Genomic DNA, 266,582 nt, shown 5'->3' on the forward strand with positions numbered 1-266,582 from the left:
AATAGGCAATGAACACCCCCATTACTGATATAAAATACCCGTCTCTTAATTGATAACCCCCTTCAAGTCTACCTTGACTTATAGCGTCCCAATGAATGAGAGACCCCCAACTCACCTTGTGCTCAGGTTTAGGAGACACAGAGCACTGATTTCCTTCCTTGAGCCTATCCATCTGGAGTGTGGTTAGCCTTCCACTCTACCAATCATTATCTTTTCTAGTTAATTATGTCTTCTTATGAGGTATCCAAAGTGTGATAATCTCATCTTACGACCTCGTCACAGACAGCTAAAATTGGTGGCAAACACTGATCTAGCCTTGGCTACCCATGGAGCCAGATGGCTCCCATCAAATGACATTATGCAAGCTCCATGGGTGATGGAGGGCAGAATCAGCGTGCCATCATGGTAATACGGGAGGCTTTCCATGTTACCATAGACTTTTATGGGAGGAAGTCGTATGCTCCATGCATGCACCACACATCCCCCCATGGGATCAGCTGCTGGAGGAGCCTGGCAATGCAAAGCATGAGGCGGCAGCTTCCCCATGCCCCGTGGTGAAGTGGAGCAATGTGAGGCACTTTTGGTGGCCGTGTGATGAGGTTGATAGACATCTTAGCTTCTTGGGAGGGTTCAGGCTTGGTTTGATCCATGACCTATCCACTTCTCTCTAGTGATGCCAAAAACAACTAGCCTTATTTTGCTGATAAACACAGCTTCCTGGGGTTTTTTTGGGTTTGTTTTTTTTTTTAACTTACCTGCCGGAAGTAGTTATTCCCAATGTCAGGATGATGAATAAGATCAGTGAGGCCCAAATGCCTCATACTTGGTACTAATCAGGTCTCCAATGGGATGGCATTCTGCAATGGGGTGTCACACAGTAATATATGAGTGACCTTTTAAATGTGTGTGTGTGTATTTAATGGGATAGGGAATGCTTTCAGCGTTACATCTTTGAAGTGCACCAGAATGTCTGTTCATGTACTTCTATCCATGGGAATTACACTGAAGTAGGGAATGGGGAACTGTGGCCAGGGGCTGTACCAGGAGGAGGAGGTGGCACAAAGTGGTGGCTCATGTGTGAGACTAGATGTCCTAATTGACGATCATCCCAGCAGACTCCAAAATGTGCTGAATCTGGAATCAAAGGGTGAAGAGGTATTTGGGTCACTCTGTCATCGTAAGCCTATTAATGGATTATTATTTTTAAAGAAATAAGCATTTTTATGCATGTGTTGTGGCGAGTGAGGGGACAGGAACAAATGAATTGCTCAGTGTGCATTTTTACAAGGAATTTTTCAAAAGCTTACATTTGTGCTGAGTAGGGGGGTCAGTTTTCCCATTTTATCATTGGCTTTTTAAAGTGTTGTTATTGATGAGGTTCTGTTTGTGTGAGAGAAAAACAGATTCAGAGCTGTGCTTTTGCAGAACCATATTGGAAAAGGAGGCAAACAGGGAAGAGGGTGATTTTTACTCTTGTCTTTGTATGTCCTGTTCCCTGGATTTGTTTTAATTAATTGTAGCTGTAGTTTGAGGGGGAAAGTGGGTTATGTGTGCAAAGGGATGAGGAAAAAGATGAAAGCAGCAGAAACAACAAACAACAGGAGTTAGGGGACAAGAGACTGTGATCCACATATAACGCACAGGACTTCTCTTGAAAGCTTTTTTGGCAATGAAGAATACAGGAAGGATAACCAGCATTCATCTACTTCATGTTAACTCTCATCATGTCATCCTTTTTCAATTACTTGAAACCAGAAAAAATGAGTTCCTAGTACTTGTATCCAACACATATTTGAGGAAGATTTATTCATGGTTTCTTATTCATCTATGTGGTAGAACCCAGTTGTATTGTTGACCCTTGTCCCAATTGAAATATGCATATCTTCCTAGTACTACCCTAATTTTTGTGGATATATGTTGAGTATCCCTTATCTGGAATTCTCCAAAATCCAAAATTGTCCATATTAATGGCTAAGGTAGTGACAGCATTGTTTTCTGATGATTCACTGTACACAATCTTTGTTTCATACACAGCATTATTAAAATGTTGTGTATAAAATTACCAGAATTATTTTGAATTTCAGATTTTTTCTGACTTTGGAATACCTGTATTTGCATATATGTAAATAATGAAACAGCCAACAGGGAGCTCTGACATGGACTGGTCCATAAGGTCATGAAGAGTCGGACATGACTGAATGAATAAGCAACAACAAACAACATATAATGAGATATACATATATGCAAATAGTCTAAGTGTATAAGGTGTATATGAAACATAAATGAATATTGTGTTTAGATATTAGATATCCCCTCCAAGATATTTCATTATATACATATATGCAAATACGGGTATTCCAAAGTCTGAAAAAATTCTGAAATTCAAAATAATTCTGGTCCCAAGCAATTCAGATAAGGGATATTCAATCTTTACCGGGGCTTTTGAATAATTTAGGGCCAAACATCAACAAAAGTAAGATCTCTCTGTGTGTTTTTAAAGGAACATAAGTATGTGCATGCACACTGCTACCTAGTATATTGACTATTGGTGTGTTCCTATGTGTGGATTTTTTGAAGTAAATGTTCTTAATATCACTGCAACTTGCTTCCCAGAAAATTGGCATAACATTGCAATGTTTTAATAGAAGACGATAAATATACCACATGCTGAAACAATGCTGGAATTAGAATTACAAGGACATTCTTCTTCAAATGTGTTGTTGAGCCATGAACCCCACCCCCCACCCCCATAGATACATAGTTTGCCAAGGACTTCACCACCATGAATATATGTTTTATTATTATTTTACAAGATTTTTTCAAACTTTCGCTATTTTGAAGCATTGGTGGTTGGGAGCAGACCAACAGCAGCTTCTTCCCCACAAAGACTATTGTTTCAAACCTTTAATAAAACATAACTACTTTTTCTGAAGTTCTGCTTCACTAGTGTCTTTATATATTTTGTATCCATTTCTTTTATACAGAATGTATGTTGTTGTTGTTCATTCGTTCAGTCGTCTCCGACTCTTCGTGACCTCATGGACCAGTCCACGCCAGAGCTCCCTGTCGGCCGTCACCACCCCCAGCTCCTTCAAGGTCAGTCCAGTCACTTCAAGGATGCCATCCATCCATCTTGCCCTTGGTCGGCCCCTCTTCCTTTTGCCTTCCACTTTCCCCAGCATAATTGTCTTCTCTAGGCTTTGCTGTCTCCTCATGATGTGACAGAATGTATAAGTTTCCTTATAAAATGTAGCAAGGCATAGCCTAGCGACAATCGCCTTTTTGTAACCCCACTGCTGAGGCATTTCCTGAGAAGGAAAGGTTGGGCAAATCCTTCTGGCTGTTCCCAGCCAGAGCAATCATCATCATCCATTGTGTACGTACGTATGTATGTATGTATGTATGTATGTATGTATGCAGAGATAGGCAGCCTCCTATGTCAGACCACATAAGTCAGCAATTATTTGTTTAGTTAAATAGTCCACTTGGGCTGAGAGATTGCGGACCGTGGAAACAGAGGCTCAGAGTATGTACATTTGTTAAACCTTTTTACTGAAAACCCAATTTTTGATAGATGAAATCACCACCTTTTGTCTATGGAGCCTCACACCTTTGTTACATTCAGAACTCGACAGTTGAGCTAATTGAAAGCTCATTGTCATTTCTTTTACCTGATCTTCTCAAAGGATGTCCCCTCTCAATTGATGTCCCGACAGCTGATTGGTTCCCTAGCTGGCAAATCCCTGACTGACATTTCCCCACGAAAGGGAATCGAATCCCCGCACCTCAGTCAATCAGGGCATGGATCCAGACTGGCCCCTCTATCAGTCTATCAGGGAGAAAAGCAGGGATTTTGAATAGCTGTCAAATTGTATAAGAAGCCTTGCTTTTCTCTGTATGTTTATGTTTGTACATTTGAAGCATCCACTCATACTTGCTTCCCTCTTGGCTGAATTGAATATATTGTCTTCAACCTGGTGAGTGTTTCTCTGTCCTGGCCCAATTCATTATAGCCTGCATTTGCTAGGCATGGATCCTTTTATCCCTGGTCCTAGTTATCCACGATAAGGGAAATCTGTCCTTTCTGCCCATGTTGGTACAATATGGTTATGTCAAATTTCACAATCCCCAATAGAAAAGGAAGAGGGCCTGTCTGAAGCAAAGTGACATGATCATCCAGTGTGGAACAAAATCAGTCAGTCACTAGCAATCTGTGTGATCAGCTCATACATATCCTTTTGAGATTGCTGTTTGGACTAGAAGTGTGTGTGTGTGTGTGTATGTGTGTGTGTGTTTGGCTATATTCCTTTACTTTGTTCTTTATATACTGGATGCTTTCAAGCAATGCCATCCTTTCATCGCATTACAAACAAATAGACTTAAGTTAGAAATGAGCCAGTAGAAGAATAACACTAGTCTTTAGTAGGAGGCATAGCAATCTCACCAGTTTCTGTCTCCAGCTACATTCATGGTGTTGGATCAAAGCAGATGTAGATGCTCTGTTCACTTATTAAGGCAATGGACAAAGTCTCTCTGTAATGCTCAAAGAGACAAATCATTGTACCTAAGGCTGTCAATTGGTTGTTGTTGTTGCTGCTACTGTTGCTGATTAACTGGTTAATTGAATACTCAATTAAAAGCTCAATACTACATAATCTCAGCACACCCCCTGGGCATTGGTCCAAAGGGAAATTGCTTTTCCCAGTCTTGGAGGAATTCCACTTGCTCTTAGGGGAGCAGACAGCCACCCAACATAAGCCGCCCCCATGTGCTCAGGAGTGTTCCTCCAGCAGACTTTATGCCTCAGTCCAGCTTATAGAAATCCCAGATGGGAATGAAGGGACTCCTTTCTCTTTCCTGATTTTATTTCACAGACACCTGAAAAGTATGACATGGTGGCAATTAGAATAGATAAAGTAGGGTCTGGAAAAGTTACTTTTTTGGAACACAACTGCTATAATCCTCAAGCCAGCATGTTGTCAGCTGCCCTGAGTCCCCACGGGGGGGGGGGGGGGGGGGGGGGGGCAATATACAAATAACGTTTTGATTAATTTTTGATTGAACATAGGAAAGTCTACAGATGTCAATTCTGTTCAAACTCTTTTTCATGTTCACAGTTTAGATGTTCCAGATTGTCCCTAAGCTTTGCCTTCTTTCTTTCTCTGTGCCCTTCTAAACCTCTCTGTTTGGTCCCTTGGCCTCACATAAGAATTACAGTAGGTCCTCCATTTCTGCTGGACTTAGAGGAACAGAATCCCCACAAAAGTGGGGAAACTATTTAAAAAAAAAAAACAGGCAGTGATTTTTACTTGTAAGAACATCCCTCCAGGAATCTCTAGGTCTCACATCACTACTCTATTGACAACGTCCAATGGAGATTGAGCATAGAGTTACCCTGGAAGATCTAGAGCAGTGGTTCTCAACCTGTGGGTCCCCAGATGTTTTGGCCTTCAACTCCCAGAAATCCTAACAGCTGGTAAACTGGCTGGTATTTCTGGGAATTGGAGGCCAAAACACCTGGGAACCCACAGGTTGAGAATCCCTGATATAGAGATTCCTAGAGTGCATATTAATCAAAATTGTGAGTAATCAAATCCACAAAAATCAAACCCAAAGATGTGAAGGACCAACTGTATTCTTATCATGTAGGGTCCTGGCTGATCTGATGTCCCAGAAGACATTTTTGCGCAATCCCTTCAAAAGGAGACATGAACCTGATCTTAAGAAGGCAAGTGCTCTTGAGCTGCTGCTGGTACACTGTGTTTTCTAAGGGCAACCAAGTCACTGACTTCAGGCTGGCCATGGCAGAACAAAGGCATGTCAAGGGGAGATTCAAAAGTAGACTGTTGAAGGGAGATAAATTCACAAATACTAACTAATTAGCAGAGGGTGGAACAGGAGTAAGGCATCTTAGCACAATACACATATTGCATGCTGGCTTTCATTCCATTCGTGTGTGTAGCTTCTTCAAGGTAAGGCAAGATCTTCAGCAGAACCAACTTTCCCAAGATCACTTTCCAGTATAAGGACAACTAACACCCTAACACTTAGCAATCCTGTGTATTAACTAACAGATAACCAGAACGTTTCTGTTAAACTCTTTAAAGATTTATGCTTGATGTGACAATTGTCCTTTTCTGACTTCCATTTCACCATTATCCTACCTTCAAAAATATATAACATATAAAAATATGTTTTATAATGTTGAGTAGAATGTTTTAAACTGTGTTTTTATGAATATATGGTAGCAAATTTTCTAATTCTGTGAGCTGCCTTGAGTCGCTGTAAGGCTGAGAAAGGTGGGCTACAAATGCCATAAATAAATAAGTAAGTACATAAAACTTGAATATTGCACTCCAACTCAAGGAATAATAGATTGCAATCCATTAAAGCTTATGTTACAATAAACAAGCTATGCTTTAAAGCATCACATAACTCCTTATTTATGTTTTCCTTCCTTATTTTGAATTATGTATCTCAGGGACCAGGAAAGTCCATCCCATGGGCTGCAAGAAGCCTCAATATTGTTGCCCCAAAAGCCTCCCTGGAGCCATAATTGCCTTCCTGTTTCTCTGGAGCATTTTGGGGACAAAGAATATCAATTAGGGGTGTATGACAGGGGATTGCAACCCCCTCAAGATCTCCAGGTGTGGAATGGGGACAATGCAGCATCCTAAATTTCAGCACTCGCCCGCCCTTGTCCAGCTTTCAGTCCTCTCACAATACTTCTCCCAGCTCAAATTGCCTTTCTCAAATATTTTTTACCAGCATCTGAAAATGACTTTATTTCTTTTATAAGTGTAAGATAAATTAGAAAACCAGGCCTGGTGAATCAAGGACCCAACTTTATTTAGGGAGAGGAATGCATTTGTCTCTCACCAGGGCCGTAGCCAGGATTTCGTTTCGGGGGGGGGGGGGGGGTAAAGAAATTTCAGGGGGGGTTTTGGGGGGGGCTGAGTTTCGGGGGGGGGGCTGAGTCTGAGTGAAAGAGGATCTAGCCTAGCAAACCTTTTGTATCATTACCCCAATACCCCCATACATATGGGATATATTGAGAATGGTGATCAAATCATGATATTAATATACATAACAGTTTAAATAATGCACCAGTAAGGCCTTTTCGCGAACCACCATGAGAATTTCGGGGGGGGGGCTGAAGCCCCCCGAGCCCCCCCCCCCCCCCCCCCCCCGGCTACATGCCTGTCTCTCACCTTGACAGACCAGAATTTGGAGGGAATGGTAGCCCTGAGCCACAAGCTCTTATGGTCACTATTGCAAGACATGTGTGGTGGGGAAGTTCCACAAAGCTAACAAACTCAACCGAAGTCAAAAGGTCTAGGCACCAATGGATCATGTACAGCCTCCTGTAAAATAAACAATTCATTCCCCAGTCCTTGCTACATAACTCATTCCCCAGTCTCTTGGTATCACAGGGAGCAAAATATGTGATCTAGCCTTCACAGTGTCAGTTTGTTCTTTTGGAAGAATTTCTCCAGCACCGGGAAACACAAATAGAAGAGAGCAGCATATGCAAAGCCATTTTAGGTTCCTCTTCAATCCCTTCCCTGTGTTCCTCCTTCTATGGGAGACTACTGTGCCCCCATCAATAATTTCCTGTTTTAGACTTTTAATATGACTGCCACCAATTAAAGGATGTTTCTTTCTTATTTGAAACGTGCTGGTCAGTTCTTTCATTGATTAAATTGAAATAACTGTATATTGCTAAAACCTCAAAGTGATTTTTTGGGGGCGGGGGAAGATGAAAGAGTACAAAAGAACTAACAATGTCATAAATCAGTACAATGGAACCTCAATATCTAAAGATTCCCCAGATTAAAAAAAAACCTGTTGCTCTTAAAATCTCAATGGATTTTGGGCCCTTCCACATTGCCCCTATATCCCAGGATCTGATCCCAGATTATCTGTTTATCCTAACTTATCTGGCAGCGGGGACTCATTTATTCCAGTTTAAAGTAGATAATCTGGGATCAGATCCTGGGACAGGCCTGTAGCCAGGATTTTGATTCGGGGGGGGGGGGAGGGGGGCTGAGTTTGATTCGGGATGGGGGCTGAGTCTGAGTGAAAGAGGGTCTACCCTAGCAAACCTTTTGTATCATTACCCCAATACCCCCATGCATATGAGATATATTGAGCATGGTGATCAGATCATGATATGAATAAACGTAACAGTTTAAATTTATTTATTTATTTACTTACTTTGCTTATATACCGCTGTTCTCAGCCCGGGGGCGACTCACAGAGGTATACAACATAGAAAGAACAAGGTTCTAAATCTAAAATATCAATCTAGCAATAACCAAAAACATCATCATCAAAAACATCAACAATATCAATAATACAAAAAGCCATTCACGTCGTCTCATTGTTTAAACCACAATCCAGTATCATTTTCCGTTGTTCCATTCCTGTCGTCATTACCAATTATTGCACTTCTTGTTCGAACGCCTTCTTGAATAGCCAGGTCTTTAATTTCCTGCGGAATATCATCAGGGAAGGAGCTAGTCTGATGTCCACGGGAAGGGTGTTCCACAGCCGAGGAGCCACCACCGAGAAGGCCCTGTCTTTCGTCCCCACCAGGCGGGATCGAGAGCAGGGTCTCCCCAGATGATCTCAAAGTTCTTGTGGGCTCGTAGGCCGAGATGCGGTCAGATAGGTATCTTGGGCCGGAACTGGTAAATAATGTACCACTAAGGCCTTTTCGTAGACCACCATGAGAATTTCGGGGGGGGGGCTGAAGCCCCCAAAGCGCCCCCCCCCCCGGCTACATGCCTGTCCTGGGATAAAGGGCAGTGTGAAAGGGCCCTTTGAAAACTGGAGGACTTCCACATTTGTAGGTGCACTTTTTGAAGATTAGACTAATACATTCTCTAGGAATTTCTAGGACTTCCAGTGTGACTCAATGGTCAGCACCAGTGAAAATTCCTAGAGGGAACACCTATCTGACCATTTCTAGGTCCTCCAGAGTTATTTTGCTCAACCTGTGGTGAAAGTTGACCATAGCAATGTGCTGGAAGACCTAGTAATGACTAGTGAGGAATTCTCTCAGATAACGAAGACAGTTTTAATTTTTTTTCCCACTTTTGCAGGGGTCTTGAGCCTTTATTCCCAGCAAATGTATGTGTTGGGGAGATGGGACACAGAGTGCTTTTGAGAAAAGAGATTGGCCTGGTTTCTTATGATTATTGATGGATGAATCAAAGGTTCTGTTCTGACTGGACCCACGTAGCCAGTAAGTGCTGCCAAAAAGTTCCTCCCTTCAGAGGTCGGGGCATATTTACTCATATTGACCTTAATCATCAATGCACTTTGCCTGCTGATCAGGCTAAACTGTCAATACTGCTTGTTTTTCCCCTTCAAATAGCAGCAGGGTTCCTTCAGCAAAGATCTTACTAGGCTCCAGAAACAACATATGAATTTCCTTCCCTACTACTCATGGTTGGCTAGGTCTTAGGAGAAAGCGTGTTCCTCGCAGTGGCCCTTTCATGATCCAAAGTATTGATGGTGTTGGTATAGCTTCTATAGACAGGTAACCCCAGATGCAGTTGTTGTGCAATTTGCCTCTTTCTCCTGACATCCTTCTCCACATTACAGTATTGTATAGGTGTGTGGCAAACCTGATATTTATTCTGGGAAATACTCGCATGGAGAAATTGATCCGCCAAAACTACATAACCACGACTTAGCCTAGATCCTTGGAGGACAAAGTGTATTATATGAGCATTTCAGATTCATTTTTTTAAACAAAATGAATTTCTAACCCTTGTGACAGCAGGGGGAAAAAGCTTGAAAAGGTGAATCCAAATGACACAAAAAAGGGATTGGTTTTGGGGCAAAACTGGGGTGGAATCCTATGCGTGGAATGGGATGGAAAGCCTTGGCCTCCAGAAAGTGGAAAATAAAAACTGGACTGGTCTTTCTCTAGTTGGGAACGAACCAACAAGGCTAACAATGGATTCATTAAAAGGAATTGCATTTCTATTTTGAGTGTGCTTACTCAGAAGTAAATCACACTGAATTCAATTACATTTACTCCCAAGTAATGGTGCATGGGATTGCAACCATCCAGAGGATGTGTTCTAACATTTCAGTTTTGAAAAGCCTTTGGAGGGATGAGCTGTCTGATCTATTATTGCTTTTATTTTTTTGAAAAAACCCTTTATCTCCTGATAAGAGCACGTGGGTTGATTAAATGCGTTTTATTAGCACAAAGCACAGGCTAAAAAACAGATTCTGCAACCATATGTCACTTCTTTGCAGATTTCTAAAGCACAAAAGCACTGATTAGAAACATAAAATGCCCCAAACAAAGGACATGGATATTGGGGATAACATTTCCTTATCAGAACCAGCATGGTGTGATAGTTTCAGCAGTAGATTTTGATGCTGGAAATCAAGGTTCAGATCTCCACTTGGTAATGGAAACTCACTGGTGAATGAGAGCAACTCACGCTCTCTCAGCCTCAAAAGAAGGGAAAGTAAAACCCTTCCGAAGGAAAATCCTTTGATACAATCACCTTAGTCATTCAGAAGTGATGTGAAGGTAAACAACAACAGCCCCATAAGGATAATTCTCCTTTGCACCATCCTCCAGTTACAGAGCATCTTATTACTTACAACTTACCTATATGTGTCTTCTTCTACCTCACCCCCACAAAGAAAATAAAAAATAAATCCTGACCTATCCAGTCCTACTGATGGTGGAGAACCAGGGATACTCCAAGATATAATAAATTCCAGTTCCCAACAGCCTCAGCCATCATGTTAAAGCCACTTGGGATGACAGGATTTAAAATCAGCCTTGGCAGGCAATGTGCTCCATACCTGATACCAGTTGACCCCATTTTAGTCTTTCTTCCAAATAGATGTGCCTGTGGTTGTACTACCTCAAAGTGCTTCCTAGGGCCAGTCTAAGGCATTTTGCTGCCCAAGTTGAAGGCTAAGATATACCCACCCAGAAGCCGATTAGCACTTCCTTCAAAGCTGGCAATGGATTGGCATCTTTCACCACATCTGAGGCCAGCGGTTGATAAGCAGACCATATGAAAGGCAGAGCCCTCTCCTCTGATGCAGGTCAAGGGCCGTGCAACTGCTGTCTTTCCCTTCCACTCCACCCAGAATCCTCTGCTCCAGATGTATTCCTGGATGACTGGAGTCTTGATTGGAGGGCCATTGCAGTTCCTTCCAACTCTGACTAACTCTGGCTAATAAGGGAGAGGGGTTGCCCTGAGATCACCTGCCAATTCACCAGCATTTTGCATACATTCTCCTGTCATGCAATCACTTGGATTCAGTAATGTGTGAGACAGCAGCCCAGCAACAACAAAAAGTTCAACAGATTATTTCAGAGAAAGATTGGGCTAAGGGAGCTGTGCACTCAGAATGAGGCAATCTGTCTGAGTGGGGAGTGTAGCTTATGGGGATTTATTTACTTTTTATTTACATATTTGTACCCTGCCCTTCTCAACCCTAAAGGGGAGTAACAATTTGATGCTTTATCAAACAAACAATAATAAAATCAACATATACATTAAAATAATAATCAAGGCCATTCCAGTAATGACTGCACACATTCCATCTTCTCTTGTTGCACTTCGCAATAAGAATTGAGGTCTATTGCAATGTTTATTTTTGAAATGCTGCACCTTTTGCTGATAGGATGGCACAACATGATTTGAATACTATAAAGTAGTGCTGGCAACTGTTGTGGGTTGAGAACCCCTAGTGCCCTCCCCCCCCAAAAAAACTTGGAAGGGCAACACACACCATTGATTAAAAAAAACAAAAACGAAATGCCACTGAAAATCTCCTAAAGGGAGTGGGGACAATTTTGACATGCTTTTAGCCTAGGAGAGGTTTCAAGAGAAATCTTTTTTCTTCTTCAACAGGAAATGATCCACAAAAGCTGCAAAACCAGTCCTGGAGGGGCAGACACAGCTCAATACATTTTGAGTTGAGAGTTACAAACAACTGTTCCCCCATGAATCCAATGAATCCTCCTGGTCTTGTTTATTTCTTGTGATACACAATGATCTAGATGATTTCAAAGTATTTTGTAGCATGTGCGTTCAGTATAGCATGTGGTCACTATAGTATGGCTGGAGGCTTGTGGTCCTTCAACCATTCTTGGACTGGATCCCACTTCAGCCCTAGCCAGCAGTGAGGAGTTGAGCCCCAATTTGGGAGAAAAGACAGGATATAAGAATAACAATAGCTAGTGCTGGTGGATGCTGGGGCTTGTGTCACAGTATCCAGGGAGCAGGATACTCCATCACAAAGGGGCATATGATTACGCCACTCCTCGTATGTACTTCCGCATCTAGGAGCATTGGTTGTGTCCTTCCAGAAGCACCTTCACATCATGCCTGACTCTTGGTGCCTCCAATCTAGCCTTTTTTTCTGGCAGAGGCCTTTCTCATTCCTGCTTACCAGCTCCTTCCTAGTAAAACAATACCAAGGGCTGTGCTCTGAGGCCTTCTGCATGCAAGCCATGGGCTGCTCTACCACTCAGGGCTGCAGCCTCTTCATATCTTGGCCTGGAGGGAGTCTCTGGTTTGCTGACACAATATGCAAAAGGCCAATCCAAGAGCACGTTGACTTGCCTTCCGACTGCCCTTGTGTGCAACCATGAAGGCTGGGCTTGGTGGAGACTCTTCGCTCTCAGGATGCATCTACTACACCTGTGTTTCTCAACTTGGGGGTCGGGACCCCTGGGGCGTTGCGAGGGGGTATCGGAGGGGTTGCCAAAGACCAACAGAAAACACGGTGCTGTTGTAGGTTTTTTCGGGCTATATGACCATGTTCGAGAGGCATTCTCTCCTGACGTTACGCCTGCATCTATGGCAAGCACCCTCAGAGGTAGTGAGGTAGTCCTGAACCTGGAATGAGCCTTCTCTGTAGCCTGCCTGCCTGCCTGCCACCCGCTCCCGTGACTCCGCCTCCTCGGAGTGTACGGCCGATTCCAGGCCAGGTTTCCTTGCCAGCCAAGAGCATCCCTCCAAGTCCAGCCGAGACGCTCCCCGTTCCTTGGGGGAGCCCCTGCCCCTGCTCTCCTCAAAACCCGGACGGAGGCCTAGCTTCGCGGGCCAAGTCCCGTCCCACTCCCCCTACATCTCGGGTTCAGTTTGCGCCTTCGCCTGGAGCGGAGTTCCTCCCTCGAGCCCCTTCCTGCTCCCACCCACCCTCCCACCCCCTGGTTTGCGCGCGCCTTTGCCCACTTGGCCCCTTCCCTCCTCGATGCCTCCTTCGCAGCCCACTATTCTGTGCCGAGCAGTCGTCTTCGGCCCCTTCCCGTCCGGCCACTCCGCCCCGGCTTTTCCTCCTCGTAGGAGGCCAGCCTCCCAGGTGTGCCCGTCCCGCCCGGAATCCGCCCCGGGTTTTCCCTCCCGCCGCCGCCGCCTCCTCTCGCCCTGAATGGCAGCGCTGCCTCCCGTCCCCCGGCGGGCAAAACAAGCAGCAGCCTCCGCCGCTGGAAGCCTCGCTGCTCCGAGTCTCCGGGTCCAGCCGAGGGCACCCGGGGGCCCCCTCCCTGCCGCCTGAGCATCCCTGCCCGGCTCCTCTTCCCATTGGCTCCCTCCCTCATTCCCTTCAGTCACCTTGCCTTCTCACCCACTGCCCCGCCTCGGGTCCGCCGAGAGGGGGCGCCCACCGCTAGAAAGAAGAAGAGCGACAGGAGGGAGCGAGGGAGGGAGGGAGGGGGCGGAGGGGGATTTAATTTTATTTTGGGAGAGGGAAACCTTGGACCATAGGGAGACCTAGAGGTCCGTTGGGGAGGTAGAAAAACGCGCAGGCCTCCCTCCACCCACCCGTGCTTTCCTCCCTCCCTCCCTTCTTTCTTTCCCCCGCCTGTATTGGGTCTGGGGGAGGCGCGTGTGCTTGTCTGTGCGGGGCGGGAGCAGAGCAGGGCAAGCAGACGGAGACCCCCTCCCTCCCTCCTCTCTTTCCCTCCCCGTCCTCGCGCCGCCGCCGCCGCCGCCTCCAGGGCGCGTGCGCGACCCCCTGCCTGCCTGCCTGCCTGCCTGCCTCTCGCGCTCAGTCGCGCGCTCCTTTCCTTCCTTCCTTTCCTCTCTTCCTTCAGCCTCGCGCGCTCCCAACCGCCATCCCGCCCGCGTGCCAGGGAGGGAAGGAAGGAAGGAGGGGGCTGCTTGCGGGGCTGGCTGGCTGGCTGGCTCTTTCCTCCTCTCTCTCCGCCACTGCCTCTCCAAAATGCCCGGGCCGCTTTCCACGGATGGATGTATTTTAAGGCTTCTTTTCTCAGCCCTAGGCGAGGCGCTTCGCCTGCGGGAGGCGTCCGCCGCTGACATCTTCTTGTCGGGGGAAGAAGGAAGGCTTTGATTTGGCCCCTTCCTCTCTCTCCCCTCCCTCCCCTCCTTCTCCTCCTCTCCCTCCTCCCTTCTGCTCTTTTGGGAGGGGGCGGCTGCAAGCAAACAACAACAACGACCAGGGAAAAAAAATAGGGACAGAGGCTGGTTTCTTGCAGCGGGCGCCTCTTTCTCTGCTCTCTCCCTCTTTCCCTCCCTCCCACTCGAGTCCGTGGTCCCGGCGTCTGTGTGTGTGTGAGAGAGGAAGAGGGAAGGAGAGTGTGTGTGTTCTCGCGCTCCCCCCTCCACGCTTCTCTGAAACCGACGCCCCGAGGGAGGCAGGCAGGAGGGAGGGAGGGAGGGAGGGAGGGAAGGAGGGGGAGCCATCGGAAGGAGAGCCAGACCGCGCTGCCTCGCAGCCTCCCACCGACCGACCGACCCACCGACCGCCTGCCTCGTGTTTCCGGAGACCCGTGGGGCTCCTGCCCTGCCTCAGCGGCAGCGGCACCAAGGGCTGCGGGATGGATTAGGCAGCCCTGGATGGAGGCGCCCGGCAGAGCTGGACCGCCGAAGGTAAGCCCGGGAAGCGCGCGCGCGGGGCTTCCGAGGGAGAGAGGGAGGGAAGGAAGGAAGGAAGGGGGGGCTTTGGAGGGGAACGAGCTGGCCAGCCTTCCCCTGTGGACCCTTTGGGCCTCGCTGGCAGACCCCAGGGACCTCGGCAGGCTTTGGAGAAGAGCAGCCAGAGGAGAGTTGTTGTTCTTCCTGCCGCTGTCACGAGTTTTCCTTGCGGTCTCTCTCTCCCCCCCCCCCCCCTTCCCTTCCCTTCCCTTCTGCTTGGAGTATCATCGGGCTCGGTGTTTCACATCTCCCTCTTTGCGCCACCCAGGCTTGAAACCGGGGAACGGGAGCTGGGTTGAAGGGAGGAGGGGGGGGGGCTGCTGTTGCTGACTGGACTCTGGCGCTGAGAGGAGGGGACACTGCTGCCTACCTTACCTTTCTCTCTCCCCCCCCCCCCCTTGTTTCCCGGCGTCGTCGTCTTTGCAAATGACGGTCCCTTTTCGTCGACTGTCTCAGCATCCTCTCCCCCCCCCCCCCCGTTTTCAGGTTCTGTCTCTGCGTGAGCCCAAGACAAAGCCACACACACACACACACACGGTGTATATACACCACATATATGGGGGGTGGTGTGTGTGTGTGTGTGTGTATACACACACACACCCTGCCCCTCGCCGCCGTTACTGCGGTATTTTCAGATTTTATATCTGTGTGTGTGTGTGTGTGTTTTTGGTTGAGGGGGAGGAATTGCCCTCCGAATACCGTACTGCACAAAGGGGGAGGGCTGTTTCTGAAGATCTCCGAGCTGAGCTTTGCCTCTCCCTCCCTCCCTCTCTCCCTCAAAACCTCTGGGTGGATTTTGCTGCAGGAAAAAAAAAAGCCGGAACCGCCACAAGATCGCAGTGGCGGCCCCTTCCCCGTCTCCTGTCATGATGCTCCCCCATTCCAATTTCCTTGATACGTGTTTTTTTATGTAACAGGCAGGCCTGAGAGGAGGAGGAAGAGGAGGAGGAGGAGAAGGTGGTGGCGGGCACACACACACACACACACACACACAGAGAGAGAGAGAGAGAGAGAGAGAAGCGCGCGCGCGCAAATATCGCCTCCCTCCCTCCCCGCGCGTACAATTGCACGGCGGGAGGAGGAGGATGCAGCCGGAATGGCTAATCAGGAGGGAGAGGGAGCGCGCGGGTGGCGGTGGCGGCGGCGGCGGCGGCGGGGGGGGGGGGGGGACGGCACACACACTGGTGAGATGAGGCTGTTCCGTGATCGTCCCCCCGCTCGCTTGCTCGCTCGCTCGCTCCCTCCCCCCCCCCCCCCCACTCTCTCTCGGTTCTGGCAGAGATGCCCCTTATTTCACCTCAGGCCGGGGCCTTTTGGGTGGGGATGAATTTAAGACAACCCCCCCCCCCCCTAGGAAATGAGGCCGAGAGACGCCTTGAAATGGAGGCGCCGTGATCACCCTCCGTCTGCGATCCCAAGGAAGGCTCTTCTCCCTTCCTCCTTCCCCGAGTGTACGTGCGTGTGAATACGCGCCTTTTGGGTGCCGTGTAGAGCGACTCCTGAGGCTCATGGCCCCTGTGGGAGGCTGGTAGAGGGAAGGGAAGAAGAAATTGTGAGGAGACATGTATGGCTGGGCATACAGGTCCCAGCCATACCTGCCTCTTCTCAAGGAGGGATACAGCACAGGTAAAATACATCGCTAAATCACAAGCCCTCCGGAACACACATGTAAAAAACAGGCATGATATGAAAACACCCTGAAACCATTCCTATGAATAAAACGTAAGCTTCCATTCATAGGTTAAAATTGACTGGGAAGGCCTGTCAGAAGAGAGAGATGTTTTAAAAATGCCTATCCTTAAAATAGTGTGTTTCTTTTCCTTCCTCTCCAACCCGCCTTCTGCTCTTGGTATCCTCACTGTTTTTTTTTAAGATGGGAGAGGATCGCTGGGCCCTTTTGGTCTGAAGTCAGCCATCCTTCCAAGAGCCGATCCCAAATGAGATGGATGATTGCTGCAAATCTGTGGGATTTCATCTTCTCCAAAGGGGTGTGGGATGGAGCAGTCTGGCAAGGCTGGATGCGGTGAGCTCCTTTTCCCAGTTGGCAAATAAACTGGCTGCATGTTTGTAGAAATGGTTTTCACTCCCCCCCCCTTTTTTTTTGTTTTTGGCAATTGGGAGGGAAAGAAAAATATGGATGAAAGAGGAACAGATGGACAGATGGAAAGGGGAGTGGATGATCAGATAAAGAACCTGTTTATAATCATTCTGGTCCTCCTTCTCCATGAATGTGGGGTATGTGAAGGCTTTCCCCTGCTCACGAATGTCCCGTGATAAGATTTGCGCTCTTCTGCTACAGTTGCCATCCATACATGTCTTCTCACAGGGCTGGCTTGGCAAAGGTGAGGGAACTTAGAGATGTCAAACCACATTTCTTTAGGAGCGCCACAGTGCAAGAGGTCATTTCAAAGGAAGAGTTGGTAATAGCAAGATGTGGTTGGCCTGGTTTCATGAAATTCTCTCATTTTAGCACAAGGGAGAGGAAGAAAAGCAGAACTGGATGCCTCGGCACTATTAAGAGGTTCATTCTGTTCTGAAACCCACTTCCCCATTTTGTCTGGCTTTCCTTCTAGCCCTGTTCCTCATCTTTGACTGGCCCTCCATCCTCTCAGAATCAACATGTTTCTGAGAGGACTGTCTCACAGCATGTGGCTGTGGTTAAGGGAGTATGGGTGCAATAGGGCACCAGTAATACTGTAGTTTAAATATATTTGGGAAAGCATTGTGAGGAGACAGAATTTCAAAAGGGGAGGGAGGCTATGGAAGCTTTCACATCTTGTCTACAACAGGAAACAGTTCTAGATTTCTCCAAAACCTTCTCCTTTCTTTGGAACACAAATGACTTTGGGTTGTATCCACAGTACTGGAAAGGAAGCATGGCCTGACAGTTGGGATTAGGGAAATGGCGGAACCAGAGCTTTTGGGTCCTCCTTCCAACTCATTGACAACCAAGTGAAGCTGTGGTCCCCGTAGCCAAAGCCTGATAGCTTTTCTTTTCTTATTTCAGATGTGTTGGGATTGGTTGTGGTAGTACTCTTTGTTTTGTAGAAAAATGCTGTGGACATAGTTAAGAAAATATCAACAATATTAATTTTCCTGAACAGAAAGCAAGTTAAAATTTTAGTATTTTAACTTATGGGTATAATTTCTAGGAGATGTTCAGAAAATCCTCAGTTCCAAGTGAATTTTCAATTTATGGTTTTTGGACATAATTACCAGTGGCTACTTCATGTGAAACTGTAAACTGAAACTGAACTGAAAGCAATATGGTCCTGAAAGGCTAATACTGTAGGGCATAAGGAGCAAGGTGCTCTTGTCCCTGAACCTTGCTTGAGGGCTTAATCTACTTTTAGTCTCTTCAGAAGATTGGCTGCAGGGCTAAACAAGGCCTTTGATTTGAATCAGGAAGTTTCATCTTATTTCAAATGAAAGTGAAATTTTCTTTCTTTGCTGTATTTAAATATAGTAAGGGGTTTTGGCTAGGGTTTGTGGCCTTAGCATTTGTATGCCATTGGGCAAGTTTACAAAATTGGTAAGAGAGAGAAGAGTTTAGTTGTATGACTCTCCTTACTTGCCTGGAGGATCTTCTGGGGTGGGGTAAGAATCCAGACCTGCATTGTAGCAGTTAGTGGAGCTCAGTGTGTACCACATTAATTGCACCACTGAATTCCTTGCTATTCTGGGTGAGAACCAACCAGGCTTTGTGCTTGTTGGTGCTGTGGGTTGAACAGAGTAGAGGGCCAAAATATCACTTTGAAACTGGTTACACACCAAAACATTTCTGTAACTTTTGTGAAATCATCTGTAGTTCTCTGTTCTCTCCCCCTTTATTTGCATGATGTTCTCTTAGCAATATTGTATGGTCATAATGAAACCCAACTAGAAGGATAGTGTTGATGCAACTGAAATACAAGTAATAATTTCATACTTTTCATATCTGGAAACCTACAGTGTATCTGCATTGTAGATTTAATGCAATATGACACTTTAACTGTCATGGCTCAATGTTATAGAATCCTGCGATCTGTAATTTGGTGAAGCACCAGCAATCTTTGGCAGTGAAACGTAAAAAACCTGTGCAACTACAACTCCCATGATTCCATAACATTGAGCCATGGCAGTTAAAATGGTGTCAAATTGCATTAATTCTACAATGTAGATGCACCCCAGTAAGTACAATAGAAGGTACAACAAGAGGATGGGAGAACTTCCACTTATCTGTTAAGTATTTTTGGATGTCCATCCCTGGAGAACCACACAGCTTACACAACTTTTCTCTGTAATTACATGGCATCATAGATGCAGGCCTGTCCCTGCAGTGAGTGGTCTAAGCATGATGTTGTGGGTTGGAAGCTGTAGCAAGTGCAGGAGTTCAAAGTCACATGAGACTCAGTTGCTTGTTTGGAAGATGGGCCTATATTTTCCATTGTGTTCACTCTGCTGCACTGGAGTTATAAGTCCAGTTTGATATGCATTCTTTTTCAAATGGTTAAAATCAGCTAGGTGTTTTGGTGCTGATAAATACATGATGTATGGTGATTCTCAAATAGCATGGAAGCTTTTAAGCCTTTCTCAGAACTTCAAAGTTCTCAGTGATGACCCATGAATTTATCTCCATCCTCCAAATTCTTCTCTTTCAAAGTGCTAGTTGTATTTGGATGATGAGAAACAAGTATCTTCTTAGGTTTGTGTTTTCTACTTCTACCTGGAAAATAAAGGAACTTCTCTAGTCAGCTGGTCTAGTTTGGATTCTTCGGGGTTTCAGTGAATGTGTGCCTGGGAGCGGCTGGCTGAAAGACTTGCAGACCTGGATGACGTGACCTTTTCACCTCACATGTATATCCGGTTAGTTCTCTAAGAATCTGATCCTGTTTGGTGTGGACGGGTGGAGTGGAGTTGCATCTGTGGAACAGGTTGCACAGAGCACACAGGTGGAGTATTTTTGGAGGAATTAATGCAATCAGCCCAGTTTGGTGTAAACTGGCATCACTTCTTCAGAGCCAATAAAGTTGGATTCCTTGATGGATGTAAATAACCCTCCTTTTTAAGTGGATGGGCACTGTACTTATTAACACCAGCTGGAGGTGTATAGCCTTTTGCCAAATTCATTTGTGCTGTGGTCGGGTGTGTGTGCACAATCTGTGACAAGGCCTTTGCTTATGTGAGCCTGTGGCACTTGCCAGGAGCCAGTGTTACGTTATTATAAAGAATGCCATCTCCTGAAATTGTAACACAAAATGCCTCTGAGCAAAGAGCTCTTCAACCAAATCTAAATCAACATCTCCATGCATAGAGGCACAACCTTACAGTAGAAATCTCACCAGCAACAAAGCCCAGGGGTGTGTGTGTGCGTGCGTGGAGAAAGCCTGTTGTTCTGTCCATCCAGAACCTCTGATGTGACAGAAAGAATTCCCTTCTATGCCTGGTCATGTGGGACACAGATTCCTACAGAGATTTCAGCCATTTGCAAGCCAGCAAGTGTGTCCCTGACATTCAGACCTCCCAATTTCCTAGAGACTGGCAAGGCAACAGTGCTTTATATACAGACTGCCCAAGGGTTGCAAGCAGAAAGAGAGGGCAGCAGGTCGAGAATTTTTTTGTTTTATTTTACATGCATTTCCTTTCCATCCATTCCTACAATGTGTGGGTGGCTCTTTCTAAGCTCGTGTACATAGTGTTCCCCCTCCCCCCTTAAATTAATGATTATTATTTAGCTGAGGAATGTGTGGGCGTCTGCAGCCAATTTCTGAAGCTGAGTTACCTGTCTTGCATTCAGCAATGGGGGATATTTCCCAAAGGGCTTCCGACAGTTGCACCGAATATATTAGTGACAGCTCTTTGACTCACGTGCACACGTAGAGGCTTCTGTTTGTGTGTGCACACACAGAGAAGTTTTTCATCTTTCTGTGTGGTCTTGTATATGTATAATGCCTGCACGTGTGCCCTCAGCTTTTTGCACACCTTATCCTGCCTTTTCTGGCTTTGTCATAAATTCTTTTGTCATCTGCATGGTAGATGAGCCCCTTCTTCTGCCCAATCTTTCAACATATGCCTGGGGATTAGAAACAATATGCTAGGAATAATTAGGGGAGGGCATTTTGCAAGAATCCGGGTTGGGGTGGTATAGCAAAATGGAAGGAACTAGCCCAGCCTCTTCCTTTTTATCACAGCACAGTATCTTAGTTCTAGAGCTTGAAACCAACATGGTAGCTATATCAATATCACCCATAACCTGTGTCTTTTGCATGGTAATGACATTTATTTATTGTGTTCTAATGTTTATAGTTCTATTGTTTCCATTCTTTAGTACTGTTTATGTGTTACTTCCAAAATAGTGCATTTGTTCTGTTCTACTTTTTAAAAAGAGTTCAGTTAATAAAAAAGCCAATGTTTATCAATGCATTTGTAAACATGTAAACATTATTAATTTGTCCCTTTAAAAAAGCAATGTCTGATACATTAAAAAAAGAACAATATTCCAAGATCTGCTTTAATTAGCTGTCCATGGTCATAAAAAGTATCCTCGTGTTATTACTGTTCTCCTTTTTAAAAAACCCTTCTCTAATTAAGAAATAAAGTGATGATGATGATGATGATGATTAATTACTCAAGCCATTGCATTAGCAGGCTTTAATCCCTCATTCCCACCTTGTTTACCTAGTCTTTTCACGAGGTTAGTGCTAGTATTTGGCATAATCAGGCATCTGCCGTGGTCTCAGTATCCTGGCAGGACCCTCCCCTTCTTAAAAAGATCCCTGGTCTGGCCTGGCTATGTTAATTCCTACCAATTTCCATGATGCTGTATATGGAATATGAAAATGGTAGGGAGGCCTATGTGCGTGGCAACATTTTGAGCACTGATCAACCACAGTGGGTGCTCTTGTTGGCTCTAGGTTCAGGCTTAGTTCTCAGGTCTTCCTAGAAGAGGAGTGGACTCACCAAAGGTGTCTTCTGCCACCCCAGGCTTTCTCAAGTATGGTATTGGCCTTTGTATGCCCACATGCCGAGAAGTACAGGTGCTGCAGTTGATGTTGGCAATTGGGGATGTCTGTATTGGCAGGGCCTGCACATTCATGGAAAAATGCGTATGTACACACTACACATCACCATAAGACCCTGGAACCTCTGATCTTATCTAATTTGGAAGCTAAGCAGGGTTGGATCTGGTTGGTACTTGGGTGGAAGATCATCAGGGAAGACTTAGGGCCAGATTGGGTAGGATTGGGAAGTAATCCTTCTTGAAACCCCAAGAGTACTGGGGTAGATGGTCTGTAAGACAATTTCCTATATGCATATCCATATATCTCAGTATATAGGAATGGATAGGCTTGAATCCTTCCTCTTAATATCTAGGGATAGTTTTATGTATGTATATAGATAGAATGTGCTCCCATTCTCAGCTGCCTCTGAGACTGTTGTTTCTCTGGACCTGCTAGCAATGGAAATACAGTGGTCTTGGAACCCAGGGAATTGTGTTTCTCTCTTCATAGCCAAGAATCAGATGTTGGAATATGCTGCTGGGTCATTACTGCATGCATACTCAGATTGTGTACTTTTGCAACTGGTAGGATTTTTCTTTGTAAGCAAAGAGTATTGTTTATGTTGATATGTTCCATTTTATTTTCTACCTTGAGAAACCAAGGACTTCTTGCCTCATGCAATTCAAGGCCTCATATAGGACCTTTATAAGGGGAATTGGGAACTTGAAGCAGGACTATAGTTCCCAACATCCTGGCTAGTGGCTGTGAGAGTTGGAACTAAGTGACATCTGGAAGGAGAGAGGTTTCCTATACAGAAGGGTATTTTAAAAGTTGGTTCGAATCAGAGCTGCTCAGCTCTTTGAGATATTTATTGCTTCTGCGAGATAAATTGTATAATCTTTGAACTTTGGTAGCCTGGTGCATCTTTTGGTCATTTTATTATTATCAATAGCAGTAATTGCCAGAACCAGTGTTCATGCCTCCTTCAGCACTTTTCTGAGGGGGGAAAAGTCCCACAACAACTTTATTTAACCACCTTTGGTTATTTTCCAGTTGATAGATTTAAACAACAATACTTGGAAATTTTGCCATTGGCAACGATGTCAAGGGGATTCTAGAAGTTCTAATACATAAAAGGAACTTTTAGCATATTCACACACAATGACCTCTACCAGTGTAGCTAGAGGAGTTGTAATGCATGGGCCAAGGTGTCCTCCCCAATGGCTAATCCAAGGGAGTCCAGCTCAAGCCAATAGGCTGCTTGTTCTCTGTAAGTTATTTTTAACCATCCTCCTTATACCCCAGTCCTTTTTGCTACTTCATTAAACCCTGTCAGCTGCCCTCTGTATACTGTAGTACAGATCTTTCCCTATAACCACTGGTGTATGGCATATTAGGGAAGGGAAGACAGGTGATATGCAACAGCATAGCTAGAATGGTATTGAGTCATAGTGTCATACTGGAGACTCTTGGGAATCTCTAGGGTCCTCTAGTGAATTTTTATGGCAGCTTCTGGTATAAGTTGAACATAGAGTCATGCTGATGAATCTAGATTCCTAGAGAAGTGATCTCTCAGGGGAAAAACGTCATTTTTATTTTCAGTTTTTCACTTTTATGGGAGTCCTGTGCCCCTACCTCCAATGAATTTGTAGGGCTGACAGTGTGTAGCTGATGTCTGTATGTGATGATCTAGTTGATTGTGCTGTCTTGGTGTTCTGTGGTCTCTGTGTTTCTTCAGGTATATGAGAGCTATTTTTTTTCTTGCCAAAGAATGATTTGTTGCCCCTGCTGTTGTTCTGAGAAGAAAAGAAATTTACCATTGCTCATTTGCATGTGTTGATTATCAGGCATGCAAATGAGGTAGTGTTTGGAACTATAGCTAACTGAAAACTAGCCTGGTTGAAAACCAAGTGGTATTTGATTTGTAGGATATGGGTGATGCCTTCGTAGATTGAAAGCTTTCAAGTCAGGGTATTAGTCCTTTTTACTTGCTTTGGGAGTTCAGCTGTGGGAGGCTTCTCTAAAAGAGGGAGGAAAGGGGTGTTGAATTGAATTTTTAGAGTTGTAGAAAGGGTATGGACTAGAACGGTGGTTCCCAGCCATTTGCTTTACCACCAACAAATCCTCTGAAGATGCCAGCCACAGATGCAGGTGAAATGTCCAGAGAAAATTTTGCAAGAACATGACCATATAAACCAGAAACCACTCACCACTCTAGTGATTCTGGGCATGAAAACCTTCAATGATAATTATGGTTGTTCTCAGAGCCAGTGTGATGTGGTTAGAACTATAGTTTTTTAGGTTTCCCAGCCATCATTGGATTTCCGTTTCTACAAACCTCAATTTGCTTAAGCCATTGAGATTCTGGGAAATATAGTAGAGCAACATTTGGGAACTCAAGGTCAATCTCATTCTGCAAGCTGAAGTGAAACAATGTTTAGGAATGTTAATTTGGAAAATGTTTGATGAAAGTGCTGGACTATCCTGGAACTAGACCAGGAGTTCAGAGTTCAAATTCCTGAGTTACTGTGGAACAGTTGTTAGTTCTCAAACTAGTCTCTGATAAGTTTGTAATGCTGTTTTTGTTGTTGTTTTTAAAAATGCTGCCCTTTAATTAATTTTAAATTTTAATTGTTTTAATTTTTTTAAACAACTTCTGTCTAGATAATTTTGTATGATTTTTAATCTGCATGGTTTTAAAAATTGCAAGATGCCTTGAGTCCAACAATTGAGAAAGAGGTGAGATATAAATGAATAAAATCATCATTATCATCATCTGTCTATCCACCATATGTGAAAATCACCACTACAAGATGGACCATGTATGTTTTGTTAACCTCCTTGGAGGAAAAGTGAGGGCATAAATGCAACTAATAAATTAAATGTTTTATCTAATATTAGTGTTAGAGAGTCTCCTTCTACTGTAAGTAGTCTTGGACCATTAGGAGAATGACAGTATTCTCCTAATAGTGGACTTACTATTCATCTCATGCTATTTTCAATATACAGTTAAGGTTAAGGTATCCGTACTGTCAGAAGTGCTGCTGCTGGCTCGCTGCTGACTTTCCAACAGAATAGTTTCTACTTATTTCTGGATGGAACAAAAGAAACAGACCAAATACTCTAAAAGGACCATAAGTCAACATGAAACTTAAAGGTGAAACCATACACAACAGTCTTAAAGGTCCTGATACATAACTCTCTCTCTCTCTCCCCCCCCCCCCCTCCAAGTTTCTCCTTTTTATGGAGGTAATGTAGATCCACTTGGTTCCCACATTGTTCTTTCAAATGACATCTTAACATGAAGGCTACAAAAACAAATAATAAGGAATGCTGACAATCTAAAAAAATTGTTTTGCTCTGTTGAGATTTGTTAAGTTATATTTCTTTCAATAAAAAAGAAGACATCTTTCTGATGTGCTGGTGCAACCAGCAGAGACATTCTTCAACATTTAAACTTTCCTTTTAGCGCACATCCTCTCCCTAATTTGGTTTGGGATGGCTCTGTTGTATAGTCATCTGTGGCATTTCAGTAGTGGACCAGTTTTACTGTTGAAGAGCTATCTGAGGACAGTAAGAGCATGCTTCCTACAATGGTAGTATGGTTTGCAGTGGAAGATACCCAGTGGCACAATGGGTTAAACCCTTGTGCTGGCAGGACTGAAGACCAATAGGTTCGAATCCAGGAAGAGCATGGATGAGCTCCCTATGTCAGTTCCAGCTCCCCATGTGGGGACATGAGAGAAGCCTCCCACAAGGATGGTAAAACATCAAACATCTGGGCGACCCATGGGCAACGTCCTTCAGATGGCCAGTTCTCTCACATTAGAAGTGACTTGCAGTTTCTCAAGTCACTCCTGACATGAAAAGAAGTGGAAGACACCATGACAACCATCTCATTTGGGTTGTCTTCAACTAGGTAAATGGGACAAGTCACAATAATTCTGCTCTTTAGGAAAAAAAACTAGGAAACTCTTGACCTTTCAGATACTTTGACTACCTACCATCTCCACAGTACCTAATTCTTTGGCCACATTGGTTGGTTGTTCACAGTGTTGGAAATCAAACCATTTGAAGGGTCAAATCTTCCTGGGATCTGCTCTATAGGTCTCTTGGAGTAGCACAGAAGAACTAAGACATCTATATCTTCTATATCCATAATAAAAATGAAAATATGTACGTGTGTGTGGCTGAGGTGCCCACTTTCACACACAGGCTGCCACTTCCACAAACAGCTATGACCCCCACCCATGAGGACCCACCAAAGGCCGTCCCTCCAATGACATTGCAGGTTATAGCGAGCACCGTGAACATGTATAACCCCTGCCAAACACAATACTGCCCATCACCCAAGTGAAGGCTTTTATAAGGGACAATATCATCCTAAATTTTATGTGTTTCCTCCACCACAAATATCTCAGTCTTCTCTGACTCTCTCAATTGGTGTAGGATTTGAATGATCCCACCCACTGCCCCTCCCATAACCCTTTCCTACTCTTTGCTGCCGAGCACAGCAAACAGAGCAGAACTGATCAGCAACTGAACATACTGGAGGTGATTGGGGGACTGACTCAACATGATGGAAGTTTTAGCTCATCCTGCATCAAGCACAGTGCTCTGCATCAATACAGAGCAATGTGACCTCCACAACAATGGACCTGGACCATATTTGGCACATAGAACCCCCATGACCAACAAAAATACTGGAGATCTTTGGTGAAAATTTACCTTGATTTGTAGGGGTTGTAGTTTACCCATATCCAGAGAACACTGTGAACCCAAATAACGATGGATCTGGACCAAATTTACCACGCATACCAGATATGCCAACTTTTGAATACTGGTAGGGTTTTTTGGGGGGGGGGGATTGGCGTGGACATTTGGGAGTTGTAGGTACTGGAATTTATAGTTTATCTGCAATCCAAGAGCACTCCAAACCTGACCAACAATGGACCTGGACCTAACTTAGCATACAGAACCCCCATGACCAACAAAAAATACTGGAGGGCTTTTAGGGGAATTCACCTTGATTTGGTGGAGTTGTAGTTCACTACAACTAGAGAAACTAGGAACTCCGATTGATCTGGATCAAACTTGTCACACAGAACCACCATGACCAATTGAACATACTGGAGGGGTTTGGGGGTGGGGGACTAACCAACCATTTCATTCTGCAGCCATAGACCCCACCGATGATGTATCTAGAGAGCAAACTTGCCCAACATGACAAACTTTATGGAGGTTCAGGGGGTTAGCCTGGCATGATGTGAGATGTAGTTCACCCACAACCTTATGCATTTTGTAAAATAAAAAAAATGACTTTTTCAAATAACCCGGACAATTCCGGTTACCCAAGCTAGTATGAAATAAAGGCAACCTCCCATTCTATGAATACCTCACTATCATATAGAAATAAGATGTTACAAATACCTCCCTCCTGTGTTCATCTAAAACCATTTTTGTATTTCTCTCATCTATCTAAAGTGAATGCTCAGTATCACCTAAAATTTAAATCAATCATATCAGTGTCAAGCTTGGTTTTGGACTAAACCAGTGTGTTGTTTTTCTTCAAAAAGCATTCTCTATAGATCAGACTTTTAACAGCAAGCTGAATTGGTCTCTCAAAATAAAAGTGTACAGAGCTCATGAGGTGGTAGCTTTTAATGTTTAAAAAAGAGAACCAGAGGGTAAGCTGTGAAAAGCTCTTCATGTTGCATTTATTGAAGGCAAAAATAAAAATATAAAAGATTGAAGGCATTAGGGAAAAGAAATGTATATCTTGATCCCTTCTCATTGCTCTATATTTACATCTTATAAAAAGGTTTAAATCTCTGTGGATAAAGTTGTAGACAGGAATGTTACCTGCTCTCTTGTATAGGTTTTGTATTTATAATCTAATTAACCTGTTTTAGGCTAACTTACCTGTGCCTATTCCTTAGTTTTTGTTCAACCTACTTTTCCCCAATGCAGTGGACTATTTACCTCATAATCTCTACCAGCATTGCAATAGGATGGGGTGATTTGTCACTCTATACATCCTGAGAGAGTGTCACATTATAGAAGGCTGCTGTAAGGTCATCCCAGATGAAGAAAGCTGTGCAATATTCAATATTTTTGTCTTACGAAGAGTTGTGTATAAGGTCTTCTCTCTGTGCCCTCATGCTGTATTTTAGATGACAATTCAAATTTAAAATTAATGACTTCTGAGCCTATATTCCTTCCAGGGTAGATTAATTATTCTGCATATAGATCCAGTGGTGAATTTGGAAAGTAGTTGAAAAGTATGAAAAGTCATTATCTAGAGTTCTTTTACCAAGGCCATTCAAAAGTAATTAGTATTGATAGATATAGTTTTTAAAAATTAATTCTTGATTGTTTAGTTTCTCACTAAAAACCTGAAATTTTAGTTCCCTGCATGAGTAGTACAAGCTGCTGGTACTTATAAAGTTACGCCTTTGTTGGGAAGAGGTCTTAACAAGTAGTTATTTGCAAGCTCTGGGCAGAGGATCATAGTGGGATAACAATTAAGATTATTACAAGCTAATTCTTAGGAGACTCGGAGGGCTGTTCATTCACAAGTGCTCTTCCCCTGTTCTCTTTGTTTTGTTTTGTTTTCCCTCCCCTCCATCATTTTGTCTTCCTCTACAGTTTTCTCCTCTACAGCTCCTGCCCCCTTTTCTGTCCAGGCTTCAGCAGCTAATTGATATGATAACTGGGTACACACCTGATTATGGAGATAATTGATTGGAGCCAAGCTGGGATGAAGAATCCCAGTTTAATTTGGTCAGGGGCTTGGAGTATTTGGAAAAATCCTAATCAAGTTTCTGGCAAAGCAGCACATGCAGTTCCTGCTGCTGGGGTTTCCTTGGTGGCAGGGAATGGAGGGAAGAAAATAACATGTACTTCTTGTTTCATGCACACAGTTTACTTTCAGACTTAAAGAATTGATGTTGGAACAGCAGATATAGGTTTGAAAACTCAGCCATACAGCATTGCCATACAGCAGAAGGGTTCTTCTTGGACTAATCTATGGGTTACTCTCTAGAAAACTACTTAGTACCTTTTGTTGCTAGTCTATAAACCAGCTGTATTAAATGAGTAGCTCTCCAGTACACTGTAGATTGCAATAGCTGTCTAGGGCTTTGATATCTTCAGAGGAAGCCCTTCCCTCTGTTCCATCATCCTGCCACCCTTGGGGTACATTGGATGCCTTTTGAGTGACTACTTCCTCAAAAGGGAAGTAGCTTTGAACCTCCCTCTCTAGGGAATCTAGGGTGGATCCCTGCTTGTTCTCTTTCTGTGTACTTGTATATGTATATATACATACACATGTTCATTCCACTTCCACTGCTGTGAGGAGGGCCATTGACTGAAAGCTGTAAAGCCAAGCTGTAAACATTGACTAAGTGTGCCCAGGACTGCTCCCTGCAGGGGTGATGTAGATTAATGAGCATTAATTAGCTCCTGGCTGGCTGTCACTGGGGATCCCAACTTACCTTACAGACGTGGGCTAAGAATGCTCAGAGGCATTGCTGAGAAGAGAACCTTTTAGCCTGAACTCTCAAACCCACTACTAATATTCACCTTCTCTCACAGAATACTTGGCTTCTAGGAGTACCCATGTCTTCTTCCCTATCCATACTTAGGAAATTGCCATTGCTCCACTTTATACTATATCTTTAAATTCTGTTTTAGCTACAGTTGATTTCTTGTACCTGTATAGATTCTGCAATTGGTGGTTCATAGACACATTTCAGATCATGGTGAGGCTGCTTGCAAATATATCATGTATGGCTACTGGTCTGTTTCTGAACACAATTCAAAGTGTTTGTTCTGTCCTATGAAATCCCACATGACTTTGGTCCAGAACAAGTGAAAGCTGTTATCACCCTGTATAAACCTGGTCTGTGCTTGCTGGGAAGGGCTTCCTTTCAGACCCATCACCATGACAGGCCCATCTAGTGGGATCATATGAGAGGGTGTTTTTGGTGGCTGCTCCGATGGAACTTCTTTATCTTTGGTTTGGCCTTTGTTCCCCAGAGGAAGGCCAAATGAGTCCTTCATTCCTAAGGTTTGCCAAATGATCTGACTTTTGGAAAAACATGATCTGACTTTTGGGGAAATAAGCTGGCTGCTTGAGGCAAAGAATAGGACTTTGTATCCATGTACTTGTAGTTCTGTCATGCTTTGTCAACAGTGATGTAAAATGAATTTCAATAATTCTGATACATCTGGTTGGTTTAAAGGAGTGGGACGACAAACTATGAATCTTCCACTTCTGCCCCCTTCCCGTCCCCCATGTGTACTGCCTGTGAAGTCACCTTGATCTTCCTAATGGTTGGGCAGTCTTGCCATTAACCCCTTTGACTGTGTCAAGCAGAAAAGGCCTGCAAACAGCAGACATGTGTGATCAGCTGTTCAATAGCTTGGTTTACACTTTGACTGGATGCCAGAGAGAGAGTTAATTCTAGGAAGAGACTGTTGCAATGTCTCTCCGGCTTGCAATGGAATCCTGTCACTCTTAATAAGATCTCCCTCTTGCTGTCAATAATATCACTCACTGCTGAGGCTTAAGAAGGCAGCTAAGGGAGGGGGGAAAAGATGGCATCTCTTTCAACCCATTCTCCAGTAATCTAATATTCTATAACAGGGAGAAATTCTGAGGACTAATTTGGACAAAGGAAATATTTAACAGGATCATAGATGACAGTTACCAATAAGCTCTTCATAATGGCGAAATGGGTTATGTGGTAAGAAAAGGTTTCGTATTTCTCTCCCAGGAAAGGTTATGATCTGCTGCCGTGACTTCTCACTCTGCTATTCAGGATATTGACTCTTCCTTCCTTTTAAAATTTTATCTGGATATTTCTTTTTATACTGGATATTTCTTAAATCATTTATGAGTTTTAATGCTATAATTATCATTATTTTAACTGTATTTTATTGTTTGCTACCTTGAGCACTGTTGCTTATGCTGGTTGTGTAGTCAATGAGAACCTCTTGATCAATAGTTTAAAATCTGTTTTGAAAATGTTGCTTTGAGAGTCATGGATGTGATAGCTCTGTGGGTAAAGAAGTTATTGGTGAGGAACTTAGGATCCTCTACATAAATGATGGGCTCCAGATGGACATATTAGTTCACCAACACCTCCAGGTTGCCTCGGTAAAACTGCTGAATGTATTCACCTTCTGCTCCATGACCAAAGGGTATTTTGCCTGGTTGTCCTGATGAACTGTATCACTGATCTTCAAAATCCATTTGCACAATTGAACTATTTGTGCCTCATTGAACTATGACAGTTTATGGCTTGGGCCGCATGTGTATCATGCTGGATGGGGAGAAGAAAACATTTTACATGTTACTGATACTCCTTGACCAGCTTGGTTGCTCACCTGTCTGAAAAGAAAACCAAAACTGTGGAGAGTCTAAAGGAATCTACTGAAAAAACAAGCAACACATATCAAGTCTTTTCTACCAGAGACCATCTATTAAATATCTTCAAATATGTCTTGATTCCACCTGCTTCAAAACTCAAAAATTGCCACAGTTCAATGGGACTTGGATGAAATTGTCCCAAAACTGCTGGTGGTATCATTTTAAAGAAAGTGTCTGATTTTGTCCATGTCAGGATTTTTAAAAAGAGCTAAACCTCTGATCATTGAATGGGAATTCTATGCTCTGTATCCTCTTCCAGCCTCTACTATTCAGCATCCCTATATCTCCAAATCAGATTTCAGAATGGACAGTAGAGGGGTGGAATGAATTACTGTTCACATCTTAGGTTCTTACCTCTGTTCCATTCAAAAATGGGAGCTCCAGACAAGAAACAATCAGGGACAGCTAATTACCTCTCAACAAAGGATTCCCCCAGGCAGTAAGAAGCCGCACCTTGAAAACTGCTAGGCTATTAAATGCTAATCAAGGTGGCCAATTGAAATATTCACACCTACCTCCAACAGACAAGAATTCTTTTTCCCACCCTGGACATTCCACAGATATATAAACCACATTTTCCTAGTTTTCAACAGATCTCACAACCTCTGCGGATGCCTGCCATAGATGCAGGCGAAACATCAGGAGAGAACGCTTCTGGAACATGGCCATACAGCTCTAAAAACTTACAGCAACCCAATGATTCTGGCCATGAGAGCCTTTGAAAATACAAATAATACATCATTTGAACTTTCATCCACTGAAAGAGGGAACAGGCCGGCATGTATGGCACTCTGTCACTGAGGGCTGAAAATAAAGTTTTAGTAAGGTTGCTTCAGCAGCCTTTAGTTAGGATCCCTAAATATCAGATCTTCTTCCCTAGTCTCAGGGATGGCTGAGGGGGAAGAATCACAGGGTGAAAATGCTATCTTGAAAAAACATGCATTTCCTAATTTGCCAGACTGTCCAAGCATGGATGCTTAGGATATTAGGTGCAATGTCATTACGAGGGCCCTCCAAGTCTGACATCACAAGGGATCTGCCTTAACACTCAGATTTTGGTGCAGTAATCAGGGCCTAGGATACTCATGGCAGTTTAGTCTCTAATTTGATTACTGTCTTTGCTTGAAAATACAGAGTTCAGTTTTAACAATGGTCATAGAAGAACTAAGGCAAGAAGAAAGATATTGCCTAAAGCCAAGATAAATAGATAACAACCAATGAATGGTGAAGTGAATTATTGAAATGTAGTGTGATGATGGCTCGGAATCAGAAATAAGATGTGATAAAATAGCCAAGAGAGACCTCATGAGGCTGGGGCATTAACTAGTGTTATAGTATTCATAATGTATCAAGAAACAATAGTCTGTATCCAGCCCACTGTTGATGGATTGGAATTCATGGATGTATTCCAGTTCTGTTTCTCTTTCAAATCTTCTTTTATATTTTTTTTGTTTTTTTGTTCAAAGATTGCTGTTCTGAGGTTAGAGATGGAATGTCTATGAAGATTGAAGTGTTCTGCAACTGGTTTTTGTGTGTTTCCATTCCTAAGCCTGGTGTACATCAATTTATCCTCTGACTCAGAGACACCCTGTTGTGCTGTAGGCCAGAGTTTTACTTCATGTGAATGTGTTTAAATATATAGTGACATGCAACCTACTGCACCTAGCACTTTGGACAGTGCCATTCATGAGACCAGTTAGTGACTAAATATTTTGAATCCTACCTAAATATGACAGGACAGTTGTGGTTGTGGTGTCTTTAGATATGATGGCACCATTCACTAATTAGGGTCTCTTCAATAAAGGAACAAGATCCCAAAGCTTTGGATGTTTCCCCTTTGCACCCCCTCCCCAATAATGAATTCATTATTTAAAAGCAAGAAAGCAACCCTCATTATCATATCTAGAAAATTACTCCCGCTCCCTTGAACCGGCAATTTGCCTGCCATGAGGCTCCGCTCTGACTTGCCCATTAATTACAGGGATGAAAAATCATTTAGAAGCCAGGAAAGGAAACTAATTGGATCTTCCCCCAGTAAGAATTAATGAGAGACAGAGAAGATATAACAAGATGGGATCCAGAATCCATAGTCATTGAAGAGCTTCAGATTCTTATGTCTCATCTTGAAGCCTTGCCACTGGATTCTCCTTCTACGTCCCCCTCTAGTTCTTTGTCAGAGACTGTCTTCCCTTACCTGTTTTTGAACCATGATTTCCCTGCCATTACATAAGTAAAAACAGTTTGCCTCAGTTTGGCATGTTCTCTTTGCTGACTGGGCGTTTCTCTTATATTCTCTGAGCACTTGTAGGATTATAGTAGTAGAGGCATTCCCCGAATTACAAACATCCAATTTACAAAGGACTCATAATTAAGAACGGGAGTGAGACAACAGGAAATGAGAAAATTCTACCTTTGAAAAGGGAAATTCACTCTTGAAAGAGTTGACATGGAGGAAAGATGTTCCCACTGAAGCTTTATCACCAATCCTTATTTCTACAAGTCTCCCGCCCCCCTCAAAAATCCAATTACCACAGGAATAGAAAGTGGGTGAAATCTTCTGAACAGGGGTACAGACAGCAAAACAAACATCACAGGGGTGTTAACCCTTCCCTATGCTATCCAAAGCTTGAGCATGTGTGTGTGAGTGGGTATGCTCAAGCTTTGGATAGCATAGTGAATATATATATATATATATATATATATATATATAAATGTACGTGTTCTGACTTACATGCACATTCAACTTAAGAACAAACCTTCAGAACTGATCTTGTTTGTCACTTGGGGACTGCTTGACACATGGTTTACCCCAGTAAAACTAGAGAATGCTGCCTTTGCTTGTGTCAGGCATCTAAATTTTGCAAAGATTCAGTGAGCTGGAGCACATTTCTATCAAAATCAGATGTCATAATGGTATGTAGACAAAATTAGTTATGTTTTCTGTCTTGTTGAAATAAGACCTTCCACCATATTGATATTATGCCTTTGGAGGAGTGCTTATTCTGGGTATATCTGTCTGTAACCTGTAGATAGTGAAAGTTTAGAGCAGAGCTTGAAAACTTATTTTGAAGTATAATTCCCAGATTTTATAAGCAAGCCTATAGGCATTAGCTACACTGATTATAGAATATTCCGAGTGCTGTAATCCAAAAATGTAAATCTCCCAAGCTCTGTTCTTGGGATAGTCTATACTACACTTGTAAATGTAATTCTCTTCCCACTATAAAATTCAGTTTGGAACTTACTCAGTGAAAATCCATGCAAAGAAATATATTCTGGTCAGGAATTATATTAATGTGCAGGAAGGAGCCCCCAGTGGTGCAATGGGTTAAACCCTTGTGCCAACAGAACTGCTGACCAAAAGATCAGCAGTTCGAATCCGGGGAGTGGGGTGAGCTCCTGTCTCTCACCTCCAGCTTCTTGTGAGGGGATATGAGAGAAGCCTCCTACAGGATGGTGAAACATCCGAGCATCCCCTGGGCAATGTCATTGCAGACGGCCAATTTTCTCACACCAGAAGCGACTTGTAGGTTCTCAAGTTGCTCCTGACACACACACACACAAATGTGCAAAACTGCATATGCATTTTTTTTGCCTGGAATAAAACTGGAACTGTGAAGATGCTTGTCTATCTATGAATCACCTTATTAGGAAACCTTTTTTTTGTCTGCGATTTGAATATTTATGAATATTCTTTCCACCCCTTTTTGCACACAACTGCTGGTGTAGCAAAATGGCAAAGGATCTGAACTGCAAAAGTAAGGTTGCTTACCTGTAATCATGTTTCTTCTAGTGGTAACTGTGAAATTCACACCTGTGGTATTTCCCTGCGTCCACGCAGCTGATTCGGATCTTTCTTGAAAGCTTTTCCTAATTAGGGACTCCAGCCCCGCCCATCTACTCCTAATAAAGCCAGGCAGCGGGGCTTGGAGCCTTAATTCCGTACCGCGAAAGACAGTCGGAGATAAAAGGCATGACAGAATGTGGGGAGGATGGGCGGGTTGTGTGAATTTCACAGTTACCACTAGAAGAAACATGATTACAGGTAAGCAACCTTACTTTCTTCTGCGTGGTACTGTGAAATCCACACCTGTGGTAGACTAGCGAGCAGTCCCACGGATGGCGGGTGTCATGCTAGTGCAGAAAAAAGTACTGCTCTCCCAAAAGCCGTCTCCTTCTTGGCAGCTAAATCCAATTTATAATGGGAGACAAAAGTATGCGGTGTTGACCATATGGCCACTCGACAAATATCATGCAGAGGCACACTGTGCAAAACAACCATGGAGCGTGCCAATGCTCTAGTGGAATGAGCATGGATCTGAACAGGTAAGTCCAGTCCTGCCATTTCGCAAACTAGCCGGATAGCTGCAACTATCCAGGCCGCCACCTCTGGGTAGAAACAGGAAGGCCCACAGTATCCCTACAGTACTTAACAAAAAGTCGTAGGGACTTCCGTAATGGAGCTGTGCGGTGGACATAAAAAGCAAGAGCCCTCCGCACATCAAGAAGGTGCAAAGACTGCTCCAGGGGAGTAGGAAGGATTTGGAAATAAGGTTGGAAGGACAATGTCCTGAGACATATGAAACTATGATGCTGCCTTAGGTAAGAAGGGAATGTCTGTGCCCAGCATGACGTTATCCTTATGAAATTTCACGTAAGGACTATCGACTCAAGAGCCATAAGCTCGCTAGCGCGACGAGCAAAAGTAATAGGCACTAAAAATGCTGTTTTCCATGATAGATGGAACATGTCAGAAGTGGCCATTGGCGCAAATGGTGGTTTCATAAGGGCGGAAAGAACAATCTCCAACCTCCAAGAGGGGGGCACAGGCCTACTTGGGGCCAGAAATTTGTAAAGCCTTGCAGAAATCTCTTTACAAGAGGATCGGATAAAGGAGAGGGAAGAGAATGCTAGCTTCTAAACGAAGCTATATTTGCCAGATTGACCTTCAAGAATGATAATGAGAGTCCTGAATCTGACAGAGAGATCAAAAAATCCAGGAGGAGGGAAGTGGAAGCAGACAGAGGCTGAACCCCTTGCTTTTGTGAAAAAATGCAAAAATGACACCACTTACAAATGTAACAATGTTTAGTGGCAGGGCTCAGGGCAAGGTCCAAAATGCCCTTTACTGGTTGAGAGAGGGCTGAGGCTGGAGCTGCCACGCCGTCAACCAGAACTGAGTGACCTGGGAGTACGGGACTGGGCTGTTGCTCATAGCCAGCAAATCTGGTCTGAGTGGCAACTGAATGTAACAGCTGCCTGCAAGTTGGAGCAGAATGACAAACCATGGCTGGCGGGGCCACCATGGCGTGATGAGAATGCAATCTACCTGCTCTGCTTGAAGACGAGAGACCATGCTGGACAGCACTGGCAATAGTGGAAAGATGTACAGGTGGGTGGATGTCCAATCCAGGAGGAAGGCATCTCCCAACAGCCTGTCTGGTGGAGGCAAGACGTGCTCCTAAGACAAACAAGTCCAGAAGGGGAGTGTGCCATCTGACAAAGAGTTCCCATGCCTGGGAAGGATGAAGGGACCATTAGTGGTCAGTATAAACTGTCTGACTGAGGGAGCCTCTGTTAGAGTAGTCAAACTGGAGTCCTTGAGTCAAACCAATAGTTGTTTTAGGAGAGAACACCGAGTTGTTGCTGCTTTCGCGGACAAAAGGAATTAAGGCTCCAAGCCCCGCTGCCTGGCTTTATTAGGAGTAGATGGGCGGGGCTGGAGTCCCTAATTAGGAAAAGCTTTCAAGAAAGATCCGAATCAGCTGCGTGGACGCAGGGAAATACCACAGGTGTGGATTTCACAGTACCACGCAGAAGAACTTGCAGTTATCCAGCTCAGGTTTGACTTCTGCCATCTCTGAGAGGGTGTTTAACTATACTGATCAGTCTTCCAGGGACAGTTCAGGATAATGTCTATGCACGTTGAACTTTTCAAATGCTATTTGAAACGTGCTATTGTTATTTCTAATACAGAAACTGGGATCCTTTTATTGTACAGATGTATTGTACAGTCCCCAGATGTTCCATCCTAAAAGATATAGGAGAAGTATCCCTATCCAAAATACTTGGAACCACAGCTGCCTGGGATTTCGGTTCATGGACATTTTCAGATATTGGAATATCTGTATTTGCATAATCATACATAATACGAAAATTGTAGATGAGACCTAAGCCTAAATATTAAATTAATGTATGTTTCATATAGATATTGGTTGAAAACAATTTTATTATTAATACTTTTAAATAATTGGGTTTATGAAACTGTATGTGTATATCGAATCATCAGCAAGCAAAGGTGACACTATTTTAGTCACCCATGTGGACAGTTCCTGAAATATTTTAGATTTTAGAATTCCGGATAGGGATACTCAACCTGTAATAAAACCTGCAGTTGAGAAACTTCTAGAAAGCACTGTTTCCTAGCCCATGCCCTATTGTTCCTTTCCCCCCTCATCATCATGATTAAATATGCATCATTATTGTGACAAGGAAGTAAATGAGACATTGTGGTATCTCATAACATCAGGGCCAAATGCAGGAGAGATCAAGCCAGACTTCATGTAGGAGTCCTATGGACCAATTTCTCTCTTCCGTCTAAGCTGCCAGGTAGGGGCCAGATTTGGATCAAGGTCATAGTGCTTCAAGTATGAGTCTATACATGTGAACTCCTCCACCCTCAGTCACATTGCCTCCTTTGGGAGACTGATATAGGGAAAAGAAGAACTTCCCACTGTTGTAGGCTTGCTTCAAATTAGGGGCTTTGTAACTGTTTATCTGTGTAAAACTAGCAGTGCATGAAGGCTAGTCTATGAATCACAATCAAGTTTGGCCCTATTGCTGAGGGGAGTCATGAGAGAAAGTATAGAAGACAGTTGCCCAAGATTTGGGTGACAGAATTATTATCTCGGGCATGGTGAGATGCTGCCAACCCCTGTTCTGATGGCTACCTTGTGCCCAGCTCAGGCAAGCATTTTAAAAGAGCTGCAATTCTCAGTGGTGCCTTGACCTTCATTGGCAGGAAAGTGCTGATGAGTGGGAATGTGATACTGGGAGCTTGGGCACATGGGGGACAAGATTCATTTCAAAGTCCAGGCATCAGTTCTATAGTATCTAATTTATTTTGCTGTATTCATCTTTTAAGTTTCTCTATGGGGAGGGACCAGTACCTCCATGAACTGTTAAACTGTTTAATGTTTCTTGGTTTCATGATTTGTCCTACAGTTAGCTATACTGTTGCAGAGAATAATCCAGTCATAAATACTAACCATGATTTACTCTTTTTGGAAAATCAGCCCATATAACATCATGAATAGTGTCCTGATTCATTAAGCCATATGTATGTGCTTCCATGTGCCTTTCTTATGTGTAAATGTTGTATGCTGTGGTCATGTAACATTGGTCAAAAATTCTGTGCATACTCTATGACAACTTTAGTGATTTCAAAATGGATGCCATATAGGGCATGTGGGGGTTATTTTCTGTTTTTTAGGCTAAATATTTTTCTTAGGTAAATATACTTGCCACTAATAATTCTTTGCTTAGGTGGATATAAATATGGTAGGTGGTTTGGCAATGGAGTTTAATTTGTGCATCTCCAAATTTATGTGCTATCAGCATATGTGTATACATGAGAAGTGGGGTGGAAGAAAGCAATCTTCTTAGTTTTTTCTCAATAACGGGAGTGGTAGAAAATGTCAGTCTAAATGTGTACAAATCTATATCTGTGTGAAATTATAATAAGGGCAATGGATGAGTGACTAAGTGGAATAGTACTGGGAATATGATAAAGTATCATGTGAAAGAAAGGTTATGCAGATGTATTTGGAAAAGAAACATTTATGAGGCATCAGACTCAAAGTGTTGCTGGGAGCGTGTATATGTTAAAACAGCAATCATTGTGAAAGAAAATTTATTTTGCATGTAGTTGTGTACATCTTCAGAGGTACAGTTGTGTACCTAGAAGGTATGTAGGATGTACAATGTGTTTAAAATAGGGTTGTCTTGACGCACCTGTATGTGTTAATGAAATCTGAGCAATGACAGTTTATGCTAAGGAGTACTTAGATACATGTTTTCATATAAAGGGTGATGCAGCTCACAAATCTGCACATTGTCCTTTCAATATGAACACATTCCTATAGTTACACCCCTCATAAATCTCATATTGTCCTGATGCTGTGGCTGCTAAATCTGTAAGTGTACTAAGGAAGGCTCAGACTACAAAAGCTGGGAGGAGACAGACGATGCTGACAGGTTCTCAACTGATCTTCTAATCTAGGACATTAGGGCTTGTTACTGTGCCCCTGTTACTTCCTCCCATTTTCTACAGTAGCCACCCCTGGCATTGTCATTTTCTTTCCAAAAATATTTTTTTTAGGTCTCTGCAAACACCTTAGAAGTTCCTGGGAAAAAAACATTAGTCCCTAGACCTGCCACTGTTGCCCACTTTTGTTCTGACGTATGCCCAGAAGTATGAAACATTCACACCTAGCTCCAACAGACAAGAGCTCTTTCTTCCACCCTGAACTGTCCACAGATATATAAACCCAATTTTCCTAGTTTCCAACAAACCTCACAACCTCTGAGGATGCTTGCCACAGATGCAGGTGAAACGCTTCTAGAACATGGCCATACAGCCCGAAAAGCCTACAACAACCTAGCCCAGAAGTATGTTTGCAGATTCTGGAATGTAGCTCCTAAAGCACCAATGTGGGTTGATTTCCCTCGGGTTGAAGTCAGAATCAATCAAATGCAGAGGATTTGTTTTGTCAAAACAATGGCCTGGAGCTCAAGGTGGGTAGATGTTAATTCTAGAGTACATAAAATTATCCCTCTTAAGGATCACTGCCTCATTTTTCTATCTTGTACCTGGAAGAACAATTTTTTTAAATCAGGGGTGGAAAAAGTGTGGCTTTTGGCCACCAATATGCAGTTCTTGAAGCTTGTCAAAGCCCAAATACATTTTTTTTTAAAAGGCTTTGGACAATTTTGCACCCCAAAGCCTTCAAAACGGCTCAAAACTACTGCAAAATGCAATGGTTTCGCCACCATTACATTACACGGTTTTGACCAGTTGGGCAGGGTATGGCACATTTTTAATATATGTGCAGGAAGTAAAACCATTGCAATTTACAGCAGTTTTAAACAATTTTTGAGTACATCTATATAAATAAAAATGTAATGTTCGTTTGTGGGATTAACATAACTCAAAAACCACTGGACGAATTGACACCAGATTTGGACACAATACACTTATCAGACCAACGAGTGATCAACACTCATAAAAACACTGAAAAACACAGCGGAAGGGACTTTAAAAGGCCAAAAAAGCAAAATGCTACAGTGTATGTGCAAAAATGACTCCCTCGGCAAACAAAACATACAGTATCAAATTCACATTCTCTTCCAGACTATGGTGCCCAGCATCCCCTAGAACAGGCCCTTTAGGAGAGGAGGATGATCCAAATGCACTGCTTCCAAGCTGCAAGCATTCTTTTCCTTGGATTTCTTTGAGAGCACCCCAATCCCTGTATATTTCCAATTTCCTATTCCTGGACTGCAACTCCCAGATTAGATAGATTTAGATAGGTAGGTAGATAAATTGATCAGGAGGACTGCTGGGAGTTGCAGTACAAGAATAGGTAGAGAAGGAAGAAAGGGAAGAAAGAGGAAGGGAAAGAAAAGGGAAGGAAGGAAGGAAGGGAAGAGGATGAGAAGGAAGGAAACAGAGAAGGAAAGTAAAAAGGGAAGGAAGAAGAGGAAGAATTGAGAGAGGAAGGGAAGGTTGGCCACAGCAACATGTGGCGGGTACAACTAGTATATATATAAAACTGTCCAGAATTTTAAAAAAATTGAAGGGTTTGAGAACTTTGACACATTAGTGTGGTCCACCACAGAGGATGTGAGGACAAAAATTGTCCCTTGTCACATCCACGTCTGTAATGTTATCTGTCCTAGTCTATTGGTGTAGTTGTTTTTAATACTTTATTAACTGATATTATGATTTTTTAAATCGATTGAGTATTTTAGCTGACATTTGTGCCCATGTTATTAACTATGCCATGTGTCTATCCGTTGCTGTATTTTAATCTGTTGTTCCCTGCCATAGGGAAAGGAAGGTAAGAAGGCATCAATGTGCTCATAGATCAGAAGTGGGAACAAAATAAAATACTCCTACCACCCTTCTTCTCTAAATTTTATGTCTATCACTCGGACAAGGGCCTCATAAGTATGAGTTTAGTTGACTATTTAATCGATCAGTACAATGTGTGTATGACTAAAGTGATTTCTTCTTGATCAAGAAACAACTCTTGTTTTTGGATAATACCTGCATTTGTGCAGGTGTAATTTCAGAAGAGTGGACTAGTCTGTTCATGAGAGGTACACCTGGCTCTTTTCCTGACTGTTTTCAAACAGATCGCAAAGACCTGGATGTTTCCATCAGTCTTTAATTGATGCCAGTAAAGCATATAGCCAAATGATGGAATTTGCTACCATAGAACATAGTGACAGCTGCCAACCTGAACAGCTTGAAAAGGGGATTAAACAAATTTATGGAGGAGAAGGGTATTGATGGTTATTAGTTGTACAGGCTGCCTGTTATCTGTAGTGTTGAAAAAGGGTGCCTTTGAAATCAAAGGTGATGGGGAATGTGGGCAAGGGGATGTTGTTCTGGTCACATCCTTTTGAGGCCTTCTTGGGACAATTGATTGATCACTGTGTGAACAGCAATTCACTTTAGATAGGGCTTTAGTCTGATCTGGCAGAGTTGTCTATCTGTTCTTTATTCCTTATTTTACCTTTTGTGATTTTCCCAGTCATTTGTATTCGTCTTTTTTATTTGCATTCAAATGACTTTTGAATGCTATTGTTTTAGTGAAGTGTTGTGTATTGTTTCATGTTTGTGTTTTGTAACCTGCCATGAGAGTTTAAAGACAGCATCTTTGAAAAACAATGCATCAATAAAAACAGAAAGGAGTTATTGCTATCTGCAATTTTTATAAATACTTTTAATGAAAAGTAACTGTGTGGATTTTATTTTTGAATGGCAGCCTGATTAATGACACCACCTTTAAAAGTATTAATTTCCCATTAACACCCTGCATATTGACCTTCCAATATAAAAGCAACCATAGAAATCCACAGTGAATAGAGCAAGAGTATAGCACCCTCCCATCATAAACCATTATCTCCAGATTCTAAGCTTCCGTTCTTTTAGATTTAGAAATTGAGACATGAAGCAAAATGTGCAGCCACTTTTCATTTGTTTTATGAGTCCTGCAGTATTTCAGTGTGTTAACCGATTTGTGCCCTGCCCTTCTCACTCAGGGTGGCCTTACAACAGGCAGCAATTCGATGCCAACACATATAAATCCAAAAGTAAGAAAATACAATTAAAATCCAAACAATTAATAAAATTCGTTATTAAAACAACAATTAAAATCACGCAAATTCAAATCATAGTCCAAGACCTGTCCATTTGTCAATCACATTAATTCATTATCATTACCACTGCGCCCCCAGTGGCGCAGTGGGTTAAACCCCTGTGCCGGCAGGACTGAAGACCGACAGGTCGCAGGTTCGAATCCGGAGAGAGGCGGGTGAGCTCCCTCTATCAGCTCCAGCTCCTCATGCGCGTGCCCTGGGTAACGTCCTTGCAGATGGCCAATTCTCTCACACCAGGAGTCACTCCTGACATGACAAAAAATATATATATTATTGCACTGTTTCAATTATGGTCATGACCTCTCTCTGAAGAAGAACTTTCCAGGTTAAGTTTAAAGCCATTGCTTTAATCTGTCCAGGTGGGAAGTGATCAGAATATGTTCAGAAGTTCCACGTCTTTATGTAGCAGTGACTAGGCAATAATGTTCGAGGTGGCAGTAGAAAAGACAACCATTCATAATGTCATTTTGATAATTTTGTTGTTGTCCGATGTATATGCTTTGATTTTATTGCTGTATTATGTTGTCCGGGCTTCGCCCCATGTAAGCCGCACTGAGTCCCCATTGGGGAGATGGTGGCAGGATAGAAATAAAGTTTATTATTGTTATATTATTTATAACTCCCCTTATTTAAATGTGTATAGAGGTTGAGAACATTTTTTTAAAATATCCTACCAGTGCATGGAAATAATTATTATGCCCATATTACAAGAAGCCGAGATATGACTGGTAAATTGTGACATGCTATTGTTATGCTTATTTTGTTAAAGGGAGTTAAGAGAGCTTGAACAACAAAATGTTTTCATGTACAAAATCTGTATTTCCTTCCCTCAAAAGTTGTTTCAGCTCAGAAAATGATTGTTTAAATAATCACTATGTAACAAAATTTGAAAATATGTCTGTTCTTGGTTTGAATGTGTTATTTCCTGTTTAATTGTGTGGTACTTACTTTGAAAGTAGTTGTTATACTCCAGAAAGTTCAGTTTTGTGGCAGCCACAAACAATATAGAATTGGTGGAGACTCCCTGAGAAATTCATTAAAAAACTATAGCTAAATGTGCTGAAGGGTGTCCTGCAAAAGCAAAGTTTTTGAAGTTTAATATACTTTCCTCGTGGTTTTTTTAAATGATGGAACCAATTAGGAAATGACAATTATAACCCAGGAAAAAAACAGTGTTACATAGTGTAATAGAACATAATAGTTTATATTTTCTATTATACAAATTAGCAATTTTTCCTCCCCACACTAGAGATATTCCATTACAACATTCCATTACAACTTTGTATGGCATGCCCAGCATTATTTCCAAGATAAAGGAAATAACTCGAATATGTAAATGTTTTTTCAACAAGCCTAGTGAAGCTGTGTCCTCTCTGTGTCCTCTCACCTTTCTACATTTTGTTGGCATTCATGACGCCAGTTGTGTTTTGCATGAGTGCTGTCAAATTCTAATTTCTGAAGATATTCCTTCCAATTTTTGTAGGCTTTTACATGTAATTTAATATTGTGGTAGGAATCAAAACATATACAAACATACAAAGAAAATGCACAGATGTGTTGTAGCACTATGTACTTAATGTACAAATCATGCGTGTATACCACCATACAGCTTTCTGTTTGTGGATCATTGTTTCTGCTAATTGAAAAGCTTTAACGCTTTGACCCAGAAAATCTTGACTCCACTATAATATTGCCAGTAGGTCCGTGTTGTCTGCTCTGACCCAGCATTCTCTCTTTTAGGCAGAAGTCTTCCCAAATACTGCTCCTTCAAGCCAATTCACACTGCATAATTATTTGGGGTTTAGGGAGGAATAGTTAGAATGTTCTGCACATTACTCCTTTACTTATTAGAATCTAATGCCACTAACCAAACTCTTTATGTACGGTATATATTTATTTATTTGCCCTATTTATACCCCGTCTTTCTCTGCCCCGAAGGGGACTCAAGGTGGCTTACAACAGACACAATTATTCAATGCCTTAAAACACATCCAATTCCAAAATATTAAAATTAAAATTAAGTTAAAATTAATACATATTGAATATTTAAAACATTCAATTCCATATTAAAATCACGCCACCCATAATTGTAGTCCAAATCCCAAAATTCCCTTGGATTTATCCATGGCAGTTAAAGTCCAGCTAGGTCTCCACATTTGCTGTGATTAGGGACATAGCACCCCAATGAAAGTGGAAAAACACAAATGAAGAAAACACCTTTTCTTGATATAACACTTCTTTCTTTTTTAAAAAACTGTGCACTTTTATTGAAATATGTGTTTTTATTATACACACAGGTAAAATAATATCAAAATCAATCACCATTTCAAAATACATACAGAATGTTGTTTTCTTAATATCCTTAACATTGCTGATTCCACCTTTATCTCCCACTTATGTCTATTGATATTATGCCCCCCTCCCCCCCCCCCTCCGGGATCAGTGCTTTCCTTCATTTAGGAATTATTTTAAATGATCAGTCGTGGAGAGAGAATGGTTCAATTTTTAATATTTTCTTTTTCTTTTGACTTTTATCAGTCTTCCCCATTTCAGATCCTAGTTCTTCTTGATGTATATTTGTTCTCTTTTCCAGGATGTAATCCTGGAGCATGAAGTCCATTAGATATTCGAACCATTTTTTAACTTCCCACTTTCTGTCCTCTTTCCAACTCAAGGCCACAGTTGTTTGGGCAGCAACTGTCATGTATTTTATAACTTCTGCCTAATCCTTTGTTCTTATCTAGTTTCTGGGTGAATAATTCTTTTTTATTCAACACCAATTTATGCCCTATTAATTCTTCAATTTCTTTCCTTGTTATAAATTTTTTGTACTTTTTCACATTCCTACAACATATGCATATAGGAGCCAATTTCTCCACATCTGTACCAACACATTTTTTGTGATTGATTTAGTTAAGTGAGCTAATTTAATTGGGGTTCTATATCATTTCGTCGGTATTTTCCTTTGTGTTTCTCTAGTCCTTATGTACTTAATTTTTTAATTGAACTGATTCCAGTGTGCGGTATCTGACTCATTGCTATTCAGGTCCTCTTTCCATATCTCGGCCAATATTTGTTTCGATTTATATTGTTTTCCAACTAATTTCTTGTATATGGAGCCCATCAGACCTTTCTCCTTTTCTAATTTACACTTTAAAATTGGGTCAAATCTGTTTTTGGTCATTCCCTTTTCCTCCAATTAAAGTTCCAAAGAAGCCAGTGACATTGACCACAGTTGTCCTTTATTTTCTCCTAATCCTTGATTGTCCCATCTGGGTTTAGGAGGTGTCTTATTAATGTAATTCCATTTTGTTTTAAATTAGCTACCACTTTGCCAAATATCTGTTCCTTTTTATTGTCTAGAAACCCTATTGGGGGTATATCTACTTTATTTATTGGTAATTTACCTTGTCATTTTTTCCAGCACTCCATGGATGAGAATGTTAGCCCCCCTTTAATTTCTTTTAGAGTTTTATTATCCACCCATCCTTTTAAGGATAGGCAGTGATCCCATCCATTGTTGTGGTTTTTCCCCCCAATTCTGGCCTATCTTCTTGTATCATCGAAGTCTAATTCTAACAATCTTGCCTACAGATATAACACTTCTCTGGGAATTTTTAGGGCTTCCAGCATGACTCTGTTGAACAATTTCCACCTGAAAGTGGCCATAAAACCATACTGGAGAACCTATAAATGCCTCGGGAAATGTTCTGTCTAGGAATCACTAGGACCTCCAGTGTAACATCTGGTGGAAGCAGACCACAGAATTGCACTGATCGACCCTAGAAATTCCTAAAGAATCTCTAAACCATCTCAGAAATTGAGATCGTCTGGGGAGGCCCTGCTCATGGTCCCACTTCACTCGCAGGTGCGACTGGTGGGGATGGGAGGCAGGACCTTATCAGTGGTGGTTCCTTGGCTATGGAACTCCCTCCCCAGAGAAATTAGATCAGTGACCTCCCTCCTGGCCTTCAGAAGAAAAGAAAAATCTGACTAGGGGACCAAGTCTTTAAGCAGTAAGCAATAGGAATGATCAGGATAATGTGCAATAGATATATTTGGAATGGCCCTGGATTAGGATTGTTAGATTGTGTGCTTTTAATGTTTATATCAATATGTTTTAGCTCCACGCTTTAATGTTTAAATGCCATTGTGTTTTTATGATTTAATTGATAGCTGTATGATATTATTGTTTTATGTTAGGTTTTTAGGTAAGTGCGGCATTGAATTTTGCCATAGGTATGTTGGGAAACCTCCTCCCGGGGGTGGAAAACAGTATACAAATGAAGTAAATATAAATAAATAAAGATAATACAATCTGAACAAGTCAAACCTGCAAATGTAGAAGGCCGACAGTAATTCTGTATTAAAGAAGGATTCCTTTTAAGTGGAGATCCAGGCATCAAAATTGAAAATCTGTATGTGGAAAACATATGCTTGTACCACTGTTTTATAATTCCTCATCCATATACAGTATTTTAAAAAACCTTTCCTCTGACTTCATTTTTTCGGATTGTTTTGTTTCTTAGCCCAAATAATGTATTCTAACTTTTCTCCGTAGTCAGTAGGGCTTGAACAATGAAGAACCAGATGACAAAATTATGAGAATTAGGACCCCAGTGGGAGTTGGCTTAGTTCTGCTGATAAAATGCTTTTGAATTGGAGAGTGAAACACTGAAATATGTTGCCTGCGTTAAGATGTGAAATTTCATAGAAGTCTTCCCAAAGAATAATAGGTTCTATGCATAAGGTTGTATTTGTGACTATTGTTTTTCCAATGCTTATTCCGTTCACTGGTTTTGGATCCAATAAGGATACTTAAGCTAGTCATGACTACTTAGTATGACTGAGATATGAATTAAATCATTAGCCCTATGGTTTCAGTGGATCAACCCAGCCTGGATCCAACTCACTAAGACCTACATAAATATGGTGAGAGTATTTGGACATATAGCTTTTGTGAGGTAATTGGTTCTACAGCAGTGTTTCTCAACCTTCCTAATGCCTCGACCCCTTCATATGGTTTCTCATGTTGCGTTGACCCCCAACCAAAAAAAAATAATCATTTTTGTTGCTACTTTGTAACTGTCATTTTGCTACTGTTATGATTTGCAATGTAAATATCTGATATGCAGAATATATTTTCATTCACTGGACTAAATTTGGCACAAATACCTGATACACCCAAGTTTGAATACTGGTGGAGTTGGGGGGGATTGATTTTGTCATTTGGGAGTTGATGGGATTTATAGTTCATCTACAATCAAAGAGCATTCTGAACTCCACCAATGATGGAATTGCACCAAACTTGGCACACAGAACTCATATGACCAATGGAAAATCCTAGAAGGATTTGGTGGGCATTGACCTTGAGTTTTGGAGTTGTAGTTCCCCTACATCCAGAGAGCACCGTGGACTCAAAATAATGATGGCTTTGGACCAAACTTGGCACAAATACTCAATATGCCCAAATGTGAACACTGGTGGAGTTTAGGGGAAATAGACTTTGGCATTTGGGAGTTGTAGTTGATGGGATGTATAGTTCACCTACAATCAAAGAGCATTCTGAACTCCACCAATGACAGAACTGGGCCAAATTTCACACACAGAAACCCCATGACCAAGAGAAAATACTGTGTTTTCTGATGGTCTTTGGCGACCCCTCTGACACCCCCTCGCGACCCCTCCAGGGGTCCCGACCCCCAGGTTGAGAAACACTGTTCTACAGTATTATGTGATTGTGTCGATTTTGATTTAGTGTAACAGTATTTTATCACTTTCCTGTGAAATTACTGTCTATTGTCAATTGTTGCCCTCTTCCTGCTTGGGGGGGGGGGGTGTACATCTGTGGTTTGCTTCAAATGTTTTTCTATGTCTATGTACAGAGCAGATGTGTGGGCAGCATAATAGGGCAAGTCATTAAAAACAGCTTGACCATCACAGACAATAACTATTTCATTTTCTGTGTAGGAAAGTGAGTTAACCACTGTCTCTGAGATGCTGTCATTTCATCTTTCCTTCAATGAGGATATTCTCCTGCTAGGCCCAGTTCTAGTTTTTTCATGTCTAGAGGGTATCTTGATAATACAGATTGGAAATAAAGGGACAGATTATAGAAGACTGAAAAGAAGAAGAAAAATCCCTAAGCAGCAACAAAACAAAGCAAACATGTAAATGACTAATAACAGCTAAAGCAAACAGCTGTCAGTCACTTTACTCAGAGAAAATTCAAAGGGTACGTTCTCACAGCTGACAGAGCCCCATCCCGCAATCATACATGTTCGAATGTGTCTATCTCAGAATGGGTAACCGGAAGAGATTACGGATTCTGCTTGTGTACCACCCACCCTGCTGCACAACAGTCTCCCTACCTGAGCTTAGCAAGGGTGGTCTCCAGTCTGGCCTTGGAGTCTTGGAGCTAATAGTGCTGGGGAACTTCAGTGTCCATGCCAAGACCACCTTATTGGGGCAGCTCAGGACTTCATGGCCACAATGACAACCACGGGGCTGTCCCAAATTATATCTGGGCCCACTCATGTAGCCGGACACACTATGGACCTGGTTTTCAAAACGAGAGGGAACGAGATCGGTGTGGAGGAACTCTCAATTGTACCTTTGTCACGGACCGATCATTACCTGATCAGGTTTAGATTAACTGCGGCTCCCAACCTCTGCAAGGGTGGGAAAGGGTCAATTAAGATGGTCCATCCCAGGAGACTTATGGATCTGGATGGATTCCTGATGTCTCTTGGGGATTTCCCTGTCTTAGTGGCAGGTGATCCTGGCAATGCACTGTTTGATCTCTGGAATAAGATCTCTGGAATAGAGCTGTGGAAATGATTTGTGCTGAACGTCCTCTCTTACTTAGCAAAGCTAATCCTGCCTCTTGGTTCACTAGGGAGCTGGTGGCGATGAAGCAAATAAGATGGAGACTAGAGTGCTGCAGGCAGAGAGCTCAGGAGAAATCTGACCAAACACGGGCTAGAGCCTCTCTTAGTGCCTACTCTGTGGCAGTTAAGGCAGCCAAGAAAGCTCACTCAGCTGCTTCCATTGTGTCTGCATTTAATAGACCAGCTGAGCTGTTTTGGGTGGTCAGAGGGCTTCTTCACCCTCCTTCTTAGGGTGGATCCCCTGATCACTCATCAGCTCGATGTGGCGATAAAGTTGTTCAGATCCGTCCGACTTAGGCACCAGCATTAAGATGTACTTAAGGCACCTGTCTGTCCTAATTTATTGGATTCATTTCAGTTTGTTGAGCCTGATGATGTGGACAAGATCCTTGGAGCTGTGAGGGCTATTATGTGCACTCTGAATCCTTACCCTTCCTGGCTTATCAAGCAAACTGGAGGGGGATTGGCCGATTGGGTCTCTAACATTGTTAATGCTTCGCTGGGCCAGGGTAAGGTACCATCTTGTCTAAAAAAGGCAGTTGTAAGACCAATCTTAAAGAAAGCTTCCCTGGACCCAGAGATCCTTGACAAGTATCAGCCTATTCCCAACCTCTCCTATCTGGGCAAGTTTCTAGAGCGGGTGGTGGCCACCCATCTCCAGTGATTTATTTATTTATTTATTTCAAACATTTCTATCCCGTCTTTCTCAATCCCTGAAGGGGGGACTCAGGGTGGCTAACAAATGGCAGCCATTAGATGCTGACAATAACATCAATCTCATTACAAAACAAATTGACAATTAGGAGAACAGCAGGATTACAAATATCCATTAAAATATTTAAAATAAAATTCTTGGATTAAACTGATTATCTTGACCCGTCACAGTCTGGTTTTAGGCCTGGTTATGGAATGGAGACAGCTTTGGTTGCCTTGGTGGATGATCTCTTCAGAGAACTAGACACATGGAATGTGTCCCTGTTGGTTCTCCTGGGTCTCTCAGTGGCTTTTGATACCATCAACCATGGTATCCTTATGGGCCGGGATGGCACTTGGGGCATTGCACTGCAGTGACTCTGCTCATTCCTGGAGGACAGGACCCAGATAGTAGTACTGGGGATACCTGCTCGGACCCCTGGCCTTTGGCTTGCAGGGTCTCGCAAGGTTCTATCTTATCCTCCATGCTTTTTAATATCTACATGAAACCATTGGTTGAGGTCACCCAGAGTTTTGGGGTTCGGTGTCATCTGCATGCAGATGACACCAAACCATTATTATTCATTTCCACCGAAGCCCAAGGAAGCTCCCAGGATTCTGAACCAGTGCCTGGTAGCTGTGATGGGCTGGATAAGGACTAACAAACTGAAGGTTAAACCAGACAAGACAGAGCCTCTCCTGGTCAGTCATGAAGCTGATTGGGGTATAGGTGGCAACCTGTGCTCAACAGGGTTACACTCCCCCTCAGGACAGAGGAGGAGTGACAGCGACAGCGCTGTGACAGCACTGACACTTGATGCTCAGGTGTCAGCAGTAGCTGAGGACCTACACACAATTAAACCTTGTGCACTGTGACTGTATCCTGAGAAGCCAGATCTGGCCACGATGGTCCATGCCTTTCATATGGATTACTGCAATGCACTCTATGTGGGGCTGCCTCTGAAGACAGTTTGGAAGCTCCAATTAGTACAAAGATCTGCAGACAGGCTGCTGACTGGGGTGGGTTATGGAGTTACATACAACCCCCCTTTTAAAGCAGCTCCATTGGTTGCCTATTTATTTCCAGGACAAATTCAAAGTGCAGGTTATTACCTATAAAGCCCTATACGGTTCTGGTCCTACCTATTTATGCGACTGTATCACCCTTTATGTACCTGTTCCATCTTTAAGATTGGCTGGAGAGGCCCTCCTCTCGATCCTGCCCCCATCGCAAGCGAGGCTGGTGGGGACGAGGGAGAGGGCCTTCTCAATTGTACCCCCCCCGACTCTGGAACGCCTTCCCCAGGGAGATTAGATTTTAAAGAAGGAATTAAGGACCTGGCTATTCAAACAGGCCTTTGAAAATGATCAGTAATATCCCCCTTAATGTAGAAGAAGTCTTCATTTTATGGATATGCTTCGGTATTTTGACTTTTATCTAGCCCACTTAATCTATCGAAACCACTGTGTTTTAAATTTGTTTACTATTTATTGTTTAATCTGCCTATTTTGTTTTCTTTCTTTATTAACTTGTCATTTATTTTGTTTATATTATTTATTGTATTTACTTATGTTGTGAGCAACCCCGAGTCCTTTTGGGGAGATGGGGCAGGATATAAAGATGATGATGATGATGATGATTATTATTATTATTATTAAAGATAAGTATCATTTGACCAACCTTGTTTTGGTGATTTATCAAAAAGGGGAAATATGTGCAATTCTGTCTTCATGGATGTATAGGTTGAAATCCTCTTGGGAAATTACACTGGCCTAAATCCTTGTTTACATTGGCAGGTGTACATTTTAAAAACTCTTTTAAAGAAGTATCTGATCACCTGTACACAAAGCGTTTCAACATTGGCCCACAGTTGCAGGGCCTACATTTCTCCCTCCCCCCCTTGACCCCCCCCCCCCCTCGAAAGCCAATGGCCACATACGTCTAGCTGTTGCAATAACTGCTGTCACATCTTTCCCTGAAAGTATGCAACAAACAAGAACTTGGCCAGTGTAAACCAAGTTGCAAAATAAATGTTAATATGCCAAACTGGTCAAAATTTTTCTTCTCAGTACATGTATTGGACTTCCTGACATGTCAAAATGTAGCCATATACTAAACTGTATGCTGGTGTATTCCAACATATGGCAAACCTATAATGTAGTTGCCAACATATGGCAACCCTATAATGAGGTTTTCTGGGGCTGAGCGTGTGCGACTCACCCAAGATCACCCAGTGGGTGTCCATTGCCAAATGGAGAATCAAACCCAGGTCTCCCCAGAGTTTTAGTCTAACACTCAAACCACTAGCCCCTATATATAGCCCTGTTAAAAACTGCCTTATACCACGCAATTGTTCTTTCATTATTGTTTTGTAAATGTATATTCTAACTGTCCCTGTTTATGTTCTCGTACTGGTTCTTAGCAAGTTTCTGTCATTATTATTGTTGTTGTTATTAAAACTTTTACTATTTTGCAGGAAAATGTTTGAAATTCCATTTTTAAAAGTGTAAGTGTGCACATTGGAGGCCTCCCACATTGGAGGTTCCGCAGATCCAGTTCCATTCCCTGTACAAGTTAAATATATGAACAGTGATGCATTTTTCTTGATTTGAGCAATCATTGACAACCATGCATATATACGGACACAAAATGCTAGTGTACTGCCTCTCCTCCATTACCCTGCACAAATGCATATCGAGACAGTAAATGTTGCTGAATGGGTTTGGGTGAAGGAATTTTTCAGTAATGATGAGCAGAGCCATTGTGAAACCCTCTTGTATTTTAAAATAATCTTTTATGGTCACTTCACTAACATGCATGCTTCAGGTTATAGCAGACTAATTCAGTAGGCACACCCCCTCCTACCTTTTCATCTACATATAATGAAGAAGATGAATAATAATAACATCTTTACTTTTGTATCCCGCCACCATCTCCCAAAGAGCAGCTATTTGGGGACCAAGCCCAGTCAAACAGAGTTCAAATATAACACAATAAAATACACATTAAAACATCATAAAAACTATAAATCCTCATACAACAACCAGTAGCCGAGCATAGTGGACATTTCAGAACCAAGGGACTAGTGATCCGTAATGGTAGTTCCAAGGATAAATATTGCAAATGCCCAGATAACAATTAGAAAAATATAATTTCAACCCCTTGCATTTGCAGTTAGCTACTACCATCTTTCAGAAATTTTACTTTTAGGGACTACAATTCTTAGAATCCCCCAGGTAGGTAGCAGTCGTTGACTTGGAGATTTTGGCTGTGATAATCCAAAACATAACTTTTCCAAGCTCGGGATTAGTGTAACTTGTAAATATTTTATTTATTTATTTATTTATTTTGCCCTATTTATACCCTGCCTTTCTCTACCTCGAAGGGGACTCAAGGCGGCTTACATATAGGCAATTATTCAATGCCTTAAAACACATACAGTTCCAGCAACATTAAAATTAATACATATTAAGCAGTTAAAACATTAAAAAACATTACATTAAATCAAAATCATGCCATCTATAACCATAGTCCAAAGACATTCCATACTCATTGCACATATTCCAAATCTGTTATTGCACTGCACTATTCTCAGAAAGCCTGATCTCAAAGCCAAGTTTTTACTTTGCTTCAGAAGGCTAGGAGGGAAGGGGCTGATCTAATGTCACTGGGGAGGGAGTTCCATAGCTGAGGGGCCATCACTGAGAAGGCCCTGTCCCTCATCCCTACCAGTCGTGCTTGTGAGGAAGGCAGGACTGAGAGTAGGGCCTCCCCAGATTATCACTCTCTGAGGTGGTTCATAGGGGGAGATACGTTCCAACAGGTAAGCTCTGCTGTAACTGTTTAGAGCTTTATAGGTTAAAGCCAGTACCTTGAATTGTGCTCGGTAGCAGGCTGCCAGGGCCATGGAGAATGGCAGAGGTGAGATTTAATAATTTTGGGTTTGGTTCTGGACTCTGGAAACTCAGCAGAAGAGAGGAGATGCACTTTAGTGTCATCCGTGGATGTATGATTGATACGTTATTAAGAAGAAATTTTGTAAGAACATGTTTCTTCTTTTTGTCCAATAAGTGGTGTGAACGTTTCAGTTCCAAAATTTCTAAAGAAAAATTTCAGATGATCCCTGAATAAAGCATTTGAAATTGTTAACACACCAAAACACATTAGACTTCTTATTAATAAATTATTAATTGATCTATTCATTACTTCGATACCTGTTTCCTATTTTCTGATTATTTTATTGAGTGCGCCCCTCTGGAAACCTAAGCCAACTTCATACATTTATAGCAGTCCTAAGAACTGGAATTGAAAGGCAAGTTACATATAGATATATATTTAAAACAATACGTTTGCTTGTCAATCATGTAAAGAAAGAAAGAGTAAGGAACTTTTGCCCCTTCACCCATTAACAAACTACTGTATCTATCATGACAAATGACTGTTCCTGTCATCCCACCAGCTATGGCTGATGGCAGTTGAAGTGTAGTAACATCTTAAGGAGCCACTTTCTTGTTGTAAAAAATTTAAGCAATTGTAAATGAAATATAAATTGCTCTGATTTTAAGCCTGGAATAGTTTTAACGTAAGATGGGTAGCTAGTTCTAAGACAGATATTTCCATTTAGTTTATTAGGTTATTAATATTTTTTTATCCACTTGATTTACCAGGCCTTTAAAAGTTCATTGGGATATATACTTCCATCTCTCTGTATGTGTGTGTGTATACACGCTTAATGTATTACATCCATTTTTATTCTGCTTTTGTGATATTGTGCCTTAATACATGCATTAATGGTGAACACATATAATGGACCAAAACATATGGAAATAAAAAAATCTAATGGTTGTGTATGTCTTTTGGGAGGGGAGGTTTATTGGACATATGGTGAGCAGGGAGATGTAGGTTCAAGTGGTTCTGCAGTTGTAAACTCAATGGGCTTGTGTTGGACAAGTTCCTCTTAACCATAGTCAATGTAATTCAACTGTATACTGGCAATGAACAGCAGATTTCTACTCACACAGGAGAAGAATCTATAGCAGGGATCCTCAAACTTTTTAGTTGAAGACCGGCTCACAGTTCCTCAGACTGTGGGGCTTCAAGTCGTTTCAGGCTCAGGACAACCCTAAGTCTAATGTTTATGTTGGGGGCTGGATAAATAGCCCCGGAGGGCTGCATCCGGCACATGGGCCTTAGTTTGGGGACCCCTGACCTGGATTATGAATACAATTTCCTTTCCTTCCTGGAACCACCCTCCTAAGTATCCCAAAAAGGTGCTCCAAAGTCCTGGGATAGAGGAAGAAAGAAAGATACTACCACAAATGAAGCCAATGTGTGTGCCCTCCTCCCATATGCAAACACACCATGAGTCTATTGTGACAATGTAGGCTTTTTACATTTCAAGGTACTCTACATATTTAAGAGTCAAATAGAAGAGATTACTAATGTAATGGTGCTTCTTCCTCCAGGGTGGAGGATTTAGTGAATTTGGCTCCTTCCCAACTTGTTAGCAAAGGTGTTACAAATAAGAGATTTTCTTTATCCTCAACTGGTTTCTCATTATGGAGCTATTTTTAGCTCTACACCAAGGCATACATGCACCATTTAGAAGTCACCACACAAAAATCAACCAGAGAAATTTGGCAGTCCGATCATGGTTCCTCAGGATAACTAGTTATGCTTTTGACTATTGTTTTCTTATTATCCGGTTGTTTACGCCAGTGTTTGATTAATTCCAGCATGGCTATGTTGCTGCCTTTTGAGATATAACTTATTTGGATTGAGGTATAACTTTCAGGAAAACTCATTTACAGGAGGAGGCAAAAATTAGCATCAGTATTAGTGTAGTTTAGGAAATGAAAAAGCAACTAGTGGGAGGGTAGTGCTGAACCTTTCTTTTGCCCACTGTTTCCCCCTTCAGTCCTTTTCCCATCCCATTTTCCCCTCCTAGACATGGATATCCAAAGTTTTTAAGCAGAGCACCAGTTTACAGTTCTCTGCCTGTTTTGGGACCATACTATAGTTTGAAAAAAACATGAACGCATTCTTATGTACATTGCATATACCTTTTGTGGTGCAAAAAACCCATGAAAGAACACAATATATAAAACGAAAAACAATTTTAACCAGTATAAACATACCAGTCTTTAAATGGGAAGTGTAGACCTGCTTTTGACTGATGAGAGAGCCAAGTTAATTAGGATTGTTGCTGTTGTGTGCCTTCAAGTAGTTTCGGACAGTGGCATATACTACCTCAGAGCCTGGTGGAGTCTCCTTCTCTGTAGATTTTTCAGCAGAGGTGGTAAGGCTGTCTGTCAGGAAGGCTTAGATTGTGGCAGGGGGAGTTATTGTTGCTGCCTGGCTCCCCCATTTCTTTCCAAGGGGGGAGCAGCAACCCTTTTAGAATATGTGGAGTGGCAACGCAACAAAGGAGGGGCAGAGAAGGGAAGGAGGGAGGGATACCAGAAAGGCGCTCGCCTTTCAGGGCCTGCCCTTTCCAACCTGCAGCAGCAGCAGCCAGCTCCTGGGGCAAGCAGGGCAATTGGGGAGCCTTCCTTTACAAAGAATTAAAGAAAAAGTTGCGGGGAAAGAGGGGGGGGGGAGGAGTCACTGGAATGGGATGCTTGAAGTCGGAGCCACCTTTTCCAGGGCCCTGATCCCCAAGGAGGAACTAAGAGAGGAAGAAAGTCAAGAAAGGAAGGAAGGAAGGAAGGAAAGAAGGAAGGAAGGAAAGAAGCAAGGGAGGAATACCTGGAGGGAGAGGTCCGGTGGAAATGTGAACAGGGGCAGCAGTTGACCCCTGGCTGGACTTTGGACATGCCTTCTCTAAGAAGAACTGATTTCTGACTGACACCATGAGGGAAGCTAAGCAGTGAACCAGAGAGAAGGATTTAGTACCACCATCCTTATGACCATTTTTCTCCATAAAATTGTTGTCTTTCCTACTTCCCAATTTGTAGTGTTGAAAGAAGGAATCTGCTTCCATCACATGTTCTGTTCTTAGGGCTAGCTGCTAGCCCAATACATTTTGCTGCCTGAGGCAAAAGACAAGAAAGTGTATCTAATCAGAGATATGAAGGCCTAAATTGGGCAAAAGCCAGGAACATCTGGGAGCAAAACAGCTTAAGGTACACCCCACCCTAGCAATCCAGTTGTCTTCTCAGGCAGGGATGTTCCCTGCAGAAGTGGTTTTCTGGGACAACGTAGATAATATCTAGTCAAATATAGTATGGCCTCCACTTCCACAGGGGTTAAACTCATAGGACCTCTGTGAAAGTAAAAAAAAAAAGCTATTAAAAACTCTACTTTTTAACCCGAGAGAACATCTCTGTAGGAATCTCTACAGATCAAGAAATTCCTACAGAGGTCTTCTCTCTGGAAATCTCTAGGTCTTCCATCACAACTCTTTGGTCAACTCCCAGCAGAAGTTGACCATAAAGTCACACTAGAGGGCCGAGTGATTCCTACAGAGACCACATTAATCAAATGAATAATCAAATCTGCAAAACTTTAACCTGAAAATGTGGAGGGACAGTTGTAATGGCATAGCTGTAGTTGATTATGTTCTTTTAGACAAACTGCTCTTATCCATTCAGCTATATACTGGTAACTACAGGAGAGTTTCTATCTCTGGACTTCTTGGAAACTTTGTGAACACAGGAGTTGGGGGGGGGGGGGAATACAATCTCTGATATTTCTCTTTAGGAATGAGTAAAATGCAAGGAAATATGTATTTCCCCTCGTGACCACCTGTGATTTGCACTTATGGTAATTCCTGCGCGCGCGCGCAGGCAGCATCGGACGTTCTCAAGACCAAACAGCCGTTAGCTAAGCCACGCCCACGTCCTAACCCATAAATAGCCCCTCGCAGAGCTAACGGTCAGTTCTTTAGATCCGCCGCAAATTCAGGCAGCCGGACAAGAGACTCGTTGCTTGACAACTATTTACTTAGGGTTTTATTGTGCTGCAGTAAAACTAATTATTATTGTGGGACTTTTGCATAAATAATGTCCCAAACCACAGGTTTTAAACGATGTACAACTTGCCAGGCAAATTTTCCTGACAATGATGCACACTCGCTGTGCATTGTGTGCCTTGGCGAAGAGCATATGCATCAGCAATGCAATATTTGCCAGCTTTTCACCCCTCAAACGAGGAAGAAGAGGGAAATCCGCCTTAAAGCGGCACTTTATGAGCGAGCACTTCTTCCCCCACTACCCATAAAGCGGCAAAATGGCGCTGAAACCACGAAATCAGAAGCAAGCTTACCTGGATCGTCATCCACTCTTCCCAAGGAGACACAACCGAAGAAAATGAAGAAAAATAAGGAGAAAGCCCCTCCTTTGAAGCGGAATCCAACCAAAAAATCGGCTGAGAAAATCGCTGAGCTTTCGCAGCCAGTGGGCCTGAAAGAAATGGGCACAGGAGGAGGCTCTACGCCAACGCATGCTTCCCAAAGTGAAATGGAGCCGGGATCGGCAAAAGCACGGCCAGCGCATGCGCAGGAGGGCAAGGAGAGCCAAAACACTCCCCCGATGCCAACGCTTTCGGCGCCGGCTCCGCCCACAGCCCTCCTAGGGGATCCTAGGGAGGAACCAATCCAGGCCCCTCCCACTATCTCTTCCAAAGAGCCAGGCCCTTCAATGAGGGAGGGAAAGCGGCCTGTGAAGAGCCGCGCAAGGGCTCCCTCGCGCCGCTCTAGTGATGCTGGGGGACGCCGGCGCCAGGACCGCTCGGCATCGACAAGCTCCACCTCATCTGCAAGCACCTCCTCTGACTCCTCCCCGTCCCCAGCCAGAGCTAAGAAATGACGAAAGGGGAGGAGCGGAAGAAGCCTGTCCCGAAGGGACAGAAGCATGAGAGATTGCTCTAAGTCCTCATTCAGATCAATGAGGGGGAGAGGAGAAGAGCTCCCCCAAGCGGGCTATTGGCAAATGACGCCACAAGGCCCGATTTTTTATGGAAGAGCGCCACCTCCTTATGATTGGCAGAATAGCAATATGTCTAGTAATTATAACCTGATACCTCATGAGCCCATAGCCCCAAGAACAAACAGAAATTTGCCGTCAACATCAGGGGACATTACAATGCAAGATGATTCCCTACCTGAGCAAGATATTAACACTGATGCTCCATTATCAGAGCAGATAGACATCTCAGATTCATCAGATGATGGTGCAACAACATTTAATGACTCAAGAAAAAAGTACTCTGCAACTAATGTTAATGAGGACGTTGCAAAGTTTACAGCATTATTAGCAAGACTAATTAAGGCACTTGACCTACCTACTCCAAAGCCGCCGGAACCTGTAGAAGATCCCATGTTCCCGACAGACCAGCAAGAAACATTGAATACCACGACACTGCCTATTCTGCCATATCTTTTAAAACTTACTAAGATGCCAGAAGGATCCCCAGCCTCAGCTCCAGCCATCCCAAAGAGGGTGGACAGCCTTTATAGACTGGATTTGTCAACCGCTGACTGGGTATATAAACCATTTAGACCTAACACAGTTATAGCGGAGGTCGGTCAAGGAAAGAAATAAAAAAAGACAGCACCTTCAGATAAAGAAGGAAGAAAAATTGACACCATGGGAAAAAAGGCTCATGTAGTCTCAGGACTAATTATGAGGATGGCACACTATGCCACATACATGTCTGCTTACCAAACTTTCCTGTGGAACAAGATGTGTCCATGCATTGAATTACTACCACAGAGTGAGCAACGTCTGCCACGTGCCCTACAATCTGAAGCACTGCTATTAGCAAAATTCCAAAAGGATTTTGCCAAACACCTAGCAGAAACTTCAGGGAAAATCTATGCAACTGCAACGGCAGTTCGACGTCATGCCTGGTTACGAGCATCTTCTTTGTCTGAAGATGGGCGTACTCTTGCAGAAGAACTTCCTATGAACGAAACTGGGCTTTTCAACCCACTGAATGACGAAAGACTTAAGCACACACAAGAAATGAAGAAGACCATCCAGGTTTATGGCTTCCCGCGTCAGACAGGCTACCAGCAAAAGCCACGATGGCAACCTCCCTACTACAAGAGATATCCTGGTAACTACTACAATGGGCAGCAGCGCCAGCGCAACTTCCAAACTAACAAGCCCTTTATGCAGGGAAGGCAGACCTATGGAGCGAAAGCACGCTTCCAGCCATATCAGAATAAGCCTAACGGTTCAGGCGGCGGCAAACAGCGTTTTTGACATTAATTTACAAGCTGTAACATCTACTGCATCTCCAGAAGGATATGCATTTTTGCCCAATGTTTGTCTGAATCTAAATGCAAGTGTTTTATCGAATGTTAAATGTTGTTCAGAACAAATGTCAGATGTAAAACACATCAAGTGTCCATGTTTTGGGTCCCGTTTGACCCCCTTTTATGATGTTTGGGCTAGCATTACCACTGATGCCTGGGTTTTAGAAATAGTTAAAAAAGGTTACTTTATTGAGTTTGAGGACTTACCTCCAGTTGGACTAGTAAGAAATACACCATCCTCTGGTCCCTTACTAGAGGAGATCAGCAAGCTGTTAGAAAAAGGGGCGATTTGTCGTGTTGACCCTTCAGAGCACAAACGTTGTTTTTTCTCTAGATACTTTCTAGTATCTAAAAAAGGAGGCGGCCTACACCCTATTCTTGATTTGCGTAATGTTAATAAGTATATCACAACGAGGAAATTTAGAATAGTTTCACTGAAAGTAATACTACCATTACTGAATAAAAATGTTTGGTTCGCAACGGTGGATTTAAAAGATGCTTATTTCAATATATCAATTCATAACGACCATCATAGATACCTAACATTTATGATTGACAACCAGGCATATCAGTTTCGAGTGCTCCCCTTCGGGCTAGCAACTGCACCATGAGTTTTTACAAAGTGAATGGCTGTAATAGCGGCATATCTCCGCACAGCAGGAGTAACAGTCTACCTGTATATTGATGACTGGTTAATAGTTGCTAATTCTAGAGAAAAATTGCAAGCTGACATTGGCAAAACATTGTATTTTCTCCAGTCCCTAGGTCTGATAGTGAACTGGGAAAAATCTCATCTCACACCAACGAGACGAATCCAATTTATCAGAGCATTGTTGGATTCAGAAGAGCAGAAGGCGTTCCTACCAATCGACCGGTTCAAAAATCTACAAAATCTAATTTGGCAAACGTTAAAACAAAGAAGAGTAAGAGCAAAACAGATCCAAAAAATATTAGGCTACATGGCGTCAACTACTGGGGTGACACCGCATGCAAGGTTGCACCTCAGACCATTACAGTCATGGTACCTATCAGTTTTCAAACCTTTACAACACAAACCCAACACCCGGTTTTCCCTCCCTGGGGATTTACGCAGAACCCTGCTATGGTGGGTGGATCGACACAGTGTCTGTGCTGGCCTACCTTTCCATCGGCCAAAGCCAACAGTAGTCCTGACGACAGATTCGTCACTCAGAGGCTGGGGTGCTCACGTAGAAGGTCTAACTGCCCAAGGCGTGTGGACCACGCAGGAGTCAGAAAGCCACATAAATTTTTTGGAGCTACTGGCAGTAGAGAAAGCCTCGAAAGCATTCCAACTGCTTCTGGCGAATCAGACCGTTCAACTGGTCACAGACAATACCACAGTAATGTTTTATATAAACAAACAGGGAGGAACACATTCTTCAACGTTACTCAAGCTAACACTAGAGATATGGCAGTGGTGCATACCAACGGGCATAGACTTGATAGCCGTCCATCTGCCGGGAGAACAGAATGTACTGGCAGACTACCTAAGCAGGTCACCTTTGACGCACCACGAATGGATGCTGAACAGGGAGGTAACGTCGTTTCTGTTTCGGACATGGGGTTATCCGAAATTAGATCTGTTTGCAACACCAGAGAACAGACAGTGTCAGATGTTTTGTGCTCGTCTGAGTCGGACTGCTCTACACAACTGTCTGGGAGATGCATTCTTGCAAGACTGGGGGAACACCATGGTTTATGCCTTCCCTCCAATTCCCCTGTTATTACGGGTGGTGTCAAAATTGTTTCAGGACAGAGCACAGGGAATCCTAATAGCTCCATGGTGGCCGAGGCAACCGTGGTTCTCTCTGCTGCTACAGATGTCACGGAGAGTGTTCATACACCTGCCGAACAGGAAGGACCTCCTGTTAACACAGAACAATTTGGTCCTCTATCCGGATGTCCAAGCTCTAAAGCTTATGGCTTGGAGGATATTCCCGAGCCAATGACTTTGACCTCTACTTTGTCCAGGCCTGTGCAAGCAGTCCTAGAGGCTGCTCACAGGCGGTCAACAAAAAGATCATACACCTATAAGTGGGCACGTTTCACCAAATATACTCAGGAAAGGGGTGTTGAACCCTTAGAGGCGTCTACCTCTTTGATATTAGACTTTTTGGCTTTTTTAATGGATTTGGGTCTCTCAGTATCATCACTGAAGTGTTACCTTGCGGCTCTGTCTTGGTACAGGAGGAAAGCTAGTTTACCATCCTGTTTTAGGGACCCATTGGTTTCCTTGTTCTTGAAGGGGGCTAAGAATATGAGACCTACAGTAACACCAGTGGCTCCACAATGGAGTTTAGAGGTAGTTCTTACAGCCCTAACAAAATACCCATTTGAACCTCTTGCAACGATGGACATGTCCTTTTTGTCGTGGAAAGCAGCCTTTCTGGTTGCAATAACCTCCGCGCGTAGGGCGGGGGAACTTTGTGCTTTGCGCTGTGATGAACCTTATATGAGGATACATAAGGACAAAGTAGGACTGATGTGTCCTTTCTGCCCAAAGTGGCAAGTAGTTTCCATGTATCTCAAGAAATTGTCTTACCAGCCTTTTTTCAAAACCCAACAACTCCTTTGGAGAGATCACTACATATGCTAGATGTCCGTAGGGTTTTAGCATATTGTGTAGATAGAACAGCGAGGATTAGGAAGACACCGAGGTTATTTGTTAGATATAGGAAAGACACTGAAGGGTTGTCAATATCTTCGCAGCGACTTTCTAAATGGATAGTGTCGGCTATTCGAACTGCTTACAATGTTTCTGGCAAGGTTTTACCTTTGCAGGTAAAGGCACATTCTACGAGAGCGGTTGCGACATCGACGGCCTTCATGAGAGGAGTTCCGATTGATGCTGTGTGCAGGGCGGCAACATGGTCTACGCCTCTGACTTTCGTGACGCATTATAAGCTAGACCTGCTGTCTAAGAAGGACGCCGCCTTCGTGAGAGCGGTTTTTTCTCGGCAGTGGCATGACGCCCTCCATCCAAGGTTAGCAGCTCGCTAGTCTATTACCATAGGTGCAAATCACAGGTGGTCACGAGGGGAAAGTGTAGGTTGCTTACCTGTAAACATGGTTTCCCAAGTGACCACCTGTGGATTTGCACAGCCCGCCCACCATTCCCCACTACGTCATGCCTCAGGAAGAACTGACCGTTAGCTCTGTGAGGGGCTATTTATGGGTTAGGAGGTGGGCATGGCTTAGCTAACGGCTGTTTGGTCTCGAGAATGTCCGATGCTGCCTGCGCGCGCGCGCAGGAATTACCATAGGTGCAAATCCACAGGTGGTCACTCGGGAAACCATGTTTACAGGTAAGCAACCTACACGTAAGAAGACAGTAGTATTATAGTAAGATAGACTATATGATTGAGAAGTATAATTTCTGAGCACTTTGTAGACCAGCACTGAGTAACTAAACTATGCGAGATTAGGGATTACATTAGTCCCTCGCACCACACCCCTCCACTATCAAAAACTAAAAAAAAAAAAAACCACCTAAAACAACCCCAATGCTTTCTAGGAGACATATATGTGGGGAGGGTATATCACTTTCACCATGTTTTTAGGGCCCTCTGGACCTATAAAAAAAACCCAGAAGTGACCAGAACAGTCTTCCAATTTAGTTTTTTTAAAGCTACCCCTGGACCTAATTGACCCAGTGGTTCCTAAAACATGCCAAAGCTTTTTATGTATTCCCCTTTGAGGGCCCAGTGGGCCACAAAAATGGCATTGAGTAGCCCTATTTTGCCCACCTCTTCTTTTGACTCTCAGATACAAGATGTATTTCTCCTAGTGTGACTGCCACCTTCATAAGAGAAGCAAACAGGATAGAGTGGGTGGAGATGTCATTGCTTATGATAATAATATCCTATTGGAGGGTTTAATATTTTCAGTCATTGTGTGCTTTCAAATCATTTCCAATTTATGACGACCCTAAGCTGAAACAAGGTTTTCTCGGCAATATTTCTTTGGAAAGGGTTTACATTTGCTTTCTTTGAGGCTGAGAGGGTATGACTTGCCCTTGGTCACCTGGTGGGTTTCCATGGCCGAGCAGGGATTTGAACCCTGGTCTTTAGACTCATAGTAAAACCCCTATAACATGCTGGTTCTTTATATCCAAAAAAGCTACTGTCCTAAATCCTTTCACCTTGTATTTGTGTGAGACTGCTGCTATTCAAATAATAAACTAAACTTACTTTAAAATTTGTGATTTCAGTTTTTATTTTAATACATCATGTACTTAAGTAACATAGGGCGCAGCATTTTTCAACATTTTCTTTAGTGTATGATGCACTGATTATTTTCTTTGTGTCTTTATATTTTTATTTTCATAAACTTGTCAGGTAGTACAATTTTTGGTTTTGGGTTTATATGACAATAAATATTGCATATATTTAATTATTCCCCAAATATCCAGTCCCTCTAAAAGTTAATAACTTTTCCCATTGATTTCCAAAGCTGGAGAACTATGAATGACTCCATTCATTTCTGTTTATAAAATCCAGCTAGGCAAAGAGTTTAATTTTTCAAAGGTTTCTCCCCATTACCAAGGTAATACTGTTTATGTCCAGAACAGCGGTTTAGTTCTGGAGGTCCAAGTTAGGCAGTGCTCCAAGAGAGGAGGAGAATTCCCAAGTAGCTCAGGAGGAATAACTAGGAAGTTGGTAGTTTTATCATTTTTCCTCTTCCATGTTTAGGATTAAGTACACTCAATCCTAAACATTCACTGGAGTTAGGGCACAGAACCTCCATGAAAGTGAAAAAAACATGAATAAAGAAATGCCTTTTTTATTTTCTGAGACAAACTTCTCAAGGAATGTCTAGGTCTTCCAACATGGCTCTGTAGTTGACTTTGTCTTGAAGCTTATAGAATTGTCCTAAAGCAGTGTTTCTCAAACTCTGCTCCTCTAGGTGTTTTGAACTTCAGCTCCCACAATTCCTAACAGCTGGTAAGCTGGCTGGAATTTCTGGGAGCTGAAGTTCAAAACTCCTGGAGGAACATAGTTTGAGACACACTGCTCTAGAGGACCTTCAACTCCCAGAAATCCTAACAGCTAGTAAACTAACTGGGATTTCTGGGAGTTGTAAGGCCAAAACTCCTGGGGACCCACAGGTTGAGAACAACTGACCTAGAGATTCCTAGAGCAGTATTCTCTCTGAAAACAAAACCCTAGATTATCCAGAACAACCATAGAAGTCACACTAGAGGACCTAGAGCAGTGGTTCTCAACCTGTGGGTCCCCAGATGTTTTGACCTTCAACCTCCCAGAAATCCTAATAGCTGATAAACTGGCTGGGATTTCTGGAGTTATAGACCAAAACATCCGGGGACCCACAGGGATTTCTGGGAGTTGTAAGGCCAAATCACCTGGGTACCCACAGGTTGAGAACCACTGACCTAGAGATTTCTACATATAACATTTTTATCATATATATATAATAATCAAATCCAGGAAAAAACTGCAAATATTGAGGGATGGCTGTAGTTGCTTTTTTCTTCTTAATTTTGGGATGGCATTGCCTGCTCTTTTGCCAGCATAAAGCGATAGTAGTAACCAGACAATGAGTTCAAGATAGCATCCTCATCCAATTATTTATTTAGGAAACTTGGATTTATCCTTTTCAAACCTCTGATTGATTTCCCTTATATAGTATTTTCTAAGAGACAGTGGACTGTACCATCTCAAATAGCAAGGGGAACAGCTGAATGCATCTCCACCACCACTTTGCACCTATCTCAGGGAGAAGGCATCTTCAAGCACAGTTAATTTTATATGTACAGTTATGACATTTATTCTTACATCAGGGATATAATTGTTCATCTAATATCTGAAATTGTACAGTTCGGCAACAAATACACCATAGTTCTCAGATTTACTTTTTATGTTAAATACAGCTATGTGATGTATGTGCAACCTCCAAATACAATTTGTGTGGCCCTTGATATTACCAGATTTTATTGCCCTTTTTCTGGGCAGATGGGATGCAGTGGGTTGAAGTAAATTATTTTTCCTGGAAGATTTTTTTTTCTTTTTAAGGTTGAAAAAAAACCCTTTGTGTTTTTTTTCAACACAAGAAGTTGTGCATCAGCCATTTCTGATTTTTTGTTTCTGATTTTGATTTGTCTATGGAGCCTTCTGAGAGTCACAGGAGCAGAAAACAGTCTGCTGGCCACATAACAGTTGCCCACCTCTAAGAAAGATCTTTGCTTTGGGTTGCACAGACTGACTAGGTGTTTGGGGATCCTGACACTGTCCAACAGCAGTTGAATGAACGGCTAGACGATGCTAATGGAAAATGTGTTTAACTGGATGATATTGGTGAATATATGTTTTTAATGTTTTTATAAGTTTTTTATATGGATTTGTATTATGTCATGTCAAATGTTTTACTGGTATTTATTATTGTTGTGGCATGAAATTGCTGCCAATTTGTAAGCCACCTTGAGTCAGGTTGAGAAAGGTGGGATAGAAATATCGCAAAATAAATAAATAAATAAATAAATGCAATTGTCCTGAGATAGCATGGAAAGTGCGTGGTTATTAATGCCAATCCATCTTGACACGTACCAGGCAAGCCAAAGTTGCAATGCAGTTAATAACAAGAAAAAAGCAGGGGCTCATCAGTAGTAGCAGCTCTGTTGTAAATGTTCTTTCTAAGGTTTGAGAACAAGACCTACAGTTAGAAATGTCTTCCTGCTGTACTAATTGTTTAAAATGCACCAGGACAAAGCTCTCCTTTGGAAAAATCAAGCTGCAGACATGTAGCTGCAGACAGAAGTTGCAGATATTAATATAGTTAGGTGTACTCTTGAAAAATTGTGAAATGCTTGAAATAAATAAACAAGGGTTGCAAACCTTTTTGAAGGCACAGGGAAAGGACAGGGATAGAATTTTGTTTTTTGGTCACTGATGGAAGGGATGAATTCAGAGTAGAAAAAATTACAAAAAAACTACATGTAACAAATATGACTCCTTCTCACTCTGGCACCATCTGGAGCCACAAATGTTGGAAGCTACCTTGTTTTAGTGTCATATTGTTTCACCTGTAGCTTCTAACAATCAGAACCTGGAACCTGCTACATGCAAATTACATGTTCTACCCCTTTAGGCCCCACTATAATTTTATTGGAATAATTGGAAATCTTGTGGCAGTCATGCTGGCTGAGGAATCCAGGGTGTGGCAGTCTTTAAAAAGTATTCCTCCCCACCCCCACCCCCCAACCCGGATTTGGGAAATCCTTTTGGAGTTTTTTGTCATCTTAGAACATTCTACCATAGTCTTTTCTTCAACATCTGTTCTGATAGCTCCGTTGTTGATTTATCTTACTACTGAGATCTTATCCTTCACCCATACTGACTTCAAATAAACTGAAGAGTATCTAAACATGGGCAGGGGCCACACTCCCTTAGCAGTCAAGCTCAGGAAATACTCATAATTCTTGTTGCCTCCGGGGAGTTGGTGAACTTGGTCTCCCCCCCACTTCCCAGCTTTGACTAGAATATAATGCACTGGTGGGAATCTAGTTCTTATGATTCTCCAAATTTTCATCAGAGGAAATAATTCAGTACACCAGCTGCCTAGATCTGTACTCTTGAGAGCAGCAAGCCTTCAAAATAACACGCTGGTGTCTTGCTTTAGACCTAAGGAGGGTGGCAGTCAAAACTGGGAAAGTATCTGCTGAGCCTAGAGGAACTTGGAAGCTGAGATATTTGTAAATATGAGAATTAAGTTAAGTACTTGAGTAGTATATGCAAAAATGCATTAGATTTTGGGTTTTGTTGTTGTTTTGCCCTGCCAACAGAGTGTCTGTCATAATGGCTACGGTCCCACCCTTGCCACCTTCCTCTGCCATTTGCTTCCCCTTTCTAGATCACTTGGTTTCAGCTTTCAGGAAGCTGTGAGTCTTCTACGGATTTGTGATTTGGGTGCCTCCATGCAAATGAGCTAGAAACAAATGCCTTTTCTTGGCACAGAGACTAATCTCTAGTAGTACCATATCACCCGCAACAATGGTGCCACCAAGCTGACAGGGAAATTAGCTTCTGTTGTGTCCTAGCTCCATTTCAGCCCATTAGTGAGAAACACTTCTTCAGGCAGAGAGATCAACAAATGTAAAATCAGCCTTCATGAGCACCGCATGAGGTTGCAGACTGGACATGCACGGGGAAACAGAGCTGGCAAAACCAGCCCTGGGCTTCTCGTTGTCATCTTTTAATTCTGACCTACAGTTTATGCTATCTTTTTTGCCATTACTACTGAGCAACCTTTTTGAAGTATCTCTAGTGAGCTAAGGATATAAAAAGTCATAATCTTTGAACAGATGACATATTATTTTAGATAGGTAAGAGAGGGTGGGGAAAAGGGAAAGGATTTGACAAATGAGTTGTGTGGATAGGTGGGATAAAAGTCTGCAATATCTCAACATACGGCATTTCTGAGTCTTGAGTAATGATTTGATAAAGGAAAAGGAGTTGGATTCATGAAGAGAAAGAATCAAAGTGTTTCTGGAATAGGGAGCAATATTCCATAGGAAGTGTCCTCATGCCATATTTAAATATATAGTGATGCTAATTAGCATTTGTAGTTCAAGTCTTTGCATCTTAAGAAAAGGTTATGATAGATCTGTAACAAATATTAAAAGAAATAGGTAAATAAAGGTGTTGGAACATGCTTACTTGAACGGTAGCCTAAAGAGTTAGGTACTTTTTCATTTTAAAAAATGATTGTATTAGGGGACAATTTTGTGTGTGTGTGTCAAAAGCATTGCATAAAAAAGCATGAAACCGATTTAAAAAAAGGAGAAGGAGCACAAGCAGCTAAATAATTTTGACCAAAAACGGGCAGCAGCAACTACATTGTCTATAGCCTTAAACAATTCTTCCTCTGTGCACGAGGCAGGGCATTGTGGGCAAGCATATAGGCGTGGAGTTATTTGTTCTGCTTCACAGTCACACAAAGTGGAGGATTCTTCTAGGTAGTGCCATTTAGCCAGGTTGTCTTTTGATCTACCCGCTCAACTTTTGAGCCTGTTCAGGGATTTCCAAGTTGCCCATTCTTTGTTTGCCCCTGGAGGCACACCTTCATGGGGGGGGGGGGGGGGGTTCCAATTGGGATTTCTTGGTTTAGCTGCCCAGAGGGATACTATTGCTGTTGCTAGGGGAATGTTAAGAGGAGTGGTAGTTCTCATGAAGCTTTTACTTGTTTTGAGTCTACTGGAAGGAGGCTGATAGCCATGCAGTGGATGGCTTTCACAACCTTATTTCTCTCACAGTTAGCAGCAACTTCCTGTCACACATCCAGGGGAGGGGGGGGGGCAATGCCAGCTACCTTGTAGAGTTTATCAGCAGGCATAGGTTTGAGACATTCTGTGATTATTCTACATGTTTTGATCCGTGCTATGTTCACCTGCTTTGCATGAACAGACCTGTGCCAAACAGGGCAGGCAAGGCCAGAGTAAGACAAGGCCAGGGCTGATGTTCTTATTAATTTTGGGTCTGCACCCCATGCACTTCCAGTAAGTTTCTGCAGGATGTTATTGCATGTAGCTACTTTGTGCTTGGTGTTCATGAGGTGTTTCCTAAATAGAGGACAATGAGACATATGAATGCTGTTGAGTGTGTCTTATAATATTAGGCTAGATAAAAAGAAGTGCTTCTTCTCCCAATCATAACTTATTAAATTAACAGTACAAGATAAGATAGTGGCCATTGTCCTAACACTGTATTTTTAAAAGGATTATGTGCGTCTTCTTTTATTATGTTTGAATGAACTACAGGTTTGAGCACCAAGTATAAATCAAGAGTATAGGGTGAAGAACAGTGGCCAGGGATGGTGGTGAAGTAATTTCCCTACTCGAAATGAAGGGACATCTATCAACTTGGTGTCTTGCTGATGGGCTAATGAAAAAAAACTTTTCCCCCGAAGGTCAGTCCCAAGGCTAGCTCCTTATATCCAGAAACACCCAGCTGCAACCCATCTCTTATATACCTCCACCCTTAATTGTTTTCACCCATGAACTTTTACTTACAGATTACTCAACCCTTTAGAACTAAGACTTGCATTAAACCTTCCATCACCAACTGCTAGGCCTACCACCACCAAGCACAATCAACTGCAGAACATGATACATGACAGTGATACACTCTGGATGCCTTCTTTGAAGACTTGACTAAAACCTGAAGTGGATTTACTGTCCCATTAAAATGGTAGTCACCAGCCACCAAGGCCCTGTTCTCATCTCCCAGAAGAACTTGAGTTTCCACATTTAAGATCAGACCAAGGTCCATTAGATTTGTCTTATCTTGGTGGTAGATGCTGCTGGTTTCCCCCCAGGTTTGTGGATTTTCAGTATCCTGACCTGTCTCCTGAACCCTGGAACCTTGAATCTTTGGACTGGCTTTTGATTACGGTATAGACTCTTGATCCCTGGACTTTGCTCACTGAACTCTCGGCATTTGACCACTGAACTGGACCCCTTGACTACGGTGTAGCGTTTGCTATCAGTTTTTGTTTTGTATCCTGTGGCTGAGTGCTATCTTTATGTTTTATATTTTGGACTATTAAAACAGCCAGAAAATAAGTGCTGTTTTAATTAAACTGCTTGATACAAACTGGGTATTTGTTTGGTTCATCTCTATCTGAATAAGGCAGAGCTCTGGCAATGTGACAATCACTATACCACCCAAATATGTTCAGCACCTTGGATAGCTTGTTTAAAATTCAAGCTAAAACCAAAAGCATTATTTATTTATTTACCACATTTGTACCCCACCCTTCTCACCCCAAAGGGGACTCAGGGCAGCCTCACGAAGGCAAAATTCAATCCTGTATACACATATACATATCGGTAAGTAAACAACTGCATTAAAATCAACCAAATTAAAAACATGAACATTAAAACATTAATAGATCTGTTAAAATCACAAAATACAAATCACATTCAAGGCTAATCCGAGTCATTATTCTATTGTTTGTAGTCTCTTACTGTGCTGCTTACTGATCAAAAACTTGGTCCCACAGCCATGGCTTTAGTTTTTTTCCTGAAAGTGAGGAGGGAGGGGGTCGATCTAATTTTGCTAGGTAGGGACTTCCATAGACAAGGGGCCACCACTGAGAAGGCCTTGTTTCTCGTCCTCACCAGTCACGCTTGCAAGGGGGGTGGGACTGAGAGCAGGGCCTCCCCTTACAATCTTAGCCAGGGTGGATCATAGAGGGAGATACCTTTGGACAGATAAGCTGGGCTGCAACCTTTTAGGGCTTTATAGGCTAAAGCCAGAACTTTGAATTGTGCTTGGTAGCGGACTAGCAGCCAGTGGAGCTGATGCAACAGGAGGGATGTCCTCTCTCTGTACAGCCGGTGAGCAATCTGGCTGCCGCCCGTTGAACCATTTGAAGCTATCGAACAGCCTTCAAAGGCAACCCCATGTAGAGCCCTGCCCTCTTCTTAGGTGGACACCACCATCTGTCATTGTAGAGGAAGAAGAAGATAAAGTAAGCTGTATATGCCTGGCGTTTGTACAAAATGTGTATATTTGGTTGAGAAGCACAGGGAGAGGCGTTCAAGGGAGGACAATCAGAGCTTGAAGAGTAAAGACTAGAAATGTGAGTTCAGAGAGTGAGAGAGGCTATTAAATGTGTTTATGGAAAGGAGTGAAGTAAAACTGAGGCAATGGCCTTAATAATCTTCCCCGCCTGTCACAGACCAGTCTCACACTTCTTGTAGCTTTTCTCAGATGAGATTTGCCTCCTACCATGTCTCATGCTGCCTGGGCCCAAAATATTTAGATGTAGTCCTTCTGCCATCCTGATTCTCATACTGATGCTACTTCTAAATCCTGACATTCTGAAGTCGTTTTATACCTTAGGTTAATTGAAATGAGACCTTGCCCCTCCTTTGTCCTTTATTTACTACCTAAAATCTCATTAAAAATAAACACAATGGAAGCGGAAAGGAGAAACTCGAGGGGGCAAAGGAGCAACAGCAAACATTATTATGAAGCTGCGGATTAAAAAGAACACAGAAAACAATTTTCTAATTCTTAAATAGGAGAACAGAGTTTACAAAGCTTCTTCCTAGGAGGGGAGCCATTCCAGTATGATACACTGTGGCAGTGATATCATAACCTGCCTTTGCAGAGAGCTCAAGACAATGGCAGCTTCCAACCTTGCCCACAGACCACAATTAAGTCTCCAGATTTCCTTTCCGGATTTCGGAGCGTGTGAATTTATCAAAGCCATTGTCTGCCGGGAGGGACCCCTTCACGTATCTCCAAGGGACCATGAGTCATTCAGTTCACACACGCGTAGGCAAGATTACTTGTTACCTCCTGGGCTCATTTAATCAAAATCCTATTCTGCTGGCTGGAAAGAGGCAGGTATTTTGTTTTATTTATTTATTTTAAACTATTTCCATCCCACCTTTAACAGAAGCACTCAAGTTAGCTAGGAAAATTAAAAGTCACATATACATAAAACCATTTAAGAGTGAAGCAATAATGAAGACAGCAGCAGGACCTTAAATACTAGCAAGAAGGTGGAAAAAATAAAGAACATGATAAAACTCCTTCATGTAGAGAAGGGGAATATGTAACTCTGTGTGTGATGTTAGATTGCAGCTTCCAGCATCCGTCACCATTGCCTCTGCTGACTAGAACTGATGGGAAATTGATCCCAATAACGTCTGGAGGGAAATATATTCCACACCCCTGCCTTTGTAGTATTAGGTTCTAGATAACATCATCTCACATTCTGAGAAGGAACTGAAAAAAATAAAAGAAAGGGTATGAAGTGAAATTCTTGAGGGACATGCTTTCAAAAGATGTCTAAAGCACCCTATTTGTCATCTCCCATGGGCTCCTTGGGGCAGTGGTACCCATTGGTAGCCGTGCTAGGTGTTTGACAACCACTGCCTAAATTTTCCACAAAGCCCCAGGGTGACACTGTGCCAGATGCATTGTGGGAAATTAAAATAGCACATTATCTGAAATATGTCTTCTTCTACAAGCTAACTCAAGTTCTGAGATTTGCAGGGGATGACCTTTTCTCATTTCCACTACCATTGCAGGTTCATTTAGTGAGCACTTGGGACATAGCCTTCTCAGTGGCAGCTCCAAAGCTGTGAACCTCCTTTCCATGTTGGAAAGTGAAGGCCTTTGAATTTTAATTATGGAACAGTAGTGTATGTGTGAAGTGGTGAGCTGTATTTTTAATATTTTCCTGGTACATACATTTTAAATGTGTTTAATTGTTTTAGCAGTACTTTTTAAAAAATATTGTTGCTTAATTATTTTTAACTTGTATAAACTAATATTAAGTTTAACCCTTTAAAAATCATTATAAGCCTGCTTGAACCCCATTTTGGGAGAAAGGCAGGATAAAAAAAGCCATCTTGAGTCCCTATATTGTAAAAAAGGCAGGATAAAAAGAAAGCAAATAGCTACATAAAATACCGTATTTCATTGCATAATAGTTGCACTTCCCTCCTTTTTTCCATCACCAGGAAAAAAAAATTGACTTTCATTCTCTGGTTTCTGTTGTTGTTGTTTTTTAAAAAAACAAAAAAAAACAAAAAACATAAAACAATGTTTAGCTCCGAAAAGGGGGGGGGGGGGGATGATCCAGCCGGAAATAAACAGCTCCGTTTCTATTTGTTTGATTTTTTTAAACTGCAAAGCTGTTTGGTGCTGATTTTTCCTTCCCTCTTTCCTTCCTTCTCCTCAGGCAATACAATAACTCTACTCTTCTCTCCTTTCTCCTTCCTCCAAGGCAAGGCAGTTTACAAAACGTGAAATGGAAATATTTGGAACTCAGATCTTCCCTTCTTCCTCGTTTCTCCAAAGGACTCCATTCTAGGTTTTGTAAACTGCCTTGCCTCAAAAGAAGGAGAGAGGAGATAAGACTGGATCTTCAGAGACCTCCATTTTATATTGTTTAAACTGCCTTGCCTTCCAAGAAAGAAGGAAAGAAGAGAAAAGCATTCCCAAATGGGGATGTGATTATTACGTGAGGAAAACAAAAACACAATTTTTGGCTCCCAAAAGTGGGGGTGTGGTTATAATTTGGTGGTGACTATTATGCGATGAAATATAGGTAAATAAATAAATGAGTATACACACACACACACAATAAATACATAGTGCCCCCCCCACACACACACACACATACACACACACCGTTAGTTTTGACTCTTACGGATTTGATTAAAAACTCTAGGAATCTCTAGAGTTCTTCCAGTTTGAATCCCTGTTCATCCATGGAAACCCACTGGATGAGTTTGGGGAAGTCATTCTCTTAGCCCAAAGGAAGGCAATGATAAATGCTCTTCTGAAGAAATCTTACCAAGTTTTGCTTTAGGTTCACTATAAGTCAGAAATGCAGTTAGCTTTCCATACCCACTGATTCTGCATCCACAGTTTCCATCATCCACAGCTTTGAATATATTTTTGAATCACCCAAAAGAAAATATGGATTTTTTGTAAAGGATTCTATATTACCATGCCATTGCAGATAATGGAATTTGAGTATTCACAGCTTTTTGATATCCATGCGGGGAGGGGTGTGTGTGTCCTGATTTCAGTATCCATGGGGGGAGGGGTCTTAGAACCAAACCTCAGTAAATAATGAAGGGCCACTGTAACTTGAAAGCAAATGTAAAGAACAAAGTCATATAGCATTAGGCGATATGGTGGAAAGGAACCCACAGAAGCCCCTGTCAGCATAACCAATAGATAGGGATAGTGGGAAATGAAATCCCAAGAGAGATTAGTAGAGATTGAGAACTATGAGTGGTTTTAAAATTGTATCATATGTTTCTAACTAAGATGTGCCTTGGTTTGAGTCACATGGTGTGCTACTGAAATGTGCAGTCCAGCAACATTAGGAAAAACAGAAATTGTCTACTGCCAGATCACTGTCGCCGCAGTCAAGAGTTGTTACTACCATCTTCCCATATATTTCATAATAGGTAGACCAGGAGCACTGCTGAACACCAAGATGGTGTCTGCACCTGAGATAAAGTGTTACGTAACCCTGATCCTTGCTTTTAAAATTGTAACTTTTCGGTTTCAACATCCATATTTCTAATTTGAGTCTTATGTGGTTTTAGGCCCAAGCTTTTGAATAACCGAAGGCAAGTATTAATATAATTTTAAAGAAAGGAAAGAACAAAATATAGAAACAGGCATGTACCCAGAATGCAAAATGGCAAGCTTGCTTAACTAAAACTCTGACTCAGAGATAAAAGTTGATATCAGATCAAGGCAAGATAATTGTATGGCAGCGTCCTTTTCAAATCCAATTTTATCACCTTTTATAGCATTTATTATTTTGTATTGCTTTTACTACTTTTATGTCTTATTTTATGAACGGTTTATGTTAGGATGATGTTTTAACGATGTTGTAAGCCGCCTTGGGTCCAACTGGAGAAAGACTGGGTAAAAATGCTCTAAACAAACAAACAAATAAATAAATAAATAATCAACTCTTTTGAAACCATGATCTGTCCCATGATATTTGCCCCTCTGCTTTTGCATTCTGTGTTTGTTATAGCATCTGTCTCTTTGAGCTGCTACAACTAGCAAAAAACACAACCAACAACCTAGATAGAAATATATTGTCTAGCAAGTTAAACCATTTCATTTTTTTATGGAGGAAGGGAGACCTTTCCTCCATTTGGTACCTGGATACAGTTTGGTATCCAGTTACCAAACTGGGAGCTAGATAGTGTCATGACAGGATGCTCCTGACACGACAAAAAATAATAATATCTGGTTACATGCAAAGTGAATTGGGTTTGTTAAACCTAATGAGTGGAATAAGCCTAGATACAGCTAAAATATAATATTATGTGACCGTGTGTTTTCACGTTGTCTTTTGACTTATGGCATATATTTTCCAGGGATTTATAAAAGCAGGGTGCTGAGATGTGGTTTTACCAGTTCCTTCATTTGAAATACAGCCCACAGCACCTGGTATTCCTCGGCATTTCAAAATCCAAGTACTAACTACTAGGCCTAACATGGTCTACCTTTCAATATCAGATGGGATTTGGTGCCTTCTAGATATCTTGGTCTTTCTCTAAAAAAAGCCTGACCAAATAACATATAAAAACATCCACCATAATCAAACAAAGTGTAAAAGCATTTAAAAGGTAACATTTCAGCCTTCTACCCTTTAGGAAAAAATTCCATAAATTCCAAAATTCCATATCTTGGGAGCAGCCCTAAGAAGGCCTCAATTATGGTAGAATATAGTACATTTTTGGACTCCTTTTCATCTTTGGTACTGGGCATGCAAGCAATATATACTGCTATGTTATTTCCCCCTTCCCCGTTCTAGACTCCTGTTTTCCTTCTGTGCAAGTGCCAATTGCATATTGTTGTTCTGCATGCAGAAAGTTCATTTGTTACAGCTGATGTTAGAACACATTGTGTTTAGGAACCATGAAAATTCAAGGCCCCGGGAACTGGATTTGCATGAAAACAAGGCTGGAAGATGCTATTTTTAAGAAGTTGAGACAATATATTGGTGAGAAAATCCATCTAGATGAAGGTAATATACTGGAAAGGCCATTTGGAGGGATTTCAGTGATGATATTGAGAGAAAAATGGTGGCTGCAACTAGTTTATAGACTTACCGTCTATAAATAAATCAGTGGTGTCAAACTTATTTCCTGCAGATTTTTGGGCCTCCAACTCTCAGAAGCCCTAGCCAGCTTGTCCAATGGCTAGGAATTCTGGGATCTGAAGTCTAAAACATCCGGAGCATCACAAGCTTGACATCAGTGAAGTAAATGTAAAACCATACTAAAAGTAGAGGTAGTCATACTGGCTATTAGAAGATGCCCACATTCCAAACTAGAATCATGGTTTTATTGTTCCAACAAAAAAAAAATGTTACAGAAATGTAGTGTTGTGTGGTTTCCGAGCTGTATGGCTGTGTTTTAGCAGAATATTCTCCCAATGTTTCACCTGCATCTGTGGCTCGCCTCTTCAGAGAATCTGAAATGCATGCAAGCATTTGAGATCTCAAGATGTCTTCATCAGGCAAGATGATAAAAATAAGGCTGGAGGAAAAACCGGATTAGATCTCAGTCATGCAGTTTAAGATGTTGTTTATTTAATGGGTTTTCTTTTTTTTTAAATGTAGTCTATTTTTCCAAGGCAGTGCACATCTGTCTTCTTTTCTAATTTCTGAACTCATGTTTCAAAGAACTGTGGAAACCTATGAATCATCGTGATATTAAAAATGGTCAACTTCCACATGATCAAAGGTTCCATGAGAACCTGTCCTTTAACACTCATTAGTATGCATGGCAAAGAGTAAAATATCAGTATACCTTTATCACTATAGATCACCAAATACTTCCTTACTGCTTGGAAAATTAGTTATACTGGTTGAGCTGCTACCTAATTTAAAATTATATCCAGTATATAGTCATGTGTGTGTGTCTGTGTGTCTGTGTGTGTGTGTAAACTCTGTCAATTTGTTTGCACACTAATGTGTTTCAGTGTTGGTATGGGTGTTCATACTCTACATCTTTTCTTTTTCATAATTCCATCATCAAATGAAACACATCTCACAAAATGCTCTTATTTTATACCAATCTGATTATTTAGACCAGGGTTCTCAAACTTTTTCAGCCACAGAGCCTTTTTTGTGGAGACCCAAGAAATTATGCTTCATAGAGCCCTAAGGACTCCACGGAGCACACTTTGAGAACCATTGATTTAGACACTTGTTTTCTTTCTCTGGCCGGCCCATTGAAATCTCACATGTATTGCCACTTTGTAAATATTACCTTTTCAAACATTTTCAGAGTACAATAGTGTGAGCTTTGAAATGCTGCAGTTTGCTTTTTTAAAAACCAGATTAATACATCCACTTAAGAGTTGGCAACTCTTTCTTAGAGCTTGGTTTATATATTTCACACTTATTTGTATTTATTTTTATGTACCGAAGACTACACATAGCGTAGTCTTCGGTTTGTGTAATGAAAATGTTATTTGCTTCAGAATTAGAACATTTTGATAGCTATATTTTCACAGGATATGGCAGACAAATGCTTAAGGTTTGAAATGTCTTATGCAAGAGAGCCATCAAATTGAGATGTGAATAAGACCAAATAGTTCTTGCATCTTAGTTCTTGGCTACTGCCCTCAGCTGGGAATACCGGCAAGATGATGTCAAATGAAGCCCACCAATCCAGCTTGCTCTCTTGACATTCTAATAATGTATTGATATAAACAACCTGAGTTCTATCAATTTTTAAGCCCTTGACGCTGTAATTCTCCTGCACCGTTCATATGGAGAGATATAAAGTAAGATAGGGATAGCAATATGGGCTCTGCTTTAAAGAGGTGAATGTAATAGAGCTCAGACTACCTCTTTAAAAAAAACTACATCTCAGAGAATCCCCTAACCAGCATGGCACATGGGTGGGAGATTCTGGAAATTGTAATTCAAAAGATCCCTCTCCTGAAAAGAAAGTATGGGAAACTATGAATGACTGGAGCCTCCCAAAAATGCTGCTAATCTGTTCAGCCATTGCATAGACAGCAGCTCTCCTTTCCTGGCCTGACAGCTGGCCAAGGTTTTTTTTTCAGGCAGAACACTGTTGACTATGAAGACATTAGGGACCCCATTCAAAAGCAGCACTATGAAGAATACAGCTGTTGTGCTTTGTTCTTGGAAATATTCACTGCAAGCAGAGGACGTATTCTATCCCCCCCACCCTTCCACTAGATGTTACTAGCGCCCTGTCTGAAGACATATTTCTTCTTCATGGTCCCTGTGAATCACACAGTTGAGTCTAATTGCGCCTGCGCAGGTTCCAACAGAAAGCTTTCCCAAGCTCTCACTTTTGAGTTTTGGAGTTAACCTCGTCCACTCCTCCCCAGGGCATAAAAGGAGCTCTGTGTTGCACTCCAGGCCAGGAAACACCTCTGTACTGAACCACCACACTCCAGTCCAAGTTAAATCAGCAAAGCAGTTTATTAAAGATTATATAAAAAGCACTGTAGCAAAAATAGTAAAAACTTCAAAGTCTATACGTATAAAATAATACACAATGTTCAAGTTACAAGAGTAATCCAAAATCCCAGAGCAACAGGGCATCCAACACAGGAATACAAGGAAACCAGGAAGTACAAGGTAGTATAGACTCCAATACAACAATCCAGGAACAATCCTTCAAACTTGGAAACATGAAACAGGAGCAAAGACTTGGAACTAGAATTCCCCCAGAAAGCTTGACTAGTATTTTGCAAGATCTTTTGCCTCAGTTACCAACACTGACCAGACTACTGGAAAGTTCCCCCGGCATCTCTCATATATACATGTAATCATGCCTCCTCCCATGACTTCCTCATACAGATCTCTTCTCTCACAAGCACTGTGATCTTCTGAGATTCTGTTGAGCAGCACAAAGTTTACGAAAACTGAGTCTTCTATCAACCTTATTATCTTTCAACTCATTCTCTTCCTCTGGGATTTCAGCCTCTGAACTCGTTTCCCTAGAGAATAACTCTTCTGCAGCATCTTGGCACTTCTCTGGAACATGTTCTTCACTAACTGGTGGAGACACAGACTGAACATTTTCAGGACTTAAAATCTCATATTGGCTCTCAGGCCCAGAGTTCCCATGATCCACTTTCCCATTTACATCAATATCAGCCACAACCATGGGCTGAAGTACAACACCCTGGCCCATGGCTCCCCAGGTCCCTTTTCCCCACTGCTGCAGCAACTTCAGAAGCTTCACTCTTCACACACACTCTTGTTCCTTTCAAAAAGATGTCTACCATGAGCCTTAAGCGCTGCACGAGCTCTGGAAAGATTCCCGGATCTGACAGACATTGTCTTTGCCTCTTCCACCTCCAGTGTGGCCACATTGTCAAAGCATGTTTGCACTGCCAGGCCTTCATCTCCCAGGCAAGGAAGAAAAGGGAAGCAAGGCTATGCTGCCTCTTACCGAGACTCCTGCAATAGCTCCTTCCCAGGCCTCAGCCTCTTAAAAAACTTCAATGTCTGAAAACATTTGTGCCATCCTTTGGGGCGCACACAAACCTTACATGTTGAAACCCTACACCTACAAACTCACCTCATGAGGAGCTTCTTCCACTACAGCATCGACCCCGAATTCTGGATTTCCTTCTTACCCTGGTCTGTAGGGTGGCCATCTGATCTAACCCACCGATCTTTGTTTCATGTTACAGATTGGACTCTAGAGCGTCCTGGGATGCTGCCTTTGGATGCTCCATCCTGTTCCTCCTGTGTCTCATGACTCCTCGCTCTTGCACCACGTGTTTTCACAGGTGCAAATAATGATTCCACACTTCATCGTTGTTAAAATTTTGGTCACTTTATTGAAAGTTTCTTACTGAAAGTTTGTTGTTGAATGTTGGTTTATTTGATTATTGCTGATTGAGTTACTCTGTATACTCAGAAACACTTTGCTTTAACCTCCACCCTACAGTGGTTGTCCTGCTTCCTCTTGTGAGAAGCAAAGATATCAGCACTCAGACAATCCATTCCTGCTGTTATGCTTTTTGTTTTATGTCTATGCGTGCTCTGCAGTATTTGGTAATGAAAACTAATATACATATCTTTCTATGTGGGCATATTGATATCCTCTACTATTTCCTCCTGCTGTATGCTCTTCATCCAGCATTGATTGTGAATGTAACCTAGTTACTTGCCGGTTCTCAAGCCGGTCTGTCAGTCTTGATACAGTTACCTTGTTACTCGTTACTCGTTATCCCTCAGGAGGCATTAAGTTAACTTGTTATTATGCACTTTTGGACAATTCAAGTATGCTCTGATTGTCCCTTTAGATTCCTGCTCAAATGAGTATTTTTGCACTGGTTTGGTGTTAGTTTGACATACTCCTCGCCTTCCTTCAGCTAAGCTTGCTAGTCTCAAATTGTGTGATTTACAGAGACCACGAAGAAGGAGGACAGGTTGCTTACCTGTAACTGTATTTTTTGAGTGGTCCTCTGTGAATTCACACAAACCCACCCATTCCTCTCCTCATCTTTGCAAACCTCCCCCTTTCTAGATGCTTTGTGGATGGGGAGCCACTGGCCAGGGCTCCTTTTATGCCCTGAGGAGGGCAGGGTTACTGCCAAAACTCAAAAGTTAGAGCTTGGGAAAGCTTTCCGTTGGAACCTGTACAGGCACAGTTAGACCCAATTGTGTGAATTCACAGAGGACCACTCAAGGAAATACAGTTACAGGTAAGCAATCTGTCCATCTACCCCCCCCCCCCCCCAAAGGAAGCAGAACTAAGGAGAACTCAGCAATACCACTACTGCATCCCAGTACCTATATTTAATTTCTTTAACAAAGTTATGCACTTTACAGAAGTAAGGTCTTCCTGTTGTTTTCAGTAAACACATCTATATTCTTTATCTGCCACTTGAACACTCCAAGGGATACATGGACTGCCAGAAATGTCCCTAAAATTTAAAGAAATGAAACCTGAAATGGCAGTTTCTTTGTGTGTTCATCCAGGGGGAGAAAAACGTGTTTTTTTATTTAGACAGCACAAATAAATAAAATAAAATATGCTGATGGTTTTGGCAGGAAATAGTTCTAGCTCTAGGAACTTTGGGACTGGGACTCATTTCTGTGTAGCAGTTTGAGCCATATCTAAGGAAGTAGAAACAGATTTTTTTAAAAAAAAAAATCTTTATCCCCAGCCTATCAAGATAGGATCAGTTTGATTGTTAACACAGAAAGATGCCTGGAGAGTGTCAATTCTCAAATCTTCTGGAATGTTACACATGTGCCATTTTTGCTTCATGGTTCCTCTGTCCTCATAGGCATCATCTAAAAGGTTTGGCATGAAATTTTGAGCCAGGAACCAAATGTGGGCATTATCCTACCCTGTCCTTTTAGACATTTCATCTGTGTTGCAGACATAAGCCACGGTATAGTCTGTTGTCTCTCTGTATAAAGTTAGTGAGTTATTAAATCATCTTGACAAGATTTTTCCACCTGTTCAGAACAAAAGATGGAATAGCAGCCATGCTGGGCACAACAGGAACCTATCCTTGATGAGGCAGCCCTATCAATCTGTGCCAGCATAAACACACACATACACTTCTTAGTTATCAGCAGGTATAAGCACTAGAATGATGGCAGGACATGCCTGCTTATCAAAAATCCATGGAAGAGTGCTATGGATAGAGTGGAGGAGGCCTGTGCCATACTGCATGCAGGGCCTGACTGCTGTGACATATGGCACCATTTCTGTAATTAGACATTTCTCATACAGTGATGGTGTTTGCTGCTGCTCTTTCTTTCTGAAGGAAATGAAGGTAATTTGGGCTCTACTTTCGGTTTGCAGCCTGTAGGTGAAGATGGGCATTCAGATGGGTATCCAGTCTTACTGGAAAGCAATTTATCAGGTGATTTTGATCTCTGAACTTGGAGAGGTCAAAGATCTACTCTAAAAAGAACTTGAAGAGATTCATTTTTGAATTATTGGCCATATGTGAGGAGTGATTCTGGAAATTGTGGTCCAAAGATATAAACTGTTAAGTTCTGAAAGAAAAATATGAATATGTGAGTCGATTCCTTAGTGGTCTGGAGCAGAGGTAGGCAACCTGAAGCTCTCCAGGTATTTGGAAATATATCTTTTATAATATAAGTGCTGTCTCGAACTTATCTGGAGGACATCAGGCTACTAATCTTGATAAATTAGTTTTAAAGAAGGTTTATTAATAGTTATAAGTACCAAGATCCAACCAAACATTGAGTAGATGCTGTTACAGTTACAATACAAATTACATTACTTGCCAGTTTCTTAAAAGTTATTACTTATTTTAGTTGCTTTCCATTTGGATTAAAAGCAGTACAGCAAACTCTAGAAACCCACAGTATTTATATTATTTAGCAAGGCCACGTCCCTTAAATGTAAAATTATAATTACAGTGCAAAAGGAGTTCTTTCTGATTAAATTAGCAATAATTTAACCTAGGGCTCTTCTGCACTGATCATATGATGCAGTCCAAAGCATACTCGAGTCCGTGGCAGCCAGAAACCACATATCAGCAATGCATGCTGCAGTGTGCATCTAACAGTATATAATATACTAAGAAAAATCTCAGTAAAGTTACAGTTCTACCAAAAAAAATGTGTTGCAGCAGGTGCCAATGTATCCCAGATCCAAAGCAAAAGAGGCCCTGCAAAATGTGAAACTGTAATAGACACCCGCCCCTGTTAGAGAGCATTATAGACTCTAGAAGCGGAGGCATCCAAGAAATGCCCCAAGGGCATAGCTAGGTAGGAGGGAGTTACTTGGCCCTCTGGGAATGGAAATTGATTACCTCCAGTTTTACCTGTCACTTTCACTTTTTCTTTCACCCTATATGCCTCCGGAGCGCTGATGTGTATCTTTCCCGGAAATATAAAAATACCCTGCAGAGTGGTTTGAGACTAGATTCCTAGTTAATGTAATCAGCTTACTGGTTTCAAACCATTTCTTGCATAGCAATCTCATCACTCCCACAGTGCAACAAGTTTCTCCCAAAGCGGTTCCAAGCTGGATTAGAGTATCATAGCCCATTCTTTTAATTACGGTAGTTACTTTGGTTTCAGTACCTGTTTCTTATTTTAGTAAAGACCAGAAAAGAATGTTTATATTGGCAGAAATTTCATTAGAAGGTCATGTTAGCGAACTTCCCCTCATTTAATTCCAGGAACCTAGTTTTCTTAGCATGTGTGTCCTCATCCTACAAGAATTCATCAGTTCTCCCATGAGCAAATGAAGGATTCTCCAGAAGTGAAAAAAAATAATGCTAACAAATTCGGATCACAGTAATAAATCATTGCAGTTCAGAGCATCAGAGAGAATGGAGGGTCAAGGCCCTCTGCAAAACCTGTGCTCAAATCATTTAGGGTAGGGATGGACAACTGTGATTGTGTGGGAACCATTTTCATCTCTATCCTAAATGATTTGAGCACAGGTTTTGCAGAGGGCCTTGACCTTGATTAGTCTAGGCAGGACTAATGTTGAATTTACTCAGAGTCCAAATGTGCAAAGAGACACATTGGAGAGGGAAATCACCTCTATTATGCCTACACAAATTGGATCTCTTAGCGGTTTGTATTAGTAATTAGATCTTGGAATACTTTTTATAATTTCCTGGAAATATTGCACAAAATGTTTTTTGTCATCAAAAGAACAAACCGAGTTCTGGGATGTGTACTTTTTAAAAAGTACAAGCGGAAGCAAATTGAGAAAATAGGAATGGGGCAAGCAGTACCTACTGTATCATCTCAATCCAGTGGTAGTCACTATTTTTGTACAACATCTAGGAATTTTATCTGGGAATGTTCATTTCCATCCGTTTGGAAGACATGTCCAGCCATCTCAAATGTAGGGCCCAACTGAGTTCTCTAGCTCAGAGCAACCGAAAATGTGTATACAGATGTGATTCTGTATCAGCCATATGTCTTGCTCTGAAGTGTGGATTCCCATGTTGAATGGAAGTATTTGTGTTATGGTGGACAGTGTTTCAGAAAGATGTAACAAAGCTGAAAAGAGGATAGGCAAGGGCAAGCAACAAACAAATGAAAGCTGACAGGTATTTCTTTCACAGAAACAGCTAAGGTTGGAGATGGTGGAGAGATATATAACATTATGTATTGAGCCAAACCTTTTTATTTCAGAAACGAAATGCTGAATACATTGATGGGCAATTGTACAATTGATTAAAAAGGGGGCAAGGCAGGGCTGTGGAAGATGGAATCAGCACTCTTAACTAAGATGGTTAGGCCACTCATCTCCTTGCAGATGCTGACCCCAAACATTAGGCTGTCAGAAACCAGTGATGATTGATGAGAACTGAAGTACTTTGTTAGTGCACTTTGCTGTTATACACTTCCTTAAGTAAGAGCCATGTCAGAGACAGAAAACAAGAATAGAAGGACCATAGGATTGGCATAGTAAGTCTTCTGTTCAGGACTATATGTATTCAATTATTGCTTGTGACTAATTGGCCATTTTAAAACACAATGCAATGCACATACAGAAGCACAAATATGAATCCAACCTTGTGGCTCTGATCAAGTATAGTGTGTGTCTGTGTGTAGTGAGTGTTTGTCTTTCAGTTATGCCCTAAAACTCTGTTTGCTGAGTCCCAAAGCTACCAAACTTGCTGTATTAACCATTGGCGCCAAAACAAAAATGGCAGTGCAATTGGCCCTCCATATCCATTAGTTCTTTGTCCATTGATTCCACCATTCATGACCGGAGATATATAGATTAGATATAGATATAAACTTGATTTTGCTATTTTAAATAAGGGACACCAATTATATATAAGGGACACTAATATATAAGGGAATCATTCTATACTACATAATGGTCTGTGAGCATCTACATTTTTGGAATCCACAAGGGGCCCCCAAACCAAATCCCAGGGGATACAAAGGGCGCACTGTACAGTTCTGTCAGCTATTTTAACTACTTCATGAATAAACATTTCATATTTCTGTATTTTTAAAGTCTTTAATTCACATGTATCAACCAGTTTTGATCAAATGTGATACTTATGCTTAGAAAGACATCACAAATATTTTTGTGTAGTTGCCAGAGTAATCAGCAAATCTTGACATTATTGAAAAAAATCCTGACACGGGTTTATTTTGCATGAAACTATGTGGAAAAACATTTTAAGAAGTACCACTCAAACTTTTGTTTTATTCAGACCATTAGCAGACATATCAACATTACCCTAAGGAAATCCAAATAAGTTGTCTGATGTAGCAGTGTTGCTCACAAAAGAGAAGAAGCCAGAATGCGGCTGTAGCATGCACTAAGTAAATCACTATTTTAATGTGTACTGTTTTCTAATAACTAAAGCATAAATATTTTGGATTATGATTAAAGTTTAATTGGAGACAATTGTAATGTTTCTGAGATATAACTAATTTCATAGTTATTTAAATAGTTACAAGAGTGTGTGGTTCAACAGCAGCCTTGTGTTCTCTTGAAATTATTGAAGCAATAACTGAACAGAGAAGAGAAAAGTGAGTTTTCTGTCATAGACTAGTAGCTGATAGTATTATTATTTTTTCCTAAATGCAACGTCACTATTTTGCTATTTCTGAAAACTGGGAATATGATGGGTTTTGAATATTTTGCAATTATAAGATGGACTGGCTGAACCAAGAGAACTATAATGGCAACTGATTCCTTTTTGATAGTTAACTCTCCGAGCTAGTGAAAAAAATAGTAGCCCATGTTTTTCAGGCCAGCACAAGAGGGAAGTTGGAGGCATAAGGATGCAGGGATTCTAGTTACTTGCATTCTGATCTCTGGGCCTCTGTTAGATGTTCCCAATAGTTTTTCAAGCTTTGCTCCACAACAAATTGCAGCTTTGCTTTCAATAATTTTTTTTTAGGATTAGGATTTCACAGAACACACCAGAATGCAAGCATTTGCACCACACACATTCTAGTGACGGCTCTGTCTGTTGCCCTTAGACTCAATCTGAAGGTTGCATTTCTATTTGTGTAAAAGCTCCCTTTCCATTTAAGACCACTGTCCCTACTCTGTGAACAGGCAACAGCAAAGCCAAGATTAAGTTCTGTTCTGCTGGTTATCTTCTCTGTCTTTTATATTTCCCAGTGAAATCCAATTGAAAAGGAAAATGCACCTTGCAGTAACTTCTGGACAGTGATTCTTGGTGGTTTGACTCTATGATATCTCTTTACTTTGAAATCTTATCTTCTTGCTGAAGGCTTGATGACCTGCATCCAATTTAAGAACTATATATCAGGTAGATAAAGGGTTACACCTTAGCTGTGGTTCTGAGCTACATGAGGATAATTTATCAGCCGGCAAGTGCATTGGCTTATATTGATCCATGCACAGCCCCGCGCAAATAGAGTCAGAGGGAGCGAGAATTAGTCCCAGCATGATGGTGACATTGCTGTTTCTATTACAAAGCAGCCCTGTATGTGCTTAGGGCCTGTTAAGCTGGGTGGTGAACAAAGGCATAGGACAAAAGTCTCTGCCTCAAAGGTTCCTCACTTGAAGGAGCCAAGGACAAGAACACATTGTTGGGGTTGTTGCAGAGTGTCAGAGGTGTGCAATGGGGTTCCCAGAAATACAGATCTTTCTCCAAAGGGAGGCATATTCAGTAATGGAGAAACAGAACAGCTTCTTCCTACTAGTTTATTATTTATTATTTATTTCTTGCATTTATTAACCGCCGCTCTCAGCCCGAAGGCGACTCGTGGCGGTGTACAATACAAAAAAGACACTTTACAAAACATTCAGGACGACAAACTAACATCACTAATACACAACATTTAAGTTACACTAAAAATCCGCTGCGTCAAATTATGGAATCATACTCAATCTCGTAGTCGTAATTCATTCCGGTTATCATTTCCAGTAGCATAGCACTCAGTTGAAAGCCTGCTCGAAGAGCCATGTCTTCAGGCCCTTACGAAAGGCCATGAGAGAGGGTGCCTGTCTGATATGAGCAGGGAGGGAATTCCACAGCCGGGGGGCCACCACCGAGAAGGCCCTTTCTCTCGTCCCCGCCAGACGTGCCTGTGAGGCAGGCGGGATCGAGAGAAGGGCCTCCCCAGATGATCTCAAGGTCCTCGTGGGCTCGTAGGCCGAGATGCGGTCCTTAAGGTATTTTGGGCCGGAACCGTTTAGGGCTTTGTAGGATAATACCAGCGCCTTAAATTGGGCCCGGTAGCAAATCGGCAGCCAGTGGAGCTGGGACAACAAGGGCGTTGTGTGCTCCCTGCGTCCTGCTCCTGTTAGCAACATGGCTGCCGCGCGTTGAACTAGCTGAAGCTTCCGGGCCGTCTTTAAGGGCAGCCCCACGTAGAGAGCGTTGCAGTAGTCAAGACGGGATGTGACCAGAGCGTGTACCACCGTGGCCAAGTCAGACTTCCCAAGGTACGGGCGCAGCTGGCGCACGAGCCGAAGCTGTGCAAATGCTCCCCTGGTCACCGCTGAAACCTGGGGATCCAGGCTCAACGATGAATCCAGGATCACACCCAAGCTGCGAACCTGCGCCTTCAAGGGGAGTGCGACCCCATCCAGCACAGGCTGTAACCCTATACCCTGCTCGGCCTTGCGACTGACCAGGAGTACCTCTGTCTTGTCTGGATTTAATTTCAGTTTGTTCGCCCTCATCCAGACCATTACAGCGGCCAGGCACCGGTTCAGGACTTCGACAGCCTCCTTAGTAGCAGGTGGAAAGGAGTGACAGAGCTGGACATCATCTGCGTACAGATGACACCGCACCCCGAAACTCCGGATGATCTCACCCAGCGGCTTCATGTAGATATTAAACAGCATGGGGGACAGTATAGAGCCCTGAGGAACCCCACAGGACAAAGGCTGTGGGGTAGAACAGGAGTCCCCCAATAACACCTTCTGGGAACGACCCTCCAGAAATGACTGGAGCCACTGCAAAGCAGTGCCCCCAAGACCCATTTCCGCAAGGCGCCCCAGAAGGATACCGTGGTCGACGGTATCGAAGGCCGCTGAGAGGTCCAGGAGCACCAACAGGGACACACTCCCCCTGTCTAGCTCCCGGCGCAGATCATCCACTAAGGCGACCAAGACCGTCTCGGTACCATGTCCCGGTCTGAAACCAGACTGTGCCGGATCCAGATAATCCGTGTCTCTCAAGAATACCTGGAGTTGTGAGGCCACCACGCTTTCCATGACTTTGCCCAAGAAGGGAAGATTGGAAACAGGCCGAAAGTTGTCAAATTTAGTGGGGTCCAGTGATGGTTTCTTCAACAGCGGCTTTACAACAGCCTGTTTTAGGCTCGCTGGAATCTTGCCTTCCCGAAGGGAGGCATTAACCACCACCGTTACCCACTCAGCCAATCCCCCTCTGGCCTCCTTCAGAAGCCAGGATGGGCAGGGGTCTAGGATGGACGTGGTGGGCCTCATTCCTCCAAGTATCTTGTCCACATCCTCGGGCTTCACAAGCTGAAAAGAATCCATCAAAACGGGACAAGCAGGTGCTCGTGTCACATCCACAGAGACTGCATTTAATATGGTGTCCAGCCCAGAACGGATCAAAGCGACTTTGTCTGCAAAAAACCGAGCAAATGCTTCACAGCGCGTGGCCGAATTGTCAGGGCTCCCGCCTGAGGGGGCGGGAGTCAACAGACCTCTGACAATCCGAAACAACTCCGCCGGACGGTTTTTTGCAGACGCAATAGTGGCCGCAAAGAAAGTTTTCTTTGCGGCTTTTATTGCCGCGGCATATGCCCTTAGGAAGGACACAAACCGTGCTCGATTTGGCTCGTTAGGGTCCGAGCGCCACACGCTCTCTAGTTCCCTCTTCCTTCGCTTCATCGCTGCCAGCTCCTCAGTGAACCAAGGAGCTGGTTTAGCTCGGTTACTTGAGAGGGGACGTTCCGGAGCGATCATGTCAATTGCTCTGGTCATCTCCCCATTCCAGAGAGCGACCAAGGCCTCGACATGATCACCTGCCGCGGTGGCGGGAAAATCCCCAAGAGCCGTCAGGAATCCATTCGGATCCATAAGCCTCCTGGGGCGGACCATCTTAATGGGTCCTCCACCTTTGCGGAGGTTAGGGGGCGCAGTGAGCCTAAATCTGATCAGGAAGTGGTCGGTCCACGGCAACGGAGAGATGGACAACTCCTCCACCCCGCCACCCTGCTCCCATCCCTGGCAGAAAACCAAGTCCAATGTATGTCCAGCACAGTGGGTGGGGCCAGTTATTCGTTGGGACAGCCCCATGGTTGCCATGGCAGACATGAAGTCCTGAGCCGCTCCTGTGAGGGTCGCCTCGGCATGGATGTTGAAGTCTCCCAGCACAAGAAGCCGTTGAGACTCCAACGCCAGGCTCGAGACCACCCCCGCTAGCTCAGGTAGGGAGACTGTAGTGCAGCGAGGTGGACGGTACACTAACAGAATCCCTATTCTGTCCCGGTCACCCACCCTCAGGTGGACGCATTCAAAATTTGTGGTCTGCGGGATGGGGCTCCTGGTCAGACGGATGGAATCTCTATAGACCACTGCGACCCCGCCTCCCCGTCCTCCGGATCTCGGTTGGTGCTGTACGGAGAAGCCTGGAGGACAAAGCTGGGTCAGATTTACGCCTCCAGCTTCATCCAGCCAGGTCTCCGTAATGCACGCCAGATCTGCCCGCTCCTCCAGGATTAGGTCCTGAATCCAGGTCGTTTTTCCGTTGACAGATCTGGCGTTCAGCAGCACCACCTTCAATCCCGAGGGCCCGCTCACCTGGTTACACCAATTTACCTTAGGAGACCGATTGGGAATTGTTAATTTAGATAGACGGTCCGAATTAGGCCGAATTCGAGGTCTCCTTCTTCCGCATCTCCTCCTTCCCACCACGACCTCTATGGGGGCCCCTCGGCTAGTGGAACACCTCCCCCCCTCCATGCCGCGATCTAATATCAAGGTCTTAATTCCTGCTTCATCCGCTTCATCAGCTATTTGATTTATTGAACCCTGCCAACACCCTTTCTCCCCTTTCTCCCTTCTCCCGGCCCCGTTTTTGTCCGTAGGCTCCAGCCCACCTCCTCCCCTGTCCTTTCCGCTAGCCAGTAGTAACAGGGACAGTACCAATAGGGGGGTGGGGGGCCACATGGATGACAATAGCTTCAGGTGGTAGAGGCCACACCTGTTAGATAGTTTGTAAAGTGCCGATGTGCGAGAGTCTTACGTACAACACAGTCAATAATACCACTCAGTTAACAACACATTGCGTGCCGTAAGGCACATACATAAAGTGCAAGATCTAAAGTGCAGTAGGTACCTGAAACTGGGTCTCAGCATTCACTAAAGTGCGGCATAGAGGGATAAGGGGGATAAGGGGGACGTAAGTGCAAATGTTGTTTAGCAGCAGGTGGCAGGCGCCTTAAGGTGCTATTACGTTCTTATCCACTTAGCAGCGAGGACAACCAAGGAATGTGTTATGATGGTAGAATATAGTCACACTCTTACGAGGATGGTGGTAATAACAGTTAAATGAGATTAATTATGATTCAGATGTACCTCTAGTTTATATTGCATCAGATGCCCTTCTGTGTTTGTCTGACCTCTCCCTCACCCAAAGTTTTATACCATGACCTTATATGTAAAATTGTCAAATTTGAATTTTAAACTTTTATAAAACCATATTTTTCTTTGGTTGTTACAGTTCTCTGGTTTGTGCTTTGTGTTAAAAATTTGTGTTGCCATTGTAAGCACAGAAGCTGCATTCAGGCTTTGCAATATTTTTTCCTAGCTCCCAGCCCTTACCATTTTTTCTGCTATAGAGACTAGCACTTCTATATCAAGAATGAGAGAAGAGAGACCAAGTGGGTCCATATGTAGCTTAAGAGGACTTGGCCATAGTATGTGGTGTCTAGAGAGGTACAGCATCCTTTGGAAAGACTCCCTAGCTGCTATGCTCCATGGCTGGATTTCCCATCTTTTGTGTGCCTACCTGACTCCCAGCTTCTCTGCTATGTTCCTTATGACATGCTGACTGGCATATTTTGGACTGCAAGGACCTGATATATCATCAGAAGGACAGGCAAAAATTTGGTTGTGGGGGGGGGGGGGTGCACGGACAAGTGAGTGCTAGGAAAGTGATGGGGAAATGGAAGAGAGGCAGAAAAGAACAAAACATCGAGAAAGTAACAAGGCTGTGGAATGTGAGTGTGTATGGATTGGTAGATATGAGTGTGGTGTGAGTGTGACAGAAATAGCATCAGAGATGGAAAGACACAAAGAATTAGGGTTCTGGTAATCACCCCATGCTTGCTTTCCTTCTCTTCACCTTTCTTAACTTCTCTATCACTTCACGCTGTTGTCTCTGTTGATATTCTTATGAGAAACAGACAAAGATAAAGGGTAGGGCAGTTATGATTTTAAGAATGAGAGGGAGTGTGGGTTAGTTCTTGATGACATGCAGCCTCCAAGGACTGCTTTATATGACTCTTGACGGTGAAAGGTTCTTTCAGTTATAAATATTGAACCTGCTTTGAGCTTACCTCAGTTTTCAATATCTTCCTTTCCCGAAGCTTCAGTTCTCCATAGAAATCAGAAGCAACGGATATTGGTACTCCTGGGTCTGACATACTGTTGCTTTTCTCCACAATCTGTTTGTTTTGTTAGCACTGTTTCATAAGGTAGAATCCAAGAAAGGAGTGTGTGAATGGGGAAAAAACTTTTCTAGTGATGGCTCTATTTTGAGATCAAGAGAGGGAGATGTCCTCTGAGGGAAGAAAGGTGCCCATATCATTCAATCCAGTGAAAAGCACATGTCCCATTCGTTGGACTCTGGAGACTGCTTGCCTCTAGATCTAGCAAGACAAAACTGTAATAATCAGATGAGAGAAAATCTAGAGAAGTTGTGATTAAATGATTAAAAGGGTTTAGAGGATTAAATAAGTGAGATTAAAAAAAGCTCAGTGTGTCTAGAGCAGCCAGACAGGAAGTGTTCAGAGACATCCTTGAATTGCAACATTATGCAGGCTTTAGAAATGTGAAGATGAACACAAATCCTTAAAAAGACCTCATAGATTGAAGACATAGTAAAAAAAAATGAGCTGGAGAAAAATGAATGGGGAACCTGCTATGGCAAGCTGTGTTTCATGGAGCCCTTGGAGCTCTGTGGTGCCATGGTGCTTCCCACCTCCTTCTCATTCCTCCTCCTGAGAAATGCAGGGAAATTAATAGTTTTGAGCTGCTGGAAACAAAAGTAGCGGAAGTATTCCACTCAGGGCACAGACCCGACCCTCCTCGCTTACCAGACCCCCCCCCCCCCCCCCACGCTTTCTTTACTTCCAAAACCCTATTTCCCTCCCACTTTGTGTTTTTCCTGCATAGCAGAAGGGGCTTGGACTGGATGGCCTGTGGCATTTCTGCTGCTGCTGCTGTTGTTACAAAGACTGATGACCATGTGTTAAAGGTGCTTTGATTGTGTTTTTCTTGCATGGCAGATGGAGGTTGGACTGGATGGCCCCTGGGTTTCCGCTATTATTATTGTTGTTGTTGTTATTATTTTACTGACACAAAAACAGTGTGACACAGCAAACGAGACATATATTCTGGATTTCATATCACAAAATCACATGTCGAATACTTCCCAAGTGTTTAGGACTATGTGATTTTTATTTTTATTATTATTATCAAAACAAGATTAGTGCATAGCAAACAAGATCACCCTGCTGGTTATTGTATTGGATCTTATGTCGGACATTTCCAAGTGTCAGAGACTACTTCTTGTTGTTTTGATTGTACTTTTTCTGCATGGCAGAAGGGGGTTGAACTGGTTGCCTCAGGGGGTCTTCCACTGAAATATTGTTAAGTTTATGTTGATTAAAATTATTCTTCATTTTAAATGTTGTATTGGTCTTTTTTCTTTTTCTTTTTTGCACTATGTAAATTAGTTTACGCAAACAGTCTTCAACCATCTGCCACTTGTCCGGGCCCATGCCTGATATACATATATTTTATATAATATATAATATAATATATAAACATTTCTTGGGGCTCCATGAGAAACTTATGCTTCCAAAAGGGCTCAGCAGCTGGAAAAGTTTGAGAACCCTTGTGCTATGGAAAGATGGGACAAGGCAGACCCTTTCTTCTACAGAGTAGAGTGGGTGGATGAGAACACCTGCAGCCACTGCTGATTTGCACAATTTAATCTAGGTAAAATTTACATTGTGAATAGAGACCAACGTATATGTCTGCAGTCATCCATAAAAAGCACCTGCCAAGGCTGCCATGGTGACTACCCCTCCCTGTTCTGTTAGGCATTTCTACCCTCTTCTCTGAATCTCAAGTGAATGAATGGAGAGCAGTGGACTCAGACAGGCTTTAAAGCAGAATCAGGGAGTTTATGCCCTTCCAGATATTGTTGGACTGCAAGTTGTATCAGCCCAAAACAGTAGTTAGTGGGGAAGGCAATGAGCATTGCAATTCTACAGTGAAACATAGTGCATCTATGCTTTAAATTTGCTTGCCATTTTTTCAAACCAGAAAGTGATGATTTGCACCAATCTAGAAAGCTAGAGCCCAATTCTGATTTCTCACACTGGTTTGGAAGATAAGGGAAAATGACAGGTAACTGTGTTCAAAAAATGGGAGTTGCCACATATGTAAGAGATGTAGTGTGAAGGCATATTCTGTACCACCAAACAGTGGCTTGGCATTGTTGAAATAAACTACAGAATTACCCAGATTATCCTCTTTAGATCCTTTGTGCGTCATTTCTGCTTTTGTTTTATTTAGGCAGGGGTGTCTTGTGCTGCATATTCCTTGCAGTGACTGGTCTTGTTTAAAAGAGGAAGAAAAACATGTCTTCAGTTAGGATGCCTTGTTTGTATGAATTACTGTTCAAATTTTAAAAAATATTATTAATGTTCATATATATAAGTTTACTCATATTTGCAAGCTTAAAGAAAGAATACAAAAGAATGTTTAGATCTTTGTCAAATATTGTTTCATTAACTGCAACAGGACAATTGCTTAGCAGTTATTTATAGGATATTTATTTCCAAATGGCAGAGCAATGCTGTAGGAATAAAATGTAGCTGTATTGTGTACATACATATTCTCATACTTTAGACCGAGGTTCATTTAAAATAATTACAACTAACTACTGGCAACTAATTACTTTTTTTTGGTCCATAGAATTATAACAGTAGCTAAAAGCAATGTATTAAGCCTTCTAAAAAGCCTCAAATTATAATGGATATATAGGTCTGAATCTAGCTGATAGCCCTTACTGGAATATACCCACTAAGTCAGCTCAATTTACATAAATGCTGATTTAACAATTTCCCATAGAGTGAAATTAGTATATTCTAATTAGAGCTAACAGTTAGTTTTATGGCAGAGTTGCAATGGTATGGTCCTCCAGATGTTATTGGACTGAAGCTTCCAGCAGTTTAACTGGCAAAGGGAATGGTGAGAAATAGTGTGTATTGCAGTTCACCAATATGTGAAGAGGCGCACAATGTCCACACCTGATTTAGCTCATAAAGATCGCATTTACTTTGGGATATAGACCAGGACAACTGAGCAGGCAAAACTAAAGTACCTTGGGCTCTTGGCTAACTTTTCCCTGTGCAGTGTGTTGGCTGGAAGAGTAACAATCTTTTCATGTGGTAGTTTAGTGTTTCACATTGATGTTATGCTAGAAAACAAAGGATCACAGCAGTGTTACCTTTCCAAAATTGCCCTATTGCCCTATTATTTGGAAATTGAATATTTTGTTTATCTGTTATTTCATTTTCTCTGATTTTTACTCTCTGAACCATTGAGAGCAGAAATATACATTCGCTCACATACACCTCTTTCCCTTGTTATTTGCCACCTATTTGACTTTAAATTGTGGCAGCACTATAAATGAAAGTTCTCATCAATTGCCCTGCACAGATTTGCAACCTGAAAGCCATAGCTTTCTTGACTGAATCATCCTGCCTTTCCCACTGTCTTCCACTTTACTGAGAATTATCACCTTGTCCAGTGAGTCATGTTGTCTTATTGCATGTCCAAAACACAACATCCTCAATTTAGTAATGTTAGCTTCTGGGGAGAGGTCAAAATCCATTCATTTTACATCTTGGCAGTTCAGCACCATATTTCAAATCATTTGCTTCTCTTCTGGTCAGCCTTCTTTGCTGTCCAACTTTCACAACTATACATAGAAATTTGAAATACTATGGCATGAAACATTTTTACTAGTGAGTCAATATGTTACCACTCACTATATGTTGGATGATAATTCACAAAATAATTGCTAGAAGGCTAGAAGTCAATGATGGTGACACAAGAACTGGTGCTCTGGGTAGTAGTAGGTAGAGTGGAGAACACCATTAACCTTATCTGTAAGAGATGCTACATGGTAGTTTAAGAAATTGGAGGGATGTACTACAGTGGTTCATAGATGCTGTTCTATTATGAGTATCAGATGTAATTATTGAGCTGTTAAGAGCAATCTGTACTGGATGCCACAAGTCAGGCAGGCAGCTTTTAGATACCTGCACCGTGTTGCCTCTATTACTTTGCTACTGACATGTAACAATGGGTTCTTCTCTTTGGTCACTATTGAGTAACACAACACTTAACCAGCATTATATATAAAAGATTTTGTGAGTGTGATCTTTCAGATGTTGTTTGACTGCATCTCTTATTACCCCTCACAGTTAGTTATGCTGGCTGGGGCTTGTAATAATAATCATCATCATCATCAACAACAACAATCAACTTTATTTGCATCCCGCCCCATCTTCCTGAGGGAGCTGGGAGCGGCTCACAACAATATAATTATACAAATCATTTTGACAACACATAAATATATCCAATTTAAATTAAATCAACAGTTAATGAGGCAAACAATATAAAAATAAAGCAACATTTTAAAATTTCACAAAACATCATTCATTAAAAATCCCTGCCATTGTCCAAGAGAAAAGGAACAATAAGATCCAATTTTAGATTGATGTCATCTCCAACCGTTAGATGACATTAAGTTTACCCATTTTCAGATGCCTATTTGAATAGCCAGGTTTTCAATTCCTTCCAGAAAATTGATAGCATGGGAGCCTGTCTAATCTCCCCGGGGAGGACATTTCAGAGCTGGGGGGTCACGACTGAGAAGGCCCTTGCAGATGTTGCAGTCCTTACAACATGTGGAGGACCACTCACTTCCTATATGCATAACATGTAAAGTACAGGCTTTTCTAATCATTTTGAAAGTCCTCCCGATTCTGAATAGTGGCTTGGGATGGGTGAGCTGCCATCTGAGGAAGTAGGAAAGCAGAACCAAGAATACCTAGTATCTTGTCTACTTAACCAGTATTTTTTCTTGCTTCCTATACATGAAAATAAGAATGAAGAAATCCATCCAGCTGTCATTCCACAAACCTTTGCATTTTCCACCAATAGGGAAAACTCTCAAAACTGTGGAACTGTTTATGTAAAGCATTGGATACACAAGAGGAAGCAGCTTAGTACCAGAAGTTGCCAGGACACCTTCGTATCTGGAAGTGGAATTCAAACTCTGAATGCCAACAAATTTGCTGGTGCTGGCTTCAGTTTATTTTCTAAGAACCTGTCCCTTTTTGTGTGTGAAGGGATAGAGATGCAACCCTTTGCTTCAGTTATTGTGAGTTGTTTGAATGAAATCCAACACAGTCTGGCTCTGTAGAATGAGACGGAAATCGTTTTTATGAGCTAAATGACATTATGAGAGCTTAGTAAGAAATGTATCTTAGATTTGGCCCCTTTATTTCATTCTTCCCCAGCTCTACCTAAAACTAGAAAAATGTCATGCCGTCCTTTCAGGAATCAGATTGTGACTGTTGGTATAATTCAGTGTCTGCCAGTATATCCCTGAAACAAACAAGGCTGGCCAAAAACCAATAGTATTTATCAGTGGCATTATGGGAGTAGGTTGATCTTTGAACTATGGAGACCCCATACTGCCAGATGTTGCTTTACAAGTAGAAGCAATTTTTTTTTTTTGCAAAAAGAGATTCCAATTTGCATAAACAGGCCAAAAGCACTGCCCTTTTCAAATGATCAATTTTATTGCACAGTGAATATGCAGTAGTAGAAGTAGTAGTGAAGCAGCACCAGCCGCATGTTTGCTGTGTAGGATAACAGCAATTCCCTACCAAGAAGCATTTTTTCTTCACGTTATAGTTTCTTGCTTTGCTAAAATAAGATTTTATTTATTGCTGGGAAACTGCTTTTTTAATCTATTTGGTTGACTGTAATTTGATAGGTCAGTCATAATTACATTGCTATCAGGGGTACAAAGATGGGCAGTACCTTTGATAAAGGTAAAGGTAGTCCCCTGACATTAAGTCCAGTCATGTCTGACTCTGGGGTGTGGTGCTCATCTCCATTTCTAAGCCGAAGAGCCAGCGTTGTCCGTAGACACCTCCAAGGTCATGTGGCCGGCATGACTGCATGGAGCGCCGTTACCTTCCCGCCGGAGCGGTACCTATTGATCTACTCACATTTGCATGTTTTCGAACTGCTAGGTTGGCAGAAGCTAGGGCTGACAGCGGAAGCTCACACCGCTCCCCGGAATCGAACCTGCGATCTTTAGATCAACAAGCTCAGCAGCTCAGTGCTTTAAACCACTGTGCCACCGGGGGCTCCAAAGTACCTTTGATACTTAACTATATTTATATCTTTTCTTCTTTCTTGGTGGAAATCATCAAGGTGGTGTATCCAGGCTGTCTCCCATCTAAGCATTGACAAGACCTAGATCTACTTAACTTTATCAAAGTATCATGCCTTCAGACTATACCATAAGACTTCCCATGAGCAATGAATTGCCCCGCAATGACTGAACAAGGCTTTGAGCTAAGAACATGCAAAAAATGGAATTGTGTGGAAGCTAACCATTATTTAGATTTTGTTTTCAGAAAGTACCTAGTCTTCAGCTCCCATGCAGATATCCTTTCTATCTATGTGCAAAATATTGCTCTGTCTGGTGCTTTTCTGAGAAGTTGACCTATCAGGTGGCTCAAATGGTCAGCTAATCTAAAGGATGCTTCCATCATCCGTTTGGCAGAACTGGAGAAGCACCAAACTGGAATTGTGCAGAGTTGGATAAAGGATATGAAAGGAGGGTCTGCTAAGTAAGTGTGAAAGTTCTCTTGGCTAAAGTGGGACACCATACCTGGCTGACCAGTAGTTTTGTTAGGAGTGAAAGGTAACTTTATTCCTATTTTGAGACCCTGTGCTACAGATCTGCCTATGGAAGAAGAGAAACATGAAAACAAGCAGCTCTTTGGGACCAAGCTTCACAATCTGTTATGCATGATTCATAGCACTGAAACAGAGGAGGCTACAATATGCTGAGTTAAGACCATTTGTCCATCTAGCTTGGTGTTTTCAACAATGGATGAATTGTGACTCAGCAGGGTTTCATGCAGAAGTCTTTCCCATTGCCTACTGCTTTTTCCTTTCTTTGGGCTGCAGATACCAACAGTCAAACCTAGAACCATCCTCATGCTCTACCATTGATTCAGAGCCTCTCCCCAAATATTATGTTATAAGAGCTAAAACAGGGGAAGGGTTTGGTTTGAAATTACAGTCTGGAGAATTGCTAAGAGTAGGGACAGAAGATCTCCCTATGATCAAACAGCTATAAACGGTCCCCGAATCCTGCTCCTCTCTCAAAGCCCAGGATAAAAAACACATTGTCTATTCTCCAATTCAAGTGTTCAGTCATTGGATCAACCTGCACCAGCTAGACACAGTATAAATGCCCTCTTGTTTCCCCTGTGTAATAATCTTTTCCAGGCCTACATCTGGCTTCTATCTCACCCTGGTGTACATTACAGAGATATGTACATCGCTGCCCTCTTGGGGGTAATGCAATAATTTGGCAGTTTTAGATGTAATTAGGTAGTTTTTTAAGAAGCGGCGTTTTTTCCCAAGAGAGAGCAAGCAAGAGAGCAGCCTTGTGGAGAGATGATAAATCCATAATTAGGGAGGGTTTCTGAAATGCACACAGCCCTGCCTGGGGAAGTGTACTCCTGGTCCTGCTTCACAAAGCTCAGAGCAAAAAAGGTGAAGTGCTGCAGGACAAAAACTTGGGACCCTGCTGAGGCAGGAGTTGGACAGCATTCTCACAGTATTGGGAAGGAGCAGGTGTGGGAGAGGCTTTCAGTCTGCTTGTTAAACTTCTAGCTTAAGCTGGGATGGTTTGGGTCAGTTTGCATGGTGGAGCAGGAAATTAACATGAAAGGCTCTGCAGGGGATAATCTCTCCCATCAGTTAGTGCTGACACAACAGGAAGGGAAGTATTGTGTGGCAAGAAGGAGAGGGTGATGTGATGAAGGGAAAGGGATCTCAGACATTACATGCATCAGTCAGAGGCTGCCAGAGATATTTTCTTTATTGTGTGTGTACTCAAAGGACAGCAGCCAAGTTTCTAAAGTACCTTGCTCTTAGAATTTGGAAATGCTAGTTCCTCTTTGGACTACAGCTTCCAGAATCCACCCAGACAATATTCTGTGTAAAATAAAATAAAAGAATGCTGAGCTCCGATTGTTTCAACAGTTCTAAATCGGAGCCTTAGCAATACAATCATTTCTCAAGCTCTTATTGTTAAATACTGGTGATAGAGTCATGGGGTGTGGACACTCTGCTTTAGAAGCATCAATAGTGCTAAGCATGGTAAATGACTGCATTTATGGTGCTACTGTGCTAGCTCTGATAGTATGTGAACATCATTGATCATAAAAAATACTGCCATCAATCATTGACATAACCTCTATGATGTTTAGCAGTGCATTCATTCCTGACAGAAAGTAACAGCACCCATGGTGTATTGCCAGTCATAACGGGGTAAAGAAAATGGCTGTGTTTGAAATTTCAGTGAAAAAAGACATGTCCTGTACTTATAAAGGTTTGGTAGAAGACTGTGCTACCAGAGTTGGAGTATCAATATAATGTGTCATGGAGGGTGGATGTTCCTCACCCTGCCCATTGTGCAACCTCCTTGAATCTCAATTGCCCCCCTTCATATTTATTGCTGGCTTTCGGATGTGGGGCAAAAGTCTATTCCCCTGAGCCAGAATGGGAAATAGTCACTTTCCTGGCACATAAAAGGTACACTGGGGGCTGGATCCTGTTTTGCTGCAACCTCGATTAGACCTGGGCAGAGTAGGCAACGTGAAAAGAATGACTCCTGCCTTCTCAGAACACAATGTTCTCTGTATGTGATATATGCAGTTCTGTTTTGCCCCATCTCCTCTACTACTCAAAGTTAAGCCATGGTCTTTTATTCCATGAGAAAATTTACAGCTGCTTGCTCATGTTGTGTCCTTAACTTCCATCGGGAATCACTGTCCCCATGCCAGAGAACCGGACACTGAAGCCAAGAGTAGGGTGTCTGTTTTCCTCTTTTCTCCTCACAGTTGCTGTCAGTACCCCCCTCCAGTTTAGGGAACCTGCAAGATTCATGGTGCTCAGAAGCAATCATTAAGCCCAGAAGCAGGCAGCATTGACAAAGTGAAAACTCAAAGCACTTTTTGCACCTTTAATGGTTGTGTAGAATTCCTGCATCTGTTGCCTGGTTGTATGACAAGCAACACTAGCTGAAATCCCTCCTTTCTAGACAAATCATGTAAAGTAGAGGAGCTGTTTTTGATTTTTAATCTGGCAACTCTAGCCACAGGAGATAGATTGTGAGAACAATTGGAATCAGGGCCGTTATTTTTGCTGGTTTCTAATTTTTAACTGAAAATGTGGAGGGCGTTATTGTTCTTTCCTCTAATAGAAGTCAAAACCTTTTTCATAGCACCTATGTGGAACTTAAACACAGAAACTGCATTTAAACAGCTTTGGGGTGGGATTTACAGTGCCTTGGTGATTGCTATCCCTGTTGCCCCCTTAATGCTTCTCTAAGATCGAATTCTAAAGCCTTTGCCCGAGACACCCTCTAGATTTTGTTCCTGTTCCAGTTCAAGCAGTGCAAATTAATTTCTGTATAAAGGCATTGTCGTTTTTATTAATTTAGGAATACCGTGCACTCTCCCATTTTGAGTGGGCCTTTGGCCTACAGATGGGATTGGTATTTTAGGTCATAACACAGGGGGTGGCTCAGAAGATGGAGAAGCCATTGTGTTTAATTCCACCAAAACCCCATTGTAGCTCAGCTGGGGGTCGAGTAGCAGCTGCCAGAGCATCTGTCTACCAGCGGGGGCCTGTTATCAGACTTGGCTATGGGGATTATGGCTGGAGAGTTGGTTGTTGTTTCTTCTGTGTTGAAGATATTTAATCCCATGTTTACACCCATCTTTTAGTGAATAGAGACTATAGGACAGCCTATTAATGATGCAAAATGCATTCCAATGTGCTATTCTACCCAGAACTGGACTACCTACACTGCATTTGCTTTACACCTGAAATTATAGGTCTGGGGCATGGAGTGGAGGAACATATGGTAAGCATGTCTTAAGTTCTGCTTTACCATCTCTTTGTCTGAAACACTTCTTTCAAGGGCCTTCTTAATGGGGAGCACCACAATTTGAATTTCAGGCACATTGCCGTGGCAACCAGAGTTTTCTTCTTACTTAGGCGATCTGTCGTAGTCCAAGGATGATGGTCCTCCAAGTGTAGTATCCTGGCAGAGGGTCCATAGGTGACTGTGGAGCCCTATTCTTGACCTGCATCTTCTCCTGCAGTGAGGGCATTGGTTTCCAAGTAGAAGGCTGTCCCGGTTAGGGTTGGCTTGATGCACCTTCCTCTTGGCACGTTTCTCTCTTTCGCCCTCCATTCGTGCCTCTTCAAATTCTACAGCACTGCTGGTCACAGCTGACCTCCAACTGGAGCACTCAAGAGCCAGGGCTTCCCAGTTCTCAGTGTCTATGCCAGAGTTTTTAAGGTTGGCTTTGAGCCCATCTTTAAATCTCTTTTCCTGCCCACCAACATTTAATTTTCCATTCTTAAGTTCGGAATGGAGCAACTGCTTTGGGAGACGGTGGTTGGGCATCCAGACAACATGGCCAGTCCAGCGGAGTTGATGGAGGAGGAGCATCGCTTTAATAATGGTGGTCTTTGCTTCTTCCAGAAGCAAAGAGGCAACCAGAGTAGTGCAATGACAGTAGTACAAAACTTCATATTCACAAGGAAGCTTTATTTCACAAAGTATATAGAAAAGTATGTGCTGAGCAAAATACGTGTAACTTGTGGTCCCTATTTTCTTTGTGTAATACTTCATTTCAGTATTATGTCAGGATTCTTGAGGGTAACGCATGCTGGCTGGGAAAATGAAAAATGTTCAGTAATATAGAAAGTATCGGGATGTTAAAGGGTGCTCCAGTGAGTCCCAGTGCTGATTTTACTGGCTTATATGACAATAGACTCTCTGTTAATAATACTTAAAAAAACTTTTTATAATACTGTAAAACTGTGTTCCATTATGTTCTTTGTATTTATGTCTACTTAATTACTGTGTTTCAATATTAATATTACGTCAATACAGAGTTTATGTCATTATATAGTATGGGATATAGTATTAGTTTGGTCTATTGTTAACAGTAACTCTCAAGCAGCCAGAAACTACATTTATCTGGTTTCTTCCAATCTCCATGGGTGCCAGTTAACTGAGAGTCTACTGCTTATTAATTGGAAAGGGAATGATCATACTTAGGGCCTTTTCATACCACACAGTAATAATGCTTTGATTCCACTTAATTTGCAATGGCTGCATCTATATAAATATGAAATTTTCATTTTAAGGAGGGAGATTGAGCAGTCTCAGCCTCAAAGCTTCCACTGTACTTCACCAAACTATAAGTCCCAGGGTTTCAATGGAAGTTGATTTGAATCATAGTGCTGCAATTATGTAGTACAGAGCAGCAGCATGGTATAGTGCAGGAGTCCTCAAACTTTTAAAACAGAGGGCCATTTCACAGTCCCTCAAACTGTTGGAGGGCTGGATTATAATTTGGAAAAAAAAACATGGATGAATTCCTATGCACACTGCACATATCTTATTTGTAGCGCAAAAAAAACCCCACTTTAAAACAATACAATAATTAAATGAAGAACAGTTTTAACAAATATAAACTTATTAGTATTTCAGTGGGAAGTGTGGGCCTGCTTTTGGCTGATGAGATAGGATTGTTGTGGTTGTTGTTGTGTGCTTTCAAGTTATTTCAGACTTAGGTTGACCCTGAGCAAGGGCCAGGTAAATGACCTTAGAGGGCCGTATTTGGCCCTCGGGCCTTAGTTTGAGGACCCCTGGTATAGTGGTTTGAGTGTTGGACTCAGTCTCTGGAAGATCAGGATTAAATCCCTGTTTAGACATAGAAACCCACTACATTACTTTGGGCAAGTTACACTTTCTCAGCCTCAGTGGGAGGCAAAGGCAAACCCCTTCAGAACTAATCTTGCCATGAAAACTCCGTAATAGGTTGCCATAAGTCATAAACAATGTGAAGACACAGAACACACGATTGTGTAGTATTGAAATGGCCCCTAGTAAAAACCTTTTTTTTCTTTTTTTTCTTTTTTTGTATTTCTTCTTAAATGTAAGTCCTGGTTTTAGCTGCTTTTCTGTTTGTGTCTTAACTGGGCTCAACTGTAAAGACCCACCAGTAGTAATAGTGGAGAATGCCTTCGTTACAGTATCTCATATTTTCTTTCTGAGTTCAAAGGGCAATTGCCTTAGGAGGCCCAATATATTGCGGTTTGCCAGTCATGCATGGTCTACCCTCTCTGCCTGCCTTTGAGACTCCCTCAGTGTGTCAATTGCTGGGAGTGTGGAAATTGTATATTTTGTGGTGGTCATACTCATCAAAAAGTGTAACAGGGATGGGTGTACCAAGACCTGTGTGAACACCAGTAGCATTCTGGGAAAGAAAAGGGGAGGGAGATATTAATATTTCTAAATAATTCTGTTGAGCAGTTAAGTAGTCATACTGGTGGAGTATACTGAATTATTTAGGATTATAATATCCCAGATAGAACAAAAGGATGTTTCTTGACTGGGCAAATGGACAATAAATTGGCTTATAAAATTCCAATACCTGTTAAAAATGCATAATGAGGCAAAATAAAATCTATGCCTGATCCATGTGGATATATGGGGCCTGTGACTCCCTAGTAAAGAGTACAAACATTGGTGTAAAAAGCAAATTTAATAGCAGACGTTGTAAAGAAAGGGATAGAAAATAAAACAGTAGGTGTCATAATGCCATAAATAAATGTGTGTTATGACATGTGCAGTTCTGGTTATTCATCTCAAAAAGAAGAATTAAATTGAAAAGCTACTAAATTGAGCAGCCAAAGTGATCAAAAGGTCAGAAGAATTTCTGTATGTCTTAAGTAAATAAGCATGTGTGTGTGTGGAGACTTTGTGGGAGATAGAATTAAAGATTTTATGAAGATTAAAACCTGTATAAAAGTTTAATGAAAACAGATAGAACTCAAGAATCTGCAAATGAAATTGTTAGACATTCGGAATAGATAAAGGAAGTCCTTTCTTATACAGTGCAGAATTTGTGAAGTTCACTGCCATAAAATGTAATGCTGACCACTGATTTAGATGAGATTAAAAGAAGATTAGAGTAATTAATGGAGTTTGGCATCTTAGTGAAGCTTTAGCATTAATAAACAGATCCTGGACAGGGCCTTTTCTTCTGATTCAGCCAGTCTCCTGTAAAGTTCAGACAGAATGTACAGAGATCTGTTGAGAAAGGATAACTTAGAAGTGGAGAGTGAATGGGAGTGACGGTGCTTCCAAATTTCACAGAAATGCACGCCAAAGCAAGTTTCAAAAATCTGCTTTGGTTCACATTTCTGTCCCCACATCCCATCCCAAAAACAAGGCTTTCCTGGGCAGCTGTCCCCATGCCTCTCCCCCCACCTCCTGGCACATCATTTCTACATGCTAGAAGGCCTCCAAAGAGGTGTCATGGCAGCCTAGTTGGTTTTTTCTTATTTTAAGGGCATAGAGAGGGGTGCCCTTCTCAGTTCTCTGGGCTAATGGTGCCCTAAGAACCAAGATGGGCTGTGGGGACTGACCCCTGGGTCGTCGTGAGACTACCCAGTAGTCCAAGTATGGGCAAACCCAGGCCGGGGGGGGGGGGGGGCAGATGTGGCCTCTTGGCTTCTTTTCTCAGGCCCTCCTCTCTCACACCATCCTTCCTTACTCCTTACCTCCCTCTTTATTTTTCCCTCTCTCCTTCCTTCCCTTCCACCTTTCATCCTTCCTTCCCTCTTTCCTCCATCTCTCTCTCTCTCTCTTTATCCTTCCTTCCTTCCCTTTTGTCTTTCATTCCTTCTCTCTTCTCTCCCTTTCTTCCTCCCTTCCTTTCTCCCCTTCTCTTCAATATTTCTTCCTTCCACCCTTCTCTTCCTCCCTCCCTCCTTTTCCCTTTTGTCTTTCATTCCTTCTCTCTTCTCTCCCTTTCTTCCTCCCTTCCTCCCTCTCCTTTCCTTCAATCTTCCTTCCTTCCACCCTTCTCTTCCTCCCTCCCTTCTCTTTTTCCTTCCTCCTTTCCTCCTGTGGAATGTTTAGCTGGAAGAAGAAAAGGTAGAGAGGGAAAATGACAACAATGGTTTCAAATGGCAGGGAAAGAGATTCGACTGAAAAGATTGGGAAGAACTTCCTGAGAGTAAGAGCTGTTGGGGAGTGGCATAGGCTGCCGTGGAATGTGATGCAGTCTCCTTCACTGGAGGCTCTTCCACAGAGACTGTCTATCGGAAGTGCTTTGTGCCTTCTTGCATGGCAGGGGGCTGGACTGGATGGCTGTTGGGGGTCTCTTCCAGCTCTAGAATTCTAGGATTCTATATCAGGAGTAGGCAATATGGGTCTAATGGCTACACCTGTTGTCTCCCATCCACCATCTCATCTTGACCAAGGCTAACCTTTTTGGGATCCAAACGTTTCCTGTCTTTTCTTGACTTTCTGCCTTTGAAAGGGAAGAGAAAGGGGAGGAAAGAGCAGGGAAGGGACTTGGAGAGAACCCCATTCTTCCTTGCCCACCCACCGCACTCCAACCCACCATGCGGCCGCCAAGTTAGAAAGTTTGCCTGTGCCTGCAGCAGTCCCCACAGGGCCCATACTCCATTAGACCTGGGCCTTTCAGAAGGCCCGAATCTAATGGGGTATCAAATTAATTCAGGACAAAGCAGGGTTTACCTTCTTTCTTCTGAATTAATCCTCTTTTACCAGAGACATTGTTTGGTAAAAGTCTGACAGGGCCTGCATTTTGGGCCCTGTCTGGAAGGATCCTGAGAAAGCATGCTTTGGGGTGCAGAGGGAGAAGAGAGCATTGTAGGGTAGAAAAAGAATGGGGGTGGGAGCTAGCAGACACAGGAATATAAAGAGAGAAAAGGACTGTGTGTGCTATGGGATCCTGAAACTGAAAGAGAAAAAGGTATTTTTGCACTACAACTAGAAATCCAGTAAGCATTTTTAGTAACCATACCAGCTAGGACAGAGCTTCCAGACTGTATGGTGTGGAGGACCAGTTGTTTCTTTCCTTCCTGGAAATTTATAATAAAGTCAATGGTCCAGGGTCAACCAATTTTGGAAAGTACAGAATTATATTGAACTACAGGATTCTGGGAGTTGTAATCCAAAGAAATAATTTTCCCAACCTCCGATAAAAAAGGGCTTTAAAAATGATTATTGGGTGGACCAGTTTTGAAGTAACAAAAATTTAAAAAATGTTCATCACAGACCAGTGCTTTTCATGTTGTCTGAAGGAATCCAGTAATTTGTGTGTGTGCTGCAGTAGAATTATATTGATTTGTATAACATTTTCATATGCAAGTGTCTATGTTAGAGATACTGATCAGTACTATAATGTAAATGGAAATCCAGTTTATCATATCATAATGTGACTCAGTCTGTAACTAAAATGCCAACTTTTGATCGGCTGTCCCTTCTTATTCCTTGCTTTTGAAATGCACTGGGATTCAGTAGGCCTTTGAATTCTGTCATGTGGAATACTTTGCTGTCCTCTTGTACCCAGAATGATTTTTTGTTGTTGTTGGGGAAAGCTAACAACATTCTTGTATATTTTCTAAACCACTGTGCCCTGTAAGACTTTAAAACTCAGAAGTCGAATTCTAAGTGAGGAAGCATGCACCCTCGTCTTTAATACTCCATATTTGATATGTTCTTCATCTCCAATTGGAGTATAGTTTATGAGAGCACCAATTTCTAATAGTGCTAATCCTGGAAAGTGTTGACATTTTTGAGGGCTTGTATGAACACCACAATATTGCAGATTTATTGGGGTTTTTTTAAAGGAAGAGCACTTTAGACATAGATTAATGCTTTGAATTCTATAGCTTTCTGAAATGTATCAAAAAGAGATTTTATCCCTCACAAAATTCATTGGATTGAATGATTTGTGTGTGTGTGTGTGTGTGTGTCAGAAGCGATTTGAGAAACTGGCCACCTGCAAGAATGTTGCCCAGGGGACGCCCGGATATTTTACCATCCTATGGGAGGGTTCTCTCATGAGAAGTTAGAGCTGACAGATGGGAGCTCACCCTTCTCACCGGATTTGAACCGCCAACCTTTTGATCAGCAATCCTGCCGGCACAAGGGTTTAACGCATTGCGCCACCAGGGGCTCTTATAGAATTTAATGATTATCAGAATTGATCAAAACCCAAATTGGGGTGCTAGTACAATTTGAGAATCACCTGGAAGACACAGCCTTTACTCAGTTATGTTGGAAAGGGTAAAATCATTCCTGGTTGGGCAAAAGAGTTCAGCGGGAAAACTAGTCCTATTCTTCTAAAAGCACTCTGCACCAAAAAGGCCCAAACTTTGAGACAGCATACATAAGATACCAAAAAAGTTTAAATTGGGTTGGAGGAGGTGGGAGAGTGCTTAACTAGACAAAAACAATGCTAGAGATGGTCTAAGTTTGGAAGCTTACTGTCATGTATCATCCATACCCAGATGATGTATGAAGTGACCTCACTAGTAGAGAGCCAGTTTTTCCTAGGGTCCTTATTTTGTAAAGATACTAATCCTTCAAGGAGAATAAATTGCACAATGTGTGGACAGCCATTAATTTCAGAACAGATTGATGATGTGGTGCTATTGTGCCACCCAATTTTCCACCTACTGGTTTGGTTTGGTTTTGCTCAGGGCAAGAGCCAGATATGTGTTACAGCCTGTTTTATGTATTTAGAAATGTTGGTTTGAAAATCTGCTTGGTCCTAGAAACCTAAGTGTAATTTGATGATAGCAACAACTACCACTTCCTAACTCTCTCAGTCAGTACTATCAATTTTTTGAGTGAATGTGAATTGCACATCTTAATCATAACATCTTTGTTAATTTCACAGTTTTTGTCCTGCTTTTTGTACTATTTAAGAGTCTGATTAAGAATTAAGTGTACAAACTCTTTTGTGTCATTTCAGCCTAATAAAGATATTGTGCAGCTGGATTTTAAAATTATTTCAGGGGAATCTGACAAAGTATTCCAGGACACTTTCATTTTTCACAGCCCAACAAGTATGGTATCTTTCATTGTCATCCAGTGTTTCAGCTTACTAATAAATCACACAGTACCAGTTTACATTTATTGTTTATGCGGTATGAGATCCTCATTTGGATATTGTTTTAAGTAATGGAGTAGTTGGAGTAGTTGTTGCATAGGACAATTGAAAATAGTGGGGAAAAGAGAAATTATTTTGGAAAAAGAGGACCTGTAGACAATGTATTAGGAACCAGAGAACAGAATGAAGACATACACTGAATAATTCCCAATTCCTTACACTACAACAGGTGTCCTCAAACTAAGGCCCGGGGGCTGGATACGGCCCTCCAAGGTCATTTACCTGGCCCTCGCTCAGGGCCAACCTAAGTCTGAAATGACTTGAAAGCACACAAGAACAACAATCCTCTCTCATCAGCTAAAAGCAGGCCCACAGTTGCCATTTAAATACGAATAAGTTAATATTTGTTATATTTGTTCTTCATTTTAATTATTGTATTGTTTTAAAGTGTTTTTTGCACTACAGATAAGATATGTGCAGCGTACGTAGGAATTCATTCATGTTATTTTCAAATTATAATCCAGCCCTCTAACAGTTTGAGGGACTGTGACCTGGCCCTCTGTTTAAAACGTTTTAGGACCCCTGCACTACAAGGTAAAAATTAAGTGGAAAAGATGACTTGACATGACATAATTATGAAATTCACTAATCCAGTTTTGTGATATGTACCAGTGGTTCTGCTCATTAAGAAAAATACACATTTGTATAGATCTTTATAGCTTTTCTAAGTTGCAGTCTAAAACAGGTATGTACTGTTAGCACAGGAAGAGATTTCCCCCCAAGTTGCGAAAACCCAAAATATAGCCCGAAAAACTGCAACAACCCACCCAAAATATTTTCCAAATTGGACTACTCAATGGTTTGGCAAATGTCCCTGATTATCATAGTGGTGAATTGCCAATATTTATCATTCCCTTTGGGAGAATCTGTTTTAGTGCTTGCCATTTGAAGTCACAAGTCCTCTGAAGATTTTTTTTTCAAGGAAAGGTAAGGGAACTCCTTAGAGACATGAAAGGAGTTCTCTTAATGGACAACATTCCACCTGATACAAGATCTTACATGATACATCATTAGCAAACAATGACAAAACACAAGCTAGTGTTTTCAATAAGGGACATAAAAGTGAGCCATGAATTCAAGATAAATGAGGATATCTGTCTGCCTGCTTGTCTATCTCTCTCTCCTCACTATTTTCTTTTTTGTTTCCCCCACCCCAGCCCAATGAAATAAGTATCTTGATAGGAAAGTCATCTTACAATGTGGAACAAAGCCATACTCTAGGAAGAAAAGCGCCATCAAAAAGCTGAACGTACTGACTGATGTATTCTGAAATCATGTTTCTGAGAATTGTGATCTATGTACTTTAAGACATTTCCACATAGGCACAATCACTAAATCTAAAATTTACCACATTCAAATTTTGTGGACCAGGTCAGGAAGCTGTTTTTATACAGATAAAAGATGAGTTCTCCAGTTTTCCAGACTGATAGTGGTAGGGTGCCAACAAGGCAACATTTATGCAAGCCACTATAAACTAGGGGGAAGCTGTACTGCATGGTTCAAAATGTATGCCAAATACATTATGTTCCAAACCAGAAAATGCTATTCACAGATTGAAAAATACTACCTTGTTAATGTGCAAACATGCCAAACCTTATAGATTTCTGTAGGGTCTACCTTTCAGAATCTTCTCAAAATCCAAATATTGGATTAAAAAGGTATTTTTAGTTGGGTTGTTGTAGGTTTTTTCGGGCTATATGGCTATGGGCTAGAGGCATTCTCTCCTGACGTTTCGCCTGCATCTATGGCAAGCATCCTCAGAGGTAGTGAGGTCTGTTGGAACTAGGCAAAAGGGTTTATATATCTGTTGAATGACCAGGGTGAGACAAAGGACTCTTCTCTGCTGGAGCTAGGTGTGAATATTTCAACTGACCATCTTGATTAGCATACAATGGCCTGACTGTGCCTGGGGCAAACATTTGTTGAGAGATAATTAGATGTCCCTGCCTCCTTCCTCTCTGTTGTTGTGCTGTTGCAGTTTTAGAGTTTTTAAATACTGGTAGCCAGATTTTGTTCATTTTCATGGTTTCCTCCTTTCTGTTGAAATTGTCCACATGCTTGTGGATTTCAATGGCTTCTCTGTGTAGTCTGACATTGTGGTTGTGAGAGTGGTCCAGCATTTCTGTGTTCTCAAATAAAATGCTGTGCCCAGGTTGGTTCATCAGGTGCTCTGCTATGGCTGATTTCTCTGGTTGAAGTAGTCTGCAGTGCCTTTCATGTTCCTTGATTCTTGTTTGGGCGCTGCGCTGCGTATTTTTAGTTTCTCAAAAGTAACCAAATTGTTACCTTTTAAAATGGAATGCTAGATGTATGTGGTATATAGCACATTCTTCTTCCATCCACTTTCAGTATTTACAGTAGTGCACAAGACAGCATGTTTGGGCAGAGCACAGATCAATACTTTAACTATCTCCTATTCTCCCCCTCCATTTAGTAAGGCTCCCCATGACTATAAAAGTAACTAAAAGGTTGCAGTTGTGCTATAAACAGATTGACATTCTCTTGTTACATTATAAATGTAATGTAATTACACCTTCATCATTGGGAAAAGAAATAATATCAGGTAACATTATTTGTAAGTAATAACTACCAAGTTCTGTCAGGCCATAAATATTAGATGACCTTGATTAAAGAAAAAAATGAGAGTACTGATATATTAGAAGTCACAAGAAAAAAAGTCATAAGCAATAGGGTGGAGGGAATTGCGACTATTGAATTTTGGGCTTGGGTTCTGAGAGAAGATGGGAAACTGGATGTAGCTCCTGTACATGTAATATTGTGCAGAGGAAGGCATTTCAGCAAGAGTTGCATGTCACACAACCAATAACAAGTGACATCACCTAAAATTCCCTATTCTTCACAATCTCTAAAAGTACAGGCGACTTCTCCTGTTTTTACTCTGGCAACCCTATCTGTGAAAAATTGATAAATAAAGTATATCGTATAAGTCATGTTAAACATGGTTACTCCTAACTAGGAAGTTCCACTGTCAGTCCCTGCTGAGACATAAATCTTGCCTGTACTTTAACACAACATTGTTGTTTTTCTGTCTTGACGATCTTTATAAATTTCAATTAAATTGTTGCTATGGAATGACAGTGATGTTGCTCTTCAGAGAGTGATTAGAAACTCTAAACTCTGGATGGTCTATTTGACTGGCCATGGAAAATAGTGTTGGAACTCTTATTCAAGTGGCTTAGAGGTCTTGACATCTGAAATACTAACTGAATGCTAATCATTACATTTTCAAATACAATTAAATATAATCATCATCATCATAATCATCACTTTATTTCTTAATTAGTCGCTCTCCACCAAGGTGCTCCGAGTGACTTACAATTTAAAACAGTTTATACACAATTTAAAACATTCAATATAAAAACATTCAACATAAAAACATTCAACATAAAAACATTCAGCAGTGACTATGGCAAAATTTGATCCGGTTACTTAAATGCACAACCAAACAGCCAAGTCTTGAGCGCTTTTGCAAAAGGTCGCAACTCCGACATTGCTCTAATATATGGAGGCAATGAGTTCCACAGAATTGGAGCATAGATCGAAAAAGCTCTACGCCTTGTAGCTTCCAAATGTGCCTCCCTAGGACCTGGTATGTATAGGAGATTTTCCTGGGTGGATCGAGGTGACCACTGATGGGGAAAAGGAATGAGGTGGTCCCTAAGATATAAAGGTCCTTGGCCATTTTGAGCTCTAAATGTCAGGATCAGTATCTTGTAAGAGATCCGATGTTCTATTGGTAGCCAATGCAGTTGTTGCAGAATCGGTGTAATATGGGATCTTATAGATCAGTGGTTCTCAACCTGGGGTCCCCAGATGTTTTTGGCCTACAATTCCCAGAAATCCTAACAGTTGGTAAACTGGCTGGGATTTCTGGGAGTTGTAGGCCAAAAACATCTGGGGACCCAAGGTTGAGAAGCACTGTTATAGATGATCCCGCTAGCAGCCTGGCTGCCGCATTTTGGACCATCCGAATCTTCTGGGTCGTTGACTTCGGAAGGCCAGCATATAAGGCGTTGCAATAATCCAACCTAGTGGTGACTGTTGCGTGGATTACCATTGCCAATGCTTCTACCGAAAGGTAGGACGCCAATTTCCTTGCCTGGCGAAGATGAAAAAAGGCCTGCTTACTTATGGCAGTGATCTGGGTCTCCATCGTCAGCGATGAGTCCAACACAACCCCAAGGCTTTTAACAGTGGCAAACGGAACCAGAGCTTCCCCATCGAAATCAGGCAGAGACTGGGTTAATTCTGGCAGCTGGCCGGGCCAGAGTATCTCGTTTTTGCATTATATACGCATCAAACAGTAAGAAGGATCCACTGTATATTGTCTATGCTCATTTGCTTTTCATTAAGGAGGAGGAGAATGCAGAGGCAGTGGCTTTTGATGCCATGTGCTAGATCTGAGTAAGCTCCTTTCTTAAATCCAAATGGCTTTCCCCAGTCAATAGGTAAATGAGAATTTCAATTTCCTTTGAACCATTGGGATAACACCATGTGAAGTAGTCCCCGTCATGTTGTTGTGTGTTTGTGAATGTGTGTGGACACCAGCTCTTGAAAGTAAGAGTTAGTTTTTGTGGGAAGTTACATTTGTTTTAAAAGCTCATTGACGAGCATCAGTGAAAGGCACTTTGGGTGAGGAAAAGGGGTTGCTATTTCAATGCCTTGCAAGTGTTGTTGTGGAACACCTGGGGATCCCATGATGTTTGTCATCTATTTCTCAATGAGAAGATAATTCATAATGGACCCAGCTTCCACAGACATTCTGCATAGAATACATTCCAGCCCAGGCACATTCTCATTTTGAGGGGAGGGGCAGTTGACCCACTGGACTTGACCAAGTTTCCCTGTGGCAACTGTGAGTTTGTGCTCTAGTGATGGATTCAGAATCCTCTGCAGCATGCAATGGTGCAGTGCTTGATATGCAGTGGATAGTGTGGAGACTATTCTCTGCATGTGGGGAAGCATTTCGGTAATTTTAAAAACTGCATGTATTCATTGGTAGCCGTAAACCAGTAACGACATCTAGCTTGGATACTGAATTTAAAACAAGAGGGGGGTTAATATGTATAACATAATAATATAACATAAAAATAAACGAAAGGAACAAAATGTCACTTAGTAAACAGGTGGATATACCTAGAAGTTGCTTGAACATACCAGTATTTTAAAAGTATCTCTTGCATGCATATGATTCTGTGGAGAACATAAACCAAACAGAAATTTACATTCTTTTAGGCTTCAGCTTCCTGATTCACTTCATTTTGGTTGCTTAGCAGGTGTTTGACCCAGTTTTGTCTATTCCATTATAATACAGTATGTTCTTGTTAAAATGTTACAAGGAAAATCAGCTCTGTTTCCAGGTGACTTATTCCTAGAAGCAATAACTCCAACACCAGTCCTGGTGAAACTGTCCTTTCTAGGGTGAAGTGGGGTGGAGACAAGTTGTAATGTTTTTGGCATATTGGTCCAAGATCTGGAAAATCCAGGTTCTACTACTCTGAAATTCACACCTGTCATACTTCCCCAGTCACACTTGCAGCAATCACACTTCCTTAGCTTGATCTACTTCACAAGGACTGTTTTAGGTTGGGAGGGGAAGACTTAGGACGCATTCAGACAACCCTTTTAATGCGGGAGTTCCTTCAATTAAAAGGGGGCTGTCCAGATGACATCCCAGAGAAACACGAATTCATTCACCACAAACCTTGAAAACCTTGGTTTGTCATGAACTTAATTGTTAGTAGGTTTATTCCATGCCTTCTTGGAAGGCCTGGGATAAACCCACTACTTCCGCTGTCTGGATTGCTTCATCAAAAGTTCTGGGCTTTTGTGGGGGCAGTCCAGACAGTAGTCCTGTGGTTTTCCGGGCTAAATTAGCCTGGAAAACCACAAGGACACCAACCCCCTCCCCAACCCCCTTTTGAAAATAAAAGAACTTTCCCATCATCCATTAGCATGGTACTAAAGCTTCGCGCTAGTAGGGCTCCAGCACCACGCTAATAGAGGCCAGGTAAGTTCTTTTATTTTTAAAGGGGGTTGTGGGGTTAGAGTGTGTGGGTGTTTTCCCGGAAAGTTCCGGCAGCACATCTGGACACCTGCCTCAGAAAACACGCGCTTTACAACGCGAATGTTTCCGTGTTAAAGGGCTGTCTGGATGCATCCTTAGGTATGCCATATGGAGTTTAGTTGGAGGGAAACTGGGCTACAAACAGATAAAAAGATGAATATACAGTTGGACTTCCATGTTTGCAGGTTTGACTTTTGCCGATTTGATTATTCACAGATTTGATTAAACATTATCTCTAGGAATCTCTGGGTCCTCCAGTGTGACTTTATGGTCGACTCTCCTGGAAGGACTAGAGGACAGATATTTCTAAAGAGAACATATATCCAGGAATCTTTAGTTCGCTCTGTGTGACTTTATGCTGAAGAATCTAAATATTCCTAAAAAGTAATTCTTTCAGGTTGAAAAATAGCAGTTTTAAATGTATGGTTTTTTACTTTTATGGGGGTTCTATTCCCTAACTCTAGCAAATGTGGAAGGTTGACTGTACTCTAGTTTCATAAAAGGATGTACCAGTCCTTAAAGGAGGGGTGTAAGAGAAGAATTGATGGGTAGTATGGGACCCAACAGGAAGAGAATATGATATTTTCTGGGGACAAAACGGGAGCAGATGATGAAACTTGGCACGGTCCTGTTGTGTTCTTAACCAGACTCAAGGTTTTTCTTTCTCCACCAGGCCTGCTGTTACGTCCCTCGCTCTGGGATGACTAAAGTGACCCTCAGTTGCTGACAGTCCCAGCATTGAGTGCAGCATGGCCCGGCTCATCCATGCCCTCTGGAGCCTCTGCATCACTACCGTCCTTGTCACTTCAGCCACCCAAGGTAAGGGGAATTTGGGTGAGGCAGCCCTTGGAAGGCAATATTGGGAGGGAGGTTTTGTGTGCAATTGGTTCATGAACATTCAGGTCACTGACACAGCGTCAAGAAAAGAAATAAAGCTCTCTTTCGATTAAAAAATGGAAGAAATGGACAATTGCAGAAGAACGTTTTTTATTTCTCTCGGAATAAGCAGGAGAAAAATAGAACAGTGTTTAATGACTGCTTTTCCTGTGTACTTGGAAATATTTTCTTATTAAGTACTGGAAACAGAAGGACTTGTGTGTATGGGTCAGGGGAAATTGTGCTTGAATAAGTCTCTTCAATATGTAGAGGGTACGTTTTCTAACACTGTAGAAGAAACCTGTGCATTCTGACTGCCTTTTTGTATACTTGTTAACCTAGCTCTTTCTCTTCCTGAATTTTTGGGGGATGGGGTAGAATATAAATTGGAAGTGGACAACTAGTTGGTCTCATGTTCTTGTTGGACTCCTTTCCAGCATAGCCAATGCTGAGGGATGATAACCCAGAACAATCTGGAAAACATCAAGTTGAACATACATGATCTAACAAAGCAAGCAATAATAATAATAATAATCATCATCATCATCATCTTTATTTATACCCCACCACCATCTCCCTCAATGGTGACTCGGGGCGGCTTACATGAGGCCAAGCCCAAACAACAAATTACAATGAAATAAAATATAATAAAATAAAAATCAAAACACAAACAACAACATAGTAAGATACAAAAACAATAAGCAATATACACAAAACATAAGAATGCAATGGACAATCATAATGACAATGAGCGGGCCACATGTACAATAAAATGATTCCTGCTTTGATCCATTTATTTTTTTTATATTTGAATTTTGTTTATTAATTTCCCTACTAAATTGAACATAAGTCTTCTTTTTATAAAACCACATTGATCCCTAGTAATGTATTTGTACTCTATATCTAATTGTTCATTCTGTTTCTTGGAGGTACTGTTCTGCAGTGGCTCCAGTCCTTCCTGGAGGATCGTACCCAAAAGGTGTCGTTGGGGGACTCCTGCTTGGCTCCACAGCCATTGCCCTGTGGTGTCCTGCAGGGCTCAGTATTGCTCCCAAGTTGTTTAACATCTACATGAAGCCATTCAGTGAGATCATCTGGAGTTCTGGAGTTCGATGCCATCTCTACGCAGATGACGTCCAACTCTACTACTCTTTTTCACCAGATGCTAAGGAGATTGTCCAGGTCTTGAACCGGTGCCTGGCAACTGTGACAGTCTGGATGAGGGCAAGCAAATTGAAGTTAAATCCAGGCAAGAGTGAGGTCCTCCTGGTCAGTTGTAAGGCCAGACAGAGTATAGAGTTACAGCCTGTGCTTGATGGGGTTACACTCCCCTTGAAGGCACACGTTTGCAGCTTGGGAGACCCCCTGGACTCATTTCTGAGCCTGGAACCTCAGGCTTCAGCGGTAGCTAGGAGGGCACAATTAAAATGTGTGTGCCAGTTTTGCCCATACTTTGGGAAGTCAGACTTGGCCATGGTGTCCACACTCTTATTACATCTAGGACAGACTACTGCAATATGCTGTACGTGGGGTTGCCTTTGAAGACTGTTCAGAAGCTTCAAATAGTCCAGTGAGTGGCAGCCAGGTTAATAACTGCGGTGGCATACAAGGAGCACACAATTCCCATGTTGTGTCAGCTCCACTGTGTTAGCCAGTTTGCTAACAAGCACAATTCAAAGTGCTGGCTTTGGTCTATAAAGCCACAGGCATCTCGCTCTAGGAACTACCGCAGAGATTAATATCTTCTGGGGAGGCTGTGCTCTTGGTCCCACCACCATCACAGCCGCGATTGGCGGGGATGAGAGAGAGGGCCTTCTCAATTATTGCCCTTTGTCTATGGAATTATCTCCTTGGTGAAATTAGATCAGCCCCCTCCCTCCTGTCCTTCAGAAAGATGGTAAAAGCTTGGCTGTGGGACCAAGTCTTTTGGACAGTTCAATAAGACAACATTAGGAAACTTTACCCTGCCAACCAGATTCCATATGGATGATTTGAGGCGGGTTCTAACGTGAAGATAACTGATTTTAATGTGTATGTATGTTTATAGTTTGTTTTATGTTCTGGCATTGAATGTTTGCTGTATATATCATAGAATCATAGAATCAAAGAGTTGGAAGAGACCTCATGGGCCATCCAGCCAAGAAGCAGGAATGTTGCATTCAAATCACCCCTGACAGATGGCCATCCAGCCTCTGTTTAAAAGCTTCCAAAGAAGGAGCCTCCACCACACAGAGAGTTCCACTGCTGAACGGCTCTCACAGTCAGGAAGTTCTTCCTCGTGTTCAGATGGAATCTCCTCTCTTGTAGTTTGAAGCCATTGTTCCGCGTCCTAGTCTCTAAGGAAGCAGAAAACAAGCTTGCTCCCTCCTCCCTGTGGCTTCCTCGCACATATTTATACATGGCTATCATATCTCCTCTCAGCCTTCTCTTCTTCAGGCTAAACATGCCCAGCTCCTTAAGCCGCTCCTCATAGGGCTTGTTCTCCAGACTCTTGAACATTTTAGTCGCCCTCTTCTGGACACATTCCAGCTTGTCAATATCTCTCTTGAATTGTGGTGCCCAGAATTGGACACAATGTTCCAGGTATGGTCTAACCAAAGCGGAATAGAGGGGTAGCATTACTTCCCTAGATCTAGACACTATGCTCCTATTGATGCAGGCCAAAATCCCATTGGCTTTTTTTTGCCGCCACATCACATTGTTGGCTCATGTTTAACTTGTTGTCCACGAGGACTCCAAGATCTTTTTCACACGTACTGCACTCGAGCCAAGCGTCCCCCATTTTGTATCTTTGCATTTTGTTTTTCCTGCCAAAGTGGAGTATCTTGCATTTGTCACTGTTGAACTTCATTTTGTTAGTTTCGACCCATCTTTCTAATCTGTCAAGATCATTTTGAATCCTGCTCCTGTCCTCTGGAGTATTGGCTAAACTTGATGATACTGCCTTCTAGCCCTTCATCTAAGTCATTAATAAAGATGTTGAACAGGACCGGGCCCAGGATGGAACCCTGTGGCACTCCACTTGTCACTTCTTTCCAAGATGAAGAGGAAGCATTGGTGAGCACCCTCTGGGTTCGTCCATTTAACCAATTACAGATCCACCTCACCGTAGTTTTGCCTAGCCCACATTGGACTAGTTTCCTTGCCAGAAGGTCATGGAGGACCTTGTCGAAGGCCTTACTGATATCCAGGTACGCCACATCCACAGCATTCCCCGCATCTATCCAGCTTGTAACTCTATCGAAAAAAGAGATCAGATTAGTCTGGCATGACTTGTTTTTGATAAATCCATGTTGACTATTAGCGATGACTGCATTTGTTTCTAAGTGTTTGCAGACTACTTTCTTAACAATCTTTTCCAGAATCTTGCCTGGTATCGACGTGAGGCTGACCGGACGGTAATTGTTTGGGTCATCCTTTTTTCCCTTCTTGAAGATTGGGACCACATTGGCTCTCCTCCAATCTGCTGGAACTTCTCCCGTTCTCCAAGAACTCTCAAATATGATTTCCAATATATGTTGTGCTCTGCCTCAAGTCCCCTTCAGGGCAAGGACAGAATGCAAAGATTTTAAATAAATAAATTGCTGATGGTATTTTGGCATCCTGATTTATTAATGAAAATGGTCTGTAAGCCCCTGGATCTGTTTAATCTCTATTAGGTGTAGAATTAATATCACTAATGCCTGGTTCCAGGATTCTGGATTTTTTCCTCTATTTAATATTGCATTATATAACTGTCAATTCAGGAATTAGTTTTTTTCCAAATATTATGTAGTATTCTGGTCCATATCCATCCAACCCTAGAGCTTTACCATTCTTGAATTTTGATATTAGTTTCTTGATTTCTTCCTCTTTTGTTGGAGAGTCTAGCAATTTCCTATCCTCCCTTAATTTTATGTTCCAATTTCCTTCTAAAAAGACCTTTACAGTAGAGTCTTGCTTATCCAACATAAATGAGCCGGCAGAACGTTGGATAAGCTAAAATGTTGGATAATAAGGAAGGATTAAGGAAAAGCCTATTAAATGTCAAATTACATTATGATTTTACAAATCAAGCACCAAAACATCATGTTTTACAACAAATCAACAGGAAAAGCAGTTCAATACATGAGGTTCTTGTGGGTTTTTTCGGGCTATAGAGCCATGTTCTAGAGGCATTTCTCCTGACGTTTTGCCTGCATCTATGGCAAGCATCCTCAGAGGTGTGAGGTCTGTTGGAAGTAGGAAAAATGGGTTTATATATCTGTGGAATGGCTGGGGTGGGGCAAGGAGCTCTTCCCTTCTGCACTTAGGTGTGAATGTTTAGCTGATCACCTTCATTAGCATTTGAAGGCCTGCCTGAGTCTGGGAAAATCTGTTGCTGGGAAGTGTTAATCTGTGCCTGGTACATAGGGACCACCAAACGCAGCGCCCAGACACGCATCAAGGAACATGAAAGGCACTGCAGACTACTTCAACCAGAGAAGTCAGCCATAGCAGAGCACCTGATGAACCAGCCTGGACACAGCATATTATTTGAGAACAAGAAATGCTGGACCACACCAACAACCACCATGTCAGACTACACAGAGAAGCCATTGAAATCCACAAGCATGTGGACAATTTCAACAGAAAGGAAGAGACCATGAAAATGAACAAAATCTGGCTACCAGTATTAAAAAACTCTAAAAATATAACAGCTAAACAACAGAGAGGAAAAAACCAGGCACAGATTAACACTTCCCAGCAACAGATTTTCCCAGACTCAGCCAGGCCTTCAAATGCTAATGAAGGTGATCAGCTAAACATTCACACCTAAGTGCAGCAGGGAAGAGCTCCTTGCCCCACCCCAGCCATTCCACAGATATATAAACCCATTTTTCCTACTTCCAACAGACCTCACACCTCTGAGGATGCTTGCCATAGATGCAGGCGAAACGTCAGGAGAAATGCCTCTAGAACATGGCTCTATAGCCCGAAAAAACCCACAAGAACCTAGTGATTCCAGCCATGAAAGCCTTCGACAATACATTAGTTCAATACATGGTAATGTTATGTAGTAATTACTGTATTTATGAATTTAGAACCAAAACAGACAAGACTTCTTTCTTTCTCCCACCTTGGACATTATTCTGGGGGAGAGGCAGACTGCGTCAGATAATACAGAATGTTGGATGAGTGAAAGTTGGATAAGCGAGACTCTACTGTATTTTATCCATTGAGATTTCTCCTGATTGGTATAACTCTGAGTAAAATTCCTTGAATATTTTAAACTTTTCTTTCATTAGTCTACATCATCTTTCCTGATTTGTCTCTTACCTTATTTATAAAAAATGGATATCCACCATATTTTTGAGTATGTGATGTTCCAGAATAACTGATATTCCTTAACGTCTTGGAATTTCATAGCAGTTTATTCTCTATACATTGGTTCTTGCGAACCATTTGTAACTGCTATGTGGAATAATGATACCACTTTAATTTTTATACAATATTAAGACTCTAAGACTCCACCTCAAATGTTTTTGGAGATGAGAAAGATAGAAGATTAGGTTCTTGTGGGTTTTTTCGGGCTATAGAGCCATGTTCTAGAGGCATTTCTCCTGACGTTTCGCCTGCATCTATGGCAAGCATCCTCAGAGGTAAGACCTCTACCTCTGAGGATGCTTGCCATAGATGCAGGCGAAACGTCAGGAGAAATGCCTCTAGAACATGGCTCTATAGCCCGAAAAAACCCACAAGAACCTAGTGATTCCAGCCATGAAAGCCTTCGACAAGATAGAAGATTACTTTTTCAATCAGATCCACCCAGCACCATCTGTCTCACACTCTAATTTTAGATTTAGTGAATGTGGCTAGGTGGAGAACAGGATTAACTGGAGGTCTCATGCACTGAGGTGAAATCTGCATCTTTCGTTTGAGATGAGAAAAAATATCATTTCACTTGGGTGTATTTGGAATTGAAGGGTACAGTATTTCTGAACCCTTTGGTAAATGGAAAGAGATTAAAGTGTCTCTTTCCCTAAAGGAAAGCATTGGGATTTCATGGGTCTACCAGGCTGTTTCCCAAAGGAAAACACCATCTGCTAGCTTCCTTTTCTAAAAGTCTCTTTGGAAACTTAGTGCCATAGGAGGATGAGCCATTGAGTATTGCCTATTGAATCCACCAGAGGGAACTTCTATTTAGAGGCAGGTAACTGTGCTCATCTCAGTATTTTCCCACATTCATACCACCTCAGAGCTACTTACCTACTAATACACCTAATGACAAATATCCTAGCCATACAAAGTTTGATTCCACAGAACAATGTATAGACAGTAGCAGCCAGACCACATGGTGCCATGATTTGTTTTATAAATTGCTGTATCCTAGAGGAAGGAAGCTGCCTCTTAAAACTACTGTATTTTCTGGCATATAAGGCTGCTTTTTAACTCAGGAAAATCTTCTCAAAAGGCGGGGGGTTGTCTTATATGCCAGGTGTCACCTTATAGGGTGGGTGCTGAAACTTCTGAAACAGACTGGAGAATCTGTGATTGCCACATATGGTGGGAGAGTTCAAAAATGGCCGCAGCCACATCCCCGTTCTATGAAAGCAGCAAGCACGGCGCTGTACAAGTACAGTAGAAGAAAATCCACTCATGGAAAGAAGTGACTTAAGGCGGTCCCAATAACAAGGTAAGGGGACGCCTCACTGGAAAGCTGTAAGTGAAGGACGGAGCAAGCTGCAGGCATCCGAGATGGCCGGGATATGGAAAAAAGAGATAGAGCTGCGCTCTAATCAGAACAACACGCCTCTTTCACCTGTCTGCCCGCCCTTATATCCTATTACCGTACCTCCTTCTCTGCCTCTCAGATCTTGCTCCCGAGGACTGCAGTGAAGCAGCGCAGGCGCTCACGTGCAAGATCTGAGAGGCAGAGAAGGAGGTACGATAATAGGAAAATTACCATATTGAAATCAAATCTGATTTTTAATTTTTTTTTTTTGGTGTGGATTGGAAGAGGGGTAGTCTTATATGGCGAGTATATCCCAAACTCTATATTTTAAGTGGAAAAGTTGGGGTCGTCTTATACGCCCAGTCATCTTATATGCTGGAAAATATAGGTAACTAGAAAAATATAATAATCGCTTGAGGTCTTATCCTGGCCATTTTGAAAGGTTCTAGGATTGCTTTAAAGGAAAAAAAATCAAAAAATGTGCACCCAAAAAAGCTGAATCCTGTGATGTTGTGTATGAATCATGTATATTTGTACATATTTGCTTACTTTGCATTGTTCTGCTTCTGCTAGTTACAAAGTAACCACCCTACATATGTTGCCTGACCACTGAGTCTAGCACGGGAATGCTTTCATTTATAGTCAAAGGATGGTGTGAAGGATTTTCTTCTCCCAAATTAAGGGCTTTGTCTCTGGGTCTTTGGTCCAGTCTTTAATTTATTGGGGTTTGTGGGGTCTATTCCAATGTAAGAATTAGTGTTGAGCTCATAGATCTGAGTTAGACTGAGTTTTTGCATTTGTGCTTATGTAGATTTAACTAATCTCACCAGAGTTTCGAAAAAGGAAAAATAAGACCCATGCTTATGGTACCAGTGATACAGACTGCATACATTTAGCCTTGATAACAACCTAGGTATCAATGCAGTACTTTTATAAATGTGGAATACACACAGTCCATGGATCTGTTTTTTGACATGCCTTTGCTAGTCTGAACATTTGATGTTAGAGCCTTCTCTTGAAATGGAGAGAAAGGTCAATCTCACATTTATCTCAACTGTCCATGGCAGGGCTGTCCCAAAGCACAAAGCTGCCTTGGGCAAAGGACAAGATGGCACCTTTGCCCCAACTCTACTCTTTTTTGCTTATTGAGTTTTGTTTAATCTTAAAAGTCTTTTTTGTTTGTTTTAGTTATTGTTGTTCTCTGTCTTCAAGTCATTTCTGACTTATAGCAATCCTAAGGTGAACCTATCAGAAGGGTTGCTTGGTAAGATGGTTCAGAAGGAATTTGCCTTTGCTTTCCTCAGAGGCGGAAAGAGTGCGATTTGCTCAAGGTCACGAGCTGTATTTCCACAGCCAAGCAAGGATTCCAAACCTGGTGTCCAGAGTTGTAGTTCACTGTTCAAACCATTATACCATGTTGATTCTCTGAAGAGTCTTGTGGCACATAACAATTTTAATGCATAGTAGCTTTAGGGCGCCCAAGACTATTCGTTGTTTTTGAAAAATACTAAGGCAACTGCTCCTCTGAAACTTATTTTACATAAAGTGGAACAGAATTGTATCACTCTTTACAAATTTGTAGCAGATTTTATTACAAGTGACCTGGTTATGAATTGATCACTGTTGCCTATCCTGAACCTTTCGTGCATAGTGACCTATAGATGAATATAATAAAGAAAAATATATCAGAAGAATTATAAAGCTTTCCTATTCTAGAATGGGAATGTTAAATTGTTCTAGAGTTGGGGCAAATTGAGGATTTCAAATCAAAGATGTATTGTTTTCCTGTGAAGATTTTAGATAATTAGGTTTCTTTGCACATAAATCTATATCCTAGATTTATGATGTGTGGAAGAAGCCCGGATAAGCACAAGCAAAATTCTAGTATCTTGTCCTTTTCTCTCCTTTGTCTTTCCCCTGCTTGATTTTGTTTAGTATCACTTAAACAAAATCTGGTAAAGTTTGATATTTAAACCAGAAATACTAATTTTAAAACAAACTGTGATTGGTGGCTAATTAAGTCAATCTATAGGTTCAAAATCTGTTTTGTTGTTGTTGAATCTGTTTTGTTGTGGTGGTTTTAAATTAAGATAATTGGTTAGAGAAAGCCAGTGTGGTGTAGTGGGTTGAATGTTGGATTATGACTCTGGAGACAACGGTTTGAATCCCTACTTAGCCATGGAAACTTACTGGGTGCACTCTCAGCCTCCGAAAAAGGCAAATCTGAGCAAATCTTGCAAAAAAAAACAAACCCAGGGCTATCTAGATCCGCTCTCAGTTAGAGGCACTTGCTATGTGCATGGGACCATACTGATCCAAAAAAATAAATTCGCTTTCAAAGAAATGAGTAACACACGTGCATTTTAAGTAAACAGAGGTCTTGTGAAAATTGTTACACTTAATGTCCAGCTCATCCACTCCACATTTTTTGCACATGTTCATATTTCACCAGATCATACAGTTAGAAATTAGATCCTGGCCTGTTGCACTCCAGAACAGGAATAACCCTCTGAATTCAAAACACCACATGATGAATAGGAAAACAATCCTTTTTTATTGAAGCTTAGTGAAATAGTCAGTTGAAAATATGTGCTTGTAGAAAGCAGAGAAATCCCAAAAATATAGAAAACCAGCAGGAACAAAATAATCCAAAACAAGGTGCAGAAAAATGCAAAGGCAATCCCAAAACAGGGGTCGACAAAGTACAAAGGCAAAGTCCAGACTTCTGCAATCAAATCCCAACAGATCAAGAAGCCCAACCAGGAACATGGAACTTTAACATGAATCTTTAAGCAAGGTTTCCATGGAACAGGAACTAGGTTTCTGAAACAATGCTTCATCTAAAGATTTTTCCCCTGAGGCAAACCTTATATTCCAACACTCAGAAACTGGTTTCGCTTTCCCCGGGTATCGCTCGGGGCTCTTATCTCTCGTAACCTGGAGGAGCGATGCAACATTTGACTAGCCTGTCTATTCTGGCTGACCTCCAGCCGTCTGTCCATGAGCTGCTTATCTTGCGGCTCATTAAATTTTCCAGGTGCTGAGTTGTTTTCAACCCCCGAATCTTGGGAATTCACTGAGCCAGGGAGTAACCCATCATCCCTATGTCCAGCAGGAACATTCTCATGAGAAACTGCCCTTTGAACTGGTGTCTCTCTGTCATTCTCTGCATGACTATCATTGCCCAAACCATCTCCATCTTGAACTTCAGTGTCATCATTTCCCACATCAGAAACACCATGATCCTGAAACAAAAGCACAGGCTGAATTCCAACATGGCCCTACTATCAGGCAGGATGGGGCAATGTTTTTAAGCAGTAAATGCTGGCGGGGCAGCAATGGCAGCCCTTCAGCTATTCCTCTTGAGCCTCCTGACTTTTCCTTTGTTGAAAAACAGATCTGTTCATGTACAATTCAGGCTATCCTGTATCTCTCCGATTAGTCTGAAGCCCTCAGGTATGGGCTTTGTCCTTTTACTGATTTTGAAGTAAGAGTTAGCAGCTAGTCTGGTTAGTTTCTGCATATGGCAAAGAGGCCAGGGACAGGGCAGAGGTGTCATCTTGTCCTTTGCCCCAGGCAGCTGTGTGTTTTGGGCCAGACTTGCTGAAGTTTGCTGAGAAAAAAGCAGTTTGATCTCCTTCTCTGTTTCAAGAGAATACTCTAGCAGTCAAAACCACTGGTGATCCTCCCATAATGCTCTTGGCTTCTCTTTAATCAATGCTTTTCTGTCCCCTGTTTCCCACTTCAAGGCACTGCGGTGGCAGCAGCTTCCAATGTTTCATCTCTCAGGCCCCTTTGTGTTCCTCTCCTAGGGCAACAGCAGAGCGCTTGGGTCCAGCATCAAAGCATCAGCCACATGGGTTTTGATAGGCAGGGGGTGGCTTTAAATAAAACCAGTTATCTGCACTAACCCTTGGCTCATTGTCTGCATGGCTGAGCTTGACGGCATGGGTAGGGATTGCTAATGCCCATCATAATGCCCTTCATTGTATGGTATACAATGATGTTCCTGCTTGTAGTGGATAGAACTAAGATGAATGAGCTACTGGTCGCCTAAGACGAGGAGTGAACTCTCCGATTTGAAATATCTTGCAAAGCAAACCCACCCAAGGGATGGTTTCTCAATCCCATTTTGTTTTCCTTTTATTCTGTTTGCTCCAGATTGTCTCCGACACTTAGTGTTGGGTGCTTCACATACTTCCAGAGCTGAGTGTTATTTCTGTGATGTACAAGTTAGAACCATTAGCATACTATTTGATCACCTGCTTATCCTGTGTCCTTCAGACTGGGTATTAAGGCTTATGCATTCTACCCCTTAACTATTTAATAACAGTCTCTTTGCCATTCCCTGTGTCCAGATGTGTGCTTACAACCAGGGAATGCTTCTCAGCATCTTGTTTCAAAGGAAACCTACTTCTCGATGGCAAAAAGCCAGCTTGTTGTGTAGTTTGTAGGGAAGACAAATTCGTAATGTGGGTGAGCAGGGATACAACCTTCAGGGACATTTTAGTGGTTTTTGGTCCATTTTTTTCTTACTTTGGGTTTGCACTATAGGAAGTATGAGAGACAATTATAGTGATTTTTGGCTCTTTTGAGACTTCGGGGAAAAGTCTTTCCTGGGCCTAAAATAGCCTAGAGAGATCCACAAATGGATTAAATAAGATCCCCTCCCCCCCCAAAAAAAAGATTTTCTTGTCATTTTTCATTCAAATTTTAAACAGAAAAACAAAAATAAAGAAAACAATGCCTCGACATACATCAACATAAGCATATTTGAACAGTTACATAACTAACCACACAATTTATCTCACCAACATACATCTTTCCTTTAATTCCATCTCAATCTAAATTACAAACATATATACATAAATTAGTTGTAAAAGTGGCTTTCCTGATTCTCTTTTATTGGTTTCTCTATAGTTTAACATTTTTTCTAGCACCTTACATCCAGCACATTATTTACTTCTGCTTGTTTTTACAAATGAATATCCCAACATTTTGTATCTCCAGATCTATAGATAAAATCTTGTCCTCTCCCTCAGATATACATATAGTTCAAAAAGGTTTCCATTGTTTTAAGAATGTGTCCAGTTTTCACTGTATAATGTGTCCAGTTTTTAATTGCGCCCTTACAAGAGCCTTTGGAAAAGTGTTTGTTACTGTGTAATAATAATAATAATTTTTAAAAACTTTATTTATAGGCCGCCGTATCTCCCTGGGGGGACTCAGGGAGTCTTCCAAGCAAAAAGGCAAACATTCAGTGCCTTGGTGATAAACAAACACATAAGTCAAAAACAGTGCAAGGTAACATCATTATAAACTCATAAATTACTAAACAAAACACAAAGCTCCATAAAAAATCAATAATACTAAAATGCATAATATGAGTAAAATAATTTAAGATGATTTATAGCAGCCTGCAGGGTCAAAATAAAATTGCCAGCGTCCTGGAATCATAGACTCAAAGACTTGGAAGAGACCTCATGGGCCATCCAGTCCAACCCCCTGCCAAGAAGCAGGAATGTTGCATTTAAATCACCCCTGACAGATGGCCATCCAGCCTCTGTTTAAAAGCTTCCAAAGAAGGAGCCTCCACCACACTCCGGGGCAGAGAGTTCCACTGCTGAACAGCTCTCAGAGTCAGGAAGTTCTTCCTCATGTTCAGATTGTCCTTACAATGTTCTAATCCTCTTCCTCTCCATAGGTGTGTTTTCAGCAGTTTTTTTAAAGGAGAGGAGGGAGTGGGCCATTTTGATTCCTTTGGGGAGGGAGTTCCAAAGAAGGGGGGAGGTGATCATGGGAAGGCCCCTTCTCTTATTCCCACCAGCCACACTTGATACGGGGGTGGGGCCAAGAACAGGGCCTCCTCTGATGGCCGCAGTGCGTAAGATAGTTTATACAGGTAGATGAGGTTTGTCAATTAGCTTGAACTAATCACTGTCTAGAACTAGCTATCTGCCCTGAAACTGAGGAGGTGCTACTCCCTGGCTCCTTACAAACACATTCGGATGCAGCTGGTGGAGGCTTGCTGGGCTTTATTGATATGAACTCATCACAAAGCTTGCCTATGTGAAAACACATGGTGTTGATCCCATTTCTATTTCTCCTGTATTTGGAGCCATACTTTTACATCTCTTGCTCGTCTCTTGTTCTCCATTCTTACATCCATTCTCAGCAGCCTTTTCTTGCTCCCTAAGATCCTACTTTCTCTTGTCTCCTGGGCTCCCCCTCTCCACCCCTGCCGCAAACAACCACCACCAGTGCCAGCCTGTACTAGTTAGTTACTCAGATAATGGTTTAATTACAGACTGCCACCACAGGGCTCTTCCATTAACCCAGCAAGGGGGAAATAAAAATTACACAAAGAGCTGCTATGACATGCTTGCTTCCTAGTCCCCCTCTCTAGCTGCCCTTTAAAGCCCTGAGTGCCACTAATACATGCTCCCCCACTAGGGGCTCTGAGTCTTGCCCTTTGTGTCAAAAACACAGACCTCTGCACTGATTAACTCCAACAAGCTTAAGAGGGTCTGAGGAGTCCAGAAGGAGGGCTGATGTCCTGCCAGATCAGGAGATGGGGAGGGAAGCCCACAACACACCATTATGCTGCACCCTTTGCTGTTTTTCCTCATGAAATGTGCCAGCTTCTCCCAGCCCACTCTTGTGGTGTCACCAAATTGATGTGTTACCCAGTACAATTCAGATTACAATGACAGGGCTGCCAAGGGCACAAGATAGATCAAAACAGATGGAGCAGTGAGCAAACAGGGTGTTTGTTCCTGAATCACTGATATGCTAACAAAGTAGAATCATAGAATCATAGAGTTGGAAGAGACCTCATGGGCCATCCAGTCCAACCTCCTACCAAGAAGCAGGAATATTGCATTCAAAGCACCCCTGACAGATGGCCATCCAGCCTCTGTTTAAAAGCTTCCAAAGAAGGAGCCTCCACCACACTCCGGGACAGAGAGTTCCACTGCTGGACAACTCTCACAGTCAGGAAGTTCTTCCTAATGTTCAGATAGAATCTCCTTTCTTGTAGTTTGAAGCCATTGTTCCGCGTCCTAGTCTCCAGGGCAGCAGAAAACAAGCTTGCTCCCTCCTCCCTATGACTTCCTCTCACATATTTATCCATGGTTATCATGTCTCCTCTCACCCTTCTCTTCTTCAGACTAAAACATGCCCAGCTCTTTAAGCCGCTCCTCATAGGGCTTCTTTCCAGACCCTTGATCACTTTAGTTGCCCCCCTCTGAACACTTTCCAGCTTGTCAATATCTCTCTTCAGTTGTGGTGCCCAAAACTGGACACAATATTCCAGGTGTGGTCTAACCAAGGCGGAATAGAGGGGTAGCAAGACTTCCCTGGACCTAGACACTATGCTCCTATTGATGCAGGCCACAGTCCCATTGGCTTTTTTGCCGCCGCATCACATTGTTGGCTCATGTTTAACTTGTTGTCCACAAGGACCCCAAGACCTTTTTCACAAGTACTGCTCTTGAGCCACGTGTCCCCCATTCTGTATCTTTTCATTTCATTTTTTTCTGCCTAAGTGGAGTATCTTGCATTTGTACCTGTTGAACTTCATTTTGTTACTTATTGCCCATCTCTCTAATCTGTCAAGATCGTTTTGAATTCTGCTCCTGTCCTCTGGAGTATTGGCTATCCCTCCCAATTTGGTGTCATCTGCTAACTTGATGATCATGCCTTCTAACCTTTCAACTAAGTCATTAATAAAGATGTTAAACAAGACCGGGCCCAGGACAGAACTCTGCGGCACTCCGTTTGTTACTTCTTTCCAGGATGAAGAGGAAGTAGCTAGAATGTGTTTGTCAAACAGGGATGTGTTATTGTCCCAACCTTATTTTCCATCTTCATCGCTATGATACTTCATCTTGTTGATGTGAAGCTTCCCACCAGAGTGGAAATTATCTGTTGGACAGATGGCAAGCTATTTAACCTCAGCAGACTGAAAGCCACAACCAAGGTCACAACAACATCTGTTATAAAACTCCAATATGCTGATGACAACGTCATCTGTGGGCATTCAGAAGAAGACCTAAAAGCCACTCTAAACACCTTCGCAGAAATATATGAAAAGCCTGGCCTGTCATTGAACATCGAGAAAACCAAAGTGGTCTTCAAGCAGTCACCAGCCAATCCCTTGCCAATGCCAGAAATACAGCTTAATGGTGTAACATTAGAAAATGTTGACCATTTCAGCTACCTTGGCAGCCACCTCTCCACAAAAGTCAACACTGTCACTGAAATACCGCCTGATCTCTGTGAGTGCAGCATTTTTCCAAATGAAGCACAGAGTGTTTGGGGACCAGAACATCCATAGGGATACTGAGGTGCTTGTTTATAAAGCTATTGTCCTCCCAACCCTGCTATATGCCTGCAAAACGTGGACTATCTTCAGATGTCACATGGAACTCCTGGAATGATTCCATCAGCGCTGCCTCCGAAAAATCCTGCAAATCTCTTGGGATGACAGGTGGACAAATGTCAGAATGCTGGAAGAAGCAAAGACCACCAGCATTGAAGCGATGGTCCTCTGCCATCAACTCCGCTGGACTGGCCACATTGTCCGAATGCCTGACCACCGTCTCCCAAAGCAGTTGCTCTACTTCAAACTCAAGAATGGAAAACGAAATGTTGGAGGACAGAAAAAGAGATTTAAAGTTGGGCTCAAAGCAGGCTTTTAAAGAAGAAGGTTTTTAAGATCGTCAGGAGCTGCTGTGATTTTATATGCTTTTTTGATGTTTAATACTGTTTTAATACTTGTTTATTTGTATATTTTAAGTTGTATTGCAATGCTTTTAATGGTGAGATGCTTTTAGTTGTGAGCCACCATATGGAGAGGAAAAGCAGGATACAAATAAACATAAAAGTAAAGTCCATGACTGAGCAGGGATTTGAACTCTGCTCTCTCCAAGTCCTAATGCAACACCCAAACTGCTATCCCAGACTGGCTCTCATTTATGTTTTACATATGTCTTAGGGTGCATCCAGACAGCCCTTTTAAAGTGGAAGTTCCTGCATTTTACAGATGACACCCCACAGAAAAACAAATTCATTCGCCGTAAACCAGGAAAACCTTGGTTTGTCGCGAATTAATTTGTTAGCTTGTTTGTTTCATGCCTTCTTGAAAGGTGCAGGGCAAACCCACTATTTCCGCTGATTGGACCGCTCCCTAAAAAGTTCTGAGCTTTTGAGGAGGCAGTCCAGACTGTAGTCCCATGGTTTTCTGTGCTAAATTAGCCTGTAAAATTGCGAGGACACCACCCCCCAACCCCAAACCTCTTTTAAAAATAAAAGAACTTAATAATAATAAATAATAATAAAACTTTATTTATACCCCGCCACCATCTCCCCGAGGGGACTTGGAGCTTACATGAGGCCAAGCCCAACAACACATCAAAAAACAAAAAGCAGTAATCAAGTAAAACAATACAATTAATATAAATCACAAATAAACAATAACACGCAAGGATTTAAAAACCTATGGCCGAGCCAAAAGTAATAGTTTAAAATTTAAAAAATAAACGCTGGGCATGAACAGAGGTAGAATGTATCTGGTAAGAGGGTTTTAAAAGAAATAAAGGGAGAGCAACCCAACGAGTAATTAAAGTGCTTCTGAGGACATTTTGCTGGGAATTATTTCCTTATTCAGGGAAGGCACACTGGAACAGCCACATTTTCAGGCTCCTCCTAAAGACTGCCAATGTGGGGGCTTGCCTGATATTCTTAGGAAATGAGTTCCAGAGTTGGGGAGCCACCACAGAGAAGGCCCTTTCCCTCGTCCCCACCAATCGTGCCTGCAAAGGGGGCGGGAGCGAGAGCAGGGCCTTTCCAGCCTCCATTAGTTTAGTGCCGAAGCTCTCCTAGCGCATAGGAATGACGTGCGAGAAGGAGAAAGGAGGAGAGAAAGCACATAGGAGAAAATGGGGGGTTGCTCCTGGCCCCCCTTTTCCTGACACATCATTCCTACATGCCAGGAAAGCTCTGGCAACACTCTAATGGAGGCTGGGTAAGTTCTTTTATTTTTAAAAGGGGTTTTGGGAAGGAGTTAGGGTGTCTAGGTATTCTCCTGGAAAGTTCTGGGAGTGCATCTGGACACCCAGCCGCAAAAGTACAGGCTTTTGCGGCTGGTATGCGGACTAGAGTCCACGCCGAACCGGGTTTTTTAAAGCTGGGTTGAAGCAGACTTTACCACTGTGTGGAACCGCCCTTAGGTTCCCCTATAGAAGTAGATGAGCGCTCTGTTTACAAAACACAAGTGTTCACATCCGTCATTGTAGAAGCACAGTTGTACATGTGGTGCTGTTGTGGATGCATATTCTTGGCCACCTGTCTCAACTGAAATAAGCTGAAATGCACCTTCTATTCTGTATTCAAAACAGGGGTCACATAACCTCTTCAGCTACCCTAAGCTCAGCAGGAGGCATTTCAGCAATTGTTATACTTCAGAGTACTACCTTCCTAAAGGAAATATCTTGTACTTAAGGAGACCCCCTACTCTTGAGGATCCTTTCCTTACATATGGATTCTTTGCTGAATGGTGTCTAGCCTTGCTTGTGCTTTTATCTTGTAGTGCTCTCTGGAACTGAGAGAAGGATGTAGGGGTTGAACCTCCCAATTTCTATCTGAAGCTACCTCTGCTTTTGCCTGCCTCTGAGATCCAGGGTCCACACAGAAACTCAGTTCCAATTATGACTCAAACCCATCCTTAGATCCATCCTTACAGGGATATGACAGGGACTGGGAAATACATCAGGAGTAGATCTGATGTACCTGTTTTCTGACCAGCTTCCACTGCATGTACTTCATATTAAGACGAGGTGGGAATTATGCAGCCTTCCAAATGTTGTTGAACTGCAACTCCTTCATTCCTAGTCAGCATAAGCAGTGATGAAGAATGCTAGGAGTATTAAGGCCAACAATATCTGGAGGACACCCAATCCTCATTCCTGTTGTTAAAAGCAAGCAAAGATAACAAATGTGTGTGGAGAATGGGGATGCAGTTGTTGCAAGAAGGTATGCTGCCCAAAGTGATTTCAGTAGCAGAATGTCTATAACCTAGCAGAGCAGTGCCTAGAAAGGGGAAGGAAAAACCTAGATCTTGTGGGAAATGCAATCTAGAATAACTGGACTGTGTGCCAAGATGAGCCCACATTTGAAGCATCCCAGAGAATAGCTATATCCAAAAATACCTCTTTTACTTGCTATACTGCAGTAAATAGTGGTGAAAAGAATTACAAAGTGAGGTATTTCCCCACCATTATTCCCTGCCAGCCCCAGATATCCAGCTTTGGATGTAAATCCTTGGGGTCTCTTTCCTCCTTCCTTTTAAATATGGTGGCAGATTCTGATAATCTGCTCAAAATATTATATCCTTCCCATAATAAAGGTGAAGAAGAATCTCTAGTATCAGTTTTGCTGGAAACCTCCCTAATATCTATGCTCAGTCCTTCGTTATTCCCCCTTATTTACTTCCCACTGCCACCCCTACAGACTTGAAAAACCTTGCAGGATTTTTAGGAGGATTGCAAAGAATTTTCGCAGTACGTTTCCTAGACCCTTTCCTCAGTGGCTGCCTCTAAAGTGGGTCACGGATGGTGCGGGGAAGCAAGAGCTTTATGAAAAACATGTCTGGGTTTTTAAAGACACATCTGCCTGAATTTGCAGAACTGAGTCTGAATATACAGCTCAACCTAGCCAACGAAGGACCAAACTGTTTCCCCACAGATGTCTCTTGGGTGGTGCAGAAGGCAAGCACACCTTGGCATTCTAGACATGTACAGATATGCCACAGTGATGGGAGAGGGATCTTGAAATTCCTGCTGTTCTCTTTCAAAGAATGACATGCAGACAGTGGCTTAAAAGTACAGACATACATTGCTGCTCTTGCAGCATGAGAATAAAGAACATGAGATAGGGAAAAACAAAAAAAGCAAAATCCTGATTTAGCAGGTTCCCTCCTTTCTTGGGAATTAGGTTGCCTACTAGACTCTACTGTTGAAGAAACAATCCTGGATTCCTGGTTTTTATGCTTTGGTCTAATGCTATGTATTATGCATACCAAAAGATGGGAGGATATTGCAGTACTCCATCAGGAAATGAACTGGAATTTGAGGGCTGTGTAGCATAAGAATACTGTGAGCCCTCACTCTCTCATCTTCTATCCCCAGCAGGTCTAAGTCGTGCCGGCTTACCCTTTGGTCTGGTTCGACGAGAACTGGCATGCGAGGGCTATCCTATTGAGCTTCGCTGCCCAGGCAGTGATGTCATCATGGTGGAAAATGCCAACTATGGACGCACGGACGACAAGATCTGTGATGCTGACCCTTTTCAGATGGAGAACGTCCAGTGCTACCTTCCAGACGCCTTCAAAATTATGTCCCAAAGGTAAGAGACATTGTAGGATTCCAGTACAGGCTAACAAGGTATTTCCTTTTTCTAGCCTTTTCTTTCAGATTGCTCTGGGGTCTGTGGATTTTTTCTCCAAAATCACTCCTGCTATTTAATATGAGGTTATGTCTCTTGAAGGTCGACATCTTATTTGTCACTTTGGCAAAATCAGAGATAGGTGAATTCACAAATGCATTTTCACACTGAAGTAGTCATTATGATATAGTCGACATGATATACTATAGGTAGAGAACTTATGTGTCCGTAGATTGGGTTGGGATTCAACTGCCATTAGTCCCAGGCACCATGTAATTGTTAAAAACCAAAATCCAAAAACATGTGTTTTCATGAATTCTGAAAATGTGATTAAGTATAGATATGAATTTTCACTTTGACTAGAATTTGACCTTGTCACCATCAACATCCCTCACAAAGAAAACTTTTGGCCAAGCTTTCCAGTGTTATCCAGAGAGGAAATAATGAAGATTTTGTTAGAAAACGGAGACTTGCATTTGGTTACTTAAAAAAGAAGACAAAAATAGCAGGACAGGTTATTTATTAATGTAATAAGAATAGGTTTTTATTAGATACGAGTGCCATACTGAGTAGTGTCAGAATTCATGGGTGGTGGTTCACAGGTGGTAGAAGTGGGGAGGTGGGTTTGTATTTTGAATTTTGTATATTGTGTGCTACTTTCATATAACACAATAAAAAATTTAAGTAAAAATACTTTTGGATCAAACGGGCTGAAAGGATAGCTTAGTCTAGCAGCTGACTCTGAAAAGAAGGGAAAATAAGTTACGTTTTTAAAAATAAAAACCCTTTTGGCATAATATTTTGTGTTTAGAACTTTTTGTATTCATTAAGCTCCCAAACCGTTGGAAATTGCAGCTGTTAAGTACCACGCCCTTAACAGGTGTATGATTTAACCAGTATGGATATATTATGATTGACCCCAGCTTCACCACTACTCTAGAGGCACGTGACGTTCAATGGAGAGATTGCAGCTGCAAGCAGTAATATGGAATGCCGGGAGGGAAACAACTCTTAGCCTCTGTGGGGTCTATTGAAATCTTAACAGTGTCATCTATATAAATAAAAATGTAATGTTAGTATGTGCTACCATCAGAACTCAAAAACCACTGGGGGAATTGACACCAAATTTGGACCCAAGACACCTAACAGTTCAATTTTTGTCCTCCACTCAAAAAAATTGATTTTGTCATTTGGGAATTGTTGTTGCTGGGATTTATAGTTTACCTACAATCAAAGAGCATTCTGAACTCCACCAATAATGGAATTGGGCCAAACTTAGCACACAGGACTCCTATGACCAACAGAAAAAAATGGAAGGGTTTGGTGGACATTGACCTTGAGTTTGGGAATTGTAGTTCACCCACATCCAGAGAGCACCGTGGACTCAATCAATGATGGATCTGGACCAAACTTGGCACGAATATTCCATATGCCCAAATATGAACACAGATGGAGTTTAAGGGAAATAGACCTTGACATTTGGGAGTTGTAGTTGCTGGGATTTATACTTCACCTACAATCAAAGAGCATTCTGAACTCCACCAATGATGGAATTGAACCAAACATGGCATACAGGACTTCCATGACCAACAGAACACACTGGAAGGGTTTGGTGGGCATTGACCTTGAGTTTGGGAATTGTAGTTCACCTACATCCAGAGAGCACTGTGGATTCAAACAATGATGGATCTAGACCAAACTTGACACAAAAATTACATATGCCTAAATATGAACACAGATGGAGTTTGGAGGAAGTAGACCTTGACATTTGGGATTTGTAGTTACTGGGATTTATAGTTCACTACAATTAAAGAGCATTCTGAAACCCACAAATGACAGAAATGGGGCAAACTTCCCACACAGAACCCCCATGACCAACAGAAAATACTTAAAGCCATCCAGTCCAGCTTTCTTCACCAGGGCAAGAAAATGTAATCAGAGCCCTCCTGGCAAAGAGCCATCCAGTAATAAATATAGATAGATAGATATGATTCTCTCTCACACACAGAGATATAGTATCATAGATTTGAAAGAGACCCTTAAAGAAGGACTATGATATGTTGCATATTCCAGAGTAGGCAAACGCTCTCCACATCAACACTGACAAAGAAACAACAAGAAATACTGTTTACTCACAAGCATAAAGGAATTACATATATTAGAAACCAACACTTTCTCATTACTTTATTTTCCAGATCACCAGACTGGGCCACAGCAACGCGTGGCAGGGGACAGCTAGTTACTAGTACAGTTCTAAGACTTTTTACGTTCAGAGCCCCGTTGAAACAGTGGAGGCCCACTCATCACAAAATGGTAGTTCAGTGGCAGTCAGTCATTCAGTGGTTGGAAATGGGGGTGGAATTTGGCGTCATCAACTGGCAACAACAGATGTAATTTTTCTTCTTGTATGAGAGAATTTCATAGTGGAGTTTTCTTCAAATTACATCCAGAGATTGACTTTGGACGTACTATGGCAGCATTTTATGGGGACTGGTTGTATTGGACACTTCAGATGTGAATGATCTCCAGAGTATTTTTGGACTTTGCTCAAGAACAAGACAAGAGCTCATTTTACTTGTGACAGATCCAAATATTTAGGAGAATGAAGAACTATATTAATAAACTGGTATAACAGATAACAGCAAGTGAGTTAAGTCATTCAAGTGTAATTTTGGCCCTTTATTTTAAGGACATGTTTTCTTCACCAGCAGGCAGGGTGGTTTTATATTTCTTCTGCAGTCTTTGACACATAATAGATCAGGCCTCATTCTCTGCATTGTCTCCTACCTCCCATTCTAGAATCCCTTCCTCCTGGTTTCTCCAACATGAGGCTCACAGAATAAAAACCACCACATTCCCAGCATGTGCAACACCAGCCTTATGAATACCATTGTCTGAAACTGGCAGTGTGTGTCACATTTTAATAAAGAAGAAATACTTTATACTACTGCTAGGGCATAGCACATACTAGACCTCTCCCCCCCCCCTCCCCTGGCCTAACAACATAAACTGTTTCCCAAAAGACACTTTGTTCAAATAAAGAATCTGTTGGCAAATCTAATCCTAGCAAAGTTTAGAAGAAAAAGATAATACTTGTCAAATTGCTGGAGGGTACTCATAAAAGTTTAAACTGCCATGAAGAAGTCCCTTCATGTCCCTTTTATCTCAAAATTATTACCAACCACCCACAAATTAATGTATCCCAGCCTGCCAAATTTCAGGTCAATTTTTGAACCATTTTCTGAAGAATCTGCCTGCTAACTCTGATTATAATGGTGAAGTGAGGTTCATTAGACCCACCCTTAACATGATGCTGTTCCAGCAAACCTACAATTTCCAAGACATGTAAGGAATCTGTGGTGCTGCAAAAACATTTAACAACTGAAACTTTTGAGTTACTGGGAAAGAAAAGGTTAAGGAATGAGTCAGTCTTCTTTCATTGTCTTAACTCGGTCTTCTTTCATCAAATGCCCCAGCAGTCTACCATCTGTTCCATTGTTCCTCGTCAACAATAAACATTACTTCTTCATATCTTCCTTAATGTGTGCAGGTCAGGAAGCCACACGCATCCCTGTGTGCATTTTCCATATAAATATCCTGTACTGCATATAAATGCATTTCTGGTGTAACAGACACTATTCATGTCACAGTCTGAGTTTATCCTGTGCCATCAAACTGAAAAGATTAGATCAAGTGTTCTCAAATCTTTTCATAGTAGTCCTCCTGAGTCTACAAAACATCTCTCTTAAACCTTCCCCAATGTAACTGAAACAAAAGGAACTGTTGGTTCCTTTATCAGCTGTATTACTGGCAGACATTCAACAGGTTAGGTTACCCCAGACATGAAGGAAGTAATGACGAGACCCCCATTTATGCATCTAATTGAGACACTTTTGCTTAGAAAATATTATATTTGAGTTCTGGCATAAAACTTGACTGTTGGCATAACATGGATGATACTGAAAATAACTAAGCAACAGAGTGAATAAGCACCACCCAAGGAAAGCTAGGATTTGGGCAGGGGCAGGGTTGTTGTTGTTCAAGCCACCTTGAAAGGAATTAGACTTGATTCTCTGGTATTCTGTTCAAGCCATGGAATTAATCTGTAACTAGTATGTGTGTGCAATGCTTTCCTGTGACTGTTACTTCCCTGCTGAGCAGGAATGGCTACCTAAATTATTTAACATTCTAATACTAACGTTGTCAATCATAGTTTTAAAAATGATTTCATTTAGGATATAGAAAAATAATGTTTCCCAAGCACTTAGAATATAATTAGAGTATATTTAGATGCTGTTTTTCAGGCAATCTACTAATGTGACGCCCCCATGGGAAGGTGCAGTGAATGCTGCAATGCTTTCATGTAGTTGGAATATAAAGTCTGCAAGTATCCATAGAGAAGTGAGAAGTACAGGGTACCACAAAATACCTCTGTGGGCCACATTTGTCATTCTTTTGCTTTTGCAGGAAGTAAGGGCACCTTGAATCTGATAATAAACTACATTGAGACCTCTGCACTGTGCATTTTTTGAGAAATTCTGGTTTCTCTGGGTGCTACTGAACTATAGTTGTCATCATCCTTCACCATTGGCAACATTGGCTAAACCAGCAATTCCTAACCTGTGGTTTACGGATCTACAAGAGGCCAAAATGTCGTCACAGAGGCTTCCAAGCAGCTTGATGCTTGCCACCTCTATTTTTAGAAACTAAGCACAGAGTGTTTTCATGGGTTTGTAATTAAGCACTGTGACGCTTCAGTGTTTATCCTCATACTAATTGCCAATTCTGGTGCAGTATCTAAAGACTGCATTTTTGCCTGTAAATTCAATACACCCTGCTCACTCTAAGCAGTCATAGCATCCTAGCTATCCCACCCACCTTCCAAAGAATTTCACAACTTGCTTGCTTATCAAGCAGCTGCTTACCTTTCTAGTTTGGCAGAGGCCTTATAGGCTGGTGACTAGTTTCCTTTACTCCTACACACTTTTGCTGGTAACTGGCTGCCCACCAACTTATTTCCCAACAGAAGCAGCTGTAGTGGGAAAGCAAGCATCCGAAAGAACCTTGAGAACTGCAGGTGGATTCAAAAATCAAAATAAAAGCAATTGCTCTTTGCAGAAAAAAATCATTAATTGTAATTTATAATATTAAGTGATTTTTTAACCAATTGGTGTGATGTTTGGGTCTCTTTTTTGCTACCCAAGATTATCTTCTGATCATACAAAATGAGTTTCTGTTGCTATATTTCTTGCATTCTCTGCATCCACAGTCTATTTATTCCAAAGGGAGGCCAGTTAAACTTAATAGAACTTTCCATAGTGAATTGTCATGTAATTGGGATGTAATTACATGTTATGTTGGCCTGACTGGGTTTCACTCATTCCTGGCTCCTTTGTAGGGTAGAGATTCCTTGATGTGAGACATTTCATGACCCAATAAATGTAAACATGGGAAGAGATTAAAGATTCTGAACTGCATATGCTTAACATGTAAAAGATTTAGTCTAACCAGCTGCCTTAAACACATGAAGCAAAATTACTAGTATTTTAAATTTTCTAAGTCAATATTGAACTAATTCATGTGTAAATTCAACAATAAGAAAGAAGCAGAAAAGAACATGACCTCTTGTAATCTTCTTAGCACAAATGAAGGTTGCATCTACATTTTCTCAGATAATTTAAAGCACTATTCTCCAGACCTCTCCAATGCAGCACGGAAGTGGCCTCAGAACCCATCTGATGTCTTTGCTGGGGGCCAAAAATGCACTGGCTTTTTTTGCAGAGGCTTGCTACTGATGTTGCTTCTGCTGGTTACATGGACACCCAGTTATGATCTCATCAAAAGCCACGTCACCAGCAAGCCTCTGCAAAGAAACTGCTGCTGACTGGTGACATAGCGATGAACACTGGATCAGGCTGGATGCAGTCCAGAGTAGCTGTCCACATGTCAGAAATACTGGGATCAGTCTGGAGCTTCCAAGAAGTTCCAGAGTAAATTCCGTTTCCCCTTGTTCTGGATTAATTACCAGAAAAGACATTTGTGCTGTGAATACAGCCATATATCAGAAGGGCTTTCTGGAGCAGTTGCAAGGTAAGTCTGCTTTATTTGGCCCATGTAGAAATGGCCTAAATCTCTAGGGTGTGATATCTCTCATGTTACCAGCTAAAAATGCTGTTAGATGCTAGGAGGCTCATTATACACGTCATACAGGGAAAGAACAGCATAGTCTACAAAGCGTCATCTTAGATTCAAATCAGTTTTAATAAGGTGAACACTTTTGGACAGAGGTGGGCATTTGAAGTTCGGCATATGGTTGCTTTTACCTTCAAGTCTCAGAACGCCTAGTCCAACATTGCAAGATTATGAGAATTGCTACCCCTAAACATCTGAAAGTTACCCAGCTCCCAGGGCAACAGAGAGAGCTTGGAAAAGTTGTGTTTTTGGCCTTAAATCCCAGCCAGGTATTGTGGTGGTGGTAGGTATTCTGGGTTGAAGTTTCTGTGCATCAGATTCTGAACTAAACTGTTTCTATTCAACATGCAACATCTATATCAGTGATGGGCAACCCTTTGAGCTTGGTGTGTCAAAATTTGCCAAAAACCTGAGTATAACTTGGGTGGGGTGTCAACTTCGAGAAAAAACAACAACATAATTTTGCAATATTTATAGTTTAAATAAGAAAAACGTATATTCCATGCTGAGTTATGGAGTGAACAATGCTCAAACGTGCAGATGTTAAATTTGTAGAGCCTTTTACAAATTTAAGGATGGAATTAGATTGGCTCTTATAAGGTGTACTTCTCTGTATGCAGCCGCATGTGGCCGCGTGTCATCAAAAATAGCCATGCGTGGCGACTTCCGGTGGGACGGCATGGCGGCAGGAGCGCTCTGCTGAAGCTCCTCAGCAGAGATCCACGAGAGAAGGCCGGGTAGAGTCTATAACTCCCCCCCTCAGCCGGATAGAGAGCAGAGGGTCGCGAAACCGTGTAGGACCACCCGATGACCCCATAAGCCGCCATCCCCTCAAGGGTGGGGGCAAAGGGGGTCCGGGAAAAATCCTCCGGTAGCGGGCTGCCTTGTGGAAAGCAGGGAAACCTGCAAGAACTGTCGCCACCCCCCATCAAATTAAAGAAATCAACGAAACAAAGAACTAAGAAATTATCCCTAATTGAGGGGTAAGTGAAGAATCTTTGATTTTTCTGATACGTGCACGAAAGAAACAAAGAAATTGAACCGGGCAAAGTTCCCTGGCAACCTCAACCCTCAAATTCGAATTGAGACTTAAACGGAATACTAATTTGAAAATATTCTAAACCGAAGAAACCAGTAGCATAAAATTGGGACTTGCCTGAAGACTACTAATCAAATTTTGGAATCACAGCTAAACTATTTAAGTTACTTAAATTAGACCTTCTCCTCTTCGGAAACTCCCGCTCCCCCCCCCCCCTAAAAGAACCCGAACCCAAACCGTCTCAGTGAAACATTTAAAGACTATAAAGATTTATAAGAGCCCTCATCCGCACAGCAAATTAAGAAAAATGGAGTAATTCTGACCTTGGCGCCATGTTGTTTTGACTATCCCGCGGCCTTCTTGTAAACAAAATCGACTGGAGTGCCGAGCAGAGGAAGTGACGCGTCCGAGCAGCGCGGGACACTGGAAGGAGCGGAGCGGAAGGAAGGCGTCAGGACGGAGGGTATCCACAGTAACACCAACAGTGGAGAAGGGCGGAAGTGACATAAGAAGTGGATGCAAAGAAGGGCGGAAGAGGGCACTCCAATTTGAGACGGTAGTGAGGGGGAAGAAACAGAGTTTAAAGAAACTTTAAAGAAATCGGGGGGAGAAGAGGGAGCAGAGGGTAAATAAGAGGAGTGAGAGGGACGTGGAGAACGGCGGAGGACGGCGTGCTGGTGTATACTCAACGAAGGCAGCCAAGCAGTGAACGGACGGAACCATTATTATTAGGAAGAAGAGTCAACGGAATATTGGTTATTGGAAACATCGGAGGCAGAGAAGAGTCAGTGAAGGACAGTGGGAATTGGAAGACATCGGTCGATAAAGATAAGATAAGAATAAGAATCTGTATTAATTAATAAATTGATTTTTGAATATTTTTAATATTGGGGATACATGAATGAATTTATAGAAATTAATTGAATACAAATTAATTAAAATTTATATTTGTCTTTTTTGGTAAATATTGTAGTACTTAGCTTACTGGATAATTAAATTAAATTAAGGCATCTGATACAGTTATACTAATTTAATCAAGTATATATTGGAGTATTTTATTGATATAATTTTCGTGTTGTCCCCTCCTTTAACTGTATATTTTGATATATTATTCGATAATAAATTGTAATATTACTAATTAATTTGGAACCATGGCAACAACTCCAAAGGTGAAGCAAGACCCAGCCACCAAAGTAAAACAAGATCCAAAAATTGATCAATCATTGCTGCAAAGGAGAAATTCCCAAGGATCGCAGGAGCCAAGTATGAAAGATGTAGTAAAAGCTCTTCAAAATTTAGCGGCGTCACAAACAAGCCTGCAAGAGTCATTTGAGAAAGGTTTAAAAGATTTGAATGAAAAACAGGAAAAACACCACAAAGAAATGCAAAATAAATTTGATGAATTAAAAGTTGAATTAAAAAATGAAATAAAGAAGGAATTGAAAGAGGATTTCAGTAAAATTGGTAAGGATGTCTCTGCGATGAAAGCAGAGATAAAAGATTTAAAAATAAAAACAAAGGAGAGAGAAAAAACTCATAAGACAGTTGAAGAGAAAATTACAACATGGGACAAACAAAGGAAGAAATTGGAAAAGAATCAAGAATTATTGGAATTAAGAGCTCTGGAAAATCAACTACGATTAAGAAATTTGCAAGAAAACCCAAACGAAGACATTAGGAGGATCATTTTGGAGATTTTGGCTACTGCATTGAAAAGACCAATAGAGGAGCTGGAGAACGAAATAGACCAAGTATACCGTATTTCGACTACGTTTTCAAGAAAGAATAAAACTCCCAGAGATGTCATTGTTAAATTTCTGCGCAGACGAACAAGAGATGAAGTGCTGCAATGCAACAGTAAAATTCCACTGCAACTACATGGTTCGAAGATAGCAGTGCTCAAAGAATTCCCTCAAACAACTTTGATGAGGCGCAGGCAGTATTTCTTTCTTACAGAAGAGCTGAAAAAAAGAAACATAAGATATAGATGGGAGAGATCGGAGGGCATAATGACTACCTACAAAGATCAAAAGTATTGGTTGACTTCAGTGGAGAAGGCGAAGAACTTCTATGATAGCTTAATAAAAGATCAGGATCCAGACCTTCCAACTAATAAATCTCCGAAACCAGAACGTAAATTTGCCCAGGCAGAAGCTTCTAAGATGACACCTCTTACTCCAAGAAAGGGAAAAAGGAGTAAAAGGGCAAGATTTAATTCTCCAGACTACGTCGAATCGGGAACGGATGATGATGGCACTTCTTACTCGGAAGAAGGTGAAGACGAGCCCGGACCGGAAAAAGAACACAATACTGATGGCTAATGAACAACAAATAAAAATATTCTCTCTGAACGTGAATGGTCTTAATTCCCCTAATAAAAGGAAGCTGTTATTTAATAGATTAAAGAGAGAAAAGTATGATATAGTGGCCATACAAGAAACCCATATTATGCATAAACATACACCTCATTTAATTAACAAGAAGATTGGTAAAATTTACTATTCCTCATTTGAAAAAAAGAAAAGGGAGGTAGCCCTATACGTAAAGGACTCACTACAATCGGAGGTTTCCTTTAAAGATGCAGAAGGAAGAGTAGTGGCGGTTACAATCACAATTGGCAATCAAAAGATTTTAATTTGTAATATCTACGCACCAAATGGACCCAAATCTCATTTTGTGGAAACTCTTAAGGGGAAGCTGGATGAGGTGGACTTTGACGACCTTATACTTCTGGGGGACTTTAATGGAATACTTAATAGTCAGTTGGATAAAACAAAAATCCCAAAAAAAATCCCTAAGGGGAATCTGTCTACACTGCCAAAAAATTGGATTGATTTAAAGGAGGAGCAGGAGCTTGAGGATGTTTGGAGATGGAAAAATCCCACAAGAAGAGACTACACATTTTATTCACATAGACATCAGACATGGTCAAGAATAGATATGTGTTGGGCCACAAGAAATATTATTACAAAAATTTGGGATATAAACATCTTACCAAGAGAAATCTCGGACCATGCCCCTCTGGAAATTATTCTTAATTCAAAAAAACCAAAAGGAAGATGGAGACTAAATGAGAATTTAATGAAGAAAGAACAGGACATTAAAAATTATAAAAAGGTTATAAATACATATATGGAGTTAAATAATACCCCAGATATGCACCACAATATAATATGGGACGCGGCAAAAGCAGTGGTGCGAGGTCACTTCATACAACATAACGCCAAAAAACGCAGACTTGGTTTTAAAGAACAGAAGGATATTTTAAATAAACTTAAAATAAAGGAAAATGAACTCAAGAAAAAGCCCGGGAATAAAATAATACTAAAAGAAATAGAAGTGCTGCACCAGAAGAGACGTAGTCTAGAATTAGAGGAACAAGCCAAACAATTAAAGTTTTTAAAACAGTATCAGTTTGAAAATGCAAATAAAACAGGTAGATGGCTATCTAAACAAGTGAGGAAGAAGAAACAGAACCAACGAATAATTAAAATCAAGATGGAGAATTCAGAGGTAATGACAGACAATGAGATTTTAAGGGAATTCAAAACATACTATGAAAAACTTTATAAGAAAGAAGAGGTATCTAAAGAAGACATCGCAGAATATATAGGTAAATTTAAGATTCCCAAGATTACAGAGGCACAAAGAGATGACCTAAATAGGGAAATAACTGAGGAAGAGATAGAAGCGGCCATAAGGAAATTGGACGCAAATAAAGCGCCAGGCCCCGACGGATTTTCCGCTGGGTACTATAAAACCTTCACAAAGGAACTTATGCCACTACTAAAAAAGGTACTGAATGGAGCGCTTAAGGGTCAGGGAATCCCGGAGACATGGAATTCCGCAGAAATAATTGTAATTCACAAAGAGCAATCGGATCCAACGGACGTAAGAAATTATAGACCCATTTCGTTGTTAAATGTGGACTATAAAATATTTACAAACATTTTGGCGCAAAGGTTGAAGTCTTTCCTTTGTGAATGGATAGGAGAGGAACAGGTGGGTTTTCTACCTAAGAGAAATGTCAAAGATAATTTAAGAATAGTTGTCGATATGATCGAATATTTTGAAGCCAACCCACAAAAAGAAGTTGCCTTTCTAGCACTGGATGCTGAAAAAGCATTTGATAACCTTAACTGGGATTTTTTCAAGATGGTGATGAAAGAATTGGATTTGGGTTATCAATTTATTACCGCGATTGAAGAGATTTATAAGTACCAAATAGCTAAAGTGCAAATAAATGGACAAATATCCGAGGAATTTCGGATAGGGAAAGGCTCAAGACAAGGATGCCCGATCTCACCCCTGATTTTTATAATGGCTTTAGAATTATTGCTGAAAAATTTAAAGGAGGACGAAAATATAAAAGGGGTTAAAATCGGCAAACAAGAATTCAAAACAAGAGCATATGCGGACGATATAATTGGGATAATAGAAAGCCCACGTGAAAATATTAAAAATTGGATAAGTAAGATTGAAGAATTTGGCAGTCTGGCTGGCTTCAAATTAAATAAACAAAAAACTATTATTTTAACGAAGAACATGTCTAAGGATAAACAAGAAGAATTGATGGAAATTTCCGGCCTCAAAGTAGTAAATAAGATGAAATATTTGGGAATCTGGATTACCTCTAAAAATGCACAACTTCTTACAAATAATTATGAGAGACTCTGGAAGGAGATTAAAAAAGATTTAGAGAAATGGAAATTTTTGAACTTATCGCTTCTGGGAAGAATTGCCTTGATCAAAATGTCAGTCCTTCCAAAACTACTATACCTCTTCCAAAACATTCCTATAATTAGGAATCTGAAAAAATTCAAGGAGTGGAACAGAGATCTTATGAAATTTATATGGAAGGGGAAAAAACCAAGAATTAAATTTCAAGTGTTGACTGACCAGAAAACGAGAGGGGGTTTTGGGTTCCCCAATTTTCAATTATATCATGATGCTTCTGCCTTAATCTGGTTAAGGGACTGGATGATGTTAAAGAAAGAGAACCTTCTCACTTTGGAAGGCCATGACTTGCGTGTAGGTTGGCACGCCTACATTTGGTATGGTAGAGAACAAAAAGAAAGGAATTTCGGAAACCATTTTATCCGATCTTCATTAATTAGAATCTGGGAAAGATACAAAAGTTATTTTTATTCCAAAACTCCTCTTTGGATTTCACCGATGGAAGCCAAACAAAGAAGACTATTGGGCTGGAACAAATGGCCAACGTATAAAGATATTTTAAAAAGTGGCTCATCGGAGTTGAAATCCCAAGTAGAAATAAACCAGAGTTTTCCCAAAATCACATGGTTACATTACCTACAAATAAAAGAACAATTTAACCAGGATAACAAACAAGGGTTTCAAATCAAGGAGATATTTTGGGACAAGTTTCTTAAAACAGAAACTAAATGTATAACAAAACTATATGAAAAATTATTAGAATGGTCAACGGAGCCAGAAATAATAAAAGGCTGCATGGTAAAATGGGCTGAAAATTTTAAAAGACCAATAGCTCTATGTGACTGGGAATTAATGTGGAAGAAAAAACTTAAATATACTTATGCGATGGACTTAAAGGAAAATTGGATGAAAATGTTTCATAGGTGGTATTTGACTCCAGTAAAACTACACTCTATGTACAAAAATGTTTCAAAACTTTGCTGGAAATGTAATCAGCACGAGGGAACTTTTTTTCACCTTTGGTGGAGCTGTGCAGAATCTCAAAAATATTGGAAAAAAATACACGAAGAAATGCAATTAATATTCAATAAAAAATTCCCAAGAAAAGCAGAATACTATTTATTAGGATTAACAGACTCTGATATAACACTTGATTCAAACGAGGACATCTTGTTTATGCATCTGACTACGGCTGCGAGAATTATTTTTGCTAAATTCTGGAAACAGAAAGAAACACCAGACGTACTCCAATGGATTGTAAAAATAAATGAGATCAAAGACATGGACATATTAACATTTTTATTAAAGAAGAATACAGGCATTATAATGAAACAGACAAACTGGTCAATATTAGATAAGTATATGGAAACAAAGGATAAACTAGACTAATGGGACGAGGTTTTTTGAATACAATAAAGAGGGATTTATATCCCTCATTTATAGAAAGAAGATGAGACTTTGAAGAGCGATGCAGTATCAGAAGGGAGCCCACTCCCTTTTTCCCCCTTTTTTTTTTTTTTTTTGTTGTTTTTTTTTTGTTTTTGTTTTCTGTTTGTTTGTGTGTGCACCTTTGCTCACTTTTTTTGGGGTTTTTGCTTTTTAATTTTTTATATATTGTCCGGGGTTTTGGTTTTTTTTTTTTTTTTTTTTTTTTTTTTTTTAGCTCTATCTCTTGACTTTCCTACTTTTCTATCTTCTTACATTATTCTCACTCTTTCGCTGTAACCACATAAAACCTTAATAAAATTTTTCTAAAAAAAAAATAGCCATGCGTGTCAGTGCTGACACGCGTGTCATAGGTTCACCATCACGGATCTATATTATAGGCCAACTGATCCTATTTTGATTATGAGCATAACAGAGGCTGTCTAAAAGAAGATCACTGGGTATTCAGGTGCAGGCACCAAACTGCAGCTAGTGGTCATTGATACTTTGCAGCCCAAGTGTAGATTGTTTAGTTCAAAATCAGACCAATATTTAAACATCTAGATTTTGTCTTTTCAGCCTTCAGCCCTGTGCTCCTTTGGCCTTGGCAGTCTTCCAGCCTTCTTTCCTCTTTCACTACTTTCCTGCCAGTATTAGGACAAAAAGCCATTACAAGGTGCCTCACACAATATGAAAACGTAACATAGAATTAAAGATTGACAGATTTACTGTTACAACACTAAAACAGCTATCTAAAAACACGGTCTAACCTAGAACACAAAATTTACTAAAAGAGAGGAAGCAGCAACCACAGCCCCATAAACTCTTGAAACTAAAAACAGAATGATTGGCTACAAGGCTTGTGTGACTGCCAAATGAGCATGTTACTACCTAACTTTGCCTATCTGTAGATTCAGTGGCCCTTTTCTCTTTCAGTTATCATATCTCCTCTACTCTTTAGGTTTCATTAACCTCTGCATTCTCAACAGTCTTTTCTCATATTCTTGCTTGTTTGCCTCCTGCATTTCTGCCACCCATCTTTAAGAGACCTTATCTTACCACTTCATCTGCATTTAGTTTCTCATTCTTCTTTTAAAAAGTGTATGGACAGTTATAAAATACAGATTTTTTTCAAAGATTTGTAACTGCTAATAATGCATTAAAAAGACTGAGAATATTCTAACAAAGTGGCTCCCAACCTTTTTTTCAACCAGGGCCCATTTTCACCAGGGCTCACTTTCATCAGGGACCACTCTCACCAGGGACCACTTAACCAGGGACCACTTGAACAGGGACTGCTTTGACCAGGGACCACTCTCCAACATTAGCACCAAAAGGGATGAGTCTTTTTAGCTCTGTGGAACAGAGTGGAAATAAAATTAAACAAATAAATAAAGAGGAAGGAGGTTCGTGGACTGGATTTTCATTCTCGCAGCCTCCTGCTGGGCCACAGCCCACAGGCTGAGGACCGCTGTTCTCACATATCTTACTTTTCATAGGTCCTGCTTGAAAGTTTCCTTAAACTAGTTAATCTTTCTCACATTAGTGTACTATTGTTTCAAACCATAATGCTGAAAGGAACCTTCTGGGCAGTTAGAGAGTTCATGAAGTTTCTGTGACATTACAGTACCTCAATCAGTGGCTATTATTCAGCCTTTTCCTATGTATAGAACTGTCACTAGCTAAAGAGACTTTTCTCCTTAATTTGAAACAGTTTTCTATATTTCCTGGTAAGAAAAGGGATGAGTGCATTTTCATCACTTAATCCTCATCTCTCTATGGATATACCTATGGGGTGGGGACAAAATGAGGGTATTGGCACACCAAATAAAAAATCTGCCCTCATTACATTTTCCATCAATCCCCAAATTTTTAGTATTGCAATAACTTAAAACTTCATTTAGAAATACAGTTTAGCATCTGAAGAAAATGGAGAGGCAAAATTATCAAGAGAAAAAGAAAACACCATAAATAGAAGAGTTCTGGTTGTGAACTATTTTCAACCTCTCATTCTCTGCAGCGGTAAAAGTTGGGGGACTGAAGGAAAATTGCATGAGAGGGGAACAGAATTCTCATTTGAAGGTATAGCCCCCCACCCCCCAGTAGCTTGTACTTCTGCCTTTCTCCCTGACTTTTCCTTATCTTTCCATTCTCCCCCTCCCAAATTTTCATGTATGTCTGCAGTCACACGTACTGCAGACCTCTACCTCTGTATCAGTGGTTCTCAACCTGTGGGTCCCCAGATGTTTTGGCCTTCAACTCCCAGACATCTTAACAGCTGGTAAAGTGGCTGGGATTTCTGGGAGTTGTAGGCCAAAACATCTGGGGACCCACAGGTTGAGAACCATTGCTCTACATTAACATCTTTAAATTATGGGGTGGGATCCTTTTGAATTCATACTTGAAGGCACTGCTTCTTAAACTGTGGGTCCTGACCCCAAATGGAATCCCGTTAGCTCAAAGTTGGAGTCACAAAAAATTGGCAACAGTAAAAGGTTTCTGACCGCTACCAATTTACACAAATCAGTTAGTAACAATGTGCAGTGTTTACAGTGGACTCTGTAGAAAATACTTCAGCTTAACTCCACAAAAAGGAAAATCAGCCTGTTTAGTAAGCCTTGCAAATGCTGGTGTATCATTTTAAATATTTCATTTCATATCAAATCAAATCATTTATTTCGGTCATAGACCAGCACAGGAAATAGAAATCACATTTTCATACAAACTTGGTACATTTAGTACATTAAAAATATAAATATAACTACTGAAGCACAATGTGGGTGAAGGAGCGGAGGGGGAAACGGTAAAAACATACAATGCACAGATCCATCACCGAATTGTAAATTCAGGGAAGATGATTACTGGACACACAGTTAACTTTTGGGACTAGTCATCCCCTGATGGATTTTGTATGCTGCTGCACAGAACTTTGCAACATTGTAGGTTGTAGCTGAATTAGTATCTGCAAGTAGCAGGGAGGTATGAAATTGTCCTGAATGGCTTGGGTGCTTGTATATAAGTGCTTTGGCTTGATTGTAATCCATAGCAAATAGTAGAACTGGAGAAAATCCCAATGAGGAGATCATAGAATCATAGAATCAAAGAGTTGGAAGAGACCTCATGGGCCATCCAGTCCAACCCCCTGCCAAGAAGCAGGAATATTGCATTCAAATCACCCCTGACAAATGGCCATCCAGCCTCTGCTTGGATGCTACTGCCTGCTTCCATGTGGGTTGGAAGTCATCCTCCATCGTTAGTGTGGCAAGACCAAGGGGTGCACGGGATAGTCGGAGCCAGAAGTTGAGTATGGCCACCCACACCCTGGCCTCCATCCTCATAAAGCCAGTCTCTAGTCGCAGGGTGGCATTAGAAACGCATTTAGGTACTTGCAAGGCCAATCTCAGAAACTTTGACTGAACCAGCTCTAATGGGGCAAAACTGGGGAAGGGGCCCAGCTGAGCACCATACAAGAGTTGGGCTAATGACTTAGCTTCAAACAGTTTAAGCACTGCCGGTGTAAAGTGGCCCCCTCTTGTCTTAAGATATTTAATATCATTTAATATCTGTTTTATATACCTACTAGCTGTCCCCTGCCATGCGTTGCTGTGGCCCAATCTGGTGATCTGAAAAATAAAGTAATGAGAAAATGTTGGTTTCTAATATATGTAATGTCTTTATGCTTGTGGGCTAAAAGTATTTCTTGTTGTTTCTTTGTCAGTGTTGATGTGAAGATTGTCTGGTTTGCCTACTCTGGAACATGCAACATGGGATCCCTTTCAAATCTTTGATACTGCATCTGTCATATATGTGTGTGTGTGTGAATAGCTGGATGGCCCTTTGTCAGGAGGGCTTTGATTATGTTTTCTTGCCCTGGTGAAGGAAGTTGGGCTGGATGGCCTTAAGGCAGCATTTCTCAACCTGGGAGAAATGCTGCCTTAAGGGGGGTCACTAGGGTGGTGTCAGAAGGGTCACCAAAGACCACCAGAAAACACAGTATTTTCTGTTGGTCATGGGGGTTCTATGTGGGAAGTTTGCCCCAATTCTGTCATTGGAGGGGTTCAGAATGCTCTTTGATTGTACGTGAACTATAAATCCCAGTAACTACAACTCCCAAATGTCAAGGTCTATTTCCCCCAAACTCCATCTGTGTTCATGGCACATGGCACAAATATGGCACAGTGGCATATGGGCATATGGAATATTTGTGCCATGTTTGACCCAGATCCCTCATTGTCCACAGTGCTCTCTGGATGGAGGCGAACTACAACTCCCAAACTCAAAGTCAATGCCCACCAAACCCTTCCAGTGTTTTCTGTCTTAGGAGTCTTGTGTTCCAAGTTTGGTTCAATTCCATCATTGGTGGAGTTTGGAATGCTCTTTGATTATAGGTGAACTATAAATCCCAGCAACTACAACTCCCAAATGACAAAACCATAATTTTTTGAGTGATGGTCACTCCTTGTGTTGTGAGACGTTTTGTTGCCAATTTTGGTGTGATTTCGTTCATTGGTTCTTTTGTTTTTAAGGTACTCATTATGCATAGAGCATTTATATATATATAGATATCTAGGCTTGCGGAAAAAGTCTTGGGCAGAAAAGGGTCACAAGTGGAAAAAATTTAAGAAGTCCTGCTTCAAGGCAAGGAATTTCATGGGTGACTTGCTTGCCCAGCCAGAACTGAGAAACTGACGGAACCCTTGATGGGGCTTCTTTGGAGGTAGAAACCTTGCCAATCTAATCCTCATCCTGCCCATCAGCAACCTCAACTTCATTGAAGCAGGTGATGGCAGGTCTGTGTCTCAGGGGGGTCTGAGCTTATGCTGGCTCCAGTTGCTTTGGCAGCCTACAGCCCCTGGGAGCCCCCCTTCCAACCTCCCTTGCCTGTTGCATCAGCCTTTCAAAGGAGAGCAGGTGGCAGAAGCTAACGAAGTGGGAATGGCGGGGCAGTGCTTCTTAGTTACCCTTCCAGACTGGAGTAAGGCTGGATGGGGAGAGATCAGATGATTTAGCAATAGGTTGTGTGAGAAGACAGCTTGTTTGAGCTACCAGTCGGAGTGGCCTGGATTGATGTGTGAAAGAGTCAGAAAAATAAACCATTCCAAAGGGATTCCCTTGCTCCACACTGCTGATGTAGATGTCAGATATTAAAAGTCCCCCTACCCTATCCAATGAATCTATTCTCTTTTATGAAGTGGTATATAAGTACAGCAATTTCTTAAGGATGTGGTAGTATTGGGCTGGATTGAGCCATTGTCTGGTGGTGCGGGTATAGAAAAGAACATTTAACTTCTGCAAGATGTGTCTGAAGAGCCAAAAAGTGTCAGTGAAATATGGGAGTTATATGTCTTCTTGAGTGCTTCTACAAAGACATGTTTGATGTTGTTTGGGTTCAGACAAAGGGCTATAGCTTGCTATCATATGCATGGGTCTTTTGGATTTATGAGTGAGTGCTAAATATATGAAATAGATTTTGTTTGAATTTGTGGCACTTTCTTTGCACATGCACGAAGGCTGTTAGGTATATTTTGTGTTCAAAGAGAGGCTCCTCATAATACAAACCATAACGCTTGGATGGTTTTAGTAAGAGGAGACAGTCAGAGAGCTAATAAGATGTCTTCCAAGTCCAGACATCTTTTTGCTTTCAGACCAGATCAGAAATGAGGTTGGATAGCAGAGGGTTCTTCACGTTATGAGAAAAATGTCTTTTGATTATCCCAGTAGTTGTTGTGCCTCCTAATCGCTGCCAAACGCTTTAGTCCTGAGATTATAATCTGTTTCCCAGACAAAATAGCTGTGCAGCAGTTTTTCAAAGACTCTGAAAATCACTGAGCAATTCTGGGTGTCAGTCAGTGCCATCTAGTGGCTACTTTTAGAGCTGCATTATATGTTATTGGTTTCACAGTCTCTTTCTCATTTTTGTCTTTCAGGTGTAATAATCGGACACAGTGTGTTGTGGTGGCTGGCTCAGATGCTTTTCCAGACCCTTGTCCTGGCACCTACAAGTACCTGGAGGTCCAGTATGACTGTGTCCCCTACAGTGAGTCCATTTCTCATTGTACTCTGATGCTTCTCCTGATTTCTGTTCATGATCTAATTATGGTCCCTGCTTGACCCAGGAAGGAGAGATGCTGCAGGCTGTCCCCTAATATTTCCTTAGATAATTCTGCCATAAAGCATGGGAGCATGATATATTTTATAGGGACTGCTAACAAAAGATTGAAACAAAACAAGGAACTTGGACATCTGTGCCTGTTGTGCCAGAGGAATTCAGTTATTAGAACAAAGGCGGAGTTGGCCAAAACACCTCCATCCTGCAAAGAGTGAATGGTTCAGTCTGGATAATGGAATCATGGGGTTCATGGTTTCCATCTGCAACTCTATCACTCAAATAGTGTTTGGGCAGCCATATCCATAGTGTCTCTAACAGTTCTCCACACTGAACACTTAACGGGTTAATACATTTTCTGGCTCCAAATTTTGGATATAATATTTCTCAGCAGTATAATTTCTTGGGCCATGTTTAGGATAGAATGTTGAACCCCAGCTCCATTTATATGGTGTTACCTGAATCAAGAACCCTTTCGGGGGGGGGGGGGGTGGGACAAAGCAGAGTTTGCAAGAGTAATTGTTTTGAACTGCAGCTTCCAGAATCTCCCTGCTATTTTGGTCCCTTCTACATTGTCTGGGGGCCCTTCCACACAACCCTATATCCCAGAATATCAAGGCAGAAAATCCCACAATATCTGCTTTGAACTGGGTTAGCTGAGTCCACACTCGGATCATGTGGGATTTTCTGCCATGATATTCTGGGATATGGGGCTGTGTGGAAGAGCCCTGAGGAATTCTGGGGCTTAATCAGATTGACCATGACTCTCTTCCATCTCAGTATCTAGGATTGATTTTTGCTGAGATCCACCCTTTCTCCTGGATAACTGTAATGACAGCAGGATTATATAGAAAGAATGCTCTTCACATAATTTAAGAAAATCTAAAATTCTGAGTAGTAAACGACTATAGAAGAAAGAAGATCAATGAGTATATGTGAGCCCACACATGCCTGCATAAGCAAGGTGTAGGTGTTTGAGATACATGCTCTTGTTGTGCATGTTATGTTTGCAGTAGTTGTTTGTGTTAATTTGTGAGGATATGTGCGATTCTATAGCATTTGGCTTATCTTTAATATCTTTGGTGCATTGTGTCAGTCTTTATATGGTAAATACACTGGGTATGCTAGATCTATACATCAGTGTTTCACATGCTCTGAATTTATATGCATAGAATCCATGCATATATGACCTGTATGCCCATATGGGTGGTACAGAGGATTTGTCTGCTCAATTGGATGGATACCTATCTCCATGTTTGTGTGCACTGCATGTGCACAAACTTCATAGTGCATTTACACATGCATGCTTCTGTGTCTGTGCTTGGGGGTTGCCTTTGCATTAGGGATACAGGTACCATCTGGGAGGTGGGAACCTGATTTCAGTGTAGCAGCCATGGCAGCAGGAGGCAGGGGTGTTACCACACAGCAGGCTAGACTGAACATGACAATGGTTTCCCCAAAGACATTGCTGGTCATTGCACGCCAGGGCTAAGATAGTTGCTTGCATTTATGTTCGGAATGCTCATAGACATATGATATATATTCTTATTTAGGAGCCTCCTTATGAATACTCACACAGGATGTGTGAATTAAATACCAGCATATTGGTGGCTCTGCATGTATGTACATGCATAATTGTGGAATGTGGACATGTGTGGGTATACATGTACTTGTGCCATCACTTTCATGTCTTTTTAAGCACAAACCTATCTTTCTCCAAACAAGAGGTCAAAAAGGAACTATATTCTTCCTTGATGAATAGGAAAAATAAGAGTGAGCATTCTAAGCAATTCACCCTGAGAAAGCATTCATGTGCTATCATTTTTCTCAAAGGTAACCAGATGTGACATTCAAAAAAATACAGGACTATTTTATTCTGTGGTTCGAGAAATGATCATCATGCACTCTGGAGCGTAAAAGAACAGTGGGAACCTTTTTATCTCATGAGGGGGCTCTTCTCTTCTGCACCTAGCCTGTTTCATTCATACAACTGGAATAAACCTAGTAAACATTATGGTATGACAACAACTCCTTAGCCTGATCTCTTCACTCATATGTGAATGATAGGCCATACTTGGGTTGTTCAGATGTGTTTGCTTCTCAAAATGAGATCTCTTGTTTGATGGAATAAAATTACTCCTAATTTTAGAATAGCTGCAAAAATCCAAACTGCAATGCCTTTCATCTTGCACCAGGAATCCTGACCACAGTTTAATGTCTTCCCAAGTCGAATGATTGTGACTAAAAAATGCCAAGCTTGGCTTGAGAGTGTCCCTCCTTCCTGGGTCAGCAACTCATTTACACCTCCTCCTTTCCTACTTTGTGTTGCGTGGGGTGTGTTTGAGGAGAAGGATACTCCTTATCTTTTGGTGTCTTGTACACTTTCCATTGGGACCAGGGGCCATATGGGAGGGTAAGTCTTATCGGATGTGCCTCCCTCCTTGCTAATGTCCCTTTGGTTTCTCCTCACAGATGGAAGTGGAGCAGAGCAGGCGTGGCCTCTTAACCTGTTAATATTCCTTCCTGCCTCTTTTTCTTCCAGCTACCAAGTGGCTTCGAAACAAACCAGCCAGCATTCATCTCAGGGTGGAACTAGGTCTGATCCCCCCACTGTTAACAGCACTGGAGATCCACCAAGACAGCAAAGAGCACTAATTCCCCTGGGTAATTAAAAGTTGGAAGAGGGGTAAAAATCAAGGCAATTGGAAAGGCAATAGAGCACAGCAAACTTGCAGACACTGATTTGCCCTTTGTATTGGTGACCCCAGTAGGTGTAATACTGGTCTATGAATGTAAGCATAAAGTATGTGTCTTTAAGTTGCCAGTCAACTTAGGATGACCCAATGAACTTCATAGGATCTTTGGCAAGGAATACTCATACCAAACTTGTTATTTGCAAACCTAAACCTAGATAAGCGCATTTACAAACCCATTCATATGCAAATACATGTATATAATTTCCCAGAGTCATATGCAGAATTATTTTTTTCATTTTTTAATTGCGTTTGTAAATATACTTGCCTAAATACCCTTAAGGTACCAGATCCCATCTGATTTTGGAAACTCACCTTGGAAGCTAAGGAGTTTTTTTTATGTCAGGAGGACTTGAGAAACTGCAAGTCATTTCTGGTGTGAGAGAATTGGCTGTTTGCAAGGACATTGCCCAGGGGACGCCTGGATGTTTTGATGTTTTACCATTCTTGTGGGAGGCTTCTCATGTCCCTGCATGGTGAGCCAAAGCTGACAGAGGGAGCTCATCTGCACTCTCCTGGATTCGAACCTGCGACCTGTCGGTCTTCAGTCCTATCGGCACAAGGGTTTAACCCATTGCACCACCAGTAGCTCCTGGAAGCTAAGTGAGGTCAGCTCTTTAATACTTGGATGGGACACCAACAACAAATGTCAAGTGCTGTAGGTTATATTTTGAAGAAAGGAACTAACAAAACAACTTCTGAGTATTTAGTGCCTAAGAAAGTCACAAGATTGACATAAGTTGACAGGCAACCTGAAGGCACACACTCATGTACCAATTTCTGCATGTCTTCAGATTTTCACATCCAGTATCTCTTGAGTTAGTATTGGCTTACATACTCTTTATCGGTATATTATACTATTCCCGTTTATAGGTACCCATGGGAAATGTATGGCTCATGAGGGAGAGGGTCCATCTGGATCCGCACAAATTCAGCAAAAAATCACTTTTCTAGCCAAAAATAGCATCTAGAGTAGAAATTATGGAAGTGCACCCACAGGTCCCATATGATTCCTCAGCTCTGTATGGGGTTCTTGGACTTTCCGCCAATCCCCTTGAAGCCTCCCAACACAGGCATTTTTTTAAAAATCTGCATAATTTTGGGTGACTTTCACATCAAAGCAATAGTAGTAGCCTAACAAATATTTTTAAAATATACAAAAACACAGTTATCCCCCTCCACTTCAAAATTTCCAAATGCTTCTCTTTCACCGGAACTACCTTAAAATGGTAGTGGGAAGTGATGCAACATGGTTTTGGATGGGTTCTGAAGTATGTTAGACCACAAAGAGAGGAGAGTTGGCCTCCAGTCCCCACAGCTTTGTCTAGCTTATCAAGTATCAGCATGTGCCAAAAATGGCCTTCTGGCTCTTGGTGCATAATTACTCCAATGCAAAACTTCTTGTTCAATTCATTCATGTTAATTTTTCATGCAGATTTTTATTAACTATGTTTTAAAATTGATCCAAGACTTCATAAACCATGAGCCATAGTTTGTGACATTGCAGGTACATGCAGTGACCTTTCTCCCTTTCTTTTGTCTCCTTACATATTGACTTTGGTACAGATTAAACCAGAGTTCCTCATTACACTTGGAAATTCTGGCTTAATGTTAGTTAACAAACCAGATAATAAGACAGACTCATAGTGAAAGTGATGCATGAGTCCCCCACACTTCCTCAGAGCTTCATAAACCAGGTGGACATGGTTTATGAACCCATAGCCAAAAGTCCAAAGTCAGCTATAACGTCTTCAATTAAAATCCAGATTTTATTCCACTATCCACTGTAAAGGGAACGAAGGATAATTCTCTGTCACACTGATATGGAATAGCAGCCTCTATGTGCTAGTTTCCTTTTGATACAAATCTGCTGGGGCTACATGGTCTTCCCAACTTCCTTTCGTGGTTTCTTTGTTCTATAAAAGAGATGGAGCCAGTCACGTTCCCCTGGCCTTTAGCACACATTTAAAAATACCATTTTGTAGCTTTCACATTGGTAAATATTTGACACACATACTCCCTGTTCACCACAGAGCCAGGCCTCCAGGGCATCTGGTGTCTATTGCATGTGTCTATTACATGTGAAGTAGAGCCAGAAACAGAAATGTTTTTTTAAAAAGTTATTGTAGTCCCTTACTAGTAATGAATAAACTGAAGAGGCATTTTGAAGTAAGTCTACCCTGAATTTATGCAGTCGTGTGCTCAGCTCACTACAGATAACAACAAAGAACACTGGGAGAGATGCTTACACACGACCAATCCTGGAAATCTCACTCTGTTGCTCTCTTACTATGAGGTGTTTCACCTGCAATGCTGTGTGCTGGGTGAGCTGTAGATGTCTGTTACTGTATATTCAAAAGCTCACTAAATTTCTAACACATTGTTCTCAGCTGTCTTCCTCCTCCAGTTTTAAGTAGGGGGTGACTTGATCCAGTGCTGTTTTGTGTTTGGGATCAGGGCTGGGTCTGGTGAAGTTAGGGAGAAAGCACAGGAAAATGGAGACCCAGGGGAGAGGGGTGGCCTGCAGAGGGATGGTAGAGGCGAGTGGGGCCTATTTGTCAGACCCTTTTGCTTTCTTCCTTTGCAGCTACTTCCATTCTAACCAGATGCTGATCTTCCTTCCTCAGGGCCAATATGACATGTGGGGGTGGGGGGAGCCGCAAAATAATTTATTTAATTATGCGTCCGATTTTTGATTTTGAATTTTTTTAAGCGAATTGTTTTTATTGTGTCAATATTTTTTTAACACAACCTCCCTTTCCCCCACCTTCTACCAGCTTCTTCTCTTGGCTTTCCCTTCTCTTCTCTCACAGTTTTCTGCCACCTGCTTTCTTTGCCCCCACCCCACCCCCACCCATTCCTTTTCTTCTTCTTCCTTTTTTGTTAGATCAGGGCTGCTTAGTTCTCCTCTGTAGAGGAATCTTCAGACAGGATGTAGATGTACAAGGAACATATTTTGATGCCATCACTTATGCAGGAAAAATGATGCACTTATTTAGTACCTGAATTCTACTGTAAAATGAGTGGGTTTTTCTAGGCTTCACCAGACAGACACTTCTGTAAATTAGGCAAGGAACTGAGAGCTGCCAGGAAAACCCAGTGTTTGATAAATCTGTGGTTTGCCTAAATAGAAACTCCAGAATCAAATATTGGAACCAAGCCTTAGTCAGTCCGCAAGTCTAATTACTTCCTAAATAGGTCTTACTAATTGTATCATGAGTACAAAGGCTTAGATTGGAATGATTTAAGAGTGGTTCAAACCATCAGCATTTCTGCATTAGAGGACCAGAGATAGGCAATATATTTGAAGATTAAGGGAATGCTAAGGATATAGCATACCTCAGTTTCAGTCCCCCATAATATTCTCACAAAGTAGCTAATAAAGTGTGGACTAAACGATGCCATTGTTAGGTAGATAGGGAATTGGTTGACTGGCCAAACCCAGAGGATGCTCACCTATGGTTCTTCCTCATCCTGGAAAAAAAATTACCAGTGGGGTGCCACAGTGCTCTGCCCTGGAGCCAGTGCTATTCAACATCTTTATCAATGGCCTGGAGAGTGAATTAGAAGACTTGAAAAACTGTAAGTCGCTTCTTGTGTGAGAGAATTGGTCGTCGGCAAGATTGTTGCCCAGAAGATGCCTGGATATTTGATGTTTAATCATCCTTGTGGGAGGCTTCTCTTATGTCCCCGCATGGGTAGCTTGAACTGACAGAGGACGCTCAACCCGACCATAAGCTGAACATGAGTCAACAGCGTGGTGCAGCATTATTTTTAAAAAGCCAGTGCACTTTTTGGCTGCATAAGTAAATGTTTAGTGTTGAGATTGAGGGAACTCATAGTCCCACTCTATTCTGCTTTGGTCTGACCACGCCTGGAATACTGTGTCCAGTTTTGGGCATCATAATTCAGGAAGGATATTGACAGGATGGAATGTGTCCAGAGAAGTGTGACCAAAATGATCAAAGGTTTGGAAACCTAGCCCGATTAAGAGCAGCTGAGAGGGCTGGATGTGTTTAACTTAGAGCCGCCGCAAACTAGGCTCCTGCGGGAGCAAACTGTGCCAGCACGTCCCTGACGTCATGAGGCCGCGCCTCTCGCCCCGCCCCTTTCTCAGCCTCTTTCTCCGTGCCAGAGTGGTATTTCCTTTGCTAGGGCAGCATTGCCAGCGTTCTCTCTCAGTTGGGTCTTAGAGAAGAGAAGACCAAGAGGGGACATGATAGCCGTGTTTAAATATCTGAAAGGGTGCCACATTGAAGAGGGGACAAGTTTGTTTTCTGCTGCTCTGAAGACTAGGATACGGAGCAATGGATTCAAATTGTAGGAAAAAAGATTCCGCCTAAACATTACGAAAAGCTTCATGATGCCTCAGACATGGTGGAGTCTCCTTTTCTGAGGGTTTTTAAGCAGAGGCTAGATGGTCATCTGCCGAGAGTGCTTTGATGGTGTGTTCCTGCATGGCAGGGGGTGGGACTGGAAGGCCCTTGTGATCTCTTCCAACTCTATGATTTTATGAAGCTATGGCACAGTTTTCAAAAAGATTATAGCAAGGTTTTTTAATCCATCATGGTTGGTTTCCTCCAGATCTTCAAGAAATTCCTTTTTGGACTGAAATTTCAAGAATCTGTTTGGGAGAATTCAACAAGTTAAACCAAAAGTGGTATTTTCAACACAGTCTTCATTTTGGAGGACAGATATAGATCCCATTAAATCAAATGCTTAATTAGACATGAGATTAGTTCCTCATGCCTATAACTGTGAAGGCCTGGGGAACAAAGACAAACACAGAAAAATGGAGTTGATGAAGAGGCCTTCTCTTTCCAAAACCAGAAAAGAAGAAGACCTTCGCAATCCTGCTTATGCTGTGTTTCAGTCAGGTTATCCACCTCTTAAGTATAATAATAATAATAATAATAATAATAATAATAATATTTCTAGACCATCCTCTCTCCCCGAAGGGACTCAGGGTAATTTACACACAAAGAAGGCAAGCATTCAATGGAATGGAGCATTCCATTTTTACAAAGTATCAAAATAATACACAAGAAAGCAGTAATAACAGTGAGCTTACAATGAAGAATTAGGTGTTGTGATGAAAAATAAAACAAAACAATCCAATAAGACATAGTTATCTAAACCATAAGTAAACATTCCTTCTTTGTGGTCTCTATGAATCACTCAGTTGGATATTCTTACACAGGTGCAGAGCAGTGTTCAGAACTTTCTAGAATCGCTAGGTAGAAACATTTTGGCAGTAACCCCGCCCACCATCCCAAGACTATATAAGACCCAGTTGCTGCCGAAACCCCTCAGTTCCTTTTGTCCACATTGCAGCCCATTCAGGAACCTTTTCTTGTCAAGTTCTCTTCAGACTTCATCCTTTGCTAGTGGACTTCAGTTAGCCTTTTGTTGGTAGCAACTCTAGTTTTCACTTGTGGCCAGTTCGTGGTCCCTTGTGGCAGGTAGTTTGTCACTGTTGCTCCTGCTTTGATTCTTCATTCCATGAGCACTGTGTTTGCCCTTTTTGTGATGGCTTCCACTACTCTCTTTAAGCATTGCGAGCAGGGTTCAGACAAATTGCCCAACATGGATGCTTGAAGTGCCTTTTTCGTTTGGGTGAAGGATGTTCTGTCCATAATTGCATTCACTGCCAGGCATTCATGATTTGGGCACAAAAGAATAGAGAGGCGAGGCTTCATTTCTCTCTGTATCAGCAAGTTCCTTTCGGGGACGAAGCAGGTGAATGTTGGCACTTCCACTTCAGGCTCTGAATGGGCTTCAGGGAAACCAGTACCCCCTTTCACATCGTCTATGAAGGCAGCCATGAAGTACTCAGCTGAAGAGGTGGCTGCCTCTCATTCAAAAATGACCAAATCCAAGGAGCCTGCCTTCTCCCCAGAAAAACCTCCAAGACCTACAAATCGCTACAAAGCTAGGAGACCTAAAAAAAGAAGCAAAAAAGAAAAAAGCCCAAAAAGCTTCTAAGAGGGCCAATTCACAAGCACACCATAGCCAACTGCCAGTTCTGACCTCTACTGTACCAGGGGCCCAGAAGGCAAGTCCAGAGTCAGATCCACGTGTCCTTTAGATGGAAGGGCAAGTTGATGAGATTCCCCCCCCCCCCCAATCTGAGGGTGAGGAACTTGAGGGTTCAGTTGAAGCGGTTGGGCCTTCACCTCCAACCCCTTCACCATTTACAGGACCAAACTGGTCGAACCAATGCTCACTAAGCCTGAGGGGGCTCCCATTGCACTCTCTGCTTTGGCAGATTGTACTGCTAAGGTGATTGTCCCTTTAGTGCCACTGCACTGTCAAGCCCTTTTGGTGCCACAACATCTTTGATGTGACAGGGCTTTGGTGAGCCTAGGCTCCCAAGGCTCCCAACTCCCCCTCCCAGATGGGGATCGTTATATGCCTCCAGTAGGTATGATTCCTCCATGAGGTTAATTTGTTCAGTGCATGATGACTTTCTGGACAATGACTATGCTCCTTGATCTCCTTCATGGTCGGAGGGCGAATTCTGTGTTTCTTTGAGATATTGCTTCCCAAATAGATCCCCAGAGCCGAAAGTTTCGATCATCAATGCTCCATTCCTTACAGATGATCTGAGGCAATTTACAGACCAAGTGCTTCATATGGCCACAGACCTGGGCCTTCAAGTTAAGCAGTCAACACAGCTAGTTGATGATCCGATGTTCAGTGATGCCTAACAGGCTACTTTCTATCTTTGCTTGCTACAAGTAATGAAATAATCTTGGTCCAACTTGCTGTCAGTGCCTGCTACATCCCAGAAGATAGAAACTTGGTATCATGTCAATGACTCTGACCTCCCCTGGCTGTTACATCATCCTAAGCCCAACTCCATTATAGTGTATGAAGCTCAATCGAGATTGGGCCAATGTCTCCATGTGGCTCCAGCAGATAAAGAGGGGGAAAAGATTGGTGTCATTGGCAGGAAAGTCTATTCCGGTGCAGCCTTGTTGGCACATATTGCCATGTACAGTGCATCCATGGGGAACTATCAAAGACACCTGTCAAACTCCATCATGCCATTCTTTGACCACTTAGATCGGGGGTCCTCAAACTTTTTAAACAGAGGGCCAGGTCACACCCCCTCAAACTGTTGAAGGGCTGTATTATAATTTGAAAAAAGCATGAATGAATTCCTTTGCACACTGCACATATCTTATTTGTAGTGCAAAAAACACTTAAAAACAAAGCAATAATTAAAATTTAAAATGAATAATTTTAACAAATATAAACTTAGTATTTCAATGGTAAGTGTGAGTCTGCTTTTGGCTGATGAGATAGGATTTTTGTTGTTGTGTGCTTTCAAGTTGTTTCAGACTTAGGTTGACCCTGACCGAGGGCCAGGTAAATGACCTTGGTGAGCCATATCCAGCCCTCTGGCCTTAGTTTGAGGACCCCTGACTTAGATGATGAAGTAAAGACTGCCCTTTTGAGCTTCTGCCAGGAAGCTCTATTCTTGACCCATTGTCAGGTCCAACTGTCCAAGAACACCGCCGACACTGCAGAGAAGATGTTGGCACATGTAGTCGCTATTTAGTGCCATGCTTTGCTCCTCTCCTCCAGCCTTTCGGTGGCAGCAAAAATGATAATCGAAGACCAACCATTTGACAAAGTGGGACACTTTAATGAATCCACCAATTTGAAATTGAAAAATAATCAGGAAATGAGATTGTCAGCCAGGGAGTATGGGTTCAATCACCAATCATAACTGTCCTTTAGGGGCCGATGATACAGTTCCCAACAGGCCTAGAGTTGTTCCATACCTCCATTTCAGAGGTCCAAGACTTGTCCTACTTTCCACCAGCAGCCTTCTACCCAATGAAGACAATCCGGCCCAAGCTAGAGGTACTGCCAATGCTCCAGGTCACCCAACCCACAGCATTGAAAGGACTGACTCACACTTGACAGAAAGGGACATATTTCCCACTGTAACACTGCCAATGCCATCAACTCAACATCCATCACTTCAAAGATCACTTAAGCAAATTCTTTCTTGTCTGGTCCAATGTCACTGGCAATCGCTAGGTTCTCAGCATAATCAAATTCGGTTTGATTCTTTAATAATATTAATAATAATAAACTTTATTTGTACCCCGCCACCATCTCCCCAATGGGGACTCGGAGCGGCTTACATGGGGCCAAGCCTGGACAATATATTACAGCAATAAAATCAAAACATAAAAAACAAATAACAACATCATCATCAAGGTACATTAATAATAATAAGAGAGGGAAAAGCAGTCTTAAATAACATTCTAATAAACACAATCATGATAGCAATAACGACAACAATGGGTGGGCCACATGCACATGATAAAACAATTTAAAAACTGTGATGAGATAAAAAAAAGGAGTAAGACATTTACGGGGATTTATGAGGTTGAACTTCTCATTTGGGAGGGCGCGAACTCCAGTAACAGAAAAGTGTTGAGGGGTGAAAGATGTCATGGTGTGCACCTATTCACCAGCGGAAGAGCCAGGTTTTAAAGTTCTTTTAAAATGTTTCTAGTGAAAAGGCTTTCCTGATCTCTCCAGGTAAAGAGTTCCAAAGTCGGGGAGCCACCGAGGAGAAGGCTCTCTCCCTTGTACCCACAAGACAGGCTTGTGAGATTGATAGAGGTGACAGGAGGATCTCCCCCGAAGATCAAAGGGCCTGGGTTGGTACATGGAGAGAGATGCGGTCACGAAGGTAGGCAGATCCCAAACCGTTTAGGGCTTTATAGGTGATGATCTGTACCTTGAATTGGGACCGTAAAATAAATGGCAGCCAGTGGAGCTCCTTAAACATGGGGGTCAAGTGCTCTGTGTAACTAACCCCAGTTATTAATCTGGCTGCCGAGCGTTGGACAAGTTGTAGTTTCTGGTCCATCTTCAAGGGTAGCCCCACGTAGAGAGCATTACAGTAGTCCAGTCTAGAGGTAACTAAGGCATGGACCACTATGGTCAAGTCAGACTTCACGAGGTATGGTTGTAGCTGGCGCACAAGTTTTAATTGTGCAAAGGCCCTCCTGGCCACCGCCAATGCCTGCGTATCAAGTGTCAGCACTGAGTCTAGGAGGACCCCCAACTGAGTCTAGGAGGACCCCCAACTGCGGACCTGTGACTTCAGGGGGAGTGCAACCCTGTCCAGCACAGGTTGCCACCCAATACCCCATTCTGACGGGCGACTGACCTGAAGGACCTCTGTCTTGTCAGGATTGATCCTCAGCTTGTTCGTCCTCATCCAGATCGTCACAGTGGCCAGGTACTGGTTCAATATCCTTGGGGCTTCCTTGGAGTCTGGTGGAAAAGACTAGTGGAGTTGGGTGTCATCTGCGTAGAGGTGGCACCTCACTCCAAAACTCCGGATGACCTCTCCCAGCGGTTTCATGTAGATGTTAAATAGCATGGGGGATAGAATAGAACCTTGCAGGATCCCACAGATCAGTGGCCAGGTCTTTACCCCCTAAGGGAGTGATCCTCCAAACCCCTCCATCATCTCCAATTCTGGAGGAAATTAAAATGCACCTTCAAAAAGGGGCAATATTACCACTTCACAGAAAGGATTTTGGATGGGCTTGCTTTTCTGTGCCAAAAAAAGGATGAAGACGTTTGTCCAAGCTTGGACTTCTGCTTTGTCATCTCTTCTTCAAAACAAAGCGGTTTCGAATGGTATTGATTCTGTCCAACTTGCCCTTGCTCTGACTGGTTTGCAATGTTGGATTTGAAAGATGCATACTTCTACACCAGGATACATCGAAGCTACCAAAGGTTTTTTGCATCAGGAACCATGCATATCTGTTCCGTGTCCTTCCCTTTGGACTTTCAAGCGCTCTGAGGATGTTTACCAAGGTAATGGCAGAAGTGGCTGCCTATTTCAGGACATATGTGTACCCATATCCAGATTATTGGCTACTCGTTGCTAAGTCTGTGACATGCCTTTCAGAGAACATAGACTTTATACTCTGGCTTCTTTGAGGCCTCAGCCTTGTGGTAAATCTAAAGAAGTCCAATCTGACACCAACTCAATGTATCTGATTCATCAGGACCATCCTCACTTCCTTCCATGAGACAGCTTTTCTTCTGGAGGAGAGATTCCTCCAAAATGGTCACTCGTTGCTGTCTCTTGAAAAAAATCTGCTCCAAAGAGGTTCATGTTGCCATAGGGCACATGGCCTCCACCACTGCTGTCACACCTTTCACATGTCTCCACATGCTCCTGCTTCAGTAGTTGTTCCTTTGTGCCTTCGATCCTCTTTGGGATTTTCATCATAAACATCTCTTGATCCTGGATCAGATTCAAGACTCTCTTCTCTGGTGGACAATCAGAGAAAACATATGCGCTGGAATGCTCTTTCAATTTCCAAAATCAGAGATCACTATCACAATGGATGCCATCAGCTCCAGCAGCCAGCGCCTTGCTTTTGGACCAAAGTTCTTGATTTGTTCCATCTGTAGATCAAGCCAGAAGATAAAGAAAGGGCCTTTTCCACCAAAACCCTAAAAAAAAAAAACCAAGAACTTCAGCTTTGGTGTCCTGGTGAGGAGAAATTCCTTTGCCTTCCAAGAAGGCAACAAAACATCCTCCCCTCCCCTCATATGACCTTTTGGTATTTGGCTTATGGCAAGCCTCCAAAATAAGACACTGTTGGATTAGAAGACAGCTGGAGGTTGCATTGAGCATTGGTGGTAGTGGGAAAGAGGTCCACTTTTGGGTAGCCCCAGATGCTGAAGATATGGAGCTGGGAAGAATGATGCAGATGCCATTTGTGGCAGGAGAACGGATGTAAAGCAGCTCTGTGGAGCACTCCATCCACTTTTGTGTCACATTATAGGTTGGATGCTCAATCTCTGAAAGATACCTCCCTTGGTTGCTCTGTTTTGTTACATGTATCATGACTCCTCTTGCCTTTGAGGCAGTTTCGGGGTTATTTTACATGTTTGTTTTCTATGCAATATTTCACTGGGTGGTTTTACTTAACATATTGAATGGTTATTCAGACTGTACAAGTTTATCTTGTCTGAATGTATGGACATGCTTTGTGTGATACTACTGAACACTTTATGTGTAGTTATGTGCACTAATGACTGAAAGGAGTCAGATGGTTTTCTTCTTTCAAAGCTTTATTTTGTACAAATTTACAAAAGTATGCTCTTGTGAACTTTTGATACATTGAACTCAAATCTTGATGGTTGTACATGTTTGTGTGGTACATTCTACATTCTTCTTTAAATTGTATGCATAAGTCTTCTTCTGATGGGTACATAATTCATGGTGAATGAACCTTGTTGATTTTGTACCAAAGGCAATGGTCTATTGTGTGTCATGACTCCTGCCTCCAATATTTATTCTTGCTAGTCACCCAATTCACAGAGACCACAGAGAAGGGCAGGTTGCTTACCTGTAACTGTATTTCTTTGAGTGGTCTTCTGTGAATTCACACAATCCCACCCATCCTCCCCACACAGAGGTCTGCCACCTCAGGTCTCAACATTGGCTGTAGCTGTGGCCTGGGAACTGAGGGGTTTTGGTGGCAACTGGGCCTTATATGGCCTTGGGATAGTGGGCGGGGTTACTGGCAAAACCTTTCTGCCTAGTGATGCTAGAACATTCTGAACAGTGCTCTGAGCATGTGCGAGAATACCCAATTATGTGAATTCACTAAAGACCACTCGAAGAAATACAGTTACAGATAAGCAACCTGTCCTTATGTGTTCACCTTTAGTATACATAAGAAATATCACCAGGACATTTCTTTATCTATTAATTTATTTTAGTGCTTGATTGCCCTAGTGAAACAACCATTAAAAAAACAGAAGAAAGTTAAAATCACAAACAAAACAAATGACAGCCGAATTAGTATCAAAAAGATAAAACATTGAGGACTAGTAATAAAACTAAATAACGAAAGTAAAAATAATAAATATGATGACATGCTTGCCAGAAGATAAATGTCCGAGTTGATTTATAAATTTATCTGATCAGGACTCTGGGTAAAGTTTCTTTAAGTGGGCATTTCACAGTTTGGAAGAGGTGAGCACCAATGAGAAGGCTCTTTTTGAATAGTCACCACTCTCTTCACTGTGGAAGTAGGAAAATATTGCTGAGGATTGTAGGTAGAGGATGTGAAGATTTCAGTGGGTATAGTGAGAGTTTCTATGTATGCATACTCAGAAATACATAATCTCATTATGCCCATTATGTTCTGTGTGGCATAGTGGTTTAGCATTGGGTTCAAATCCCTGCTTGGCCATAAAAACTCACTGTGCGACCTTGGGCAAATAATGCAACCTACGAACATTAGCCTCTAAACATCTTCACTCTTACAGTGACAAATGTGGTTGAAGATCATTCTTGCTCTGTTTACAAGACACACATGCCTCCTTTGTCCTGTTTTGCCTTTAGTTTTGCAGGTTTCTGAAAGAATACAAAAGTCTGCAAAACACATTTACAAAATGAAAAAAATAGAATGACCAGATAGGGAAAAGACCATGTTCCCTCTTTTAGACTTTCTTCAGCTGCTGACGGGTGGAGGCACAGCCTATTCTCTAGCTGAACTAGCCTGAAATCAGTTTCCTAATGACTAGATGTCCTAGTCATCCGCAAACCAGATCAACAATTGGGTCACACCATTTACAGAAAACCCACACACACAGATAGATATCTACATAAAAACTCCAACCATCACCCAAGTCAAAAAAGAAGCACCATTAAAGCCTTGGCAGACCGTGCAAAAAGAATCTGCGAACCCCACCTCCTCCAAGATGAACTGAACCACCTCAACTGGGCTCTCCAGGCCAATGGATACTCCACCTCAGACATCAGAAGAGCTGCAAGACCAAGAACAAGCCACGAGAGTAAAGACGAAGATCCACCCAGAGGAAAAGTGTTCCTGCCATACATCAAGGGAACCACTGACCGCATAGGGAAGCTGATGAGGAAACACAACATACAAACAATCTACAAACCCACCAAGAAAATCCAACAAATGCTACGTTCAGCAAAGGACAAGAGGGATCCTCTCACCTCTGCAGGAGTCTACCGTATACCATGCAGCTGTGGACAAGTCTACATAGGGACCACCAAACGCAGCGCCCAGACACGCATCAAGGAACATGAAAGGCACTGCAGACTCCTTCAACCAGAGAAGTCAGCCATAGCAGAGCACCTGATGAACCAGCCTGGACACAGCATATTATTTGAGAACACAGAAATGCTGGACCACACCAACAACCACCATGTCAGACTACACAGAGAAGCCATTGAAATCCACAAGCATGTGGACAATTTCAACAGAAAGGAAGAGACCATGAAAATGAACAAAATCTGGCTACCAGTATTAAAAAACTCTAAAATTATAACAGCTAAACAACAGAGAGGAAAAAACCAGGCACAGATTAACACCTCCCAGCAACAGATTTTCCCAGGCGCAGGCAGGCCTTCAAATGCTAATGAAGGTGATCAGCTGAACATTCACACCTAACTGCAGCAGGGAAGAGCTCCTTGCCCCACCCCAGCCATTCCACAGATATATATAAACCCATTGTCCTAATTCCAACAGACCTCTACCTCTGAGGATGCTTGCCATAGATGCAGGCGAAACGTCAGGAGAAATGCCTCTAGAACATGGCTCTATAGCCCGAAAAAACCCACAAGAACCTAGTTTCCTAATTGGTTTCACTGTCATAGCTTATTCCAAAGAAATCTTAAGAGTTTTGCAAGGGTGGTGAGAATGCTTTTTAAGAAGATTTCTGTAATTTTTGGAGAACTACAGTTCTGAGGCAAATGGTAGATTTGCGTGAAGCCTGAAGGAGTGGATAGATGACAAATAGGATAGGATAGGATAGGGCAGTTCTGAAAATGTCTTAGTTGGGAACCATGAAAGTGGCACAGCTTTAAAAATAATTAAAACTTGCTTAAACTTCTGAAATGGAGAAATACCCAGATGCTATAAATAGGAACAAATGGCTACCCAGTGATGCTACTATAAAGTTATTTGAGGGCAATTTAGAAGTAACAGTGAAACAAGATGGAATTATGACTATTATATAAAATATTTTTTTCCTGGTACACTCAGGAATAATTTTGCTATATTCTTGGTTTTGGTTGAGCTTGAAACCTGTATTCCAACCAGACTTCCTTCTTAAAGAAGATAAGGAAAACCACCAAAGTATTCAGAATACAATCATGAAAGAGCTCTGTGCAGCAATCTGAAGAAAAGAAAATTAAATGAAGAATTATTAACAGTCTCCAAATATTTAAATTTCAGATGTCATAGATGTAATAAAATAGTTGCCATCGCCAAGAAAGGTCAGATTTAAAAGAACAGACGTAGACTGCAGGCCAACAGATTAAGGTTGAAGTAAACTCTTCACTTCTGCAGGGGTTAGGGACACAAAACCCCTTCAAATGTAGGAAAACATTCCTTTTTTTTTTTTTTAGCTGAGCGAACTTCTCTAGGATCTGTATGTCCTCCAGTAACTATGGTTAATTTTCTTTAGACATTAATGATAGAATTGCACTGTAGCGCCTAAAGATTGCTAGTACTTAATGTCCCTCTATGCTGGAAGTTGAACATAGAACTAAGCTGGAGGACTTAGAGATTTCCAGAGAGAACATATTAATCCAATGAGTGATTAATCAAATCTGCAAAAGTGAAATTCACAGATATGGAGAGCCAAGTGCAAATGCTGGGAAATATTAGTAGCCTCATGATCAACTAAGAATTGGAACAAATGCTGAGGAGAGGTATGGAATTGCTTTCCTTTGGCTTTGTTACAAAATGGCTAGATATACGTATCCTATTTACTTGAATCTAATGCTCACCTTTAGATTTGTGTAATACAGTAATCTTAGTGTTGAGCCAAAGCAAAAGGGGAAGCCACTTCAGGAGGTGCACCTGGAGCTCCTCTTAAATGGCCATAGTAAATGCTATGTAATTCTGGGATCTGTAGTTTGGTGTGTAATCAGCATTCTTTGGCAGAAAAGGATCAAAGCCTTGTAAAACTATAGCCCCCATGACCACATAGCATTGAACAAAGGCAATTAAAATGGATTCATCCTACAGCATAGATGCACCGTAAGGTTTTCTTTTCCATTGCTGGAAGCTTTGGTGTTCTGACACTTTTGTTTTTAAAGAAGACATTCTAAGCAGGCAGCAACTGTAATGCACACCTTTTTTGGCCAAATGACAAAAGAGTGCACTTTTTGCCGCTGCACATTACATTTGGCAGCAAATACTTTTTGGTTTCAGGGTTTTGAAAATTGAAGTGCACATTAGATTCAGTGATGCATTAGATTTGAGTAACTACAATTATAAGCGGAATGGTAGGCCTGCTTCACATCCTGCTTCAGCATACGCTAAATGGTCTTTAAAGAAGCTTTGGTTTTATGTATACTGTGGACATCAAGGCTTTATCTCCATTTCTGTTTCTCTTCCCACATCCAGAACTATATATATATACACACACATACCCCAGTCCCCCAATCATGCCCTAGTAGCCATGGCCCTTTGCCCTGACCATTGCTTATATCTGTGGCCTTCTCTTGATCTGCTCTTCCTTTAACTCTAACTTTTCCCTTTCTTATTTCTCCACCCCATCTCCCAGTATTCTGATTGCACTTTCAATTTTGGAGACAGAGCTGCTTATGCTGTTGTGACAGTACAGAGAAATGGATCGCAAAGGGCTATCCTCGAGACCTAGGTCAAGAAAATTATTTTGCTAACAAGAAGAGCAAATATTTGAAGGGCACTGTGACTTATTTGAACCTCAATTTCTCTCTTTTTTTTTCAAAGAAGCGATTATCTCAACGTCAGAGTTTAATATGTTTGAAACAGACAATTTCATTTGTAGGAAATTGTCTGTTTCAAACATATTAAGCCATTCCATTTCTAGAGAGCTACTCACACATTTTAACTTCTTTTGGGCAATATTGACCCTGCTTGGTGCAGTATCTCAACTGAAGTTTTAGATTCATTTTCACACGTGCCTGCTAAAGCATGGCTTCTCAAACTTTTTCAGTCACTGAGCCCTTTTTGAAGCAAAAGTTTCTAATGAAGCCCCAAGAAATATTGATGTATTATATTATATATCATATATAATGTATCTATATCAGGCATAGGCAAACTTTTTAACACATTGCATTTTAAAATTTGACAGATTGACTGGGTCAGTGGCAGGTGGATGGAGAATGTTTGTGTGAAATAATTGAAAAAAATGAACAAATTAATATACATACTGCACATAATTCATTTCTAGTGCAAAAAAGGAATAAAAAACAATATTTAAAATGAAGAATAGTTTTAACCAACACAAACTTAACAATATTTCAGTGGAAGACACCAGAGGCCATCCAGTACAACCGCCTTCTGTCATGCAGGAAAAACACAAAGTGCCCTTGGCAGATGGCAATCCAGCCTCTGTAGTAATAGTAGCAGTAGTAATAATAATAATAATAGTAATAGGAGCAACTCGAGAGGCCATCTAGATCAACTCCCTTCTGCAATGCAGTAAAAGCCCATACAAAGCACCCCCAACAGATGACCACACAGCCTTTGTGATAATAATGATAATAATAGCAGAAACCCAGGGCCAACTAGTCCAACCACCATCTGCCATGTAGTAAAAACACAATCAAAGTGCCCCCTGAGCGGTGGGAGAGGAATTGGGTTCTGGAAGCAAGGAAGACATGGGGGAAAGGATTTGCATGGTGAGGGGTCTAGGGAAAGTGGTCTGAGTGAGGGGAATGGGTGAAAGCGTCAGTGTCTCCCCTCCACCTATGTGATGCCTCCCTCCGCATGCATTCAATCCCTGGTGTGCGCTTGAGGAGGGAGGAGCAGTAATGAGGAAGGAAAGTTGCATCTGTGTATGCATTTGAGGGGACGGAGGAGCACAATGGATGGAGGAGGGAAAGCCCCCGCTGCACATGTTTGGAGCCAAGGGGAGGAGGAGAAGGGAAGCACAGAGCCTTTCAGTATGCGTCCCAGAGCCCCAAGGGCTCCATGGAGCACACTTTAAGAACTGCTATGTTAAAGCAATATAGAGTCATTACATACACGGAGAGCTAAGATCTTTATGTTGTCATAAATGTTGGTTTCTTGGTAACAAAGTAGTCATTCATTTAAAGTAGTTCTTGATTCCTGAGCCAGGGAACTGCTTGTCTATTTACTTTTACTTTCCTCTGTTCAGTATAACTTAGTGGAAATTATTGAGTAACCTGCTATCACTTGTATTCTTATTCTAAGTTGGGAGATTAACATCAACCTGTTTTCCAGGTATCCTGGAATAAACTGATCCAAGCAGAAAGAACAGCCCAATTTTCCATCTGCTTAATGTTAAGATGTAAGCAAAATTACAAAGGGCAGATGAATCCTTCATAAAGTAAATTAAACTGTCAAATCATGAATGTGTTTAGAAAGTACAAAGTTTTTTTATTTATGTGATTAATAACTTTATATCCTGCTTATCTCATCTAAAAGTATGCCTGTTTCAATAACGGCTTTTTACTTTTATACGGCTAAGTGTCATTTCATAGCATTGCAACAATTCTGGTGAGAAATCCAAATGTATTGAAAATAACATAAGCTCTTTATAATTAAGAATGTGAGAAATTCCAAAAGCAAACACAGTCTTGTGTGAAATGCAACAGATGTCCTTAAACCCATTCTCTTTATATTGTTGCCACTTATGTGAAACTGGCCAGTTCTTCCCTATAGTATAACAGAAAATGCTGCATTAAAAATTCTGAGGGTTTTTTTTTCAATTCTATTAAGAGGAACTAGTTAGAAAATACTGAGCTAAATGTGGTGGTATGTACAAAAAAACCCCAATTCCTTGGAATGTTCCTTTACACATCAGTCATTCCATACCTTGCTTCTCCCAGCTTGGTTGATCTAATCACAGTTTTGTGAAGCACAGTTCACTTTTAACAATGCTGCCACTGTTGCCACTTATGTTAGCAGTTTACCTTTCCAGATGAACAGCAAGTTCACTGCACTCTTATTCTTCCTAATACATAAACATATATGTAAAACCCAACTACATCTGAATAGAACTTGGAAAAGCAACTTTTCAGACTGTAACTCACAAAATCCTCTAGCCAACATGGCCACTGTATTATTGAGAAGTTTAGGAATTTGTAGTCCCAAAAATACCTTTTCCATATTCTAGCACCAACTGCCGCTCTGGGCCAGAGCGAAGAGAGGGGAGGCCAGGGGACAGCACCATCTTGTCTCCTGTGCTATTCTAATAATATGCTATAATATAATATATAATATATTGTATATTCATATAATATTTATAATATTGTAATGTAATGCAATATAATACTACTAATAATAATATGATATTATAATTATATATTTATATTACATGTAATATTACTAATAATATTACAGTATAATTGATATAGTGCAATGTAGCAATATTTAAAACTGATATTGTACTATGTTAATAATATATTGTATGTATATATACCTTGTAAGCCGCTCTGAGTCCCCTTCGGGGTGAGAAGGGCGGCATATAAATGTCGTAAATAAATAAATAGGTCCATCCATCCTGTCTCTCTGTTGGCAATAGCATCAAATCACACACTTCCAGGAACCTAAAAATAGGTCAAGGAAGTCCTCATTGGTTTCTCTCCACAATATAAATGGAATTCTTTGGTATACTATTGGTGGACATAGAGGTTAATTTAGGTAAAGCAGTTAAAAGCTCTTGATAGATCTTCCATGAATTTGTTTAATGCCCTTGTGAAATAAGAATGGAGAACAACATCATCCATAGACCTTCAGATTTTCTCGTTCCACATTCTTGGCAATTGGCTGGGTTTGATGACATTTGGAGTCCAATAATGTCTTGAGAGGTGTTACTCTCCCAAAATTGTTCAAAATGCCACCTTTACAAAGAGAGTTTGGAAGCACTGCTTTTTGAAATTCTATTCCCTTGTCCCCAGTTCAACATCAACTGCACAATTGCTCCATATGGTTTGAATTTCAACTTGAGCCAGCTGTCTGTTGGCTACTAACCTGCAGGGTCTTGATCACTGACTAGTGTGATCACTGGGTTGCCATCCCTGCAGGAATGGAAAATATTTCAGCACCACTTCCATCCTTCCATCCTTCGCACTATTTCTCTGCACCCTTTCCTTCCTGCTGTGTTTTAGCAGTTGCCTAAGAAAGTGAGGGTCTGTTGCTTTTGGCATTTTGGCATATTTTAAAAAGATGTTTGGGTATTGGTGTACTTATTTAATTGTACCCATTACCAATTACTGTTTCAATGCCCAGAGATTTCCTTTTAAATTAAATTTGTAACACTTTGAAAAAATAGTCAGGCATCAACATACATGCTTATCTGGCTCTTTTAGAGAGAGAAAAGGAAATATACCTTGTTATAAACTTGAGCAGACCAATATGTTCTGATTAATTTCACTACATGAGACTTAACTAAGATCGGAAGAAATTGGTGTAGTTAAGATTTGGACAACCCCCACAATGCCTTTGTCGTTGCTAGCAATGTTTCTACATCATTAACTACTCCTTTCCTGGGCCCAGTGGTGTTTTTTTCCAGCCTAGAGCTAGATAACAATGCAGTTATAAAAAGAAAGACAATTCAGTTTGAAATAATAATTGTGTCCAGTAACTGGGGACATAGAAAGAACCCCTCCCCCACCCCCTTTTTTTTAGTATGTTTTAATTTTGGACATGGTGGTGGGCTTCGGGAATCAGGATCTGGATTGAAATGCAGTCAAAGGGTTGTTCCTGACTGGCAGGGTTCATGATTTGTCTTTAAGAAATATAAGACAAATCAAAGTCTCAAATCCTAATCCTTGGGACTTTTTCCCCTTAAAAGCCTTGTAGGCAGTCAGTGTCAGCATTCATTCGGCCACAGCTTATATGCTGGCATTGACATCAACAACATAAAAAGTGGTCTAGAACGGCATCAAAGGGAAAAAAAATGGGAAGCTATTGTGATGTGGATATGACCACTTAAGGCACTGGCAAAACCATGTTTGAGTATTCCTTGCCTAAAGAAATCCTATAACGTTCAGGCAGTTGCCATAAGTCAACATGTTGCTCTTGTGTGCCTTCAAGTCATTTCCAACTTACAGCAAAGTCTATCAGGATTTCCTTTCTCAAATGTGTTCAAAAGGTGTTTGCCTTTGCCTTTTTTAGGCTGAGAGAGTGTGATTTGCTAAATCTTACCCAGTGGGTTTCCATGGCTGAGTATGCTGTAGTTTATCACAAAGGAATCTGAACATGGGGAAATGGTATAGATGTCTTTACAGGCAGGCTGTATAGGCAAGTCCGTTGTGGTGAGGATAGGTCAGTCTTATTTAGAAAGCAACAAAATATTCTGGAATACCCCCCCCCCCCCACTTTCCCTTTCAAATTTTGGCTCTTCCTTTTTCATTTCTTTTTTGAGTTTTGTACTTTGCTCTCCCTCTACCCTTCTCTGCTCTTATCCATGCCCCTCTCCTCTTGCACCAAATGCTTTCCTCCCAGCAGCCTCCCTCTCCTTTTGTGTTTAGTTCCTTTGTCGTTCTTCCTGGTTGGTTTTGATTTCTGACTTTTCTTCTGAAGGGCAATGTCAACGGCACAAAATTAAAAGCAAAAATACCACACTGATCAGATGATGTCGGGGGGGGGGGGGGAATGATACAAAGCCACTATTAACTAACAACAGACCCATCAGACTCTCTGCCTTGAAATGATTCCCAAGTGGGAGGGTTTGCTGTTTGTTGGGGGGCGGTGGGGTGCTGGGAGGGAAAGATTTGCAGTATAAGAAAGAAAGAAAAGGGGTTTTTAGGGTGGGGGAGGGGAGAAACAAAAGCAATTTAATCTCTTTTCTCTTTTTTTTCCTTCTTGCACCTTTTTTTTCAATATATTTTTCTTCTCTCCCTTCCGATGCATAAAGTAGAAGTGGAACAGAAAGGTAAACAACAACAACATTACCACTGACCCCACCCTTAACCCAGCACCTTGTTTTTTTTTCTCTGTGGCCATATTTAATGTGACCTTCCTCTACCTTTTCTCCTTGCTCCTTCTCCTCCTAACCTCCCACCTTCCCTTCCCTTGGTTTCCCCACCTCTTCTCTCTCTGGTCTCACTAATTTTAATTGGCATCCCCCTCCCTCTGCAGAAATAAAACCTTCCAATAACTCAAACAACACCCAGCAAATTAAGGTGATCAAACATTCATCTAACAACTGCCCCTTCCAAACCTTTCCATTTCTCCTTGCTCACATGTGGAGGGAAAGCACCATTAATGTCTGGGATAAGAATGTCCTCTCTCCGGTTTTACTTCCTTCAGGGGAAATATACTTTTTCCAAACCGTTCTCTGCGTCTTTTATCATTCAACTGATTCTCTCTGCTCCTTTCTTCATGTTTCCATGGCAACCAACTGGGTACCTTGGCCTACCTCAACCACTACTTCTCTCTTTCCTTTTTTAAATAAAAAAATCCCAATTCCTGATTTTAAGGAGATGCTTATTTTTTCAGAGATTTACACATAAAATTTTGTCACGATGCAAAAGAATAATGGGAGGTTGGTTTTCTTTTTTAAAAAAAAGAAAAGTGTTTTTCTCTCTCATTTATGTATTTATTTGTTTGTTTATTTCATTTTGGGCATTTCTAAATAATTCTTCCAGGACTTCTTGCACATTTTCAGAGTCTTACACTACAATTATTGAGACTCGTTCTCTCACATATAAATATCCACAATAAGATCATAGTCATTGTGTAAGGTGCAAATTTAGTTCGCTCCTGAAACGGAGGCCTTTTTAAAATTAGCTACTCAGTGGAGTAGGAGTTTTCATTTGAGTCTCTCACAGTTAATATGCAAATGTTTGTGAAGTCATTTAGGTGGTAAATATAGACATGTATAGGCTAAGTGACATCACTTTAAATGGTGGTGATTTTGTCCTCATTCTGAAAAGCAGCCCAAGTTTGTAAATAAAATTTAACATGTTAATCTACTTGTGAATTTTCTTTTTTGTGTGAATTTCACCTCGAGCATACACAGTTCTATGGTGAGAATTCCAAAGCTAGATTCTTTAAAAGAGTCGTTCCTCCAGCCCTTCACATTTATGATTTTAATTGTTCTAAAGAGCCCCTTTTGTAAGTCTTAATATAAGTGTTTTCTGTGTTCTACTATTGAAATAATGTGGAAAACCACAGAAGACCCATAAGAAATAACCCTTTTTCTAGAACACATATACATTCATTATTCCAGTATACTAACCACACCAGTGTGGCAATCTTTTAATTTCCTTGCTTACTGTTTCTTTTTCTTCCTTTCCTTTAAAAATTCCTGATCAATCCTGGGTGATTTTATTTGTGTTTTTGTTAATTATTATTCTTTTCTACCTGTTTTATTTTAAACAAAAGCTGCAGTCATGATCACTGACTCTGTCTGTTATTGGGGAAAGATGCGGGAGGTGCATGAAAGGAGAGGTTAGTCAATGTATTTTTAATTGAACATCTTGACTAGATCTGGAGGTGATAAACCTAATGTAAGTGCCAGGAGTCACAACTGCAGTAAGCCTGTCTTGACAAGGAACAAGCTGTCAAGTTAGCTGTAGGAATCCAACAAATTCTCTAATTTCAAAGTAGCAAAACTCAAAAAGCCAGGCTTGATTCTGTCCAATCCATGTCTCTTCTCTCTGTTTCTTTCTGTGTATTTCTCTCTCTTTCTCTGTTTAGTTTGCTCTAAAAGCACAATTGATCCCCTTCCCCTGCATTGCTTTGGGATTTTTTTTCCAAGATTGGGGATGGAGGCATATACTTATACTTTTCTTTTCCACAGGTTTCCATGGTTTTGGATGTGGCTTTTTACTGATTGTTTCCTTCTCTGTTTCTGACATCTTCTCCCCCAACCCCAGAGCACAGTTGCCCCCATCCCGACTTAGAAGGCTGAGTCGACACTGCCCCATCCATGAGGGATCGGAACCAGTTAACGCTTTGTGCTGTCCCCCCCTCGCCAGCGCTTCATTCTTTAATGGTGTGTTTCTCCTCCCCCTGCCAGGAGTCATCCATCACACCCCCACCAACCCAGATGGGAAGCTGGGCTGAGCGAACCTGTGAGACTCCATGAAGCTGCTTTGTGGCAACATTGCCAGGCAGGTGTTCAGAGAAGGCAGGACTAAAAAACTCAAATTGGTTCAATCGTGTCCCCTCTTCTGCCTCCATTGATCTAAAAGGCAGTTCCCAAAACATCTAGGTCTCACCACTTTGTGCACAGACAAGAGAGAATGGCATATACATAGCACAAAGGTATAGGGGCACAGCACAGACAATGGTACATACAATTCACATCACAACACTAGATGGAAACTAGAAATAGTGCATTCATAATGAGCTCTGCAAAAGCTTACACAAACAGGTAGATATCCTTATTTTTTAAGGCAGCTATAAATCTACAGTTTGAATATTTCTTATCCGGAAATCTGAAATCCCACAGGCTGCAAAATCTGAAATAATCCACATGGGTGGATGAGATAGCAGCACCTTTGCTTTCTCATAGTTCAATGTATAGAAATTTTGTTTCATGCATAAAATTATTTATAATATTCTGTATAAAATTACTTTCAGCCTATGTTGTAAAATGTGTATGAAACATACATTAGTTTACAAGATATATCATTTTGGAACAAATATTCCAAAATCCAAAACAGTCCAAAATACTTCTGGTCTCAAGTATTTTGGGTAAGAGATCACCTGAACATATGAAATATAGAATATATGCACTTTTTAGAGAAAAAAAGGCATATGTGACCCTCAGAAACATACAGATGACATTTGGACATGCACAAATTGACACATCCCTGTGATTGGATTTGTACTTACACAGTTAAAGCAGTTTTATATTACTTTAACTGACATTGCCCTGTCCTGCGGAATGCTGGAATCTGTAATTCAATAAGGCCCTTAAAATTCTCTTCTAGAGAGCTTTCACACACTCCCCTCAATGACACCTCTAGAGCTCTCTGCCATTTCACCAAACTAAAAATTCCAGCATTCCATAGGATGGAGCCATGCCAGCTAGTGGTATCAGCTGCTATTGCAATGAGTACTTCATTAGACTGGAGTAAAGTCTTTGTTTTGAGTAAAGCCTCCATGCTTCCATAAACCACTTATAAATACAGGAATATGCATCCATTTTCATGAGCATGTTCTCTGTATGTGCATTGACTAGATGTTCCTTGGCAGCTCTGTTTGCAGCCTCTGCAGGCTCTTGTGAAACTGGGCACTCTTTAGTGCTTCTAGACTGCTATATAGCTGCTCAGGACCATATGCTCTGAGAAAGCAGAGGGATGGATATAGAGAAGTTATCCATGTTCACACTTCTTTTTCCCCACCAAAACAATTGACAGTTTTACTTTGGGAGAGCCATTGGAAAAACACACACAAAGCCTGGCAAAATATGTATGCTTTACATCTTCATTTCTAGGATGATGGGTACCTCCTTGTCTTTGCAGTCCAAGTAGAGAACAAGGGAATAAGTGTAGTTATGAAGAAGTACTGCTGTGGGCCTTACGTGATAAAGGCATAAGCTGGCAGCAACCTGACTGTTGGAGCTCACAGGTTCAGGCTTCCCACCCTGGCTTGATGATAATTATCTTTTTCGCTTTTACACTGTTTCCCTGAAGCATGATCATCAATTTGCAGGGAGATTTGGATGGGTTGGGTATGACATTAGACTGGTACCTGGCTACATGGCTGTTTTGGTCCTCTGGGGGACAGAAAGGAGAGCATTACATCTCTTAGGATTGAGACACTCACCTTCCAGTAATAAAAGCAATAGCCTTCTTTTCCTATAGACCAAAGAACTCTATAGTAGTTCTGTAGATCATGAATTATCAGCAGCAGGTCTGGTCATGGAGAGAGAGTGATGAATTTAGCAAGTCATACAATTTGAGTGATTTGTTTATAAAATCTGCTGCATTTTCCAAATATTCACTTCTGTTCTTGATTAGTCATGAGCAGGTAGTGTTCATTGTTTTGTTTTCAGAATATGCTCCAGCTTCAGATTTTCTGACGCAAAAGCCACAAAACCCCAACAACATTGCCCAGAATAAAACTATTCTTGGCTTGCTGTGGAATGCGCCCTTTTGAATGATAGGGAAACTTGTTGGAAGAATACATTTCTCACTTAACATGAAAGTGACACATTCATCCAGCTACTCTGAAGTGACACTGGCAAAGTCTTAAGAGTGCTGAGACCTATGTCAATAAAAACAAAACCCTTTAAATGGCCATCAGTTACACTTTGTGAGTATTGAATGGATTTGATCTTGACTTAGAGAGAGTCACTATGACAGAGTTTGAAAACTGTGGACTTGACATAGATAAATAGCTCACACAAGAGACATCGTGCCCTACAAAATCCAACTGCTCCACATTAAGTTGTTCTTATCTAGTGACTCCCATCAGAAAATTACAGGGATCTTTAAAAGACCTTGTCATTATCATATAGGCTAGCCTCCTGTCCTTATGACATATTGTCATTCAGACGTGAACCCACCTATCACTTTGCAAACCTCTGCACCACATATCATTTCTGATAGCCATACTGTTTTAGGGAAGAAGACAAAAAAACAGACAATATCTACATACTTGGTAGACTAGGACTGATTTTTAAAAAGTTCAGTCCCCAATTCGATCACAAAAATGATTAATACCTGCCCCTCCTGAACTTACTACATCCATGCATCCTTCAAAATGGGTGAAAACTTGTAGTATTCCAGGTGTTGCTGGATTGTAATACAGTAATGGAAAAGAATGACAGAAGTCTAACAACATCTGTGAGTGCTCCAAGTTACCACTTTTGTACACCAAAAAAGTTAAAGGATAGGACCTGACACTTCTCATAGTGTACCAAAAAGTACACTTCAAATTTTATGGGTTTTTGGATATACAAATTTGGTTGCCAATTAAATTGCTATTGCAGAAGCTTTATTAATCAGAGTTATTTATTATTACTGAGAAAGATGCAGCATGATATCTCCATGGAGACCAAAACACTGCGAATAAGAGTGAACTCATCAGGTTGCTGACTCAGCCCTGCTTTCTCTTCCTGGGCTACCTTGGGACTATGACCATTGGAAACAGTGGGAGCAATCTAACATACACTTAAGCCCACGTAAATTCCCTTTCTTTCAATGGGATAAACTTTGTTCAAATGGAATAGGTTTGCACACAGGTTCTACCTGAATCTAGGAGAGCAAGGGAAGAATTTATTTATTTATTAATTCTCTGTGGGAGCCTGTCATTATCAAAAGAGCTTATCTCCTCCTCCCCCTTGGCTGATATCAGTCTCAGTCCTAGACTTCCCATTAACTTTTGCTATGCATCCCCTGCTATCAAGTGTGCTGTGGCAGCAGTTGATGCTACCGACCCCTGCCCAAATAAAAATATTACCACAAGCTGCACCCTGAGTAACGTGGCACATCATAGCAACTGTGACTCTTTAATAAATTCAGAGCAGAGAATTCACTTCTGCACCTCCCAGATATTCTGGGGCTCTTCCAAGATTTGAGTAAGATAACTAGAGATCCGACGGTTAGGAAAAGATTTCATCCCAAGAGTGAAAACAATAAGCCAGCATTGGGCTGCTGGGAATTGATTTCTCCATAGCCCTTACAATGGTGACAAGAAACCGACTTACTAATCCTAATCCTCTGTAACCCTAGATCTGGGTGGTAAAATCACCATGCAGCCATTAAGGCCTGGGTTTGATTGACTGCTCCTGTGTCTCCACTGGGATTGTTCAGGGGTACTGTGTTGTGATAGGCAAGGTGAATTCTCTGCTGTGATGCTGCTCTCCTTACCCCACTCCACCCCCTCTTCTTTCACCACTAAATGCTTTTTTTCTCCCAGCCTTGATCCAGCTAACCAGAGGCAGACACTTGCAGAATGCCTGGCCTGATTTGTCTTCCTTTCCAACCTTTTTTCCTCCTGGCTTTTCCTAAGATTCCAGGCTGCCAACCAGGGTGTGGGTGAAAGTGAGGGGTTTTCCTTTCCCACTTGCCCAGGTCTCCCTTCCTCTCACTGTCACTTCACTCCTTCACCTACCCACCTTGACATATGCCCTAGTCTCATGTCCTTGGCTGATCTGAATCAAACCTGGCTGAGAAGTTGCTCCAGTGGCACCCAGGATATGAGAAGCAGAGGCTTTATGTAATGTTACTCTTCTGCCATGATCCTCCTAGCTCTTCTTTTCAGAAGGGAGCCAATCCCTCAGCTAATCTACAGCTCTCCGTCCCCAGGGTTGAAAGTAGTCTCTTTCAGCAGGAAGAGGAAACACCCTATCTTTTCCATTCAGTGGGCTTTTAAGTGGACAGGCATTGGATCTTCTTTTATGTTTGCTTTTCATTCCCCATTCAACAATGTCTTGATACCAAGAAAGAAACATCAGGGTTGGATGCTGGATGCTGCTTAGCCTTTTTCAAAGGGAAATATTACCTCAGAGCTGTTTTTAAGATAGGCATAAAGTGGTTCTATTTAGTGGGTGGAAAGTTAAGAACATTGCAGCAGAGCAAGTTGGAAATGGGTGCTTCTATACAAAGTATTTTTAATAATTTCCCTGCCTTATTCCTGGGAATGTTACAAGAAGTCGAGATGAAAAATATTCCACTTGTAACTTTATGCTTCCTCACTTCTTCTGCCTTTTTAGTTTCCCTTTTAAAAATCCATAAAGGATGTGCAAGTAAAAACATCTATACTGTGATTTATGGCTGATAATTGTTGGAATCCTCCATCTCAAACACAACTTGGAAAAGTAATTTTCGAAAACAGGCCCCATAATTGATATGGCAGCAACCAGGACTTCCCAAGTTGTTTGCACAATGACATTGCTGATGTGTAATTTATTTATTTTTTATAACACTGCATTGAGCTAACGTGCAGCTCTGCTGGGATTTTTAGTTAATATCTGGAATCTAGGAAAGAAGTCATTAATAGATGGTTCCCTCCCTCCATTTCAAAAAAGCACCCTTTCTGTTACTAAAACTACTGTGAAAAAAAAACAAGGAGATATGTAGAAATAGGACCAGATTTGTAACTGCCTCATCACTGTTGGTGTTCATACCAACACAAATAGGAGTTTAATTGCAGCATGGTGGCTGGAATAAGGCCCCTTCTACACTGCCATATACAATCCAGATTATCTGATTTAAACTGATGATAGGTTAATGTAGACTCATATAATCCAGTTCAAAGCAGATAATGTAAATTATCTGCTTTGATAATCTAGATTATATGGCAGTATAGATCTAGCCTGTTAGCCATGTTTTCTTGAGTTTGTAAAACAAATGGTTTCTCTAACCAACCTTAAAGGTGCCTCTTGCAGAGGAGTACCCCAGAACAGGAAGTCTAGCTATTTCAAAACCAGTGGAATAAATACTGTTCAGAAGTCCAGTGATGCCAACACCCTACTCCAAAGAGACCCTTAGGGCCCTTACACACAGCCATATAACCCAGAATATCAAAGCAGAAAATCCCACAATATCTGCTTTGCACTGGGTTATCTTGAGTCCACACTGCCATATATTCCAGTTGAAAGCAGATAATGTGGATTTTATTCAGCTGTGTGGAAAGGGCCTTAGTCTCTGCCTAATCTCAGCAGGCTAATAGAAAACCAGACAAACATACACTACCCAATGGATTCCTTTTTGGAGACAGCCTTGCTACTCAAGACTGAGCCTATAATTTTTGACAATCCAATATGGAAGTCCCAGTGTCCCCCAAGAACTGCAAGGAAGAGGATCAGATTTAGATCACGTGGAGGTCTAACTCAGGTTTATCACTAGCATAGAGCTTTTGAGCTGGCTGCCAGTGATGGAACGTATGACCAGGGAGTAAGGGATAGCATGGTTAGTATAGTAAAACGTCTGCTCAGACTTTTAGGTTTTCCAGATGCTACTCTAGGAAACAATTCGGCATCCCATGCTTAATGCCAGAAAACATAGCAAGTTTAGGGAGCAATGGTTGGGAACCCTAAAACACCCATTTCAATTTGATCTGTAGAAAGTCTTTCTTTCCTCTGATGCTCCCCTGCACCTTCAGTATTTATTTAACATGTCACTGAGCCGTCTCTGCTCAATAACAGATAAAAGTCTCATGATTGCAGCTGCTCTCAAAATTCAGCGCGGATTTCACTTCTCCTGCCAACAGGCTTTTACAAATTTATCCTTTCTTTTCTCTCTTTCTTTTCTTTCTCTCTTTCTTTTTTTTTCTCTTGTTCTATCAACTCTCTCTGGATTTCCCACCCTTTTACCCAATCATCCTTTCCTCCCTTCCATCCCCTCCCTAGTTTTCGTTTGCCCGGGGACGCTGCACAAGATCTTGGAACCTACTTCGGCTCATGAGTCAGAGCACCAGTCTGGAGCCTGGTGTAAGGACCCACTTCAAGCTGGAGACCGTATATATGTCATGCCATGGATCCCTTACCGGACAGACACACTGACAGAGTATGCTTCATGGGAGGACTATGTGGGTGCTCGACACACCACCACATATCGCCTCCCCAACAGGGTTGATGGCACAGGCTTCGTAGTGTATGATGGAGCAGTCTTCTACAACAAGGAGCGGACACGAAACATTATCAAGTATGATCTACGAACTCGCATTAAAAGTGGAGAGACAGTCATTAACACAGCTAACTATCATGACACTTCACCCTACCGTTGGGGCGGCAAGACTGACATTGATCTGGCTGTGGATGAAAATGGGTTATGGGTCATCTATGCTACTGAAGGCAACAATGGACGGTTAGTGGTAAGCCAGCTCAATCCCTACACACTTCGCTTTGAGAACACGTGGGAGACTGGCTATGATAAGCGCTCAGCATCCAATGCTTTCATGGTGTGTGGGGTGCTCTATGTTGTCCGGACAGTCTATGTGGACGATGACAGTGAGGCAGCTGGTAACCGTGTCGACTATGCTTTTAACACTAACATGAACCGTGAGGAACCCATCTCGTTGACCTTCCCGAATCCCTACCAGTTCATCTCTTCCATTGACTACAACCCCCGTGACAATCAACTTTATGTATGGAACAACTACTTCGTCTTGCGGTATTCCCTTGAGTTTGGCCCACCTGACCCTAGCACTGGTGAGATATTTTGACACCCAAGTATGGGGTGGGGAAAATCATGAGTCCCTAGTTTCTATTCCCAGATTATATTAATGCAGTGTTAATTTGCATAGTTTTCCAATTATTGATGTCATAGATTTCTATACATCTTCTTGCATTTGAAATTACCTTTTTAAAAAACACTTTTTGAAAAATATATACTTTACACTAAAATTGTATATCAGCAATCCCCCAACAGCATGTGATTTAAGATTATGACATTTTTACTTGAGCTAAATACTAACAAGCTAGCACTCATTGAAGGTATGTTGCAAGTGATTGCAAGTTACTCAGCCAATGGCTTTCTCAGCTGTTACTGTTTGATGCACTTGTCATCCATCCCATTTCAGTATACCAACAGAATAATTTTTTAAATGCGGCATTGGTTTCCATGCCGAATTTTCAAAATACCTTTAATTTTATCACTTTGCTGCAAGCAGGTATTTGAGTTCCACTCAAACAGTAAGCATCAGAAAATCTGCTCAGTTCAATTGAGGCCCCTTCCACACAGCTGTATAAAATCCACATTGAACTGGATTATATGGCACTGTGGACTCAGATAACTCAGGTCAAAGCAGATATTGTGGATTATCTGCCTTGATATTCTCGGTTATTTGGCTGTGCAGAAGGGCCCTCAGACTTCTTGTGACCTCCACAGATTCAGCATGGGCACTTAATTCTGACACTTAGGGCCCTTTCACACAACCATATAGCAAATTACACGTATTTATTAGAATATTATCCAAGGGATCAATAGCATCATCATCATCATCTTTATTTATACCCCACCACCATCTCCCCAATGGGGACTTGGAACAGCTTACATGGGACCAGGCCCAACAGCACAATTACAATAAAATAAGATAAGACCAAAACATAAGACAACAGCATAATAAAATTCATAAACATAAGAGTACAGTAAGTAATCACAGTGACAATGAGCGGGCCACATGTAAAAAATAAATACTAAAAAGCTAAAAAAAGTCAGGATGAGATAGGGATGGAGCAGATTGTTTATTGGGGGGAGACTTATCAAAGCGTAAAAATGCGTAAAAGGCCTTCATACAGGAGGGGGGAAGTGTACTATATGGGCACATGATTGAGGGGGAACATCCAGCCAGGGAGAGATGCTTATCCTTTTCACTATAGCAACAGAAATAGTATTGAGATGGAGCTACTGGTTAAATATCATAAAAGACACTGCAGTTAAAAGGAAGCATGAAGTGACCGAGGGGATTCTGATCAGCAGTGGAAAAGGGATCAGAAAGTTTGGACTGGAATCAATTGAAAGAAAAAGCACTAGTAACTGGAAACCTTTCCCAGACTTTCATTTTTTTAAATCTTTAACAGGATCCGTTTTCAGCATCTAAATTCTTATTTTCTAATCTTGTTAACTAGAACTGTAGATTTAAAAACTGGAACTTTCTGGAATCTGAAATGTAACTTTTGTCACAAGTGAAGAGCCCAGGCTATTGTGGTGGATTGTCACTGCAAAATAACTCATTTTGCTGTGGTAGATGCTACAAGTTAGGTTGAGTCCTGTTTTTTCCATTCTAAAGGAACTGAAGTAAGAAAATTGTATCATTATCATTATTTATTTATCTATTTATTTATTTATTCATTCATTCATCTATTCAGTTCCACCATTATTGTACACGATGCTTTACATGTAAAAGAACAACAAATCAGTTTGGGAAGGCCCTTGGACCAGAGTTTGGGAAAGTTATCTGCACTACACCTCTCAGATTCAAGGAGTTGTGTCCCAAACAAACAACTTTTGTGTGGCCCGGGCATGATGGTTGTTCTTGGAACGGACACTTGGTAGCAGGAATCTGGGAATGTGTGCTTGTATGTAGAAAACAATCTTTCTCTCTAATTGTCTTTGTAACCTGCAGGCCCTGTCACCTCGACACCACTTAGCACTACAACCACCACTCATCTAACCACAGTCACAAGCACAATTTCATCAGCTGCCACAACAACAACACGGCAAGCTCCCCTCACCACCCATCCCATTGGTGCCATAAATCAGAAGGGCACAGAGCTGCACCCAGTTACAGCCGTTTTGCCCAGCACTCGCCGCCCACCAGCAAACAATCAGCATCTCTCTCCGGAGCTCTTCTGTGAGGCTAAGGAAGTGCGGCGTGTCCAATGGCCAGCCACACAGCAAGGCATGCTGGTTGAAAGACCTTGCCCTAAGGGCACAAGAGGTAATGTAAACAGCAGCATGATGTTGGGGCCAAACAAAGAAAGCTTGGTCTTTATCCCTGAGGTGACTGACTTTGAGTGCCTCTAGAGCAGGATTGGGAAACCCCGGGCCCTGGGGCTGGATCTCTCTTAAGTCTGGCCTTCTGTGCTTTCCTGGGTGGCCACAACCCTCTTCTCATGACACCATCCTTTGCTTTTATATGGGATTTTCCCCATCTCAAGAGTCTCTCCAAGGACTTGGATGACTGGAAGTAAGACCTTTAAGCTCCAACCATTTTACTTTTGACCCCAGTCATCACTGTTATGCAGCTTCTGGGAATCTCTCTTGAACCTATTGTCTTTGAATTGAATAGAATTCTCCACCCTTGTACTGGGGAACGCAAAATGCATCCCAGTGCCCAGTGTGAATTGATTCCATTATACTTGTACTGGAGGCCAGCTTTCTTCTACCGCACCAGTAACTATGTAGAAACTCTGGGTTGGCTTTCTAATAGGATGGGGATGGCCAAAGTGAAGCCAACATAGCCTTTGCAGAATTGAGCTCTCTTTCCTCCCTCTCCTTCCCTTCCCTTCCCTACAGGGATTGCTTCCTTCCAGTGTCTTGCAACTCTTGGAATCTGGAACCCGCGGGGACCTGATCTCAGTAACTGCACAAGTCCTTGGGTCAATCAGGTGGCACAGAAGGTAATGCTTCCCTCTTCCTGTTGCCGTGGTCACTATTCATACCACTCTACATTCAGAACAGATACCAGGCAGGCTTCAGGCTTGCCCAGCTTCTTTTACCCAGCTGAGGTTCATCTGTCTTTTCTTCCCCTTTCCTTGGCAGATCAAGAGTGGAGAAAATGCAGCCAACATTGCCAGTGAGCTTGCCCGGCATACACGAGGTGCCATCTATGCTGGAGATGTCAGCTCCTCTGTCAAACTGATGGAGCAGCTCCTGGACATCTTGGATGCACAGCTTCAGGCACTACGCCCCATTGAGAGAGAATCAGCTGGCAAGAACTACAACAAGGTGCGTCATGTTTGTCCCAATTGATAGTACAAGCAAAAGGGTGGTCTTGGGAATGTGAAAAGCATTTGAATGAAGAAAGATCTGTCAGCATAGAAACATCATCTGTTGAATGTCTTGGCAGAGAAATCCCAAAAGGCAAATAAGGGTTTGGAACAAAGAGTAGTAATTACAAATTGGCTCTCACAAACATTGGGAACAATGATCACGTTGAAGCAGAGGATTGCTGCTGATAGTAAAAATAATGAAAATAAAAACCACAAAACTGCATTCAATTTTTCTGCAAACCAAATGAGATAATTCAAAATCCAAAAAGCAAATCTTTTTTAAATTTTATATTAGAGGACACCATTTACTATACCATTGTATATTATGGGACTTGAGTATCCACTGATTATTTTTTTTGTATATTTGGGGGATCCTGGAACAAAGCCCCAGCAGATACCAATTGCCCATTGTAAATTTTAAATGTAATTCTTGGGATTCTGTTAAAGTTTCTGCTTCTATATTAGAGGCTGGTTTTTCCTTTTTTTTTCTTCAGGATGCAAATATATGTTGTTTTCTGGTCTCACTCTTTATTAGAGGAAATGAAAAGAGCACTTTGTAATAGTAATTCTCACTGAGCTCAATAGCTCTGTCTCACCAGTGGAAGCAAATAACCATGTGAGGGCATGAGAGAAAACTTTCTCGACTGTGCTGCTCAGGTCATGCAGTGCCCTCCCCTTTGAGGATCAATTGGCACTGATAATGGTCTTTATTTCAAAACCACATTTTAACCATACTTTTAATCAAATCCTTTGGGGACCTTGTGATTTTGTCCAGTTTGTGTGTGTGTGTGGTTTTAATTAGTTTATTGTATTTTTAAATGTTGCATAGTTTTAGTAGGTTCTTAGACTGCAATTTATTTTCAGTATTTTATATCTTGTAAAAGATTGAAAATAAATTACAGTCTAAGAACCTACTAAGACCATGCAACATTTAAACTGTTTGGGGTGGATTTAATTGACCTTATTATGTACTCCTTGGAAGTAGGATGGAATATAAATATTTTTAAAAATAAATTTCCTAAATAAATGAAGTGTGTACAGAATCGCAATCAGGCCTGTCAGATTAGAACCCAGCATATTCCAATATGCTGCTAGAGAGGGTGGAGAGACATTTTTATTTTGCCCTTTTTGCTGTTTTTGTTTTATTTGTAACATTTCTATCCCACTGAAAGCAATGGGAAGAAAATTGTTGGGATCCCCTCCAGAGCTGGTCTGCATGTTCCATGTTGGGAGCAGCTCTCAGAGAGCCCCTGATGGTCCTATCACAACGCTTTGTTTCAGAGTTAGAGCTCTGTTGTTGGGAAGTTACATCTCTTTCTGGAAGGCTAAGGAGAAAGTGGAAGTATCTAAAATCAAACCTCTTCCACTAAGACTGTAGGAGTTGCTGAGAATGGGGAGTGGAGGTGGGGCAATTCTGATCGTTCTCTGGGGAGCCCTTGGGAGCAATTGAAGTGTTGCACTTTAAAAGTTCTTTTTGGAAATTTGAAATTCAAAATTTAGAAGTCACCATTTATTATTACAGTTATATACATGTATGCTATTCACAACCTGAACCAGTGATCATAATAAGTCAAACAGTCTTTAGCATAAACAAAGAAAACAAGACAGAAAATACAGTAGTGTGTTAATTCAGACTCCACTTTTATAAAGATTATGCCTTTGTTATATCCCTGCCAATGTTGAGCAGTATCTGCCAGCTTCAAGGTCAGAGCCAATTTAATAAGAACTCTCCAGACCAGGGCAGGGGAAACGCTGGTCTTCTAAATTTGGAAGTTTAGTTTCCAAAATGCCTTACTGTAGGTCATGTTGGTTAGAGCGTCTTGAGGGTTAAAGTTAAAAAATATATCCAGTGAGAAAGGTTCTCCATCTCTTTCATGGTTACAGTTTCCTTTCAGTATTTCTAGTGTTACCATTTTCTTTTTTCATTATTTTCTCCACCTGAACCATTGTTGACTGTGGGCTTGGATACTTCATCTTGCAGATGCACAAAAGAGAAAGGACATGCAAGGACTACATCAAGGTGAGCATCATTGACTGATCCTGTTGCTAAAATCCAAGCAGGGATGCTGATCCCTGATGCAGTTTCTACAACAGCGGACCTTACGGTGAATCCAAGACTTCATTCTCTTGGCTTCAGCAAGATCCCTTCAACTGCAAAAACAATTGCTAGTGGGGTTGCCTTCAGTTTACAGAAAGAAAAGAGGGGGCTATTTTTATTTCATTTCATTTTATTTGTTAAAAATGTATATTCTCCATTTTGATGTATTCACATTATTTAACCATCAGGCAAACATCTAGTAAACACATATCCATAATAGAACAATAGTGTTGATCAAGTAAAACTCTTTGACCCACCAAAACAAAACGTGTTGGATTTAGATAGGTCTTTCTCAGAACTTGGAAATGTTAGTGTGTTACATGACAGGTCCCAGAGTTTCCCAGATAATGAACAATATCACATTAGAATGCTAAAATGCAGGACCCTGTTTTCCTATCGCCCGGTTTGCTTTTGAAGAATTCTGGGAAATATAGTTTAGAGTAGAGCCTTTGGAATTCACAGCCAGGGAGGTTATTTTCTTTCCTAATGTCCCAGAATTCTGCAGGAGCAAACTGGGTAATAGGGAAACACGGGCCTGTGCTTTAGAACTGTAATATGATATCGTCTAGTGTCATTGGCTCTGTAAGAGTTTTGGAGGCCATCTGCATGGGTTAAGAACCCCGATTTAGCTAGATGTTGCTCCTGAATGTCCACACAACATTCAGGAACTTCAACCCCTAACCTTTATGCACTTGACTTTATTCATTTGCAGAAGTCAGTGAATGCTTTGGGATGGGTTAATGTGGACAGCTGGACCGACTCTAATTTAAACTGATTCAGTGCTGCCATCCCATAGCACAAGGAAAAGGGGATGTAACCTATATAGGCTGTTATTTGTTACCATGGCAGTGACCATAGAGCTCCAGAGAGCTTCTAATCATTGCTGTGTACCTTTGCTGACATCACAAAGCACCAGCACTACCTGGGAAAGGGATGTAAATTGACTCTCTTCATAACAAACTAAGATGGAGTGACAAGTTTGGCCCTTCTGGACAGTCTGAACTCAGCTCCCATCACTTCTTCAGATGGGCTCCAGATTTAGGATCCATGTAGATGGGCCGTAGTCCAGAAGAGCTCTGGAGCAGATCCCTCACATCAGGGCTCCATTCTTTCTGTTTTGTAGGGAAATGTGTTTGACTGTAGTTTTTGATGCACATACATGTACACACATATACATAATCAACATTAAAATGGGCTGAGTTACTACATCAGAATGAGGTCTTAAGGACTAGTTTTAACTCACTGTGACCATGTGCCTTATTTCATATAAAGGAGTTTGCAGGCAGACTTCTCCCAACAAGAGACAGATGATCTTTGAATCATCACCTTATGCTTTGTTCAGTAGTCTTCCCAGGTATCATCCATAGAAAATAAGCCCAATATCCAGACTGCACAAAATAGAACAGGTTATTTGTCATTTTATTTCTTATTCCCTTAGCGTCTAAATAATATTCAGATTTTCACTAAACAATCTGTTGTCTTTTATTTGTCATCTAATTTTATAGCTTTATCATTTCACCTATTTTCCATGGCTTCCTTAGATGGTCATAAGCTTCAATATGTTTTTTTTTTTAAAGGAAGACAAAAGGTTCACAAAATGGCAGGGCATTTGTGTGAGGAGAAGCTGCCAGGGTGGTTAGGTGTGTGTTCCTGTGATGAATAATACAGGAGAGGCTCTAAAACATTAAGTATGTGTGCATGTGTAGTGGGAGGAATCTAAAACTGTTGCAAATGGTATAAATTTTTAGCAATTGAAGCTGTGCTGCTCATCAATGTGCACAGCAAAGCAATGTCCTGGAGTACAGGCTCAACCATGTTACCTAAAGGCAGTGGATAGAAATGGTTGTGGTATCTGGAAGAATAATTAGCTTTTCCCCAGCTACTGAAAACACTTTGGCTTGGATCCAAGTGTAGCTTTCAGTGAACGGAAGCACTCTTTCTGTCCAGGGAAGGCTTTTGATCCAGCTGGGGGTCCTTCTGGCAGAAGGGAAGAGAGGTGAGCTTATTTTTAAAGGGCACCAGGCCAGAAGGAAGGGGGAGGGACCAGCAAAAACTTTGCCCCCCCCCCCCCCGGTCCCTACTTTCAGTAGCTGAAATACCACTCAGAAGATCTCCTACGTTTTAGTAAAACAAAGGCAGAATGCAAGACATTGTCCTTTACAACGGAAGAGATGCTTTGAGGGAGGATATCCAGAATCCAATAAAAGAGTACCTTTTGTGTGTGCAGGGCATCCAGTGGCACATATGGACATTGCCTTCTGCTGCTGAAGCAAGGTGTTAGAATAGGAGGTACATCTCTAGCAGTTCTCTATCATAGAAGACAAGAGAAAGTGGCAAAAGAGAGACATGTCATGGCACAGACAGGCTGGTGAAAAGAAATGAAAAGCTGTGAGCTTTGGATCTCCTTTCTCTCTTATCTTTATCTCATCCCAGGCTGTGGTGGAGACAGTGGACAACCTGCTGCGACCTGAGGCACTGGAGTCCTGGAAGGACATGAATGCCACAGAGCAAGTGCACACAGCCACCATGCTGCTTGACATTCTGGAGGAAGGAGCCTTCCTGCTGGCTGACAATGTCAAAGAGCCTGCCCGTTTTGTCACTGCCAAGAATAATGTGGGTAAGTTATGGACACCTGGCTCGTGTAAAAGAGCTGAAGAGGGAGCTGCCATACACAACAGTGTATGTATGGCACACAGTCTGATCCCTGTATGAAGTCATCACCAGATATCTTCCTTTTTGGGTATACCTACATTGTAGAATTAATGCAATTTGACATCCCTTTAACTGCCATAGTTCAATGTTGTGGAATTTTTGGAGTTGTCATTTGGTGAGGCACCTGCTAAGACAGCTAAGATCTTGCAGAGCTACAACTCCCATGGTTTCATAGCACTTGTTGTTGTTCATTCGTTCAGTCGTCTCCAACTCTTCGTGACTTCATGGACCAGCCCACACCAGAGCTCCCTGTCGGCCATCACCACCCCCAGCTCCTTCAAGGTCAGTCCAGTCACTTCAAGGATGCCATCTATCCATCTTGCCCTTGGTCGGCCCCTCTTCCTTTTACCCTCCACCTTCCCCAGCATAACTGTCTTCTCCAGGCTTTGCTGTCTCCTCATGATGTGGCCAAAGTACCTTCTCTCCATGATGTGGCCAAAGTATCCTTCCCTCCAATGAGCAGTCAGGCTTTATTTCCTGGAGGATGGACTGGTTGGATCTTCTCGCAGTCCAAGGCACTCTCAGAACTTTCCTCCAGCACCACAGTTCAAAAGCATCTATCTTCCTTCACTCAGCCTTCCCTAAGGTCCAGCTCTCACATCCGTAGGTTACTACAGGGAATACCATGGCTTTGACTATGCGGATCATAGCACTTAGCCAAGGCAATTAAAGTAATGTCAAACTGCATGAATTCTACAATATAGATGCACCTTTGTCAGAATTTTGCGTGAAGAAGCTCTTTGTCATAACTGAGTTGTGTCAAATTTTAGCCTGCCCATTTAGTTCAATTATTGTGACAATTGATAAGTTGGGGAGTGGGGAGTACTTTTTTGGCTGCAAAACTCATAATCTCTCAGTCAGCATGAATATTAAGCTCTACTTTTTACACTGGTGAGTGCACTGGTGAGTGTTGAGAGCAGTTTTGTCAGGGAGGATTTAAGCTAAATGCTCTTCCTATCTGGCACCATGTTGAAGACTCTTCTGCTGGGCAACAAAGTGATGTGCACTATCTGTTACTGGAGTAAGTGTAGAAAGCCAAGATATGGGAACCAGAGTTAGGAAAGGCAAAGAAACTAGAGTGGAAGTGTAGACATCAAAGTAATGTGATAAAGGAGCGGTGCTCTTCTCCTCACCCCTGCTTTTCCCTGTGAAGTTTACAGGTATTTCCCTGCACATGTAGAACCTGAAAAATGTAATCTTTGACCCATAAATGCTGGAATCCACCAGGTCTGCGGAGACTCTCTTGCTGCTCCTAAAGTGTGTCCATTGCAGTCTTCTGGGGATGTGCACACACAGAAAACCTAACATACTGACAGGCACTTTCCTTTTTAAAGTGCCTGTCACGGGACAACTCTTGATATTCATGAAAATTTGGTTCTTGTAATCGAGGAAGGAACTAAGTATGACAGAAGCAAATACTCCCTGTCTGAGCCCAAGAGAAACCAAGGAATTTATTAATTAATTGATCCCCTAAAACAGGGGTTCTCCAACTTTTTAAGCTGTGGAGCCCTTTTGAAGGAAAAGTTTCTCATGGAGCCCCAATAAGTGCTTATATTATTATATTTATTATATTATATATCAGGCAGGAGCAAACTTTTGGACACAATCAACGCACTCCTGACAGACAGCCATCCAGCCTTTGAAATAATAGTAGTAATAGGAACAACCCTATGGGCCATCCAGTCCAACCCTCTTCTGACAGGGAGGAAAAGCAAGGAAGGTGCGGGGGTGGGGGCGGTCTGTATGTTGAGGAAAGAAGAGGAAAAGGAAAGGGAGGGTAGGAGATTGAAAGGAAAAGGAGAGGAAGGGAAGGAAGGAAGAAGGAGCAGCAGCAGCTCTGGGTATGGTGGCTCAGAAGTAGCCTCCTTGCCCCCCGGAGGCTACCTTTGCAGCGATGATATCAGGCACGAAGGCCACAGTGCCTCGCATCCCCGAGGAGGATGTCCCACTGCCATGCTTCCTGCCGTTGCCTCTGAGAAACCCCTGGTGTCCTTCAGGCCGGGTGACATCCTAGAAAAGCCCTGCTACTACTGAGGAGGAGGAGGGGGAGGGAAGGAGGGAGGGAGGGAGGACCTAAAGGGGGGTTGTTGCTGGGGATGCCTGTGTGGAGCCCCGACCCCACCTCACCACTCTGTGCCCTTTAGTACCTAGCCAGAAAGAGCTGCCAGGCCTTGCACTCAGAAGGTGGTCTCAGAAGGTCTTTCTGGTCAGCTGTTCAAGGATGCTGAGCAGTGAGGTGGGATTGGGGCTGCAGGGGGGGGGAGCAGCGACATCCACGGCAATGCCTCCCCACCAGGCCCTCCCTCCTCCTCAGCAGCAGGGCTTCTCCAGGATGCCAGCCATGCTGAAGGGTATCAGGGGCTTCTCGGAGGAGGAGGCAGCAGGAGGCACAGCTACAGAACACGTCTTCTGCCAAAATAGCTGACCATCGAAGCACATGCCACCAGAAACGCCACGGGCGAAGCACCACCATTGGCGGCAGTGACAGGAGGAGATATAGGGTGTGAGGCAACTGCCCCCCCCCCACACCTTTCTTCATTATCCCACTTTCAGCAGTGGTGCTTCCGCACAATAGGAGAAGGGAGGAGGAGGGAAGTGCAGAACCCCTGACTGCTTTGTGGAGTCCTAAGTGTTCTGCAGAGCACACTTTGAGAACGACTGCCCTAAAACGGAGCAAACAATAAAGCTCTAACATAGCTCTAATTAGTTACAAAATGAAAATAGCAATCAACAAATGAATTGGGGTGGGGGTGGGCAGGGCCGTAGCCAGAAAAAAAATTGGGGGAGGGTTTAACATTTGGGAGGGGGGGTTGAAAATTTCAGGGGGAGGTAGGGTCATGCTGAAGCAAAGAGCACAGCAGGGGGCAGAGCAGCCTTCAATAGCCTGCAGTTCCACCCCTGTCAACCACCTCCACCAAGTCTGGCCTCCTTAATGAGAGCATTCAACCCCCCCCCCCCCAACTTGGTTGCTTTGCTACATCGGCTATTGCTGCAAGTAATGACAGTGTGAATAAATTGTCAATATTTACTTGAGATAGTGCTTGCAGTACTGGATGGACTCTTAATTTTTTGCGTCTCATAGACTTAGCATGGGGATTTGGTTAACCAGTTAAAATTCATGAATAAACCAGCTACAGGCCTGGGGGTGGGGAGTCAGGTAGGTGAGGGCTGTGTATAGATGCCTAGACAGTACCTCACCATGTGTAAAGCATAATAGATTATCACCAAATGTGTTAGTAGCCCAAAAATATGAATGGTAATTTGACAACCACAAAGGATTTGTAGAGCAGAGTGTATAATTAGTCTGACATGATGGCTTGAAACAGAATCACCCCATTTTTTACCTGGTATCCCAAAGAACAGAAACATCTGGAAGTTATATGCTCTGCTATTCTCAAAAGAAAAGATGATGAACTGCTCCAGCTGTCATTGTGCCTGTCTCTTGTCTTCTGCCTTTTCTCATCTTACTCCTCCTTTGCATTTCAGTGCTGGAGGTCTCAGTGTTGAATACGGAAGGGCAGGTGCCGGATATTGTGTTCCCACATGAACACACCACCAGAAATTCCATTCAGCTGTCAGCCAACACAATCAAGCAAAACAGCCGCAACGGTGAGTGATAAATAGGATTTTAGGATTAGGGAGGGAAGAGGTTGCCAGGACTTGGCCAATTTCCTGACATGTCCTGGAAACCATCTTTGCCCTTTGTTTTCCCTCACTCCTTCTAGGGCTTCATTAGATCCTCTCTATTTGTACCCCAATGATATGTCTCTTCTCTCTTCAGGGGTAGTCAAGGTTGTTTTTATTCTCTACAATAATCTGGGATTTTTCCTCTCTACTGAGAATGCTACCATCAAACTGGGTAGTGAGATTGGTCCACTTAGTCCCTCGCTGGTTGTCAACTCACAAGTTATTGCTGCCTCCATCAACAAGGAATCCAGCCGTGTCTTCCTGATGGATCCTGTCATCTTCACCCTCTCCCACTTAGAGGTGAGGATAGTGTGACACTTGGGACCATTGTGCTCATTTATCCACCCTTGGTACCTGGTAATCCATATCCTGTTTCTGCAGACCCCAACCACCACAAAGGATTTTGTGGTTTTGGGTGAGCATTGCCACTACTTTTCCGGCCATGTGTGACTAGATAATCAATAAATGAGTGCCTTCTCTGTATCAATTCTCTTCCTTTTTTCTTATCTTTCCTTTTTTATTATAACAAACCACTTTTCTGTACTGTACCATCTCAAAACCTAGACTCCCTCTGCTACTGTGACACCAACCCGTATCTTGTTCATAGTGGCTCTTATAGGCATACCTCTTTCCTTACAGGACAAAAACCATTTCAATGCCAATTGCTCTTTCTGGAACTATTCGGAGCGCTCCATGATGGGTTACTGGTCCACACAGGGGTGCCGGCTAGTGGAGACCAACAAGACCCACACCACTTGTGCATGCAGCCACCTCACCAACTTTGCTGTGCTTATGGCACACCGTGAAATTGTAAGCCTATGGTTTCTACTGTTGGAAATATGCCAAAATGGAGGCAGAGGAAAATTTTGTTGTTTTTGTTGTTGTTTCTTTGTCACTATCTCAATCACTGTGAATGCCATCTTTCCAATTTATTTATTATGTGCTCTTCATGAAATCAGAATGATATGAAATGCTTGGGATTTAATCCTCTGCTGTTAATAAATATTAGTTGAATTACCAGAATTTAGACAACAACTTCCAGACCACTTTAGTTGGCATAGTCAATAGCTATGCTGGTTGGGTAATTTTGGAAGTTGTAATCCAAAAAAGTTAAAATGTTAGGGTTTGATGAAGTAACTCTAGCATCAGAAGATAGTAATAGGTTTTGGAGTTCATGTAAAGTTCCACCTCTAAAGAAGAAGAGAAGACAAAACAGATGAGGGAAGTTGTATATCCCCCAGCCTCATTTCCTTTCTCCTTCCAGTACCAGGGCCGCATTAATGAGCTACTGCTATCAGTCATCACATGGGTGGGCATTGTGATTTCTCTCGTCTGCTTGGCCATTTGTATCTCTACCTTCTGCTTCCTGCGTGGGCTACAGACTGACCGCAACACCATCCATAAAAACCTCTGCATCAATCTCTTCATCACTGAGCTACTCTTTCTCATCGGCATTGATAAGACACAGTACGAGGTATGTGACAAAATGCTCAGAGTCAAACTGAAGGGAATTGAAATCATACTAAGAATGGAACATGATCCAATAGAATAGGAGGAAGATATCCCTGAGATCCATTTGACTTAGTTAATCAACATGCTGCTATCAAGCCAGATCCTTTGTATATCTACCAGCAAGTGAGATGTCCCTAAGTCCCTTTTGGTCTGGCAAATCAGCATGCTGCTAGCAAACCAGATCCCCTTGATTCAGTAAGTGGAAGGTATAATGGGTATACACATGTGGTAGGCAGCTATCAGGGGAGCTCTGATACACTGAAGACCAAACTGAATTCAATGAAGTATTGGAAGACTTCTTAGAAATCAGAAACAATGTTTTTCATATGTTATGTTTGGAATTTTGACTTGCAAAGCTCAAGGAGTCATAAGAAGACATATTCTGCTTTCCAAATTAATTTGGGGAATGTGTTCCCTCCAGGTATTTAAGCTTTTATATTCCATGATCCCTCACTGCTGGCTATCCTTGCTAAGGCTGATGGAAGTGCAGTGGAATCCTATCTGGTGGATTACAAACTATCCTAGCTCTAATTTGGAGCCCAGCACTTTCCAAGTCACTTCCTTCTCTCTAATGCTAAATGCTTGTTAGGCCTGTGATCAGAAAAAATAAAAAAAGGCAAGATATAAGCACTCTAAATAAAATAATAATAATAATAACAACAACAATAATAATAATAATATAAATTCCTCAAAAAAAAGAAGAACTACACTAACTGGAACTTTCTTCCTTTGTCCCAGATTGCCTGCCCTATCTTTGCTGGACTGCTGCATTACTTTTTTCTGGCAGCTTTTTCCTGGATGTGCCTGGAGGCCATCCATCTTTACCTCATGTTGGTTGAGGTCTTTGAGAGCGAGTATTCCCGTAAGAAATACTACTACTTGGGAGGCTATTGCTTCCCTGCCCTGGTTGTCGGTATTGCTGCTGCCATCGATTACCGCGGCTATGGTACCGAGAAAGCGTGAGTACAAGAGATGTCTAAGACAGAGATTGGGAATGGGTGAGGGTAGCGGAAGGGTCTTGCCAGAGAGGTGGGCTAGTGCATCACCTTTCCCTTTCCTTAGCCCAAAGAAAGAAAGCTTTAAAGAGTGAGTTTAGAAATATTCCATTTGGGAGATACAGTTCTTAGAATCTGGGCCCTGGAGACATGTTTCCATCTTCTGGAAAATATAAAAGAAAAAAATGTCAAATGGAATGCTGTAAACTGAGATGAGGCTAAGGTTTGTATAGAATAGAATAATTTTTATGCCATTGTACATTGTACAACGAAATTAAATGCTTTTCCCCAGCACACATCACAAAAACAATAAACCCATTCCTCCACACTGTAACCACCACCACACACACCCCAATGCCACATCAATGCGAAACCATGGAGTTCAATATAGTTACAGCTCTCTTAATCTTTTTATCCTTGTCTACCAAATAGTAATAATTTAAAAAATCTTGGGTGAGATGGATCCTTAAAAATGCTCTGAGCTTTCTTAAGCATGAGGGATTTATAAAGTTCTTCCAAAGAGAGGAGAGGGCAACTAACGATTCTGCGTGACCGTATCATTGTCTACGAACCCACACGTTCACTCCGGTCATCTGGGGAGACCCTGCTCGTGATCCCGCCCACGTCACAAGCGTGCTTGGTGGGGACACGAGACAGGGCCTTCTCTGTGGTGGCCCCCCCGCCTCTGGAATGCCCTCCCGAAAGACCTCAGACAAGCCCCTACATTGGCAGTCTTCAGAAAGAATTTGAAAACTTGGCTGTTCCAATGTGCCTTTTCAGACTAGAAACCCCAGTACCAAATCCCAGAAGCACTTTAGTTAGAACCAAGATCACCGCACACCACACTTATACTATAATCCCATATCTCTCCGACACATCAGCACTTTTAATCCCGTACCCTTACTCCGGCCGGCTCAGTTTTAATAATGTCTTGTTGTACTGCTATTGTTATTGTTTTTGCTAAACTGTTTTATTTGCTAGTTATTGTATTGTTGTATTGTGTGGGCTTCGGCCTGTTGTAAGCCGCATCGAATCCCTTGGGAGATGCTAGCGGGGTACAAATAAAGTTATTATAATAATAATAATAATAATTCTCGGTGCAGTAGTAGTAACCCTTTGGATCGCCTTCCTATCTGCTACTGTGCAATTACAAACCACGTGCAGATGTAATAGGTTAGAACACTCGCTATAGCACAATGGTAGAAAGTCACAAGCAGTTTTTTCATTCAGTTGTTGGTTTCTTAGAAGTCTCAAATAGTACAATTTCTGGTGGGCTCTCTTAACCAACGCCTCCGTATCAACTCCCCAGATCAGATCCTCCTGAACACTGACACCCAGAAACTTAAAACTAGCCGCTCCACTTGATCTCCATTTATGACCAAGGACTGAATTTATGGTCCATTCTTCCTATAACCTACTATGAGCTCCTTGATCTTATTGATGTTAAGAACCAGATTATTTCCCCTGCACCACGAAAGCAGCCATCCAACTCATCCCAATAGGCAGAATCATCCTCTTCAGAAACAAGGCCCCCCACTGTTGTATCATCCTCAGGTTTGATAATGATATTACTCTGATGGACAGGGATGCAATCATGTGTGTAAAGAGGATAAAGCAGAGGACTCAACACACAGCCTTATGGCATCCCAGTGTTGAGAGCTGGAGAGGTATGATTACCTAATGTAACCCTCTGGGAACGTCCTGACAAGAAGTCCATAATCCAGGAACAGACTGATTATGACAATCTAAGTGGCTTTGGTTTTCCAGATGTTTTTGGACTTTAGCACCCTGAATTCTTATCATTGGCTAAACTTGCTAGTGGCTTCTGAATGTTAGAATCAGTAACAGAAGGGAAAGGGCTGAGTCAGAATCATCAACAGGGTGGATACAGCCTTTGGGAGAATTCATAGGATGGTGCCATCTCATGGCAATAAGCTGTGAGTCAATTGAGTGTTTTGATGTCTGCTGTCCTCTTCAGTCTGCATTTGACATTATTCTGCTCTGTTTTGGCAGATGCTGGCTTCGAGTAGATAACTACTTCATCTGGAGCTTCATTGGACCTGTCTCTTTTGTCATTGTTGTAAGTCACTGGGGCTTATTTGGAGAAAAAATCACAGGGTTTTCCTTTAGCAGTTCTGGGTACAGAGTCCTTAAAGTGAATTGAGGGAAGCACCAATTCACAGATCTCAGGAGAGTCCTCTGGAGGCCCTAGTGCTCATCCCACTCCAACCCACATGGTAAACTTCTTGATATGAATTCTCAGGGCAGTCACTGCCAGCCTAAGCATGGTGGTGAGGAAAGCTATTAGTAGTGGGGAAAGGTAATTTTTTTGGTACAAAGGAGACTCTTTCCCTTACACCCAGTTGTGCATATTCCCCAGATCAACCTGGTATTCCTCATGATCACTCTGCACAAGATGATCCGCAACACATCTGTCCTCAAGCCTGACTCGAGCCGACTGGACAACATCAAGTGAGTTAATGTTTTCATTATTTTTGATCCTAAACCCAAACATAAACATGCCTTTATAACACAGCTCCAGCATCCCCTGACTCCTACAGGGTGTCCTCTACATCTTGTTCTACTAAAGCAATTTATCACAAGGGCGAGAAACACACACACACACGTGCTGCCTTGCACACCCATTTTTGGGACTTCCTGGCACCAGTTTTGCCACCACACCAGTAATTTCAATGAATGGCAATTTTCCTTCAAGAAATGAAGAGAGCATACAACATGTTTTTGTTTTTAGTTAGGCTGTGGGCAGCCCTTCTGAAAGAATGATTTGTCAGAAAGCATTGTGTTAAACACAGGAAAATTCCCATTTGTTTGATTACCATTAGCAAAATCTCTGGTGGGTGTGGGGCAACAGGGCCCGTGTGCTCCAAAAGTAGCCAACTCTGTGTTTTGAGAAAACAGCTCTTTGCACAAAGCATGCAATAGAACAGGACATACTTCAGGTTTGGCTACATAGACACAGAGGAGGCAAAATAGTACAGCGTGGCAAGATGGACTTCAGGACTTCAATGTAGTTAATGCACAGTTTAGCACAACCTGATTTTCCCAACCTGGTTCTTTTCAGACTTCAAATTCTCATAAGCTCAGGCTGGTTAAGGGGATGGAGCACCTAGTTCTAACTCTTTAAAATTGCTAGGAAAAACACACTCAAAAACATTTTTAGCACCTTGGCAAATTGAGATTTTCTAGTGTATTGTGACAGAGAATTCATAGCAGAAAACTCAGTCCTGTCTGCATCAGTACTGTCTGAGGTAATACCTTCATAAACCATTACATTTCACTAAAAATGCGTGGTAGCCCAAAATGCATTTTTCCTGTGGTGGCAACCTTGCATTACACAAGTTTGCCCAGAACACACTCATGTCTTCTTCTATAGGTCTTGGGCACTCGGGGCCATCACTCTCCTTTTTCTCCTGGGACTCACTTGGGCATTTGGCCTCCTCTTCATCAACAAGGAGTCTATTGTCATGGCCTACCTCTTCACCACCTTCAATGCTTTCCAGGGCATGTTCATATTCGTATTTCATTGTGCACTACAGAAAAAGGTAAGTCGAACTGGATCAGAACAAAAGGACATGATTCATACTTAAGATTAACGAAAATGGCATTGTTGTTTTAATGCATATGTTTTATTTGCTGAATATGTGTTTTGTAGAGCATTGAATTGTGCCTTTATGTGTGCCACTCGGAGTCCACTTCGGGGTGAGAAGGGCGGGATATAAATATGGCAAAAAAATAAATAAATATTAAAGTGGTGACTTGACAGACCTGCAAAGCTAGATTGTGTGACTCTAGTTATATCTGCTGCTCTTCAAAAGAAGGCTATTGATGGCAAAGAAACTGGAATCCAATATGAAAGATGTGACACAGAACCCATTTGATTCAAGAAATTTAAATCCAACAGTTAGTTGATGAATTTATTAAATGTGCATAATTTACATATTATTTAGAGCAATTATTCCAAAAAAGAAGTATAATTTCTTGACATTGAAAGTGTTGTACATATGTATCATGGAAGGGGCATTACAAGAAGCCGTGGACTTCCTACTGTGTAATTCAGAAGGGAGGTAATGCCTCTTTTCAAAACGGTGCTTGCATGTGCATAATAATAATAATAATAATAATAATAATAATAATAATAATAGTAATAATAATAATAATAACACTTTATTTGTACCCCGCTACCATCTCCCCAAGGGACTCGGTGCAGCTTACATGAAGCCAAGCCCAAATATAACAATACAAGCAACAAACAACAATACAAGTAATAATAAAATAAAAAACATAGACAATAAAATATACAACATATCAATAAGACAGCACACAATTAAAAACAGTGGGAAGGCCAAATGTAAAATTAAAATTGGAAGTGATGCTGGGACATGGACGAAAAGGTGATAGTAGTGTTTGTGGAAGGGCATACGAATAGACTTAAAGAAATGTAAAGTGCTTTGGAGGACAAAGTGCTATGAGATCATTATTCCGGGAACGCACACTGGAACAGCCACGTCTTCAAGCTCCTCCTGAAGACTGCCAGAGTTGGGGCCTGTCTGATGTCTTTAGGGAGTGAGTTCCAGAGTCAAGGGGCCACCACCGAAAAGGCCCTCTCTTGTCCCCACCAAACGCAGGGTCCCCACCAAACGAAGGGATCGTGTGGGTTTGTATATGGAGATGTGGTCACGTAGGTAGGCAGGTCCCAAACCGTTCAGGGCTTTGTAGGTAAGAGCCTGTACCTTGAATTGGGTCCGGTAAATGAATGGCAGCCAATGGAGCTCCTTGAACAGGAGGGTTGACCATATTTATATGAATATGTATTCATTTTTTTAAAAAAAATCTATTTTCCGAGAGGGAAAGCTGTTTAGACAATTTTTATTTTACCAATTCATCGATTAAACATTAATACTCTGGTATTGCATGATGGTAAAGCTTGTAACAGAAGAGCTAAAAGCAAAAGTTGAAAGAGAAGAACAAGCACAAAGCACCCTGGTGTTGCTTGAACAATGTGTTTCTTCATTCTCCTTGATGCCTCTTCCTACATCCCAGGTTCATCGGGAATTCAGCAAATGCCTGCGTCATGCATCCTGCTGCCTACGGAGCCCACCAGGAGCCAACCTGGGCTCCCTCAAGACCTCGGCTATCCGCAGCAACAACCGTTACTACACTGGAACACAGGTACATTTGAGCAGAGTGACAGCGGGGTTTCATTACTAAACTGAGGGTCTCTTAGCCAAGGTAAAGGGTCCTGGGGGATTGTGTGATGAATGAGTGTGAGAGGCTAGGAGATATCTCTAAGTCTTGGAGTTCAGCTGCTCTGCTAATTCCAGGATGGTCCTTTTTTCAGAGCCGAATCCGGAGAATGTGGAATGATACTGTAAGGAAACAGACTGAGTCCAGCTTCATGGCAGGTGATCTCAACAGCACACCAACCCTTAATCGAGGTGAGCAGCCCCTTTTGCTCTGTCATGTCTCATAGTCCTTTCCCAAACCAGAATGAGAAAAAATACACTGTGAGAATGTGGGAGCACCTTCCTAACTCTAGGTCGTCAGACTGGACATTCACAAATCCCACCACCACCACATCTCCATCTGATAGAGAAATTCCTGCCCATTTCTTCCTTCCAACTCTATGCCAATATCTTCCTAAGATGTCGCTGTTCCCATTCCCACTCTAATTTTACCCACACAACTATGGGCATTCCCCAAGAGGGCTGCTTCTCTCCCAAATATTTTTTTGCCACCCAAATGTGGAAGGCCATGTTTTCTTCTTTCAGTGTAGTGTTGACATCTTGCCTCTACCTGGTCTTGTAGGGACAATGGGAAACCACCTGCTAACCAATCCCGTGCTGCAGACACGGGGCGGGACCAGTCCCTACAATACACTCATTGCTGAGTCTGTGGGTTTCAACCCCGCTTCACCTCCTGTCTTCAACTCCCCAGGTAAGACACTTGGCAATACAGAGGATGGATTTTGCCTTGTGAAGTGTATGGATACAGAGAGAGATATATATATATTTTCAATTGTCTTTGGTGAAGGGTGTTTGTGCAGTAGGAATGCATGCAGATTCTGGTTTTGAATACAATGTTAGTAGAAGACCTTTTCAAGAGAATTTACTCAGGGCTTGGGGCACTGGGGGAATGGGTCAGAAGAAGTTTCTGTGAAGTAGCTTTCCACTCTTTCAGCAGGTAGGAAGCTGCCTACTATTGGGTCAGTGTTGGTTCAACTCAGCTCAGCATTGCCTCCATCGATTAGCAGTAGCTCTCTAGAGGTTCAGGCAGGAGTGTCTCCCAGACTTACGTGGAGATGCCAGGGATTGGACCTGGGACTTTCTGCATGCAAAGCATATGCTGCTCTGTCCACTTCTCCTGGGAAGATCTGCTCCATCACTCATAATGTGTGATTGTTGGCCTTGGCTGCTTAGGTAACTCTTTCTCTTTTCTCTTTCCCTCTCCAATACTGTTGCTGCCTGCAGGGAGCTTCCGAGAGTCCAGTACGTCCCTCCTTTCCAGTTCCATTTCGCAGTAATGTTTCTTTCATTGCTAGTTTGACTGGCAGGCTGGGGGTGGGCGCAGCAGAGATGTGAGCAAGTAGAGGGTGTGTTTGGCTGCAGCTGTCAGCAGCAGGGAGCCCTGTAAGGAGGACAAGAATGCTGACTTTTCCTGGGTCAGGGGAGGTGGGAGGTCTCCACGCCTATATCCCTTTCTAAGTGGGTGTGGTGAGGCAGCATGGCTCGTGCACTTCTGGCTGAAGAGCACTAGATGGCGCTAAAAGCTCCTGCAGAGCTCATTCTCCCTTTCCTTGCATGCTGGATTTAACCAGTGGGACCTGTGGGCATCCCTGCCTCAGTAGGCTAACCATAGCATACCTGACAGCTCCTATATGTCTTGCTTTCTGGCTGGAGACAGCTGGCTCTGCAGCTTTTTTTTTAAAGCAGGCTTTTTTCATTGGCAAAAAAGATTATGTGTCTGCCTCATCATGCATGTGACTGTGCCGCTAAAGTAGGCATGCCTCTGTGGCTCTTCTCCTTCTCTATCACCCTAAGGATAGTTTCTTAGTTGTACTTTTTCACACAGATGTCTGTATCTACTAGCAAACCAGCTAACATTACTCCCAGTTCCATTTGTTCTCACACATATACACCAAACACATGTGCCCCATTAAATACTGTACCCCTCTGCACACAAATCCCCCAAAAGACATCTTTAGAATTCCCAGTACTCAGTTTACATGAATCTAATTCCTTCTGTATTTATTGCAAAATCCTGCCAAAGAGAGCAGAGCAGTAGGCAGATAATAGCAAGCACACATTAAAGTTTTGGAGCCTTGCTTATTTTTAGAACAGTTTTTGCCCTGGTAGGCAAATGCAGTTCCTCTAGCCATAAGCAAGCCTTGATTATTCATTTCTGTCTTGCTGGCAAGACAAGGTAGGGCTCTGTGTGTCAAAGGGATCATCTTTCAGAATTATAAGGTTATTTTGGACTGTAAACTTAATGGTCTTACAAGGGCACTTCAAATACTTATTTGTATTATTCTACCTCACTTCTACATGTAGTAATGTAGTAAGCCAACCTTTTAAACTGGAGTGGGAGAGATGTTGAGGCCACAAACTTCTGCCCCAACGCCCTGTATGGAGAGCAACACTAAAAAAAGTAATGCTGTAATACTACCCACTTCCCCAAACGCCTCCTCCCCTTTCTCCTGGAACTAGAGGGGTTGATGACAAAGGCACTTTCAGGACCAGAGGAGAAGTGGAGGGGGTCCTGCATACATGTGGAGATTGTAATGTGTGAATCACGTCTAACCAGGGGAAACATACAACTTCTTGATGAAGCCTGATTTGTTGAAATACGCTCACCATTTCAATTCAGTTTAACCAATAATCCTTCCAGCATCAGGTTCACATTCACGTTTTTGGTTTTCCAGCTGTTGATTTGTTTGGAGGCCAGTGCCCTCTTGTTCAATATACACTGAACAGTTCTCTCAGTGTAACAATTCCCAATGTCTCACATATGCAATTTATTAGAAGTTATCTTCCGTTGCTTCAGCACAAATACAGCATAGGTCCTTCTGCACCTGCACATTCTGTTTTAAATGCTGCTCAAGATATAGCCATTTCTAGCTCAGTTCCTGAGTGATCGCTGCCACTTCCAGACCTCAGGCTGTTGTTTCCTTCCTTCTTCACTGTCTGATGCCTTTATCTGTGTCCAACTTACAGAGCACCCTCTGAACAACAGCCGAGACGCCTGTGGCATGGACACCCTCCCGCTCAATGGCAACTTCAATAACAGCTACTCCCTCCGCAGCGGTGACTTCTCAGCCGATGGCACCAAGATGGCTGATTGTCGACGCAACCTGAGTGACGCTGCTGCCTTTGAAAAAATGATCATCTCTGAGCTGGTGCACAACAACTTGAGGGGGGGAGGCAGTGGTGTGGTCAAGGGAGGTGGGGGTTCCACCGAGATCCCCAACCCCCCTGGGCCACCTCCCCCTCCCAATGTAGGAGCAGGGGGAGGGGGTACCAACAATGAGGATGATGCCATTGTGCCTGACGCCCCTTCCTTGACCCATGAGGAGAACATGGAAATTGAACTCATGTACAAGGCCTTAGAGGAGCCGCTCTTGCTTCAGAGGGCACAATCCATCCTCTATCAGAGCGACCTGGAGGAGTCGGAGAGCTGCACAGCTGACCTGACAGAGGGGGGTGATGGCCAAGCCCCTTCGCCTAACAGGGACTCTTTATACACCAGTATGACTAACCTGAGGGACTCCCCATATCCGGACAGCAGCCCCGAGGCAGTTGGGGAAGTACTTCCTCATGCCCAAGCCATCAATGAAATCTACTACACCAACCGGCCAGCCTTGGTGCCACGCAACCAGCTCCAGGCCTACTACCAAGTTCGAAGACCCAGCAATGATGGCTATTTGGTCCCAGGAAGCTTAGAAAACCCAGCAGTGGAGGGAGATGGCCAAATGCAGCTGGTGACCAGCCTCTGAGGAGCTGAAAAGGGACTGAGGGACCACATTCCCCCCCCCCCCAACCCCAATACAGCATCTTTGCTGTGACCTGGACATTTTCATTTTTTTCCTGGAGGAAAGGGTGGGGAAGAAGAGAATGAAGCAGGGCAGGGGAACAAATAGAGATGGGGTGGTGAAAGGAAGAGCTGAGGCAGAGGGCTTCTCCAAGAGGGAGGGCAGCCATTTTCTCCGTCTTTCCTTCCATCCAATTAATTTTCCAGACACAGAGTGGCACATTACCTATTTGGTTATATCAGTTTATTTTTCAGACAAATGCAATTGAAGAATGAGAACACTATTTAGGCAAAATAATAATAAATGATCAGACATATCTCAACAATACCTCCTAGATGGGTGGGTGGGGATGGAACAATAAATTGAAAATGTTTAAAAGTCAAAATAATTAATTTTTTAAAACCAGTATAAAAGCTAAAGCCATGAGGGTGCCACATTCAGAAAATGGGGCACTTGCTGTGCCTCCTGGCTCAGCACCATGCCTCCCCCCCCCCCCCTTCCTGACCCATGACTTTATTGGTGTGTCTTTCAGAAAAATATAAGGGACAAACAAGAGCTCACAGCCCTTGACCTTAGATGTAAACATTGCCAAAAAAATTAAAAGGGAAAGGTACAAAAGAGAGGAAAGGTTGTTCAGAGAATCCTAAACCCAGAACCTGCCTTCCAATAATTCATGGCTTATTGATAGGATTTGTATTTAAGTTTCTACTTTCTTTCAGTATGGCAGAGCCACAGGACAGTTACATTTGTTTCTTTCTTTTTAAGCCTGCATAGGAATGTTTGACTTGCACCATCATTTCTGGGGAAGAGAGAAGAAGTAGGATCAAGGTGGCTATCTTTAGACTTCATTTTTATTTATTCTGGTTGCATTTGGGAGCAGCCCCTCATAGTGCTTTGCTGTGGTCACCTGAGATGAAATGCAATCTCACAAAACAAAAGATGGAGGAGGGAGGGAAGCCGGGGCCCTTCATCCTGCGTGATCCATTTAACTTGGTTCCATTCGCAGTTGGCTAACCCACCACCCAAAATGGCCTGCTGAGAACCTGCTCCAAAATTAAGCAGTGATGCAAGAAGAATAATCTTCTTTCTGTTTCATTCCTGCCTATAAAGAAGCAAACTTCAGGAGTACCTTACAATGCAAATATGGCTGCTGTCCGAACACATTTGGGACCATGTGGGGAGAAATAGAAGAGTGCCGATTTTCCCCTAAACTGGATGGATTGTCTTTCAGAAAAAAATGACAAAACAAACAAACAAAAACAGCAACAACAGGAACGAAAAAAAAAACACTAACCCAGACTGCACTTTTTTCCCCAAAGGAAAAAGAAATAGGAAAGTCTCCCTCTTCAAGCACAACTCCGACTTTTCTCACCAGCTCTCATCCCAAGAGAGTTTGGGAAGCCACCAGTCTCACCTGGAGGCATCATATCTCTGGGGCGGGCGGTGGGCGGGGTCAAAGTGGGGTTGGGAAGGGGATGTGTGATACCAATTGAAATGCTGTAAATACGGAATCCTAAAAACAACAACAAAGAATTGATTTGCTCACTTGAAAAAGGAAACAAAACCAAGGAACTTTTTTGTCTGGGTTTTCAATATATCTATATCTATATAATATATATAGATATATAGCACGCAACTCTGCTCTGGCCCCACGTGCGGTTGCGGGAGTATGAACGGGAAAACAGAAATCCCAGTTTTGATTGAGATGATGCGGGGAGCCCACCAAGAGCAGATTTTTACAATCAAAAAAGGAAAAAAAACATTTTGGCACAATTTTTATGTAATATATAACATATACTGCGTCATTTCTGTGACCTTGAAGCATTTCCCCTTTCCTGCCAGATGAGGTACCTTTTTCATACATCTCTACATGAAGTTGGTTATTTTCTCATTTACTGCCACTTTGGAATTGTGGGTGGAAAAATATAAAAAAAAACATTTTTTACTGCAAGACCCAAAGATGCTGTAATTCTGTAGTTTCCATGAGAAACTTTTCCTTTTGGGAATTTGGGGGCAGGGGACAGAATGTTGTTTCATTTCACTTTTTTAAAGCAACAACATCATTTGTATTTATTTTTAAACCTTTTTCTGGTTACAATATATTGAAAAAGAAAAGGATGTGAGGTTTTGCTACATAGAGCCTTGACTGTTCATTTTTTGTTTTATTTGTGTTTCTTTGTCACCTCCCAACTAGTAGCTAGCATTCATGAGAAATTGTCAAAAGCCTAGAGGGTTTGGCATTGCTGAGGACTGCCTTCCTAGGTGTATGCAGGGCCTTCCCTTTATTTCACTGTACTGTGTTGGGGAAGAAAAGCCACCAGTGAACTCCTTGGCATTACTTTCCATCATTTTGCCAAGTGCCACTGCTAAGACCCAAGGACTCAATACTAAATTGCTCTGGATGGAGGGAGCACAACCCACTGGTTTCTCCTTCTCCATCAGGTGATAAATCTAATCCTGATATTAGCAGAATTTACATATTTATTTGTCTTCAGATGCTCAATAATCTAGCCTTTTTGTCATTTCTAGCCTTTTTGTGTAGTCCAGTCCCATAGCAAATGCATGCTTCCGGCACCCAAAAACAGCCCTTCATCATTTTTGGTAAAGAAAAGCATGCCCTATTGCTCAAATCTGGGTTTTTTGTTTTTTTCCCTATCAAGAGCTGAGATAGTGATTGACTATAGCCAGCAACAGTGAAACAGACAAAAGTGCATGTGCTGAGTAAGCTCTGCCTTTGGAACATGTCCTGCTCAAGTCTGATAGATTACCTTTTAACTCTAAAATAAAATAATTTAATACAGCTTTCGAGCACAGAGCTTGAACAAAACACCTTTTGGAAACTAGGGAGCCAGCATGTTGTAGAATTACTCACTTTTCCACTTAGGGGTTTCTGCTTCCTGCCACACATCCCCAGCCCAAACCACATGGTTATTGCACTTCTGCATTGAGAAGCAGGAGAGTTGCAAATCTTTTGTTTTCTCATCTGGTTAATTCCTTCAGAAATCACAGTAGGTTGGGCCCTACTTTATTGTTTTACAGGATTTGGGTTGTATTTTTCCTTGGGATCTTTTTGCATGAAAGTTGGAAGATTCCTGATAAACATATCTGCCCAAATGCCTTTCTGACACTCTTGGTCCAGAAGTAACTGGTTCCCTTTTTTAGCCTTTTAAAGACAAGTTCTCACCATCTACCTGTTTTCTCCCCAGACTAGTTCTGATCAGTCCTCTCCCAAATACCAAATAGCCTTATTCACCCCACTTTCATTTGCTGCATTGGTCCAAAGAAGGTTCAGGAACCTTCTTGCCATTTTTACTAAGAGGTACCTCTGTCTGGAAACCTCATATTTAAAAACAACCAAAACCAAAGACATATCTGCCCTCTTGTACCCAGTCAGGAGTAAAGTGGTGGAGACTGAATATTTAGCAGCTCAAGGCTTTGCACTTTCCAGCTCAGTCTTAGCTTAGAGTTGCTTAAACCACAGTTCAGATTTGGACATTGAATTGGAAGGAAAACAGTGCTGCTGCTTGTTCCGCCCTGACAAAAGAGTAATGGGAGAATGTGAACCGGCTCTTTGGAGGATTCGGCTGTAAGATCAAGGCTTTTAGCATTCTAACTTGGGGATCGATCTTGATGCCACCAGCTGTGAGAGTGGTGACACTGAGCCTCTTTTATTTTGTTGGTTGCAACCTTTGGGCCTTATCATTGCCCAATTTCTTTTTCCATTGTTTACCTCAGTGCAAAGTACTACTTACCCTGTGTGACTATACAGCTTGTGAGTTGCATGGACACACAGCCATTGTAAGTTTGGGCTTGAAGGCAAAAGCTAAGAAGAATCCTGTAGGGGAGCGCAAAGGCAAGTTGTTCTGGAACAGAGGAGAGGAGATATTTTCTCCTCTGGTGCCAAAGGGGACAGTGGGGAGGGTTGTCCAGGATCAGCTCCAGGACTGAAAGTGTCATGAGCAGAGTACCTTTGGGTGAGTATCTCCTATTCTATTGCCACTGCAGCAGGAGAAGCTCTCCCAATAATGGTGGCTCGAGTCTGGGTGTTTTTTAAAAAAAAATTCCCCACAGTACTTCTGACACAAGGGAGTTACACTGCCTTGTGGGTCTTATGGGCTGTTTAAATTTCAACCATGGGGTGCTAGAAACCATGCTTTGAAAAGAAGATGCAGGATAGGCATTAGCCAGTGGTGGGCCCTAAACCCAAATATCTGTCCATGGATATAATGGATTGGCACTGGAACTGCCCGCTCCTATTATCATCTAACCACCCACTCACTCCACCTTGGTTAGTATTCCAGCTTCTAACCACTAAGATTAGGTCTGGAAAAACTAGCTAAGCAGCTCAGTGCAGAGAAATGAAGCTACTATTTGGACAGGATGTTTCCGAAAAGAAAAGAATACATAGTTTGCTCAGACTGTAATTATTTTGAGATGCTGCTTTCATTTTTCATTCCATTCAACATCATTTTAAAAACTCTTTTCTACCCCAACCCTACCCCTGTCCTCCTTTGTAAGGATGGTTTTTGAAGCCTTTGACAATTTTAGTTACTCCTTTTTTACCTTTTCCTTTTCTTCAGTCTTTGGGAGGCGGGGCAGAATTTCAAACTAATTCTGGGTGCATCAAAGATAATCAGAATGATATATTGCAACTTTTATTATTTTTAATCATTTTCCTATTATTCAATGCAAAATTGTTAAAAATAATGAGCAGCCACAGCAAAGGTGATCTTGCATTTTCCTCTTTGCTCTCATTTTTCCTTTTGTTATCTTTTAACTTCAATGGGAGTTTGTGTTTCAGTCAGTGAAGATGACTTTTCCTTGTATACAACTCTGACAATACCAAGCTCCTCCAATTCATGGGAGAGGGGGAGAGAAAGGAGGAGCTCACTTATTCAAAGGGTAGAGGTTTGATCCTTAGGGCTTTCCTCTGGTTCTGCATGATGCAGAAATCTGGCAGCATGTCTTGGGTCTAATAGTGCAAGGTCTGGAAGGACTGCCCAATATAAGCAGCATTGTCATTCTGTGTTGGAATGAATAGGACAGGGAGATATATTGGGCTCTGTACAGATTGATTACTACCATATCTTTGTACAGAATTCATTTTTTGTATTCGTATATTTTATTTTATCACTGAAGTCTTACTTTGGCAATTACCTTTTTAAAAGGTATCATATGTTGTTAGTGGGGAAAGGAGCCAGGAAAGATTATGTGATGGTTCCATACCTTGTGAGCCTCATGAGGTGGCAATTGCCAAACTGTTTTCATGGCTGCAGAGGGCAAGACCTTCTTAATAATGAGAGAGCCCATGAAGCTTCCCATTCAACAGTTTCTACTGTTGGCCACAGATCTAGCCATGGCGGACACTTCTTTTTGCTAACAGCCCATCAAGCTGAAGCTTCTGGACTACAGTTTCTCTTTCTTTATCCTCTCATCAAAGACTTATGCAAATCTGTGAGCTCAACTCACTTTAGTAAAAAGTATTCCTGCTGGCTTCTCAAAAGCCATCTACCATCACTGCCTTGGTGCCATTAAGACCAATGGGCTAGTTAGCCCCAATTAATCCCCATTAGCCTTTGGGCCAACATATCATGGAGAAGATGAGACATCGTCTAGGGCAATGGCTCCCATTCTTTGGAAAATAGTTGGGGACCACCAGCCTCTATGCCTCACACCTACTGCCCTGCACTCTGCTCATCTAGGCCACCTCTGCCACCTCTCTAATTGGCTGCCAACAAGTCAAAATGAGGGGCACTTATGCACAAGCTAGTTTAGGACAGCACTACCTCTAGGGCAACTTTAGAACTCAGACTGTGCTGTCAAAAAGCCATTCTGAGCTGGAATCACTGGGCATAGCAGGACCCAGACCCTCTTTCCTTCTTGCATGGGGGTGAAATGCCCATCCTTCTCTGCCAGAAACTCTCAGGTTTCACCAACTCCGAGAGTGGATTCTTTTCAAAGTCTGTTGGGGCGGGGGGTGAGGGTGGTGACAGCTATAAAACCTAACAACTCTTGAAAGTGGAGAATCACTTGCCTTCCCCAAACTGTATAAACAAAGCATATGGTTGAAACAGGGAATCCATATGATTTGTTACAGTGATGTCTCCTGCTGGCTAAGACAGCCTTGGAAAGGTTCCGTATACTCTGTTGACGCAGGCCTAAATGGTGTATCCCTGTGTCTTAGATTGTGTCTCACACTCCTGAGTATGCAGTAGTTGAAACCATACGTGCAAGGCAGCCAAATACCACTTGGTGGGCAAACATACTAATTCATATTCCACTAGACAGTCCTAGTTAAGGTATCTATCAGAGAGAGTGGAGTAAACACCTTTGAAGCAAATTTGTCTGGGGAAGGGGTAGTAGCAGCTTTCCTCTTGAGACCCTGTCTGCTTCCCTCTGTTGCAAATGTGCTGTATATGTCATATGGCCTGTCCTAGGGCCCAACACTGGCCTGCTGTCTCAGGTGTGGTGAAGGCTACAATCCCATTGAAAAAAGAGTCAACTGCTAATCCAGTTAGCTTCTATATGGGGAGGACGATGTGATATTGTATTTTTGTCTCATGCAGCAAAATGTTGTGGGCTGGCCCTTACTCTAGATATGGGAATCGTCCTGCCAGAGAGAAGCAAAGCCATAATTGCTTACACTGGAACAGGAACAGGAATATAAAACAGGAAATGATGCCTGTTGACAGAACAGGAAATCAGATTAAGTCACATTGCCTCACGAAAGTTACCCTAGTCTCCATAGTAATTCCCAGCAAAATTTCCCTCCCGTTTATTGGTGTGAAGCTGTGCCTTTTGAATGGCAGCAAAAAGGCCTGCGCCCAAGAGCCCAAGGCCTGCTGGGAAGGTTTGTGATTCATTCCCTCCCTCATTGGTCCCTCAATGTCCCCTTCTACAGGTTGGTGCTGATCCATTTCCTATCTCCACACCATTGCTTTTGCCCACTTCGCCTTTTTTTGTTCCATTTCTCTGTCTTTCAGTTCCCTTCCCTTCCTTTCAACATGCCAAACCAATTTTGGGTCGAGTGCATTAAACAGAAAAAAATATAATAATGAAAATTTTAAAAATATTTAAAAAATGGAAACTTGTTGAGTTACAAAAAAAATTAAAACAATAAAGAAAATATGATTTCTTGGAACTGCAAGTAGTTGTGAATCTTTCTTTGTGGATCAAGGGGTCCAAGAGGACAAAGCAGAAAAGAAGCTGTGGAAAAGATTGTACATTAAGCACTTATTTTAAAACAATGGGAGGGGGCACTTCTATACTTGAGGCTAGTTTAGAATTGCTAACTCTTGACTCATAGAATCAAAGAGTTGGAAGAGACCCCAAGGCCCACCTAGTCCAACCTCTTTCTGCTACGGTGCAGACAATACTTTTATTCCTCAGGGGCCAGAGCAGGGGTCTCTAAACTAAGGCCTGCAGATCAGATGCAGCCCTCCAAGGTCATTTACCCAGATCCCACCCTAAACTTCAGACTTAGGGGAGCCCTAAGTCTGAAGTGACTTGAAGGCACTCAACAACAACAATCCTAACTAACTTGACTACATTATTCGAAAGCAGGCCCACACTTCCCATTGAAATACTGGTAAGTTTATCATGGTTTAAATTGTTCTTTGTAATAAATATTGTATTGTTTGGTTTTGGTTTTTTATTTTTGCACTACAAATAAGATATGTGCAATGTGCATAGGAATTTGTTCTTATTTTTTCAAACTATATTCCAGTCCCCTAACAATATAAGGGACTGTGAACTGGCCCTCGCTTTAAAAGTTTGAGGATCCCTGGTCTAAAGCTGCTTCTCCTAAGAGAGGGAAGGAATCTCAGCAAGTAGATTCCTTCCCTCTCTTAGAAGAAGCAGCTTTAGACCAGGGATCCTCAAACTTTTAAAGCCTACCTGTCATCTGTCTCTCCCTTTCCCCGTGTGTATGTGTATGCACATACCTCACATTGCAAAAAATGAGATGTTGAAATCCTTCTCACACACAACTCTTACTCTTGTGATACAGTGCCTTGGTCAGTTTGCCTGCCCCTTTTCTTTGGATTCCTGAACTCCAGTAAAAAAAAAAAACTCAACTGAGGTTTCTAAGTTATTACAATGCTAGACATTTGGCAAGTGAAAGAAAATTTCATGAGGTGCAGAATATTTATTTTGAAGACAATCTTGGAAAAGGTTTATTACACTGCAAAAACTTTGTTTTTGCAGGACATCCTGCAGCACATGTTGCTGTAGTTTTTCAATGAATATTTCATAGAGTCTCAATCAATACAGTTTGTGTCACCCACAAAAATGAAGTTTCTTGAGTATAACAACCACTTTCAAAGTAAGTACCACACAATTAAACAGAAAATAACAATTTCAAACCGGGAACAGAAATGTTTTCAAATACTGTGTATTAGTTGGATGCCTGCCTTTTCTTCTTGATGTTTCTTATTTTTTGGATGCATATTACTTTGATTGTAAATTAAACTGTTGTTTTTTGGTCAGAGGGGAGAGAGATAGACGACTTCCATGTAGCAAAGCTAGAGATTGAAGTCCTAGCTGGAGTTTTGATTGCCACCCAACATCTTAATTCTACTAGCCATACTAACACTATCAACAACATGGTTACATTGAGGGCAAGACCAGTACCATTATTACAGGCTGGCTGACAATAATGGTCTTAGTCAATTGATTATTAGCGTAATATTTCTTGTGGAAGGTGTGATTTCATTGTATCTTCAATGTACAGTATATGATATCTATAGATCACTTAAGACTATTGATGGTTTTCATGATGAGGCAAGAACAAGAGGACTAGGATGATGAGGTAGGTGGTATGGTTGATATGGACAGTGCTAGGATGCTAGGCCAAATGGAACAAGACTCCAAGAATGCCATTAGCTGCTCCATTCCCACCCCAATCCCAGTCCCAAGGAAAAATACTGCACATACTCGCACTCCCTGATGCCACCAATTGATAGCAGGGGTGGTGAATGCAGATATTTGAATTGTAGTTCCAGTCAGTGTCATGGCTTCCTACCAGCCACCACAGTGGACTCAGAGATTATGGACTTTGTCTTTTGCCCAGGTCCTTGTACTATGAGGTATTGTTTCCGCACTTCCTTTACCTCAGCCAACTCAAAACAGAACCACAGGATGAGATGAAATGTTTGAACTATAGCACTAGGAGACCTCAATACTCTGAAGCACTAAATTTGCTCTAATTTTGGAAGCTACTCGGGGTGAGGCCTGGTAAGACCTTGGATGGTAGACCACCAAAGAACAACAGATATTATTGGCTGTCTTTCAGTGGAAGGCAATGGCAAATCACCTCCTTGCCAAGAAAACCTTCAGAAACTCATGAGGTCACCATATGTTGACAGGTATCTTGAAGATACATACACATGAGGGGGAGAAGGGTCTTTTTAATGCTTCCACACTTGCCATTCGCTTTATCCAAATCCTACATTAAGAGAGAATAGTAGCTTAAGGAGATGACCTTGGGAAAATGTAACTGTGGGTTTAATACCCTTCCCTAGCACAGGGCGTAGCTTACAGCTGCAAATATGGTGTTTTAACTGTGAAATATCCAGCCCCATATCTCTTGTCTGACTTAAGAGTGCATTCATGTGGACTGGGCTGCCAATATTCTAAATGTTTCTGCAGTCAATGATCTGGCCCTTCTGCTGCTCCCTGCTGGCTTGCAATAAGGAAACGGTCACTATTCTCTGTTTTACCAAGCATTTTAATGAAGCTCAGTGCTGGAAAGGAGATGTGGATGTTCATCACTTGCCTACGCTATAGATCCAGGAACCAAAAAGGACTCCCAGTTTGGCTGCAAGGTGACTCTGTCATGTAATTCATAAGACTACAGAATAGAGGGCTACAGTGTGAAAGATCAGGGGAGAAATGTTTTGTCTGTTAGAAAGAAGAGGAAACGTAAAGTAATTTAAAGACGAGCCTGTTGTTATTTTCTTGTTGGAGATAAAACAAAGTTTGATGGATTAAAATAGAAGAGCATGGACCAAAGGCCAGAATTATATTATTAGTTTAACTAAAGGAGTTCCATATAATTAATGGGATTTATCTATGTATTGATTCACCATTCAGCAATTGATGCTGTGGGTCTACTCTAATTGGCAATAACAAAGAGAATTCAGACCAAAGAATCTGGGATACAGAGTTTCAGAATTCTGTTTTCAGCTTTGGCCAAACACAAAATGGAAGGAAATATAACTGTACAATTAGCATGCTTTTGTGCTTTCAGTGTTTGTTTTTCCATTCCCAATATTGCATACAGGCCTATTGACTTCCATGTAGAGATCAAAGCAACAGCTTATGCAATGAGGGCATCTGGTTATGAGGAGTCTATAGTGGGAGTCAATTTCACACCTTGTCCTGTGCCTGACTACTTGGAAGCAAGTCACATTTTCTCCTGGCCTAAGGATGCATTGAGCTGAGACTTAGGGAGCATCTACCCTGTAGAATTAATGCAATTTCACATCATTTTCTGTGCTATGACTCAGTGCTCAGGCCCGTAGCCAGGATTTTTATTCAGGGGGTGCTGAGTTTGATTCGGGGAGGGGGGCTGAGTTTGATTCGGGGGGGGGGGGAGTGAGGATCTACCCTACCAAACCTTTTCATATCGTTATCCCAATACCCCCATGCATACGGGATATATTGAGCATGGTGATCAGATCATGATATGAATAAACATAACCATTTAAATAATGTACCAGTAAGGCCTTCTCACAGGCCACCCTGAGAATTTCAGGGGGGGGGATGAAGTCCCTCAAGCCCCCTTCCCCCCAGCTACATGCCTGTCAATGCTATAGATTATTGTTGTAGTTTTATGTGTCTTTGACCTTCGCTGCCAATGAGTTCTTATGCCTCACCAAACTACAAATCCCATGACTATTAGAGTGGTGTGAAATTGCATTGTTACTACTGGTTCTTTCCTTTTGCATATTCCTTTGTTCATGGCTCCTTGTAAGGAACTGAACTGAGCAGTCCAGGATTGTTTCCTTCCAGAAAATGATGCATAGACGCAGGCACAGAGGCTGGATTTCTCTCAACCTTCGGATTATGCGATAAAGATCATTTTACCCCTTCCAAAATGCAAAAAAAAAAAAAAACCCCAACAGTCCATAAAATATTGAATTAGAAGAAGAATGCAAACCGTTTTCTGAATGCACATTTCCATTGTGACTTCCGCATTGGAACGATAAACTTCTGTTTTTAATTAGCACCATAATTTTTCATACGGTTTAAAAATAAAACAGGTGGCATGTGTTATGCTGCTGGCTGCAAGCATACAAACATCACCAAGACAGATGGTCTTTGAGAAGTCTAAGAAAGGCTCAAAGTTATTTTTAATTAGTACAATTTGGGCTCTTTGTGTGGCTGTGTGCACGGGAAGAGGAAGGAGCCCTCAAATAACTAGGAGGACTTGAAATGGAGCTTCACAGAGCCTGGAGAGTCAAGTATGGACTGCCCAAAGTCTTTCCTCCAGTGGCAAAACTGCACAGGTGGCACTGGTGTGTCTCTGAACAGATGCTTTTATTGATGTTCAGCATCCTTGGTTTTATTTGATTTTATTGTAATGTGTTGTTGGGCTTGGCCTCATGTAAGCCACCCCGAGTCCCCATTGGGGAGATGGTGGCAGGGTATAAATAAAGATTATTATTATTATTATTATTATTATTATTTTACTGACCCAAAGCACAGTAATGTCACAGCAAATGAGATCTGTATGCTGGATTTCGTATCATAAAATCAGAAGTCGAACACTTCCCAAGCGTCTAGGCCTGTGTGGTGTATTTTCGAATGATGCGCGCAGATCCAAGTAAGGTGGTCTTGCAATTGACAGATCGTGATTTTGTCGATGTTTATTGTTTCCAAATGCCGGCTGAGATCTTTTGGCATGGCACCCAGTGTGCAAATGACCACTCGGACCACCTGTACTGGTTTATGCCAAAGCCTTTGCAGTTCGATTTTGAGGTCTTGATAGCGGCTGAGTTTTTCCTGTTGTTTTTCCTCAATCACCCAGTATGGCGATATCAATAATCTAGACTTTTTTCTTTTCCACAATTGTGATGATGATGATGATGATGATTATTATTATTATTATTATTATTTGCTCACAATCAACACTAGGTCTTCTGGGTCTAATTTAAAATGCTGTTAAAATTACATTACTCTTGGAGTAATGATATCGAGGCTTGAGGGTAAGGAGAAACTCCCCTGCACTCATTCTTCTATGCTGCTAAAGGGCCCTTTTTGTGCTCCCAAACATCCCAGGACCTGGTTCCAGATTATCTGCTTATGCCAGATTATATGGCAGTGGAAACTCATATAATCCATTTCAAAGCACATAATCTCGGATTAGGGTAAAGGTTTCCCCCTGACATTAAGTCCAGTCGTGTCTGACTCGGGGTTGGTGCTCATCTCCATTTCTAAGTCGAAGAGTCAGCATTGTCTGTAGACATCTCCAAGGTCATGTGGCCAGCATGACTGCATGGAGTGCCGTTACCTTCCCGCCAGAGTGGTACCTATTGATCTACTCACATTTGCATGTTTTTAAACTGCTAGGTTGGCAGAAATGGGCTAACAGTGGGACCTCATGCCACTCCCCGGATTCGAACCTGCAACCTTTTGGTTAGCAAGTTTAGCAGCACAGTAGTTTCACCCACTGCACCACCGGCAACTCCCTGATCTTGGATTAGATACTGGGATATAAGGATAGTGTAGAAGGGACCAATGTACCTTCCCAAATAGCTCCTGCTTTTCTCTCTACACCCCCCCCCCCCCCAATCACCTTTAAAAAACCATGTAGGCTTTGTTGCTTCTGTTTTGGTATTTGACTCAAGATGCAATCATCTGGATGTTTCTAATGCAGGACATGGAAAAATTACTCTTTTACTACAATCTCCACTCACTGACTGAAAGTCACACCAGTAAATGCTGTTTATACTTGGGAGGCTCGGTCCAAAAAAAAAAACACCCTTTTCCAAGTTCTGAATTAAAGACTCTAGAAACATGCTTAGAGGTTTTGTGTTTCTGCAATACTCAAGAAGATATTTGGATCTAATGTGAATCCATCAGTTACAGCTTTGTTCAACTAATTTTGAACCTTTGTTCAACGCTATTGCCCCTTCCAAAAACCTGGCTTAGAGTACCAATCCATTTCTCTTTTAATTCCTTAGTGCAGCGGTTCTTAAAGTGTGCTCCATGGAGCCCTTAGGGCTTCACAAAGCATCCTGAGGGACTCTGGGCTGTCCTCCTACTCAGGAATGCAGGCAGGAAGGCCTCTTCCTTCAGGCCCAGGGCTGCTTCAAGAAGCAAAGTCTGTCCCCTTTTCTTGGGGAGGTTCTAACTGGGGGCCACCCATTGGGGGAGACTGGGGCCTAGCAGGGCCTTCTTCAAGACTTCAAAGGAGGAAGAGCAGGGCAGTGCTTTGATTGTAATTTTCCTTACAGGGCAGAAGGAGGTTGGACTGGATGGCCCCTGGGATTGCTCCTATTATTATTATTATTATTATTACAAAGCCTAGATGGCCATCTGTTGGGGGTCTTCCACTGAAATATTTTTAAGTTTATATTGGTTAAAATTGTTCTTTATTTTAAATATTGTATTGTTTTTTCTGGTTTTTTCTTTTTCTTTTTTGCACTACAAACAAATATGTAGAATGTGTGGAATTTTTTCATGTTTTTTGTTGTAGTTCACACAAACATCCTCTGTCACTGGCCTGGCCCATCTGTCAAATTTTAAAATGCAATGCCTCAAAAAGTTTGTGCATGAGAAAAAGTTTGCCCAGAGAAAAAGTTTTCTCTCCTCTCTATTTGATATCACTGCCCTATACCATACAAGTGCTCAATGTGGTCATATATGTTCTTCCTCCCCCATTTTATTCTGTCAACCATCCTGCAAAATTAGGCTGGAAGGCAGCAACAAGTCAAGGGAGACAAATAATCTTCATCAATGGGCAGAGATTTGAACTTGAGTCTTCCCGGATCTAGTCTGATGCTTAAACCATGAAACCATAACACTTCAAGTGCCCTGAATAGACTGCAAGAGACACCAATCATTCCAGGAAACTGCAATGCCAACACCACCAACGCCTCGGCCTCCTCCTCCTCCTCCTCCTCCTCCTCTTCCTCTTCCTCTTCTTCTTCCTAGCATTTGTCCCATGAATTTGTACGGTCTGCTTTGCCTGTCATTTCCACGTGGCTTTCTTTGGGTAGTCCTCTAACAAAACCTTTGTGGTTTTGACAGGTTGATGCGTGTGTTTGTAGTGCAACTGGCTTGTCGCACTGCCTATCACTGCAGACCGTTGCCCCATTTATTGGTTGTCCAGCTGGCACCGCTGGGAGATGGGTAATTTTTGTTAGCCGTTCCAGGAAACTGCAACTGTCTCATGGAAATACAAAATCCATGTTTAGGAGTATTGATCCAGACATTTTGATTAACAATAGTGGAAGCTATAAGGAAAAATTCCTGCCATTCTTTCAAGGAGGGTGGCCTCTCTACATTGCTGCCTCACACTTCTACATTGCTGCAAGATGGTTTATTATAGGGAAGGAATACAGTAGCATCCCATGTGAGGGCAGCAGAGGATAATGTCACTTGAGGCCACAGCCAGGCTGCTTTAGCCACCGAAAGGCTTGGCAGGAGTACAACAGTGTTCCCTGAGGCCCCCAAGGAGATCGTCGAAGTAAAATCAATGATAAGCGACCCTTCATTTCTTTCTCCCATCAGAATGCACTTTTATTGTGGGTATCCACTGTTTTTCAGTAGCTCGTTCCTATTGCTTTTGGTGCTTCTGTCACCATGCCAATATATACAGACATCTTGGCTCTATGTTTATAAATGTCTATAGCCTATAAATGGTATACGAGTTGAAATTGTGAACTGGGGCTTGAGCCATTAAACTTATTGGAATGGTAATTCTCCCATTTTCACTAATTAAGTCTCTCTCTCTCACACACACACACACACACACAGACAGGGTGCACTACACAACAGAATTAATGCTGTTTGGCACCACTATAGCTGCCATGGCTCAATACTACTGAATCATGGGACTGGTAGTTTGATGAGGTACTAGCACTCCTTGGCAGAAAAGGCTCAAGACCTCATAAAATTGCAGCTCCCGAGATTCAATAACATTGAGCCATAGCAGCTAAAAGTGGTGTCAAACTGCATTAATTCTTCTCTCTCTGATCTTCCTTACCAGGATGTTGTGAAATAAGGTATGGAGGTCAATGATCAAACGGGTAGGCTACTCTGGAGAGGGGCCTTGCAATTGAAATTGTTGTCTATTCATGCAAGCAAGTGTAATATGATGTAATTGAAATACTGCTATAGTCTCTCTTCAATGGCATGAGCTGGAAATTGACAGTTTAATTGCAGCTGCTTCAGACACGACACACCAGCCAGACTGTATGCTTCTGTGGGTTGAAAACCTGCACCAAGCTAATATATTATTGTGTTGGTGAGAATGTTACCTTGCAAACCACAATGATATGTTCTTACACATCCAAATTGTCTAAGAACACAACACACTTAAAAACATAATCAAGATAAAACATTTATCATACCGTAATAAGAGCTGTGTATTTCCACAGAGTCAGCCATTTAAATCCCCACTCAGCCATGGAGACCCATTGGATGAACTTGGGCAAGTTCATCCAGTGGGTGAACTTCCCCATTTAGAGGATGGCAAAAGAAAAGCCCTTCTGAACAAATCTTGCTGAGAAAATTTTGTAGTAAATTCATCTTAGGGTTGCCAGAAGTCAGAAATGAATTGAAAACACACAACAACATTTGTCCACTCAGCCTCAGTCTGGAAACTACTTTTGTCAGATTACAAATCCCAGATCAACTCAGTCACCACCAAAATCATGCTGTCTGGTGGACTTTGAAAGTTGTAATCCAAAAAAGTAAATTTTCTAAAGTTTATTCATACTCTAAATTTTGCATACATTTATTTAAGGCAATATCCATCATTAATGTACTATTTATTTCGGACGTTCGAATGCCCGATCACCATCTCCCAAAGCAGTTACTATGCTCTCAACTCAAGAACAGAAAATGTTGGTGGACAGGAAAAGAAATTTAAAGATGGGCTGAAAGCTAACCTTAAAACACTTGGAAGGCAATCATACTCAGCCACAGGTGATGATGATTTATTTATTTTGTTTTATTTAACGAATAATAATGAAACTGAGAGTGGCTAAAATATATATTTAAAAACAATAATGTTGAATATTGTAAATATATATATATATATTTAAAAACAGTACAAACTATTAAAATTGTATATATGTGTGTGTGTGTATATATTCACACATATTGTGTGTGTATATATGTATGAGTTTTTTTTAAAGAAGGGGTAAATAATTAATAAAGTGAAAACATTAAACATTAAAATGATTACAATCCATTAAAAGACCACATAGGAGCTTTAAAAACAGCATCATACTGCATTAAAACCTTTTTTGGAGTATTCCATACTTAGACTCCGTTAAAGCAGTAGTACCAGGTCTTGTTTGCTGCAACTCCAATAAACCCTAGCAAACATAACCAAGGATGAGGGATGATAGGAACTTTAAGCCAATGCAATTTGGATCACTAACTATCAAACCTAACTCAAACTACAGGGATGTACCCATTCCAAATCATTTGACAGACAACTGTATTGTTCTTCTAGTCCAAGCCTGACCCCTTGGTAAGAGAGAACAGAATAGGGGGGAAAGGAGGCTGATTTGCACAATTGGACCTCATTGCTGCATATCCTGCTTTTGTTTTGTAGTTCAAGTCCTTGGAATAGAAACCAGCCTGGGATGATGAAACAGGAAATGGTTTGGATTTAGTTCTGACAACTAACAGCTATTAATGGCATAAGCTCTGCTATTAATTATGGCAAGGCCCAGCTTAACCACATGAATCCAAATGTCATCTAGTTTAAGCTTACCATTTGTGAACATGTAGATGTGAATCATTAATTTTAATATCCCTCCAAAAAGTGCTCTTAACCGTTGTTATTTCTGTTTTATTTTATGTGGCATGGCTGGGCACTCAAGATCTGTTAGTTCCACACAAATGTACACATATACACAAACTTGGGGATGGATTCATAATGGCGATCAGAGCTGCCGGCCCCCGGCTCCTGTGTGTCCACAGAGCTGCCCATGAATCAGGGCTGGTTTACTGGTTTCTCAGCAACAGTCAACTTTTTATATGTGTCTATTTTCTACCTTCCTCATTTCTAGCTGGTGACAACCCCGAGAAGGGAACAAACTGGCGTCACACAAAAGGAGAAGCACACTCTGCTCCCCCTTGCTTAAGATATTTATATTCTTGGGTACAGCATCTGCATACAAATGATGTATGCATTGCATCAGCCACAGGGCAAACATATGCAGTTCTTGTTTTACTTTTTGGATCTTGACATTTTGACAAAGTGTGCAAGAAAGCAGCAACTGAGAAAGGGACGTGCCTCAAACTATGCTAAAGAGAACTTTATGCTAAAGAGAACTTGCTGGAAAGTGCCTACACACATACTTTTCTCACTGGTACACAACCAACATGTCTTTGGCCATCATCTCCTGCTCAAGGGCTTTTGTACTTTGCATGTGCTCTGATCCTTTCTGCTTTATAAATGCAGTTAAGGGAAGAGAGGACTGGCCACTTGGGTAAAGAAATTAGTGAATTAATACCTCTTTGACACAAGGAAATGTTTCAGCATGCCTAAAAGAGTTGGTTGTGAGACTGTTGTATAAAAAGTATACAATACAGAGGATTATTACTGGTCAATTTCCATTATTTTCCAGTATTTTCAGAGGTCTTTCCAACTGTGGGCCATGTGGACTTGGTCTGGGGGTCGCGGCACATAACTTTTGGGCCCAATCCACACAGCTACTCCTGGAGCCCAAAACGGCCCTAACCACTCCCCAAAATCCTTTAAAAAGCCTTAAAAATTACTTACTTGACCACCATTACCCTCCTGCCAGTCTTCTCCTGGTGTGTAGAAACGGCATGTCAGGAGAACTGGGGAGCCAGGAACGATTTTCCTTTGCCCCTCCCCCCCCCCTTCTCTGGCACATCATTTCTAGATGCCAGGAGAGGGCTGGCAGCAGGGAATTGGTGGCCCACTAAGTAATTTTTAATGTATTGTGAAAGGCTTTCATGGCTGGAATCACTGGATTGTTGTAGGCTTTTTGGGCTATATGGCTATGTTCTAGAAGCATTCTCTCCTGATGTTTTCCCTGCATCTATGGCAAGCATCCTCAGAGGTTGTGAGGTGGGGTCACAACCTCACAACCTCTGAGGATGCCTGCCATAGATGCAGGGGAAACTTCAGGAGAGAATGCTTCTAGAACATGGCCATATATAGCATGAAAAACCTACAACAACCCAAGTAATTTTTAGTTTTTAATGCTTTTCTGAGGAGTTTTTCTTGCTGTCCAGGTACCCTGCTAGAAGGTCCGGCACGGCATCTGGACACCCACCCCCAGGAAAGCATGTGTTTTCCACTGGTGTGGGACAGAAGTCCAGCCTGACCCGGGCGTTTTAAACCCGGATCAGACTGAACTCTTCCCCTGTGTGGAACTGGCCTCAGGCTCATTGATAGAAGAATTACAATATGACATGTGGAGATTACGTAATTGAAATAGAAGAGAATACTATTGCTCTCATAGACATGGGACTTCATCCAGACTTGATTACCATATATTTTTGCAAAAATTATTTATACAGACATATTTTTTTTGAAAATGCAAACAAACCAGGAAAATTGTTAGCATGGCAATTTATTTATTTATTTATCGTGTCAGTAGCAACCAGACAATTGTATTACATTTTAAACAAATTCTTAACAAACAAACAAAACAGAGTTTGCAAGCTTGGTAGTTGATTAAATGTCCTTTGACCAGTAGCTGGCCACTTGGAGTGCCTCTGGTGTTGCTGCAAGAAGGTCCTCCACTGTGCATGTGGTGGGGCTCAGGTTGCATTGCAGCAGGTGGTCAGTGGTTTGCTCTTCTCCACACTCGCATGTTGTGGATTCCACTTTTTGGCCCCATTTCTTGAGGTTGGCTCTGCATCTCGTGGTGCCAGAGCACAGTCTGTTCAGCGCCTTCCAAGTTGCCCAGTTTTCTGTGTGCCCAGGGAGGAGTCTCTCATTTGGTATCAGCCATTGATTGAGGTTTGAGCCTGCCACTTTTGGACTCTCGCTTGCTGAGGTGTTCCAGCGAGTGTCTCTGTAGATCTTAGAAAGCTATTTCTTGATTTAAGTCGTTGACGTGCTGGCTGATACCCAAACAAGGGATGACCTGGTGATGTCTCTGTCTTGGTCCTTTCACTATTGGCTGCTACTTCCCTGCAAATGTCAGGTGGTGCAATACCGGCTAAGCCAGTGTTTCTCAACCTGGGGGTCGGGACCCCCGTGGGGGTCGCGAGGGGGTGTCAGAGGGGTCACCAAAGACCATCAGAAATCATAGTATTTTCTGTTGGTCATGGGGGTTCTGTGTGGAAAGTTTGGTCCAATTCTATCAGTGGGGTTCAGAATGCTATTTCATTGTGGGTGAACTATAAATCCCAACAATTACAACTCCCAAATAGCAAGGTCTATTTTCTCCAAACTCTACCAGTGTTCACATTTGGGCATATTGAATATCTGTGCCAAGTTTGATCCAGATCCATCATTGCTTGAGTCCACAGTGCTCTCTGGATATAGGTGAACTACAACTCCCAAACTCAAGGTCAATGCCCACCAAACCCTTCCAGTGTTTTCCATTGGTCATGGGAGTTCTGTGTGGCAAATTAGGTTGAAATCCATCGGTGGTGGAGTTCAGAATGCTCTTTGATTATAGGTGAACTATAAATCCCAGCAACTACAACTCCCAAATTACAAAATCAGTCTTCCCCCAACTCCACTAGCATTTACATGTGGATGCATTGGGTATTTGTGCCCAGTTTGGTCCAGTGAATGAAAATACATCTTGCATATGTGATATTTACATTATGATTTATAACAGTAGTAAAATGACTGTTATGAAGTAGCAACAAAAACAATGTTATGGTTGGGGGTCACCACAACATGAGGGACTGTATTAAGGGGTCACGGCATTAGGAAGGTTGAGAACCACTGGGCTAAGCAGTGTAATTTCTCCAGTGGTGTAGGGCGCAGACACCCCGTGATAATGCGGCATGTCTCATTAAGAGCCACATCCACTGTTTTAGTATGGTGAGATGTGTTACACACTGGGCATGCATACTCAGCAGCAGAGTAGCACAGAACAAGGGTAGATGTCTTCACTGTTTCTGGTTGTGATCCCCAGGTTGTGCCAGTTAGCATGGCAATTGAAATAACATTAGAAAAAGCAGCTAATAGTAAAGTTTCAAAACTAAGGAGAAATAAGGACAAATATGCAACGAATCCAAAAGACATTTGAAGACTATTCCAGAAATCTATATAAAAGTAATAGGATAGATTAAAGGAAGATTGATCAATATCTGGATGAAATGAATGTCAAAAATCACAGAGGAAATGAAAATAGTACTGGATAGGCAAATTACACAGGAGGGGCTGTTTAAGGCTATCAACAAAGCTAAAAGAAATAAAGCCCCAGGACCAGATGGATTTTCTGCCTGGCACTATAAGCCACATAAGGAAGAACTGGCCCCTTTACTGCTCTCTGCTTCAGATTATGCAGAAAGGAGAAATCCCAAACTCGTTTCATTTATCGTGTCAGAAGCAAATTGAGAATACAGTTATAATGTGTAAAAAAAAACACAAAGAAAGTGATACTAAATTTCCTTTGACCAGAAGCTGGCCACTTTCAGTGCCTCTGGTGTCACTGTAAGAAAGCCCTCAATTGTATATGTGACAGGGCTCAGATACACTGTAGCAAACTTCCAAGTTGCCCAGTCTTCTGTGTGCCCAGGGGGGAGCCTCTCATCTGGTTTCAGCCATGGAGTAAGGTTCCGGGTTTTAACCTGCCACTTTTGGACCCTCACTTGCTGAGGTGTTCCTGTGAGTATCTCTGTAAATTTTAGAAAGTTATTTCTTGATTTAAGGTGTTAGCCCAGACTTATGGGCAAATGCCACTATAGTTCTTATTTCTAAGCAGGATAGAGATATGGAACAAATTTTAAAAAATTAGATCAATCTCATTAGTAAATTTTGATTATAAACTATTTGCAGAAATTTCAGCAAATAAACTTAATCAAATTTTAGTAAAAGTATTACATGGAGATCAAGTTGGCTTTCTCCCAGATAGATAGCTAAACCAGTACTTGAGAACAGTTTTCAATATACTGGAGATGGCTGAGCAAGATCCTAATAGAGATATTGCTTTACTATTTTTGGATGCAGAGAAAGCCTTTCAAAACGTCTGCTGGGAATTTATGGGAAAGGTACTAGAGCACTATGCAATTGGTTAGCAATTTAGGAGAGCCGTAGGCGCCGTTTATTCAAAACAAAGAGCTAAATTAAGAATAAATAGTCAATTATCAAACTTTATAGAGGTACAAAAAGGGATGAGACAACTGCCTATTTAAGGTTTTTCAGTGTCTGTTTTGCCTATTTGGTGCCTATTTTGGGTTGTTTGGGGCCAGTTTTGCCTATTTGGTGCCTTTTTAAGGTTGTTCAAGGCCTGTCTAGCATTGTTCAGGGTCTGGTGCCCATTTTAAGGTTGTTTTATTCTGTTACATCCCATCTGATTGAATATTGCTTATGGATTACACAGCTCAACAAAAAAAAATCTTGGTGTCTTGATTTTTAGGCCTGTCCCTTGGATTATTGGGGCACTGGTTCAGAATATTACATTGGGTAGACCACATCAGGTCTAGATTTTTAGATATGATGATCATGGTTTTAGGTGAGCAGTTGAAGACTGGTATATGGGATATGCTCTCTATCTCAAAAACTAGAGTGGCCAAAACGGGTGCCATTTTTGAAATCAGGAAGTCAAAGATACCCAGAAACAAGTCTAAAATTTGAGGCTACAAAATGTGTGTTGGCTAGTGTTATCAGTGCAATAACAGAAGCATGTGTACTTAAAGTGTAAGAAAAGGAGATCACGCCACTTGGCAAACTACCTGTGCAAGTACACACACACTAGTTGTATAAATGGGTTGAGAAAGCATAGCCTGCAGGGTGGATATGCACCCTAAGCTCTACCTCTGTTACAGTCTGAGGTGCCTTTAAAAACAAAGCCCCCACCCCACCCCTTAATTTTATTTTATAAATCTGCCATCTTTCACCTGAAAACCACCAAGTCAACCAAAAATGTAGTGGTTTATTTCCCTAGCACCTGAAACTCTGGAAAAAAATTCAAATTGGCCAAAATGGCAGTGAGAAAGGGAAAGGCATTACTTCCAGTGTGCCAAAATATAATAGTGTGATCTTCCAGGGTTGTGTTATAGACATAACATTGGCCTCACCTATCCCTCCGTTCCCTACTCTGTTCTGCCACAAACAGCACATGGAAAGCAGGCTGGGAAAAATGTGCAAAGCAATGAAATCAGGGCCTGGATAGAGAAGAGATTTTATTGAGTATTACCTGTGGAGATAAAGAAACTTCTTACCTAGTCAGCCCCCAAAAGGAAAGTTTCCAAAAAAACTGTTGTACAAACTTTGCAGTTTATCATCTGTCCCATTCCCTAAGTTGGTGGATAAGTTCCCCATAGGAACAGGAGCTTAACTTGCCTAAATTTTCAGATACTAAGAACTTTCTCCAAAGGCCTTATTGACAATAAAAGCATGCGAGGGAGCTGGCCCCTGAATGGTTTTGGTCCCATAATTCTTTCTCTCTCCCCCTGAGTTCCAGCCATAGCTGTTCCCTGCTCTGCTGAAAACAAAGAAACATAAAACCCACGGTCTGGGTGTCCCATCCTGCCTCCCTTCCCCTCCAACAACCACTTTCCCTGGATAATGAATGGCCCAGTGTGAGTCAGAGGCCACACAGCCTCTTAAGGGGGAAAGAGATCTATAAATAGAGAGCAGTACTTTGTTTTGCAAATATATTTTTAAGCCTTCATTTTATCATTAAAATAAGCTGGCGATTAAGCACAAAGCCCCTACATCAAGGTTTGTTTGTGTCCAGTGTGCAAACTTGGCTCCCGCCAGTCTAATGAGAAAGGAAGTGAGGCGGTAAAAGGTCGTGGCACAGATGGTACCTCTATAGTCAAGTGTGATATAAGTGAGGCGATGAGCTGGTGCCGGCCTTGCTCCTGACACAATGTAAAATGGGGCCAGGAGACCTGGTGTCCGTCACACCTGTCTACACATCATGCATCAGCTGCAACATCCACTCTCAAGAGCAAAATTAGTCCTGACACAATTGTAGGAAGTCGAGGGTGCTTTAATTGTGTTTTCCTTCATGGCAGAGGGATGGACCTTGTGATTTCTTCTAACTCTATAAGTCTATGAGTCTATAATTTTATTATTCTCAGTCCTATCCTAGAGTTATATGACTCCTTCTTCCATCACCTGCAGCAAGACTGAGTGAATAGTGGGGGGGGGGGGGGGGCAGTGTGTCTAGTGCTAGAAGTGGAGAAGAGGGGGCTATGCAGAAAATTGCTGCTTAACAATTGGTCAAAGTGCAAGTAAAGTGCAGAGTCAACACAACATACAGGCTTACTACTATCCTCATCTTCTGAATCCCACTGTTAGTATTAGGGCTTTGTCACACTAACACATTGTCTTGCAGCACTCATGTTGTTTGAGCAAATGGAAACATACTGTTATAAAAACAATCACTTTCACACCTTTTTCCCAATAGCGCTAGGTGCCACTCCAGTGATGCACAATCAGGCCCGTAGCCAGGATTCTGATTCAAGGGGGGGGGGGGGTGGAGTTTAATTGGGGGGGGGGGCTGTGTTTGGTTGGGGGGGGGCTCAGGATCTACCCTAGCAAACCTTTTGTATTATTATCCCAATACCCCCATGGATATGGGATATATTGAGAATGGTGATCAGGTCATGATATGAATAAACATAACAGTTTAAATAATGTACCAGTAAGGCCTTCTTGCGGACCACCATGAGAATTTGGGGGGGGGGGGGACTCAAGCTCCTCAAGTCTCCCCCCCCCCCCCCCCCCGGGCTACGGGCCTGTGCACAATACTCTCAATCCATATTCTGCAATGTTTTTCTTGACCCTGCCTTCCTAGCCATGTCCATAGTGCATTTGTGCTGTTTAATTCTTTTGGGTTTTTTTCCTTAAGCTGCAATAGTGAAGTTTTGAAGCTTTTTTTGCAAATGGAGAGTGCTGCTGTAACGGTATACATGCAACACACCACAGAGGCAAAATTGTGCAATTACAGCAATGTGCATACAATATTTTTAAAACCTAGGAATGGAGTAGAAATAACAATGTTCCTGTTTACCATGATGTCCTCTTTAACTTCTCCGTGGTTGGGGAGAGGAAGAAGAGGAAAACCACACCTGCTTACACCACAGGACTAAGATATTGGAACTGCAGTGGAATGAAATAATCACACTAGAAACAGTAGTTGATCAGCTATATTTTTAATTTTTTTAATTACATTTTATTAATTTTTAATTTTAAAAATGTAATATACCGACCATATACTGTACATTGCAAACATATACAAATACACACATACGTAGACAACCTGCTACCCACAGTACAATTACCCTTTAACCCATCTGCTATATTGACTCCATTAGTGGGATTTTCCCCATCAATTGAAAGATATAATCCAATAATAATGAAAATGCAATACAATATTGGAAGAATCGTGACTTTGTGTGAGAAAGAAAGAAGAAAAACAGAGCTAAACCAGTGCAATTGTTCATCAAACCTATTGTGCGATAGTCCTTAGTTATTAACTTGATTTATGTCATGTCTTCTCCCCAAAACTGGGACTTGAGATAGCAGAAATAAAATATAGCTGAAAGATAGGAAAGAAAAGAAATAAAATATAGCTGAAAGATAGGAAAGATTAACTTGAAGATGTAATTCAGTGTTTAACATTGAAAACAATGTAAAGCATTCAATTAAAATAATAAAAAGCACTTTAAGCCCAACCCAGTTAGGACAGCACCCTATTAAAGGTTCTCAAAAGTGCCTCATGGTCATTAAGCCTTTGCCCACGAGCAACAATGCAACAAGTCTAATGCTGGGAAAAGAATGTGGGAATCATTTTCGTTTATTCTCTCGAAAAGCTCCTTTTTTTGTCCTCTAGAGATGATTTCCTGTCATCAGACGGGGAACTTTCTGAGGCTTTCTCCCTATTTCTGCTTTCTGAGAGTTCCAAGGGAGAGGATAAGGTCAAATCAGAGCAACAACAGCAAGCGCCAAAGAAGAAGAAGCAGCAAGCAAAGTCAGATAGAAAAGCAATTAGAAATGGATTTGCTGTGTCAGTCAGTCAGTGAACCAACTTGCATTTAAGCAAAGAGGGGCTCTTCCTTGGGAAAGGAAGTGGTTCGTGATGAGAAAATCATTTTGTTTTACTGGCTCTGAGCATATTTACAGAAGGGGAGTGGATTTGTTGGTGATTAATTTTAATTATTTTATTAATGGGATAGACAGACAGATACAATATGAATGGGTTCCTGGGTTAGTAAGTTCATCAAAATAGCCCACTTATATACACAATAGAAAATAAATAAGTACAGCAAATAATATGACTGTTGAAACTTACTATACTGTTCAAATTCACAGTAATCACAAATGATATTGTATGGGTTTTGTACAATCACTCTGAAATGGTAACGACGTTGTGTGCAGAGTGAGCGATTTTACATTATTACAAAACTTGTCATTTTTACCATTTTTGCAAGCTGTCCCACAATCATGTGGCACACACCAGTATCACACTGCCAGGACAGCTCTTCCAGCCTCTCAGTGTTTTAAACTACAATTTTTACAAGCTGCCCCACAGCCATGTGGCACGTGATAGTGTTATGCTGCTAGGAAATCTCCTCCATTAGGAGTTCAACCAACTACCTCATCCCCTCACCCTATCCCTACCTCTCAATTTTGGCAATTTTTAAAAGAGTTCCACCGATTGTGAGTGAGTTCTGCAATGGAAAGAACACCAATAGTGTTACTACAAGTGAACTCGCTAGGATTTCCACTAAGCTGTTACCTCTCAGCTCTGACATGCCTGTGACATTGCAATGAGGCTCCCCAGACTTGTAGTTTGATTTTTGGGTCTTTTAGGAGAATCACATACAGTTGCACACAGGCTGGATGTGAAGCAGTTGGGTCATGTTGGGCCCTCAGCGAACTAAGAGTTTTGGTTTTTTTGAGGAATCCTGGGGCCACTCTGAAGAGGGTCCCTAGGTTCCGTTTTGTTTTCTTCTTCATCAATTGCTTAAAATGCTGGAATTTTAGTGAGTGAGTCATCATGCTTTGTCTGAGGTTGCTTCTTTTGCTGCTCTATGGAAATGGTTGGTTGCTTTTTCCTTTTCATGTTAACCTCTGGGTCAACATGGGAATATTCCTCTGGGTATGTCTTGTGGATACTTAAATGGGTGGTCGTGGAATACCGGGAAATAAATCACATCAAATATTTAGTACTGTTCTGAATTGTGCTGCCTCAAGTAATAGTAAGAGGTGTGTAAAGTGGTTTCTTGCAGGTTGCATGATAGTTTTGAACCGGATCAGGTGCTTTTTCAGCACCTGACAGTTGGGGTCTATTCAGAAAACAGTGGTACTGTTTGAGGAATCTCGGGGCATTCTGAAGAGGGTCCCCAGAATTAAGTTTTGTTTTTTGTTTTTCCTTCATTTCTTTTCTACTCTGTTCTTAGCTTGGTTTTGGTTGGGGGGGAAAGTCTTGCTACACCATCAAACACTTCAGCTTCCCAGTGCAACATGCCAGCCCAACCCCAAGAAGACCCAGTCCTGACACACCTGGGTCTACTACCAGCCTCGCACCATCCGTAATCTGTCTCTCAATCAGAAGGACTTGGTCCCTCAGAGGGAGTCACATGAAATTGTACAGTATGGTGGTGGCTGCTGTCTCAAGTCTTCATAGCTCATATGCATGGCGAAACAGTCCCGTGTCCCCAGGCAGGCCACGCACACAGTTGAAGTCCTGGCTTGTTTCCCTTTGGGTCCTGTTGGCTGGTCAGGCTACAGCATCTCACTCCTTCACCAGGCAGACCACACTGTCAAAGTCCTGGCTTGTTTCCCTTTGAGCCCTGTTGGTCGGTAGGCTACAGTATCCCACTCTCTCTTTGAAGCTTATTTCAAGTTTCCCTTATAGTACTTGCCTACGAGAGATGTGAAACGGCAGAAATCTATTTCAGAATTATCAAAAATCTAAGTTAAAGTAAAGAGTACACACAGAGCTCAAAAAACACATCTGCTCTCTCCAAATTCCTACTCTCCACAGCGATTGAGCCTGTGGCTTCTCCTCTCTGCAGAAACCTTTAACAAGTGGAAAAAAACAGCCTGCAGCTGCCGTGGCCAATCACATTGTATTGTTGTTTATTATTATTAGGTGATGTCTCCCATTCTCCATTCTTCATACACTGAGTAAACCGATTTCTGGCGTTTTTCATTACTCTTGCCAGCATAGCAGGCGTTATGTTGGCAATTTCTTCCTGGATGTTGGTCTTCAAATCTTGTAGGGTCCTTGGACGGTTCACATAAACATGGGATTTTAAAAAACCCCATAGAAAAAAATCACAAGGGGCCAAATCTGGAGAGCGGGCCGGCCACTCCAAATCTGCTCGAAAAGTAGGCCCAGGGGCGGCTCAACCCATTACGCAAAGTAAGCATTTGCAGTATAGTTGATTTTGCCCAAGGGTGCTCTTGAGGCGCTCTTGGGGGAAAATAGACCTTGACATATGCGAGTTGTAATTACTGGAATGTATAGTTCACCTACAATCAAAGAGCATTCTGAACTCCACCAATGATGAAATTGAACCAAATATGGCACACAGAACTCCCACGATGAACAGAAAATATATATATATCAGTGATTGGTTGGGGGGGGGGGGTGCCAAAATACTGTTTGCTTACCATTGAAAATTACCTAGGGCTGCCTCTGAGTAGGCCTCAATGGCAAAAGCACACTCTTCACTGTTCCAACACATGATGGCAACTGAACTGTGTCAGGACAAAACTTTATACTCCTGCCTCTCGAACGAGACCACTAGCGCTCTGCTATGTCTTCAACCAACTGAATGGGGTGCATTTTAAAAAAGGAAGTTATGCTGCCTCACACTGTACAATATTAATTCTTACACCCTTGGATTTCTAAATAGCTTAATGAGAGCAGACGTAGCCTTCCCAAATTTTCTGCCTGAACAAGAATAGCAAATTGTACACATGTACCTGAGTCTCTTTCACACTACAAAATAATAGCTCTGTGGTCCTACTTTAATTGCCATTGTTCCATTCAGTGGAATCCAGAGGTTTACAGTTTGTTGTTGTTGTTGTGCATCTCCAAGTTGTTTCTGACCTACAGCAACTCCAGTGTGAGCATGTCACAAGATTTTCATGGCAAGATTCATTCAAAATCTTTACTCTTTATATACATTTTAAAGAAGTGACTATGTGCATATGCCCGCAGTCAACATTTCAGGGAATGGGAACAGGTAGGTCCTGGTTAATGCAAATCCCACAAAAATTAAGAGGTGTTATGCATAGTCTCTTAGTACCTCAAGTGTACCATTTGCATTCAAGCTATGGCAGGTGGTAAAATAGCACTATTACTACTACCATTTCTGTCCTGCCCCCACCCTGCCTTCTCTCTTCATTTCTCCTCCACAATATCACATGGAACCACCACTTCTCATTTTTCGGTAGGAGGGAAATGTCAACTAGAAAACAGCATTTAAACATGTACCTTCAGAATTTCCCCATAATTTGAAATTATTATGAAGGTAGTGTCAATTCACATCACATGGCAAATGAGCTCAAATATACTGTTAAGTTTTGCTTATCTCTACCATCAAAGATCTTTGGGTTTATTTCATGTTTCAGAGTGGGGTTTTAGAAACATGATTTCTCCAGATCATCTAATGTGTTTCACTGTTGTACAAGTTTTTAAGCCTGAAATTGATATAGCCCAAAGTCTAATGATCAGTGCAGTTACTGTATCATGTCATATCACTTCTTTCTGAGCAACCCGAAATCCTGTTATTGTTATTGCCATTGTTGTTTATCCTGCTGTTGGCCATTTATTGCTTCTGTGGCCCTATCTTTTTCCCAAGTCATACTAGAAATCTCTTTCAGCATTTCCCCGGGCCTCTACTTTCTTCCTGTTTTTTATCTAGGGAAAGCCCCCCAACAATGGACCTATAAGACTGTCTTGTTGAGGCCCCTTCCACACAGCTAAATAAAATCCCACATTTTCTGCTTTGAACTGGAATATATGGCAGAGTGGACTCAGATAACTCAGTTAAAAGCAGATATTGTGGGATTTTCTGCCTTGATATTCTGGGATATAGGGCTGTGTAGAAGGGCCTCCAGTGATGTCTTTTTTACTGACCCACAACATTTTGCTACCTGAGGCAGAGGTCAAAAGGTTGGCCACTTCCCAGCCCACATACTATCAGTTGACTAACAGTTGGCATTTACTTCCACTTGTGATGAGACAGAAGAAAGTTGTTTCAGGGGATGCAGGACAGGTTACGTAATATACATAATTCTGCCTTCCGTCTCAGAGGACAACAAAACAGCTTCAAAGTTTTGAAGCAAGATCACCACTATTCCTTTGCCACCATGTGCTGCCTGCTCCCATTGTCTCACTCTGCCCAATGCTAGGGACGGCCCTAACAATGGTGGAGTCAACTGTGATGTTCAGCTAGGTGGACACACCTGAATCGTTGCTGACAGTCAACTGACAAAAAGCACCTTCAGATCAAACCAGTAACATTGTGACTACAAATCGTATTGTTATAAAATATGTAACAGACTTAATGTCCTCACAAACAAAATTCCACTCTGAAGTTAAGATTAAAACTAGACTGTACGATAATACAAATTACATGGCTGGTCTTTTCCTCTCTGGTGACCTTGCATGGCCCTGGTCCAGGCTGGGACTCACAGAGGCTTAGCCTTTTCACCCAGATACATTTTTATTTCAAAATCCCCTCCTATGGGACTGAAAATTACCCAGGAAAATCCCTCAACTGACACAATTTTTTTAAAAACCCTATTGATTGGAAATGTGTAAGCTTCTGCCACAAATGGTGGTTCTACACAGGCATTAAAATGCAGTTCCATGCTATCTTGAGGACAGGATGTTCATAAAATGTATGCCTCCAGTTAGAATCAATGCATTAAAAATAAATTCACTAGAGATTCCTAAATAGGCCAGAAAAAGAAACTCTTACGAAAATATACAGAAAAAAAGTCCTTAATGTGCATCAGTGCTGTATGGTTTGTGTGATCACCAGCAGAGAGAAATCACTTGCTTCAATATTGGTTTGAAACTATATTAAATGGTCAGTGTAGATGTGCCCAAAGAAGCAGGGGAGAAGGACTGCTGAACTAACTTTAATAAAACAGTTAATGCTTTTGTCGAATCTTTCATGGCCAGAATCACTGGGGTGTTGTGTGGTTGCATGGCCATGTTCTAGCAGCATTTTCTCCTGAGGTTTCACCTGCATCTGTGACTGACATTTGAAGGTCATACAGCCCAGAAACCACACAACATCCCAATTAATACTTTTGTTGTGACCTTCTAGTCTATACAAATTGTGACAAGGAATGGAACCTCTTCATTTCTGCTCTGCGGCTGTTTCTAAATGGTTTGTTTATGCTACTGAACAGGTTGCACTTATTCATGTGTTTTTAAAAGGTGTGAAGCCACGGGCTTTGCACAAATCTGCAGCTGAAATTCCCTTTTCTTTGTCTTATTAGACCCTCAGCAGGAAACTGACAAATCAACAATTTGCAAGCGACTATGAGAGCCTTTTTGGCTAAAGGACAGGGTATAAACCTTTCAAATAAATAAATACGATATATTTTGTGAATCCTTTGCAGTTATGAAGTTTTTGTGACTCATGAGAAAACTCACCTGAGAGTTACAGTAGATGACGTGAGGAGATTATACATGTTCCTATCTATTTAGAGGACAATCTTTTTCTAATTATTCAACAGGCGTGTGTATGTGTATGCAGATGCTCAGACACACATAGATATACATACATAGGCCCATTCTATAGTGCCATATAATCCATACTATCTACTTTGAACTGGATTATGTGGCAGTGTAGACTCATATAATCCTGTTCAAAGCAGATAATCTGGATTTTCTGAGTAGACAGTCTTGGAGCCAGAGAGACATATATTGCTTCATGGGGAAGTTTGTCCTCCAAATATTTGGAGTTTAGGTCAAGCTAAGGACCCACCTAGCCTTGTCTTTTGTGGCCAGCCAACAAAAGTAGCTTGCAAATTGTTGATTTGTCAGTTTCCTGCTGAGGGTCTAATAAGACAAAGAAAAGGGAATTTCAGCTGCAGATTTGTGCAATGCCTGTGGCTTCACACCTTTTAAAAACACATGAATAAGTGCAACCTGTTCAGTAGCATAAACAAACCATTTAGAAACAGCTGCAGAGCAGAAATGAAGAGGTTCCATTCCTTGTCACAATTTGTATAGACTAGAAGGTCACAACAAAAGTATTAATTGGGATGTTGTGTGATTTCCGGGCTGTATGACCTTCAGATGTCAGCCACAGATGCAGGTGAAACCTCAGGAGAAAATGCTGCTAGAGCGTGGCCATGCAGCCCGGAAACCACACAACACCCCAGTCCTCTTGGAAATATGGAATTGCGGACTCCCTTTTATTCACAATTTGTTAGATTGCCTGTTTAAAAAGGGGTGCAAGTTATATATAAGGAAGTTCCAGAATTTCCCACATCACAGACCAGCTCATTTCTAACTCTCTCTTCTCTCCCTTTGCTTCTCTCTGCCAGTCCATTTCTGTGGGAGACATAAAGTAAGAGCTCCATAAGATTAGGCAGAAGTCCATGTTTGAGCCTTGTGTGCTTCAGGGCCGGGGGATTCTAGAAGTTATAGCCCAAAAGATAACTATTTCCAAATCCTATTTCGGCCCCAGGCTTAGCAGTTACACCAAAAGCTTGTACTTTCAAATCACATGAGTAAATGAAGTGTTCAAAATCCCTGTGCACACAGAGAGAATGCCAGACCACTTCCAATGAAATTTTAAATGCAGACCAACAGCTGGTCTGAGAACTCGTGTTGGCTGAATTGTAAATGATGTTGGATTGTTCTAGGAACTTCTAATATAAATAAGATCCCCTGAGATCCAGACACGGATGACAGAAAGGTTGTGGATTGGATGCATGTGGCAGAGGGAATGACTGGCAAATGCAAGCTATAGGTTAGCTGTTACCAGGCTCTCTAATTTTGGGGTCCTGTGAACGAACTACACTATGTAACACGATTTTTGTTCCTGTATTATAAATGCCATTTCCGAATTAGTTCTATCATTTTAAAAACGTGGGAAAGGTTTCTATTTTGCTATAGTTTCCAATGAATATCTCATAGAGTCTCAACCAATTCAACATAGTCTGTGGCAGCCACAAAAACGAAGTTTCTGGAGTATAACAAGTACTTTAAGTACCGCACAATTAAACAAGAAATAACACTTTCAAACCAGGAACAGAAATTTGTTAGAGTGCATCTACACAGTAAGGAGCCCCCGGTGGCGCAATGGGTTAAACACTTTTGCCGGCAGGACTGCTGACCGACAGGTCAGTGGTTCAAATCTGGGGAGAGTGGGTGAGCTTCCTCTGTCAGCTCCAGCTCCTTCCCACAGAATGGCAAAAACATCAAACATCCGGGCTTTCCCTTGGCAACATCCTTGCAAATGGCCAATTCTCTCACACCAGAAACGACTTGCAGTTTCTCATGTCGCTCCTGACAGACACAAAAAATCTACACAGTAGAAGTAACATGTTGTGACACTACTTTAACTGACATTGTTCAATGCGGTTTAATCCTAGGAGTTGTAGTTTGGTGAGGCATCAGCATTTCTTGGCAGAAAATGCTAAATACCTTGGACCTTAGCACAATAGGAAATACTCCATTTCTGAGACTGAGGACGATTTCTAACTGGTCCCATCACATGATGTTTACTTCATTCCATCAGCAATCCATTGAAATCCATCTGCAGAGTTGCAAAAAGAAGTATTTCTAGACGTTATTGCCCAGTTTATGCATATGATTGGTAAATAAGTATACAACAATACAACTTGTTGTTAGGGGGGGTGTCTTGTGGGTGAAGTCCTGTGACTGGAATTTTTGTGATGGAAGCAGCCTCCATTTCAGTCTGGGATGTCAAAGAAGAAAAAGCATTAAAGAAATCAGAAATTACCACTTTACCTCATTTTTAAAAAATGTTCAATCAGAATCTTCACAACTTTTTTCTCTGTAACATTAGATTCCTCAGAACTCCGTATTTTGCACCAAAAGGTTGCAATTGGGAAAATGCATTTACTGTGCAGATGCAAGTACGTTTTCAAATCTTACAGTAGCATGGCCATGCAGCCCGGCCATGCAAGAGTGGTAGTTCGAAACCTGGAAGCTACATCACTGCGCAGATTTAGGAAAAAAGTTTTTTTTTTTTAAGGTTTAAAACAAGAGCCATCCTTCTGTGGTGTGATGGGATGAAGCGCACCATTTTTCTGAAGGTAAGAATAGTAGTATTTGAGTGTGATGGGATCCGTGTGCATCCTGTCTGCATTCAGTCAGAAAAACTACGGAATGTATATTGATAAAACAGACTATTTTCTAATGTGATGAGATCCCTAGTAAAGCTATAGCTCCCATGATTCCATAGCATTTAGCAATGGCAATAACAATAGTGTCAAAGTGCATTAAATCTGTGGTGCAGATGCACTCTTAAGTTTCTATATGCACCCCACCTTTAGTGTCCCAAATTGTCTGCCTCATTGGGAAAGGCAGAACCATGAGAGGGCAGAATCTGCATGTGAAAATGCTCTTCATTTCCGTTCAGTACTACCGTAAGTTGATATGGAGGTTGTGATTGTTTTTATGAGTCATGATGGATCATTCTGAAGCGAGTGTAGTGGGGGGGGGGGGGGATGCAAAGCTTGATGCATTGTCCCTGTTGACTCCCGTGCTAAGTTATAATGTGAGGGCTGCCAGGTCTTCTGAGGCTCCGATTCTGAGACACAGTGTTGGGCAACTCAGGAGGAAAAGAACCTTTTTTGGACTTGGTAATAACTTTAAAAAACAGAAAGATTAGCCTGTCCCTTTGCATCTGTTTCCTGATTCTGGGATTTAACTGATCTCTGAAGTGAAGACCCAGAGGCTCAAACTGCATGCTGTAAGTAGAGTCTGCGATTCTCTCCTTGACATTAAAAAAAGCACAAAGCAGTCTGGGCAGGCTGTGATTCTGAACAGAAGAGAACGGCCCTTGGAGAAAGACTGGTTATCCCACACCACTTCAGTTCTTTTCCTGCTTATCCTCTCAAACATCTTTTAAACCACTGGTGTATCCACACAACTTTATAACATATTCACCTCTAGATACCCTAAAGGCACTGGATCTTGTTGATCTTGGAAGCTAAGTGGAGTCAATCCTGGTTAGCATTTAGATGGGGGTCTGCCAGGCAGTACCAGGGGGCATAGGATACATTTCAGAGGAAAGAACTGGCAAAACCAACTCTGAGGGCGCTTCCAGACAGGCCCTAAAATGTGGGGCCTGTTGGGCCTTTACCACAAGTATCCAAACAATGCCTCTGGTAAAAGAGAATTAATTTGGGGCAAGCAGATAAACCCTGCTTTGTCCCGAATTAATTAGAAGCCCCATTAGATCCAGGCCTTCCTGAAAAGCCCGAGTCTAATGGGGTATTGAGCATATGGGGACCGACTCCTGGGTAGTCCTTGGGGTCAGTCCCCAAAGCCCTCTCAGTTCTTCGGGCTCCATGAGAGGGCACCCACCCCTCCCAAAAAGCCCCTAAAAGAAGTTAAAACTTTCCAGGCCACCATGACACTCCTCAGACAGGCCTCAGGGCGCATACAAATGAAATCCGGGAAAGCCAGGGTTTTGGGAGGAGGTGCAGGAACAAAAACCCACTCCGAAGCATGTGTGTTTTTCCCCTGTCTAGAAGCGCCCTGAGTCTCTGAAATTTATGCAGTTACCATAAGTCAAGGGGTGACCTCAAAGCACATCCACACACCACTTTATATTACCTTATTAGACATGGCTCTATCCTATGAAGTCCTAGGATTTATTATTTTATTAAGGCTCTTACCTGGTCAGCAAAGAGAGCTAATAGGAAAAAAATGAACTCACTTGAAATGTGGTGAAGGTTTCACGGATGCCATGGCCTGCCAAAATGGATCCAAGTGTACACCAAGGTGTACCCAGAAGCCAAGGTGACTAAACTGAGGACTGTTGTATGTTGGACATATCATGAAATCTTAGACCAGCAGGGGTGAGTATCTGGACACCCCCCTGCAAAATCCCAGGGTTTAGGCCAGCTGTGTGGCCTCCATCCCAAGAGGAACTGGGATTGAAAATCTCAATTCCTCTTGCATTTTGCCTGTGTGGAAGGGCCCTCAGAAGAAGGCAAAGGCAAAGGCAAATTCCTTCTGAACAAATCTAGCCAAGAATCCCCCATGACCAAGGTATCTCCCTGGCCAGGTAAAGCACATGCAGCAACAGCAGAAACAACAACAACAACAACAGATTCAGTCAAGGAAGCCATGGCCCTGAGTCTGCATATCCTGAGCAGAGCTGTTGATGATAGGGTAACTTAGAAGGCTCTCATTCATGGGGTCAAAGGCCCCATCTACACTGCTATATAATGCAGTTTGAAACTGCATTAGATGACTAATATATAGTCATATCATGGAGTACAATTCAGTTAAACTACATTATATGAGTCTACACTGACCATCTAATGCAGTTTCAAACTGTATTATATGGCAGTGTACATGGTATCAAAGTCTACTTGATGGCAAATAACAACAAAGGCACATTTGTTGTGCCTTTCTTGATAATTTTCTACTAGAGAGCTCACTTCTTCTATAATTTGGGGAGATTCACTAGAGCTTTCTCTGGTCAATAAACTAAAGCACTTCACCAAATTATAAGATTTCATAGAGTGGATCAAACTTTATTTTGGGAATTGACCTCAAACATGTTGCCTAAGGCAGAACAGCAAAGTCAGAAGTTGGATATCGTCTCTAAGTTATTTTGGAACAAGTCCCATAAGCATTTCTACCTATTCCTGGCAATAAAACCACAATAACAAGTGAATAATTCACAGTCTGATGTCATATGACACTCAGAATCTGAGTTAAGTAGCACCTCCGCATCTGCCATTGTTCTCCTCAGATGAAGTCTGTCCAAAATTGCTGTAGGTTTAAAGAAGGAGGAAATTCTTAATGACATATATTCTGCTTGAAATGAGGCTAAAGTCTGGAAACTTCAGAATACACATTAGGAGGTGACAACAAGCCTATTTGTGTTAACTGAGAGACAGTCTATGCTTGTATTAATTTTTATCCTCTTTTCTGCATCCTTTGCACATTCCACTCCTTATAACATACAACCTCATCAGATGGGCAAAATTGCCAGTCCTACACTCTTCAACTAAAGTTGGGACACAAAGTCTACTGGCTCCCATCACACATCAATCTACTTCCAGTTGGGCAACAATGGCAACACGGGAGGCTTCCCATGTTGCATAGGAAACAACGGGGGGGGGGGGGGAGGGGAAGCTGGGTGGTGATGCTTCCCTGCCATGGGATGAGGTGAGGAGCAAGGTGGACAAGGAGGGGTGTGGGGCAATGAATTCCTCACACCGTATGCCAGGCCCTGCTCTAGATTCACCATGATGCAAGGTGTGATGAGGTCCATAGTTCTTGAAGGATCTTTTTCCATTTAAAGCTTTACAATAATAACCAGCCCTGTGAATTTTACCTCAAAATGGGCTGGTAGTTAATGCTGTTGGCATAACAGTCAAGCAATGTGTATGTATGTTGCTTGTCAACTTTATGACAACCCCAATAATGTAATGGTTTTACTCATAGGCAGAGCTGTTTTGCCAGTTCTTTCCACTAAACATAGTCTCAGCACCTTGTTATACCAATAAAGCAACTCTGATGTTGCTCATTAGATTGCCTTCCACACGTCACTTCAGTGCATCTTCCTTACCTCCTCCAAAGTAATTAGTTATCTACTACTATGTGACTTGTAACTTCTTCTTTTCAAGCTCTAGCCTGAGCTTTCTCTCAAATCCCTTGGAAATTTTTTACAATAACTTGTGGAGAATGCTCGCTACCTGTGGTAACAGAACATCACTGTGAGGTTTTAGGCATGAACATTGTGATCATGAAGCTGCTGACGTCTACAGCCGACCCTAGTGTGTCCACCACAGCCATCATTTCGAGGAAAACATGACTTTACAGCACAACACTGAAGTTTAACTGGTTCACTGTGGCTGGGAGTGTTGATCTATGGCTTTCTATATTTTTGAGAATGAGTGAGAAAGGGATAGGTGTCCATTGGCGATCCAGACAAGACAGAAACCAGCATTTGGTGGGGCACATACAGTGTTTCCAGAGCGACCTCCTCCCATTTGGCTATATAACATGCAGGTTTGAAGGGGGAGATGGAGGGGAACAGAAATATTTGCTTCTTCCTCATGAACCCCCTTGCTGTTATTTCTCTGTGTGAAGACAACCTGAGGACATGACTGCTGCCCCACTGTAGTAGAAGACACTAGGCTACCACCAGTACTGAAGTAAGGATAAATTACCATACCAGCTGGTTTCAGTATAAGGGGCATCTTCTTGTCCATTGCCTTTGATTGGTCTTAGATATTCTCTCCCTCCCTCACACACACAATTTACAGTCCACCAGTCCTTATAGACTCCTCCATGCATGTGAGTCAACTCTGCTGTTGTTCTCAGCTAGCACATTTGGAGGACACCGGGATAAGCAAGTTGCCTTATGATGTGATGCAGAACTTGCTTTGTTGTCATTCCCTGGGTTTGTCTAAGAAAGCATTAAGGACACACTTACATTAACCAATTATTGTGGGCACAGGACAGAGCAGAAATGCTTTGGTCCTAGAGGCCACAGAGGTAGCCACACACCCCATCCTCAATGGGGAGGGGGCACAGTCTACATCAGGCATGGACAAACTTTGTCCCTACAGGTGTTTTGGATTTCAATTTCCAGAAATTCCAGCCAACTTACTCAGGAATTGTGGGAATTGAAGTCCACAACACCTGGAGGGTCAAAGTCTGTCCATGCCTGGTCTACATAGACCACCAGGGATAAGAATATTTATTCCTTGAAAAGGATTAGAAGTCCCTGGATGTCATGTAGACAGCCAGGAGTAACTGCATGATCAATGAAGGCTATTGAGATGCAAATACGTCCTAAGTTTCTTTCTTTATTCATAAAAGTTGAAGTACAAGGGGCATGTGGTTCCAGACCTAAAGAAATGGAAAGAGGCAGCAAATGCAAGTATCACAGCAATAATAGTTATCTTAAATTTACTTGAATTTCTGGGGAGGTGTATTATACATCTCAGAGTGATGCACAGATGCAATTTCTCTATATCAGATAATCTTGCTTCCTACTGCAACGAGGTCTGAAGATCAATCTTCTAATGTATTCCTAAGCAATGTGAAGGAACAGATTCAGGATATAAATATAGCTGGATTTCTAGGAAATAGATACCATCATGGTCAAAAGCCAGTATTTGAAAAAGAACTATTTATGGAGGAAGGGGGAGAAGACCGTACTTAACAGTTAACTTTCCACATAAACAGAATAATGCAAAAACGAGGACACTAATTAGAACACAATGTGAAAGAATAGTTTATAAAACAAAAAAACCCTCAAGAATGCACAGGCAGTATTTTAAAATGCCAGCATTGCCATATATAACATCTGGAAATGAGCAAACAAGTACTAGTATTACTAAACAGAAGGAAGATGCTATTAAAAGCAGAGAATCGCCTTTTGAAAACTCAAGGCATATTTCAGATGTGGACAAAGATACCAACAAATTGAATGTAATATAATAAGTTGTGAATTTAAGGCTAGCTAGGAAATATACAAAAGATAGCAAGAAGAATGTTAAAAAATACATTCAGACATGGAGGTCATCAGAAAATGCTCCAGTTCTCAGTTCAGAACCTAGTTTGGTTTACTGTATTTGTTTATCCTACCTTCTCTATATATTTATGACTCAAGACAGCTCATAGTATTTTGAAAAATGTCTATGGCTTTAGCCAAATTCTTACAAAATGAGATAAGCAGTTTATAATTCATTTTTAAAATCATCCTTTTTCTTCTCCCTCTTCCTTTTTAGATCAGCCTTTGCCTTCTTCTCTTACCTTGTCTGGCTCTACACTACAGAATTAATGCAGTTTGACACCACTTTCAGTGCCATGGCTGAATGCTATGGCATGCTAGAATCTGTAGTTTGGTGAGGCACCAGCATGCTTTGTCAGAGAGGGCTAAAGACCTTGTGAAACATTAACAGAAGATCACTAATAGAACTACAGTTGCAGGTGTTTCCATGGTTCCATAGCATTGAGCCATGGCATTAATTCTACAGTGCCGTTGCACCCTTAGTCTGCCTACTGGGAGTGTGTGTATGTGTGTGTGTGTGTATATATATATCTGAAGCAACTCTTCCTTCATCATTCACAGATTATGAACATGCTACCTTCCACCAACTACAGTATCCCTTTGATGCAACTTTTCACAAAGCATTCCTGCCGATCAGGATATGACTGAAGGGAAGATGCCGTCTAGTGACGTTTATACCATAGCACTGTGAATGATGTTTCAGTATCATAGACAGTATAGAGTTTATTGCAAGAGGCAGGCAAACCGCAATTACAGCTGGACAATGCCATCTTTGCTTTGGATTTATCACACGGCAGTGCTCCATTTTCACCACTCTCCTGGTGGGAAACAAACTTGAAAGTACTCAAGTTTAATGCACAATCAGCTCTAATGCACACCTCAATTTTCAAAACCCTGAAACCAAAAAAGGTATTTGCTGCCAAATGTAATGAGCAGGAGCAAAAAGTGTGCTCTTTGGCCAAAAAAGGTGTGTATTACTGGTGCTGGCTGCTTTGAATTCCTTCGTTATAAACAATTGTGTTAGAACACCAAAGCTTCCAGCAATGGAAAAGAAAACCTTGGGGTTGCATCTATGTTGTAGAATGAATCCACTTTAATTACCTTGATTCAATGCTATGGAATCTTGAGGCTTTTTTTGTTTGATTGATTGTTTGTTTTTTGACAAGGTTTTGAGCCTTCTCTGTCAAATTATGCTGGTGTCGCACCAAACTACAAATCTCAGAATTGCATAGCATTGAGCCCTGACCATTTAATTAGAGATGATGTCCCTCGAAGAGGAGCCCCACATGCTCCTTTTGAAGCAGCGTCCGGTTTTGCTTTGACTCAGCGCTGAGATTATTGCATGGTACAAATCTTGCACCGCAACTCTGGGAAGGTAATTTATTCAAAAAAGGAAAGTATTATGTTCAAGTAAATACAGTATTTATTTGGTAAACAGAAATAAGCCTTTTGTAAAAGAAATGCCTTTCAACCACCTCCCATTAGAAGAATGGTAACAAATGCATGACGTAATGTGATAAATCCAAGCCAACAATGGTATTGTTATGTGATTTTAGCTTCTCTAAAATTGTGGGTTCAGGGCTCGGAGTGTCAAGCTTCCAGGAAGCCAGATGAGACAGAGACAGGTTGCAGGCAAAATCAAAGGCTTTATTCTCAATGGCAAGAGAGGATGTCAGTGGAGAACAGAACATAGAACTGACATACCTCAGTTCAAGCATGCAGAAATATTTATAGCACTTAAACAGCTCTTCAAAACAAAGTCAAGTTGCTAAACTAGCTCTGAACTGGTCCAAAATCACGCCCTGGTTGATCCAGGGCTCCATCTGATGTTACTGCTGATTGGCTCCAGTTGTGGTGGGAAATTTAATAAACTGTCATTAGATTATTTTGAAGGTTTGTGTCCTTTTATTGATCTGTCCAGGAGAAGGGTGTGAGCAGAAAGGAATGTGATGTGGGCAAGAGATAATGGGCTGAAGTGGGTCTTGAAGTCTCAGTTCTGGTTAATACAATGTGTGCCAGTCGAGATTGACAAAAGGATTTTAGGATATTGGCCATTTCAATGGGAACCCCATGGAGAAGTCCAGTTTGGTGACTGGGATAAGAAGGTGTTCCCAGGAATAACTCAGACCATACCAGGGTGAGATAAAAAAAAGATCCAGAGTGTCATGTGCAAACCCATTGTGTGTCCCCTGAATCATCCATGTGCATTGCGAGGGGATTTTGATAATTATGGAATTACATTCTGAAATCCAGTGTGGTAGGGTGACATATGAACCTGATGGCCTATAGTCTGACTGAATATAATGCCACTGGCTTGCTGTAGGTTTTCTGGCTGTATGGCTATGTTCCAGAAGTATTCTCTCCTGACTTTTGCCTGCATCCATGGAAGGCATCCTCAGAGGTTGTGAGGTGAAGATGCCTGCCATAGATGCAGGCAAAACGTCAGGAGAGAATACTTCTGAAACATGGCCATAAAGCCTGAAAAACGTACAGCAACCCAGTGATTCTGGCCACAAAAGCCTTCGACAATATAATGCCACTTCCTATTTTCCTATAAAGTGTTTGCATTTTCTTGTTTAAAATGGGTTTTAGGGACCACTGTTCCTTGGATCCAGTTTTATCTTGTCTAAAGCAAACATATACCTCACATACTCAGAGCCACTGTTTCTTTTAAGTTTCTTTTAATGGGGAGGGACAGAAACATCTTTTAATCCATAATAAAGAAAACTTTATTGGGTTATTATTCTTCACACTTACATTGGACCCTAGTTTGGGCTGAGATTTCCCCCCATGTTTCCATGCCATCCTCTATTAGGTACCAGCTGTCCATGTGTTTTTCCAGTTCTGCCGACATGTTTTTTAGACTTCAGAAAGCCAGTCTGGCTTCTGCTTAAGCCTTCTGGTCCTTGTGGAAGAATGCCAAATGAGCTGAAATACTACAATAACAAATACCGAGTACGCTTTTGAAAACGTACTCCGGTTTAATATATAAACTTGTTATGTCTGCCTGCGACACCGTGGTCCAAACACATTTGCAGTAGATACCACATGGCACCTATCTTCTCACTGTCATCGATCGATCCAGAGAACAGACTGAGCCGAGCTGAGCCGACACAGCAGCCCCAGACTTGGTGTGATTCTTAACACAATGAGGAGGATGGCAGGCGTCACTTGAGAAACCTTCTAACTAGCACTTCTTTCACAGCAGCCACCAGCGCCTTTTGCATATTTATCTCCACAGTGTCCCTGCTTTGTTTGTGCAAAGCATTCAGCACTTCACCAGTTCTCCTGTTTTTAACTTGTTTTGGTTCCCTGTTTAACCAGTTCAAAACATGTTGCTGCCTGAGGTGGAGCAGCAAACGGCACCTTCGCCCACCCAGGTCAAAGCACATAGCACCCAAAGCCAGCCCAAATTACTTCGAAATACTAGATAGAAAATTCCACCAAACCCCCCCTCTCCCCTCCCCTATCTCTGGCAGCAGAAATACAATAATAGCACAATAACAAGCTAACAGTCTGCTGCCCTGTTGTGACACCTCAACTCTGCTGCCTGAGGCTGGTAAGGCTGGCCCTGGCAGTTCTGATTCCTGCTTCTGCCAAATTTCAGAAAGAAGGGTAACGCATATGAGGAAGGATGGCTTTTAATTTCTCATTTATGGATTGACATATTCTCCTGAGCCTTGAAACAGTCCTGTATTGTGCAGCTTTTTTTCTTTTTCTTTTTTTGGCAGACGATCTTCTTCCTTTCAGGCTTCTGCGATGCTCAGCACTCTTGATATCGAGCTCTTTTGGGGGGTTCTCCCAGCGAGGGGAGACCCAAAGAACCGCAAATGGGGTTCTGACCTTGGCAAGCGACCAGCGGAGGCCAATTCAAAAAGACGCAAAAACGTTGAAAATCAATCTCACCAAGGCTGAAGAGGAGATCTGCGACCGAAGCGTTTATTTTGCGATTCAGCTGAAAAGGATGCGTTACAGGGATGAATCCTCAAGTAAGCATACAGTACAGTGATTTTCAGGCATATTTATACAGTCAGAACAAAGAAATCCTGGCTTGAATCTCCCGCCCGCCTCCTGTCAGTCCCCTCTGTCCTGGTTGGCCGGCTCTGGAACAGCTGGGAGGAGGCTTGGCCGCTGGTCCCACCCTCCCTCCAATTGCCGGCCGCTGTTGCCTCCAGAGGGCCAATCAGAGCCCTCGGAGCGCCTCCAGAGATTGTCCAATCAGCGGCCAGGAGGCGGGCTCTAGTTTGACAGCGCAGAGGGGCGGAATGCCTGGGAGGAGTCTGCCAGCTGATGGAACACCTTTTGTCTCTTCACGGCAGGGAGGCGGATGGGGGGAACAAGGGATTTCCTGGGTCCCGATAAAAGGATGTGTATAGGCCAAAAGGGTGACTATGGGTGGTGTCTGGATCTTCAACCTTGGGGCAAAGGGGGCCTTTGTCACAAGGGAGCATGCACAAACACCATAATTGATGCAATCAGTCTGTTTTCCGGGCTTTGGCTGACAAAATCTCTGACTTTTGTTTGTCTGACTCTGAAAAACAAAAGCCATGGATTTGCCATTATTTATCCATGCAATGTCAATATGAATGGAGTTTCTTCCAAGGAAATTGGATTTCCTTAACTGTAATCCCCTGGTCACATACTCTTTTGTAGGGCAAAGTTCAAGAGGGGAAATGCAAGGAAAGGGTGAGGGTACATTTCATCACATTTCATTACATATTATACATATTTCATATATATTTTCTTCATAGGCTTTCATAACTCATAGACTTCATAGGAAAGATCCCCATCCCGTCCCAGCAAAGTTTATTAGAAAACCCACAGCAATTAATAAAGGCAATCATCAGAGTCCCTGAAGTATTATTCTTTGCACGAAGGCATGCACCCACAGGCGGGGGCCATGCTTCTCAAGCGGCTGGTCTGGAGTTCATAGAAGAAGTCCGTGGCGCTAGGGCACCAAGTCAATCAGAGAAGGCAGAAAGATCCGCAAAGAGTCCGCAAATGGTGGAGAGTGGGGCAATGTCCTTTGGAGAACTACATTTCCCTGATCTTTGGGCCAGGGTCCAGTGCACAAGCCAGAGAATTCACAGAGAGGAAACAGGAACCCAGTTATGTGTGCTGGGTCAGGAAGCGGCAGAATCCATTGTCTGGCCCTTGGCGAACTACAAATGCTTGGGGGGGGGGATGCTCTGCATCAAATCCTCCCTTCGAGGCTGGGAAATGGTTACACTCATTTCCTCAAGCCTCGACAATTCCCCCCCAAGCACCCAGGGCCTCTTTCGAGACTGATTAGATTGTATTCTGTTGATTATTTCGGGGCCCAACTCAAGCAACAACAGCAGGACCCAGCCGGATGGGGGAGACCAGTGGCAGAATGTCCTTTGGGTTGGAGGAAAAAAAACTGAAGTAAGAAGGCGAAGACGGTGGAGGCAGGGGATGATGGAGTCTGTGATGGCAGCCAGCATGGAGCATTCAGGAGTCCCGAGTGAGTTCCCAATGAAGAAGGATAGCACACGGTGGAATTCTCCCATCTGGCAGTGGTCCTCAGGCCTCCTGGGGGCGCTGGCTCCTCCCTTGGCGCTTGGGGGAGGGAGAAGATGGGGCACAGTCTGGCTACTCCTTCTGGCGTGGCGCCTCCTGGTGACCGCAGACAGGTCCGGCTCTCCATCATCACAGAGACTCAGGGGTAGAGTCTAGGACAGTCAGAAAGAAGGTTTACAGCCCCCTCCCACCCACCCCCCCTTTCCCAGCCCAAGGGTAGTTAGTGGGGAAACAAAAGGGAAAGAAAACTTTCATACCTAGTGGGGGCGTCAGTGGTCTCCTTTTGGGTCACTCCTCTGCACAGCCTCTGGAACGGGCAGGGCCTCCTTCCTTCATGGCAGTTGCTGTGGGATCCTGGTTGCTCCTCCTGCGATGGCATTCCCCCGTGGGGGCTCAGATCAGCCTCTAGGGGGGGGGGCTGTCTCTTCTGGGCGGCATGGGGTCTGGTCCTGCTCTCTGTGTGATCCTCCCATGCCTTCTGGGTTCCACACAGGAAAGTCCACAGACCTCCCATTGTTCACCGCACCCAGGTAGTTGTCCTCAGTGGCAGGAGTGGATTATGGGTCCCACAGTTCGACCAGTTGCTCTTCACTGCGCAGAGGGGACCCCTGGACCTCGACGCCCCCTTCATATTTAAGGCAGTTAATGGGATAATTTAGACATACACATACATGCGCTCAGGGAAAGGGGAGGGAGGAAGGGCCAGGAAGGAAAAGAGCATCAGAGGGACTGCGTGTGTGAGAGAGAGATTTAACCATAGATGTGGGTGAAATGTCAGGAGGGACTGCTTCTGGAACATCCCTTCCTTAGGTTTTTTTGGAGAAGGAGGTAAGAGGGAGCAGCAGGATTTCTCTGGGATAGAGGAAAAAAAAATTCACAGAATGCTGGCTTCTTAGAAGATGGGAGGGGAGGGAAGAGAGAGAGAGAGAGAGAGAGGATGGGTTTCAGAGCCTTAGAGAGAAAAGGGGAAAAAGGGCAGGGGGGGAGAGAGAGAGGGAGAGAGAGAGAAAAAGAGACCCAGAAAACTTTATTTGGCAAGAGGAAACAGGAACAGAAAAGGTCCCCTCTTACACCTCCCTTTGCAAGAGGAGAAAGGGAGGAGGGGTTTTGGGAGGAAAAAAAAAAAAGGGAAGTTGGGGAGTAAAGAGGGAACAAAGGATAAGGCAGGGACATTGGTGACTGCCCCTGAAAAATGGGTTTTGTAGTTGCACAGAAGAGAAGGGGAGGAAAAGAGAGCTCTTGGGTCAGGGAAACCAGGCGAGAGAGAGCCTTTTTGCTGGGCAGCTGAGTCACATCAGTGGCAGGGTCTCTCCTGGTGAGGGGAGACACTGTTTATTATAAATAAACAGGCACTGAAGATTCAGCTTTTGAAAGAAAGGGATGTAGTGGCTTGGTGAAGGAGGGAATGAGCAATGCCTCCCTTTTCCATCTGAAGGAAGGAAAAAGGTGGCACAGGAGAAAGCAGGAGAGGAGGAGAGCAAAGAATTTCCCTGATCATTTCCTCAAGGAGCAGAGAAAAAAAACAAACAAACAGAGGGGCATATAAATGCAGACATATCATAAATAGGGAATAGGGAAATGGAGGGGTTGGGAAGGGAAGGAGGGAGTCAGGGAGATTGGGTAAAGGGAAATGGGAATGGGATGGTAGGGGAACAAGCAATTTCTTCCAAAGGGAGAGGGTGAAGGGGTCTGGAGGGGGTTTCCTGGGGGTTGGGGCTCTGTAACCTTCCCCTTGCATGGTCGGAGTTGGTCGCAGCTACCCCCCTTCCGCCTCCCACCGGCACATGGTAAAAAAGCATGAGGCAAAGGCGGTTTCGGTCCTCTTGGCCCCCTCACAGCGATCCGACTGCCATGAGGGGCCACGAAACTCCACCTGCTGAGGGCCCGGAGGGCCACCTCTCCATGTGATTTTTTACCCTACTGGCCTGCGTCGGCGACGCAACCCTGCCCCATTCCGCCAGTATCTTCCCAAAAGATGTTTCTGATGAAGCAGGACGTTTGATCCCAGAATAACATGCGCCCATCTCTCAATCTGGTAGCCCCACAGTCCAGTGGCTAATCAGGGTAGCCCCCCCCCAACCGCAAGGCAGGCTAGATCCTGAAAGGTCCCTAGCAGGAGAGCTCGGGGCGATCAGCCCTTGGCAGCTAGGCAGTCCAAAAGGGGAGGGCTCCCTTTCCCACGTAGCTCCAGCCAAGGCCGCAAAAGCGAGCTGAGTTGCTATTCTGGACCTCAAACGTGGATGTTCGCTACCTCCCGCCAGGAATTTGTTACCGAGACCTAGAGAATCCCTCCCCAGTGGGCCGACTCCGAAGCTGGTTCAGAAAGCCTAGAATCCCCTCCCACCTGGCAGCCAAGGCAGCCCGCGGTTGGCTTCTTACCCGTCCGGACGTTTTCTTCCCCCCTTCCCGCGTCGGTCGCTCCTCTTCCTGGAAGTCCTTAGATCAAGGCTTCCCTGGCGCTCCTTTGTGCTGAAACCCTAGGTCAGAGCTTGGGAGGAAGTGGCTGCGGGAGAATTTGTAGTTTTTTTGGTTAGCTTGTCAAATGAAAGTCCGAATTGGGAGAGGCGCCTCTTTTCCCAAGCCGTTCCTCCTTTGCTGCTGGCCCAAAGAATCAGACCAAGGCGCCTGCTTGAGAATTTAGGCTATAATTTAGTCTGGAACCTCAAGCAGCAGTCCCTTCGTGGTAAAGCCAAATGATATCGAGCTCTTTTGGGGGGTTCTCCCAGCGAGGGGAGACCCAAAGAACCGCAAATGGGGTTCTGACCTTGGCAAGCGACCAGCGGAGGCCAATTCAAAAAGACGCAAAAACGTTGAAAATCAATCTCACCAAGGCTGAAGAGGAGATCTGCGACCGAAGCGTTTATTTTGCGATTCAGCTGAAAAGGATGCGTTACAGGGATGAATCCTCAAGTAAGCATACAGTACAGTGATTTTCAGGCATATTTATACAGTCAGAACAAAGAAATCCTGGCTTGAATCTCCCGCCCGCCTCCTGTCAGTCCCCTCTGTCCTGGTTGGCCGGCTCTGGAACAGCTGGGAGGAGGCTTGGCCGCTGGTCCCACCCTCCCTCCAATTGCCGGCCGCTGTTGCCTCCAGAGGGCCAATCAGAGCCCTCGGAGCGCCTCCAGAGATTGTCCAATCAGCGGCCAGGAGGCGGGCTCTAGTTTGACAGCGCAGAGGGGCGGAATGCCTGGGAGGAGTCTGCCAGCTGATGGAACACCTTTTGTCTCTTCACGGCAGGGAGGCGGATGGGGGGAACAAGGGATTTCCTGGGTCCCGATAAAAGGATGTGTATAGGCCAAAAGGGTGACTATGGGTGGTGTCTGGATCTTCAACCTTGGGGCAAAGGGGGCCTTTGTCACAAGGGAGCATGCACAAACACCATAATTGATGCAATCAGTCTGTTTTCCGGGCTTTGGCTGACAAAATCTCTGACTTTTGTTTGTCTGACTCTGAAAAACAAAAGCCATGGATTTGCCATTATTTATCCATGCAATGTCAATATGAATGGAGTTTCTTCCAAGGAAATTGGATTTCCTTAACTGTAATCCCCTGGTCACATACTCTTTTGTAGGGCAAAGTTCAAGAGGGGAAATGCAAGGAAAGGGTGAGGGTACATTTCATCACATTTCATTACATATTATACATATTTCATATATATTTTCTTCATAGGCTTTCATAACTCATAGACTTCATAGGAAAGATCCCCATCCCGTCCCAGCAAAGTTTATTAGAAAACCCACAGCAATTAATAAAGGCAATCATCAGAGTCCCTGAAGTATTATTCTTTGCACGAAGGCATGCACCCACAGGCGGGGGCCATGCTTCTCAAGCGGCTGGTCTGGAGTTCATAGAAGAAGTCCGTGGCGCTAGGGCACCAAGTCAATCAGAGAAGGCAGAAAGATCCGCAAAGAGTCCGCAAATGGTGGAGAGTGGGGCAATGTCCTTTGGAGAACTACATTTCCCTGATCTTTGGGCCAGGGTCCAGTGCACAAGCCAGAGAATTCACAGAGAGGAAACAGGAACCCAGTTATGTGTGCTGGGTCAGGAAGCGGCAGAATCCATTGTCTGGCCCTTGGCGAACTACAAATGCTTGGGGGGGGGGGATGCTCTGCATCACTCTCACGTCGGAGGATTTGTAGGCCATGTCAGAATCCTGTAGTACATTCTCAGCTCAAGGGAAGTAAAGAGATATTAATTAATCCCACGCTGCTACAGAGCGGTAGAGGCACAGCAACTGCCATCACTACTCTTTTGTTCTACTAAAACAGTAGAAGAGAAACATAATGAATGAATACAAATTGCCTCAGAGTCAGGTCACCAATTAACTTCTGGATATACTAATGCAAAACTTGGAAAATTAACTTTTTCGGCCTACACTAATCAGCTCAGACTGGATGTGCTAGATGTAGTATTCTGAGAGTTATACTCCCAAACTTTAAATTTCCAAGTTTCACACAGAGGAAAGCTACATCCACAACATTAAAATAACTTTCTCTCTGGAATCTTGAAGCCAGATGATCTCAAAAAAGTCAGAATAGGTTGAGCATTTGGTATCTGGAATTCTGAAATATTAAATGCTCCAAAATCCAAAATTGTCGACATGGGTGGCTGAGACAGTGTCACCTTTGCTTTCTTATGGTTCAATGTACACAAATGTTGTTTCAAACATAAAAATATTTTTAAAATGTTATATAAAATTACTATCAGGCTATATGTATACAATGTATATAAAACATACATAAATTTTGTGTTTAGACTTGAGTTTATTTATTTATTTAATCTGTTTGTATCATGCCTTTCTCTACCCCGAAGAGGACTCAAGGCGGCTTTACATATGGCAACTATTCAACTCCTTTGAACAACAAACAATTAAAATACATTAAGCTAAAGATTTAAAATTGAAATTAAATGCACATTTTAAAAATATAAAACATTATCATCACTATTACAAATCACACCATCCACAATTGGGATCTGGGGCCATTCCAAAAGTCATTGCACATATTTCCGTAGCTATTATTGTACTGGGCTTGATCCCAGAGCCAGGTTTTCACTTTCCTTCTGAAGGCCAGGAGGGAGGGGGCTGCTCTAATATCACTGGGGAGGGAGTTCCACAGCCAAGGGGCCACCACTGGGAAGGTCCTGTTTCTCGTCCCCACCAGTCATGCCTGCGAAGGAGGTGGGACCAAGAGCAAGGCATCTCCAGATGATCTTCATCTGCAAGGTGGTTCATATGAGGAGATACATTCGGACAGGTAAGCTGAACCGGGACCGTTTAGGACTTTATAGTCTAATGCCAGTACTTTGAATTGTGCTCAGTAGTAGACTGACAGCCAGTGGAACTGACATAATAGGGGGGTTGTATGCTTCCTATACACCACTCTGGTGATCAGCTGGACCACTTGAAACTTCCGAACCATCTTCGAAGGCAACATCACGTAGAGCGTGTTGCAGTAATTTATTCGGGATGTGACCAGAGTAAGGATTACCATGGCCATGTGTGACTTCCCAAGGTACAGCACAGGTGGCACACAACTTTTAATTGTGCAAATCCCCCCTGGCCACCACTGCAACCTGGGGTTCCAGACTTAGTGATGAGTCCATGATCACTCCCAAGCTGTGAACCTGCACCTTGCAACTAACTAGGTGTACCTCCATCTTGTCTGGATTGAATTTCAATTTGTTATTTCTCATCCAGACCATTTCAGCTGCCAAGCACTGGTTCAGGACCTGAACAATCTTCTTAGTAGCATTTGGAAAGGAGTGATAGAGTTGAACATCATCTGTGTACAGATGACATTGAACTCCAAAACTCCAGATGATCCCTCCCAGTGGCTTCATGTAGATGTTAAACAACATGGGGGATAGCATTGAGCCCTGCAGAACCTCACAGGTCTATGGCTGCGAGGCCAAGCAGGTATCTCCCAACAACACATTCCAGGAAGGACCAGGGTCACTGTAAAACAGTACCTCCAAGACCTAATCCCTCAAGGCATCCCAGAAGGATACTGTGGTCTCCTGCTGAGAGGTCTAGGACAGCCAACAGGGACACACTCCTCCTGTCAACTCCCCTATGCAGATTATCCACTAAGGCGACCAAGGCAGTTTCAATTCTATGACCCGATCTGAAGCCAGACAGCACTGGATCCAAATAATCAGTTTCTTCCAAGAACACCTGGAGTTGGGAAGCCACCACACGCTCCAAAACTGTGGCCAAAAAGGGGAGATTGAAAACTGGCCGAAAGTTGTTCAATTGCATGGGGTCCAGTGATGGTTTTTTCAACAGGGGTTTTATTACAGCCTCTTTTAGGCTGGCTGAAATATTCATTACCCAGATATGTACATATATGCAAAATTTCCTCAAATTAGAAATCTGAAACACTTCTGGTCCCAAGCATTTTGGATAAGAAATATCCAAATGGTAATATATGTAAGTTTTGCTCAAGGCTTCTTCAAGGTGTAGCTGATGAGGGCTGAGGCACGGTTTTTGAGTTATAGCCTCAGTTCTAAATGTCTTAATATTTTTGTTATTTAATACCCTTAAGTTGACTCTAACTTAAGCAACCATATCATAGGGGTTTTGTGGCAAGATTTGTTCCAAGGAGGCTTGCCATTGTCTTCCCCTGAGGCTGAGAGTGTGTGGTTTCCCATGGCTGAGCAGGGATTTAAATCCTGATCACTCAGAGTCCTAGGATGCTTCCAGACATATATTAAACCCATTTCAAAGCAGGTTTAAGTCCCCACACCCAGAGAAAACAAATGGGATTTCATGTGGGTTGTCCCCATTGCAGTCCGGCAACTACTTCCACGCAACTGAATAAAATCCCACATTATCTGCTTTGAATTGGAATATATGGCAGTGTGGACTCAGATAACCCAATTCAAAGCAGATATTGTGGGATTTTCTGCCTTGATATTTTGGGATATAGGGCTGTGTGGAAGGGCCCTGGGGGAGGAGAACACTAGTTTTCCTATCCCCGCAGCATTTGTTTTAAATTGTCTGTTTTATGAACACCTAATTTTTTGCATTAGTATATATTATGAGCAGAGAGAAAACTAGGAAGCTGGCATTTGAACAGCCTGTGATGGTTGACGTTGCATTGTTTTCAACCATAACCCCTGTAATATGGCAAGTGAATGAGGCAAGGGGAAACAGAGCTAACAGAGCACCCAAGATTAAGGCAGGGGAAATGGGAAGGTTCAGTTTTCCCCACCTATCTGTGAAGAACAATTAACTGCTTGTCACATCTTCTTTGAGCCTCTACAATTCCTTTCTGTAAAATATGGTTGCTGTGATTTTTTGTGTCTAGAATTCCTAACATAAAACAATATTTATGTTATTTGAGCAAATTACTATGCTTAAAGCAACTGAAAGAACTGGATAGATAATATTACTATCCAGCAGAGCAAAATATCAGCAAAAGTAAATTTAGAAGATTAATATGGATCTGAAAAAGCTCCAGGAAGAGATGGAGATATATATATATATATATGAATGAGAGATACATGCATTGAAGTATAAAAATGTGCATGCTTGATAATCCCTTATCTTGATAAATGAAAGATAATGTATTAAATGTGGCAATATGGTAGATAATTTACACAGGTAGAAGAGATATAAATAAGCTCAATTTATATTCCGTTAGTAAATATTTCATTACATGAGAGGGGACGAGAGAGTGGCCCTTCTCTGTGGTGGCCCCCCAGCTCTGGAATACCCTCCCAAAAGAAATTAGATTAGCCCCCACCCTTCAATCCTTCCATTCCAACCTGAAAATATGGATGTTCAGACAGGCCCATATGAAGCTGGCACTTATAACATTACAGCATAATGGTATAGTACAATATAGTAATATATAATACGAATATTGTGCTATGGTAATAATATAATATATTGTATTTACATATTACTTGTAAGCCACTCTGAGTCCCCTTTGGGCTGAGAAGGGTGGCATATAAATGTCGTAAATAAATAAATAAATAAATAAATAGTGCACCCTGGAGTGCCTTGCAAGGCACTCAGAGTCCATCCAGGGAGATGGTGGCGGGATATAAATGAAGATTATTATTATTATTATTATCATCATCATCATCAAAATCAAAATCATTGATGGTCATTTAAAAGGTTAATGAGTTATATATTTTAACCACAAATGCATAAATCCAACATACCTCCTGCCACACCCAGCACTTTTTAACCTGTACCCATCACTGGCCCAGCCCTGGTTTTTATTGCGTAATGATGTAATGTTTTGGTATTGCTTATGTTTTAATTTGCTTTAAATTGTATTGTTATTGGTTTGCTGTTGTTGTGTTGAGGCCTTGGCCTTTGTAAGCCGCATCGAGTCCTGCGGAAGATGCTAGCAGGGTACAAATAAAGTTTAATAATAATAATAATAATAATAATAATAATGTACGGAGAGATTCCAAGAAGTTGCAGTCTAAATTTTATGCTGTTTTTTCTTAGAATGGAGACACAGAGATAAATCATGCTTGGATACATGGGACAGAGATATGCAAAGAAACTTAATCGGAAATGGCATTCCTTATCTAGTAAAGGCTCTTTTTTGAACTTTACTTACTTCTTTAAAAACTGGTATCAGATGGCATTGCAGTGGTGTTTTTATGTACGCCAAACATTCAAAATATACAAAATCAGAAGAAGAAATAGCTATTTTTACTAGAAGCGTCTTCATGATGAAATAATTTGAAATACGATATGTATAAGTTTGCAAGTTGTTTTTGCTGTCAACTAATTTCTGAGTGCCTTGCAAGACACTCAGAAATTAACCTAAAGTAGCCATAGGGTTTTCCTAGCAAAGTTTTTTTTTTTTGGGGGGGGGGGGGGGGGTTCCGTGACCTTCATCTGGAGCTGAGAGAGAGTGACTTGCTTGAGGTCACCCAGTGGTTTTCCATGGCTGAGCATGAGGTTATTTATTTATTTATCGTGTCAGGAGCGAATCCAACAGTTGTATTGCATTTAAAACACACACACAAAGTTTGCAAACTTGGCATTCTATTAGCTGGCCACTTGGAGTGCCTCTGGTGTTACTGCAAGGAGGTCCTCCATTGTGCATGTGGCAGGACTCAAGTTGCATTGTAGTAGGTGGTCTGTGGTTTGCTCTTCTCCACACTCGCATGTCATGGATTCCACTTTGTAGCCCCATTTTTTAAGATTGGCTCTGCATCTCGTGGTGCCAGAGCGCAGTCTGTTCAGTGCCTTCCAAATAACCCAGTCCTCTGTGTGTCCAGGAGGGAGTCTTTCATTTGGTATCAGCCATTGACTGAGGTTCTGGGTTTGAGCCTGCCACTTTTCGACTCTCACTTGCTGAGGTGTTCCAGCGAGTGTCTCTGTAGATCTTAGAAAACTATTTCTTGATTTAAGTCATTGGCGTGCTGGCTGATATCCAAACAGGGGATGGGCCAGAGATGTCACTGACTTGGTCCTTTGGTTGCTACTTTGCGGCGGATGTCAAGTGGTGCAATACAGGCTTTTTTGTTGTTGTTGTGTCAGGAGCGACTTGAGCAACTGCAGTTGCAATACAGGCTAAACACTGTAATTTCTCCAGTGGTGTAGGGCACAGACACCCCGTGATAATGCCTGCGCCCTGGGGCATGGGGTTAAGCCCTGGTCTCCAGAGTCATAGCCCAACACTCGAGCATTATATCATAGTATTATATCAAGATGAGAAGGTTGGAGATGCAGAGGGGGCTTAGGCCATCTTCTAAGATTATCTACCAAGACTTTATCGTTTGGAATGTGACTCTGAAATGTATGAACAAGACATGATCACAACTAATGCAACATTACAGGTTGTGATTAGTGAAGATGTCTCTTTCTCTGAAAAATCAGATGGCAAAATGTTTCAAATTTTCTGAGGTTGAACGTGGCTAACCTCTGACTCTGTACCTGTCTGCACATATCCAAGGAAACAGGCATGAGCTAAAATGTTCAACTCCAGGATCACATCAGTCATTGCTCTTTCTTAGTGCAACTACTCCATTTCACATTGTGGCAGTTCAGCTGGTCCCTTGGCTAAGAGGGAGAGGATCAGCTCGGCAATCTCCACAGAGGCTGAGGAGATTTGCTGGAAGATACTGGCTGGAGCCAAGCAGCTGAGCCTGGCGTGCATGTCCATGTGGGGGGGCTTGGGTATTATTGCGTGTGGGCTGTTGCTGGTACTGGGGAAGCAAAAGGGAAGTTGTGGAGACTGAGGCTGTTCACAATTCATCTGGCCTTCCGTCCTTGGGAAACTACAATTCCCACGGATCAAACTAAGAATTGGCAGCCAGAAAACTTCGCCGGTGCCTCTGACCAAACTACAAATCCCAGATTGCGGTGGGATGCAGCCATGGTGGTTAAAGAGGAATCAGAGCGGTATATAACTCTGGGCTGTGGAAGAGCCCTCCGTGTTGCTCCTGG

The 266,582-nt window shown here is 42.1% G+C and overlaps 1 protein-coding gene across 9 annotated transcripts; it reads left to right on the top strand.

Annotated features, from left to right (window-relative positions):
* Positions 1–14,000: 14,000 nt before the first annotated feature.
* On the top strand, positions 14,001–218,669 carry ADGRL1 (adhesion G protein-coupled receptor L1). Of its 9 annotated transcripts, XM_060764886.2 has the most exons (25): positions 14,001–14,891; positions 16,810–16,959; positions 116,538–116,683; positions 135,623–135,839; positions 155,139–155,248; positions 178,996–179,013; positions 187,393–188,193; positions 190,110–190,424; positions 191,003–191,106; positions 191,249–191,434; positions 193,460–193,498; positions 196,010–196,193; positions 199,775–199,897; positions 200,070–200,275; positions 200,615–200,785; positions 201,240–201,449; positions 202,226–202,446; positions 204,496–204,562; positions 204,863–204,954; positions 205,877–206,045; positions 207,544–207,672; positions 207,842–207,938; positions 208,309–208,437; positions 208,971–208,988; positions 210,714–218,669. In XM_060764886.2, the coding sequence occupies exons 3-25, from the start codon at positions 116,614–116,616 to the stop codon at positions 211,490–211,492; spliced, it is 4,455 nt and encodes a 1,484-aa protein (XP_060620869.2). In that variant the 5' UTR covers positions 14,001–14,891; positions 16,810–16,959; positions 116,538–116,613; the 3' UTR covers positions 211,493–218,669. The 9 variants fall into 9 exon arrangements, with proteins under 9 accessions (XP_060620869.2, XP_060620868.2, XP_060620870.2 ...); XM_060764885.2 differs by lacking the exon at positions 16,810–16,959; XM_060764887.2 differs by lacking the exon at positions 16,810–16,959 and having other exon boundaries at positions 178,999–179,013.
* The last annotated feature ends 47,913 nt before the right edge of the window (positions 218,670–266,582 follow it).

The sequence above is a fragment of the Anolis sagrei genome, chromosome 2 (assembly GCF_037176765.1).
Source record: "Anolis sagrei isolate rAnoSag1 chromosome 2, rAnoSag1.mat, whole genome shotgun sequence".
Lineage (NCBI taxonomy): Eukaryota > Metazoa > Chordata > Lepidosauria > Squamata > Dactyloidae > Anolis > Anolis sagrei.

Coding starts and splice junctions, on each gene's coding strand:
- ADGRL1 (XM_060764886.2), top strand. CDS start 116,614: ATGGCCCGGCTCATCCATGCCCTCTGGAGCCTCTGCATCACTACCGTC. Junction 190,425..191,002: donor TTGCCCTAAGGGCACAAGAG/GTAATGTAAACA, acceptor CCTTCCCTACAG/GGATTGCTTCCTTCCAGTGT. Junction 191,107..191,248: donor TCAATCAGGTGGCACAGAAG/GTAATGCTTCCC, acceptor TTTCCTTGGCAG/ATCAAGAGTGGAGAAAATGC.